At 42.2% G+C, this 244897-nt stretch overlaps 11 protein-coding genes and 1 non-coding gene across 19 annotated transcripts; 8 read left to right on the forward strand and 4 right to left on the reverse strand.

Moving 5' to 3' along the window:
• Positions 1–659: 659 nt before the first annotated feature.
• Positions 660–20449, forward strand: fshr (follicle stimulating hormone receptor). Its single transcript, XM_033611329.2, has 14 exons — positions 660–1075; positions 3798–3869; positions 5643–5717; positions 5966–6040; positions 6140–6214; positions 8641–8715; positions 9107–9187; positions 10850–10918; positions 11031–11105; positions 13950–14135; positions 15609–15823; positions 16039–16220; positions 16313–16504; positions 18549–20449. The coding sequence occupies exons 1-14, from the start codon at positions 879–881 to the stop codon at positions 19083–19085; spliced, it is 2106 nt and encodes a 701-aa protein (XP_033467220.1). The 5' UTR covers positions 660–878; the 3' UTR covers positions 19086–20449.
• Positions 20450–23623: 3174 nt separating this feature from the next.
• fbxo11b (F-box protein 11b) lies at positions 23624–40646 on the forward strand. 4 transcript variants are annotated; one of them, XM_033611324.2, is made up of 22 exons: positions 23624–23955; positions 25154–25317; positions 25532–25613; positions 25843–25987; positions 26079–26208; positions 29505–29588; positions 29742–29874; positions 30031–30137; positions 32167–32278; positions 33920–34026; positions 34132–34269; positions 34355–34572; positions 34757–34937; positions 35039–35161; positions 36543–36628; positions 36789–36865; positions 36946–37089; positions 38053–38163; positions 38265–38372; positions 38462–38570; positions 38893–38991; positions 39173–40646. In XM_033611324.2, exons 1-22 carry the CDS (start codon positions 23868–23870, stop codon positions 39300–39302), a joined length of 2676 nt encoding a protein of 891 aa, XP_033467215.1. In that variant the 5' UTR covers positions 23624–23867; the 3' UTR covers positions 39303–40646. The 4 variants fall into 4 exon arrangements, with proteins under 4 accessions (XP_033467215.1, XP_033467216.1, XP_033467217.1 ...); XM_033611325.2 differs by having other exon boundaries at positions 25846–25987; XM_033611326.2 differs by having other exon boundaries at positions 25532–25592.
• Positions 40647–43230: 2584 nt separating this feature from the next.
• Positions 43231–54414, reverse strand: msh2 (mutS homolog 2 (E. coli)). Its single transcript, XM_033610498.2, has 16 exons — positions 54164–54414; positions 52190–52338; positions 51773–52057; positions 51508–51654; positions 51167–51316; positions 49344–49477; positions 49007–49206; positions 48588–48697; positions 48361–48484; positions 47739–47889; positions 47564–47661; positions 47168–47413; positions 45557–45761; positions 45228–45475; positions 43747–43922; positions 43231–43528 (listed from the first exon to the last, which is right to left on the reverse strand). Exons 1-16 carry the CDS (start codon positions 54369–54371, stop codon positions 43352–43354), a joined length of 2808 nt encoding a protein of 935 aa, XP_033466389.1. The 5' UTR covers positions 54372–54414; the 3' UTR covers positions 43231–43351.
• Positions 54415–62651: 8237 nt separating this feature from the next.
• gch2 (GTP cyclohydrolase 2) lies at positions 62652–68299 on the forward strand. Its single transcript, XM_033611993.2, has 6 exons — positions 62652–63124; positions 65276–65385; positions 65563–65618; positions 66156–66187; positions 66315–66399; positions 67559–68299. The coding sequence occupies exons 1-6, from the start codon at positions 62833–62835 to the stop codon at positions 67686–67688; spliced, it is 705 nt and encodes a 234-aa protein (XP_033467884.1). The 5' UTR covers positions 62652–62832; the 3' UTR covers positions 67689–68299.
• Positions 68300–69260: 961 nt separating this feature from the next.
• cript (cysteine-rich PDZ-binding protein) lies at positions 69261–73219 on the reverse strand. The gene is made up of 5 exons (XM_033611951.2): positions 73073–73219; positions 72807–72872; positions 71947–72001; positions 71637–71740; positions 69261–69726 (listed from the first exon to the last, which is right to left on the reverse strand). The coding sequence occupies exons 1-5, from the start codon at positions 73086–73088 to the stop codon at positions 69662–69664; spliced, it is 306 nt and encodes a 101-aa protein (XP_033467842.1). The 5' UTR covers positions 73089–73219; the 3' UTR covers positions 69261–69661.
• A 1678-nt stretch (positions 73220–74897) lies between these two features.
• On the forward strand, positions 74898–78644 carry pigf (phosphatidylinositol glycan anchor biosynthesis, class F). Its single transcript, XM_033611039.2, has 5 exons — positions 74898–75262; positions 76192–76283; positions 76490–76606; positions 76731–76839; positions 78293–78644. The coding sequence occupies exons 1-5, from the start codon at positions 75035–75037 to the stop codon at positions 78404–78406; spliced, it is 660 nt and encodes a 219-aa protein (XP_033466930.1). The 5' UTR covers positions 74898–75034; the 3' UTR covers positions 78407–78644.
• Positions 78645–97180: 18536 nt separating this feature from the next.
• Positions 97181–105105, reverse strand: cox7a2l (cytochrome c oxidase subunit 7A2 like). The gene is made up of 3 exons (XM_033611037.2): positions 104950–105105; positions 98820–98954; positions 97181–97530 (listed from the first exon to the last, which is right to left on the reverse strand). Exons 1-3 carry the CDS (start codon positions 105019–105021, stop codon positions 97390–97392), a joined length of 348 nt encoding a protein of 115 aa, XP_033466928.2. The 5' UTR covers positions 105022–105105; the 3' UTR covers positions 97181–97389.
• An 11112-nt stretch (positions 105106–116217) lies between these two features.
• kcng3 (potassium voltage-gated channel, subfamily G, member 3) lies at positions 116218–121544 on the reverse strand. Its single transcript, XM_033610779.2, has 2 exons — positions 120716–121544; positions 116218–119245 (listed from the first exon to the last, which is right to left on the reverse strand). The coding sequence occupies exons 1-2, from the start codon at positions 121339–121341 to the stop codon at positions 118600–118602; spliced, it is 1272 nt and encodes a 423-aa protein (XP_033466670.1). The 5' UTR covers positions 121342–121544; the 3' UTR covers positions 116218–118599.
• A 2253-nt stretch (positions 121545–123797) lies between these two features.
• Positions 123798–167907, forward strand: mta3 (metastasis associated 1 family, member 3). Of its 4 annotated transcripts, none has more exons than XM_033611631.2 (19): positions 123798–124086; positions 126326–126393; positions 127909–128002; positions 135266–135392; positions 135556–135619; positions 136068–136185; positions 138306–138408; positions 138675–138774; positions 138880–139068; positions 141822–141896; positions 145596–145654; positions 145808–145926; positions 150474–150631; positions 155993–156215; positions 157903–157995; positions 158123–158284; positions 158850–158881; positions 158964–159082; positions 166729–167907. In XM_033611631.2, exons 1-19 carry the CDS (start codon positions 124059–124061, stop codon positions 166898–166900), a joined length of 2103 nt encoding a protein of 700 aa, XP_033467522.1. In that variant the 5' UTR covers positions 123798–124058; the 3' UTR covers positions 166901–167907. The 4 variants fall into 4 exon arrangements, with proteins under 4 accessions (XP_033467522.1, XP_078019403.1, XP_033467524.1 ...); XM_078163277.1 differs by having other exon boundaries at positions 158964–159092; positions 166729–166864; XM_078163278.1 differs by lacking the exon at positions 123798–124086 and adding an exon at positions 124223–124241.
• Positions 167908–172228: 4321 nt separating this feature from the next.
• trnai-uau (transfer RNA isoleucine (anticodon UAU)) lies at positions 172229–172322 on the forward strand. Its single transcript has 2 exons — positions 172229–172266; positions 172287–172322. It is a non-coding gene; the product is annotated as a tRNA-Ile (tRNA).
• Positions 172323–182712: 10390 nt separating this feature from the next.
• On the forward strand, positions 182713–217389 carry ppm1bb (protein phosphatase, Mg2+/Mn2+ dependent, 1Bb). Of its 2 annotated transcripts, none has more exons than XM_033611201.2 (6): positions 182713–183105; positions 198278–199120; positions 205744–205861; positions 206445–206556; positions 208900–208957; positions 216707–217389. In XM_033611201.2, exons 2-6 carry the CDS (start codon positions 198290–198292, stop codon positions 216734–216736), a joined length of 1149 nt encoding a protein of 382 aa, XP_033467092.1. In that variant the 5' UTR covers positions 182713–183105; positions 198278–198289; the 3' UTR covers positions 216737–217389. The 2 variants fall into 2 exon arrangements, with proteins under 2 accessions (XP_033467092.1, XP_033467091.1); XM_033611200.2 differs by lacking the exon at positions 216707–217389 and adding an exon at positions 212197–213963.
• Positions 217390–234603: 17214 nt separating this feature from the next.
• Positions 234604–236657, forward strand: six3b (SIX homeobox 3b). Its single transcript, XM_033611199.2, has 2 exons — positions 234604–235349; positions 235895–236657. Exons 1-2 carry the CDS (start codon positions 234655–234657, stop codon positions 236031–236033), a joined length of 834 nt encoding a protein of 277 aa, XP_033467090.1. The 5' UTR covers positions 234604–234654; the 3' UTR covers positions 236034–236657.
• The last annotated feature ends 8240 nt before the right edge of the window (positions 236658–244897 follow it).

The following is a 244897-nucleotide window of genomic DNA, read 5'->3' on the forward strand; positions in this document are numbered from 1 at the left end:
GTAACATACAGTAACATGTAGACACATAAATAGCTGAGTATTAAGTAGAATATATGAAAATATGCCAAGGAGTTCAGCAGAATAAAGGACTCTATAAATAAAAAAATAGGAATAGATTGATCATTGATAAAAGAAAGCTATTCAGACTGTTGCTGTCTTTTTAGGTAACGTTACAGCTGTGAAGCCAGCAGATAAATGACAAACACAGAGGGCTCTCAATAAATGAGAGCCAACTTTGTAGGTGACAAATGAGGTGAGACTTATTGTGAAGGATTGTTATACAGAACAGTTTTTAAAATGTGTTTTTTAAAAAGAAATTAATACCTATAACAAAGGAAGTTTTGTGCAACTTTCATTAGCATTGCATCCAGTACACCAATGTGTTTTGATGGAGCGATTTAAAGGTCAAAGTGTAATAAATACAAAGTAGAAAGACATTTTAGGACAGACTAGAGCATGCAATTTGTAAAAGCCCAAAAAGAATAGTCTTTATCACAGCGTCCTATCAAGGCCAAAGCACTGCTGTGGTCCTTTTTACACAGACACACACACACCATCCAGCAGAGACCTCCTACATCCTCATACACCCATGAAGCTTTTAACACGCCCCCATTATTCACCACTGCACGGTCACATCACCAAAGCACCTCGCACTTTTTCTCGCTTTGACCTGGTGGTGAACCCGGAGCGGATAGACGGACAAACAGGCAAAAACATTCATACCAAATGTGGAGTGTGGGCTCTGGTTAAAGGCCTGCGTACATGTAAAACACCACGTGGAAGACAAAGTCAAAGGGGGGGAGAAACAAAAGAAGAAGAAAACAAGGAGATTACCAAAGTGGGAACCTAAAATACAACAATCAGGACTGTGGACTACAATGATGATGATAATGATTCTGATCATGTTAATGATGGTGATGATAAAGACAGCGGCGGCATCGGCACCTGGCCCAGAGATGGACATTAAACCTGGAGCTACAAATGGCTTGGCCAAACGAACCCTGCACTTCTGCTACCAGCTGGGCTTCGGGGTCACAGAGATCCCCTCCAACATCTCCAGCGACACCCAATGCCTGTGAGTACAGTCATACTCACATATCTACAGGTGCATGCATGCAAATATCTATGTATAGCCAATGTATTGTAGGTGTTTACATTTCACTCACTTGCTGCGCAGTTGGGAAAGTTTGATTTTCAGGTATAAAGAATGAGACGTCTTGCTAAAAGCGTTGAGACAGCAACATCGTGGGCCTGGGCTCGAGACAGATTTGGATCTCTGTGAGCAGCGCCAAAAACTGCTAAGGCTGACTCGGGGTCCATGACCTTGTCATGCATGTACGAGAGTGCTTTAAGGACTTCAGTGCAATTTTTTTTCCAAAATAAGGGATGCAGCATTGACAGGTTCCCAGCTGGCCACTAACGTTTTTACATGTTGTTATTTGGTTCAATTTGAGTTGTGACATCAGGTGACCAAAATTCAATGTCAGGACGTCTAATGCCAACGTCAGTTTGATGTGGAATGGTGACGACAGATGATGCCAAAATTCAGCGTCTCATGCCAACGTCATCTTGACGTAGAATAATGACAGGTTTTCTACTTATTCTAGTTGTGAGGTGTGAAACGTCATTATGTTAATGTCCACACAAGGTGACATTCTGATGTCGTTTGACATTTAAAATATAGTCCACCCCCTTTTCATTCCAACCAAACTTTATAATCAGTCCAACGTAAGAGTCGTCTGACGTCATATTGACGTTCTGTGCCAACCTGTGGGGGTCAAAGCCGACTCCTGGACGAACGCAGTGAAATTGGATCAAACCATGCCTGACACATGTAGATGTTTCATGACTTATTCTTCTGTTGAAATGGTTTTCATTGACAGTGTCAATGGCATCAAGGTGTGTACTTGTTTTTTTATTATTACTATAATCATTAGTTGTTGCAAGAGACAGATTTAAAAAAGAAGGGACAAAATTGAAGCAGCAAAGGCCACAGTATCCTGACTTTTCATCTTAAGTGTGGGTCAAACTACTAAAACACTCCATTCCCATAATGCAGCTCAGAAGCGTAGTTTGTTGGACCCTCCTGAACTCCTCACCTCCACTTTGTAATGCGTGCTTTCAGTTATAAATCTGTACTTTCATCCCCAGCCTCATGTCATCCAGGGTTACTTTTTCAGACGTTAGAATGCTCAGAATTCATTATACAGCTGTTTTCACAGTCTGAGTGGTGCTCATCATGATGAGTAAACCCACTTTCATGTGTAAAATCGATGAAGTGTCCCTCCACTCAGCTACAAGTGACATGGGTCAATATAACAGAGAATACATCCCAAAATAGTATTTCTCCGTCACCATCTCACACCACTACACATTCAGGGAGTGTGCCGTATGTACAATTCAACATCACATGCCGTGAGCGTGCATAATCATTTTGACTTTCCTCTCTAATCCTTGCTCATCTCCTCTTGGCTGATTTTTTTTCCTCTGAATTTGCAAATGCTGGTTTTATTAAACATTCATTTACTTAAGGGAATGTATGCAAAGCGCGTCTGCTTGGCTTCCACTGTAACCACAGCTTTCTAGAGTGGCCACAGGTTAAAGACACCCTGTAGAGTTTTCATGTACACAAACAAAAGATATGTTAACATTTGGCATTTCTCACAAAAAACACATTGTGTGTATCCCTGAAGCCTAACAAGAAAAGTGAGAAGCTTGTTTTGTAAAATGTTTTGTTGTTGTCCCTTAAAGTTTGGGGAATATCAGGGTGGCCGCAGGTCCGTATTAAATTCAGCCTCGACAGGACTTAAATGTTTTTAGTCACAAATTTCTGGAGTTGTGCTGAAGACTGTTCAAGGATGGTGCTACACATTTTAAAGGTCCAGTGTTTTAGATTTAGGGGGATTTAGTGGCATCTAGTGGTGACGATTGTAGATTGCAGCTAGCTTTAACTTCTACCGCTTAGAGTTCCTTCACTGTTCATTGGACAGGAAGTTTTTATCAGGAGCCGGCTCATCCACAGAGGTCTATTCCTTAATGTATTTCTCCTTTCAAATGCTACGCAGGATTAGCCTCCAAATTGTCGTGTTCATAAAAGGTACCACAGGAGGTTTGAGTGTTTTTGCTTCAGCGACACACTGAGGCACGGCGTAAACATTGACCTGTTGTTTTGGACGTTTTGAAGGAATCTCAAGGCCACAGGGAGGAGGGAGCGGGACAGTGGCGGTGGGGAAAGATTAGGATCGTCTGAAGCACAACCGCACGCTTAGACATACACAAGAACAATGTACAAATGTATATAATCTTACTCGTAAATGCAGCCGACACACACAGAGATGGGGACGCATTTTGTGGCAGAAGTAGCGTCTGTTCCCAAGAGATGCTCTGTGAACTCCCAGGCAGCGATGTGTGTGTTCTCATCTGTTCTATTTTGCTCGAAGGTCAAGGCTCAGGAACAGTGGGGATATTTGCAAGTATGCAGCAAAGGAGGGTCGTTTCAGATGACGAGCAGATGCAGAATAAGCTTGGGATCTTTAGACTTTCTGCACACAAAAGTGCTTGCTCCTTGCGTGAAAAGAAAATCCCCAAAATGAGTGAGTAACCAATCATTGGCCTCACTGACTGTTATCATTATTCAATGCACATACGAAGTTGGAAGAAGTAGTAATGATCCCCGCCACGCGGCAAAAATGGCCACTAATTACTTTCTGATCTGAAGAGTAGCAGATCACTGATCACGTTCCTGTGATCAGTGTGTCACTGAGCGTTGATGTGAGTGATTGTTTCTGTGTCAACAGGGAAGTTCAGCAGACTCAGATCAAAGTGATTCCCCAGGGCGCTCTCACCAGCCTGCAGCACCTCAGGAAACTGTAAGTGTCTCTTGTTCGTGTTTATGCTTTGATGTGGAATGTAATGAACAGAGGAGGTCAAAACACTCAAGATATGGATCATCCAAACAGAGCAGAAGTGGTCGGGCCTCACCGTCAAATTTATCTGCACCTACATTTGGTGTTATTCCTCCAAATTTAAGCAAAGCAATTTAGTGATAATACAGTTGTATGGTCAGCTTAATTTGATACGCAGTGCATAAAAAAGTCTACAATCTACATGAGTTAAAATTACTAATGGAAATCAAAAATATAGAATTATATTTGTGCTACAAACTTTAGTTTCCGTCTTTGTCTTGAAGTGTGTGCTTATGCGATAAAAGCAAACATGATATACATAAAGTACATAAGGCTGGAGTATTGAAATGATCTATTTAGAGTATTTCCACATGAGTTTAAACTAACAATGATAAATAATAAAACTAATAGAAAATGAGAGCTCAAAAATATGTAGTTATATTTGCGCTAAAAAGGTAATTTGTCTTTTATATTGTGTGTGTGTGTGTGTGTGTGTGTGTGTGTGTAATGTATAAATGTCTCATTTTCTCTGCTGGGCCAAAGCCTGGAGGGGATCGTGCATTTGGAGCTAATCTCGCTATCTTGCCAACTATCTAGCTTCATCATTTTGTTTGCACTTGTATGACTTTATGCTCAGTGACCTCTTGTGGTTTTGGCGAATCATAGTTTATTGACTGCTGACTCCTCACTCCCCTTACCTGGCTGTTAGGAGCGGCAGGTTTTCCAGAAATCGGCACAGCTAAAAACGACAAGCCTTACCGTCCGTTGCAAGCCACATTCATAGAAGAGTTTTGTCTCATGTTGAAACTGGAGCATCTGCGGAATTATTCCATGCCTGATATGTTATGATCCACTAAAGTTAGGCACGATACGAGATGAATAAACCCCCATTTTTGTTTTCTTCGCCACTATCTTCAATTTCAGTTCAATTTCAATTTTATCTACAAAGCAAATCACAGTTTCCCTCAGAGGGCTTTACAGCATACGACATCCCTCTCTCCTTGGACCCTCACAGCGGATAAGGAAAAACTCAGAACAGAACAGATCAACATAATAAATGTACAGTGATCCTTATGACAAAATGATGCATAAAGAGAGGCAGATACAGGGAGAGAAGCAGGGCAAGCAGTAATGACAAGTGCTACAATAACATTGATTTTAAAAGTCCAGTTATGAACAACATAGATCAAAGATTTCTGGCTGTTTTAGTTATTAAAAACACATTCATCCTCGTAATTCCATAGTGTCTATATTTCACACAGCTCCTGTTAGCAGGAGAACATCATCTTCTGTGTGCAGCCCACCCGATCAGCTTGGGCAGCTACCTCAGGGAGATCTGCAGCCTACTGAGTGCACTTTAAATGTAGTTGCGAACGGCATTTACCATGTGTTTTTGCATGAGAAAGTGTGCGCCCTATTTGACGTTGTTATAAGCCCTAAGATGCCATTTTGTTTAGTGTTGAAAAAGTTAACCTTATTTTGAAATTCTTGTGTAAGTGTTCAGTGTATTTTCTCTATATTTGATGTTTTTGGCTTTCTTTAATCTAAGCATTGTTATTTTAGAGTGTGGTGATCCTCTCATAAGTACTATTGTGAGTGTAAAAAATTTATTTTATTTGGATAAATGCCATCATTGCTTTTGAATTAAACTTCAATAAAGTTGAAAAATAACTGCACAGCCATTTTATATCCTTTAATCTACCCTCTCCCTCTCTTCCCCGCTTCCTCCAACCTCAGCATCATATCCAAGAACGACATGCTGGAGAGTATCACCGCGTCTGCCTTTGCCGGCCTGCCTCAGCTCACTGAAATGTGAGTATACAGTTTGCGAAAAGCCTTCGTTCGTGACTTGTTTTATCCGACGTGCTTGTGTGTTTAGTCTTTGTTATGGAACAAGAAGAGCCGCAAACTCTGAGAAAGCCGATCGCCCAAAACAGACAGCTGAGGAGCATGCTTGGCAGGGTGTTGGAGACTAAATATGTCAAAGAATAAGTGTGAATGAACACCCAACAGCTGATACATTTGTCATATTCTACTTTACACATTTGTGTTTCCCTTAGCTTCATCTCTGAGAATGTTGCGTTGGAGAGTATAGGAGCTTCTGCTTTCTCTGATCTCCCTGAACTCATCGAGATGTAAGTATGACTGGCACGATAATGGCAGTGGTGAAACCTTGTAATTGTGAGACCAGTAATTTATATTAATGAGTACATGGCTGTATGTGTTCCTTTCAGAACCATAACAAAGGCAAAAAACCTGAGACACATCCATCAAGATGCATTCAGAAACATTGTGAGGCTACGGTATCTGTGAGTACTCAGTGAGAGTGCAGCGGGGAGAAGTACTTTCTTCTTAAGTTTGTGTTTTTCAAGCTGATTGTGAGTCCGAAATTGGGTCATGGGTGACAGGCCTACTTCTGACGGGCCGCCGCACAACCAGAGACATCATTTTTTAATTAGCTTGGATCCCCTGGAAGAGAAATTAAGTGTCACACTTCTCATGAAAAAAAGTTTTTCCACAAAATGAGTTATCCATCATTGCAGCCATGTTAAATATATTTGTCACAAATGCACCAAATACTAAATTGGATTGTTTATATCTTTTAAAAGAGTTTTAAAGTAACAGTTTATGAAGTACAACACATCCCTAAAATCCCTCACTGATATTATCATAACTTGCTACTGTTGTGTTTGTCCCAATTTGTGTGAACTGGGGCAGATAAACGGAGCAGTTTATGGTGAAAAAAATTCTATTATTAAACTATTGAACTGTAAAACCGGGGTACCTTAGCACAACTACTCTACAAAGACGATTTTCTATTAAAAAGATGCTCAGTTTTAATTAAAAAAATGTTACAGCTGTGAGGTTGTACCCAAATATGGTTTGATATCCAAAATCCTGCTTTCCAAAGCTATATATTTAGATTCAGCAACTAGCTAGCTAGCTAGCTGGTTCTTATGTTAGCATGCTAAAGGCCTACACACACCAAACAAACAAGGCCAACAGGTAGCTAGCACATACAGTACCCCTTAATTATTGGGGTTACTGTAGTAGTATTACTGAAAATTTATTAGTAATTCTAACAAGTAAAAAATTGTACAAAAAATTGTACTAAACAAGTATTACTGGTTACCGGGGAAATTAATATTATTACTCTAACTTGTTGCTAATAACACATTACTGTCCAACACCGCTTATTCGTACATTATGTGTGCTTAGAGTAATGGTTCAATACATAAGTTCATACAAGTTTAGGGATGTCAGTTTGCTGTCAATAGTCTGACATCCATGAACCAGTAACTAACCTGTTAATTTTTAAATTTAAAAAACGCAGTGATGTGAAATACAAAGAGGCCTTTCCACTTACTCCGTGGCTCCATTGTCTCAGTTAGCATTAGCACCGCGTTTCAAAGCAATACCTATTCAGGGGTGATGAAATTTTAATGTTTTATGATGCAAATGTGTTGCCTTTTATTATATATTTTTGTTGGCTTTGCTGACAGCCAGATGGCTAGCTGCGTTAGCATGCAGAAATAATTGCCCACTGCCCACCGTCTGGTCTCAGCTGGGTGGGAGCTAAGTCAGCTAGTAGCATTGCATTGTAACACTGTCCCAGTGGCGGGATGACATTGTCACGGAAACATGGTGGCCACCCTCCGGCTCAACCCCTACGCCCCCGTGACCCTGGTGAGTAAGCAGCTTCATTTTGAGCTGCAAAACCCTTTCAGCATTGTTAACTATGTTAGCACCACTAGCTAGTTGATTCTGCTAAAGGTGCTAACCAAGCTAACAGTGATGGTAAAGGGAGTTTGCGCCTCAAAATTTAGCCAATTGCTCACCGAGACAATTGGGGGGAGACTCGGGGGTGGACCCGATGTTTCCACACCCGATGCTGTTGGGTCAGGATGGCATGAAGTGGTAACCACCAAATGAGCAGGTAGCTAGCTCCCACTTGACCTGACTGGTGTAGTGCAGACCAGAGGGTGAGCACATGTTAACACAGCTAGCTGGCTGTCTGTCTCCCACCAGATCTAGTTGATGTGCAGTAAACTGAAGAGTAGCAGAATTAATCTATGGACCGACATGCACAAGCGGTCACAAAAATATACTCTGCGGCTAAATGATTAATGGTTATCCATTGACAACCCTTACACAGGTTGGGTCAACACATTACAATGAGGGGGCCGCCAAAAATCAAGGGACGGCCCTGCTACTATGCTAAACCAAGATGCTGAACATTCTAGATATTCAACCTGCTAAACACCTGCATATATTCACATAATCATTGTGAGGGTGTTAACATGTTAACATTTACATTTAGCTCAAACCAAAGCACCACAAACACAACCTCACAGAGCTGCTACTGTGGCTGTAGATTCTCTGTCGTGTTTTTGAAGAATCAAGTTTATTCTTCACAAATTCAAAACCCAATTCTGAATATTCAGTGTTTTACAGACTGTCAAATGTTTCAGAGACACTGCATGTTGAACTTGTTATGTGTTGTTGCCAAAAAATAGAAAGGACAGTTATTTGGAACACAAAATGTCTGATTTATCTCCCTGCCACCCGAGCTTCTCTCCGAATTGTCTTGGAATCTCTTCACTTGCTAATTTTTATCTCGGTTAATACAATGAATGCAACATTGTCTGATTTTATCACCATGACTCATTGTTGTTCAGAGTGAGAGTTGCGGTGTGAATGTAGTAACATTTGGTGATTAATCTGCACATCACAGGACCATCTCCAACACAGGACTGACAACGTTCCCAAACTTCTCCAAGATCAACTCTTCGGCCCACAGCTTTCTTTTGTAGGTCTCCACACAATATATAAATGAACTAAAACCGCCCACGCACCATTATTCCCACGTGCACTTCAACATATAGGCTACTGCATGCACGCAACATTAAAAATGCCCAGAAGATATCACACCATTAAACATATAACACTGCAGTTAAAACCTACGCACTGTGTAGTCCTTACAGAACAGAAAATCAGGAATACAAACCATCTGTCCCTTGTCTCCGGCCTTTAAAAATCCAACTCCCATCTGACATCTATCAGCCTCAAAAAGGAGAGGGATTTAAAGGGGACTGTGGCATGTATTCCTGATGTTTTGCACCTCATATCACCTTAAATATGCTGTTTTTCTTGTCAGTATTTGCTGTTAATCATGTGCTTTTGATCTGCATGCTGCTTAGAGACCTGCAGGAGAACAGCCACATAAAGAGAGTCCCCGCCAATGCCTTCAGAGGCCTTTGCACTCAAACTATCGACGAGATGTAAGGGATTCATCACTTTTTTTTTAGCAACATTGTGCACCACCCTCACATGGCTCTGAGTGGGCATTACATTCGCAATGACGAATATTCCCTGAAATGCTCTCTGCCCTCTTTACTGAGACTTGTCTCCTCCTACTTGTCTCCTTTTTCCTGCATTTTCAACACTCTTACCGCTGCCTATTGCCTCTTTGCTTGAGTGTATTTTAACTTAACTTTGCTCATAAATGTTTCTTTAGTCATTAAAACAGCTATAAGAAGTATTTAACTGGCTATGAAACCGTCTCAAATTAAAACTAATGCCTCTGTACGACCCACATAAGCAAACAAGACCATTAGCGAGAAAACCGGCTATTGCCTTAAAGTTATTTTAAATGCCTGTCCCTGGTCTGATGCCCTGCGAAATCAGACGAAATTATTTCAGGCATACAGGCCAGAAGAGGCTATCGGCCCTTTTACACTAACCCCTTTGACACTGCCTCTTCAAGGTGGAAATTTCACTCATTTATGCCCCTGGCCGTTCTGTATAAAAGGTACAGTCGTGGAAAGGGTGTACATCTCACCTTTGAGCTGGTATTGGAGGTATTAACGGCACAAAAATGAGGTCTATATTAAAGGGATGCTGAGCAGGATGGAATCATGGGTGGCATAGGTGTGACAGTTTGACAACGTGTTATGTGTAAAGTAGCTCACAGCAGTTAGCAGCTAACTCAAAGAAGTGGAACAGTGGATGAAAATGTCCACAAATTGGGGAAACAATGAGGTCCAGGAGCTCCTTACGCTTTGAGCAGCGGACAAGATCAGCCACCATATAACAGGGACGGTAAATGATTGTTATTGCCATGTTTTGCCATTATTATTGTTTATAAAGTGCTGCAGACACATATGTTATATGTCACACTAGAGGCCGACGCTGTTGTGTTGCATGTCACGCCTGTCGCACCTCTTTTGGTTCCACAATGCTGGGATGCTGTCTAAAATGACCTACTGGAGCAGAATGATGCCACTGTCATTTGGCGCGGTGTAAAAATGCAAAGATGCTATAAGGAAGGGACTTAGTAGTGGCCTGGCGTTTTTGTTTTTTTGTTGTTGAAAAAAACAAACAAAAAAGAAGAAGAAAGCAAAGGTATATTATTGAACAAATTAAAACTAAGACATCACTAACTACAGTTACTACGACTTCTACTTTGAAAATTATTGTTACTTTAAAAAAGTGCTAGCTTTTCCTCCTGTTTCCAGTCTTTATGCTAAGCTAAGCTAACCAGCTACTGGCTTTAGCTTCATATTTAACAAACTAATATAAGATTGGTATTAATCTTCTCATCTGTGTCAAGTGTCAAAACTATTCCTTTAAGTAATATTGCACATGCTTACTTAAAGGAGTATTTTTGAATTGTGGTATTACTACTTTTACTTCAGTAGGAATCTAAATATATACTATCCAACAAATGCGGTCTGCCAACAGCTTCCAAGGTCTCTAAGGAACTCTCACATAATAAATACAATTTATTTAGTGATTTCTGTGTATTCATGCAGGTTTAGTCACTGAGAACAAAAGAACTGTACACACTAAAATTAGCTTTGATTGTTCAGAGAACTTTATTGTTGGGAATTGTTTGTGTCGGAGCCACATGACTGTAATTTGGCTTCTCTTTCTGATGACAGACGGCTCACCAGAAATGGCATCAAGGAGGTGGCAAGTGACGCCTTCAACGGCACAAAGATGCACAGATTGTGAGTCACAGACAGAGACGCGATAACAAACAGAAGATTTACCAAAGAATAAAAAAATAAAAGTCAGCTCACATGTTTAATTTGTCTCTCTTTTTCTCCCTCTCTCTCTGAGGTTCCTAAGAGGCAACCAACAGCTTACTCACATCAGTCCCAACGCCTTTGTGGGTTCCAGTGAGTTGGTGGTACTGTAAGCATGATTCATTCAAAATAACTTTATTTATTCGTGCATACACGACACGTAAACGGACAAATGACAAAGAGTAGACAACAAACAGTGCCACTTTAAACAGATTAAGATGTCCACCGGTGGGGTTTCAGGGAAACATTGGTATTTTTCAACCCTATTTTTGTCCAGTATTGAAAAAGACCGCTGTTGCAGCCGCAGCAGGGAAACAGGCTGCATTGTAATCCCTGCGGGCAGTTGTGCACTGTCATTATAGTCCATTAAAGCACTCGTTTTTTTCACCGACAGGCTCAGATTGTTATTTAGAAGTAAGTAAGTATCACGTTATGTAATTTTTCATACGATATTAAAAATTGTACCGGTATTATCATGAACGACATGGCACACCCTTATCCATCGGCGTAACCCTACCTCCTTACTGGTCCGCTTGGGGCTGCTTCCTTGTTTACTTAGTGCGTCAGTCACCAGGGGCCTGTATCACGAAGCAGGATTAATGTCTTAGCGAGGTACCTTCAGGGTTAACCCTGGGTTTTCGGTCTCACAAAGCCGGTTCAGTTCTTATTTGGGTAGATCACCATGGTAACTTACTCTGAACGGCTATCCTACTCCGGAGCAGGGTAAATTCAGGGTTGAATCTAATCCTATAAAAAGCACCACCCACTGGCCAATCAGCTGTTTGGAAAAAAATGACTCTGCTGACAGAAATGCAGCCCAGTCATGACGGGAAGTTTAATTATTTTGATTGATTTTGATTTGAAAGTTTATTTTGAACATTAAAAAAGAAAGCAACAACAACAGACAATGAAAAAATTGTTCAAAGAGGAGTGGAAAGAAGTCGAAATTTCATCCCACCCCTTCATAAGAAAGAAACTGATCATTTGCGGACACTTAATAGCACCATTAATTAGTGCCAACATTTTGTTTTGTTGGAGGAAATGATCCCTGTTAAAGAAAATGGGCCTAATTGACAGCTTTGCTGCTGGAAATGTGGAAAGTAGCCTATATGTCTACACCTCATGGTGTCTGAGGGATTTTCCTTTTTGTTTTTTTAAAGAGGGAGACTAGGTATATTTTTGCGCAGCTGTTAATTTCTAACACAGCTCAATATCAGGATGATTTTATTCAGACTATCAATTTGGTGTTGGTGTTGATATGATTTAATTGTGGCGTCAGCTTTAAGCTTTATTGTAGCATACATAACGTTATGACAAAGAAGACCAATTTATCAGACGCAATGATGTTAGACGATAATTGTAATACACGCAATTCATCTGCGCAGCATTGATTTCATGGGATTCAAGGGTGTGACCAGTGTCAGATGTACAGGTACAGGTACTGTAGCTACTTGAACCAGTGATGAGTAATTTAACCTACACATCATTTTATTTGCTACTTTGTTTTGTCTTGATTTTTCCCTCTCTCCTCCTCTATTTCTTCTTTCCTTACTTGTTTTTTTTTCTTCTCTATTATGTGATTTCATTCATGTTTTGACAGGGGAATTTCTTTGATAAACTTTTAGTGGCTTCTAACCTCTCCGGCACTTTTCTTTTTTTTTAATCTTGTAAATTTTATACTGTCTGTTTTTAACATTATGTGCGAATAAACTACTATGTATGTTTCCTCCTCCTGCAGCTGCCACGGTGTTGGCATTTTCTGTAATGTTGCTTTTCTCCTCTTCATATTTTAGTAGAATTAAACTCTGATCCTCACAAGAAATACTTTTTTTTCCTCACATACGGTGCTCTGTGAGGACACTCAGTGACACTGCGCTTCTCTCATGATTGTGATTGGTCCGCTGCGTGCACGTTCACGGTTCTTGATAAAGCAATCCTGGGTTGAGTTACCGAGTTGATATCCAGCGTCGTGATACCGATTATCCTGATTGCCATTGTTAGGGTTAGTCAACCCAGGACAGGTCTGGGTAACTCAGGAAAGGTTGATCTCGCTTCGTGATACAGGCCCCTGATCGCAACCTTCCAAAATACATGGGTTATGCACGAATTACTGGCTCATGATTATGTGGGATATGTACGCCTTTGTGTGCATTATTTTTCGTAGGCAAACGTGAACAATTTGGGAAAGTCTGCAAGATTTCAGAGCAAGACTTCTCCTTGAGCGAGACTTGGTTAACTAACAAAAAGACCAGAATAAATAAATAAAATAAATTGACAGTGCACAGTTGCCCATAGAGATTACAATGCAGCCTGTTTTTGTTTCTGCTGTTTCCACAGTGCTCTCTTTCAGTACGGTACCAATTTAAAAAACTGTCCAAAAATGTCCATACATTTTAAAAAGCCTGACATCCAACAGTAACTCTTACCTACATGATTCACCCTCATCATCACTTATTAAACCAGGAGGAAACAAGAAACACTGTGGCATTGGTAGGGATTGGGGGGGATTTGTGGAAACATGCCAGCTTTAAGGTAAAAATAAACCGAGAGCAGGTGAAGAGAGGTGGAGAGAGATATTTTTTTTATCTGTTTATTCCCCAATCAAAGAGACACCCATTTGTATTGAAGCAGCAATCAGAAAGAGACTGTATTTGTTTTTGTTTTGGGCTGTCATTGCTGTCGTGTTTTTGACTTCACATTCCAGCAATCAGTTGGCAATCAAACAGTGGCTCTTACCTTGAATTTCCTGCTCAGGAAATTTGAGTTGCTGTGTTTTATTCTAAATACAAACAGTTTTTTTTTCCTGAGAAAAACAAATAAAAGCTTTTTTGAACTCTTCACAGATCAAATGTCTTGTACATATAGAAAACAGAGAAGACATCTTTTAAACATGACATGGGTCCTGAAATTACTCCTCTGTTTGACACCTACTTGTTTGTATTTGTTTGTGCAGGGACATCTCCGAAACAGCCCTCAGCTCCCTGCCGGACTCCATACTCGGTGGACTCCAGAAGCTGTTTGCGCAGTCCGCCTTCCACCTGAAAGAGCTTCCTCCTTTGCAGCTCTTCACCGAACTCCGCCAGGCCCACGTGACGTACCCGTCACACTGCTGCCCCTTCCAAAACATCAACAGGAACAGGTAGGCATGCGTCCGAACGCCTTATGGTTAAAGGAACAGATCAAACTTTGGAGAAAATGTGCTTTTTCCTTGCAGAGAGTTAAATGAGAAAATCAACACCACTCTCATGTCTGCTCGCTAAAAACATAGCTAGAGCCAAGAGACAGTTAGCTTAGCTTAGCATAAAGACTGGAAACAGAGGGAAGCAATTAGCCCGACTCTGTCCAAAGGTAACAAAAATCATCTATCAGCAAATATGACACAGTTAGTGACACATTATAGCTTGTTTGTTCAATCCAAGCAGCAACCTCCGCAGCTGAAAAATGAAGCCAGCGGGGAAGTGCCAATAAATAGAGTGACGGCTATGTGCTAGTTCAGACAGTCAACTCAAGCTGCATTGATTCATATACGTGTCTCTCCCTCTGCCTTGTCAGTGCCACTGCTGCCCTGCATCAGTATCGCAGTATCGTCACTCCCTAATAGCTCATGTCAACGTATCTGCAGGGAGTGATGAGGCCTAGAAGCCAAACTCTAAATGTGTTATGCTGAAAAATGGTCAAACGTGAGTTGCTGTTCCTCCAATGGTCACTAGAGGCTGGCTCCAACAGAGAGTCAATCCCCGTAGAGTCCCACATCAAAAATGTCCAACTTTACAGCAGAAATAAACATGTTTACAGCCCAGTACAACAAATGGTTTTTATTAAGACTTAAAGTTATGCATGATTAAGGGTGTTGGCTAGGTAATTTAACCAATGGTGTAACCCCAGATTCACAGAGTAAAGGCGTAGTTGTAAGCTAGTTGTTGCTATTTCAGTGTTTTTTAAGTGTAGCAGCTAGTGTTAGAGGTAGCTCTACCCTCTCATCCAATTATGGTTACTTCTGGCTCAAAAAATCCAAGATGGTGAGGGCCAAAATGCTGAACTTGTGGCTTCAAAAATATGCCTAACTTTAAGCCTTAATAAAATGTAAATGATTGAGTTATGTAAAAATTCACCTTCTGTACAGTCATGAATGTGGAAATTAGCTATAGTGACCAAAACTGTTTTTCATACCAAGCTGTAAACATGTTTTATCTGCTGTAAAGTTGGGCATTTTAACATGGGGGGGTCTATGGGGATTTACTTGCTTTTGGAGCCAGCCTCAAGTGGCCATTTGAGGAACTGCAGCCTTTGGCACTTGTGAACTGGCTTCATTTTTCAGCCTCAGAGGTTGCTACTTGTTCAAAATGGGAGTCTACAAATCAAGGGGTGATGTCCTGGTGGTTATATTTATTATTTCACACAGACTATTACCCTTTATTTCAATGGCGCTCTTGCCCGTGGCGAGTAAAGTCATGATGCGCCGATTTGTGTTTCCATTGTCGGTTTAGACCAGGTTTTGTTGTCATGAACTCACAGAAAAATATGTCATGAAAGTGAATGCTGTGTTAGTGAAAAAATAGCGAATAACTGTGATTTTGTTAACATGCACTTTTTTTATATTGTTGTGTGCCAGATCCAGATGGCACCCTTTCTGCTCCCACCCCGAGGCTGACCCCTACTTCCAGAGGGCCCACTGCTTCAACTTCACCTCCATCACCTGCAGCCCAATCCCAGACGCCTTTAACCCCTGTGAGGACATCATGTCCGCTGTCCCCCTACGGGTCCTCATCTGGATCATCTCTGTCCTCGCGCTGCTGGGTAACACAGCGGTACTTCTGGTGTTGTTCGGTATGAAATGGGAAAATCATTACTAACTCCCTTCCTTCCTTGTTTCCTTTGTTCTTTCCCTCTTTTTACTTGCTGCTTTCCTTCCTTGTGTTCTTTCTTTCATTCTACATTCTGTCCTAATTCCCCTCCTTCTTACAGTTCCTTGATTTGCAAATGCAGTTTACTTTTACTTTTCAGTACCAAAATTTGGTTTTGTATTTTTGTTTTGTTGTCAGGCAGCCGCTCCAAACTGACTGTTCCTCGTTTCCTGATGTGCCACTTGGCCTTTTCTGACCTCTGCATGGGCATCTACCTGGTAGTCATAGCAACTGTGGACATGTTCACTCGTGGCCAGTACCACAACCACGCCATAGACTGGCAGATGGGCCTGGGCTGCAGTGCTGCGGGCTTCTTCACGGTGTGTAGGCAGGCACGGAGTCCTCTGCATACGCATGATAGCACTAAATAAATGACAGCACTTATAAGTGTCCGTGTTTGTTTCAACTGCAGGTGTTTGCCAGTGAGCTGTCGGTGTTCACATTAACAGCGATCACACTGGAGCGCTGGCACACCATCACAATTGCTCTGCGGCTCGACCGCAAACTTCGCCTGAGACACGCGTGCATTGTCATGACAGCAGGCTGGATCTTCTCATCCCTCACCGCTTTGCTGCCTACAGTCGGGATCAGCAGCTACGGCAAAGTGAGTGCTTCGTACAGACCACAGCCTCTCCATTTAATTCCTGGTGACAGCAATTCACTGTTTGTTCCTTTTAGAATTTGCTTCATGTAACTAGGGATGCAAAATGGCGCATGAACTCATATTCTACAAACTGACTTAGATGCCATATATATCAAATTATACATCATTCACAGGCTGTATTATTAGATGGACAACATGACAGCTTCTTAAAAGTGAAGCCAAAACATCTTGATGGCCCCCTGGTGGCTGGCTACAGTACAGGTCACAAATGGGCCAAACTAAAAAATCGAAGTCCACATCAAATATTTTTCCCTAAGTTGGTTTCTGCCATTTTAGGTGATACTTATCACCGCTGCATGTTCAAGTGTCATCTGATTTGGCTTTAATTAGTTGTTTGATGCAATAAAAGGGGAGGTTGCTACTGCACACATTTTGGCTCCAAATGATGTCACCAGTGCAAGAAGGCAGCGGCCGTATCCAGGATATTTTGGCTAGCCTTTGGTACAGTGGGAATATGGAGCTAGAACAGTGACGTACGTTTTGGCATCAAAAATAAAATTTGGCATTGTAAAAGGAAACTTTTTTTTTCCATTGAAAAAATGTTTTCCTTATTTATTTTTTTGAGCGATTTTCAATGACAGTCTTTTGTTTTTCTTTCATCATGACACTCCTTTTCAGTGTATTTTTTTTATTACAAAGTTAGTTTTCTTCTTTTCTCAGTTTTAACTTTCTGTCACTGTTTTGGTGTGGAGCGGAGGAGTTTGAGGGAAGGGGCATGGACAGCATGATTACATTTACATTTCAACTGGAACTGAAAAAAAGATTGACATTAAGAAAAAGTGAGAAGATTGTCATCAAAAAAAAACATCAGAAGGCAAAAAAAAATCAAATTAAGATCATTTTTAATGCCTGTTTTATTTTTCAGTTGTTTTTTTTTCAGCCAGTGTTTCCTTTTTCAATGCCACATTTTATTTGTGACAAAACTTACTGTCACTGTTGTAGCTCCATATGGGGGGAAGTGGAGAGTTGTCGTCCATCTTTACATTTGGACATGTTCAGAGGAGGGATAGAGAATGTATCGGTAGAAGGATGCTGAGGTGGGAACTGCCAGGCAAGAGGCCGAGAGGAAGACCAAAGAGGAGATTTGTGGATGAAGTGAAAGAGGACATGAAGTCAGTTGGTGTGAGAGAAGAGGATGCAGAGGATAGGGTTAGATGGAGGCAGATGATTCGCTGTGGTGACCCCTAAAGGGAACAGCCAAAAGAAGATTAGTCAGAATAATAGCAAGACAACACGTGTACTGTTTTGTATGTCTGAGACGACTTTCAGTGGATATAGATTTGTTATTTTCATTAGTGATCAATCTGCCAATTATTTTCTTGAATAATTGTTGAGTCCATAAAACACCAGAAGAAAATAAAATCATCATAACTACTTTCAAGAGCCTAAAGTGATGTCATCATATGTTTTACTTTGTCTGACCAACAGCCTGATACACAAAGATATTTAACATTTACTTTAGTCTCCATGGTCACTTTAGCTAACGCTGCAACTGTAGTGCATCCTTACACTGACATTAATATGTGTTACATTGAATAATACCTTCAGACAGCCCAGATCGAGCTGACGGGGAGCTAGCAACAGACTTAGCAAAGTTATCGGAAGGATGTGTTGGAAGGTAATATATACAACGTTATGCAAATACGATTAATTGAATTTTATTCAGCAGAAGTGAAAATTAAATTAAAAAGTAAATAACCACTATCTTGTGAGGGAAATGTCTTTATTTTTTGATTTTTAGGTTGCTGGAAATAAAAATTGAAATGATTATTCCAGATGTTGAGGACATGTCCGACAACATACAGACACAAAACTCAAGTATTTTTACTGTATTTGTACATATAAATAAAGCTATTTACAGACAGCGTAAGCATCTGTTTGTGTAGCTTACTGATTTAACTGGTTTAAATACATTCAAGGCCGTCGTACACTGTGTGATCCCTGAATGTGTGTGTTTATGTTTCTGTATTTGTTGGTGGTGTAGGTGAGTATCTGTCTGCCCATGGACGTGGAGTCTGTCGTGTCTCAGGTCTATGTGGTGTCTCTTCTCCTCCTCAACATCCTGGCCTTCGTCTGTGTGTGCGGCTGTTACCTCAGCATCTACCTGGCCGTCCGCAACCCCTCGTCTGCGCCACCGCACGCTGACACCCGCGTGGCTCAGCGCATGGCCGTCCTCATCTTCACCGACTTTGTCTGCATGGCTCCCATCTCCTTCTTTGCCGTGTCAGCCGCCCTCAAGCTCCCTCTCATCACCGTCTCAGATGCCAAACTCCTGTTGGTCCTCTTCTACCCGATCAACTCGTGCGCCAACCCCTTCCTGTACGCCTTCTTCACCCGCGCCTTCAGGCGGGATTTCTTTTTCCTCACGGCTCGGTTTGGCCTGTTTAAAACCCGGGCGCAGATTTACCGGACGGAGACTTCCTCCTGTCAGCAGCCGGCATGGACCTCTCCAAAGAGCAGCCATGTGATGCTGTACCCTGTGACCAATACATCAAGTCAAGATGGGAAACAAGACTGCTGACTCTCATTCAGAAAACACAGGTACAGACCTTTTGCTTGTTTTCTCAACAGGAGGATCGTCTTTCTCTCCACACAGAAGTCCAATTTCTCCCAGGCAAATAAAGAAAATTCCCCTTAGGTCTCCTGGAGATGTTGACAGAACGTACAAATGCCTCTTAAAGTTACGAGAGATTCAACTTTGTGTAAAGTATACCATACAGGAATTGTCGGTTACCAACCCCAGATTCGCTCGTTTGCTATATTCGCAGGGTTTTTTTCAACACTGTATCTGCAATTTTCGTAGCTTTGTCCTGAAAGTGTGCCACTTGTGGTCTGGCACCTGGTCGCTACCTTTTTATAAAGTCCTGACCTCACCATACACAGCAAAATAAGAAGAGTAGTCAACAAAATCTGCAAGATCTGTTTGGTATGACATCATGCAGCGAACAGTGCAAATTCAGGTTATAACCATGGCAGCCGGTACGTGGTATCATCTTATAACATGCCTCATTTTAGTGGATCATTACATATCAGGTATGGACCAAAAATTGCTATGGATATCAGTTTTTGAGCCACGCTGAAGGCCAAAAATGTGACCTGCAACAGACCAGAGGCATGTACTTAATGTACTTAATGTTTAATGTTTCTCCGATATGTTGCCAGTATCATGGATTGCTTCAGGCCTGACCTTTGACCTGCAGCAACACACAGCACAAGTGTCCTTTTTAAACCATGTGACCCATGGCTAAACTCTACTGTACTTACAGTGTGCACAGAAATCCAAGTAAAGATAGCTACAGAACAACTGCAGATACTTTGGCTAAATCTAGGTCAAACAGCTGTCCTAGATAATTCCTCGCGTTTGTTTTAACTTGATTGGAACGCCACATGGGTGGAGTTTACTGCACCGTAACAATTTAGATCACAAGTAGGAGTAGAGGGAGTAGAGGTAGACTGATTTCACTTCCATGCATGGTCCTGTGAAGCAAATGCCACCCATCTGGTGTCTCTAGATAATGAAATGAACAGAGGTACTTTGAAACAGTTTAACAAAGGTTTGACGCTCGGGATATTGGCATATATGCACATCAAGAAATCAACATTCATTTAGCATTCAACGTTATGATTGAATGATATTCATTAAGGAGCACACCGCAGGGACCTGCTGATTAATAATCTCCTCATACACTCTGTCTGCTGTAGCTCTCCATGCCTCCACATCCCTCCTACCCCTCAGTTTCTCTTAAAATGAAGGCTGTGTAATTATCTTTGTAATGCAATTATCGTTTGTAAATGAAAGTATCATTAAGTTTCACTTTTTTTATATATACATCTGTGTGTTTTGTACAATATATATCTCTGTAATGCTTTTCCATGTCATTTATAAATGTGTTTATTATATCCTCACTGCCTGAGTAGATTTTGTACGGTGAATGTGAGTGTATGAGGAGGAGTAACAAAAGGAAAAACACACACACACACACACACACATACACACACACACACACACACACACACACACACACACATTAAACGAAGCCGTCTTTATCTAGCAATGCTGTCCTTCAGAGCACCCAAAGCTTTCAAGGACAAAGTGACCCCACCAACCTCTGCTCTGTGTGCCAGGGTGGGTTGTGGGAGTGGAAGCTACACAGCTGCTCTCTCTGCTCATTACAGGAGGATGGATATGGCAGCTAGATAAAGCACACACACTCATAAGCAAGCAACCCGGGGTTTCAAGGCTGCAGCTGCAAGAAGGAATCTGAGTCCATCTCATTGATATGGATACACTGCCTCCTACATGCCAACATCGAACGTGTGGGTGCATTAATGCTCTTTAACCACCAGGTGATGCTACCGGTGCAGGATTTATTGTGCTCTCTGCTCTGCTGTGGTCTATTCAGCTGTGAGCAACAACACATTTAAAGTCTCAGCAGGCTCTGCAAAGACACAATTGATAGCGACAGCAAAGCAAACCTTCATAGCAGTTCAGCGTGAGGTAAAATTAATGTAGACACAGAAGCATAAATCAGTTTGTTTTTAACAGAGCAATAAAACGCACTATTCTCTCACAACATGTCCTTATAAAAACAAAACAGAGACATCAAACCATCACTATCATGAGGAAAAAAACTGCATACAAGATTACATCACTGTTGCGGTCTGCAGCAGAATAATTTTGTCTGAGAAAGGCTGATACAGTCTCAGTAGGATGTTGCTTTTGCAGCTCTGAAAAACTCCCCTCTCCTCTTGTAGACAGTAAAGCACATGCAGTGCTGGCAATCTTTGAACTCTCCAGACAGAGCACTGTGAAATAATGTGACACATTGAGGCCTTAAGATTAAAGAGATAGTTTGGATCTTCTGTAGTGGGGATGTATGACATGCTCATCCACAGTCAGTGTGTTACCTACAGTAGATGGTGGTCAGCAGTACGTCCATAGAAGCTAAGCAATACACTGCTGTGGACGTCGGCAGCAGCAAAACATTTTAGCCACTTAAAAAAGTCATTCGCAGTTTAAGTGTACGCCATATTGAGAATATTTTCACCACTTTACCTTGCTGCAGACAGCCCTTTTAATTCCCTGTTTATGCTCTTGTGAAAGCCACCAGACTCCATTGACTAAAACAGCAATTTTAGCTTGCTGAACGCGGTCTAGCTATGGTCTACTGCTGCCTCGGTTTGTTTGTGTTATTGTGTGACTTTGGTGAATCGGCACTAACCTTTAAGTGTCAAAGTCACAAAATGAGACTAATTAACTATCTAATCGAGGCAGAGGTAGATCAGCAGCTCCCTATTCAGCAGGGTTAAATTACTCTTTTTATCAATGGAATCTGGTTTGAAGGGAGCGATGTAACGGCTTCAGTTGCCCGTCTTTTCTTTAGGTACCTAAAACACATTTTGCCGCTGCCACCTTCCACAGCAGTACATCACTTAACCTCCATGCTGGCTCTCGTACCTGCTTCTCTAAATTAGGGGCATGCCGACAAACATGTACTGCATGTAACACACTGACGATGGGTAAGAACCTCATACAACCCCACTTGAAAAAGTCTAAACTATCCCTTTAATGTGCAGAAGTTGCACTACTGTTGCAGCTCCTCGTGGGATATTTAGCTGGAACTACTTTGAATAACATTCAGAGCATCCTGTTGACCTTAATTTGTTCCATGTCACACCTCCTTCTCTCCCTGCTTTTCATGTCTCCACCAAAAACTATAAGGCCACATCCTAGCAGACTGTTGAATTTTTTTCCTCACATATACAGTCTATGTGTTTACCTTAATTTCTTTTTCCTAAGCTCTATACATGCTTTAAATGGAACACACCCCTCTTGGTCTTCAAACTTATATTAAGTCATTTCTAAAAATGATTAATCACTGGTTTTGGTGCATGATTAAAGGCATGGTAACAACTCCTATATAAAGACCTTCTCCAGACAGAAAAAAATGTGACAAAAGATTTTTTATTTTTTGTTTAAACTCCAGGTACGACCTTGTAAAAATGCAACAAAGCAGTCTCAGTAGCGCTGTGTCCTTAAATGCGGTGAGATCGCAGCCTTATCTTTCGCAGCCAAACAATGCCATCTGCTGGTCCGATTATATGAAATGATACTAATTGGCTAAACGTGTTTATTAAAGTGATACTCCACCCGACATGAATGACTGGAGACTCACACTCACCTCCTGCAGGCTTGAAAAGCGGCTGTAACAAGATCATAGTTCAGTTTGCATTCATGGGTTAAAAGGATTTCAATTTGTACTGCCACTTAAATAGTTCTGGGCGTGCTCGGTGATTAATTCTAATTAATACATTGATACATTCCAAATTTAAATCATATATTGATTGATCGAATGTGCATTTCAATTATAGTACATTAAAAAGCTCAAAATAATGACAAAAATTTAAATTCCCTGTTAATAACTCTGTTTAAATCATAAAGTAATAATTTTCAGATAAAATAGAACTGTAAACTTTTACTCCACCTATAATCTCATAATCCATGTATCCTGCTTTAAAACTCGCATTTCCATTTCACTTTAAGATTTTAAATTGTGAAAATGTAAGCTCACTATTAAAATCTCCTGCAGCTAACCCCAGTGTCTGTCCTCCATATGCTCAGTATGTCCCAACACTGGCATTTGCATCAGTATGTGGCAAATAAATCGATTAAATAGGAGGATAATTAGACAAATTTAAGGGTTTGCTTTGTTAATAAATGAGGATGATTGTTGAAATGCTTGGTTTATTAATAAAGTCTATGCCTTGTCAATGTGTCACACTGTTACAGAATATGCTTACATGTAGCTCAAGCCTTTATGTATGTATGACAGTGGGGAATAAGGCTGCAAAATGTTAATTAATTGTATTATTAGTATTATTTATTGCCCATGTATTGATCAAGTCGCCGCTTGACCGATCCCGAACCCCAACAGAAAGGTTTGTCAAGCCGTGTGATACGACGCTTCTGATTGGCTGCTGCGGCGAGCGCTCATAAAACGCTGTACGTGATTGGTCGAAGGGGCACTCTGCTCTTTTTTTCTCGCGATTGTTTCCCGTGTGGGTTAATGGCTCCTCCTGCTAGAGACTGAGACGGAGCTGGCACCGAGTAGCGATACGGGGGGAGCTGTAACACCACGGAGGAAAAAAAGCGATTACACCCCAAATACCAGCGGGTTTTTGATCGCAGTTGTTTGGGTGTATCCGGGAAAAGGGCTGTGCGGGTGGTAGTTTGGGTAGAGGGCTAAATTTAGAAGCGGGCGGTCGAGGATAGCAGTCTATTTTTCAACAACCAACTCCCCAGATGAACTCCGTCAGAGCCACCAACAGGAGACCCAGGCGAGTGTCGAGGCCGCGCCCGGTGCAGCCCGAACGGAACAACGGGGATAGAGGTAAGCTAGGCCACTGCCAGCTAATGTTTTAACACGAAGCCGTGTCAGGCGGAACCGTCTTCACATGGCCCTCGTTTTCCGCCACTGGCCTGTTCTCCACTCCTGGAGACGGCAGGTTCAGCAGGAAAACCCGAGGCTTCTTGCTCTGTGGCTTAGGCCAGGCCGCGCTTTGTTTGGCTTGAGTGATTGGGGCTAGCTAACACCGCTAGCTAGCTTACCAGGTTATGTGGAGGTTGGGGGTTGTCTTCGCCTTAACGTAATGCGTATGTAGCTAAACGGCCAACATTAATAGCGCATATTCAGGTAACCTCAGCTTGAGGTAAAAGGATCAAGTACACAGGCTCTAACCACAATCTGCGTGTCTCCTCGGCCGTCGCATTCCCAGCTGTCACTAACGATTCCGAGGGTGTAAATCTGCGGCGTCTTTGGACTGCCATTTTTGGGGTGTAACGTTAACAAAAACATTAGCAACGAATGGGGGCAATGCTACCAGCTAGCTGCCCCCAGCTTCAAGAGGCCACACAAGATCAGCTGTGATAGATGATACGGTGTGGTTTGGGTGAAATCACCGAGTGCATTTTCTGCGCTCGGGGCTGTAGTTCAAAGCTATCGTAGCCCAGCACACTGAACCCACATCCCCTTCCTTGTTCTCGGAGCCTGCTAGCCGTAGCTCGATTTGTTTACACCGCGGATTTGCCAGCTACGCAGTTCAGTTTTTAGCCATTAGCCGCACGTCTGATCGACTTCATCTGCGGCCCTTAATTTGACAGCACCATAAAAGATGGGTCTGCTTCTGCACATACAGGGCTCAGAGACAGACACGCATATTCTGCCCGATATCAGCTGTGAATGACTAGACATGAAAGGCTGGTTATGTGTCTGCAGGGGGTGCATCTGCCATTATCAATCACTAACCTTTGTCTGCCTTACCAACTATTACCATGTCTGTCAGCCTGCGCAGTGTGCATACAGCATGTGAGCTGAATACACACCGTTGTGTCATAAATGTACAGAGCGTCAGTGAGATTTTGTTTGTTGTGTGTTTGAGCAAAATAGAGATGATTTAGCTTCTCAGAGACATACACAATGCTTCTTTTTTTAAATTGCATGGCCTTGGTCTATACTGCAGCCTTGTGCACTGAAGTGCCTCTTGAGAAAGTGGTGTATGTATAGGAAATCTGTTTTCCCTTTTGTCCAGATGAGGAGGCTCCTGCAGCAGCTGCAGCAGAGATGGCTATTGAGGAGTCCGGTCCAGGAGCTCAGAACAGTCCCTACCAGCTTCGACGCAAGACCCTGCTTCCCAAGAGAACCGCTGCTGCCTCTGCCACCGCCTCTGCCTGCCCCAGCAAGGGCCCAATGGAGGTTAGACTGAACTATTAAAATGCATTTTTTTTGTGCATCGGCTGCAGTGTGCAGGTCTACAGACTTCAGTGTGTGAATGAGAGAGGATTGCTGATTGATTGCGTTCTCCTTTGAAAGAACAATGATTTTGTGACAGAGCAGTAAATTTTCCAGTTGATTACTTAGCGCTCAAGTCTTGGCATGGGGTTGATATCTTATTTCCCCTCTTTTACAGGGAGCTTCCACTTCATCAACAGAGGCCTTTGGCCATCGAGCCAAGCGGGCACGAGTGTCCGGTAAGAGCCACGACCTGCCAGGTGTGTGTTAAATCTCTGCAACTGGGGCAAGCAGACTGTTAGCGTTTCTCTCTTTTAAAAAAAAAAATCTCCATTGATTTTTGTGTGTGTCTGCTGGTAAATCTTGTTCCTTTGCAATCCATTAAATGGCATGACTCGATAGTTTAATGTGCTTGGGTTGAAAATATTATTTTCTAAAGCTTACATTGTGAGTGTGTGTGTGTGTGTGTGTGTGTGTGTGTGTTTTTAGCAGCCCCAGCAGAGCAATATCTGCAGCAGAAGCTTCCAGATGAGGTTGTTTTGAAGATCTTCTCCTACTTACTGGAACAGGACCTTTGTCAGGCAGCCTGCGTCTGCAAGAGATTCAGCCAGCTTGCCAATGACCCCATCCTATGGTGAGTGCTGCCGAAGAGATGGAAACTTGTCTTTTCCTGTTTCAAACATCTGTCATTAAAATTCAGTCAACTGTTGTATTTAATATTCCAGGAAGCGTCTATACATGGAGGTGTTTGAGTACACGCGTCCCATGATGCACCCTGAGCCAGGCAGGTTCTACCAAGTCAGCCCTGAGGAGCATGAACACCCAAACCCCTGGAAGGAGAGCTTCCAACAGCTGGTAAGAAAGTGTTTTCTGAAGCGCATCAATGTCTTCACGTGGACATGGTTTATTTTATTGTCTCCCTTCCTTACATTTTCTCTATGTATTAAAAATAAACAACGAGCAGCTCTGAAAAGTCATATATGGCCTTGTAGTAAAATCCATGCCACTCAGTTGGGTAATAAAATCTGGCCTGGGAAAAGGAGCGCCTGTAAAGTTAAAACACTTTGCTCACACACATTAGAAAGAGAATCAATGTGCGTGTATTTATTTTTTAAATATCTCCATATGTACAGGGAGAAATGGAAGCATAGTTATAGCTGTATAACATGGATATGCACTCAGGGAAATGCACTTGATTAAACAGTTGAAGGAAAAACCACAGTCAAATAAACTCGACTTAAAAATGGCTTTTGCCTAAGTGCTTGTGTCTAATCTACAGATGCTTAAAATAACAATTTGGTCAATTACTGTTTGGATTTTTTATTGGTGTATATTTTGTTTGTTGTTATTTATTCCCCCTTTTGTAACAGAGAAACAAAGATCTTCATAATAAAAAATAACATCACGGTTTAAAAGTCATTTAGCTTTTTGTTACACTATCTTTGAATTAACACACATTCAGTCATACACATGTATGAAACAACATTAAACATCTTACATGAAAATTTTTTTTTGATAACTGCTTTAAAAGACTTTGTATGTCATAATTTCCTCTCTAATATTTATTTTATGTCACAGTTAAAACATCCACAAATTTCTTCCTCAAACAACCATATTTAGCAAACTTTCTCGCCAAAAACTACATTTTAACAAAGTTACATTTGAACACATCATGACAACTTATAATTTACCTTCACCCAATACTCAGTTTTACTAAATCGAGTTTGAATGCATCATAATGTAACTCAATGCAACCTCTGTCAGCTGTTCGTTCCAGCCACCAACTTCTAACAGCTAACGTTAACTAGCTCTCTTCCTGCCGATGTCAACACATATTTGTTGTTCACCATGTAACATTATCAGGGAAACAATAGTGTACGTCCTCTGATGCATCAGTAGCGAGTGGACTGCGTCCTATCCTGCTTTTTCGCCCAACCAAAATTGATGTTACATGACAGAGAAACATTACCTACTGCTAACAGTGAACCGCTTCTTATTTGCCATTAGGCCAGTGGCGGCCAACAAGGCAAATATCGTCTTATACTACTGTTTGGTATCAGCTACTATTGGTGCATCCTTAGAATCAGTGTCTTTATGTTTATTTTTGGAATATCGCAATAGGCACTGGGAGAAATGGAAGCATAAGCCCTTTTTAAACAGGAATTGAGCAAATTTGCAGGAAAGCCCAATCAGTCTTTATTCAGCATTGGCAGTATAAAAACAAAATCAGGGAGTTCAGCAAAATGCTGCCTGCCTACTTTTGTTTATACAGAATGCGGCTTTTTGGGGGCAATGGGGGGCGTGAGCAAGTAACAAAACGTGTAGCGAGTGTGGCGTAAACAGTGACGTGGGAGGGAAGCTGCGGCTGGTCAGTCCTTCGGCGATTCTCTCATAAGTTGGCCCATCCTTCACCGTCCCCGTCATCTGCTGGTTAATGGCCTCTTCGTTTGCGAGGACAAGGAGGGCGCGCAATTCTTTGTCTCCCCAGTTGATCATCTTTACAGTGTCTGTCAGGTTTGCGTTTCTCTCTTGCTACTAGCTGCTTGTTCCTGCTATCAGCTGTTTCCTGTTTATCCACCGCCAGTGGGTCGCACTTGCGGCGTCATCAGCAGCTCCTCCCACAAGTCATCAACAGCCCCTCCCGTGGCAGAAGGGTGCCTTGTTCATTTTAAACCAAAAAAGATTCCGCCAATATGTCTACCCCTACGTGGCGGAAAATTTGGCACCTTGGATCAACTCACCAATCCGGCTCTGTGTGTCTAAACGCCTGCAGCTTGCCGGCAAAACGACCCAACATTTGCAGAAAATCTGTCAGTGCAAAAGGGGCTATAGATTATCATTCTATAACATGGATGTGCACTGCGGACACGGGCTCGATTTCAGCAACTGTAAGCATTAAAATAAAAGAACAACAGTCAAATAAATTTGTCTTTTCAAGTGCTTTAATCTCTTATCATAATGATCTGGAAATGACAACAAGCTACTGTTCCTAAGTGTCTTTTTACTGGGTTAAATTAGGTCTTTAAGTTTTACGACCAGTAGCTGACAAAACTCAGTTCAGTTTTACAATGAAAGCTCTCAGTTCATTCACAGACAGACCAGTTTATCTTAACATTGTCCGAGGTCCTCAGGGTAGCAGAAGGCAAACATGTTTGCTTAATGTAAGAGGAGAAATCAAAGTGATCGCAGTCATATTGTTTCTTTTTTATAATGATCACTTGACTCTTAAGGTTTTGCAGGGGTCCTGCCTCTTGCTACTGTTGCATACAAAGTTGTTCTGCGGATGTTAGTGGTTACCAATTTTAAGGTTCAGGGGTTGCAGGACAGGAACCAGTAGCCAAGGGGTCACACACAAACATTACTTTGTTTTAAAGGGTCGCAATCCAAAAACATCTTTAACCACTGATGTACACGGACTGTGTTGTGTTTTCTGGTATCTTCTCGTGTTGCACATTGAATTTGCACTGTTTTCTATTTAAAAACTGTCTGGAAGGGCTCCACAGTGAATCAAAGCATCATAGAAATTACATCTGGCCAAGTGCAAAATCCAAATAGCAGGAGCTATAATTTTTTGATATAGGTTAAATCTGTCACAACATAATACTAGAAATGAAGCATTATTGTGCTACAGAGATGCCCGGCCTGTAAATCATATTTCAGATGTATGGGAACATGCTTGTTTGGTACACACCCCAGCAAAAATCACATCACCACCATCATTTTTATATTTTTTTTCAGTGAAAATGAAATGCACAAATTACAATTCCCACTCAAATCACTACACACAGTCACATTCATTCATCCATTTTCTGTAACCGCATATCCTGTCATGGGTCACAGGGGGCTGGAGCCTATCCCAGCTGACATTGGGTGAGAAGCAGGGTACACCCTGGACAGGTCACCAGACTATCACAGGGCTGACACATAGAGATGGACAACCATTCACACTCACATTCACACCTACGGACAATTTAGAGTCACCAGTTAACCTGTATGTCTTTGGACTGTGGGAGGAAGCTGGAGTACCCAGAGGAAACCCACGCTGACTCCTCACACAAGGCCTCCCCCACTAGGTTTTCTGATGACCCTGTTGATGCTTTGGCGTGCTCACCAGTGACACATTTTGACTTTTGGTGTTTTCTGTGTTGCAGTACAAAGGTGCTCATGTAAAACCAGGCTTTGCCGAGCATTTCTACAGTAACCCCGGCAGATACAAAGGCAGAGAGAATATGCTGGTAAGAAAAAACTCTTCAGGATTTATTTCATAGCACTGACACTTATGCAAAGCACAGCTAATGTAAACACGCGCTTGCTTTCCCAAACTGCCTTGTGATGAATAGTAGGCGTGTGTATTCTGCCTGTAAGTGTTTGTACCTTCTCTCCTGCAGTATTATGACACCATTGAGGATGCGCTGGGCGGAGTACAAGAGGCCCACTTTGACGGTCTAATCTTCGTCCACTCTGGCATCTATACGGACGAGTGGATTTATATAGAGTCCCCCATCACCATGATCGGTGCAGGTAAGCATATTTCTTGCACTGAAAAGTACATAAGACTTTAGCTCAGTCGGTGCTTGTGCTGCACGCAATCAATACCTCTCTTAAAAAGACAGGATACACTCTGTGTTTGTCCATATGTATGAAGACGCTGATGAGTATTCTCCGCTTTCCCCTCAGCTCCCGGTAAAGTAGCAGACAAGGTGGTGATAGAGAACACAAGAGACTCAACGTTTGTCTTCATGGAGGGCTCAGAGGATGCCTATGTGGGATACATGACCATCAAGGTAAACATAGATCTTGTTTTCTCTTGATGTGACCTCTTTTCAAACAAACTTGGCTGTATATTAACGATCCTGTTCAGCAGTGTGATTGCTGGGCTCCACCGTTAAGCTATGTAGGCACACTGGGAAAGTCCACTTGTGTCTCTGATGTATTATTTATTCATAGTTGAGGATAAAATTATGATTATATCCCAAATTGGGACTTCTGGGATTCTCTAAACACGAACCACAAATGAGGTGAACAGCAAACACGAGCCTTGTAACGATGCTCCTGGGCTCCCGATAATAACCCTAAACTGTGTGGTCAACGAGAAAATTTCTCTCTGCAGTTTTGGGGATTGGAAAAGGACACTCTGACTAACCTATTAAAGAGAGAAAAAAGACAGAGTTGTCATCTGGTTACACTCAGCTTCCATCTTAAATCTGACATTGCATCCACAAATCACCAGAGATCAAGACCTGAATCTCTCATTCTAAGTTCACACTGATACGTAGCCATGCCAACATACTTGTTTTGCAGCGTCTGTCTTGTCTGTAACACTTGATATTGTTATTACTCCTCATTGGTTCGGGTGCACTGCGTGACAAGAGCTTGACAGCAGCGCTAGTCCAGCCTGTGGTGCTGATTGGCTGATCATTAAACTCCTAGTGGTGCTCATTGGATCATTTTTTTTATTTCAACCAAGAAACTGATGTTTCATGTCAAGATGCCAGACGAATCAGCCAACTCAAACTCGGTGGAGCGGTCCAAAGATTCGGACCTGCAAAATTGCTGTATAGAACTTTCAAAAGATAGCTTGTCATTATTGTATTGTTGCTTTAACTTATCATCATGAAGTAAATGTTGATTGCACAGTGTGATGGCTTTAGAAAAATGACACCATCAGCGTTTAGATTAGCTCCCTATAAGCCTCGCTTTCACTGTGCAACTCTGTCTGCCTTTAAGTACGATGTCTCCGAGTAAATGAAGGCTCGATTTACGGCACAAAGGAAGTGCATGAACCATTGTGCAACCAAAACAAGAAGAGGATAGCTTTTTTCTTCTGTAGCTATCCTTACTTGCGAAAGAGTATCGATGTAAGTTCTTTGGAGTTACTAGTAGAGCAGCACCAAAGTCAGAATTCACAATTTGAATAAAGTGATTTATCGTATTACATGAGTTAGTAAATAAGTTTTCTTTAATGATTAGATTTGTTTGTTTGTTTGTTGTCGCCAACAAACATGGATTGAAGCACAATATCTCTTCAGATAAAAACATTTTATGAGTTTTGGAAATTATTAAATCAATCTTTTTGTAATAAATTTTGACTTTCTGATCACATCTTTCGGATCACGAGTCGGAAACAGTCCTACGCATCCACCACTGGAATGTATTTCCACATATAGTTTAATGCTAGTAAAATAAGCTTATCCTAAAGTGCAACTGTGAAGATGTGCTGGGTTTAAACAGGAAAGAAAGCTGATCAGCAGTCAAATGATTTATAATTCGAATGTCAACATAATGAATGATGCTTCAAACTATTTGGTGCAGATGGCAGAACAACCCAAGTGACTGGAAAACAAAATGCACTTTTATAATGCAAGCAAGACGGTTTTGATATGAGCCGTGCACCATATTAAGGAGCTCAGGTGCTAGACATGAATGTAATCTAATAATAGATTTGTCAGAGTTTAATCAGTGTCATCCAATTCCAATCTATGTTGGTTATCTGGGTGGTTTTGTCTGAAAGTTAAACCAGCAAAAATAAGTTATGAGACAAATGTTTTCTATAATGTTAACGTTTCTCATTGGGTGCAGATTCTTCAGTGACAAAAAAGATATCCTCTCTGTATGTGACACTATCGATTATTCTGTCTCGTGGTGTAAGATATCGCCGTTTCCTGGTTGTTTCCTGTCTTCGGCTACAAGTATCAGTGGCACTAATGCCTCCAGTGGGGAGAGTCTGGTGTGGATGTGGTGGGTGGAAAGAAGCTTGATGTGTTGTCAGTAAGCGCAGCCGCTGTCTGACCTCTGCTACTCTTCTCTCCTCAGTTTAATCCTGATGATAAGTCGGCGCAGCACCACAACGCCCACCACTGTCTGGAGATCACGGTCAACTGCAGCCCCAACATCGACCACTGCATCATCCGCTCCACATGCACAGGTAACACACACACTGACCACTTGTTACTGGGGGAGGCAGCAGTGACATGAACACCAGTTGACAGATGCAGCATTGGCTCCACAAAAGACACATTTGCTTTCATGATTTCAGAATTTTGGCGTGTTGCTAAATGATGCGGGTGTTCATTATGTCCCAGGATGAGAGACTAAATTAGTCATTTGGGTCTTGGACTATGCTGAAACACCCCCTTTCAAAACCCTGGAGCAGTAGGATTTTTTTGGCAACTACTTTTATTATAGTGGTTTGTTCTCTCTCATGAAACATTTTGGGTTCTTGGGTTGCAGCTATGGGAAATCTGAAACACTCTGCCATTATTGCATGGTTTAACAAAACCCCTCTTGTACTGACGCTTAGTTTCCATCAGCCTGGGTCATGTGATTTAGTGTCTTTACATGTATCGTCTGGTGAAGACCATGTAGGAGGACATGTCACAGCATATTTAGCATTAATAAATTGTATGGAATCTACTTAAACCTAGAAAATATTTGTCTTTGAGTACAGTGTGTCAGTTCTTGTTTTCTGGCGTGTAAATACACAGTGTTGGGTTATGTGACTTGTGCATTAAAATCCAGACAGCTCTAGTCCTGCTAGTAACTACGTCATACATGTCTTGCGAGCAGTTGTCCCACGTGTTTGATATACTGTGTGAGCATGTGTGTGCACATAGTCATGGTAAATGTGATGGATAGGTGTTGGTTGGTGAGCCCCAGGGTTAGTTGTCCTTTCCTGATTGGCTGAGACCCTAACTGATACTTCATGGGGGTGCAGGAATGAAACTGCTGACCCAGGCTAATTCATTTGTCCACAAGGAGGTGCTCAAGGATTATTTCAAAGAGACATTTCACCCCAGAATAACTGTAGAGGTGTCTGTCTTCTCTCCAGTATAATGGAACTAGATGACACTCGGCTTGTGGTGCTCAAAGCGCCAAAGAATACATTTAACAGCAGTGTGTCTCCAGAAATCATGACCTGGTTACTCAAGATAATCCGCAGACCTTGTTGTGAGCAGTTTCATGTAGGAACTATTGTCTTCGTATGAAACTGCACAGAAAAAAACCCGTATTACCGTGCAGAGGAAAAGGTGCAGCTACTCACGGACAAGAGGCTGTTACGCTAGGCTAGCTCAGTGGTGCTAGGTGAGCTAGCAGTAGATGCACGCTTCGCTCTGTGCGGTGATTGGGTTGGCAGGTGTAGTTCAGTAGCCATTAAATCGTTCCTACCTGAAACTGCTCACAACAAGGTCTGTGGATTATCTTGAGTAACCAGGTCATGATTTCTGTAGAGACACAGTTTTGTTAAATGTATTTTTTGGCGCTTTGAGCACCACAAGCTGACTGCAATCTAGTTCCATTATATAGGAGAGAGAGCAGACATCTCTATGGACAATATCTCCAATACCCAACAACTCGCAGCGGAAAAACCTTTAGTTTTGATTTGGGGTGAACTGTCTGTTACGTGGCCATTTGAACAATAGGGATTCAAGTCTTTCTAAAAATATATAAAACTTCTGTCCATGTCATTGTAGATTTAATACCTTGTTTCTGTTATTTGACTGTGATAATGGAAGTGCTTGCAGCTCTATTGTAGTGTAACACTTCTGTTATTTTCCCCTGTGTTTAGTGGGTTCAGCTGTGTGTGTGAGTGGCCAGGGAGCGTGTCCGACCATCAAACACTGCAACATCAGTGACTGTGAGAACGTAGGACTGTACATTACAGATCACGCACAGGTAAGAAATTACTGTTCTCCTTCGATTTTAACACAAATCATTTGCTGTGAATGCACAAATGCTCCTCACAGCCCTCTGACTCCGTGTCCTCTTGTCTGTTTTCAGGGCATTTATGAAGACAATGAAATCAGCAACAATGCGCTAGCAGGAATTTGGGTGAAAAACCACGGTAATCCCATCATTAGACGTAACCACATCCACCACGGACGAGATGTCGGAGTGTTCACCTTCGATCACGGCATGGTAAATAAATAATAGCAGCTGTGTCGTGTCATACATTTCACCTGAAGAAGCACTGCAGACTGTCTAACACATGTCGTCTTTTCAGGGTTACTTTGAGAACTGTAACATCCACAGAAACCGCATAGCAGGCTTTGAGGTAAAGGCCTACGCCAACCCCACAGTGGTGCGCTGTGAGATCCATCACGGCCAAACGGGAGGCATCTACGTCCACGAGAAGGGACGGGGACAGTTTATAGAGAACAAAATCTATGCCAATAACTTCGCCGGGGTGTGGATCACGTCCAACAGCGACCCAACGATACGGTGAGGACGCACTTCACACAGGAAAGCATTTGTGGTAAACCTAAGGAGGGATTTAGGTACTGGTTGGGTGCAAAATTAGAGTTCAGTGAAGACGGCCAACATGGCTGACATCGATGAGGGCATCTGTCTCCATGCACATGTTTTTCCAAGATTGTGACAATTTCTCTTTTCCTTATATATCCAGGGGAAATGCTATATTCAACGGTAACCAAGGAGGGGTGTACATATTTGGAGATGGACGGGGTTTGATAGAGAGTAATGATATCTATGGTAACGCCTTGGCGGGAATCCAGATCCGAACCAACAGCTGCCCCATTGTACGGCACAACAAGATCCACGATGGACAGCACGGGGGCATCTATGTGGTAAATACACTCTTCAGTTTGGTTAAAACCTATCCTATCCTCAACTACAGATTATTTTTCTGTCAGAGGTTTTTGGCAGCTGATCCAGCTTTGTGTTTCAGCACGAGAAAGGCCAGGGGGTGATCGAGGAGAACGAGGTTTACAGCAACACGCTGGCTGGAGTCTGGGTGACCACGGGCAGCACTCCTGTCCTCCGCAAGAACCGCATCCACAGTGGCAAACAGGTAAGATCAACACGGCCAAACATTTCCCATTTAAATCCTATATAAAGCCTCAAGTAATCTGATTTAATTTCCTCTGCAGATGAAATAGAGTTGAATAAAAAAAAAAATCCTTTATTGACATTGTACAGAATACCAATGCGGGCTCTAAAATTATAAGTAAAATAAATGCAAGTCAGTGTTTCCCATGCATTTTTTAAGTAGTGGCAGCTCGCCATAATATCAGCATTGGCCTCCACATATTTATTCTTTACGATTACAAGGAGCAGTGTGTAGCATTAAGGATTGAGTGGCATCTAGCAGTGAAGATTGTTGATTTCACTCCCGCTTAGCATTCCATCAGTGTTCATTGTTCAGGCGGTCTTTACTGGGAGCCTAATTATCCATCGAGGTCTCTTGGTCTCCAAAACAAACGGACCAGGTGATTTAAACCAGTAAAAACACTGAATAAAACAGTTTTAGGTTTTAAAAAAAATGTTTGGAAAATGTTTTTCCAATGCCTGTCACAACGGAGGGGCTGCTAACTATGGTGGCCATGTGAAAACGCAAATGACCCTATCTAGAGCCAGTGTTTGGTTTGTCCGCTCCGACTCCATGGACTGTGTAGATATAAAGGGCTCAATGATTCTTATTTTAAGGTGATTATAAACTAAAGAAAACATACTTACTATATTGTATTCCATTTCTCCCACCATATTCCCCCAAATTCTTTAAAGTGGACCTTTAAAATCTGATAGGTGTCTGCAGTCTCCTCTGTGAAGTGCTGTAAAGTTTAGTTGATTCAAAACTCACATTAAACACACCCAAAACACACATTAAACATGGCTTAATAGAGACAATTTCAAACACAAGTACACAAATCAGCTTCACTATAACTCACAGCATTCACAGACAAACACTTGTCTTTATCTGGATACATTTTCCCCACAAATACAACATGCTAATGTTATTAGCACAAGCCTATGGCACTTAACATTGTATAAATTAGCCTAGTGGCTAGCAGAGATTTCCTCTGCTCATGTAAAGCCAGGAACAACAGCAACATTTAACAAAGGTAACATTATAAAATTCGGCTCCATTACAACTCACAAGGTTCACTGACAAAACAACTGTCTTATACTAATTTTCTGTGGAGGTGCATGTCGGGCTACAGTAGGCCGATTCGACACAGAAGGATAAATTCAGCTTTGAAGGAATGCTTTCCCTAGCTCCGTGTTCAGTTGAATTTGTGAAGGGGAAAAAAAACAGTTTTTTGTTTAAAACACAAAAGTCATTTGGACAATGAAGTATTCTTTTTATGTACTTATTATGTACTTTACATCTACAACGTCCTGACTGCTGTTGATCTAATCTCCTGAATGATCATCTGTCTCTTTTTTCTTAGGTTGGCGTGTATTTCTACGACAACGGGCACGGTGTGTTGGAAGACAATGACATCTACAATCACATGTACTCTGGTGTACAAATAAGGTAACAGTTAGCCATTATCAGCAGTGTTTTCACCTAACATACAAAATAAGAGACACTTTGTTAAACCAGATGATTCTACATGAAAGCATTGACACGTTACAGATTTTCTTTTCCCACTCAGTTGTACAAGAGTCAAATAGTTGTTGTTGAATCTTGACAGGACGGGGAGCAACCCAAAGATCAGGCGCAACAAGATATGGGGAGGCCAGAATGGAGGGATTTTAGTCTACAACTCAGGTCTGTATTTCTCGCTCTGCTGCAGCTCTGCTTTTCTCGTATGTAGTGAAGGTGTCTAATGCTCCTGTTTGACACAACAGGTCTGGGCTTCATCGAGGACAATGAGATCTTTGACAATGCCATGGCTGGGGTGTGGATCAAGACGGACAGCAACCCCACACTGAGACGGAATAAGATTCATGACGGCAGAGATGGAGGCATCTGCATCTTCAATGGAGGCAGAGGTACTTTGACACAATCTGTAGCCAGATGATTTAGAAAAAATGTCACACAGCTTCGGAAAAGTTCTTTTTGGTTGATATGTCTGTAAGTTAACAGTACAACTCACCCACAGTTTAACTTCACAAACTAAAATTTGTGCCTGTGAAGCGGGATTTAAAGTTGTGCAGCAGACCCTATGCAAGTCGCCTACGCCATTGTGAGCATTTATACTTGTGTGGTGGTATGTCTGTCACTCTGCAGTTACACCTCCAAAACACTAGTCTGCGATGGAGGTTTCTATGAAGTGCTGTAAAGTTTAGTTGAGTCAAAACACACATTAAACACACATTAAACACACATTAAACATGGCTTAATAGAGGCGATTTCAAACACAAGTACACAAATCAGCTTCACTATAACTCGCAGCATTCACAGACAAACACTTGTCTTTATCTGGACACATTTTCCCCACAAATACAACATGCTAACATTATTAGCACAAGCCTATGGCATTTTACATTGTATAAATTAACCTAGCAGCTAGCGATCTTTCCCTCTTCTCATATGAAGCCAGGGACAACAGCAACATTTAACAAAGGTAACATTACAAAATTCAGCTCCATTACAACTCACAAGGTTCACTGACAAAACAACTGTCTTATACTAAACACGTTTTCCAAACAAATATAACATGCTAATGTTATTAGCACAAGCCATTTTACATTGTATAAATTAGCCTAGTGATGAGCGGAGATTTCCTCTGCTCATATGAAGCCAGGATAAATCGCAAACAAGACTTAAAATGCTATTTTTGTGGAGGCTTTATTGACTATAATAGACAGGAGGTCTGCGTCGCCGCGATGAGTAGTTACATTTCTGGGGAGGTGCACGTCAGGCTATGGCGTAGGTTATGGCATCGATTCAACGCAGAAGTATAAATTCTGCCCAAGTCTACAGTTTGAACCATGACATTGTTATCTCTGTAGGTCTGCTGGAAGAGAACGACATCTTCAGGAACGCACAGGCCGGTGTGCTCATCAGCACCAACAGCCACCCGATACTCCGCAAGAACCGCATTTTTGACGGCTTCGCTGCAGGTAAGCTTTTTTTTTTTTCAAAAGTAGCTTCATGTAAGCACATAATGTCTCAGTGTATGTTTCCTTTTGGTGCTGATGACTCATTTCTTTCCCCTCTCCAGGTATTGAAATCACTAACCACGCCACAGCCACACTCGAGGGCAACCAGATCTTCAACAATCGCTTTGGAGGCCTGTTTCTGGCCTCTGGAGTCAACGTCACCATGAAAGGTAACTAGCTGCATTAAAGCTTCGCCCAGTCTGGTTACAACATGTCTGTATCTGCTTTCTGATCGTATTTTCTGTCCCTCCTGTGTCAGACAATAAGATTCTGAATAACCAGGATGCCATTGAGAAGGCAGTGAGCAGGGGACAGTGCCTCTACAAGATCTCCAGCTACACCAGTTACCCCATGCACGACTTCTACAGGTAACTTGCATCCGATAAAGAGTACAGCATGTTATTAGAACGCTTAAGTAGAGCTGAAATGATTAATGCCGGCCAATACCACTTTCACTACCGCAGCCAAATTTCCAACATCAGAATAAGTTGCTCGATGGATGAAGATATTTGATCATGCAGCTGCGGCAAGGACAGTGTCTTTGTCCACGGGATGCCCGCTCTAACCACTAAGCTTTTAGACGCCCTGGACAGGCCCTTTTTAAGACGTCACCTTGGTCTTTAGGACCATTTGTATTGATTTTATTTTCCATAATTGTGTTGTGTGAACGAATCTGTTTTGCCTCCCCAGGTGTCACACCTGTAATACAACAGATAGGAACGCCATCTGTGTAAACTGCATCAAAAAATGCCACCAAGGGCACGATGTAGAGTTTATACGGCACGATCGGTAAGACATTCTTGGCTCCTTTACATTTTTTCTGACCAACAATTGTTTTATTTATTTGAGGGAATGAATTAAGGAATTTATGTTTCTGTTTATTTAAAAAAAAAAACCTGAAAATTAGTTTTATTTTCTGGCACTTATTTGAGGCGACTGGTTCCTAATCTGTGACGTCTGTCCCCTCCAGGTTTTTCTGTGACTGTGGAGCAGGAACGTTGTCCAACCCATGCACGCTGGCCGGAGAGCCCACACACGACACAGACACTCTGTATGACTCGGCGCCACCCATCGAGTCCAACACGCTGCAACATAACTGAAGGCGTCTGGTCCAGTTACACTCTCTCACACAAGCATATAAACACATTACATCGCACCACAGCCACACACCCACACGTACACACCCACACACAGTCACATACACACATCCACTTGCAGCCATAAGGACCCAGAGAGACTCTGTGATTGCGGCGCTCTCAGATGGGATCGAGGTGAAAGAGGCTGCGGAGGAAGCAGCTTCCTGCCCGCTGCAGTCGAGACACGCTGCAGCGGCGACAGGCTCCACCAGAGGGAGCAGAGGAGCTGAGGTAGACTGACAGAACGGCCACAAGAGATTTCCTCACTGGAGTATTTCTTATTGCAGTCTGTAGACAAAGAAGAAGAGAAGGGCTACGCAGAGAGGCTGTCAATGGCGCCACTTTGGCAGCGCGTGAAGATCCCCCACCCCCACCCCACACACCCCTGGTGTTATTCCTCGGCTCCCAGCCCACTTTTTCTTCTTCTTCCTCACAAGAACTGCTGTCAAAGAGACTTCCTGCTTCCTCGCAGCTGCCATCCCCATTGGCTGCCCAGGCAGTTGTAACTAGGCAACGGATGGGCGGATGTTGCTCTGTTGTGTGTGGATAAAGAGCAAGATTGTGTGTGTGATGGAGCACTTGGGCTTTTTTAAGAAAAAAAAATGTTCTGATCAATGGATTTTATTTCGATGCTTTCTCATGTAGTTTTGTATTTTCAAGCAAAAAGCTGACTGTATTTGAATGTCTTTTATTTTATTATATATTATTATAATTATTATTATTTTTTCTTTGGTTAGCATCCCTCCTCCCTCCCCGACTCCAAGGCAGAGCGCAGAGACTCAAACGTCCCAGTGGTGAAAGTTCTTTCTGTGAAAGAGAATCTCGTTTAAACACTAAAAACCCTCTCCAGTATATTAGCTTAAACGGCAGGTGGAGGGGCTCCACGCTTGTATAAAGGTGTGTATGTGAGTGTGTAAATGTGTGTTGTGTACAGTGAAAGTTGTGCGTGTGTATATGTTTATAAGTTGATGCAGTCAGTGTTTTGTGGAGAGGGTTTCAATGGGAGGCGTCAGAGCTCCTTTGAACTGGAACTGAAGAGTCAGTCTGCAGTCCTTCTCCCCACCCTGACCCCCACCCCTGTCCTCCTCCCCCTTCTCTCCCCCGTGTATCGTGGTGACTGTGGCTCCTCATGCAGCCTGAATCGTATGCATGTACCATAACATCTAGACTTAATATATTGTGAAGTATTCAATAACCATTATGTAGATGCTAGTTGGAATTCAAAAAGGGGTATACTTTCTTAGAAAGACAAAAAAAGAAAACAGGAAACTGGCCATTTCTAAGAAAATAAAACTTTATTAGATCACAGGTGTCTGTCTTTAAATTCACGTCCTGCAGAATTACTAAGAAATGTTTGGTTTTATGCAACAAAATGCCCCCGGGGAAGCCCCAGGAGTAGAGAAGGGAGCTGATGTGATTTTATTGATACCAGTGCCATCGATACCCAGTGTTCCCACGTTTTCGTGGACAAAATTTCAAAGCTTTTCTGTGACTTTTCAAGGACCCATAATTTTTTTTGTCTTGACAGATTTGCTCCAGTCTGTTAAAACTCAATTTCAGCTAGCTTGCATACATGAAGGGAGACGTGGGGTAAAAATAAGGAAACGCACTTGACGGTAAACAAAACGTCACATTGACTGACACTAGAGCTTCAGGACATGAACAACTACAGAGAATAAATGTGCTGTTACGTAATGTGGACACAACAAAATTCCACGACTTCAAAATGTTTCTTATGCATTCCATGGCTTTTTGAGGCCTGGAAATTGTGATTGACTGTTCCAGGTTTTCCATGACAGTGGGAACCGTGGATTCCCTTGTTGATCCCTGATCACTTTTCTATGTGGAAGGAAAGTAGGGAAGGTTCCCATGGTCATGGAAAACCTGGAAAAGTCATGGAATTAGTAAATGGACTGCACTCGTGGAGCGCCTACCAGTCTTCTGACCACTCAAAGCACTTGTACACTACATGTCACATTCACACGCTGATGGTTGAGGCTACAAAACATGGCACCACCTGCTACTCAGTAACCACACATGCACTCATTGCCAGTGCATGCTCTCCCTCATGAGCCACAGCCGCCCCAAAACACTGACGGTTTTGGGAAAGTCATGGTATGTTGTTTTGTTGAACGAAATAGTACAGTAATCTTCCGCTGTGAGCAACCTTCCATGCAATTCAGCGCAACGACAAATGTATGTCTGTAGCTGTCAGTGTATCGTAGCTCTAAAACGCACCTGTGTTTTATTATCGTATGTTGCTTCATTTTCTCCCCACAATCCTTCTCTCAAGCTGAAATTAGGTTTGAGAAGAGTTTGAATCTCACGCTGGCCAAGATTTTAAAAATGTTTTATAAGTCCTTGAAAAGTCATGAAAATGTTTTGAATTTTTGTCCCTGGAAATGTGTTAAGAGTGGGCCTACTCAGGTTCTCAGCTTAACACAACTGTTATCTAAGTCTGAACATAGAGAAGAAACAGTAGAAACAAGACATGCATGTCACTCAGGTGTGCAAAAGCTCCACTACTAACGGTATTTCTGATGTGGGGCTAGTGTTCTAACAGGATATTTTTCTTTCGGTTGGAAAACAGTGTCACTTGTGTGTAGTGTCTCAAATCAGTGGCATTCCTGGTATTCAAGCCGATGTTGTATAAAAAGATGTTTTGGCATATTGCTGATACACCCTTACCTGAAATGGTCATTTTACAGACATTACAAGCAGCACTGTTAACATTTGTCTTCGTGAAATGAAGCCACTTTAGACCGTTTCTTCCCCTTCGCCACAACTCGTGTTTGTTGCTAGTTTTCAGCAGCACAGACATGAGTTTGACGTCTTTGTTTTGTAATATGCAACTGTCGGAAAAACATGCTGACGGCGAGGAAAGGATTTATAAGTGTGGACGTGTACAGGCGATATGCGGCAGAGTGTGAAGCAGTCGGGATGAGAGTCAGCACCTCCAAATCTGAGGCCATGGTTCTCTGTCGGAAACCGTTGGATTGCCCCCTCTGGGTTTGGAGAGAGTTCCTGCCTCAAGCTTGTTGACGAGTGAGGGTACAATGGAGCGTGAGCTGGATTGGCAGTTTGGTGCAGTGATGTAGGCGCCACCCCGGATCGCCATGGTGAAGAGGGAGCTCAGCTGGAAGGCGAAGCTTTCGATTGACTGGTCCATCTACGTCCCAACCCTCACCTATGGTCATGAGCTCTTGGTAGTGACCGAAAGAATGACATCACGGATACAAGCAGCCGAAATGAGTTTCCTCTGTGGGGTGTCTGGACTCAGCCTTAGAAATAGGGTAAGGAGCTCACACAGCTGGAGGGAGCTCGGAGTGGAGCCGCTGCTCCTTCATGGTGAATGGGGTCCGTTGAGGTGGTTCGGGCATCTGATCAGGATGCCTCCTGGGCGCCTCCCTTTAGAGGTGTTCCAGGCACGTCCCACTGCTAGGAGGCCCCGGAGCAGACCCAGAACACACTGGAGGGATTACATATCTCATCTGGCCTGGGAACGCCTTGGGGTCCCCCAGGAGGAGCTGGAAAGCGTTGCTGGGGAAGGGACATCTGGGGTGCTTCGCTTGGCCTGCTGCCCCCGCGACCCAGCTTCAGATAAGCAGATGAAAATGGATGGATGGACGTGTACGATTCAAACTGATCAATTTGGTACTGTTTCTCGATTCCAATCCCCACCCAGAAGGCAACAGTCTAGTTCGCTAAGGAGCTAAGGCCTGCACACATTTTAAGGAAATAGGTCAGTCAAGGGAAATAGTTATCCACAAGCAGCATCATGTTTTAAGTGTTTTGTGACACTGCATTTCCAAAGAAACCTGATGCTATTGCACAGCTCTTGATGCGCTGACAGTAACTAGATCCAAAAAAAACCCACAAACTCACCAGCAAATACAGAAAAAATTCTTTATTGAGAAACTATACAGTAGAAGCGCTCTAGTGTTACCTACAGAATATGAACTTTGACCTCTGTTGGTCATGATGAGTACATAGATGTGAGTCTAAAAAACAAATTAAGCTGTTTTTACTGGGACACAGTGTGAAAGGATGTCCGTGATATACATGTTATTTTTGGCGACGAGCTCCTCCTTCATTCTCCTGAGCGCCGCCTTCACCTCCTCTTCACTCATGGTGGCAGCAGGGAGCGACTTCGCCTTCTCCAGGAAGTCTTGGATCAGTTTCTCCCCCACCTGAGGAAGAGGCAGCACATCAGTTTTGTCATAATCTCTAAATATCAACTCTTAGGGAACCCTGAAAAGAAAAACAGCATGTTACATGTTACTTTAAAATATAATTAGAGGAAATGTAATCCTTCCTGCAGCCGTTCATGTCTCTAACAAGTTCACATGATGCTGGATCGTGTCTACGAGTTGTGATGGGAGCAGGATGCTGGAAAACTGAGCCCTACTTGTTTGTCTGTCCGTCGTCTCTTGGCCTCAGGCTCTTCCTCCTGCTCCGACTTATCCCCCGCAGGTTCCTGGAACTCCTCCAGCTCCTCCGCCTTCTCCTTAGCCATGGCAACCACCGATGGCGGGAAGCAAGCCAACTCGGCAACGTGGATTCCAAAACTCTGGTCACACACACCTAAATGCACAGTTAGGGGCTGGATCAGTTCACCTGCCTCTCCTCCGTACGTCAGACTCAATGTCTTATATCCATATTAGAGCTGAGAAATGCAGAAAATGTACTTTAAATGAACATAACTGCATCAAAGACGACTTATTAGGCTCATTTATGGGTTCATCCTCTTTATAATAGAAACACTAAATACATGTTTACATGATTTAATCGTCAAAACACTTAATTTTCCTCGTACTGTCTGTGCTGAAACACCTTCATTCTCCCTTTATAACAGATTCTATATAAGCGCCTGTCTCTTTAAGACCCTATCCTAAAAAAAAAAAAAAAAAAAGCCCAGTCCTCTCTGATTGGTCGGTGCATCCAGGTCATATCTCAGAGTCTCTGCAGCCGCGTAATGACCAGGGAACATAGCAGCACTTTATACAATTTATATGACTCCCTGATGTTAGCATGTAGCTACATGTAGCAGCATACTAGCAGCTGAAGAATGACTGTGTACAGAGTTCCCACACCCTCTTAAACATCAAATTCAAGGACTTTTCAAGAATTTTCCAAGTCTAATTCCTTAAGATTTAAGGATCCAACACATCCAATTAACTTCAATCTTATCACCGTTGCTTTTTCATGAGGCAGGTGGTGTGTGAAACAGTGACGCAACTGCTGGAGGACACGTGGAGACCACAGAACGTAGCCTACCTACGAACAATGTCAAAACTTCTATTCTTGCACAAATTATTGAATCCAAGCACTTTTAATGCCCCATGGCTATTTATTTGTTTACGTTTTGGTTGTTTTAAACTTTCAAGGACTTGATTTTGCTTTTTCAAATTCACAGACTCTCAAGGACCTGTGGGAACCCTGTGTGTATGGATTAGGTCGACCAGAGAGGTTGTTAGTCGGCAAGATTTCATTGGTCACTTAGTTGCAGACAAAAAAACAAAAACACAAAAGTGAAACTCTATAAGGAGCTGCGCCTTGTCAAAATAAATCAAAACCTATATGACTGGACCATGTGGGTATTTAATTTGAAAGGACAGACTCAGGAAGTGGACACACTAAGGGGTCACGTTAATTTCCAGGGCTGGTACCTGCGGTTATTCCACAGGCTAGTTAATAACATGTCGGGCAGGAAATCCAAAGTGTGGGATCATTTTGAGAAGGTGAAGGACGAACCCAAGGTGATATGTAAACTCATCTTCATTGGTCGACTACAAACATGACGTATCATCTGAAACATGCAAATAGCTACATGCCCATTAGCCACTAGCACAATCATTACTGATTTGTGGATGTGTGTTGTGTGCCGACCTGGTTTGACTCTGTACAGCATGGTGAGTGTGTTGTGGGAGGTCAGGGCTGTGACGTGCAGGTTGTGGACGGTGGGCTGCTGCGCTGCCAGCGCCGTCAGCTCGTGGAAGTGGGTGGCAAACAGACAGAAGGAGCCAATTTTGGAGGCGATGTGCTCGCTGATGGCCCAGGCCAGGCCGAAGCCGTCGTACGTGGACGTGCCTCTGCCGAGCTCGTCGATTATGATGAGCGAGTTCTCCGTGGCCGAGCTGGAGGGACAACACGGGCGATGAGAAAAGGCTTGTGTGTCAACGTGTAGCTGTAAAACGAGCTTGTGCATCTGTTCTTACCGCAGGATGGCAGCCGTCTCCAGCATCTCCGACATAAAGGTGGACACTCCTTTTACCTGGCTGTCTCCCGCTCCCACCCTGGCCAGGATGCTGTCAATCACACTAAGCGCCGCCTTCTCGCATGGGACAAAGCAGCCGATCTGGGCCATCAGAGCGATCACACCCACTTGACGGATGAATGTCGACTTGCCACCCATATTTGGTCCTGCAGACAAGACGAGAGGGGTGAACTTAGTTTGTCATGTGTCCTTATTTACAGGAAAGGAACTATAACTATCACATTCCTGTTTGTCTCCACCGCATCTAAAGAACCGTGAAGATTACACAAATTGGGAAGTTTACGGATTAAAAACCGACAGATGTGACTGAGACTGTTTTCACTGTTAGTCTTCTTTGTATTTATAGTTGTGTGACTGATTTCTGAAAGGAGCACATGTAGTGTGGGAAAAGGAAGACTAGAATCTCCAAAACATCTGTCAGCTGAGTAGTGTGATGTGAGTCTCACATAGTGATGAACCTACAAAGATTTACCACCGGGATCTGCAGCTACTGGCTTTACGGCACTTTTCAGCTCACTGTTAAGCTGTCCAGCCCACAGCTTTACGGTTCTGTTCTCATTGCTCTCAGAGTGTCATTTTCAGTGAGCTCTAAAAACCCAGTGAATCTGCTCAGCACCAAACAGCAGTCACATGCAGTTTAAGAGTAGCTGGTGAATATACTGGGGCATTTAGCAGCTGGAGAAACAGAGGTAAAAGACAAAGAATACTGGACTTACATCCATCAGGTGGTCAGAAACAAAACTCCAAATGGACAATACTGTTGCTCTGTAACTGTTGGATAAATGAAAAGTTTTCCTACAAGATTACTCTATCAACTTAAAAATAAAAATAAGACGCTAGATGTGATAAGCCAGCATTATTCTTTAAAGGTGGGATAGGCAGTTTAATTTTGGTGTCACTGGGCAAAAATCCCAAAAGGATCTTTCTTGTAATTCAAGATGACTGAGAGAAAACTAGACAAGCACTGCAACATGACATTTGTAGGTCACTTGCAGTCCTTTCAGAATGGACCCACCAGTTGGGAACCACTGAGTTAAAGCCCCAAATCACAGTGTGTCCGCCGCCTCACTCCCCACTGCTACAGACGACCTGATCGAAAGGAGAGCAGGCAGCAGCTCTCAAGACGGACCCAAAGTCAGCGGCCGCAGCACACCGGATCCAGCCAGCGCAAATCACAGCTCTGGGGGACTGGACAGTTGCTGGAATGCCTCCCTGCCGGATCAGGAAACTTTCTGTTGCTGCCATTACAAAGGTTAGACCTGGCACCAGCTGCTACAGTTGCCAACTGAAGGTCTGTCTCCTGAGCTGCTCCACAGCGGCAGGGAGCAAAATGGAAGGACGGTGGGGTGGCCAGCAGCTTACTGTTGTTTCATTTGTGTTCTGATAAATAGAGGGAGACTAAATAAATCAATGTATGGGAAACAATGGTCGTCTGGTGGGAGGGGCTTAGGACACAAATTCTGCCTTTCTTTGTTTTTTCTTGTGGGGGTAGAAGAGCTTCAACGTATCCACACAGTTGCTGAATTACAACTTCAGACATGTCGGCATTCACCTGTAATAATATAGAAGTTCTTCTCCCCCTGGACGAAGGTGATGTCATTGGGTATGAAGGCGGTGTCTGCGTCCGTCTCCATGCAGGGGTGTCTGGCCTGCTGCAGCTCCATACGCCTGCAGCCGTCTGCCAACAGCTGGGGCCGAACGAACGGCACGGGAGCCGAGACGGACGCCGTGGCGAAACTCACCACCGCGTCCAGCTGCGCTATCACGTCGCTCAGCGTCTGGAGGGGATCCACGTAACCTGGTGATTCACAAAGTGCAACAGTTCAAATGAAATATCACGGAGGCGGGAGGCTGCAGCGATCACTTAAAAAGACCTAATTCCTCCTGTCCGTCAAATCAGTGCCACGCTGACGAGACACGGTGAGCAGCACGTGGTGGCGTTCCTCACCTGAGGCGATGTTGATGATCTCTTTGACAATGGCATTCTGAGCCTCCTCGTACTCCTCCCTGTTCCTGGTGTACTCCTCGTTCAGAGAGCTCAGCTTACTGTGAAAGAGCAAGACAACAGGTTATCGCGCGGTTATCTGAGACAGACGGTGGGTGTGTGACACAGTGAGACAAACCTGTTTGTGAAGCGCACTCCGTTCTTCTGCACGTCCAGCGTGGTGAATTTCTTGTTGTTCCTCAGGTTCTTCTCCTCTTTGCAGGTGACTCTCAGGTAAAAACCCAGCATGGCATTTGACTCCAGCTTCACCGTCTTTCCGGCGTCCAGACCTGGAACACAACGTTACAGAGATGAGTCAGCAGGAATTTTTGTCCGCATCACCCAGCCCTACCGGCTACATAAGGTCACCCGGACGTTTATCTCCTAACCCCGCCCACAGGCTCTTTCTGAGGGGTCCTGCGGCAGTCCCAGGTCAGATGGGATGAACAATCCATCCAGCATTCGGGGTCTACTTCAGTTGGACATGAACCGGAAAGCAGCCAGGAGGCATCTATATTATCTGTATATACACACACATTAAAATCTTGTAGCACATAATGACTGCACGCTGTAATCGATCTGCTTTGGTGTTCTTGTCTCACCAACATTTTAACAACAAATCAGCAGATGCGTGCAGTCACTCTCTTAAAACGCTGAATCAGACTTCGTTGGAAGAACAGATATCCATCAGTTACATAAACATGTTTGTGTCTGGGTCTGTTGTTATGAAGGTGTTGGTGTGTGTGCGTGTGTGTGATCACCTAGTTCCCTCGCTGCGCTGTTGAGCACCGCCTGCATGCTCTTCTCCAGCGTGTCCATCTTCTCTCTGAGCTCACTCAGCACCGGATCGAACGACGCCTTCACCAGGAACTCATGGTGGTCGATCTAAACTCAACACAAAAGGAAAGATAAATGTTAACAATGTGTGCATGTATATTTAAAGAGCAATATTATTTCACTGTACTTGTGTACAGATCACACTAAAGACCTGGTTCATGTCCAGCGTGGTGTCAATCATCTCCTGGTACTTCAGGAAGTCAGTGTTCAGGTCTTGGAGAGGAGAGAGGAACGCTGCCTCCAACAGAACCTGGTAGCTACCTACAACACATACACAAGAAATCAAAATAAGTCAATGAAATAGGTAGTTTGCACAGATAATAAATGAACGCACTGTACTGTATGTAGAGGTCGACCAACAGGGAATTTTTAAAGGACTATTTAATAACAATAGTTTGGAACAGGAACAGCCAATAGCCGATTAATCTGGAATCTCAAAGTGAACATTAAACTAACTGTAACTCTGTCTAAGTGGGAAGTGATTTTTTGGCTTATTGACACTCGGATCGACACCCAGTCCACAGTGTGGCAAACATACGTATACTGTATCAGCTGCAGCTTTGTGCGCACCTGAGTATCTCTCCAGGGCCGTGATGAGTGCAGGGATCTGGCTCACAGCCTGGTAGACGCGGTAGCAGTCCTGCAGCGTCGCAGAGTGACGGTGGAACTTCTTGGCCAGGCGGTGAAGATCAGGAAACCGCCGCAGTAAATCCTCCTGACAGGTCTGCCTGAGCTCAGAGTCGCACACGAAGCTCTCCACCAGGTCCAGCCTACAAACACACACACACACACACACACACACACACCTGAATTCAACATCTCTTAGAGGCAAAATATAAATATATCTGCAGCTAAAATAAAATGCAGTCTGAACATTGAGGAAAGTTTTTTGCAGCACATGTATTACCTTTCTTCTATTTTGGTTTTGTCCATGAGTGGTTGTTTGATCCACTGGTTGACCAGCCGCTGACCCTGCGGTGTGCGGCACTTGTTCAACAGACCGGCCAATGAGTGAGCTCCACTGGTGTCGTCGGGTGATCCCTGAAGGATACAATCATAATATATATCATCCCCTTGCTTATGTGACACATGCTACTGCTGACGCCTGGAAACTAAGAACAACCTCAGCAATGTAAACTGATTATATCAACAGCACATACACATGTACAAAAGTGGGCATTTGCGTGTTCTCCCCGTGTCAGCGTGGGTTTCCTCTGGGTACACCAGCTTCCTCCCACAGTCCAAAGACATGCAGGTTAATTGGTGACTCTAAATTGTCCATAGGTGTGAATGTGAGTGTGGATGGTTGTCTGTCTCTATGTGTCAGCACTGTGATAGTCTGGTGACCTGTCCAGGGTGAACCCCACCTCTCGCCCAATGTCAGCTGGGACAGGCTCCACCCCCCGCGACCGCGACCCCCAACAGCATAAGCGGCTAGTGAAAATCAATGAATGAGAGATCCCGTGAAATGCACATCCATGTAAAATGAGCCAGCACCTGCAAAACAAGAGGCTCGGAGCAGACTGCGCTGGATAGTACTTAATCTCTGACCACCAATTTCTACTTTGTTTCTCAGACATCATGTGTCTATCTGTCAGGGGATCGGCTCCAATTGCCACAATACCCAGCCTCGGCTTGTTGCTGTGGAGAAGACGCTGATCAGAGGCCTTGTTGTTGAAATTGAGATCAAAATGTGGAGCTACTACATAACATTGTCTTCGGGTGAAATGTGAAAGGTGAAACCTCTCCAGACACATTTCCTGCGACTAAAGCCTAGTTCACATTACACGATTTTCACGGTGATTTTGACATCGTAGAGGATCTTGAGAGCCACCGTGGGTCGGCAGATAGTCTGCCACGACGAGTCCTCATGTGTGGACAAGCCTATGAGCAAGTCGTCCCCAACTGGGACTGGATATCTGGCATGCTAGAAAACTGGAGAAGGCTGACACGACTGACAAAGAGCATCAGCCAATGAGAGGCGGGATACGTCCCATGTCAGGATGCAGGAGGACGGAAGAAATGTGAGGAGGACAAGCTGGGCTTGATCTCTAAACGTCACCTTTCTCTATATATATCCATCTAATAAGTTATTTAAACGCATGATTGTCACTTCTTCTGGGCTTGTTTCCATAGCCCTGGTTGCTTGTTTCTCTCCAAGATCTGGCAACACTGACAAGCCAGCTGGCAAGCAACAACAACGGCGGCGTCCACAGGATCACGGGGAGTGCGTTGTGTTTGGACCCAGGATAATAAAGAATATACATGCCTTTACGATGTGTCACCGCGTTATCTGGGGCTCTGTCAGCGAGGGCTCGGTGGGGAAATCTTGTGGTGTGCACACATAGGTCAGACTCCCGCTGACAGAAACACACATCGCCAGGTATGAACACTCAAAAGATTATGATAGTCTCCACAACGCAAAATCAGGGTGAAAATCGTGTAATGTGAACTAGGCTTTAGCATGTAGCATGACAGTCAAGAGCGCTCACTCTGCAGCAAAATCTGGGGACCAAAACATTCCCAGAAGTACACTGCACAGCACGCTGACTAGCAAAAAACACACAAACAAATAAAGAAAACCCGGCAGCTGGACCTGAAGCAATCTCAAAAGACTGAGGGGACTCCAACCGATGATTTGAATCTCTGACTTTCAATTGGCGGCCCTACTATATCGTGAGTAGTGAGGGACTAGTAGTGATCTCCATTGACCTGGTCCCTGTCACTGACCTGGAAGAGGTTAAGAGCCCTCACGGCAGCGTTGTCCAGCCTCATGTACTGACCCAGGTCCAGAGTGGTCAGACTAAAGGAGTTGAAGTTGGACTCGTCAGAGAGCAGCTCAAGGAATCGCACCACTGCAGCCAAGCACGACATGGCCACCTGCGAATGGAACCACACACAGACTACCATTAAAACATTATTCTGATGGCTGTCTTTACATTTTAGGATGTATAACAAATCTAAATATCTGTACTGTGCCGTCCTTGGTGGTCTCATGCCTGAGAGAACCGAAGTCGAATCATTGGGTGTGTGTCTCCTCCCAAGTGTCGGCGAGCTCTTTGTTTACCCACCTGTTTGTCCAGCTCAGGCAGCGTGTTGCTCGCCACAGTCTCTCCTCTCTTGGCCCTCAGCAGCCTGTTGAGATCCTGGACCATGTCCTTGCTGCTAAACTCTGCTCTCTTCCTGTCAGAGACCAGCACGCCACCACGCTCCACCACCTGCACAAACACACAATAGCAATAGCACAATAGCCCGTGCTGTTAGTGGGTGTTAAAGAATGCATACACTGGTGAAGGCGCGTTTCAGGTTGCAGTTATGACCCCGCCCACCACGTACCTCTCGTAGTTTACTGCCGTCAGTGCTGCCTTCGCCCTGGGCCAGGAGACACTCTTTGGGGCTGATCTGGACAAGGAGGGACTCCAAGTTGGAGAAGATTTCGTTGTCCGGAAACTCGCACACTCCCATCGTCCTCTGGGCCGCGTCCACGTAGCCGACGCCGACCACCCGCTGTCCATCACCTCCTGTGGCGAACCGCACGGCTACGACTCCTGCACAACCCACTGCACCGGTTCCACCGCCGAACAAGATCTCCTCAAACTGAGTCAAGTTTCCTGGAGAGGCCTGATAGAGGAGGGGTTGCGTTAAATGACACAAACCAATGTGCATCTCTCCCCTCTCACTCTCTCCGCACAGCTCCATAAAAGCATTATGGGTCTTTAAGGAATCAGAAACCACGCTCATCAAACACAATACCTTGTACTCGATCTTCCAGTCGTGCTCCTTGCTGCTCTTGCCGTGGTTCTTGTACACCTCCACTCTGTACTGCCTCATCAGCAGCAAGTCCTTCACAAAGGCCTCAAAGTTCAGCTTGCTCAGGACCACGCTCTCCAGCTTGCGACTGCCTGCAGACCGACACACATTAACATTAGCAGGCACGTACTCACAGACCCCAGGGGGCGCTCAAGCTTCTGTGCCCTTTTTACAAGACTTTCTTTTTCCATGTCTTTTAATCATTTTATATTTGACAACTGCATCTGAGTCGAGCCCCTGCTCCTCCCTCTGCAACTCCCCTTGTGGCAGCCGCACGCACTGTGAGCGCCGTGCAGAGCAGCATCACGTCTCCTTCATCTCCCCTAATGGCAGGAGGAGAACAACAACTTGGGAAAAGGAAAGGAGATGAAAATAAAGTGAGGAGATGGGGAGGAGAGGAGACTAGAATGAGGAGAGGAGGGGGAGGAGAGGAGAATAACGGGAGGAGAGGAGATGAAAATAATGTGAGGAGAGGAGAGGAGATGAAAATAAAGTGAGGAGATGAGGAGGAGAGGAGACTAGAATGAGGAGAGGAGGGGGAGGAGAGGAGAATAAAGTGAGGAGAGGAGGAGAGGAGATGAAAATAAAGTGAGGAGATGAGGAGGAGAGGAGACTAGAATGAGGAGAGGAGGGGGAGGAGAGGAGAATAACATGAGGAGAGGAGATGAAAATAACGTGAGGAGAGGAAAGGAGAGGAGATGAAAATAATGTGAGGAGAGGAGAATAAAGTGAGGTGAGGAGAGGAGGAGAGAAGATTAGAATGAGGAGAGGAGAAAAAAGTGAGGAGAGGATAAGAAAATAAAGTGAGGAGGAGAAGAAAGGAGAAAAGAATAAAGTGAGGAGAGGAGAAAAAAGTGAGGAGAAGAAAGGAGAAAAGAATAAAGTGAGGAGGGGAGAAAATAAAGTGAGGAGAGAAGAGGAAAATACAGTGAGGAGAGGAAGAGAGAAAATTAGAATGAGGAGAGGAGGGGGCGGAGAGGAGAATAAAGTGAGGAGAGGAGGAGATGAGATGAAAATAAAGTGAGGAGGGGAGAGGAATTGGAGAATGAGGAGAGGAGAGGGGAGGAAAATAAATTGAGGAGAGGAAGAGAGAAGATTAGAATGAGAAGAGGAGGGGGAGGAGAGGAGAATAAAGTGGGGAGAGGAATTGGAGAATGAGGAGAGGAGAATAAGGAGAGGAGAAGAGAATAAAGAGAGGAGAGGAGATGAAAATAACGTGAGGTGAGGAGAGGAGATGAAAATAATGTGAGGAGAGGAGAATAAAGTGAGGAGAGGAGGAGAGAAGATTAGAATGAGGAGAAGAAAATAAAGTGAGGAGAGGAGAAGAAAATAAAGTGAGGAGAAGAAAGGAGAAAAGAATAAAGTGAGGAGGGGAGAAAAAAGTGAGGAGAGAAGAAAATAAAGTGAGGAGAGAAGAAAATAAAGTGAGGAGAGAAGAGGAAAATACAGTGAGGAGAGGAAGAGAGAAAATTAGAATGAGGAGAGGAGGGGGCGGAGAGGAGAATAAAGTGAGGAGAGGAGGAGATGAGATGAAAATAAAATGAGGAGGGGAGAGGAGAGGAATTGGAGAATGAGGAGAGGAGAGGGGAGGAAAATAAATTGAGAGGAAGAGAGAAGATTAGAATGAGGAGAGGGGGACGAGAGGAGACATGCTCACATGCTCATTAATGTGCACAAATGTATTGTATGTACAAAAGCCTCCAGCTCAAATGCCTCTGCACGGCTCTGGACATTAGAAACACTATGTGTGCTTATATTTCATGCAGAGCTCCCTATGACGCAGCACCAGCAGCACTGGAGCTAACTGATGCAACTGCAGCCATCTTAGCTCGCTGCTGGCTGCTTCATCTAAGCCTCTAAATGCATCAACACCCTGCCACCAGTCTGCAAGCCTTAGCTGGTGGTTAGCCAGGTTACCTGAGCCCAAATATTTGATGACCCCGTTCGTCTTGAAAACCTCCTTCGCAGCGAAGATGGCGTCTTTTCCGTGAACGGTGTAGTAGTCGTTACGGTCGAATATCCTGAAAGTAGTGTCTGGTTTCTCCGGCATGGAGAAAATGAAGTTGAGGAAGCCATGCTCGGCTGCACTGTCCATGGACAGGTTCTGTTTCGGCTGCACCGCCATGCTGGAAACTCCCGCCACCGCTGGGGCCAAACAGGAAACTACGTCATATTCTTCTTCTTTGTTTTTTTTTTTTCTTTTAGCTGCATACCGCCACCTACCGTAGCGGAGTAGACAAAACAGGATCTAATTTATATTATTTAATGGAAATTATATAGAGAATAATTATATTCCAAGGAGACATTGCATACCCTTTTAAGTAAACCGACCCCAAACCTCTTTGTAACCATTTGGGAGATTGGGACAGGACATCTTATCACTGATTTAGGCCAGTATAAGCACATTTATTGCCCAATTTATTTCATACTTTAAGATAATTAAACATGCACATTTATCTTTTCCTGTTCATCACTATAAATTGAGACATGTACACTGCTGTCAAACTTAATCTCTGAAGTCTGTCCACAATTCATACAATATAAAGCTGTCTTTCCTCACTGACACAACCTCCACCAAATTTTATTTAACGTCAACACGTTTAATTGATTGAGGTAATAAAAACAATATTTAAGTCCAAAATGCATTGAATACATTTAATTGGGTTAAACAAAAACGTTTGAGTTTACTTAAAAATAAATGCTAATTAGACCCAAGGACATTGGGCCTGAACCAAGAACCCACACGATATCAAGTAATGATACTATTCACTGCATCATTGTACCACCCCTGGTTATGTATGAGCAGAGGAAATCTCCACCGGTCGCCGCTAGGCTAATTTATACAATGTAAAATGCCACTGGCTTGTGCTAATAACATTAGCATGTTATATGTAACGTGTTCAGTATAAGACAGTTGTTTTGTCAGTGAACCTTGTGAGTTGTAATGGAGCCCCATTTTGTAACGTTACCTTTATTAAATGTTGCTGTTGTCCCTGGTTTCATATGAGTAGAGGAAATGTCCGCTAGCTGCTAGGCTAATTTATACAGTGGTCTGGTCTGCGGAGGATTTCCTGGTTGCCCCACGTTGTTCCCGCCCAAACCCGTTCCTGTCACCTAGCAACAAGCTGTGCGTAACTAGAAGGAGCAAACTAGGCTAACATTAGTTAGCCGTAAATCATGGATGCAGAGCTTATGACGCAGAGCTTATAACTTCTTTTTTTTAATTTATTTATTTAATCGTTGAGGACATTATTCACCGCCAAATATATTTCAGGCTAATGGAGGACTGTTTTCAGGTAAACTTATTACATTAAGATTGTTTAAGCTGTGTGCTTTTAGCTATTAGTAATGCTAACAACAGTTAAGCGTTAGCTAGTTAACAACTGGACCTTCTCATGGAAGGTAAGGAGACATGGATGGGGGGCCACACCTGAGACCCTGGTGTTTCTCTTCTGGCTGGCAAGTGGGGCATCATACAGGGTGGTCTCCAGAGTGGCGTAGGCTCTGCATAGAGCTGACGCCCAAGTGTAAATCTGCCATCAGTGTTAGGTTTGGCTTGGGTAGTGTATTAATGTAAACTTGGTGGTTTTTGCTAGCTGGCTAGTTCAGCTAGCAAAAATCCACTTAGTCCATAAATATTTTTAAGGTTGATTAGGGTTCTGTGCACATGGAGGGAGCATATACAATGGTTCTCTATTGCAAGGATAATAATTTTCTTTATTAGCAAAGCCTTTTAGCACTGTCCCAGTCACCGAAAACTGTGTTGTCCCATTAGCCCAAATTGTGTTTGGGTTAATGGAACAAAATAAAAACAGCTCAATTCCAAAAATAGAGACATGATCTATCTACTTCAGTCCACTTATCCGTGGTCGCGTCATGGGGGCAAGAGACCAAGCAAAGCAACCACAGACTGAGGTTACAAAACTGGACCCCTTTCTGCTCCTTGAAATCCTGTCCATGAATATTACAAACAGGATCAGTGACATGGGACAACCCTGGCAGAGGCCCACACCCACCACAAGTGTGTTTGACTTTACGCCGAGTATGCGGACCGAATGGTTCATCTCAGTGACCCCAGTATCCCGAAATCCTGCAGTACCCCCCATAACACTCCCCAAGGGACGTGGCCGTAAGCTTTCTCCAAGTCCACAAAACACATGTAGACTGGATGGGCGAACTCCCACAAACCAAAGCGCTGGTCCACTGTCCCACAACCAGGACAGAATCCACATTTCTCCTCCTGAATCTGAGGTTCGACAGTCAGCCAGAGCCGCCTTTCCAGCACCCTGGAGTAAACTCTCCCAGGGAGGCTGAGCAGTGTGATACCCTGATAATTGGAGCACACCCTCTGATCCCCTTTTTAGAAATTGGGCACTACCACCCCAGTCTGCCACTCCACAGGCACCATACCCGACTTCCACACAATACTGAAAAGGTGTGACATGAGCACCTTTTACTGATTTTAGAGCAGTCGTATACCATAATCACGTTTCCATCAAAGGTATGTGCAATATATTAGCTATGACAATTTTATGACCTTACAATTAAGACTAGCTATGGCTATCACTCATCAGATGAACGCTGTATAGTTATACTGTCCCATTTGACCCCAATATTCACCCCAGTATTCTCAACTATATTGACATGCACACATCCTTGTGAATTCACTTAACAAGAATAGTGACTGAGTAACTGACTCAGGGTTACGCTGAACTGGCTTCGTGAAACGGAAAACTCAGAGTGTCCCTCATCTCGGGCTTAACATACTGAGAGTTTTCACTAATGCTGCTTTCTGAAATAGAGCCCAGCAGTCCCCATACCAGAGGCCTCTCTCCTCTGCTGCTGGCACAGGAGCTCTTAATCACCTCCTCCATGTCAGGTGCAATGCACCTTGTTAACTAATGCAGCACACCTGGGCAGATCTACAGGGGAGGGAAAAGGGACAGCAGCACAGAACACATACCGCCACACTGAAACATTGAAAAATGTCAAATATAAGATATTCCCTTATTGAATTCATATATTCTGTAAACTTAGAAGAGCTGCGGCAGAGTTAATACACAACGCCACCCTATCTGGCCTCACGTCTTCCAAATATATAAAATGTGCTCAATGTGGTGAAAATCCACCGATTATACTGAACAAACTTGCAGCCTTGAAATAACATATGACAGGTAATGAGTGGCTAACTACATCAAATATTCCCATCAAAGATTAAATGATTAAATGTTTAGGTATGTTTTGTATTTACCACATTATATTTTTGGTATGTTACCTCCTAAAGCGAAATGTGTAGTCTATATTGTGTAAGCTACTTTAAAAAACAGAAAAAAGCAAACAAACGTGCTGTTGATGTTTGTTTCAGAACTGACATGCAGGCAAATCCCTCCCTAGAAAGCATTGTTAGGAAAAGCTAAGCCTACACTCAGCACCATAACTATATGATTGCTCCATGTTGTTATATTCACTGGACTTTAAGTGTACGTAGAAAGACCAAAATTATAATACAAGCGTCCCGCTGAGGCAAAGTCCTGACAGACACAGAGGTGGAAATTGTTTTGTTCTGTTGATTAAACCATAACATGCCTGCATGTGAGAATATGTGAGACAATCAAATCCCTTTTTCCTAGAGTTGTGAAAACAAATGCACTAATCTTCCAAGAAACCGTGTGACTAAATGTCATCAGCTGAAGCCCATGTAATGTCAATAACCTGAATTTCTAGAACAAGAGATCACACTTTTTGTTCCATTGTCAACTACCAAAATGTGTGTGTGTGTGTGTGTGTGTGTGTGTGTGTGAAGGATGGTTTGACTGATATTACTTCTCAGAGAAGGGGGTGCATTCAAAGGTCTGGACCCAGGCAAAAGGATGGCATGACTTTATTAAGTTACTGTGCTACGTAACAAAAGTGGGTCATTTAGTCATGTTGGTCCTACTACACCGATTAATCACTGCATATCGTATCATTTTACCAGTAATTTGGCTAATTAAACAAAGGATGTTCTTTCCCAGCCATCTGATCCCAAATAGGCTGGTACATCCATGACGTTATTTCACCACATTTCCCCTCTGAGGGTCAATAAAGGTATCTTCTATCCTGTCTTATGAAAGGAAGAATTTAATTTCAGGTCAGTACTGTACTTTTTGTTCTGCTATTCTCATTTCTTCTTCTTCTTATCTGGCAAACCTGAAGCATGGCAGGACATGTATCATTCATTCATTCATTCAAATGTTTTGTGTTACAGTGGTATGAGAAATGAGAGCTTTTCCCAAATGGCATGGGACCATGACTGTTCACAAAATAAAAGTTTCTATTTACTTTCTTTACAATTTTCAGAGTGGGACTATATGGACTATTTCTTTAGTAGATTGTGAACCAAATCAAATATATTGACAGGGTAAAAGCGAAAGGGGCCTAATTTTGTCAATACTTCTTACATAGAAAGTTTAGTCACATGGGTGTCAAATGTAATAAGGATTTAACATCTGTAACAAGCTGACCAACTCAGTAAAAAGTGTAGATTTTAGTCACATGGGTGTTAAATATAATTAAGATTTAACATCCTTAACAGGCTGACCACCAGTTCAGTTATAAAAGAAGGTATTGTAGTCATGTTTTAGAAGTGAAGGACAAAATGAGATTTTACATTTGGTGGATCAAACCTGACAACTGACACACATTCAAAACTATTAAAGAATATACAGCATGATATATATACATTGTGGTTGTGTCCTCAAGCTGAATAAATCCAAACGTACTTTTTTTATTTACTCCTCTTCATCCGGGATTCATCTAGCTTCATCTTCTCCAACTCCAGTGACATAGTTCTGCGCCAGGTGGTTTTGGGCCTTGCAGGTTTTCTTTCGCCTGGTGGTGTCCATCTCAAGGCGACTCTCATGATCCGGCCCTGTTCCATTCTTAGCACATGGCCTAACCATCTCAAACATCTGTGTGTGATTTCCATGATGATGCTCTGGCTACCTGTTTTCTTATACAGTTGAAGGTTGGAGATCTGACATATTTGTCTGAGGCATCCACTGTGAAAGACTTCCACTCGCGTCATATCTGTTTTGACCACTCGGTAACTCTCTGAACCATACAGCAGGACAGATTTGACATTGCTGTTATACAAGAGCATCTTTGTTTTAAGGTTGTAATTAAAACATTTTAAGAAAGACAACGTTTTGATCTTTATTCAGCTTTTCTGTCATGGGGCGTACAGGCATTACTTTTTCCTCATGTAAATTATTTTTTGAAGGCCTTGCACCTACGTGATGTACGTCCAATTACTCGCCTACAGCTCTTGAAACTCTACCTTCACACAAATTCACGGAAGACAGCAAATCTGAGCCACCACAGACACTCACGAACTGCAGCACAGTTGTCTTTGTTCATTGTTAGAGCTTGATTCTCCTCAGTTATTAGTCGTTAATACACCAACACTGATGATTTGTTTCAGATTTCTTCAGCAAGCGCAAGTCAGGCGTTTACTTCTAAAAATAATAAAGTTTTAGTCAGCCTCGTTGCATGGTTCTACAGCGATGTCTGTTTGTTGGCCTGTCGGCTAGTCCACCACTTTGGTCCCAGCTGAAATATCTCAACAATGATTGGATGGTCCCCAGAGGATTAACCTTAATGACTTGAGTGATCCCCAGTGATCATCATCATCACAAATATCATACTATACTGTCATACTAATATCTAGTATTCATATTCTGTTTCGCTTTAGTTTGTTGGTAAGGTTTAGCAGTCTGGAAGCTTGCAGGTCGGTACACTCTTGCAGGCCATAAGTTCCAAGACAGTCATTGGTGCTTAGAGTCCCCGCTGCAAGTCTAACATCAATGAGTTGTCTCAGTTACTGACCCGATGTCACATTATGAAGTGAGATAGCATCTGGTGACTGCTCCAGTTTTCAGGCTGAAACTCCTGGTTTCTCCAGCAGTCTGGGTGTTGTGTTCACAGTCCCCTCAATTGTGTGGTCTCCTGGAATCTTTCCAAGGCAATTGTTCCTGTCTAGACATTTAAGTTCAGTAGGTTTGTGCGGCAGACATCTTCTAAAGTTCATCTTATCATAAGCAAATCGACACAGAATAAGCTCTAATTCAGGGGTGTCAAGCACACGGCCCACGGGCCAGAACCAGTCCACCAAAGGGTCCAATCTGGTCCACTTTGCTATGACTATAACTTTGCTAAGTGTAAAGATTGCAGAGACATCATTAATTCCACTTTTTCAATTAAATGCCATGCTGTACCCAGTGACGGCAGTGTCGGCTGCCGGAATCAGGCCAGCTGATTCAGTCTGGTTCTGGGGCATCATTAATGCCAAGTCTCAGCCGAGTCGGGCAACCGAATGCGGCCCAGCTAATTCCATCGGGCATGCCGAGTTCAGGATGATGCTGGGCCAGGTCATTTCTGATTACGACCCAGTGATGGCAGTGTGGGCAGCCGGAACCGGGCCAGCTGATTCAGCCCGATTCTGGGGCATCATTCATGCCAATTCTCAGCTTAGTAGGGCTACCGAATGCAGCCCAGCTAATTCCATTGGGCATGCCGAGTTCAGGATGATGCAGGGCCAGGTCATTTCTGATTACGGCCCAGTGATGGCAGTGTGGGCAACCGGAATCGAGCCAGCTAATTTGGCCCGGTTCTGGGGCGTCATTCATGCTAAGTCTTAGCCGAGTCCAGCAACTGGATGCGGCCTGGCTAATTTAATCTGGCACGCTGAGTTTGGGCCAATGCTGGGCCAGGTCATTTCTGATAACAGCCCAGTGATGGCAGTATTGGCAACCAGAATCAGGCCAGCTTATTCGGCCCGATTCTGGGGCATCATTCATGCCAAGTCGGGCAACCAGATCCAGCCCTGCTAATTTAATCCAGCATGCCGAGTTCAGGCCAATTCTGGGCCAGGTCATTTTGGCTACCTTAAAACAGTGCCCACCGCTTTCTGCTCCAGAGTCTTTCTGATTATACCACAGGGAGGCGATGAAGTCAGAAATGTCCAAAATGTACACATAGTATCATTAAAGTTAAAAGTTTTGAAGCAAAGAAGTTATCTATCCATGTAGAAGGGTTTTTAACACATTTTGACTTGTCAAAACAGGAAAACCACAGGTATAAACAATTAGTAAGTGTGCAGGCGTTCGTTTTTTTCTCCATACTGATTCACACATTGATTTATGTTACCCACAGGATGCTCCAAGACTTTAAACTAAGGTTTACTCCCTAACCATCAGCAGAACTGAAGACACCTCTTGGATGAGCAGCAACATGTCTCTGACTCCACAGATGACATATAGTCCTTGGGCACGGGCAGATTATGAGACAGTGGGCCCCTGGGCACGGATATGTGAAAAGGCCCAACCACCTTTCTTGCATAAGTACAAGGTAAACAGACGTTGTAGTGGTTGTGCCTTTTGTTGTTTTTGTATGGTAATAGTTATGTAGCCTACCCTCTTGTGGTTTTGTGTCTCTGTGGTAATTCTGGATCTCCTTGTGGTAGTTTCATGATGTTACTGTTCTGATCTTTATTTTAAAAATTACATGCCTCTTAATTTTTTGCTGCTGTATCAAAAATGGTATCGAGTATTGAATATTTTCCTGGGTATTGATATCGAGTTTGAAATTTTAGTATGGTGACAACCCTGTCACCATACTAAAATTTCAAACTCCACCACCTCCAGAGGATGATACATTATGTAGTGGAAGTTGTCATAATTTACAATACAAATCGCTGGCACTGAAACATGTCCTCCTCACCTTCCTGCAGCAAATTCTGCACTAATCTTAATACAATTCATTACATATATATGGAGACTTTTATCGTGACATATGGTCCTTCAGATATTTGTAATGACTTTTTGTCAGGAGAATTTCTTCTGCACATACACCACTTTCCAAACTGAGGATTCATTGCTTTTCACATGGCTTTGGGCCCCTGGGCACAGACATGCGAAAAAGGCCCAATGACCTGTTTTACGACCTGTGGCACAGCTCCACCCTCAGAGTGTCAGCCACTGAGTCAAGACTGGCACTTGGACTTATTTCTGCATTCATAATCCATAATTATCTACCGCACTGTGCTTTCCACGTGTTGTTTTTGACTTACCAGAACTTGTCTTGTGTATATATGGCTTCTCACGCAGCTGTAAGATTGTATTTATGACAACTGATCAAGACAGAATAGGCCTAACTGCACACAAACCATGTCTGAGCTCCACGTGAAGTCATGAGCCTGCTGTAGCAGAGAAGTCTGTCCACTTTCTAGTAAATAGAGATGATCAGAACTAATGAATGGGGACGGATATGATACAGTATGTGTCAAGTGATGAGCAGAACTCTGCTGCATGGGTTGGGGGGGGGGGGCTTCTACTGATGGTGATGACATTTAACCTGCTGACGAAACTAAATGTTTGACGTATAGGCGGCACCTTGACGAATGATGCGCACGCGGCACAGAGTTTGGGCGTTATAAATTGGGTGAGCACCGGGAACAGGGTCAGCCTACCAGCCCTGCAGAGACCATCCACTCCAGGACTCATCTTTCCACCTCCTCCTCCTCCTCCAGAGTCAGACGGCGCTCCGACATGAACAGCCACTGCAACGCAAAGGTCAGCGACACCGTGGAGGAGTTCCATTGCAACAACGGCTTCAGCGACCTCATTATAGACGCCAAGAAGTCCGCCGCGCGCCGCAAGCACGAGACGTCCCGCAAAGAGGCCGAGGACAATTCCCGCTTACCCGTGCTCCAGGCTGCCTACACCAGCATCCTCCGGGAGCTCGGGGAGGACACGGACCGGCAGGGGCTGTTGCGCACGCCGCTGCGCGCCGCCAAGGCCATGCAGTTCCTCACCAAAGGCTACCATGAGACCATCGACGGTGAGTCAACAGCTTCATCTCTGGGGGCTTTTTCTTATGCACTCGTGTAATTTATCTAATGTAGTCTAATAGTTTTCTCTCGAAAATACAGAGACCCTTGCACACTGTGATGCAGGTTTAACCATGCTGTTTTAACCTTTAACAGCTGGAATCTGTAGGGTGATATCTGCATTGGTTTGCATTTACCTCTAAGGTGATTTTGCTCCTATTTATTTATTTATTTAACCACTAAGATTCCCTCCTAAGAGGGAGCAGCCAATCAGGGCACATTAAAATGCAACAAATACAACAAAAATCTACAATAAAACAACAAGTATTCAAACATAGTCAACAAAAACAAGCACGTCTGTCACCACATTCTTTATGAGGCCCTTAAATTCATTAATGGATGTAAGTGTTTCTAATATTTAGATCTTTTTGAAGATTGTTCCATGTCCAAGGTGCAGAGTAGGAAAATGCAGTTTTCCCCAGATCTAAAGCATCCACTTGGAGCTAGCGTGGGAACTACCAGAGCTATATGAACACCATTATATGAACTAGAGATTTAGATTTGGAGGGGTTTATTTACAGCGGTAATGCCCCAAATCAAGTTGTTCCAGCTTCACAAGTGATGAGATTTGATGGTTTTTCTGTGCAGGGGCGTAGGTTTGTTTGACTGTTTTGGGGGGCGCATATGAAAGAAGGGTGTCAGGAAATTTTGAGCGCCAAACACGAAACGTGAAGTTTTATGCAACAATTTGTGCCTTTTCCACATCAGTGTATGGTGTAAATGTCTTTAATTTCATCAAATCAAAAGTCTTCTGCTACTTTCATGTCATTGTAGACCAAATCACAATTTTTGTTTACAATAACTTCTGGGTGGAAAACCCCTGCGACATATAAATAAAATCAAACGGTGCTGAGCAAACACAGCCTCATTGGGTTCGCCACCTAAAGAAGAGGCCTACCTAAAAAAATAATGATATTAGTTTAAGTGTATGCTATATTTAGAATATTTTCATCTTGCAGTCAGACAATCGTGAAGTCATTATTTCAAAGCCACCAGACACCACTTAAGAACATGAGAGTTGCTGCCTCGATCAGCTAGTGTGCAAGGTAAAGCGGTGAAGATATTCCAAATGTAGCGTACACTGAGTCATTAATTAATTTTCCGTAACCACTTACCCTGTTAGGGGTCGCTGGAGAGCTCGATCCTATCCCAGCTGACACTGAGCGAGAGGCAGGGTACACCCTGGACAGGTCACCAGACTATCACAGGGCTGACACATAGAGACAGACAACCATTCACACTCACATTCACACCTACGGACAATTTAGAGTCACCAATTAACCTGCATGTCTTTGGACTGTGGGAGGAAGCTGGAGCACCTGGAGAAAACCCACACTGAGACAGGAAGAATATGCAAACTCCACACAGAAGGGCTGATACTGATTTTTTAGGTGGGACTTTGGTTAGGTGGCTAAAACACATTTTGCTGTGTCCCCTGTCCGCAGCAGTGCAATGCTTAGCTTCTGTGCCGGTAGATTTAGGTGCTAGCAAAGCAACAAAGCAGTAAAAATAAGCACAGCAGAAACATAAGACAGTGTTTATCTCGTACACACACACAGCAAGAGGGTTCCTGGTTTTCGAACCCAGGGTAGGGAGCCCTTCTGTGTGGAGTTTGCGTGTTCTCCCCATGTCAGTGTGGGTTTTCTCCAGGTACTCCAGCTTCCTCCCACAGTCCAAAGACATGCAGGTTAATTGGTGACTCTAAATTGTCCGTAGGTGTGAATGTGAGTGTGAATGGTTGTCTGTCTCTATGTGTCAACCCTGTGATAGTCTGATGACCTGTCCAGGGTGTACCCCGCCTCTCACCCAATGTCAGCTGGGATAGGCTCCAGCCCCCCCGCGACCCTCAAGAGGATAAGCGGTTACAGAAATGAATCTTACTTATCTTTATCTCTAAATATTGAGGGGGGACATGTCCCCTGCATCCCTCCAAATCTACGCCTATGTTTCTATGCTCTTCTCTGATAGTATATTGAAAATATCTGAACTGTTGGTGGGACAAAACAAGACATTTGAAGATGTCTTCCTGATGGACTTTTTCCATAGTTTTTCCATGTGAATAATCAAAGTGGATATTTCTAGAAACGTGTTTGTGCCCCCAGACATCCTGAACGACGCCATATTTGATGAAGACCACAGTGAGATGGTGATTGTGAAGAACATAGACATGTTTTCGCTGTGTGAACATCACCTGGTGCCCTTTTTTGGCAAGGTAAAGCTGTGTGTGTGTGTGTGTGTGTGAGGGGGCTATTTTAAGACATGCACGTGGAGTGTTTCTGGGTTGAAACCAAATAAATCACCATTCATTCAGCATTTGAATCGCTAATATTTACCATCCTTTGCTCTGATTGTATGATCTCTGCTCTCGTTGGCTGACCTCTCGTTCCAGGTTCACATTGGGTATATTCCCAACAAAAAAGTGGTGGGACTGAGCAAGCTGGCAAGGTAACACACACACACACACTACCCTCCTGCTGCCACTGCGGCTGTATGTTTCTGGCGTTAGAGCTGGGTGACTGCGTTCTTCTGTTATTCCAGCACATTGACCTGGAGGATTAAGTCTAAGCCCGGTGGCCATCATCTAGTCCCCTCATCAAGCACACTCACAGTCACAAGTCTGAACTCTATCCGCTCTCGAGCCATGAGAAAATCCCTTCGGACCTGTGGGAATCACCCGTTATAATCACAGCCTTTTTGTCTGGCTCCTTCTTCCTCCCTTTCCTAAAATATCACACCGTCTCTGAACACACAAACCCAAAATAACAGTAATAGAGTCACTGGGTTTTTTGGACAAATCTTCCACGACAGATTCAGAGAGTTCTGTAGGGTGAATCATTCACAGATGAAGGGTCTGTACAGTTGCATGGCCAGAGTAGAGGCCGGGGGTCAGGGACTGATGTCACTCTGTGTTTATCAAAAGATTACTCATTATTATGCCCGATCTTTAATCAGTACTCTTTGCTTGTGCTCTGGTTTCTGCAGGATTGTTGAGATCTTCAGTCGGAGGCTTCAAGGTAAGCAAATTATGCAATATTAATAGGATTTTCATGTAACTGCCGCAGTTTTCTTCTAATTTACCCAAGAATTTGAATGCACTCTGGTACCATCGTGTTCATGTATGTCCCCATTGTTTTCTTTCAGTTCAGGAGCGTCTGACCAAGCAGATTGCCATGGGAATATTAGAGGCTGTGCAGCCAAAAGGTGTAGCTGTGGTTATTGAAGCAGCGTAAGTTCAGTGACACACACACACACACACACGCACACACACACACACACACACACCATCATCATCTGAATGATTTAAAGGTCTAGTGTTTGTTGTATCTAGGGGTGAGGACTGTAGATTACAACCAGCTGAAACTTCTCCATGTTAGAATTCCTACTGTGCTTATTATCCAGGAGGTTTTTACTGGGAGCCGAATTATCAGCAGAGGTCTCTTTCTCACCAAAACAAACAGACCAGGTGATTCAAACTGGTAAAAACACTGAATAAAGCAGTTTCGTGTTAAAAAAGGGTGTTTTTTGAGACTGCACATCGCAGAGGGGGTGCTAACTTATTTGGTTGGGGTTCGGCCCACTTGACATGCTGCTGTGTTGTGCTATGGCCTATTCAAGAGCTGGAATTTGTTATTTACGTGACAACACCTGAACGCAGGACAGGCTCCACTCCAATTGAGTGCAGCGTGTTTGACTGTGCGTAGCAGCAGCCTTTTGATTGTCACTGTCCATGTGTGATCACGGTAAAACAGACAAGCTGTAACCATGGTAACAATAACTATGTCAGGTAACAAACTGCGTAAGGCTCGGGTCGGGTTCGGACTTAAAAATCAGAAAGTCAGTCGGAGTCGGGCAGGGCTCAGGTTCACTCTACTGGGAATATATATATTGTACTTTTTACATTGGCTGTTTTATGTCGTTATTTGTGTACTCAGGTCTCTTTTTAAAATTAGATCCCATCTCAACACTTACCTGATTAAATAAAGGTTTATACATATATTTTTAACCACAATGGCTGACGAGAAATCACAAAATGCCCTGTCTGGAGCCAGTATTTGGTTTGTCCGGTTTAGCTGTTGTAGAAACATCGCGGTGCAACATGACAATTTCTGTGGACGAGGAACCACTCCCTATGTAGATACAAGCGGCTCATTCTAAGGTAACACAAACACAACAATTCTTATTTTCAGGTGGTTATACACCAATGGAAACATTTCTACCAATACACCCCCCTGAATCCTCCACACTGGACCTTTAAAGCTGCCCTACTACCTCAAGGGTAAAATGTAAAAATGTCACGTTTCCTTAAAGTGAGACGAGACGACTTTTCTCAAAGCACGTCAAATGCTGCGTCTGCAAATGCCATGTGTGTATGTGTTTGTTTGCAGGCACATGTGCATGGTCATGCGTGGCGTCCAGAAGATTAACAGTCGCACGGTGACAAGCACCATGTTGGGAGTTTACCTGGAGGACCCCAAAACCCGAGAGGAGTTCCTGGCTCTCTCACAGAGCGCCTAACACATGTCATTCACTCCAGGGCCTCTGAATACGGTCGCACACAGAAAGCTCTAACAGTGGGTCCGCGGTCAAACCAACAGCAGGTGACACAAATCTGCTGTTTGATGCAGGAGCCGACTCTGGAGCTCACCTCAATACACTGAAGCCTGACAGATATCAGTCCTGCTGCAGAAATGCATCACTGTGAACATTATAGGAAAATGTAAGACTCACATTCTTGGTGCCTTTGGTAGATATTTTACAGTCTTACATGGCAATATTGTTGTTATGAAGTATGAAACCTGATGTTGTGACATGTCAGTACGTAAGATTTTCACTTTTTTTGTTTGTTTGTATGTTTGTTTTATGGGAATTTCATGGGTACTTACTCCTTACATACTACTTTATTATTTAGAATCCACTGATTTTAATAATCAAACCAACAGTGTCATTTATAGATGCATTTATAAAGTCTTTGTAATATATATATGTATGATATTTCTAAGATACAAATTATATCTGTAGTCCTTGAGTAGAATAAATTATGTGCACAGTAGATTTTTGGTTTTACTAATAACCACCATAGCACGTATGTAAAGATTCTTTGCTTAAATAAAATGGTCGAAACATTATGACAGTTGTCAACCTTTTTTTTGTGGGTGTCAGTGAGAGGTAACAGCCGATGTTAACCTTGAGTAAGCTAACAACAGGAAACAGGCTAGAATTCACACAGGCTCACCAAAACTGGACAATAGAAGATTGGAAAAACGTTGCCTGGTCTGATGAGTCTGGATTTCTGCTGTGATATTCAGATGGTAGGGTCAGAATTTGGTGCACCTTGTTGAATCTGTGCCACCAAGAACTAAGGCAGTTCTGGAGGCAAAAGGGCTCCAACCTGGTACTAGCAAGGTGTACCTAATAAAGTGGCCAGTGAGTGAGTATCAGCCAGCAGCCATCCTTGTATAATCTGTATATGACAAAACAGCTATTAACTTAAGTATTCACCGATGTCCCTGAATGTACCACACCACAGAATAGCATGAGCAAAAGGTCAGTAAGGTAACAGGCGAACTAGAGGATCCATAATTATATAACCAGTCAGAGCTGTGCTCAGTGTAACCAGAATAGCCTGTTGTTAATATTAATCACTCTCTTCAGCAGGTGACTCGGCTAAACCGGTGTGAACATCCAATTATTTGCTACACCCCAACAATACCTCCTGTGTATCACGTGCGTTAGGTGGAGGCGGAGGTCGATGCAGTGTGTTTGTGCTGTGATACAACAGTGTAAATCAATAACGAAACATAAAAACAAACGAGAACACATGTGGGTGAAGGCCTGAGGGAGAGCACGGCCTTTAAATATCAAAAGGAGGAGCCTGTCGTCAGACAACCTGTGAACTATAACCTTCATCTTCGACAGCAGTGGAGGAGGGGTCACGCTCGACAGCACAGCATGTAGTTTCCAAATGTGATTATGTAAGAGTAAACTAATTATTACAGGCATACGGGACAAATATGGGTATGCTGTGCGTAAGAGGCTAAAATTGTCCCCCTCATGGCTTCAGGCAGAGGTATAAAACAGTCCAGTCAGTGTCTTTTATCATGAATGGTTTAATTCACAAAAAATGCAACACTTAATATATTACAGACAGAAATCAGCTTTTCAAAAAGCAAAGTATTGAATTTAAAATTTACAAATAATGTAGAAGCTTCGACTAGAGAAACAGGTGATGACCAGTGGTGTATTTGGATACAACAGTGCTTCCCTGTGTATGGCCACTAAAATAGGTCCAGTGGCATTATATATTATTCTGTAATAAGAGGGCAAAGCCAGCTCCAAATCTCTGTCTTTCACAAAGGTGGGAAGAAAAACCAAAGACTCAAAGCTGTTTACTACAGAACGTGGTTAAAAACATACTGAAAATGTGACGAAAGGATGACAAACATCACAGCAGTCCCATCCTCACATCTGTTATTCACTCATAGAAATTGTCACACAGATGTCTGCTTGTAGTTCTTGGTGTCCAAAACCTTCTTTCCACACATTGCACAGATTCCTGGAGACACAAAAAGGAGGAAAAACAGAAGAGCAATTAACAAAATATCAGTGAAGAAAGAGGAGCCTTGTGTGTGATTTATCCTGGCTTCATATGAGCAGAGGAAACGTTTGCTGGCCGCTAGGCTAATTTATACAATGTGAAATGCCATAGGCTGGTGCTAATAATGTTATCTGAGGACAGTTTGTTAAAGTCCACTGAAGTCATTGTGAAGTTTGTTGAACCATTTGAGAATGAAGCCATGTTCTGTTGCACTTGGACCTGCCATTCATTTGTCTTTGCTGCTTCTTGTTTGCCCACTGCGCCTTTATCGGGCCTGATTTTCTGCAGCTGAATTTAAGACACTGATGAGCTGCTGCCAGCAAATACAATACAGTCAAACAGTTTCAGTTAAATTGACTGAACCTCTTGATTTTGTATGCAAATGCTCTCCATTATGCATGACTGTTACTCAGAACTGATGTTAAAGAGCTCGTCCACATATAACTAGAATTACTGGCTCTCAGTTGTAGGCCTCAGCAAAACAGTCACAGTTAACATCCATGTCTGTCCAGAGTCATATTTAGCCATGACAGTTGACAATGCCTCACACGGTCACCACAGTTTCATGATCAGTGTCACCAATCCATTATTTGACCAAATGTCTCCACTTCTGAGTTATTACACTTAACAATGGCCAGAAAAGCGTTTTTTCACAGAACATTATGACATCATCGTGAGGTTGACCTTTTGGAAATTAATTTAATCCTTCCATCATTTTATTCTATTAGACATTTGTGTGAGATTTTATCGTAATTAGTGTATGAAGTCTTGAGTTATGGCCAAAATTATGTTTTGTGAGGTCACAGTCACCTCTGACCACCAAAATCTAAGCACTTAATTGTTGAGTCCAAGTGGATGTTTGTGCCAAATCTGAAGAAATCCCCTCGAGGTGTTCTTGAGATATCCTGTTCACAAAACTGGGACAGTTGGATGTACTGCCAAACAGATGGTCATATGGAAAACCTGAAAACATAATGCCTCTGGCCGCAGTTACTGCCAGCATGGAGGCCTGCAAAGCTGTTTTCTCACATACCTCTAGTGCTGTCTAAGGCGGTAGTTATACTTCTGCATTGAATTGACGCCGTACCCTACACTGTAGCCTGACGTGCACCTCCCCAGAAATGTAACTACATGTCGCGGCAATGCAGACCTCCTGTCTATTTCTGTAAGCTGAAACCATTTCCCTCAGTGGAAGCAAAGCTTTTATTTACTTTAATTTCACAGATAAGAAACAATAAATTGTGAAAACAATAAAGCCTCCACAAAAATAGCATTTTAAGTCTTGTGTGTGATTTATCCTGGCTTCATACGTTGCTAGGCTAATTTATACAATATAAAATGCCATAGGCTTGTGCTAATAACATTAGCATGTTATATTTGTTTGGAAAACGTGTTTAGTATAAGACAGTTGTTTTGTCAGTGAACCTTGTGAGTTGTAACGGAGCCAAATTTTGTAATGTTACCTTTGTTAAATGTTGCTTTTGTCCCTGGCTTCATATGAGCAGAGGAAAAGATTGCTAGCTGCTAGACTAATTTATACAATGTAAAGTACCATAGGCTTGTGCTAATGACGTTAGCATGTTGTATTTGTGGGGAAAATGTGTCCAGATAAAGACAAGTGTTTGTCTGTGAATGCTGCGAGTTATAGTGAAGCTGATTTGTGTACTTGTGTTTGAAATTGTCTCTACTAAGCCATGTTTAATGTGTGTTTAATGTGAGTTTTGAATCAACTAAACTTAACATCAGTGCACAAGTACTCACAACGGTGTAGGCCATGTGTGTAGGCTACGGCGTTTCACATGTTAAAAAATCTCAAACACAATTCCTTTTTCTGTTCAGTATGGAGTCCTGTATGTGTGTGTTCATACCTTTCTTGTATGCACAGCCCTGGCAGTAATGCGATCCAGACTGATGAACTGAGCTCTTGCAGATCCTGCACGTAGCAAAGCCCGTCTTGCTGTATGGATCAAACCTGCGAGGGAGATGCATTACAGATACATGATTAGAGATGCACCAGTATGTGTTTTAGCCATGCTAGCGACACAGGTCTAGGGGAAAAATGTACGTGCATAATGTTAATGTGCAACAATCAGAATGAGCCGATAAAAACTACGTTAGTGTGACTTCTTGTAAACAAAAAAAAAAACACAGATGATGGTGATTTAAAGTCGGACTCACCTGGCTTTCTTGGAAGTCAGGATCTTGTTTTCATTTAGCTTACGGCCACCACCCTCTGAGTGGGAGAAGGAGCTCAGTTAAACATCATCATCAGAGTAACACGACATCATAGTATGTGACAATTAAAAGAAATCCAAAACAGTACTGAAGATGTGTTATTTAATCTAAAAAAAAATTCCTTTTAAAAATTGTAAGGCAACAAAATAGAGAATGCCAAGAGGGGTGAACACTTTCACAAGCCACTGTAAATGACATTAGTGGCACCTCAAGTACACTGGTGATATGAATCCAAGTTCAAGCTCGTGTCCTATTTGACTATCTTAGTAGATGAATACACATTTACAGAGATAAACAACATATCGCTTGTACTCTTTGCGATTTTGTGTATATGCTTGTCACAAACTCAGTGTGTGTATTTGGGTGTGTTTACTCTTGTGCCCGTGGAAATCTGAACTCTTGATCAAAAAATAAGCTGAATATTTGAGGTATTCCTTGTCACCCACTGAATAAACAAGAAGTAGTTCATTTTATATATATTTTTTTAAAGAATGTGGAACAAAAACACATTTCTTCATTTGCATCTGTACAACTGAATCATCTCCCGCCTCCTGGCCTGAAGGCTAAAAAGGACCACATCAGGGAGCATATTCAAAGTGGCCATGAAAAGATGGCGTCTCAGTAATTTACATCTTGATTTGTATCGTGAAGAGAGCTAAGGACAAGTTGGCTTTGACACTCTGCCATTATGCTTAGGATTAGCTTGCTCCCAATGTAGCCATACATACATATATGAGCTATGTGCAGTGGCAATATTAACAGATTAAAAACATATTTCCAGTGAATCTGTGTCCTCGGTTTACCTGTTGTGTTCCGTGCTCCATCCTTCCAGGTGTCAGGTGTGATGACTTTACCGAGCTTCTTCTCGCCTGAAATAAAACGTAACACAGAATTTGTTGAGACAATAACAAACTCATTAAAGAAATAAAGTCGTAGAGTGAGGTCAGTAGCTAACGAGTGCAGTTAGCATTCACATAGCGTTAGCTTTGAAACAATCTCCAACCCTCATACACGGCACAAATATAGGTTATATTTAAAGATAGAAAAGATTTAACAGGATGATACGTACATTTTTCGCAAACCATCTTTTCCTGTGTTTTTTTTAAACCGATATTTTTCAACGGTTGGTCAAAATAGAGATCAAAATATTGGCTAAATCTTAGCTTGCTCAGTTAATGTTTGTAAACTTCCGGTCGCTTCTTCCTCGTCTCGTACTTGCAAGAGATTGATTGGTCAAAGCTGTGACGAACTCACACTTCATTGGCTGATACTGACGTCCGTCACGGAAGGTCCCAGTAAAACTTCACTGCCCTCCTCTGATGATTGGTTAGAGGTAGGTTTGACGTCTGAGGTCAGAGCCCTTCTTTTTCAAAATAAGAGTCCACTGAAAGTGGCCTATGCCCATGATACGTGATACGGGTCACATCCTAGATGCACATGATATAACAGTATTTGACAGCAAATAAGTTACATCATATGTTAATTAGATTAAAGAAAAATGCTGAAATAAATAAACCAGAAATAATCATACACGCAAAAATGTGCTGCATTTCCTGTATGAAAGGTGCTATATTATGGAAGCATGTTGCATTCACTGAGTAAATAAAAAAAAAAAAAAATCGGCACATTATCTCGTAATTACGGGATCTTATGTCGTAATAAGGCCTTCTTGCTGATACTGTAGTAACGTTAACGTTGACTGATTACTAAAGTGAGTCCACCGAAAGACAGAAAGACGATACTTCCGGTCAGCGTTTTTCAGAATAAAAGCATTATATCTGTCAACTACGAAAGCAAATTGAGATAAGTCGTAATTACGAGGTAAGATATTGTATTGTTAATTAAATGTCCGAATATATTAATATAATATCCGAAAAAAAAATTTAAAAATCTGCCCGTAATATTATTCATAAAATGTCCGAAAATTGTTAATAAAATGTCCCACAAATAATAAGAAATGATGTGGAAAATTATTTTAAAAAATGTTCAAGAGTACCCAACTGCAGGCTCTCCAAATATTAATAAAATGTCCGAATATTACTCATGAAATGTCCGAAATATAATTAATGAAATGTCGGGAAAGAATAAATAAAATGTCCAACAAATTATGAATAAAATGTCCGAAAAATTATGAATAAAATTTCAGAAATATTATTAACAAAATGTCCGAGAAGAAATGATAAAATGTCCGACAAATTATAAATAAAATATCTGAAAAAATATTAATAAAATGTCCGAAAAAATGTTTATTAGGCGATAATGTGTCGATTTATAAAGTTTATTATTATTATTATTATTATCATTATTATTATTATACTTTTCATTATTTTTACTATTATTATCATTATTATTATTAAGACCGTGTAAGATGTACGGAAGCGCACTGCATTCACCGAATAAACATAAAATCGACAAATTATTTCGTACCATCACGATCTCGTAATTACAATATGTGTTGATTTTTCGTAGTTTACAAATATAATGCTTTTATTCTGAAAAACGCTGACCGGAAGTACAGTCCTTGTGTTTCTTGGTGGACTCACTTTACAAAACAGATAACGTTAACATAGACATATATACACATATACACATATGAACGTTAACGTTATTACGGTATTAGCGAATGGCCTTACTGTAGTACGTCATCAGGATCTCGTAATTGATAAGGTGTCACTTTTTAATTTCTTCAGTGAATGCAATGCGCTTCCGTTAAGATGTTGTATTTTTAAATGAAATATTATTGTGTTTTATTTCATGTCATATTGTGAGCTCACCTTGCATTTTCACATTTAATTTCGTTGTTTATGTCCACTGACAATAGCAATAACACACCATTTTGTGACAAGATACTATTGAACTTTTATTGTGAAGTCCAAGCGGAAGTCTTCGTCACTCCATGTTTACGGAAGGCAGGTCACTCATGGATTCAACCTACTCTGAACACCCGCTGCTACATTAACGTTTTAAAGTATTTTATTTGTCTTCTGTTTATCGTTTCAGCCTCCTGTTGTAGATAGTTACACTCTCCGTCATGTGGGACCATGAAATCAGAGCCATGGCGTCCACTCACGCCATTATCGCCTCCTCGGTGTTCATGGCCACCGTCCTACCTGCGGCGCTCGTGCCGGGCTTCTCGGTGTACGGCACTCACCTGCTGTGGCTTTACTCGGTGTCCGGGGCAGTCACCGCGGTCAGTGTTGCCGTCTTCTGGCTGCTCGGCATCACACCACCCACCAAGAAGCACACAGTGGGATACAAGGTGCTGACTTACGTTCATTGCGACTGTTAAACTAAAATACGGAAGCCGCGAGTAAAGTAGTCCAGTTAATCTGTGGTTTGACTCAGGGAAAATTGCAATAGTAATCATTAGAGAGTTTTTGTGATCTCTTGGGACATCCAAATAACATATTAAACGTATACCATTATATACTTATGGGACTGGGGCCATTATGGTGTATAGGTGTACCTTTAATATATGATGCAGCAGCAGGGTATTAGGACATTACTGAAACATTACTATTGGAATTTCTCCCAGGTTGGGCTCATTTTTGAGTTAGATTGACTGGACTAAAAGTCCTGCATTCAAGAAGAAAAAGCACAAATGAAGGTAGAGAAGTACAGTCAGCAATATGTACTTTAAGTCTGAACAGTAAAAGTACAGACTGCAGTAACGATATTATTTCCCAGAGCTGGATATTAGCGCCATCCACCAGCCAAATGCTGGTAAAATATGGAAGTGGCTGCTCTTTTTGCTTCACTCAACAGCCCAAACAGTTCATTTCCACCCTGTTACTACTGATATTATCATATATTGCATTATCAGATTGTTAATACTGATGCATTAATGTGAAAGTAGCATTATAAAGTAGCTTGTTGGGGTCAGCCCCCTCAAAAAGGGCCTCACAAAGCAAGTTTATTCAAGTCAGAAACACAAACAGTTTAACTGCCACGTAGGCTTACAGTGCAAAAGTCAAGAGACATGATATAAAACAGGAAAATATACAATTGGGAATGTAAAAAATAAAAAGAAATATGTAAAAGTATACTATTCATATATATTTTTCAAGGGAGTGAACTTTTCGGGCCCGAGAGACGTTCATAACTGGGTATCAAAGGCTCTGACTTTCACTCTTAAAACTTTGACAGACTTTTCACGTGATTTATTCCTTTACCTGTTTCTCTCCGCAGCTGTCTCGGTTGTTTCGGTCCTGCCTGTACTTCTTCCTGTCGTGCCTGTTCTTTCACACTGTGGTTGTTCTCTATGGAGCCCCGCTGATTGAGTGAGTAGCTGCTGTACTTCTACAGTATGTTTGTATACTGGAGAGATAAAACAGTAAAGGTTGCCCGTTTTTGAGATTGCATTAGTTTCTATATCCTGTAATTATCCACTCCTAAGAGGTCCTGCTTTCTTTGCTCCGCTGTATCGACGCAGTTTCTGCTTGTATCAGCCATACTGCGAGCCTCACATTTCTCCTGTGTGTTTCAGGTCGGCCGTAGAGACGTTCTCCCTCTCTGTGCTGCTGACCTCTCTCACCACGCTGAGGTGCCTCTGTGTCCTCGGCCCCAACGTCCAGGCCTGGATACGAGTGTTCAGCCGACATGGGTGAGCCTAAAATCAGCTTTTCTTTTCCCCCTGCTCCTTGTCCTTCTGTTGTTATGTTTCACGTGCTTCTCCCATGTCTCTAAATTGAGTGTACTAACTGTTGTTGCTCTGTCTCTGTCTCCAGAGCGATGTCCGTGTGGGACACCTGTCTGCAGATTACAGTGGCCTGCACAGTGGTAGGAGCCTGGGTGGGAGCCTTTCCTATTCCTCTGGACTGGGACAGGCCATGGCAGGTCAGCACACACACAGGAAATCCTCTCACAGTATATAAAAAGACATATTTATGCCTTTACTGTTTTTTAAAATCACAGTACGTGCACAACATGATAAAGGCATGTCCCTAATAATGAATTTCTATAACTTGTGTACAATGTTTAAAATAATAGGAGTATTTTTTCTGTTTGATGTCCCCTGGCGTACGGCTCAGTTTCACCTCAGTTTCCTCTGTTAACAAGAAGCCCGTTGTTTCCATCATCCAACAGTATTAAATACAACTTCCATAAGTCTGAAATTAGGATTTAAAGCAGTAACCATCAAATGTTTTATTCAATTCAAGTCTTTTAAATGACAAAAAGGAAAAAGATTAATGTTCTCATTGTAAAGGGAGTTCTCTGCAAAATGATTCAGAGGGAGACAGTTGTAATTGGAGCATAACTCCGAATGACACCGTTGTACTTTTGGATTTACAAGTTCTTCTTTACATTACAAGTGGTGACATGGTGGGGACAAACTATGACCCTGTCAAACAGTTAAGCAGGATTTATACTTGTGCGGCAGACCCTACGCCGTTGTGAGCATTTATACTTGTGTGTTGGTGTGTCTGTGTCACTCTGCAGTTACTGTGAAGTGCTGTAAAGTTTACTTGATTCAAAACACACGTTAAACACACATTAAACATGGCTTAATAGAGACAGTTTCAAACACAAGTTATAATGCGGAATATATTCATCGACATGGAGCCTACATTGAGCTGAAACCATTTCCCTCAGTGGAAACAAAGCTTTTATTTACTTTAATTTTACAGATAAGAAACAATAAATTGTGAAGACAATAAAGCCTCCACAAAAACAGCATTTTAAGTCTTGTGTGTGATTTATCCTGGCTTCATATGAGCAGAGGAAATCTCAGCTTGTCGCTAGGCTAATTTATACAATGTAAAATGCCATAGGTTTGTGCTAATAACATTAGCATGTTGTATTTGTTTGGAAAACATATTTAGTATAAGACAGTTGTTTTGTCAGTGAACCTTGTGAGTTGTAATGGAGCCAAATTATGTACTGTTACCTTTGTTAAATGTTGCTGTTGTCCCTGGTTTTATATAAGAAGAGGAAAAAGTCTGCTAGCTGCTTGGTTAATTTATACAATGTAAAATGCCATAGGCTTGAGCTAATAACGTTAGCATGTTGTATTTGTGGGGAAAATGTGTCCAGATAAAGACAAGTGTTTGTCTGTGAATGCTGCGAGTTATAGTGAAGCTGATTTGTGTACTTGTGTTTGAAACTGTCTCTATTAAGCCATGTTTAATGTGTGTTTAATGTGTGTTTTGAATCAACTAAACTTTACAGCACTTCACAGAAACCTCCGCCACTAACTAGTGTTTAGCATAGGGTCTGCCTCACAACTATAAATCCAAGCTCACACTTCATTAACGTGAATGATCAGACTCACGCGCTCTTCCTCTTGTAGGTTTGGCCTGTTTCCTGCAGCCTCGGCGCCACGATCGGCTTCCTGACCGGACTCGTTGCAGCTCCCGCGTGGATCCACTATCACCGCAAACAGCTCACATACAAGTGCAAGTGATGGACAGACGTGTACGTTTGTGTGTTTGTGACCACGGGGGCATGTCTCATATTCCTGCTGTGTTCCTTTAACTTTATACTGATTATTTATTGGGAACATTCACTCCGTTTGCCGCCTGTAGGAAAGATGATTTTGTAATAAAACATGACGGTGTAAGCAATATTATTTTGTACCCTTGAAGGCTGAATATGTTCCTGAAGGTTTTTGACATGAATAAAGTATTGCTTCTTTCTTGGAATTTTTTGAATAAAGGGTCAGGTTTTCATTCAGTACAATTACTCCTTAGTACAAATTTGAGGCACTTTCCATGAGTGTTTTCCTCGCACACCACTTTAAACTTCTACTCTACAACGTTTCACTTCACCACACTTATCTTACTTACTTTACAAATTAAGATTTTTGCACACAAAACTTTAAAATGTCCAAGTACAGTACAGTATTTTTCATTTCATGGATTCAGCTTCTCAAATGTGTGAATATTTGCTGCTTTTCTTTTTAATAATTGAGTCTATAAATGCTAAAACCTGTAGGTGGTGCTGTTGGATCACCACCTGAATTGTGTGTGCGTGTGTGTGTGTGTGCATGCGTGTGTGAGGGTGCAGACAGTTTAAATGAAGACAAGAAATCAAACCTCACACTCATTTGCAAAGTAATACAAAGTAATCAGTATCATGGTTGGGTGGTCATTTATTGATAGAGCTGTTGGAGAAAGTTAGAAAGTTAAAAAGTGTAAACTCACTGCAGAGTGTACTCCCATCCTTGCGCACACACACACGCACACACACAGGCACCGTTCTGCACCTGCGAGCTGACTACTGATGAATACTGTTCCTTTTTAAACAGCCATTAATCTTGCTCCAACTCTATTTCAACACCCTCCTCCCTCTCCAGCTCTCGTTCTCATTCCAGCTTGTTCACATCCTCGGGCACCCATATTGATTCACTCTCATTTTAGGGACATTCATTTTCCTCCTTTCATGTCGCCCACATCCCTGGTTCTCCCCTCGCAGTCCAGTAAGCAGAATGAAACTTATATTTTCTGCATCGTGGTGTCAAATTGTGGAGTAAATGAAGGATGTTTGCGCAGTCTAGACTCTTCTGATAGAATACAACTTAGGCAATTACAAGGAGGGGGGAAAAAGAAATGTCAGTCATCTTTGCAGTGTGAGTGGGATCGTTGGACAGTTTCAGCGCAGAGCCAGGGGCAGAGCCGCCCGCTCGCCCTGTGTTTGAACTCTTGCGTAAGGTAGTTGCCAGGGAAAGGCTGAGGAAAAATAGCCTGAAGGAAAAGGAGAGAAAGAGGGGGAAATGCATTTTCAAAACCCATAAAAGAAGAGAGGGAGTTTCAAAGCCTTTTAAGTAGCCCAGATACACTTTTGACACCAATCAGCACACCTTTTTCATGCCTCAATCCCTCCATCCATCTCTGTGATGAAACTCAATACCACCACATGCTGTTCCCTCCATTACCCTGTGCTTTTTTTTCTACTTTCCACCTCCTGATATGTTATTACCTGTGGAGAGCAAAGGAAGTGACGGGCAGAGCCCTCGGAGAGCAAAGGGTGTGATCTAAATGATTTCCCCGCCAACCTCCATGATGACTCATATGTGTCACCGCACTGGGCATGTCACATCTGGTGGGTTTTGTTTTTTCTCTTCTGGTTTTTTTTTTTTGGAGTGTCTCATTTTTGTCCCTCGAGGTGTTCTCATGAGTGCACTTGATGTACGTCGAGGACAGGAATCTGGATGGAGTTGCTTTGTTTGTGTGCTCAGCTCCAGTTGCGGCCCCCTCGTCTGTGAGACAAGAGGAAGGCCGTTTGCTCAGCCCACAAAAGCTGCTGCTTTACAAATTACTTTCCTCGTTCAATCTCAGGGAACTTTATTTATTCATTGTTTGTTCTCGGGCTGTGCTATTGTAGCAGGGCATTGCGAGGAGAGGTAATTTGTCACTCCCAGCACCTCTCCTCTCCCCAGCCTTTCCTGCGAGGCTGCTGCTGTTGGCATTAGCTGTTGCGTTTCTGCAGAGTGTCCTGAATTAAGATGCATACCCTGCTCTCTATGGCAGATCACTGGAAATCAAACCTGGCTTAATATTTTTCAGTAGTGAATCAAATGACTGGGCAAAAAACACATTGCTGAGAACACAGAGTAATAACACCCAGCTCTGCAGATTTTTTTCTTTAGCCATTATCTTGGCTTTACAGCCGGCAGATTAAATTTAAGGTTCAGTCTCACAGCTCTTATTAACTCCAGCTGGAGCAGGCAGCTGTTTTCACCAAGTTCTGATAAATCCTTCGAACACAGCCGAACGGCAGATTGACGAAGAGAGCTGGTGAGGAAAGTTAAACATCTAACAAGCTACAAAGCCAGATATTTTTCTCGGGAGTTGGTGGAGGCCAAACTGCAGGGAGAAGCACAAACAGGATGCCATATGAATGCTAATGTTGCCATATGAATGCTAATGTTGCCATATGAATGCTAATGTTGGTGGTAGTTTTACATCTGTCACCTGTTTATTGATATTCTTCTGCCCTCTAGTGGTAACAAATCAATTAGTGCAGCTTTAAGTAACATAAAGGGCGATTAACTATGATTTACACAACATTTTAATTTATCTTTTATTTTAGTGTATGACCAAATACCCAAGCCAGAAAAAATATTCATGTTGTACATTTTTGCAAACCATGTGTCACAGTGGGCACTTTTCATCCTCCATACACGCCATCTCCTCAACTCATTCAGTAATCTTCCATACACCCCGCCTCCTCACCACACCTACCTGTCAGCCTATGGCTTGTCCACTCATTTCCCGCTCCTGCCGGTCCACCATGCCCACTTCATCAGGCTAACGCCCCTCACCTGTGTATCATTACCCCCGTCACTATAAAGAGGCCTGCTTTACAGACACACCTTGCCAGATTGTTTTTTGCCTATATGCAAGACTTTCAAGCGTCCCTAACTTAAACGACTCTGCCTGTCTGGTTCCTGTTCGCCTGTTTCTTGCGGCTGTAAGGAAAGACCGTCCCTCAGCTTTCCAAAGTCCCCTGTGATCTTCTGAGCTGTTGTGAGGCTGCACACTTCGCTGAATCCATGTGTCGTCGCTGCTGTCGAGCTCTCTCCTATCCACGGCCTGCTTCGCATCGGTAAGACTGCTTTGTCAGTGAGTACTCCTGGTTTTGGAACCTCAGCACTTGGTTATAGATTGGAAAAGATCATGTTTTGGCTGAAAAATGAAATGTGATGACGGGTTGCCAAATAAACAAACAATGTTGTTGGTCTGAAGCTTGGCTTGTCTCGCCAAGGCACCTCCAAAAGTTGGCTTATAGATTACTTAACTTTAGAAACGTCGATGCAGTTAGAAAATATTAGCATGCTAACATACTAAATTATGATGGTGAATATGGCAAATATTCTGTTAGGAGAAGTTAGCCTTTGGGCAGAGACCCCTTTCTTGGTTAGGTTTAGGAAGTAGATCATTGTTTGGGTTATAATAAAAAGATTTCTGTCAAAAAGGCAAACTTCTTCCATGTGTGGCAAATATGGTGAGCGTGCTAGCATTTAGCTCGCAGCATCTCTGTGCCTGAGTACAGCCTCACAGAGCTGCACGTGTCTGTCTTGTTTTATAGAATTAAACAATATTATGTAAGCAAATCCAAAAATAAGTGCCTATATTCAAACCCTCAACTCATCAAATTTTCCATTTGAGCCCAGGCTCTATCAAAGTCGTCGAAATCTGGCGCTTGGTCAGTGACTAGCGGCATCAGAAACCAAAAAAAAAAAGTGTCCTTTAACATCTTCATGAGACGCGGACAGTTGCCATTATAGTTTAAATGTGCAATATGTAATTTTCTGCTGCTAGGGGTTTCAAACCAAAACAATAACAGAAGACAGAGTTGGATGACGTCACGAAGTAGCATGGGATCATGGGAGTTGTAGTCATATAACAGATACAGATCTTACTTAGCTTTACAGTTAGCGATGGCTTCTCCCTATCTGCTGCTCTCTCTTGCTCATGTTTAGCTATTCCTCTGCCTCTTTTATAAATGCAGTTCATTTACTGGCATCAGCTCAGCATTATAGAAACCTATCGTTAGATGTTGTGGTTAGCCGGCCTCCGGCTGGAGCGCTGGTGCCCCAGCGGGCAGCAGTGCTTGCAATACACTGGTGGAAATGATTAATATTTCGATAACATCAGCCAGATGTTTGCTTACCTGTCTAGTAGAACACACGCGAGGTCGGCGTCGAATTGTAGTCCTAGATTTTCACGAAGCTCTCTCCGTCTCGGAAAGGCTACACCAATATTTATCCTTGATTTAGCTCCCAAATTCTTCTGGGATCGCTTGGTTGACCCGTATGTTTCTGTTTTACCGGCTTGTTTACCGGGACAACTTCAGTGTCAGAAGGTGCAGCAACCGTCAATGCATAATCATGATCCATGACGAGTTAGCTTAGCCTAGCAACAGTAACGTTCATTCTCTGACGTCTCATCTGGTCTGCTTCTTCTTCTTCTCCTTCATTTAATGTCTATGGTAACTGGAGTTACGTCGCCATTGACATGCGACCTAATGACACGGTCCGTAACTTTTATTAAAATTTCATATTTATCTGGGTTTGAAAAATTGTTGGAAACATTTCTGATAATCAAAGTACACAACGAAACAAAATATATAATATTGGTTTAGTCGTTTTTAGACATTTTTATGTGGAAAAACTACATATTATACCTTTAACAGTGCCTGGTGGGATAAGAACGAAAGTTAAGGTGGTGAATCCTGGTGGTGAATTTCCTAAATCTAACATCTTCCTTTTGTTGCCTAAACCTACCCATGTGTGTTTGTTGTTGAAGGAAAAAAATCAGCAATTCACGGTGTTGTACCAACATAGTGCTTTTATTTTGAAAGAGACTGTATGTAAATGTACATTTCCTGTGAAAACAGAAGTGTATCTTGAAAGAAGACAATGCATGTAACAGGAAGAACTTGACACGGTGTCCCAGAGCGTCTACAACCAACGCACCCAGGGTACCTTGCATGTCGTATGTGGACGTGGAAAGTCCATGAACAAACATCAATATGTGACGAGGTCGGAGTGAGAATGTGTTGTCCATTCTGACTCCACTCAAACACAGAATTTTAAATAAAAATACAAAGTGGCTTTACTACAAGAAAAGAGAAGAAGAACAAAGAAATAATACAATTTTTAAAAAAAAGATGAAATCAGTGTCTATGCCTCCACCTCATCCTTTGGTTTACAATCTCATGCTCCTCTTGAGAAAATATTTTTCTGTCTACTTACACACTTTTTTTTATGACATTTTTTCATCTCTGCCTCTCTCATCTCGATGAGCAGGCATTCCACTCTGAGTTTCATTTTCTGTGCAATCATCACTGCAGTCTGGGTCCAGCAATACAGTCTGTGTTGTGACAAAGTTGTGAACAGAATGCAAACCACAGACCTGTGATGTTCCCAATATAACAGTGAGGTTTCATTCAGAGTTGTTGGATTATGTGGCATGTTCTAGTGTGCCCTGATCTCCCCAACATGATTTATGGTTTTATGTTTTGAATTTTTAGTTTGGGTCAGAAAATCCCCCAAGGAATCATGCTCAAAGCCAGTACATGTATAAGTTGAAATATTGTGTTTCTGATGTCCCTCAGACTTATAGATAGATTACCCACCTTCACCTTCAAAATATCACTCAAATTAACACATATTGACAAGGAAAAGACACAAAATGACCACAGAGAAATGCAAAGGAACTACAGAGACACAAAATGACCAGAAAAAGACAAAAAAATCTCAAAGACACACAAATTAATGTAGAGACGCACAATGATAACAAAGACAAGCAAAGAAATGTAAAGAGACAAAAAAAGACCAAAAGAGGCACAAATAAATATCAAAGACTCACAAATCAATCCATAGACAGACACAAAACAAGTGTACATTAAAGACACACATCAACCAGTAAAAAGCGGGCAACCGACGACAAAAACATGCAAAGGAACTGCAAAGACACACAGACCGACTACAAGGAGACAGAAAATGACCACAAAGAGATGCAAAGGAACTACAGAGACACAAAATGTACAAAAAGACACAAATATTCCTCAGACACACAAACCTTAAAAGAGACACAAAATGACAAAAAAGACATGCAGAGGAATCACAAAGAGACTAAGAATGACTACAAAGAGACACAACATGACCACGAAGAGACACAACATGACTACAAATACAAGCAAATAAGCTACAACGAGACACACAACAACTACAAAGACACAAAATTACCTCAAAGACACAAATCAACCTTATAAGAGATGCAAAATGGCAACAAAGACATGCAGAGGAACTACAAAGTGACACAAAATGACCACAAAGAGACAAAAAAAAAGACTACAAAAACAAGCAAAGGAACTGGAAGAGACAAAAAATGACAACAAAGTGACACAAAATGACCACAAAGAGACAAAAAAATGCCTATAAAAACAAGCAAAGGAACTGGAAGAGACAAAAAATGACCACAAAGAGACACAAAATGACCACAAAGAGACAAAAAAATGCCTATAAAAACAAGCAAAGGAACTGGAAGAGACAAAAAATGACCACAAAGTGACACAAAATGACCACAAAGAGACAAAAAAATGCCTATAAAAACAAGCAAAGGAACTGGAAGAGACAAAAAATGACCACAAAGAGACACAAAATGACCACAAAGAGACACAACATGACAACAAAAACATGCGAAGGAACTACAAAGAGACACAAAATGACCACAAAGACAAGCAAGTAAGCTACAGTCACAAAACAACTACAAAGAGACACAAAATGACGACAAAGAGACATAAAATGCCCTCAAAGATATGCAAAGGAACTACAAAGACACAGAAAACGAACAAAAAGACACAAATATACTTAAAAAATACACAAATCAACCTTGTAAGAGACACAAAATGACAACAAAGACAAGCAGAGGAACTACAAAGACACACAAAAAGACGACAAAGACAGAAAATGACCACAAAGAGACACAAAGAGACATAAAGCAATCACACAAAAGTGTGACAACAAAAATAGGCAAAAACCAGCACTAAGTCTGGCGCCTATGTAGCAGAGGTGGTGGGGCTTTTTGCATGTCTGTGCCCAGGGGCCCATTGTCTCATAATGCACCCATGCTCAGATGGTACAAATCTGACAAGGGACAATAATAAAAGTGCTGAAAGCAACACATAATTTTCATTTTTCTACAAGGTAAGAATCAGAATAATTGGAACACGAAATAATTTTACAAACACTGGCTTTTACAGCTTTGAGAGCGGGACGGTAAAACAGGGTAGACGTGCTTTGTGGTACAAGATGTTATCAGTTTCCTCATGTACTCATCTGTTACTGAAGACTAGGGATTACATTTTCAATTTTCTCCCGATAGATCACACCCATCCTCCACTCAACAATCTTCTCCTCACACTCTCACCCTCCCCCTCCTCACACCTTACTTGCTTCCTGTTTTTTTTTTGCCTCTCCTTTTGCCCCCGTTTCCTGTGTGCATGCCCCCCTCCCCGTGCGAGCTTCATTAACAGTTGGAGAGCTGTGTTATTGAGTGGTAAACATATTATTGCAGAGCTCTCGGGTCTCTCCTGTCACGTCTGAGAGCAGCAACAAAAAGATCCATTGTTACTGATGGACACTCGAGTGGGCTGTCACGATGCAAGAGGGATGGGGGACCAATTAAGGGGACGCTGAAGGGTTCCTTGATGAAAAGCAGGTACGAGGTCCATTATGAAAACTTATTAGGTGCTTCTCATGACAAGATTAGAAAAGCTTCAGTGGGAGAAAGGAAAAGGAACAACTGAGCAGGGGATCCCTATTAAAACACGTAACAATACAAAGGCAGGTTTGTAAACCCAGTTTGCACCTAAAATTCAAGGAAATAGAAGAAGATATACTAAATTCAATTTTTCACCCTGTTGTCATAGACACAGGCTTGCAATACACACACATGCACAAACAGGACCTATACATGCATTGATGGAGGCAAGGCAGAGTGAATGGGCCTGCCCATGGATAGCGCTCAGGAGGCGAACTGTCACCTCTTAAGCTGCCAGTCCATGCTTCATATTTGATCCAGATGGGTACTTGAGCCAACGACCTTCTGGTTCCCAACTCAAGTCCCTATGAGCTGAGCTACTGCTGCCTCAAACGTTCTCAAACATGTTACACCAGTAAGCCCCGCCCCTTTGTGATGGTCCGATAAGCTGTCGGAGTAAGCATGGAGCTCACACTGTGCCCACTACTAGCTGCACTTCCTGAGAAATATTACCATATTTTTGGAAAAACAAAACAGTGATTCCAGAGAGAAGCAGACAGAGGGGTCTACAGTCTGTGTTTGAAGGATATATCCAGGATGTCAAACTGACTCAGCAGCAACAACAGGTTAAAAAGACAAAGATAGTTAGAAGCTAAAGCCGAACTATAGGCTACAGATCACAATGTAAAAGTGAACCACCACATCACTGCTGATCGCCACACAAGACAATGAATATAAAGGGAAACTTTGCTGATATTGAACCAGCTGTGTGGCATCACAGTGTGTGCAGATGAACGGTGTTTGGCTTCACCCCTCGACCTCCACCGCCACCAGACGGGCAGGGATCTGCGGGGGAAGTCAAACAGCATTCATGTGATGACACAGAGCTGGTTGAATATCAGCAAAGTTTCCCTGCTTCCCTTCACTGGTTCCTGTACAGCAGGGTCGGTCTTTGTTTCACTGTTTCACTAAAAAGCAAAAGCAGCATGTGTATACATTCAGTAGGCTATATCTTCAGTAGCTAGCTAGCTAACCCTACACTTTTCAGGGTTTGGTTTTGGTTTTGGAACAGGGAAGAAACATATATCTTTTTCCAACCTCTCCAGGTAACGAGTATCATTAATACACGACATGTCCCAGGCACAACATTTAGCTCCAAATCCACAAAACCAGCCTGAAAATGAAGGAAATCTGAAACAACTGCATTAGAGTCAATGGAGCACAGCTGTGCTGTTGTCAGACCCTGTTGCTATGTTATGATTGGCCAGTCTGCATGTGGGGGTGGGACTTAGGGAAGGGTCAACATGAGGTTCAGGATCATAGACTGTATATAATAATGCACGGTGCGAATGTAACGTCACCCATTTGTTTGTGAACTGCCTCGAATTTGGCACTTTGGCCATCGCCATCTTGTTTTTTGGAGCCAGAAATGACCATATTTGGATGAGGAGGTGGTGCTGTGGAGGAGCGAGGGATGGAGTGCAGTGAGCCTCACAGACAACCTGTCACCGAAGCAGCCACATCCTTAAATATGCATAACTTCAAGCCTTAATAAAATATAAATGGGGGAGTTCTAAACACGTTTATTTATGCTGTAAAGTTGGGCGTTTTAACATGGGGGGGGGGGTGTCTATGGATTTTGACTCTGTTCTGGAGTCAGCCTCAAGCGGCCATTTGATGAACTGCAGTTCTTGGCACTTCCACACTGGCCTCATTTTTTTTGCCTCTGGGTTTTCTGTTTGGTCAGGACCATATAAGGGGATCACAAAATAAATCTTAAGGGTAAATACATTTTTAGCCGCCATAGCCGTTTGCCTGTCAATTGATGCAGACATACATGTTCCCCAGAGGACGAATCCGATTGACTCACTTTTTATAAAATAGAATCAGCAGGTTGACATTTTGTGAAATGTTTTGACCGTTATTGGATGGATTGCAACAAGATGACGTTTGGTACAGACATTCCCAACAGTATGAATAAACATTCTTTTCATCTAAAGTCATAATCATGCTAAAATTATAATCTCTCAAACACTTGGCTCTGTGTCCAAACACCTGCACAACGAATAATAATCCCATCAGCCTCAGCTGTGCTTTGTGTTTAGCGCTAATAAGCAAATGTTAGAACGCTAACACCCGAAACCAGGGATACTCAACTTGCTTTGCCCGAAGGACCTTTGCAAAATGACAGGAGGCCAGGGGCTAGTTAATAAATGTATCTACTTTTCTCATTATCTTTAATTGGTGCAAATGGTGGTACACAAAAACAAAGTAGTGATATACAACAGATACATAGGAGTAGACAGAGACAGGAATTTCGACAACACAAGACAAAACAAAGCAATCAAACAGTATCAGTATAAACAGATGAATTGCCTGTTTTGAGCCTTTCAGTGATTGCTGTCCTCACCTGCAGCAGCTCGGCACAGGCCATGGTTTACACATGGGAATCATTTTATGTTTTATCACAGAGGAAATTAAAACATTTTTTTTCCTCTTTTAAATAAAGTTTCTGGCCTCTGATAAACTATGACCTCGTCACATATTGGCATTAGGTCATGGACTTTCCATGTCCACATGCGACATGCAAGGTACCCTGGGTGCATTTGTTTATGAGGTTCTGGAACACCGTGTCAAGTTCTCCCTGTTACATGCATTGTCTTCTCTCAATGTACACTTCTGTTTTCACAGGAAATTTGCCGTTTACATACAGTCTCTTTCAAAATAAATGCAATAACTCAGTAAAACACCGCAAACTGACTTTTTTTTTTGCCCTCAACAACTAACGCACGTGGTTAAGTTTAGGAGAAAAGAACAGGGTTTGGCTTTAAAATCTTACGAAACGCAAACACCGCTCTCCTGGGTGAAGGTCAGTGTTTGTTGGACCCATCCACCCCCTTCCACCCACTGTACTCGGAGTTTCGTTGCCTTAACTTTTGTTCGTGTCCCACCATGTTTCCTCCTTACACTGCCGACCACCATTAAACTATAACGTATCATGCCAACATTATAGGATGGCTTTTTCGTCAGTGTCTGACACCGCAAGTCACTGCCCAATTGGCGGATTTCGGTGACTTTGGAGTGAGACCGCATTGTTGTGGCACATTCTTTGAACTTCTTTTAAACTGTGCCACCTTAACAGGGCTCCACTTCTTGACTCACACAATAAATAGTCCAAATCACTAAGTTTCAGTTGCTGATTCTGTTGCCTTTGTTTGGCTGATTTACTTTCACCTCAAACAAAATTAAGAAAACATTCTTACGTCTAACGTGAGGTCAAAGACTGCACAGAGTCCTTGTTCTGTGCACGCTTCCCACGTTTGCTGAGGAAAAAACTGAGACTAAGCCCCACCCTTCCATCTATCATAATCAATTATCATCTGATTTATCACCAGTGTTGGGAAGGTTACCTTTGAAATGGGACAGAGCCTTCTCCATAGCTGCCCCCTTCTTCTGGAACACTCTGCCCGAACACATTCGAGACTGCACCGACCACTCCCAGTTCAAATCACTCTCAAAACTCATCTGTTTAAAACAGCTTTTAATGTGTGAATAATGTTGTGTGTATTTTAGTGTGTATGATTGTCTCTAACTAATGGAAAGTGTCTTTGAGTACTATGAAAAGCGCTCTATAAATAAAATGTATTATTATCATTTTGACAAATAAAGGCCTGTCTCGATTAGACGTCTGGTCTGGTTGCCAATAGGGGCTCTTCGGATGTATAAAGGCAGGTTGTTGGCTGCCTCAAATTATGTGTCGACTCCTAGTTTACCCTGTAAATTATTCATATTCCTTTAGTCTGTAAGGGTCCTCAGATCAAAAGAATCAAAAGGGTTTTTCATAAAAATTAATCCAAGTTGTGAGCATTGTTTTAACAGGATTCAGTGGTGTTGTGTCGGTATATCGATATCTGAGAATATACAATATAAGTTGCAATCAAACATGGCTCTAAGAAACTACAAATGAAATGATCTCAGAGGTCACAAGTAAAGATTGCTTTACTTTAAAGGATCAAATGCCAAACACAGTTGGAAAACACTGTGTTCCAGGGTCTTGCTTTTAGTCTCAGGCCCAAAAATAAAGACTGGGTAGCCAATTCTTAATGCTAGCCACTCTATAGTGCCTGAACTATGTTTCCATGGTGACAACCACTAGAGTTCAAGAGGAAAACACGGTTGAATTTGTGGTTTGTGAATGTCGTGGAATAGGCAGTGAGTAGGTCAGGGTCCAGCCCTTTGTGATTGTATATAGCTTATTCTTCTGCTGTTAGTGCAGCCATTGCTTAGATATTTCTTTAAAAGGCATAGCAGGTGTTTTCAGTTTGGAATGAAGGTAAGTCTATAGGTTAGCCAAGTGTTTTTAGTTCAAAGAGTGTCCATTTGCTCAGGTTACATGGCACATTAAAGCTTGATAGTAACATACTTAACACCTTTATGTGACCAGTAAACTTGCAGCTGTTGGGACATACCTGCATGTAAGCACTGTATCTGCAAAGAGACACAAACATCTGGTTCAATTCATTCAGTTTCAGTAACCGCTTGTCCTGTTAGGAGTCGCGGGGGGGCTGGAACCTATCCCAGCTGACACTGGGTGAGAGGCGGGGTACACCCTGGACAGGTCGCCAGACTATCACAGGGCTGCCACATGGAGACAACCATTCACACTCACATTTAACATTTAAGCGGCAGACCCTACACTGTAGCCTACACCGTTGTGAGGATTTATACTTGGGCAGTGGTGTGTCTGTGTCACTCTGCAGTTACACCTCCAAAACACTAGTCAGCGGTGGAGGTAATTAGTTGGTTGACTCAAAACACACATTAAACACACATTAAACATGGCTTAATAGAGACAGTTTCAAAAGCAAGTACACAAATCAGCTTCACTATAACTCGCAGCATTCACAGACAAACACTTGTCTTTATCTGGACACATTTTCCCCACAAATACAACATGCTAACGTCATTAGCTCAAGCCTATGGTACTTTACATTGTATAAATTAGTCTAGCAGCTAGCAATCTTTTCCTCTGCTCATATGAAGCCAGGGACAAAAGCAACATTTAACAAAGGTAACATTACAAAATTTGGCTCCATTACAACTCACAAGGTTCACTGACAAAACAATTGTCTTATACTAAACATGTTTTCCAAACAAATACAACATGCTAACGTTATTAGCACAAGCCTATGGCACTTTACATTGTATAAATTAGCCTAGCGACAAGCGAAGATTTCCTCTGCTCATATGAAGCCAGGATAAATCACACACGACTTAAAATGCTATTTTTGTGGAGGCTTTATTGTCTTCACAATTTATTGTTTCTTATCTGTGAAATTAAAGTAAATAAAAGCTTTGTTTCCACTGAGGGAAATGGTTTCAGCTCAGGAGGTCCGCATCGCTGCAACGTGTAGTTACATTTCCGTCAGGCAACGGTGTAGGATACAGTGTAGGCTCTACATCGACACACAGTCTACGGCGTTGATTCAGTGCAGAAGTATAAATTCTGCCTTACGCCTACGGCAAATTTGGAGTCACCAATTAACCTGCATGTCTTTGGTCTGTGGGAGGAAGCTGGAGTACTTGGAGAAAACCCACTCTAACAACATGCAAACTCCGCACTGAAAGGCTCCCCCACCCTTGGGTTTGAATGAGGAACCCTCTTGCTGTGAGGTGACAATGCTAACCACTGCACCACCGTGCCGCCAGCATTATACATATTGACTATACTGTAATCTTCAGGTAAATTTAAGTATTTTCCCCATACAGTTACTCTCTTGTTTAAAGTTTTTTTTAAAGATGTATACATCCTGTGCCGAACGTTTAACCAGGATTGGTTGTAATTAACTTCTGCTCTATTTCCTTTATTTATTTAACAATCTGTTGCTGATAATTTCCTGAGAACCCCTTTTTATAATTTTAGAGTTTGGAGTCACAATATATCACAATGTATTAAGACCAAAACCTGACAACTACCATGGCCCGCTGATTTGGTGTGTGTGGTGTGTCTGACTCTCGCACTTGGCTTCAGTGTGTTTTGATTGTGCAGCTGTGATGTGTAAGGGTCACATGGCGCTCGCCAGCTGAACACTCACAAGAGGTGGCCTCCGCTGATTTATCTGAGTGGTGCAGTCCCCACGGAGAGCTGCACAACCTGTAATCAAGCAGCACACGCGCAGGTGGCACAGAGCACGTACATGTCGTATGGTGAACACGTGCAGTGCCATCATTAGGACAAGGATGTGTGTGTGTGTGTGTGTGTCATTATTTCATCAGCTGTAGACTCCACACAGCATAGATGTAAACACCCTCAGAATATTAAACTCAAAAACCCCTTGAAAGTTGATATATTTACAGAATAAACCAGAAGGGTTTTTAAATATATATATATATATATATATATATATATATATATATACAGTACAGGCCAAAAGTTTGGACACACCTTCTCATTCAATGCGTTTTCTTTATTTTCATGACTATTTACATTGTAGATTCTCACTGAAGGCATCAAAACTATGAATGAACACATGTGGAGTTATGTACTTAACAAAAAAAGGTGAAATAACTGAAAACATGTTTTATATTCTAGTTTCTTCAAAATAGCCACCCTTTGCTCTGATTACTGCTTTGCACACTCTTGGCATTCTCTCCATGAGCTTCAAGAGGTAGTCACCTGAAATGGTTTTCCAACAGTCTTGAAGGAGTTCCCAGAGGTGTTTAGCACTTGTTGGCCCCTTTGCCTTCACTCTGCGGTCCAGCTCACCCCAAACCATCTGGATTGGGTTCAGGTCCGGTGACTGTGGAGGCCAGGTCATCTGCCGCAGCACTCCATCACTCTCCTTCTTGGTCAAATAGCCCTTACACAGCCTGGAGGTGTGTTTGGGGTCATTGTCCTGTTGAAAAATAAATGATCGTCCAACTAAACGCAAACCGGATGGGATGGCATGTCGCTGCAGGATGCTGTGGTAGCCATGCTGGTTCAGTGTGCCTTCAATTTTGAATAAATCCCCAACAGTGTCACCAGCAAAACACCCCCACACCATCACACCTCCTCCTCCATGCTTCACAGTGGGAACCAGGCATGTGGAATCCATCCGTTCACCTTTTCTGCGTCTCACAAAGACACGGCGGTTGGAACCAAAGATCTCAAATTTGGACTCATCAGACCAAAGCACAGATTTCCACTGGTCTAATGTCCATTCCTTGTGTTTCTTGGCCCAAACAAATCTCTTCTGCTTGTTGCCTCTCCTTAGCAGTGGTTTCCTAGCAGCTATTTGACCATGAAGGCCTGATTCGCGCAGTCTCCTCTTAACAGTTGTTCTAGAGATGGGTCTGCTGCTAGAACTCTGTGTGGCATTCATCTGGTCTCTGATCTGAGCTGCTGTTAACTTGCCATTTCTGAGGCTGGTGACTTGGATGAACTTATCCCCAGAAGCAGAGGTGACTCTTGGTCTTCCTTTCCTGGGTCGGTCCTCATGTGTGCCAGTTTCGTTGTAGCGCTTGATGGTTTTTGCGACTCCACTTGGGGACACATTTAAAGTTTTTGCAATTTTCCGGACTGACTGACCTTCATTTCTTAAAGTAATGATGGCCACTGGTTTTTCTTTAGTTAGCTGATTGATTCTTGCCATAATATGAATTTTAACAGTTGTCCAATAGGGCTGTCGGCTGTGTATTAACCTGACTTCTGCACAACACAACTGATGGTCCCAACCCCATTGATAAAGCAAGAAATTCCACTAATTAACCCTGATAAGGCACACCTGTGAAGTGGAAACCATTTCAGGTGACTACCTCTTGAAGCTCATGGAGAGAATGCCAAGAGTGTGCAAAGCAGTAATCAGAGCAAAGGGTGGCTATTTTAAAGAAACTAGAATATAAAACATGTTTTCAGTTATTTCACCTTTTTTTGTTAAGTACATAACTCCACATGTGTTCATTCATAGTTTTGATGCCTTCAGTGAGAATCTACAATGTAAATAGTCATGAAAATAAAGAAAACGCATTGAATGAGAAGGTGTGTCCAAACTTTTGGCCTGTACTGTATATATATATATAAATGAATGAATGGATAGCCACACAGAAGTTTTATTTATTAAGATCTGGTGAATTAATTTGTAAGTGTGACTCAGCTCTGGACCTCCCTTTGTCATGACATCAATACTTCCCACCCTGAGGAAAACCTTATGATGGATAATTGATGATAGAACTGATTTAAACATGAATAATGTGACCTTCTGTGGGGGAAATAATGACTACGGTTAATAAATAAAGACACAATGGAAGACTCCAAACCACCATCCTACAAAGCAAGCATGCAGGACAAGCATGGATGGATTATGAGACAATGGGCCCCTGGGCATAGATATGCAAAGGACCCTACTACCTCCCCTACGCAAGACTCACAGACTTTGTGGTGGTTTTAGCATCTCTTTGTGGTCGTTAAGCTTCTCTTTATGGCCGTGTGTGTCTTTGTAGTGATTTTGTGTCTCCTTGTGGTTGTTTTCAGAATCAGAATCAGAAATATTTTATTGATCCCAGGTTAATTGGTGACTCTAAATTGTCCGTAGGTGTGTGTGTGTGAGTGTGAATGGTTGTCTGTCTCTATGTGTCAGCCCTGTGATAGTCTGGCGACCTGTCCAGGGTAGTGTTGCACGGTATACCGGTACTAAAATAGTACCGCGGTACTAGAGTATTCCAAACGGTACTATACTGCATTTGGAAAATACCGGTACTTTGAAACTGATTCAATTCATTAATTTAGTTAATTTATTTTACACATTTATGCACACAAACGCCTTCCTTGTTCCTATTGAAGCACAGATTGCGCAAGTGGTGAGTATGACAACACCTGTATCAACATTCACAGCTAGCGCACGTGAAAAAAGACAAGAGAAAGTCTGCCTCACAAAGGGAGACAACACGAGACAACACAAACTTGGTGGAACATTTGAGTTACCAAACCGTGAAGTCCGTACTGAGGTACTTACCGAACCATGATTTTTTTGGTACTGTTACACCCCTACTATTTATTGTTCTAAAGGTTTGTATCCAAAAGGACTTTTCCTTAGGAAAAGTACCTAAGAGTATCGAAAAGTATTGAAATTCATATTGGTATTGGTACCGAAACAAAGATTTTGGTATCGTGACAACACTAGTCCAGGGTGTACCCTGCCTCTCGCCCAATGTCAGCTGGGATAGGCTCCAGAATCGTACCTCTCCCCCCCCTTGCTGTCGGTCTGTGGGCGAGGTAAGCAACATTGCTGTTGTAGTAATTTCCTATTTTGGCACTGTTAAGCTGTTATTAAGTTTGTTTAATGCTAACATGATCTTGTGTTGCTTAAGTTGTGTAGGGTTGTGTGTAGTTTGTCTGGATGTCTTTTACGGAAGATTTGCTGTCAGGAATAAACGGAGATCACCTCCAAAGATATCCACGGTCTGGGCCTTTTTATATCAACACAATGCAGACAACACTAGAATCCACCTGTTATATACAGATGTTTGTTTTTTTCATAACGTCACTTCACATTACCTGTTAACACGTTCTGCAGTCTTTTCCCTTCTCACTCCAAAGTCGTCGAAATCCAGTGCTTGGGCAGTGACTTGTGGCATCAGAAACCAATGAAAAAAGCCATCCTTTAATGTTGGTTAGCGTTATAGTTCGATGGCGCCTGGCAGCGTCAGGGGTAAACACGGCGGGACAAGGACGAAAGTTAAGGTGGCGAATGTCCAAGTTGGGCAGGTGGAAGGGGTGGTGGATGGGACCAACAAACACTGGCTTTCACCCAGTAGAGTGCTGTTTGCATCCCTGTTCTTTTTTCATAAACCCAACCATGTGTTTGCTGTTGAAGGGGAAAAAAAGTCAATTTGCTGCGTTGTACCTACGTAGTGCATTTATTTTGAAAGAGACTGTAGGTAAACGTTAATTTTCCTGTGAAAACAGAAGTGTACTTTGAAAGAAGACAATGCATGTAACACACAGAACTTGACACGATGTCCCATAACGTCAACAACCAACACACTCAGGGTACCTTGCACGTTGTATGTGGACATGGGAAGTCCATGACCAAAACGTCAATATGTGAGGAGATAGAGTTTTTTTTTTTTTTTTGTTGGAAGTCCACATACGCAATCATAAAAATCTCCAGTTCAGTTTGAGTGAAGTGGCTCTACTTTTAAGTCCGCTTTCTGCCATTGAAAAACACGTCATCTGCGTTCCATTGATGACGGCTTTGGGTGCTCACCGTGAACGCGCTTCCCTCAATCTGAACATACTTGGAGCTGATTGAGCTAATTCAATCAATTGTTCTGGAACTGAAAGTTTCCCGGATCAGGCACGGTCAACTCCAAGAGCGGGGTTAGGCTCAGAGTTTAAGCCTGCTTTCTGAAATAGGGCCTCGACCAACTCTAACTTCTGGGTTTGCCAACCAAAATACGTCATCCCTGCAGCACTTCATAGATTACGGCTTGGACCCCTAATAAAGCTGCACAAGGAAAATATCATAGCCTTCGTATCAAGGCAAGAGAGAAAACGCAGCAAATGAGATTATCATCAGTGTTTCAGCAGCTTGACGTGCGGCTGCCAACATGTCTGTCTGAATCAACCTCCCTCCCCCCCTTAAACTCGGCGAGAAGCATCTGACATCACACCAGAGCCCACACATATAAATACTGTATGAGACAGTACTTAAGCCAAGTGAGCAGCAGCTATGTTCCAGACGGGGTGTCTCCATCATGCTCATCACTGCACTATCACACGCCTGTTTAAAGCTGCAAGCATAGGAACCCTATCTTTACATCTCCGCTTCTATTTTGGCATTTGAACAACGCTCTCTACCCTACAGACAGTTTCATACATGATGTCCGTGCATCTGTCTGTGTATTGGCAACACCTCTGACAGTGAGCGCTATTTCAGTAACATGTAACAGATGATAAAATGTTGGAGACATATAGGAAAAAGATGCGTGTTTTACCTAAAATTTATTAACATAGACATTTGATTTACAAAGACATTATTGTTGTTATCATTGAGTGTGATGTTCCGACAGTGATTACAGTCCCAAGAGGTGGCATGGCGAGGGCAGATGGCGGCTGGGAATGTTGGGTCGTTAAATTGCAGCAGCGCCCATGTCAGGAAGTGTTACAGAAAGATCCAGGAGCTGTCCATGTTGGTCACTTGTTGCTGGGCTGCGCTGCGAAGTAAAGAGCCACCAGACAGTAGAGAGCGCCTCCTACAGTGAGAGCCATGGTGGTGCGGTACAGTAGCCTGTCAGGAACTCCACGCTTCAAATGAATGGGGATACCATCTGACGTCTGGGAGAGGACGAAACAGAAGGGGCAGGTGGGAAAAAAAAGGAGGAAAATATTAAAAATGCTATGTCAGATAGGCCTCAAAAAGTTTAATTATTTGGGACAGAACACATCTTCCTTTGACTATTAGGGGCTGTACACATGCTGCATCTTTAACCGCCTGGAAAATGCCAAGGATGTTGGGCGCTACTTTTGGAGCCAGCTTTCAAGAGTGCGGTGGCAGGTTGCGTCTGAGGTTGCCAAGCAAACTTAACTTGCTGGCGCTCGGGAATGTGTGCGACACTCTGCATGCTGCACGTCTACATTGAAAACAATCAATTTCAGGGCGCAAAAAATGCGGAATGTGTACGGCCCCTTAATCTATCTCATCTTCACAACACACTATAAAACACTGAACCAGGTTTGTGTGTTTCAAAATGTTTTCCTCTACATAAACATTTTCAGAATTTAAAAAAATGCTCCTGAAAATTGTGATTAGAAAAACCAAAATGACAGTTTAAGCATAAGAAAAGTTTTTCCTTTGCTTCGCAAGGCTGCGGTTTCTGTACAGATTTCTCGTTCAAGTGCCAGGCTGGAAATTTTCTTTCTTGCAATTAGAATATTGCCGCCGTGATTTTCATTATTTTGAGTGATTGCTCTGCACTGCTCAACTTCATGGCCATTTCCCTCACTGCCTCTCGTGTGATGAATACCGAAGCAGGGGGCCATTAAGAACAGAGTAAAATAAATACCAGTCATCGCCGAAAGCAAAAAAAACTTCAGTGCTTTGATTGATAATGTCTGACCACCTTCTCAAGTCATGAATTTTTATTCTGAGGATTTTGAATTAACAGAACTGATTCACAGTGTGAGCTGTATTAAAGCTGGGGTAGGCAGAAACCTGGAAAAGACTCTTTTGGACTCACTTGTGCGGCTTCCTTTTTTGGGTTGCCTTCAATCGGGCTTTCACCGCATTTGTATTTCTTTGCATTTGTAGAACAGCAAATAAGAATGCCCTCTTTCTGAAATGACCTGTCATTGGCCAAAAGCCCCATTTGCACCGAGCAGTACGGTACAGTTCAGTTCAGTGCGCTTTTTTCCCCATTTCCACTGTAAAAAGTTGTGGATGGTACCAATGGAAGCGTTCTGTACTGTCCCCGTTTTTGGTCCCCAGCACACAGATCTGGTACTAAAAGGTGTTTCTTTGCCCAGTGATGCCTAAATAAAACTGCCTACCCCAGCTTTAACGTAAGGTGTAAACAAACATCTTCTTGTCATGACTGACGCGTATTTCAGTCTGTGTTCGTCATTACCTGGAATAACCTCTGGAGGTCAGGAACCCGGTTTGTTCCCAGGTATTCCACCGTGGCCCCGGCCTCTGACACCACCTTGGTGGGTGTGGCAAAGATCATGGCTGGGGACTCTGCTGGCACAGTTGGCCTCAGCCCCTAAAAAAACCCAAGCAAATTGTCACAATAATGCACAGTTTCAAATACAGATGCGTGAAAGTGCTTTTTTTCTATTATTTGCGACAGACATAATCTAAAATCACTTAATCTAAAAACATGTTGATTATGTCTTTATGAGAGAGATCCAGTGTTGGGGGTAACGTGTTACAAAGCAACGCATTTGTGTACTCGGATTACTTCTTTGTTATGAATAACGTAATGTTATGTTTTCAAATAAGCAATACACTACCGGATTTCCCTGTTTCTTTTGTTGCCATTAAATGCATGTTTGCTATAAGACCATGTACTTTACGCTATACAAGCTAATTTAATTGTTTTCATTGAGGCTAAAATACCATAACCATAATAACCATGACTGAAAGAATGAGATCGCGGATACAAGCGGTGGAAATGAGTTTCCTCGGTGGGGTGTCTGGGCTCAGCCTTAGAGATATCCCACTGGTAGGAGGCCCCGGGGCAGACCCAGAACACGCTGGAGGGATTATATATCTCATTTGCACTGGGAATGCCTTGGAGTTTCCCAAGACCCGGCTCAATATAAGTGGCTGAAAATGGATGGATGGATGGATGGATGGATGGAGGCTAGTATTGGCTGTGGCAATATGCCTCTGCTAAAGTTGCTGTCAGAATGTTAGCAACCAAAATGTTGCAGAGGTGCCACTTATCAGTTACTTGGGTTGGGCAACTGGACAAATATATCAGCTATCAGCGCCTGCCTGTGTACATCGCTGTTGTTTGGGTTTGTTAGGGCAATTTTTGTAATATTATTTTGCAGTTTAATTGTCTGACTCTGAAGTGTGAGTAAAAGCCATCGATCAGCTGCGAGGCAGAGAAACAGCCAGGAAAAACACTGTGTAGATCCAGCATAGTTTCACATCTAACTCAGTGCATTAAGGGCTTATTTTATATATAGCAGAAAGACTAACCTAGACGGTTTTGGTGAGTTTTATTTTGTTTTTGTCAAGTTTGATTATTTAGGGCCAGAAGGGCAATCTGTAGTTTGAGCAACTGCCAACGAGTCAGCAAAAATCCACCGGATGATGCCTTTCGATTCATTGTGGATTTTGCTGGCAGATGAGCAGGGAAATCTGGGCGTTGGTAAGATGGAGTAAAGTTTACCATAATTCATTTCCGCATACTATCCACATTGTTACCATACAAAACTAGTTAAAGAAATTGGCAATTCTCTTTAACAAGAAAGATAAAATAATTTTAGACATCTGGAAGAGATCAACTTGATTTCAGAAGGTGTACCGTTGTCTTTTTTGTTTAACAATTAAAATAGATGTAAGGATATTTCCTTTCTTGACATTTCAATGCATTCAAAGGAAGGCATACAGTAAGCTATGCATCCTCTGTACAAGCTAACATGCAAGTTATCGCAACAGGGCTTTGATTTTTAGTCACTTTTATAATTTGTTTGAAGTAACAAGGTACTTCCAAAGTAACCTTTGCCAACACAGGTAATAAATAACATAAAAGAGTCCCATGAGTCAAAGGGAAACAACTCTTTTCATATCAATTTATGTTGAGTACAACAAAAGTGCATATACTCTTTGTTCAGCACTGTAATGTGCTCACAGTGCTGACTACAAATGATTACATGAGTGCATGATTCATCTCATCTCACAACTTATGCCTCCACTTGTGAGACTGTTTAAGTGCCTGTTCAGATTATCAAGCATCACTACAAACTACAATGAATTAACATTTAGGCTTATTTTTGTCACAAGTCGGTCAATGTTGTACCCTTTCCTGATAACACAATATTTTGTTGGCCTTTTTGCACACGTCATCAGCTTCTGTCCCTAGAAAAAAAAAAAGACGTGCTCATTTTCCGCCCACAAATCTTAAAATTAAAAACCAGTGCCTCAGTTATTGAGCTGTATGAGTCAAGGAATATTATCATCATTAATTCATGCATCAACTTTTCAGTCACTTATTACAGTCAGTAAATAAATCAGAGGAGCACTGTGGTGTTAATGAAGTATGTGCCTCCTTAATATCGTCTCACTAGGAGGAAGCCTCTCACCCACCTTTGGTTTGAAAATTACCAGGAGACCCATTGCCTTGTTAGAGTGTGTGGAGGCAGATAATGTGGGAGCGGGGAAATTAAATCTGACATATGAAAATGCAGAGGCACTGGGAGCAGATTATTTTTACTTGCCATTTAAGAGAAGGCTTAACTAAACGTGTTCACGGCAGGAACTGGTCTTTGTGCATTTAACCGGGATTACAGACTCACGTTTATTTTTGTGGCTTCGCCTGTGTGACATGTCATCACAGAGGGAGATGTGCTGCGATGTGCAGATGCTGAGGAATAATAAGCAAAATGCCTTCAGGTGTCTGCTGAGATTTCCCTTGTCTTTACCTAAACACAGGCAGGTTCAGGAAATTGGAAACTCTACGTTGCCTGAAGGTGTGACTGAGTGTGAATGTTGTTTGTATTTGTTAACCTTGACATAATAACAGCCTTTCTAAGTGTGAGCTGCTAGAGGAGACCCTGAAAGGACAGACTGAGTTGAGGTCACATGACCAGCTTTAAAAAGTGATAATTACCCAAGAGTGCTGCAACTGCCATGATATTGCAACTGCAGCTGTAAAAGGAAAAAGGCTGGGTCAACACTTCCTGGTAATGGCCAGATCTTCTATCCGCAATTAGGTTCAGCCACAGGCCATTATTTTTTAACGATGTTAAATGGACACCAGTGTTTTACAGGCACGGTGGAAAGACGGGCCTGTATGTTCAATACGTTCTAATCAAATCTTTTATTTAGCGTCACCTAAACTTAAACGTTCCAAAGTGTGGATACACTTTACCGAAATCAGCAAAACAACTGCAAAAGGCAATATTTACAAGACAACAAAAGCCCTTTGCTTAAATATGTATCCACAAAAATAAAAGTCAAAGGGGGATGCATTTTCAAGCAGTCACAATGCGTATCCCTCCAAGCTACAACCTCCAGGGCTGAAAATGAAGCCATTGTGGTAGTGCCAAAAACTGCATAACATATTGTTAATGCTTAAAGGTACGCATATTTAGGGGCAGGGCTGCTTGAGTGACAGGCTGTCTGTGAGGCGTCGCTACTGTTGATTAGTCAGTCGCGCCCTGCTCACTCACTCACAAGTTCTCACAAGTTCTCCAGCACCATTTTTTAGAGCCGTCGCCTGATGTGCACCTCCTGAGAAATGTAATTGCACATTGCGGCGACGCAGACCTCCTGTCTATTTCTGTAAGCTGAAACCATTTCCCTCAGTGGAAACAAAGCTTTTATTTACTTTAATTTCACAGATAAGAAACAATAAATTGTGAAGACAATAAAGCCTCCACAAAAATAGCATTTTAAGTCGTGTGTGTGATTTATCCTGGCTTCATGTGAGCAGAGGAAATCTCCGCTATTCACTAGGCTAATTTATACAATGTAAAATGCGATAGGCTTGTGCTAATAACGTTAGCATGTTGTATTTGTTTGGAAAACGTGTTTAGTATAAGACAGTTGTTTTGTCAGTGAACCTTGTGAGTTGTAATGGAGCCGAATTTTGTAAAATTACCTTTGTTAAATGTTGCTGTTGTCCCTGGTTTTATATGAGAAGAGGAGAAGTTCGTTAGCCACTAGGCCAATTTATACAATGTAAAATGCCATAGGCTTGTGCTAATAACGTTAGCATGTTGTATTTGTGGAGAAAATGTGTCCAGATAAAGACAAGTGCTTTGTCTGTGAATGCTGCGAGTTATAGTGAAGCTGATTTGTGTACTTGTGCTATTAAGCCATGTTTAAGGTGTGTTTTGAATCAACTAAACTAATTGTAACATAGGCCTATTTCATAACGGGAATAAAATCCCTGTCTTTGCAATTTATTCTGATCACAGTGTTTTTATAAAACTTCTTGTGACATTTCAAATGTGGCTTTGACTTGTCACTGAACATGTAGCCCATTTTGTAGGAAATACCAAGATATATCTCGTGTATTGTCAGTCAGCCTGTGAATATCGAGATATAAATTTCTGTCCATATCGCCCAGCCTTAAATGTGGTCACTTCTGGCTCCAGAAAACCAAGATGGCAATGGCCAATATGCCGACCCCAATGCTTCAAAACAGCAGTCCACAAACCAATGGGTGACATCAAAGTTGCTACGCCCATTATTTTATACAGTCTATGATCCCTATCCCTACTATCACGTTTTTAGTTCTATGTATACCTCAGATCATGCTGAATAACCCTGGTGAATATTGAGAAGTTTCTTCATTTCTTGATAAATTTAGAGTGGGACACACATTCTTTCAGTCTGCATAAAATGTATTCCCTCTCTATAATGCACAAATGATGACCTCATGTAGGTCCACCGTCACTGAATGCATGCGCGCTCTCAAGGCCAGGGGCACATTTCTTATCAGAGGGAAACACGACACCGGTATTCTGTGCATCAGCTGTACATGCAGGAAAAGCAAATAACTGATTACATCCACTGTGTTCTTTGTACGTTTGTAGCTGTAGCTGTAGACCCCCTCCCCCTCTTCCCCATGGAGAAGCAAGCACAACATCTCAGCAAAAGGGCAAATGAGTCAGGACATGGCTGATAAATGTGACACAACAGTGACAGTTTGGGGTGACAGCACTACATCCCTTTAACTCGGCAGAATTGCTGTAATAGCTGAATAAAATAGTACATATTTGTTAACAGAGATGCTTTTATTCCCTACGAAACTTTAAAAGATTTAATACGGGATTCAGATTTGAAAATGGTATTTAACCACATCCTTACTGAGGTTAATACTCATTTGGCAAAAAAAAAAAAGACAGGTGGCTTCATGTGAGTAGAGGAGAAGTCCGCTTGCCGCTATGCTAATTTATACAATATAAAATGCCATAGGCTTGTGCTAATAAGGTTAGCATGATGTATTTGTGGGGAAAATGTGTCCAGATAAAGACAAGTGTTTGTCTGTGAATGCTGCGAGTTATAGTGAAGCTGATTTGTGTACTTGTGTTTGAAATTGTCTCTATTAAGCCATGTTTAATATGTGTTTAATGTGTGTTTTGAATCAACTAAACTTCACAGCACTTCACAGAAACCTTGCGTCGACTAGTGTTGTGGAGGTGTAACATTTTATTGTGTGACTTGTGTGACCATAGGATATTGTATATTGACACCCCCCCCCCCCCCCCCCCCCCCCCATAAACAGTGTCCTGCTTTAATTATGGTTGAATAAAAGTTGCTGACACCAATCTCTCCTGGTCAGATGAGCTGAATTGTGTATTTTGAAATACAAATGCAGTATCTCAAGGTTGGACTTTAGGAAAGTATTTTAGTTGCAGTCCACTGAGGATGATATTGATGTTTCGGGATCATATTGCCCCAGCAAAAAAACAACTTAATTGAGCTAGAGGCCAGCCTAATCCTCTATCATATAACCAGGAGGCTGCAGTGTAGTAATAACAGACCAGCAGAGTAATAATAAAGGTCACAGCTGGCAGATGCTGTGAGAGGTAATTGATTTTCGAAATTGGCTGTAAAAGACACATGAAGGCCGGATCCCTGTGTACGACATAACCTTTCAAAAATAAAGGTTGAATAAAGGTTGTGTGATAAGGCAGTGAATGAAAAAGGAAATTACCTATTGGGTGAAAGAGAGGCAGGCCATTGTGTGGTTTGTCTCATAGGTTTCCAACGTTAGATTGCTTAATAAAAACTACATAGAGTTTACGCGACACAATGACGTTAGCTAGATTAAATGAAGACGGCTCTGATGTTAATAATTTATCACCACGTTTGGGAATTAGCACACATGCTGTACATTTAGCTAGCTGCACTGGAGATGTTTAAATCTCTTCAGTTGTTTTGGAAGTGACGGCGCCTCAGGCACAGACATATATACATAGGCACACCGACACAAATCCAGCGCAGTGATATGAAGGTCATCACCGCCGGTTACCGACTCGGTTTGTCACTGACACACCGCTCTCCGGTCTCACCTGAGGGCTGTAGGCGGCTGTGGGAGCAGATCCCGTCAGTTTCTGGGTAAAACCGCTGAACTTGTAGTACATTTTTCCGCTGAAGGACGGGGAAAGGTGTCACTCAAAACAAAAACCTCCCGGTGAAGGGTCTTCCTCCTGCGACCGTCGAGGGAAAGTGACGTCACAGCCAGCTGGCTCGGCTGCCCGTTTAAAATTCAAGTGGAGAGCTGGAGGAGGTGTGTGTGGATAACTCTTAGAAACTACACTGAAAGTGTGTAAAACATGGAGCTAATTACATTCATTTAAATACTGTACCTAAGTATACAGCTGAGGAACTTGTGCTTTACTTGAGTAGATTTCATTTTATGCTGCTTGAACTTATACATACTCATACATAGCCTATGTCTAGCTTACATATTGTAGCTGACATTTCTCAATCTGCGTTCTTGCCTTTACTTGTGTTCTTGCAGACTTGTCGCAGCCCAAGTACTGTTCCAATTCAAAGTCCGCATCCAGCCAAGTACAGTCCAAATGTCTGGATGTGAACTTGCTCTGCCCGTTCCATCGGGGATGCATCGGGAGGTGACTTGTGTGGACTTTTGACAGCCAGGTATTTCTCACAGACCGGCAGCACGGGCAGCCGTCCTTGGGAGTTTGTACTGAGTCAAACTTGCCACATATATATATATATATAATCAGCCAATCACGTGGCAGCAACTCAATGCATTTAGGCAAGTAGACATGGTCAAGACGACCTGCTGAAGTTCAAACGGAGCATCAGAATGAGAAAGAAAGGTGATTTAAGTGTCTTTGAACATGGCATGGCTGTTGGTGCCAGACGGGCTGGTCTGAGTATTTACTGGGATTTTCACACACAACCATCTCTAGGGTTTACAGAGGATGGTCCCAAAAAGAGAAAATATCCAGTGAGCAGTAGTTCTCTGGGTGAAAATGCTTTGTTGATGCCAGAGGTCAGAGGAGAATGGCCAGACTGATTCAAGATGATAAAAGGCAACAGTAACTCAAATAACCACTGGTTACAACCAAGGTCTGCAGAAGACCATCTCTGAAGCAACAACACGTCCAACCTTGAAGCAGATGGGCTACAGCAGCAGAAGACCACACCAGGTGCCACTCCTGTCAGCTAACAACAGGAAACTGAGGCTACAGTTCACACAGGCTCACCAAAACTGGACAATAGAAGATTGGAAAAACGTTGCCTGGTCTGATGAGTCTGGATTTATGCTGCCACATTCAGATGGTAGAGTCAGAATTTGGTGTAAACAACATGAAAACATGGATCCATCCTGCCTTGTATCAACGGTTCAGGCTGCTGGTGGTGGTGTAATGGTGAGGGGGATATTTTCTTGGCACACTTTGGGCCCCTTAGTACCAACTGAGCATGTTTTTTTGTTTTTTTTTTTGAATATTTTATTTTCAGTTTTATGTAATTACACAAAGAATATATCAACATAACACAAAACAAGGCACAAAAAAACAAATAAAAAAACAAGTCCCCACCCCACAAAAAAAGCCCCAGAAACCCTCGGCAAAAAAAAAAAAAAAAGAAAAGAAAAAGAAAGAAAAGGTCAGTGCATAAAGTCAACCCAAAAGATCACATCAAGGACTTGGCACAAGAGACGCAGCCAAGTAATCCAAATAAGGCTGCCAAACTTTCAAAAAGGTGTCATATTGTTTTCTTATACTGTATGTTATTTTCCACAGGGGAATGCAATTGTTAATCTCCAAAGACCACCTATTGATAGGAAGAGGGGAATCAGATTTCCATGACACTGCAATGCACTTCCTGGCCACACATAGAGCAATTTCCATAAATTTAAGTTGTGCATTATTTAGAGAACCACGAATACTTGTAAAGTTCCCCAGTAAACAAAGCTCCGGGTCCGGTGGAACATTAACTCCTGTAATCCTGGTCAAAGTGGAGCAGATGTTATGCCAGAAAGGCCTCACTTTTGTACACAGCCAGGTACAATGCAAAAAGGAACCAACTTCAATATCACATCTGAAGCACATTTCTGACAAGTTGGATTTGAAAGAATGTAATTTTTCTGGGGTAAGATATAATTGATGTAGAATATTATAGTTAATCAATCTATAACGGGTGTTAATAGTAGCTGACAAGCTGCTTTGACATAAATCTGCGCAGAGCTGTTCATTCAGATTCACTTTATTTGTCATTTCCCAGAGTATTTACATACAAAAAGAAACGAAATACTGTTTCTCATCAGCTACACAGTGCATTAAAAAGACTAGTAATACATAAGTTATCAATTCATCAATTGTAACATTGAGATCTGATTCCCATTTCGTTCTAGATTTGTGCAGACCGGGTTTTGGGCACTCATTTAGCAATAGACGGTACATTTTGGAAATAAATTTACATGCATTCTCCTCACAAAGCAATCTCTCAACATCATCAATGACAGGCAAGATCATTTCGGGACCCAAGTTAGATCTCAATCTTAATTGGAGATAGCAAAAAAAAGGTTTGATTGGACAAGTCATATTTTCTCTTCAGATGCTTGAAAGACATGAGAAGTCCTTTGTCAAAGCAGTCCTCCAAACGATGGATTCCTTTTTGATACCATACATCCGAAATCTTATTGTTTAGAGTCATGGGTGTAAGTTCATTTTGTCTTAAAGGTGTTTTAGGTGACAGTTCCACTTTCAATTCGACTTTTGTGAACCTCATACCAAATTTTAATCAAATGCTTCAGTACAGGGTTATCTGTCCTGTTGGCTACTGTTCTACAGTTATACTTATAAATGAAGTCACTGTGAACCTTTTCTTTCAGGAGATGCAGCCCAATTTGTGTCCAAGAGGGTGGGCCACTGCCCTCAAAAAAGGATGAAATAAATCTCGTTTGAGCTGCTAAGTAGTAGCTTTTAAAGCTGGGTAGTCGAAGTCCCCCTAATCCATAGTCCCATGTTAACTTCTCCATTGATATCCGGCGTGCCTTACAGTTCCATATGAATTGTCTGACATATTTATTAAGAGTTTTAAAAAAGGATTGTGGTAATGGAATGGGTAGGGATTGAAACAGATATTGCAGTCTTGGTTGTACATTCATTTTAATACAATTAACTCTGCAAACCCATCCACCTATGTAAATCATCTTCAATCTTACTGAGCAATGGGAGGTAATTCAATTTATATAGGTTTTTGAGGTTGTTGTCTACAATTATTCCAAGATATTTTATACCGTTAGAAGGCCATCTCAATGAACTAGCACGCTGGAATTTGGAGTGATCAGAGTTTGTCAATCGAATAATTTCACTCTTTTCCCAATTCACCTTGTAACCTGAAATATTACCATAAGTATTTAATATAGTTTGTAATTTGACAAGGGAATTGTCAGGATCTTTTAAGTATAAGATAATGTCATCCACCAGGAGATTAATTTTATGAACTGTCTGGCCCACCTGGAAGCCCTTTATATCAGGATCCTGTCTGATTACTTCAGCTAAAGGCTCAGTTGCCAAGACGAAAAGTATTGGAGACAAAGGGCATCCCTGTCGGCTTGATCTACCTAAATACGGCCACTCTAACCTATCAAAGGCTTTCTCCGCGTCTAAAGCCACTGTTATACTGGACTCTGTTTCAAATTTTGCTAAATGAATAATATTAAAAAGCCTACATAAATTGTTAGCTGAGGAGCATTTTGAAATAAAGCCAGTCTGGTCTGGATTTATTAGTTGTGGCAAGTATTGGCCAAGTCTGTTAGCCAGGGTCTTAGAAGTCAATTTGTACTCTGTATTTAGCAATGAAATTGGCCGATATGAAGAGCACTTTAATGGATCTCTATTCTTTTTGTGAATCACATGGCAGTGGAGGATGATTCAGGGAGAGTTTGAGTCTTAGACGCTAAATTAATGACGTCCATGAGAAGCGGGAGAAGTAAATCCTTAAATTCCCTGTCAAATTCAGGAGGAAACCCATCCTCTCCTGGCGACTTATTTGCCTGTAATGAGCCCAGAGCCTTTTCAGTTTCTCTTTGTGTGAAAGGCAGATCAAGACTATCTTGTTCTTCTTGGCCAAGTTTGGGCAATTTAACCATGGTCAAAAAATCATCTATCTCATTCAGGTTTTCTGGTGGTTCTGATGTATATAAATGTGTGTAAAACTATTTGAGTGTGTCATTAATTTCTGTTGGATTATATGATACAGAGCCTGTTTCAGTTTGAATTGAATTAATTGTCCTAGAGCTTTCTTCTTTTCTTAGTTGCCGAGATAATATTTTGTGTGCTTTCTCTCCCAATTCGTAATACCTTTGTTTGGTTCTCAGAATATTTTTTTCAATTTTGTAAGTATGTAATGTATTATATTTGAGCTTTTTATTTACTAACAACTGGTGTACTTCTTTAGACTTTGATTGTTGAAACTCCTTTTCCAAATTCAAAATGTCTTTTTCAACTTCTTCTATTTCTGCCATATATTTCTTTTTGATACCTTTGGTATAAGAGATTATTTGTCCCCTTAAAAAAGCTTTAAGCATGTCCCATAGTATAAAACTATTGGGAGAGGAGGCACAGTTTGTCTCACAGAATAGCCCAATCTGATTTCTTATGAATTCGCAGAAGTCCGGTTTTTGAAGGAGGGTAGGGTTCAGACGGCATCTATATGAATTAGTAGCCTTTTCTGGCATATAAATAGACAGGGTCGAAGGTGAATGATCCGACAGTGTTCTAGATAAATATTCAGATTCTACTGCTCTGTGAATCAACTGTGTTGACAACAGAAAAAAATCAATCCCAGTAAAAGAGCTGGGGCGACCAGAAAAGAAGGAGTAATCTCACGTTTGAGGGTGCATTTGTCTCCACACATCTGTTAAGTTTAATTCTTTCATAAGATCTATGGTCATTTTGGCTGCTTTTGTTTTGGATATTGATAGCGTCGATTTATCCAGGAGAGGATCCAAGCAAAAATTAAAGTCACCCCGTATAAGAATATTTTGGCGTCCTTCTGACACCTTCAAAAATATGTCTTGAATAAATGACTCATCATCATAATTGGGTGCATATAAATTTAAGAGGCTCTGAGTAAATTTGACAATTCACTAAAACGTATCTCCCCAACGTGTCCACAATGGTTTCTCCAGTTGTCACAGGGGTGTTCTTATTTATTAAATCAGCCACTCCCATGGCTTTGGAATTAAAGGATGATGATATTACATGTCCTACCCAATCCCTCCTCAATTTCTTATGTTCCAGTGATGTTAGATGGGTTTCTTGTAAATGTGTTAGGACTCTCTTCCGTTTGACTGGTCCGTTTATCCCATTCACATTAAAGCTAACAAATTTCACTACTCTATTCATCAACAGTAAATATTTTTACAAAAATATTGCCCTCTCCAAATATTGCCCTCTCCACTCCAACACTGAACATTCAGCACCATCTACCCTATCAAACTGGGATGTGCACTGTGCACCTATCAAACTAAACATGTCACCGCCCCACCCATCTGGGGCTCTATCTAAAATTATGGACTTATATTTTAATTATCCATTTTAAGTGGAAAAAATAAAGATAAAAACAAATGCTAAATACACCCATTTAAAAAAAAAATTGCAATAACATTAACTCGATCGTCTTAGTCTGAAATCTGCCTCAGTCAAATGCAGATAAATGTAAACATTACTGTTATAACTTAGAGTATCCAGAGTGTCTTTAATATATCAGGACTGACGACAGTATTAAACTGGTGTGGTAACTCTTACAAACTGTGGCCGATTGTCCGGTTTACATCTGATCTGTCAGTCCCCTGAGGATTCACGCAGGAACGCCGCTGCTTCCTTTGGTGTTTTGAAGAGTCTCCTCTTCCCATCGGGGAGCGTGATCCTCAGTGTTGCAGGATGAAGCAAAGCAAACAGGATCTCCCTGGATCGAAATTCCTTTTTCACTTGATCGTATTCCTTCCTCCGCTTCACTAAGGTGGCGCTCAGGTCGGGGAAAAACATCACCGGCTTGTCTTCGTAGGTGATGGGACCCTTTTCCCTGGATAGCTGTGAGGCGATGCGAAGGATTCTCTCCCGGTCCTGATATTTGAGCAGCCGAATCAGAACGTGTCTCGGCCTCTGGTCAGCAGGTGGACGGTGCGCTCGCTCGATTATCAGTGGCTCTGTAAAGTGTTCCGGTCCTAGGCTGGCTGGTGTCCAGTTGACAGGATTATTCCCTTCACAGCCTTCTCGCAAATTAATGACACGTATATTATTGCGTCGGCTGTAGTTCTCGAGCTGGTCGACTTTATCCATTAGGAACTCGTTCTCCTTTCTCAGCTTGGTAACACTAGAGTCAAGCTCCACCAGCTGGTCCTCCGCTGTGCCAAGACGCTCCTCTGTTTCAGCAACATGAGAGCTCAACTTGTCTAGCATGGTTTTCAGTCCAGAGATGGACTGATTTAATTCTGCCGTTTTGGAGTCGATCTTTTTAGAGAGAGCCTTATTGCAATTTCTTATCTCCTGGAGGAGAATGGGTAGATCTCCGCCGCTCAGGTGTTCCTGTGCCATCGCCACCATCATGCTAGCTTCCTCGTGGTCGCTCTCGGTAGTTTTTTCTGCGGCTGTCAGGCTCCGTTCACTCGCTTTTTCTTGGCTAGGAAACTTGTTCCTGGATCTCAAGTCCATACTGCAGTTGTACAACCAAGTTATAAGTGGGTTTGGGTGTTTGAAATAATTTTAAAACGGATTTATTCGGAGAGCCCCCGGACCAGTGTCTTACTAGCTTTGCCGCATCACGTGACCCCCTGAGCATGGTTTAAACACCACAGCCTACCTGAGTATTGTTGCTGACCTTGTCCATCCCTTTATGACCACAGTGTACCCATCTTCTGATGGCTACTTCCAGCAGGATAACAGGATAAGTATATAAAGTAATTGAAATTAGCTCCACCTTTATCAGCTGCACCATTTAAGTGGTATAGCCTGAATGGATCCCTTATTATAATACAGTCAATGAATGTGAAATGGGCCGTTCTGCATGATGATTACTTTTATCTTTGGTACTTTAAATATATGATCTGATCTGATGCTCATACTTTTGTACTTCTACTGTAGTAAGTCTTGAATGCCGGACATTTTCTTGTAACAAAGTATTTTCACATTGTAGCACTGCGACTTTTACTTCAGTGAAAGATCAGAACACATCCTCTACCACTGTTGACTGTAATTGTAATGACTGAAGATGATCATAATGTTTGTAAGAGAGCACTGTCTGTTTATGCCTTATAGTCTGTTTGATAGATGTTCAGCTCTGTATAGCCTCAAAAATGTCCATTAATCACAAGATTAGAGCAGCCTTGATAAAAACGAAGTCGGAATTTGGAAAGTCACACGATCTACAGTGAAAGTTACACCCTTGATAAACGCATTATTTCTTACTTGCTGGAAAAACTTTGCTCTAAAAAACAAGGTATTTGGTTTTATGTAGTGAAGTAGCCTGATACAAATGCGTTTGTCTTTAGTAATTAGTCAGAATCGCATGTCTGCAAGGAAAGTGCTCTCTGTCCTGCATAAATTTAAATCTCCAAATGTCAAACCATTAGCTGCTTATTAAAGTCACATTATATGAGTGTATAAACTCATGTTATTTCCAATGACAGCCATGAGATGTGTGTTGGGAGCTCTTCTTTCTCTCTCCCCCCTCAGGCTAAGTTCACTTGTATTCACTGCGTGTTTTGAATGTGCATAAAGAGCTTTTTTTGAAAAAGGTTTTTCAAGCGTATATCCAGAAAATCCTCTGAGACCAAATGAACAACTGGACTGTCTGTCCACTACTTTGGTCCAGACAGAAATGATTCAACATCTATCGGATGGATTGTCACAAAATGTGGTACATCCTGGTTTCCAGAGGATGAATCCTATTGGGTGGATTTACATGACATTTGTACAAATATCAAAAGTCTCCAAAGGATGAGTCCTGCTCACTTAAGCAACACATTCTCACTCCGACCTCGTCACATATCGACGTTTGCTCATGGATTTTCCACGTCCACATACGACATGCAAGGTACCCTGGGTGTGTTGGTTGTTGACGTTCTGGGACGCTGTGTCAAGTTCTGCCTGTTATATGCATTGTGTTTTTTCAAAGTACATTTCTGTTTTCACAGGAAATTTAACTTTACATACAGTCTCTTTCAAAATAAACGCACTACGTCGGTACAACACCACGAATTGACTTTTTCTTCCATCAACAACAAACACACGTGGTTAGGTTTAGGAAAAAGAACAGCGTTTGGCTTCAGAATCTTAAGAGATGCGAACACCGCTGTCTTGGGTGATAGTTGGTGTTTGTTGGACTCATCCACCACTGCTCCTGCGTGCCCCAGTTGGACTTCCGCTGCCTTATCTTTTGTCCTTGTTTCGTCCCACATTTCCCCCTGATGCTGCTTTGCACAGTTAAACTATAAGGGCAACCGGCCGCATATCGTGCCGATGTGACGTGACACCTTTTTTCATTGGTTTCTGACGCTGCAAGTCACTGCCCAAGCGCCAGATTTCGACAACTTCGGAGTGAGACCAGGCTCACTTAAGTGATTCTCTGACTTTTCCTCAAGCACCACCAGCAGATCAAAGTTTACGTTTGGTTTCTTACCAAATTCCTGCAAAATGAGTCACGTTCCCATCGAGCTCAACTATAGCCTACTTTGAGTGCGTTCCGAATCGCATACTTTTTCTTTTTACTTTTAGTATGTACTGCAGTTGCCCTTAAAAAGTCGGTACTGTTGCATGCAGTATGCACACAGTTGGGACAGACTATTGTCTCATTACATTATGCCCTGAACTTTGACCCTCTTGCTTTAATATTGATTATCTTGGAGATAAACAAACGCCACTTACTGAGTTTACCAGGGATGGAGATCAACCTGGAGATGTTACTTTGTGATGTATGGAGTTAAACTTCAAAGTTATGACTGCACAGATTGTAGATTCTAACATATTATATTTGCGACAGTGAAATTACATCTGCATCTCCCTGTCATTGTTATTTTCATAGTTATGTCCTTTTGTTATATTTATGATTATTTTGTTTACTTAAACAATCAGTATTCCTATTATTGACAGCTGCTTTTAAAGTCTAAATCCTCAGAACAGAGCAGCAGCAGTTGTGGTTTGTGAACTAGACCGTAGCACAATGTTCATCCCAATGTGACTCTGAGTGCACTGAATGTCCTTGCCAGCAAGCTCAGGTGCTTCCCACATGCTCTAAAAATATAAATAAATAAAGGCCAGAGGTGTAAATAGTGTGTCATCACATTGAGACTTTTGAATTATCAAACTCCTTCTGGCAAAAATGTCCAATTTGTTTGGCACTTCTCCAGATCATACTGTGTGGTTTAGTTTTTTAAGAAGGTTATCTAAAGTTAGGAATGACTGATGTGAAAATTATGGCTGCATACAGTTTTATGACAATATATTACAATATATATACTGGGGGACTCTTCACCCCCCAGCCCAAATATTCACTTATGCTCAAAATTACATTCCATTTTCAACCGCTTATCCAAGGCCGGGTCGTGGGGGCAGCAGGCTGAGCAAATTGCTCGAGATGCCCCTCTTCCCACCAACGCTTTCCAGCTCCTCCTGGTTGATCCCAAGGTGTTCCCACACCGGATGAAATATATAATCCCTCCAGCGTGTTCTGGGTCTGCCCCGAGGCCTCCTAACTTTTGGACATGCCTAGGAACCCAGGTGGCATCCTGAATACATGCCCGAACTACCTCAACTGACCCCTTTGTGAATGAGCAGCGGCTCTACTCCGAGCTCCCTCTGGATGTGCGAGCTCCTTACCCTATTTCTAAGGTTGTGTTCACACTGGGTGCGAATAAAACAATTTGCACATGTGACTTACATGTAAAGTCAATGTAAAGACATGATTAGATGCAAATTTCCACCGAGTGGCACGATGGATGCAAATAAAGCCAAGCAAGTAGCGCAATTTCTTGTCATTAGCTTATTCGTGAGAGTTGAAAAATGTGAACTTCAGCAACCGATTTGCAGCGAGATAGCCAATCAGCATTGAGATCCTCCGGGGACATATGACACTGAAGAGGTACCGGCGGAAGTTCATTAATCAATTTAGCGATTTCACGCACATTTGTCACAAGTTATTCACGTGTATGAAGCGAGTCAACACAAAATATTCTGGCATTTAAACTTGTGTGAGTAACGCAATGTGAAAATTCGCATCACGTTTGGTGTGAACGCAACATAAAGCTGAGCCCAGCCACCCTTTGGAGGAAACTCATTTTAGTTGCTTGTATTCATGATCTCATTCTTTCAGTCACTACCCAGAGCTCATGACCACAGGTGAGGGTTGGGACATAGATGGACTCAGCTCTCTCTTCAACACAACAATCCAGCACAGCGCCTGCATGACCACAGATGCTGTGCCAAACCGCTGATCCATCTCAGCTGCATTCTGCCCTCACTTGTGAACAAGACACACTTGAACTCCTTCACTTGGGGCAGTAACTCTCCCTCAACCTGGAGGGGGCAATCCATCATTTTCCAGCAGAGAACCATAGCCTCAGATTTGGAGGTGCTGACTCTCATTTAGACCGCTTCACACTGGGCTGCAAACCGCCCCAGTGCATTCTGGAGGTCATGGTGTGATAAAGCCAACAGAACCACATCATCTGCGAAAAGCAGAGACACAATTCCAGTCTCTGGCTTTTTTTTTTATATCTTGTGTTGGCAGAAATGTTGTTGCACATTTCTGATCCGTTGTTTGCATAGTTAGCTCATTTGCTGTATTAGGTAATTGTTTCTGTCACCCTAAATGTCCTGCTGAACCCTAATCAAACTCTCAAACTCTATATGGAAAATGGAAACAAATTGTCAAATATTGGTTTTGAGCAGCCAGATCAGATTCGACTGACACGATTCTGAGTCAATATCAATAACAAGGCCCCAAAAGTCTGAGAAAAAAACGTAATAATCTAAACATAAACTTTGAAGATGCACCATAAAGATGCCACCATGATACATTTTGAGTTAGTGTTTCTATTCCATTAGTTTATCTATAGGACTTCAACTTTGTGAGGAGACACAACAGAAGGTGTTCGTGCCCAAAGGGTGTTAGGGGGCGCTTTTTATGTCCAGGCCCAGAGGTCCACCGTGTCATGCTCACGCACATGGTATATTTTCCTCTTATCGTACAGCCCTTTGTGAAAACCCAAGATCAATATCCAAACACTGTGGAAGCTGATAAAACTTTCATTTTACAGTTTTTATGGTACAGTTTGATTTGTAATAAGCAAATACACATTCAGATACATTTTGCTCAGATGAATTTATTATAAAAGCCCGTACATTAATCACATTAATTACAAGTTCATAGATGAAAAAAAAATTTCGATTGATGGTTTCAGCCAGGCCTGGCCAAAAATTCACTGGGCTATAAAGCTATGCCACTTTATGCCAATTTTGGGATTACGTAAAAAGCACACTGATAACACAACAACAATAATGAGAGCCATGTGCTGTCTACAGTATATACTAAACTCATACAAGGCTCAAAGCTTATGAGGAAATAACACATGTAGACTGTGAAGGGCTGACAGATAACGAACAGACTCATTAATAATTTCTGCAACAGAAGAGTGCGTGTGTGTGTGTGTGTGTGTAAGAAGAGGATGGTTGATGGCAACAGGAGGATGAAGAGAGGAGATGCAGAGAAAGACTGTTGTGTGGGAGAGGTGTTGACTTGTTTGTTTGGATCATGTGTCTCTTTAACAAATCATATCATCTTGGCAAATCATGAACGGTGCAAACATGTCTGCATCATGAATGTCAGAACCATCATGTTCATTTTTTCTGCTCTCTTTCTCTTTTTTTTCTCCTCCAGAAATGTCATAATCCTGTGCTGTGATTTTCCCAATAAACCGCAATAAACAAAAATGCTGCGTGCCAGCCAGGAGGTGTGTGCGTGGACAGGGCCTATTTGTGTGCGCACAAAATCAACCACCATTATGATTGACATGTTGGAGGATGGAGGTTGCCGTGGAGACGCAGGAACACAAAATGCCTTACATTCGCTCACAAATGGAGAAGTGATGCACCCTCTGTCTTTTCATTCTGTGTGCTCGGGGTTGCTCCGCACTGTCATCTCGTGTCATTTTTGTCCCAGAATCTTTTATCCTCCATTTCACACTCCATCTGTGCTGTCATATCTGTCAGCCTTTTATTCGTCTGCCACCTTGTAGTCCACGCTGACCTGTCTCTATATTACATTACCCCTGGCTTAAGCCCCTCTTGCACACTAAGCCCTCTGCGTACCCCCTTCTGCCTCCCCACCTCGCGCTCACTTGTTCACTCCCTCTCCATATTTCACAGGTTTAACAGAATGCATCTAGGTCACACATCAATCTTGTGTAACTTGTACCATCTGGGTGCAAAGCTTAGACAAAGTGAAAGGCTGATGGCCAGACAAATAAACACACACAGCACTGGATGCAGCACACACACACACACACACACACACACACACACACACACACACAAAAAGGCAGCCGTCTCTGCCAATGTTGTAACCATGGGAATACAGTGTAAACAGCAGCCGCTGTCAAAACTGGATTGACTGCGCCTGTGTGTGTTTAATAAATAATTATTTGTGTATTCCTATTCTTCTGTCCAAGTAGCGTTGTTAAGGAGACAGGCGCATGCTGGTTGAGGACAATCATTGGAGATCATCAACACAACAGGCAGGAACTAGACAGGCCAAATAAAATCAGGTGCAGCTCAGGCAGGAAACAGGGCAAGGCTGAAAGTCGATCATTATTTCACAATGGGTCCACTTGTTTGTTGTATTTCTCTCTGCTGAAGGCAGAGCCAAAGGTATTTTGGTGTATACTGATAAACTACAACATTAAAACCACTGACGGGTGGAGTGAATAACATTGATCATCTCTTACAGCGCAATGTTCTGCTGGAAAACTTTGGATCCTGGCATTCATACGGGTACCACCTGACATGCTCCACTCTTCCAAACACCAGTGCAGACCAAGTACTCCCCCTCATGGCAACGACAATCCCCAGCCGGTGTAGAAAGCATGATGCCACACTGCAAAAAACTGCTCAGGAATGGCCCGAGGAACATGACAAAGAGGTCAAGGCATCGACCCATCGATCTAATCGAGCATCTGTGAGATATAATGGTGCCTCACCTTGCGACCCAAAAGACTCTGCTGCCATCACCCTGATGCCAGACACTACAGGACACCCCGCAGAGGTCCTGTGTCCATGCCTTGACAGGTCAGAGCCAATTCTGATCCAAAGAGGCCCAACCGTAGATCGGGTGTACATTTGGGTAAACGGCATGTCCCACAGATGCTCAATCAGATTGGGATCTGGAGAAGTTGGAGGCCAGGACGATGCCTTGGGCTCTTTCAGCCATTCCTGAACAGTTTTTGTGGTGTGTCATGGCGTGTCGTTCTGCTGGGGGGCCAACGCTGTCTGGGAGTGCTATTACCATGAGGGGGTGTACCAGCTCTGTAACAGTATTTTGGTAGGTGGAGCATGACAAGGTGCATCCACATGAATTCCAGGACTCAAGGTTTCCCAGCAGGACACTGCTGACTTTAAAAGTTACTCACTTCACCTGTCAGTGGTTTTAATGTCGTGGCTGATCGGTGTACAGTAAATGCATGTTCACTGCAGTAACTCCACTGTCAGGCTGCGTGCATATCTGGCGGAGCGAAGTTTGAGTTCATGGTAGCACTGTACAAAACTGTGGTAGATAAATGTGATGGGCAGTGCCAAGAGAACAATGCCGCTCACTACACACATCCCCCCGAGCACCCGTCCCCCGATTGTCACTGGGTACACATCCCCGTACCCCACTGTCGTCATGGAAATGATGACCCACCAGGCCGCTGCCGGGATGCTGGCATAATCCTGGTTCTGCGTCCCCAAGTCCAAGCCGTGCTCCAGCAGCTGGGCCAGAGCGCTGTATATCGCCATGGCGACAAAGACAAACACCATCAGCATGACCATCTCCCGGTAGCAGCGTGTGAGCGTCAGCCCCAGTGTCTGCAGGCCTAGGAAGTGTCTGGCCAGCTTCATGAGCCAGAACACTCGCATCATCCTCAGCACCCGCAGTATCACCCCAGCAACCCCGAGCCCGGCACCCGGCATCCCTGCTCGGGCCATCGCCATGGTGACATAGTAGGGGGTGATGGCAATCACATCGATGATGTTCAGCGGCCGGCGGAGGAAGTCCCACTTGCTTCTGGCCACCAGAAAACGCACTATGCACTCCGCTGTGAACCAGCCGATGCACACGGCCTCCACTATCCTACAGAGAAGAGAGGAGAGAGGAAAGAGAGACAAACTGAGTGTAAACAGGAAATGGCAGAGCAGCTACAGAGATATGGATGATATGAGATGACTTTGACAAATGTGCAGAAGACGGAAGCAAAGCAGGAGTGACATGAATTATGGAAAATAATGAGGACATCTGTGGCAACTCAGGGTTGACGCAAGTAAACAAAGACAGGAGGTCAGACACACAGAGGGCCGGGAAACTGCACAGAGGGAGGGAGTAAAAACCCTCAAAGAGACACTGTGACACAAGCAAGCACATGATTACCCCGTTGATTAGCACAGCAAAGGCAATCAAACCGAATTAAATCGAGGTGGTGCTTGACATAGAGGCAGTCGGATCAAGCAAATAAGGCCACAGAGCCTCAGGATAACTACATCAGCACAATTATGCCAAACTAAATTATAGAGCAACTGAGGGAATTGCATCATCTACTGGCATGAAATTGGAATCCTTTTGACCCCGAGCATATAAACTACACTTTCAGCGATTACCTAACCACTGTGACCGATCCAAAACTATGTCCAGCCTGAGTGAGCATAACCCAGCCTTATATAGAGAAAGGCTGCCTCGGGCTTCCTGGAGAGAACAGGCTGTGCAAAAATAAAAGTAGAAAGAGAGGTGCACTTTTTCACCTCGCATTCAAAAAAACCAAAAATAACCAGAAGCTGACTTACACAGAAGGTGATTCCTGTAATTCCTTTTTGTTTGCTTGGCCTAATACGATCCCTCCTGCTTGTACACCTTCTACTGTTTAACTCATTACCGACTGGACTATTATGTGTCTGTCATTTATCTGATGTGTTTGTCCTTCTTGTGTACAGTGGCAGTGTAAACTAACCAAGCCAATAAAGGTATTCAAATTAATTGTGAAGAGGAGGGGAGGAGGCTCAGGAGGAAGACAGGGTGTTCTGTCACTTCACTTTTTGTAGATAATATGGATTGTTTATTGATTGTCTGTCTTTGAGAGCGTGTGTTTGCGGATTGCCTGAAACTAAGAGGTGTCACTTCACTAAACACAAGGCCAAAGTCTCTCTGTTAAAGTGTTTTCTATCATGTTTTGAATATGTTGCTGTCTGATTTTTACCCTTAAAATGAAATCGTATTAAGGTTGGAAAAACTGGGATATGACGAATCTATCCGAACATCAACCTTCTGTGTAAATAATTGTCAGTGCGCAATGAGTTTGACCGCTGTCTCGAACGCATGCAGGTGCTCTGCTCATGTGAGATTCATAAGTGTCCCCGAGTGTGTTTATTATTTATAATATGATAGAGAAGTACCCCTTATATACTTTAGCTTGTGGAGATCATGGCTGACTTTTACGCACCAGATTTTAGATCACCTGAAACCGCACAAATTGCGCCTAAACATTAGCAGCATCCTCATGGAGAGCCCCCCTTTTATTCCTCTAAACTTATCTGGCCCCTCATTGTCGCCTACCTGTGCTCCTCCACTGTATTTCTCTTGGCTGTATCCCAGTCCGGCAGGGTGCTGGCACACAGCATGATCATGGAAACGATCACAAAGATCACAGACACCGAAGCCAACAGCTGCGCCAAAATGGAAGAGTTGGGCTCTTCGAATGTCTGGCGCATCTTCTCGAGCCATTTAGCGCGGCCGGTGAGCGCAGTCACTTGCACCGGCTCGTTCGAGCTCTGGGACTCGTCCCCAGACACTCCGATGTCCACCTCGGACAGAGTGTCCAGTCCGATCTCGGACATCCTGTCGTCCAGGCGTTTCTGGCAGCAGGAGTCCAAGTGCGCGCTCTCCAGCCCCCAGTAGAGCATCTCTGTGTAGAAGGACAGCTCACACACTCCGGGGACAAAGCGGAGTTTACCCGAGCGCACGTACAGCATGATGAACACGAAAGCCTGCGCGTGGCGGTCAAAGAAAAACTCATTCCGGTCCCGGTCGTAGTCGTCGCACAGTTCAAGAACCTCTTTCTCGGTTGCGCAGGTATGCAGGCGACTGACGCGCCGGAGAGGGAAATCCCTAATCACCTCACGGGTGAAGGCGTACCGGGTTCCCCCTACGTTGAGTACGCAGATGCTCTTCCCGAACTTCATCTTGTCAACCTGTAACCTAACTAAAACTCATCTTCACGGTCCACCCCCCTTCCATAACAGGAGTTTGGACACTTTGGGGGCCACAGTCTCCCCTGTCCCCCGGGGCGTGGTTCCCTCTAAGTGGAGCTGGCCCTGCGCTGAGCTCCGTGGCTGATGGAAACTCTACCCTCTGTCCCTCACTCCTCTTCTCCCTCTGTAGCCAGTGGAAGAGACTCTCCACCCCAGTCAGGGCGAGCCAATCCCATCAATGATGTCACATGCGCGCGCGCGCATAGACGCACACACAGTAAGACAGACACATACTGGGGAAACTACAGAGATTTTACAAGTATCTCCAAAGTAGAGTCTGTCTGCATAGATATAAAAAGTATAAACATTTTTATGGCTGAATCTTATACAGTGTAGTCCTCTTAGCTGAAGCACATTCGGCACCATGTTTAAATAATAAACACCATAATAATAACAACTCTGTAGGGATTTGTGCACAACACCTGTTATATTGTACCCAATGTTATCAGCCAGGACTTACCTGTTAATACCTGTACAAATCTCAGTATGTAGCCTATATTTATTTTACTACCGTTTATATATTTTCTCCTGGTGCACGTTTTTAGCCTTTGTCTTATCTAATTAGATTTTAGCTTACTTTGATTTGTTTAACCTGTTTTATTTTAGTCTTATTTTTATTTAGATATGTGTATGGGCACTGTTGGAAGAAGCCTGAGGACCAAGAATTGTGTTGTCAACAACAGCCTCACTGTAACTGTTGTGCACATGACAATAAAAAAAAAATATTATGAAAAGATATTAAGGAGATTTAATGATGCTTCCCAGTATCCCCGTATTATCCTTGTATGTAGTAATAATACAGAGAATGCATAAAACACACTTTAAAGGAAGTGAGAGCGGTAAGTGCAAAACAAACAAAAAACAACAGGGATAGAAAGTCATAACTAAAGGAAAATACAATGGGAAATAAAACTCAGGTGACAATAGTAAGTAATAAGATAAAAAATGAAGATGAAAGTAGAATACATAGGATGCATAAGCTGGAAAATAAAACCCATTGAATAAGGATAATAATTCAATCAAAAAAAAAACAGAGAATGCATAAAGATACATTTTAAAAGAAGTGCTTCAATGCTTAAGTGCAAAAAAAAAAAAGCCACAACTAAAGTAAAATACAATGGGAAATAAAGCTCAGGTGAAGTAGAATACATAGGATGCATAAGATGGAAAATAAACCCCACAAAATAAAAATAATAAAGTTAAAAAAACGATTTATAATACAGAGAATGCATAAAAATATATTTTAAAAGAAGTGCAGCAGTGCTTAAATGGAAAAAAGTCACAATTAAAGGAAAATACAATGGGAAATAAAGCTCAGGTGAAGTAGAATAGGACGCGTAAGATGGAAAATAAAACCCACAAAATAATAATAATAACATTTAGAAAAAAGCTTTATAATACAGAGAATGCATAAAAATATATTCTAAAAGATGTGCAACAGTGCTTAAGTGCAAAAAAAGTCACAACTAATGGAAAATACAATGGGAAATAAAAACTCAGGTGAAGTAGAATACATAGGATGCATAAGATGGAAAATAAAACCCACAAAATAATAATGATAAAGTTAAAAAAATATTTATAATACAGAGAATACATAAAAATATATTTTAAAAGAAGTGCAGCAGTGCTTAAGTGCAAAAAAAAAGTCACAACTAAAGTAAAATACAATGGGAAATAAAGCTCAGGTGAAGTAGAATACATAGGATGCATAAGATGGAAAATAAAACCCACAAAATAATAATAATAAAGTTTAGAAAAATGATTTATAATACAGACAATGCATAAAATATATTCTAAAAGAAGTGCAGCAGTGCTTAAGTGCAAAAAAAGTCACAACTAAAGGAAAATACAATGGGAAATAAAACTCAGGTGAAGTAGAATACATAGGATGCAAAATAAACCCACAAAATAATAATGATAAAGTTACAAAAATATTTATAATACAGAGAATGCATATAAAAAAAATTAAAAGTCCAGCAATGCTTAAGTGCAAAAAAAAAAAAAAAAAAAAGTCACAACTAAAGGAAAATACAATGGGAAATAAAACTCAGGTGAAGTAGAATACACAGAATAGACAAAATAAAACCCACTAAATAATAATAATAAAGTTAAAAAAATTATAATACAGAGAATGCATAAAAATACATTTTAAAGGAAGTGCAGCAGTGCTTAGGTGCAAGAAAATAGTTTAAGGTTTCTTCTTCGTCTTTTAAAAAAAAAAATAACAATACAGCACTTAAATTGACAAAGGATGCTGGTGCTTTATAGTCACTTGCTAAATATATATTTCTAATTTTATTCAAAATGAATTGACATTTCAAGTAAGTACGTTTTATAAAGGTAGCTGTGTGTATGTGTGTGCGCGTGCGCGGCCCCCTCTCGACGTCACCAGTCAGTGGTTTTTCGGGTTGATCCGACTTCTTTTGGCTGCCGTGAGTTCACTGTATTGTAAAGGGTACTGAGAATCTAGGAGGAGGAGGGGGGGGTCGATTTGCCAAAAATTCTCCCGCTTGGGTTCACATCCGGAGTCCGGACGACCATAATTTAACGCACCTCTTACCTTTTAAGAAACTGAGTTTTATTGTTTTTATTAATTTATTCTATTTGTCTTAGTTTATGGTTTACGTTAACACTCCGGGAGGGCAGAAATGGCGGCCAACATGTACCGGGTCGGAGGTATGTATGTCAATGTGGATCTTTTTATCAAACTGAAACCCTTCCAGTTTTGCATCCCGCGGGGATCGTGTGGCGTTATTTGTAGTTTGTTCGCGTCTAATAGTAAGATACGACTGTGCCACACGTACAGGGATGCGTTAAGTTGGAGCAGGAAGGTGAGAATTTCTAAATATTTGGGATTCAAAATGGGTCAGGCCTCGCGTCTGTCGTGGCCACAGCGCTAGCCGCCAGCTTGCTACATGGCTAGCTTACAATGTAAACATATTTCAATTGTCGGCACCTTTTGTTTGTGTCTCGGTGCTCGGATAATCACACCGGGGACACGGGGAGCTGATACGCCGTGGGACCTCTCGGCTAGACGTGTGTTTTAAAGGTTGTTGAAATGTTACCACGGACAGTCTGAGGCTGCCTTTGTATTTGCCTCTTCTGGCATGCAGCCATTAGTACGAGTCCTTATTAAGCTAACGTTAGCACCAGCAGTGGCTTCACTGATTAGCATTATTACAGCTGTGGCGCTCGTTTTACAGTATTTGAGCAACGCATCTAACACTCTTGGTGACATTAGACGCCGGGTATTGCCCCACTTTTCCCCCTACATCCAACACAAGCGTAATTAATTAGCAAATTGCACTTGCTAGCTAGCTTGTTAGCAGTGGAATTCAACATCAAATTATTGTCTCGAGAATGGCGTCGTTGCGTCTGGTTGGATTAAACCTTACACCTTTATTCACATGTACTTCAAATCCACATTCACACTGTAATTAAACATAAATGGCACAGATGCTCGACATGTCACTTAAACATGATCATAAAGCGTCTTAGCACAGGTGATATTCGTGGCAACAGTTTATCGGTGCGGTTACATCTGTTTGTTGTCCATATGGTCACCTCAGATGCAGCTCTTCTGCTGCCTTCAAGTGCTCTTTGGAAACTACAACTCCTGTAACTGAAATCCAGTTGGTGCCGGTGGAGTTTTTTTTCTGTATAAAATAATGACAAATCTATCTCTAAGTATTCCCTCTGCATACATATAGCTAGTCCAACTTTGTGCAGCTCTGGCAACACAGAAAAATATACATGTCACGTGTCAAAGCTGGAATTTATAGTCACAGTAACAACTACGGGGATAAACATTTTGAATCCAGAGGTGGACAGCTGTAATATCTATATGCAGTGACTGAATGCCAAGTCCTAACTGCTCTTACATATTTATTTCGTCGCTGACTTGTGTGTGTATATGGAGCATAGTAATTACTATACTTCAGACTTGCACTTGAAGGCAGCATTTGCCATGAACTGAACTTTTCCAAAGTTACTGTATGTTCTGCTCAGGTGTAGTTGAATCAGGCTGCATTTCTGCCTCCTCGGGCTAGGTGAAGCCAGTGGAGAGTCAGCTATTATGACTTGAATAATGTATCACTGTCCTAAATTTATTTATCTTACAAAATCATAGCAGTGTGGTTACTGACTGTCTCACAGACTGCGAAGAACTTGCAGTATACATAGAATTGCCTTTGCCTTGACCTGTCTAAACTGTAATCTGATATCTGTTGCAGTGCGTGCTCTTTGCAATTATCTAGTTTATTAATGCTCCTCACTTCTGTTTTAAACCTCTTTCACTAGATGTAATAATTGCTGATAACTATTTGTTTCTCATTTACACACATACACATGTTTCTGGTTTTGGCTCTGCTATAGCAGTGCGTTAATCAGTTAGTTCCTGTTCCTCAACTTATGTGTTAGTGAGCTGGCAGTGGGGCAGTTGTTGCAATTCACATGTGTAGATCTACGCACACTCCCTGGCCACTTGATTAGGTACACTTATACAATTTACTGCACTCCAGTACAACAGATCCACCACAAATTCTGTATTTAAGAGGACTGTAATGGTAAGCTTTGTTGACAAAGTCAGAGAGAGGTTAGGTCATGTGTTTTGAATATTCCCACCCCCCTCATGTTTGTTTTAAAGGGTGCAAAACGTTAGAAACTTTTCTTAGTACAATGAAGTCCAGCCACTGCACCACCTCTGCAAACAGTAAACATATGGTTAAATGTATACCTCTCTGACTGTCAATCAAAACTGAGCGTTATTATCTTTGCAAAGCTGAGCTGTTTTATGAGTTTAAACTTGATTTTACAGGTGTACCTAATAAAGTGGCCTCTCAGTGTATTATTTTCAGTTTGTCTCCCGAGCTAATCCATCGCCGCAGTGAAGTAATTAGTGTGTTTTCTGTTGCAGATTATGTATTCTTTGAGAACTCCTCAAGTAACCCATACCTGATCCGGCGGATAGAAGAACTCAACAAGGTACTGAGGTGTTTGTGTGTCACTTTTGTGTGTGTTTTTTGCGTTTTATGCCTGAGGGTGAATAGCTAGGATTCCTCCCTGTTCCTGTCCCCACCCCTCACTTTGCCATGATGTTTGCGTGTGTGTGCAATTTGTGACTTACAGTGTTTGTAAGGCGATGGAACCCGACAGGTGTTTACCACTCTCTTAACTGCCATTGTCGTACAGGACACACCTGTGGGAGTGTGTGTGTAGATGGGGGATATTATTGTAATGGACATTTCAGGCGCTTAGAGAGCTTTGTGACTAAAGATCATCTCACACCAGCTTTGAAAAGCAGCATGATCTTGTGTTGTTTTTTCCTGCCCATGTTTGATCAGTTGTGGAGTTTCCTGTTCTAACTGCTGTCATAGACGTGTGTCACTTATGTCAGTTAAGACCAGACCCGAACTAACCTTTGTTTAAATACTACACAAGCGTATTTTAATAGGCGTGACAGAGAAGCTTTTCCTGTGTTGCATTTGCACTAAGATACTGCAGTAAACACATGCCATTATCAGATGGTGTGGGTGGGAAGATGTCAGATCGGGTCAGTATCAGCCTGAAAAACAAACATATTGAGGCTGAACAATAAAACATTAAGATAGGAGACCGTGTTGTTATCGTAAGTGATAAAAGGGGGTGGACAGAATAACAAGAACACCCTGCAGCATGATGCAACGTAACACAGCCATTCTGCAACAGATGCTGCCTGTATGAAGCTTATATGGTTCATTTTTCTGTTGAAAGAGAGCGGTTGATTTAACTTGGTGGGCATTCTTGCAGTTATAGCTTATGTTGGTGTTGCACTGTATTGCAACTAGAGCTGGGCAATATGGAGAAAATGAAATATTATATGTTTGACCAAATGCCTCAGTGACGATATTGTAGGGTTGATTTTTGGTGCTTTCACAAGAAGTTTACACGATTAGATTTTTGATAAATCATCATCAGTAATGTGGGTATAATCGCTAAGTGGGTAAGTTCAGAAATTGTCATACTTTCACTGAAATGCAGTCTTTAAAACCAGGAAGACAACACTTACGATATCCAAAATCTAACATGATGTCTCATTTTAAGATATTGATAAATTGCGCAGCCCTAATTGCAATATATTATAAGGTGTTCCTCTTATTTTGTCCATACCCTTCAGTTGAACACTGTCATTATCTGGTTTTATCTACAAGCTCCCCAGAAAAGCAGCAGAAGTTGAAAACAGTTTTCTCAACCCGCATACCCCCACATGCATTCACTCTCGATCAGTCACCGAATGTAATACTGGCTGAGTCTTTAAGCCTGTCGGCCTAATTATACAGCGAGACAATCAATCAATCATCTGATCAAAAAGTGCTGTTGCTGCCCTGGTCAGCCTGTCATAGCAGCATAGCTTGACGAGCACACAAAGCAGCCAGGCCTCCTGGGAAATTAGAGGTTTGTGCAGGAAGGTGTTGCCACCGCTTTCAGTCAGCCTGTATCTCTCTACTCTCTCTGTTACAGACGGCCAGTGGGAATGTGGAGGCCAAGGTGGTTTGTTTCTACAGAAGGAGAGACATCTCCCACAGCCTCATCCAGCTCGCAGACAAACACGCAAGTGAGTCGCAACTCCTGTCATATGTCTTTTTCACACAGAGATCCCACAAAACTGCCACAGCAAAGATCTTTCATAACACCGGCTTTGCTTTTTTACACGAAACCAAACAATGCTGGGATAATGCCACTCCAGGATGTGATTTTTAGATGGCATGCTGGTGTTCCAGAGGCAAGAGAGATGTGCCGTGTAACGCAACAGCATCTGTGTCAATTGTGGCATATAACACACACGTCAGGCAACACTTTCTAAATGATAATAATCACTTAACATGCCAACAAAAATCATTTACTGTCCTTGTTCTATGGTGATTGATCTCATCCTCCTTCTCCTGAACCTCCTTGTCTCTCAGGGTTGTGCCTGACTGAATGGGGTTCAGCTGGACTAAGTCGTAATATATGTTGTAAGCAAACCACACTGACGTAATACGTGCTAACTACGCTAACGAGATATCAGAAATGTGCAACATTTTTTGCAGACACAAAATATTACAGAAAAGCCAGACACTGTAAATTCATCCCTTCTAAGCAGAAGGCAGACGATAACGTTATCTCGGGGCCTGATAGGGCATAGCCTCTTGCAAGGAGCGCTCACTCTGCAGCTACATTTGGGGATCGGGGACTGCTCGACTCACAGAATCTCAGTCTGTTGAGGGGTTTCCAACCGATGATTAGAATCTTAGACAGTCAGGACATTTTCGGTTGCTGTCCTTCATTGTGTTAGCCGCTAACTGCTGCTAGCTGCTTTTCAAATTTCCCAATGTTGGGTCACGCACATAGCACATTGTTAGGGCTCCAGACTGTGACCAAATGGTCACATTTTGCGACCATTTTTGGAGTCAATGCAAGTATTTTTTACAGCTACTCGCTCGTGTGCGACCCGCAGATTTGAGGGTGGGTGTTTTGACTACAACTCAATATATTGGGCATTACTTAGGGCTTCAGTTTGCTGCTGCGGAGCAGACCTGTCCCCTCAACTACACAGGCTAAATATATTGTGTCTGACTATAAGGTTAAAATTTTCAGAGGAAAAAAATACAAGACAACAGCTTTCATTAAAGATCAGTCTGTTACAGTCAGGGCTTCACATCTGTACAGATGTTATTTTAACAATCCTCACATACCACTGACCACAAGTCTTTGTGATGTTTAATTCTTCAACAATTACTGCCTTTATACAGTAGGGCGAAGCCGAATAATGGCACAACATTACCACTTTGGACAGGTAGTGTGAAAAGGGCTAAATACTAAATGAACGTTCAAACCAGAAGCTTCCAAAGAGGGAATGTCTCTCGTGGACACCCAAGAAATATTGCTATATCAAAAAATATTTGTGGCAGCTTTGGTCGCTCTAATCGCTCATCACGTGAATTGCTGAACGTTCGATCGTGTTTGTCAGTTTAAAGGAGCTGCAAAGCAGACTACTGGCTTGAAAGCAGTGTAGTTGCTGCTTGCTGTTGTCCAGTTAAAAAGCTCATAGTTGGCCTACAGAAAGTTATACTTACCCCCCCAAAATCGTATCAACATGGAAGATGATATTGCTGCTGTGATGTGTGCTGCTGCCATCTTGTGCATTCGAAGATGCCTTCGCCGTTGGGTTTGGGTGCACGAAATTCTCCAGCGCCGTGATCAGCACGGTGAATTTCATCAGCAGGTGCAAGAGCAACATTATAAAGGACTGAGTGGGCGCGAAGGCAAGTAAGAAACTTTTCTATCCATTGTCGGAAGAATTGTGCTGTACAAACCAAAGTTACATGGCTTGTTCTCTGGGACCCGCTTCATTGAAGCACGTCAGCATTTCCGACTGGTTGTCGCCGAACCGCATCAGAGCTCATTACCATGAAGTTAAACGAGTTTTAATTCCCCTCCGGACCTGCTCCGGCCGCTTTGGTCGCCTAAGACGAGCGGCTGACGACCAGGTCGCCAAAGTGGCTGAGCTCTCATTGAAAACTAATGTCTTCCACCGTTTTGGAAGCTCTGGTCGCTGTTGGTGTGTACGTACAGTAAGAAAACTTTTAGATATTAAGGTGTCAAGTGTGAGTAAAAGTCCCTTTCAAGCAGTTCAGTGTCTTCAGAATCTGTATATTAACATACATTAAACTAAAATGTAGAGCTTAAACAATCAGCCGATTAGTTAGTTGATCAACAAGTAATTATTTGGCAACAATTTGGATCATCAGGTCTTCCTTTGAAGTTATTTTTTTTCAAGCAAAATGCTTAAATTTGCTGGTTTTAGCTTCACAAAAGAAAAGATTTCCTGTTTTTCTCTGCTGTATAACACCGTAAATACAATATTTTTGGGGTAATCAATCAAGAAAATAATCGCAAACAAAAATAATTTGTTAGTTGCAGTCCTATTCAGATGTGTTCACAACAATATTTTAAAAAAGAAGTGAGAATTTGCAAATTTTCAGCATCTTAAAAAAATAACTAACATGATGATTCTAATTTTGAAATTGTTTTATCATTTATGGACATTGCATCATCAGTCTGACCCTGTGTGGTTTCAATTTGTGTCTGCAGGCAGACTCAGTGAGGGAAAATGTCATTATGGGCTTTCTGCTGCGTGTCAGTCAGGCGAACCTTCCAGCTGCGTTGCCACTTAGCACGTCCTGTGCACATTGAAACATTTACCACCAATGTGAGATTTTTCTTTTTTCATTTTGACCACAGCTCCAGAGTGTAACCATTTAGTCACATTTAGGCGCTCCAGTGCGACTTGATAATATGCCGCTATTCATATTCATATGTCACATTTATTTCTTAATTAGTTATTACAGAGAGGGACAGAATTGAAGTGAGGCTGCTTGAGGAAAAGAAGCAAGGAAAGGAAAGTGTTGTTATCACACCAACACCTATTCTGTGTGGGTAGCCCTCCACTTGTTTCCAGTGATGTTTCACTTTTTCCTTAGGTCATAATAAAACAAACTGTTGATCCCTTTCCGGAAATTAAAAACTCCCCTCTGCCAAAGCAATCGCACGACTGCAAGAAGTTTGATTGAGATGAGACACCAACCAAAAATGGTTTAAAAAAATTCACATGACTGAGAATCAGCACTTACAGGAAAGACAGGAATGCACCGTGTGGCTACATCCCATTCTCTCTGCGTGGTCAAACACTTTGTGGGAAACCAGTTTTGCTCATTTCGCTAAACTCTGTAAACATAAAGTAACCTTAAGCACAGAAATATAAACCATACAGTTTGCATGAACATATGCAGCCATCGTAGCACAGTGCCAATTCCACAAGCTGTTTGCAGTCAGTCGTCTACCAGCTGCTCAGCAGAAGAGACAGAAACAACAATAAAATTTAACACTGCCTGCTACTTAGCACTGTAAAAAAAAAAAAAATCTCACAATTTATGGCTCGGATTAGTTGAGGAGGAAGACAAAAGGACAGGCAGTGCATCTGATTTACAGAAATAGAAACAGAATATGCAGAGTTTGTAGGAGTCAAAGCTGAAATATCTGCACTTATTACCAAACTCCAGAGCCACAAGTTGATGTACGGAAATATCAGCGTGTTTCTCTGAGTGTTTATTTCTTTATTGGTCTCAGTAGAGTTATTGTGGAGGACTGTTAGCAACATTGGCATCCGTTTTGTCCATCAAGTTTATTAATCATTGCAACCAAAGATCAAACAACAGCTTAGGGCTAAAAAGAAGCTCTACACAAGAGCTAACATCTCAAAAATAGACATGTTGCAACCTACCCTGTTTGATATCAAGCTATGCAGGTAGTTTGGGTTTTATATGCACAAGATTTTCAAGTATCTGCCCTTGAGATTGCTGCTGCCTCCTTAACACAATGAATGTGAATAGAATTGTGTTCAAGCATCCAAATATTAGATTTGGAAACATCTTCTTTTACCATTCATACCTTGCAATATTTGAATGCATGCACTTATTCTTGACTGCCAAAATGTCAGTGTCTGGTGATGAATTAGCAACCAGTTGCCAGCCTCAGTGACAAGTACGAGATTGACTTCCTGGAGTTGCCTTCCAGTGGTTTGCTAGTGGAAAGCTTTGTATATGAAACAGCAGCAGCAAACAAAACCTTTCAGTTTGCATCAGCCGTGTCTTTACACCGCAGTCACAGCTTTGATATATCGAAGGAGAGCAGATCAGAAAACAGCAAGGCTGCTATCTGTTGGATAAATGTAAGAACAGCAACATAATGTAGGAAGTGAAGAGACGATGTAACACCAAAATCTGAACAAGGCTGAACCAACCAGAGACACTGCAGTTAAGTCAGGGGTCAGTGTGCTTCAACTGAAGTGCAGTCGTGCAGCGTCTGAAACCCCCTTCCCTTATAACTACACGTATAATCACTTCATGCACTGATTGGCCGTGTGTGTGCAGTGGTTAGAAAGTAGGCAGGGTGTGAACTTTTCTCACAGGCTTTCTTTTTACATTCGTCACAACCAGTGTTGAGCATACGCTGGTGCTAAGGGTTTAGCTCTGACAGTGGAAATGTACGTGACCACAGGTTGTCACACCACGGTACAGCTAAGGTTCAGATTTTTCTCAAACAGCTACAGTGGAAGAAAGGGTGAAAAGGCGGCTGTCATACAGTGGGTGGGCGACGCAGTATTCAGCTTGGTCTCAGTCCCAAAATATGCTGAAGTATGAGACGCACCGGGCTTTCAACCAACTCCAGTGTAAACCCGTACATGTCATTAGCCCTCGCTGGCGTTCCAGAAACTAAAGAGCCGTGATGGGCGTGACATGTAACACAACAGCATTGGCCTCCAGTGTGACATATAACATACGCACTGGCAGTGCTTTATAAACAATAACAATGACATTACTATGGCGATAACAATTATTAACATCCCTGATATAAGGCAGCTAATCTTGTCCTCTGCTCAGATGGTAAGGAACTCTTGGTCCTCTTTGTTTTCTCGTTGCGAGCATTTATATTTGTGCGGTGGTGTGTCTGTGTCACTCTGCAGTTACAGCTCCAAAACACTAGTCTGCAGCGAAGGTTTCTATGAAGTGCTGTAAAGTTTAGTTGATTCAAAACACACATTAAACACACATTAAACATGGCTTAATATAGACAATTTCAAACACTAGTGCACAAATCAGCTTCACTATAGCCCTTTTTAAACAGGAATTGTGCAAATTTGCAGGAAAGCCCAGTCAGTCTTTTTTCAGCATTGGCAGTATAAAAACAAAATCAGGGAGTGCAGCAAAATGCCGCCTACCTACTTTTGTTTATATAGAATGCACCTTTTTTGGGGCAATGGGGGGCGTGAGCAAGTAACAAAACGTGTAGCTCAGCATGTGACGTAATCAGTGACGTGGGAGGGAAGCCGCGGCTGGTCAGTCCTTCGGCGATTCTCTCATAAGTCGGCCCATTCTTCACCGTCCCCGTCATCTGCTGGTTAATGGCCTCTTTGTTTGCGAGGGCAAGGAGGGCGCGCAATTCCTTGTCTCCTCAGTTGCTCATCTTTACAGTGTCTGTCAGATTTGCGTTTCTCTTGCTACTAGCTGCTCGCTAATTCCTGCTATCAGCTGTTTCCTGTTTATCCACCGCCAGTGGGTCGCACATGCGGCGTCATCAACAGCTCCTCCCACAAGTCATCAACAGCCCCTCCCGTTGCGAAAGGCTGCCTTGTTCTGTTTAAACTTAAAGGGTTCCACTAATGTGACTACCCTACGAGGTGGAAAATTGGGCATCTCGGATCAACTCGCCAATCCGGCTCTGTGTGTCTAAACGCTCACAGCTTGCCGGCAAAACGGCCCAACATTCGCCGAAAACTGGCAGTGTAGAAGGGGCTAATAACTCGCAGCATTCACAGAGAAACACTTGTCTTTATCTGGACACATTTTCCCCACAAATACAACATGCTAACGTTTTTAGCACAAGCCTATGACATATTACATTGTATAAATTAGCCTAGTGGCTAGGACTAGGACTTTTTTCTCTACTCAAAGAAGCCAGGAACAACAGCAACATTAGCAAAGGTAATGTTACAAAATTCGGCTCCATTACAACTCACAAGGTTCACTGACAAAACAACTGTCTTATACTAAACACGTTTTCCAAACAAATATAACATGCTAACGTTATTAGCACAAGCCTATGGTATTTTAAATTGTATAAATTAGCCTTGTGACGAGTGGAGATTTCCTCTGCTCATATGAAGCCAGGATAAATCACACACAAGACTTAAAATGCTATTTTTGTGGAGGTTTTATTGTCTTCACAATTTATTGTTTCTTATCTGTGAAATTAAAGTAAATAAAAGCTTTGTTTCCACTGAGGGAAATGGTTTCAGCTTACAGAAATAGACAGGAGGTCTGTGTCGCCGCGACATGTGGTTACATTTCTGGGGAGGTGCACGTCAGGCTACATGTTGACACAGAGCCTGCATTGCATTTATGGCGTTGATTCAATGCAGAAGTATAAATTCCACTCTACTCATGTGAGTGGATTCGAATCACATGACTTACCACTGACTTCTTCTGTGTCAACAATCGCCAACCTCCTCTGGAGGCTACAAGGTACAACGCAAAGGGCTGTCCTGGGAATTATTAAAGGGATGTCAGGGGCTTGTGCCCAAACGTCAAAATATGACGAGTAGGGATGAGATCACGTTCAGACAGTCTCTGATGGAAGACGTTCATAGTGTTGCACTTGGTTGTTCATATGAAAAATGATAAGTACTTGTCAAGACTGAGAAAAAATGAGTTTCAGAGAAAGAGAGTTGGCTCCTTTCTCACCTCACTCAGCGGGTCAGTGTAGTGTGAAGTCACCGTGAAGGTCGGATTTGGAAAGTTACAGAAATTGTCGGACGCAGCTGCCCCCACGCAACAGCGTCACAAGGGTTTGAAGGGAGAGGGTTTCTGAAGCTATTTGACCATCCGACAAGAACTCTAGTATTTATGGATGAGACTAGCATTTCTTAAAATTAAATTCCTCACCCTCGTCTTGAGCATAATAGCTTGGACGTCTTTAATGGATGGCAGCAATAGTTTGTGATCGCAAAGCCCTCGAGAACCACTTTACCAGCCTATTGTATTATATCTGAGGACGGCGCCGCTATGAAATATCATTAAGTGGTGTTTTATGAAATCCTAGAGATAAATGGAGGAACTTGGCTGAAAACATTTGTGACTTTTATAATCTGTTGGTCTGTTATCCGTCACGAGTACGGTCATGATTCTCGTGTCATTTGTCACATACTCATTTGTAACATCAGTGTCTCCTCTGATATGTTTTATAGTGTGTCATTTTTGCTCATGTTTGCCTTTTGCAGAGGAGTTGGAAGAGGAGAAGGAGAGCCCGACAGAGACAGAGCTAACAGAAAAACAGAAACACCAGCTTCGCCACAGAGAGCTCTTCCTCTCCCGGCAGTATGAGAGTCTACCTGCGACACACATCAGGTACTGTACAAAGACACACACACATGCTGGACCGAACACCTCATCCGCAGGTTGTGCCCATGGATAGCCACTCATCCAGGCATGAACAGACAAACTGAGTGCTGCTCACTTCCTGTGTCTGTGTTTTACATGGTGCTTGTTCCCTCTCTGTCTCCTCTATCAGGGGGAAGTGCAGTGTCGCATTATTGAATGAAACTGAAGCCGTTCTCTCGTACCTTGACAAAGAGGTGAGCTGGAGAAAAGAACTTGATTTGTCATCTTGTAGTGTACTTTTTTTTGCTTGTTGCAGACTGTCATTGCAGGTTTAGTCATACATTATATGCGTTTTCATATTTCAGGTGTCACAAATGTAGAGAAAGGCAGAGGGCTGCAGCTAATAATTACTCTCCTGGTCGATTAATTAGCTAATTATTTTCTCGATTTATCGTTTGGACTGTAGAATGTAAGAAAATAGTGAATTTTTAACACCCAAGATGATGGTGTCAGATTACTTATTTTACCTAGCCAAGTCCTCTAGACTAAAGCTATATGTTAATTAGCTCATAAGACAAATCCTCACATATTATAGATGCTGCTGCTAGAGTATACTAAGATTTGTAAGTTGTATTATAGAGAGTCATTAGAGCCTTTTGTGAAAGATAACCTGGTGGCTGATTGGTATGTTGTTCTCTCCAGGATACGTTCTTCTACTCGCTGGTGTACGACCCAACACAGAAGACCCTGCTGGCTGACAAAGGAGAGATCAGAGTGGGACCGCGCTTTCAGGCAGACGTACCTGAAATGTTACAAGAGGGTCAGTCAGGAATGTGTGATTTATTTAGACACCTGCAGGTTCAACAGACATTTATCTCTAGTGTCATTATCCACACCTCTAGTGTGTGTGTGTGTGATTGGTACAACGGGTTAAGGCTAGTTCACATTACACGATTTTCACCCTGATTTTGCGTCGCAGCGACTATCGTAATCTGGAGTGTTTATACCTGGCAGCATGTGTTTCTGTCATCGGGAGTCTCGCCAACTGCATTACAACCTGTGTGTGCACACTGCAAGATTTCTCCGCCAAGCTACGTTTTTTAACTTGGAGACGACACATCGTAAAGGCATGGATATTCCTCCCAGTGTTGAATCAGATCTGCCTCCAGGGCCTGGGTCCAAACCCAACACGCTCCCCGTGATCCTGTGGACGCCGCCATTGTTGTTGTTGCTTGCTGGCTTGTCAGTGTTGTCAGATCTTGGGAGAGAAACAAGCAACCAGGGCTATGGAAACAAGCCCAGAAGAAGCGACTGGACCTGGCAACCCTGCGGCTTGTCCTCCTCACATTTCTTCCGTCCTGGGACGTATCCCGCCTCTCATTGGCTGATGCTCTTTGTCAGTCGTGTCACACTGCTCCAGTTTTCTAGCATGCCAAATATCCAGTCCCAGTCACAGACGAGGGGACGACTTGCTCGTAGGCTGGTTCACACATGAGGACTCCTCATGGCTAGGCATGTGCCAGTATGAGATTTTGACAGTATGATAACCGTGGGCAAAAATACCACGGTAACTGGTATTACCGTGGTGATAATAATAATAATAATCATAATAATAAAACAGGTGTCGTCCTATTTTCGCGCTCTAGTCTTTAAAATGGTAGGCTAATATTTGTTTGATCGTTCATGAGTGACAGCACGTACCAGGCATCTCCTGTCAGTGTAACGCATCATCACACCAGTTGTTTAAATGCGTAGGCTAATATAGACCCGTTAAAAGTTTAATAGAGCCGTTTCTTAACTTGACGATGGTGACTCCGCCCAGCAGCTCGTTGAGCTCCTCGTCGTTGCGGACAGCCGGCTGCAGGTGGCGGGGGATGATACAGGTCTTCTTGTTGTCGTGGGCAGCGTTTCCAGCCAACTCCAGGATCTCAGCAGTCAGATACTCCAGCATAGCCATCAGGTAGACAGAGCATAGTTTCCTTTGCACAGCAGCCTGTGAACATGGCCGACTGGGAACTGGAGCCCAGCACGAGAGGAGCGGGTCTTTGCCTTGGCTCTGGCTTTTCCTCTGGTCTTTCCACGGGCACTCATTTTTCTGATGCTCTCTAAAGTCATGACAAAGTGGGTTCTTCTGATAGCCAAAATGGTCCCATACCACTGATTCCGTCCTTTTTGCCGGTGGGGAAAGTTCAGCTTCGCCTCCTCCAGCCACGTTTGCAGTTGAGAGAGTGGATTTATACTGATTACTGACGTACTGACTGACTGAGGCTGCCCCCCCGTGACACCAGTAACCGGCACATGCCTAGTCGTGGCAGACTATCTGCCGACTCACCTCCAACCCAAGGTGGCTCTCAAGATCCTCTGCGACGTCAAAATCGCGGTGAAAATCGTGTAATCTGAACTAGGCTTTACAGCGGGCAAAGATAGTTGTTCTTTGGAGGGGGGAGAATATGCAGCCTTTGTTTTATTAATGGAGACAATAGCAGCTTCTTTTTAAATGTTGAAGTAAAATCATCCGTTGTAGGTGTTGTTGGTGTTAAAGCACATGATTGACATTGTAAACTTGCTGAAGGAATGGCCACACTTGACATGAGCAATGACTGACATCTTGCCCATGACTTGATTTCAAGCCTCTTTTATACGTGGAGCTTGAAAGCATTATCAAGCATTAATGGTAACTGAAGTTAATACGATTGTAGAAAACAAGTGCCGCACACTCCGGCTCCTTATGCATTTCTTTTATTTTGATGAAGGTACATTGGCATGGCTACTCATTAGTGTGGAGTTAAAATTATGTTAGGCAAGCCGATACGTTGGTCGTAAATCAAATCCCGCTCCTCCACAGAAATAAGTTAGAGTAGACGCAGTGGGGATGATTATTTGGTTCTTCATCTTCTCCTGTGCTGCCTGTAAACTGTTGTGTCTCTGTGTGTTGTGCAGGTGAGGCAGATGACAGGGACCAGTCCAAGCTAGAAGAGAAGCTGTGGGATCCAGAGTGCCCACTCACCAACAAACAGATAGACCAATTCCTAGTGGTGGCACGGTAAGACCTTTCACCTCTGACCTCTAAAAATGGATGACAATTGAGTTAAAAATTAATGAAACAGAGATTTGTGTTTAAATAAGTTTGCTGTGTGTGATTCATCATCTGCTCATTTATGTTGCTGAAAGCATACTCAGAGCTGCGCATCTGTGTTTGGTTATTTTTCTGTAAACAACAACAGTGAGCCCTGCTGATGAGGATTTATGCTAACTGTGTTTTTTATTTATATATTCTGTACGTTTGTTTTATTTGTGTGTGTTTTTCAGGGCGGTTGGGACCTTTGCTCGAGCGTTGGACTGCAGCAGCTCAGTCAGACAGCCGAGCCTACACATGAGTGCAGCTGCAGCCTCACGAGATATCACACTGGTGAGCTGAGCACACCTACACATAAATGCACGCTCACTCTGCAGCACCTGATAGTGATTTAAATGATAGGTTGTAATCCCCTCTTTCTGTGTTCATTGGCTGCAGTTCCATGCGATGGACACGCTCCATCGTCATAATTACGACCTGTCCAGTGCGCTGAGTGTACTGGTCCCAGCGGGCGGCCCGGTGCTCTGCAGGGACGAGATGGAGGAGTGGAGCGCCTCGGAAGCTGCCATGTTTGAAGAGGCACTAGAGAAATACGGAAAAGACTTCAACGACATCCGACAAGACTTTGTAAGTGTTTTTTTTTTAACTCACCACTCTTTGGCTTGTGTAAACTGTCACGGTGTTGCTAAGGTGATGTTTTGTATTTGGTGTTCAGGTGTGTTTTAATGATATTAATGTGCATTATTGTCAACCATGATTCAGACTGCAGATTAAAGCCCTGTTTCCACTAAACACTTTCAGTATGGTACCTTTGGAACCAACAGTAACCCTTCAGACATGGTACCTAGACCCTAGTGTTTCCATCACAAACAGTACTCTTAAATGTGGGCGGGGTTGTTGTCACTCACTGCTCCGTCCAGCACTCACTGTATTTCCTCATTACCGGTGACACAGATGGAAGTCTGCACCTCGTTTATCGTCCACAGAACGAGGCTGCACGCCGACATTTTCAGAACAAAATAAAACAGGCTACAGTGAGAGTCTCTCTCCGTGGGATATTTAAAAATAGCAGGTTTGTGCGTTTAGTCCTTCTCAGGCAAGCTCAGGGGTTTAGTGTTGCTGGAGCCCACAGGAACAACGCTCCACTACGCTTTTTTTTTTTCTCAGAGTGAGGATTAGAATATATGCAGTTCACATGATCCAGTCGAAATCAGTATACATAAACACTTGAAGATCCACTCATTACTAAAAGTGTATGTCATATAAAAACTAAAGTGATGGTCAAAGTTGTCACAGTGAAATTTAAGGTGTGTTGATGGATTCACATCATAAACATGCATTGAGTAACATTACAAGTTAACGTTCCACCTTAAAAGTCACCAGCAGTCGAGCCAGTGAATTAAGTTATTTTTTCTCAGACTCCAGCTGCTGTGAGAGGCAGCAAAACATCCTTTCATTTTATAGTTACAGTTTACTAATAAAACTCTCCACAGTATGAACAGTGGTTACATGAGCCTCAAAACCAGCCACAACTCAGCCCTGAGCAGAGTGACCGTCCTCTATTGACCAATCAACAGACTGCAGCTCCACCTTTTAGTACCAGATCTTTGTGCTAGGTACCCCAACAGAGGGGGGGGGTCCAAAAATGGGGACAGTACAGAACGGTTCCATTGGATTGTGGACTATGGACACTGAACTGTACCGTACCGTACTGCGAGGTGGAACCGGGGCTTAACAGAATGCAGCGTAAGTTTTAAGTTGCTCAGTCAGCCTTAAATATGGCTAATATTTTCCCCTTGCACTCCAAAACTGAACGTCAATAAGATTTATATCTTAATGAGAAGATGAAATGAGGAAAAACGTGCAACATGTCTCAACACCCAGTTTGTCCTGAGTTGAGAAAATTCAATATCTGTTGTTTGTTGAAAGAGTAACTCAACACTAAATGCACTTTTTAGTCGGTAAACAACACGTACAGTCAGTTTTTTTTTTTTTACCTCATGTGTTGATCCTGTTTTAACACAGTCCAAAGCGTGGCTTCATTTCACGAGGAAAGATGACAACAGTCCTGCTTTTAATGTTTGTAAAACGATGATGTCAAGTCAGGCTGGAAACACCTGCAATATGCTGAAACATCTTTCTACACAACATGGGCTTAAATTCCAGTTATGTCTTTGATACTTGGCTGTTTGTGTGTCCAACGTGTTCTCACTGATAGATTTGGCAGTGTAGGCTATCATTATGTGTTTGTTATAATGTTACAGTTTCATCTGCCCAATAATAGGGTAAAGTTTTATTACCCTGATGTTGCAGTTGACAGTTTCACCACTTGTTGTATAACTTAATCACCTAATCATAACATGTCCTGCTTTATGTACCTTTTTCTTGTTGTGTGATGATTAATATTGGCTATTTTCATCCGTTTTCACTGAGGCCACAGGAAGTTACATTTTCTGCGACAATATTTTGGTTATTGTGGACTTTACGCCAGAGTAGCTAAGATGAACCATAGTCTTCGTGATGCAACTAAACTAGGGATGTTCTTTGCGACTTATTTACTGCATGACAGCTAAGTGGCCTTGTACATGAATAAAACACTAATTGGTTTAATGGACTAATATTTGTGGTACCGACTAGCGAGGGGGCAGATGTTTAATCGTTTAGACGACTACTCACGCGCACCCCTAAACCAATCATCGACACAGCTTTATGATCCAACCAGCTTCTTTCAACACACTTGAGCACATAATCCTGAGTCACCAAACTAACAAACACAAGTTCTGTGTTAAGCTGTATTTTAGGAGTAAATGTGGCTTTTAGTGGCGTATTTGGTATATTGATGCACAATGGAGAAGTTGCAGGAGTGATGTTAGAAGTTTCTATGGATGTTCTGATACTTCCTCCCGCCTCAGTGAAAACTTGTCACGATGGGAATTCATTGTAATTTTCATGAATTCAAGATGACCACAGTCACTGTTCTGTGAAGGAGAAAATTACCAATTTTAAGAGCCGCCTTTCAGGCCTTCAGGGGGGGTGACTATTTCTATTGAACCGTCCTACCTGCACTGTACAATAAAGGCAGGATATGGGTGTGTGTGCGCGGGCACCAGGTGCTCATGAATACTTATTAAATGTGTGAATCACTGTGTGCGTCCGCGTGAGTGTGCGTGTGTGTGTGTGTGTTTTGGTCGGGGGCTCGGAACCAAGCAAAGCCAGCAGCTTTCAGCCTCTGTGGTCACGATGCCTCTCTCTCATGAATATATATGAAGGCTTTCGCACCCAGATGGCAAGAACATGAGATATTAATATCATTAATTTGCTCTCTGTCTCTCTTTCTGTTCCCCTCTCTCCGCACCTCATCATTCTGTCCTCTTGTGAAGCTGCCATGGAAGTCTCTGACTAGTATCATAGAGTACTACTACATGTGGAAGACCACAGACAGATATGTGCAACAGGTAAGACTAATACAGTAATTTCAAAACAATAAATATTTTTTAATAGCTTTCTGCTGTGATAGGGGAAGTTTTTACCTTTTGAGTCCAAGACCACTTTGGTCTAATATGTCTGTACAGTTTGGCTTCAAAGTGCTATTTTCCCAAGCCCTTCGTGAAGCCTCCCCCCCCTTGATGTGATGAAGGTTTCTGCATGATGTCCTTGCTACATAAACACTATATAACCCTTGAACTGCTGTGGACGCCATGTTAGTCTGGTTCGAAAGTCACACAATAACGCAGACAAACCAACTGATTGGTTGCTATTGTTTCTGTCAATGGAGTCTAGTGGCATTGAAGAGGGCAATATAACCGCCTCAGCTCCACAGTTGCACCTAAACTGATATCCATGTTTGTAGGAGGCTAAATTATGTTTTGCTGCTGCCCCCGTTTACAGTCATACTCCTTTGACAGAAACCGTAATTTCACCTCGCAGATCACAAGAAGTTGCTGGTCTACCACTGCCTCTGATTGTAAAGTTTAGCTGCATTTGACCCAAAGTTCCAAGGTCCGTGATCTGTGCCGGCGAATCTCTTTCTTTGTCTTTTTGTCTTTAATAAAATGAGTCAGGAAGCAGACAGCAAAGCCTGACTTAATTTGTAATGGTGTCAAACAAAGATAAATGTGCTCCCCTCGTCTTAAAATGGTGTTAAATCAAAACTAGAATACTTCCTTATGGTATGGAGTTGAAGCAGCAGCACTGTCTGTGTTTTACCAATCAGCAACAGTCATCCCTGCGAACAGAGAGTACTACACCTCGATCAGGGACATTTTGAGGGTAAAATAACATGCTTGGAGCTTAAATTAGGCCCTCGTCCCTGTGACCTCAACACAGTGAGTTCCCCAAAAGGTTCCTAGCTCTTGGGAAAAGTGCCTGCTGTCGGAAAGACGCTTTTGTTTGAATTATTGTGTGGCTTTCGGAACCGAACTAACGTGGTGCACAGCAGAACATGCTTATCCTCTGTGTCAGGACTCTGCGTCTGATTCTCAAAATTGACTGTGGATCTATAAATGTGTTTATACAATACAAATGCAGTATCATATTGTAGCTCAATGTGTCTTCACCTGGTTAAATAAAGTTTTAATAACAATAAAATGGCACCATCTTACACCTCCAAGCTCAGGTCTTCCAAGCTAATACACTCTCCATGTTTACACTGTCAGCAAACGATGTGTGCAGGGTTGAGGGAGGGGAGGGTATTAGCTCTGTAACCTACGTCACCGCTTTTTGCTAATTGTTGAGTGGGAGTTGGCACTCCATTTGGAATACACGGATAAGAATGAAAATGGACACGCCCTTTAAATAATAATGCTGCAGCAGCATAGTTTAATATCACTTGCTTGTCCCTCAGTACTTCACTCAGCGCAGTTATGGTTCGTCCTTTCCCTTCCAATGTGCTTATTCTTGTCAACATGTACAAAGAGGCTCTAACTCAGGCTGTAGTGAGTAGTTTGAAGCTTTAAAAATGTATTCACAATCTTGACGTCTTTTCATTCTGCTTAAACCCAGTATTTCTGCAAGGTTGCACATACATCATTAGTCGAAGTAGTGGCTGTGTTTGGGACTCAAACATTTGAAATAACAGAATTAGGATAGTTAATCTTCCAGTGAAAAGTAAAAGAAGAGTTTTAAAAAAGAAAAAGCAGGTGGAAAATAAATAAGACCAAAGCAAATGATTTTATGATAATGATATGAAAGCCCAATTGGTAGTAAAACAAATGGCCGTGATAAAATTCACAGTTCGATCAGCCTGTGATTTCAACTTTTGGTAACACTTTACTTGAAGGTATCTACATAAGGGTGACATGACACTGTCCTGAACTTGTCACAAACATTATGTACATGTCATAAACGTTTATGACTGCTGTAATTAAGTGTCATTCGGTTTTTGTAATGACAAGTTGACATTGTTTGGGTTGTCTTGATTATGACAACTTGACATTCATTACTAAAGTGACATTACCAGAAGCTTTGGACATGGACTTTGTCATGACAAGTTGACATTAAATTTGTTTGGGATGTCCTTGTAATGACAACTTGACATTAACCAGGATGACATTACCAGAAGATGTCTTTGTATCAATCATTATGTCAACTTGTCATAAACACAAAAAGAGGTGCATTTCTTGTTAATGTCAGGTTGTTATGACAAAGACATCTTCTGGTAATGTCATCCTGGTTAATATCAAGTTGTCATAATAAGGACATCCCAAACAAATGTAATGTCAACTTGTCATGACAAAGACAACTTCTGGTAATGTCACTTTGATTAATGTCAAGTTGCATTATAAGGACATCCCAAACAAATGTAATGTCAGCTTGTCATGACAAAGACAACTTTTGGTAATGTCACTTTGATTAATGTCAAGTTGTCATTATAAGGACATCCCAAACAAATGTAATGTCAACTTGTCATAACAAAGACAACTTTTGGTAATGTCACTTTGATTAATGTCAAGTTGTCATAATAAGGACATCCCAAACAAATGTAATGTCAACTTGTCATGACAAATACAACTTCTGGTAATGTCACTTTGATTAATGTCAACTTGTTATGACAAAGACAACTTTTGGTAATGTCACTTTGATTAATGTCAAGTTGTCATAATAAGGACATCCCAAACAAATGTAATGTCAGCTTTTCATGACAAAGACAACTTCTGGTAATGTCACTTTGATTAATGTCAAGTTGTCATAATCAAGACAACCCAATCAATGTCAACTTGTCATTACAAAAACCGAATGACACTTAATGACAGCAGTCAAAAACGTTTATGACATGTACATAATGTTCATGACAGGTTCATGACCGTGTCATGAACCTGTCATAGTTATGACAGTGTCATGTCACTCTTATGTAGATACCTTCAAGTGAAGTGTTACTCAACTTTTTACTTTGATGTGCGGTGTGATCTTGAATCCAGCCCTCAGTGGGTTGTTGATTTTGGTTTCCACTGTCCATTGTTGTGTCATATTGTTCTCAACAAATTATACAGTGTACATCAGTAAAGATTTTTAACTTAAATAATTCCTTCATCAAGATCCAATGTGTGATTTTAGTGTTCCCTTCATTTTTTTGAGCAGTGTAGTTCATTTTCACCATTTAATTCACTATAGAAGTGAGCTCACTGTGAGTAAGACTCATGAGACTCTGATTATAGGTTTCAATTCCTCCACAGTTATCTCCTCAACTGTAGTTAACAACTATTAAATTCTGATCTTGATCGTATCTAACAACCCAGATCTTTTCTGAGGAAGTCCCTGAAGCGAAATCTTATCAAATGGATGTCTGTGACCTTGTGTATCAATTTATGGGGCCATAACATGAAAAAAGGTTGAGAACCACTGTGTAGTGTGACCTCAGAGGTGTTAGATCCTGAATTTTGGGTGCAGGAAATTTGAGAGTCAAACAAGCAAAAGCAAAGGTTGATAATTGAGCGGGGACACAGCTCAGATTATCACTGGAAGGTGACTACAAACTATCACACGTCAAGAGGAAAGGAAACAACACCTTTGAAACGCACCAACACATTAAATGGTTGTTGTAATGCCTGATTTTGAAGGTGTCAGAGTGTGTGAGATGATTTTCACTTTTCAAAGACATCCGTTAATTACTTCTTGTTATTAATGAATCAATCCACTGTGTTTTTCTCTCTGAGCAGAAGAGACTGAAGGCAGCAGAGGCAGAGAGCAAACTGAAGCAGGTTTATATCCCCACATAGTAAGTCCACTCATTTCACATTTACAGATATTGCTACCATTACTGTAACCGTGACTTTTTATATGCATAATTAATGTTTTAATTTAAAGCACTGCAGAAGGCGGCCGCAGTCGGTCTGTTTCTTAAATCTCTCCCCGTTCCTCTCTCTGACAGTAACAAGCCCAATCCCAACCAGATCTCAATGACCAATGGCAAGATGGCGACAGTGAATGGAGCGGGCCCTGGGGCCTACCATGCAGCAGGCGGGGGCAGAGCCTGCGAGAGCTGCTATAGTGAGTTGTGTGTGTGTGTGTGTGTGTGTGTGTGTGTGTGTGTGTGTGTGTGTGTGTGTGTGAGAGAGAGAGAGAGAGAGAGAGAGAGCAAGAGATCGTGAGTGCGTGTTTCAGCATGGCGAGTGTGAAATTGAATCACAAGGGCAGTGAACATGGGTCAGTTAGAAATGAATGGTGTACAAATGCAGTGTGTTACTCAGCTAAAGGATTCATTTTCACTATCGAGCTTCTCTGACTCTGGAAGAAACGAGCTCCTTTTCATTTTCCCCATCACTGCGTGTCTTATTTATCTTGACAGCCGTTACTAATGCAGTGATCAATATCTCACTTCACTTTCAATTCTGCCTTTCGATTCCTGTAAGCAAGGTCTAGGACCTACTATGCTACTGGAGCTAACAAGCTAACAGTTATTTTCACAAGGTGATGTCTTCAAAGTGCCAAAATATTTAATTTACGGTGATATAATGCAGAGAAAAGTGCAAAGCTGCAAACAAAGAATACAGCAGCATAAATCAATCTCACTTTCTTACACTTAATTGTACGTAGATGGAATTTTATGGATAAAGTTGCCATTTTAGACTCCATGACCCATAAGTCACTAAATGGTATTTTCTACCTTGAACACAAAACTGGTTTGCTGCCTGAAGAAATGTGCCAAAGAGCTAGCACTCGCCAGCATCATTAAAGGGAAACTTCTCTATTTTTTAACTTTGGCCCTTTTTTTTCCTTGTTGTGTCTGACTATTGGAAACCGTTTTTTAAATTGCCCTAGTATTGAAAGAGAGCAGCAAAACAGGCTGCACTGTAATCCCTGTGGGCAACTATGCGCCGTCAGTTTACGTCCACTAAAAGTGTTTGTTTTTGTCACAGACAGGCTCAGATTGTCATTACAAGTGTCTGATAACATTGTAGAATGGACCGTTAACACTTTCCCAGCCAGAGTATTATTTTTAAGTTGCCAGCCACTGCCAACACTATGTGCCATTTTGGGAATCAGCATATGGGGAGAAGTGTTAACACTATTATATACTATATTATATTATACTGAGACATTTTTATAAGATAATAAATAATTATTTCGTGGCATTTTTATGGTGTATTACACTATATTTTTATGACTTTTTTTATTTCATTTTTATGGCATACTGTCGACATCAACTGTGATATACTACCTAATGTTCATATGACGTTCTAGTTTTCCACCTTTTAGTCTAATACATTTAGAAGTAATGAAATAGAGACAGTGTGGTGTTTGACGCTGATTGTAACCACAGCAGTCGAGTAACAGTGGGGTCATGGTCCAAAAGTGGGTCTCGGGTCCATTCTGTATGGATCGCATGTGACCTGCAAACGTGTAAAGTTTGTAAAGACACACAACAGTGGATTTCCAGCACAAGCTTTTATTTTAAAGTGCCGTTTCCAGCTGTGGAGTGAGTGAATAAAAGACAGCGACTTAACACTTTCCCCGCCAGAGTATTATTATTAAGTTGCCAGCCACCGCCAGCACTAAGTGTAATTTTGGGAATCAGCATATGAGGAAAGTGCTCACACTATGGTTGTAGTTATCCACCTTTTAGTCTAGTACATTTAAAAGTAATGAAATAGAGACAGTGTGGTGTTTGACACTGATTGTACCCACAGCAGTCGAGTAACAGGTGGGTCATGGTCCAAAAGAGGGTCTCGGGTACATTCCATATGGATCGCATGTGACCCGCAAACGTGTGAAGTTTGTAAAGACACACTTTATTTTGAAGTACAGTGATTTTCTAGCACAAGCTTTTATTTTAAAGTGCCGTTTCCTGCTGTAGAGTGAGTGAATAAAAGACAGCTACTTAACACTTTCCCCGCCAGAGTATTATTTTGAAGTTGCCAGCCACCACCAGCATTTTTGATCATATTCACTTATCTTTGAAGACCCACAGAATAATTTGTTCTATGAATATGTTAACAGTATATACATGAAACTTAAGAGGAGACCATCTGTTTTTAAACACAGGAAACGTTTTATTCTATCTTATTTCATTTCTTCTAATTTGTGCGTTTTCTTAACAAAAACATTTCAGACAAACAGCTGAGAAAAATGCATTTCTGTCAAAGAATGTCATTTTCAAGTATAAAATCAATTTCACATTTACATTTGTTTCCCTCATTTCCTTACGTCAATTCCAATTGTATAAATGAAAATAATAATGCTAATAATGAGGCATAGTGGAACATGTTGCCACGTTCAGAGATCATTCAGTGTTCTGTTGTCTCCCACTCCTCTGTGGTTGTCATGTCCGTGTGTCACTGTCTCCATCATGGAGATCCCGTTTCGTCCCACCAAACTTGTTTGCTTCTTCGTCCAAATCGGATTCAGAATGTCGATCAAAACAGGAATTGTCAGAATCTGAGTCCATCAACATCTCCACGTCTTGCGCAACCGTAAACTTTTCCGTCGTCGACAGTTGTGCAGTTTACAAGCTGCTACATTTCTGTAAACAAACAATCTTCTTCTGGTTTCCAGCGGATCTTTTTTGTTTGTTTTTGGACACAGCAGTGCTGTTCTATTTGACAAGATGTGTAACAGCGCCCCCTATCTTATAACAGTAAAAACATGGATTGCCGGAATATCTTGTCAATGGCGGGGAAGCATTGTGTCATTAATGTCAGAAAATCTTGGCAATGGCGGGGAAAGTGTTGAGAAATAAAATGTTTTTCCTTACCTTTCACTCATCTGGTCTGTTTATAACCAAATCTTGGTTGAGGAGACGTCTTGTAATGAAATCTCACAAGAGGTGACTTACTGCAGTGAAAAAAAACACAGTGGAAATGTTAGTCAGAGTTCAGGAGTGCTGGGAAGACTTTGTTGTGTTAGAGGACTGAATGTGTAGCTTAGAGTGATCAGGATTTTCAGTGTCATGGCTGAATATTAGGCTAATTTTGACAATATAGAAAAGTCTGTGAGGTTTCAGGAGGAGACTTTTCCTTGATCAAGACTTGGTTGCACACAATAACAAACAGACCGGATCAGCGAAGGGTGTGGAAAACTGTTTCATATAGGGATGTCCCGATCCAGCTTTTTCCACTTCCGATCCGATACCGATATTACAGCCTTGAGTTTTGGCCGATACCGATCCGATCCAAGCGCGTATTATACATATTCACTTATTTTGTTGTCAGTCATGTTAGAAAAGGTTTGATCAAACAATATTACTCTAACAAGAACAACTACTTAATCGGGTTAGTTAGAATGATCCACAACAGTTGGTATGAGAAACTGACCTGTTTATTGTTAACAGGGTTAAATAAACAAACTTTAAACTTAAACAGTAAGAGTGTAAACCAAATAAAAATATCACTCTCAAAAAACCAGAGCAGAAAACAAATAGTCAGTTAACTAAATTGGCCGCTACTCTTCCTACCCACCGTGTGTGTCTGCCGTCTGCATGCTGGCCTGGTGGATTGATAGTAAGAGCTGGAGCGGATCACTGGAATGGACTGCTTGAATCGCGGAGCGCTGGGCTCGTCGGAAAACTGGATCTGACTCCGTGAAAAACTGGATCGGAATTCTTGGATCGGCATTTTTCCATGCAGTCCGATCCGATGCCGATGCACGTTTTTTGCTAATATCGGCGGCGGATACCGATCCGAATATCGGATCGGGACATCCCTAGTTTCATATCTCTGTAGGGTTCTTTCCATACACTTAGAATAACAATCTGAGTCTGACAGTGGTAAAATCAAGCAGTTTAACTACATAAAATCTACCTCTGCACAGGACCACATTCATACTTACCTTTCTACTCCCCTTAAAGCTTTCATAAGATGATTTGTCCAAAAATCTGTTTTAAATTTAGATAAAGATTATTTTGAAAAGGTCTTTAAATGCATTAAATTCAAGTGTCTGGTAGATAGTTTAGTTTATTAGACACTAATGTTCAAATTAGTAGAACCTAAACTGTGCAGAACAACATTAGATTCACAAAATATCTCTGAAGTTATGACAGAAAGTCACTGTTTTTTGCTTTCAACACATTGTGGTTTCATTTTTTGCTCAAATAAAACTGGTTTCAGGATTTCACAAGAAGCAGAATGGATGAGCGACAGCAACAAAATTCAAACTGTACCCAATCCTGCTTTATACTTTACTATATCCTGTCTACTAATATATTTGTGCGACATCTCTGCAGATGTTAAACTCACTAAAGGTGCTAATTAGACGCTGACATGGGAGTCCCTTAACACTCCCACAAAAAAATTCCCAATTCAAGGAAAGAGACTCCCTAACCTTTTTTATTTTTGATTCTCGTCCCACCTGCTCCCATTGACTTTAATCCTGTCCCATGATGAATAGTGAAATTGACTCCCATCCCGCGGGAATCCCAAAAAAGCACTAATCTCATCAGTCAACAGCAGACCGGACATGTAGTGTGAATTGGACATCGATAAAATCATTAGGGAGAGACTTGAGGCAGCGGAAGGAGAGATCAATATGCTGAGTGTCTTTAAACCAGTTTTCTCCTGCAATGCTTCTAACCTTCAGTAATGCGTTTTGTGCATTAACAGCCATGCAGTCGGCCCAGTGGTACTCATGGGGGCCTCCGAACATGCAGTGCCGCCTGTGCGTTTCCTGCTGGATGTACTGGAAGAAGTATGGAGGCCTGAAGATGCCGAGCAGAGCAGAGGGCCCAGAGGAGAGGACTTCCCCGAGTCCAGCAACCAATGTAAGCTCAGTCAGATTTAAAGCACATGGGGTGTGGGGGCAGAGAAAGCAGAATCTGATGAAATCAGTGTGTCGACGGTTCCTTAAGACTTGTTTAAAGCTGGGGTCGGCAGAAATCTGAAAATGGCAAACAAAAAATAGCATAATTTAAAAATACTCCCTCTTCTTGCAGCTTCCACCTCCTTGTCCTAAACCCCTCCCACCCAACGACGACAGGCATATGCACGCGCTTCGTAGAGTAAACCGGTGTTTCCCATAAACTGATTATTTAATCTTATTTCATTATAGAGTTGCCTGCAGGTTATTCACTCAGCCCCTTCTTACCCAATTCACTCTCTGTGCTTATCAGACAGTAAAATGAGAAACGAATTAGCTAGCCACCCCACAGTCCCTCCACCTCACTCCTCGCTGCTCTGTACAGCGAGCTCTGGAGATGGACCTTTGGTTGGCGGCTGTTGAAGCTCAGGTTAAGCCAGCGCAACCCCCCAGTGCGGGGTGTCACGGTGGGCTGGTGGCCAGAGTTAGCGCTGGGTCAACCTTTGTAACAGCAGCAACAGAAAGTTTGTTGATCTGGCAGGGAGTCAGGGATGTCCGGTTCGATCAGAGTTAGGGTTTGCGCTGGCTAGATTCGGGTTTCTGAGGCTGCTGACTGGGGGTCCACCTCCAGAGCTCCTGCCTGCACTCCTCCTGACGAAATATGTAGTGGCGGAGAGTGAGGCAGAGGACACACTGGGTGTTTCTCAAAGTCAAGTATCCGAAGAATCCTCCAGAGGCAAGGCAGAGTAAGTGGAGTAATGAAGTAAAGACAACAGCTGAAAAATGTTCTTAATTATCATTTACAGTATGAACACACACAGAATCACTCTGTCATTTCAAAGTGGTCCATATTTTCTGTGTGTCACCACACACTCTGCTACAGTAATATCTGAAACAGCTGACCCACTGCCTGTACATGATACTGCTGTGAAATCTTCTGAAATAAGTTCACCTCAAAACAAATGAGTGATGCTTTGACCTGCAGGATATTCTAATGTCTTTACTGTGGCCGTTCTCACCACGATTCCCCCGAAAAATACACAAATTGAAACCAAAAGAATGAGAGCAATTATCATGTCGTAATGACGTGACTCGAGGAGACATTAATCAAAATAAATGGCATATTTATCTAAATTCTGCCGAGCTCCACTGCTGCAGGTTTCCTTGACGAGGCCCCGTCCTCACTTCCAGCAAATTGTGTGCAAAGCATTGTGGGGACTTTATTCCCACTGAGGATCCACACATGCATCCTTGGAATTTCTCTGAAAGAAGGACTCAGAAGATTCAGATTCAGAAGGATCCTTGTCATTGGAACAGTCCTTCGGTGGGTGTCAATGACGTAGCGTCCTTGAAATTTGGCCTTTTTAGGATCCTTCCTTGACTTTGAGAAACACCCACTGTGAGTCAAGGCTCTAGCTAACATTAGCTACATGAACATGAACTTGAAGCTGCATCCGTGACCCCGTGAGTTGCTCGGTGGTGTATGAAGTTGCTGTCAATGCTGAAATAGCAACTCTCTCTGTAGGATTCTCCACCATTGAATAAGGCTTTCAGCAAAGGGACATGCATCTGCATTTGTAGTATAGTCAATAGGAACGCCCTCACGTCCTGCACTTTCTCAACAGCGAAGAGGAGGTGCACAACTCAAGTTTTCTCTCAGTCCACTTGAAGTACAATATAGTCAAGGTTTATTGTGGCATTTTTGCCAAAATGAACCTGCCTACATTGACTTTAAAATCACCTCATCTCGTACCAATTTGCTCATTTCTCAAAATATTGTTCTAGAGAAGCTTTTATAAAGCATAGAATAAAATCTGAATCTGCTCCGCTGCAGCTCTGTAAAGTTTAACATCCACAGTATACAAGTGATGTTCTGAGCTGTCAGATTTAATTATTCAGTGAGCTCAAAACATCACTTACTGTATCTCTCATATTAGCTGTTAATACATTCACACATCTTCCGCTTTTATTGTGTGGATTCAAGTGAGAAAACAGACCAGTTAAAACATTTAGTTTCTATATATCTACAGATCATAGTGGAAACTGTGTCCTGTTTTTCATTGTAGCTGTCATTAAAAGGCCAAACAGCTGCCACACTGTAGTTCACCTCTTTTCATGCTGATATAAATCATATTCCTGAGGGATTTTTACAAATAAATATGCTGTGTTTTTGTTTCCAATGACAGCATTTGTTTTCTAGAGGTCTGTTTTTGGTCTACAAGTTATTCTTGTAAGGGATTTATTTGCACAGGATGTAGTATGACCTCCATGTTTGCCCTGTTTCTGTGCAGGTGCAATTAATAACGCGAGTGGTGGCTGTGTTTAATTAAAGCATCCCTGTGAAATGTTAGTGAGCCTGCATGCACAACACCACAACCTGGATTGCAGCAGCCATCATTAACATTATTCATTACATCTGTGCTCTTCCTGCCATGAAAAAAAAAAAAAAAAAAAGACAAATTGAGCTAACTTTTTTTCCACTAGATGTACACTTATCTGCCAGTTATCTAATGCAGCCTAATATAATGGCCCTGCAATAAATCCCACCTTCGTGAAGGTTATAATCAGTTTTTGTTTTAAGTGTTTTTAATAAGGCGCTGATTCAACTTTATGGTCATTTCGGGGGCTGTAATTATCCTCACTGACATAAACAGGGTGGACGAAATATTAGAATCACCTCTCAGGGCAACAACAGTACCGCAAACTGCAGCCTCCAACATCATCATACAGTCGGGTCAACACCTTCCTAAATATGTATTAACCTTCACGGAGGCATGATTTATTGATGTATTCGACTGGATTAGTTTCAGGTAGGTGTCTTGTAATAAACTGGCAACTTGCTGTATTTTCATTAATTTTTAATTTAAAGTGTTGGTGTTTTGTTCATGTAAACAGGCGTCTCTATGGGGTGATGACATTTGTTATTGAGTATAGCATGTAGGTAAAAAAAAATAGCATTAAAAACATCAGCTTTTATGACACTTGGATGTTAAGACACTTTTCAAAATTAAATGCATTGTGATGTGGAGGCTAGTGGAACAGAAAGTAGCCTGGAAGTTGACTCTGATGTGGTGTTAACACCTGTTTACCTGAAGTATTTTTGATAGTAATTATTTGCAGGGCGCCAACATTACATTTAAAATTTGAGCCACTAAAGATAAGCTGGAGCCTATCCCAGCTGACATTTGGCGAGAGGCGGGGTACACCCTGGACAGGTCGCCAGACTATCACAGGGCTGACACACAAGCCCTTTTTAAACAGGAATTGCGCAAATTTGCAGGAAAGCCCAATCAGTCTTCTTGCACCATTGGCAGTATAAAAACAAAATCGGGGAGTGCAGCAAAATGCCGCCTACCTACTTTTGTTTAATACAGAATGCGCCTTTTTCGGGGCAATGGGGGCGTGAGCAAGTAACAAAACGTGTAGCTCAGTGTGTGACGTAAACAGTGACGTACTCCGAGGGAAGCCACGGCTGGTCAGTCCTTCGGCGATTCTCTCATAAGTCGGCCCGTTCCTCACCATCCCCAACGGTTAATGGCCTCTTCGTTTGCGAGGACAAGGAGGGTGCACAATTCTTTGTCTCCCCAGTTGCTCATCTTTACAGTGTCTGTCAGGTTTGCGTTTCTCTCTTGCTACTAGCTGCTCATTCCTGCTATCAGCTGTTTCCTGTTTATCCACCGCCAGTGGGTCGCACGTGCGGCGTCATCAACAGCTCCTCCCACAAGTCATCAACAGCCCCTCCCGTGGCGGAAGGGTGCCTCATTCTTTCTAAACCAAAAAGGTTCCGCCAGTATGACTACCCTATGAGGTGGAAAATTAGGCACCTCAGATCAACTTGCCAATCCGGCTCTGTGTGTCTAAACGCTTGCAGCTTGCCAGCAAAACGGCCCAACATTCGCCGAAAATCTGGCAGTGTAAAAGGGGCTATAGAGACAGACCATTCACACTCACACCTACAGACAATTTAGAGTCACCAATTAACCTGCATGTCTTTGGACTGTGGGAGGAAGCTGGAGTACCCAGAGAAAACCCACACTGACATGGGTAGAACATGTAAACTCCAACATGTCAAATGAGATTAAATAAACTAATGATATTAGTAGAAAATTAGAGGGATAGGGATTGTAATGATGCCTTTCGAGTCATAAACACACATTAATCATATAAAGACACAAGGCTGTGCTGTCTTAAAACTACTGAGCCCTTTGACAGGCGACACCTTTCCCTAACGTACCTGTAAACTGCCTCTTAATCCTACACTCACCCAAGCAGAGAGCAGACTCCACACTGGAGGGCTCCCCAGGAACCAGGGACCCTCTTGCTGTGAGGTGACAATGCTAACCACTGCATCACCACGCCGCCACATTTGCTCATTTGATCTGTAATAGTTAAAAAATGTGAGCATCTTCAGTGTGGTACAGTGTCAACTGAGCTGACTTTCCCTGTACATACAGACAATGAAACTACATCACATTTGATATGGTTATAGTCAGAGAGTTTCTCAGGAAACCTATTATGAAAAACTTTTTTTTTTTTTTTAAATCTCAGTAGGACTTGTTTGGTGATGCCAAATATTCAAGTTTCAGTTTCACCTTTTTTCTGTTTCCACTATGAAAAGTTGTGGATGGTACCAAAGGAACCGTTCTGTACCGTCCCCATGTTTGGTGCCCCCTCTGTTGGGGTACCTAGCACACAGATCAGGCACTAAAAGGTGGAGCTGTGAACTCTGCAGTCTGATTGGTCAGTAGAGGACGGTCACTCTGCTCAGGGCTGAGTTGTGGCTGGTTTTGAGGCTCATGTAACCACTGTTCATACTGTGGAGAGTTTTATTAGTAAACTGTAACTATAAAATGAAAGGATGTTTTGCTGTCCATGGAGAGAGACTCTCACTGCAGCCTGTTTTATTTTGTTCTGAAAATGTCGGCGTGCAGCCTCGTTCTGTGGACGATAAACAAGGTGCAGACTTCCATCTGTGTCACCGGTAATGAGGAAATACAGTGAGTGCTGGACGGAGCAGTGAGTGACAACAACCCCGCCCACATTTAAGAGTACTGTTTGCAGTGGAAACACTAGGGTCTAGGTACCATGTCTGAAGGGTTACTTTAAGTGTTTGGTGGAGACGGGGCTTATGTGCAGGCAGTATTTGAGCCAGAATTTGTGACCAAAAAACAGCTATCACAGCTGTTCCAGTTCAAGCAGAAAATAGTATGCTGCTGGGCGACATCACTCACAGTAAGAAGCTGATGGAGAAGAGATTTCATGTCCTTTTAAAAGCAGTTTTCAAAACTCCTAAAATGCCTTCTCTGTGTCCCTCCTTCCCTCCCAGGAGCCTCGCTCGCGGGGTCACGCTCCTCGCCAGTCCAACCACATGGTGCCGATGCGAAACAGCGGCAGCCCCAAGTCCTCCATGAAGACCAAGCAGGCTTTCCTGCTGCAGGCCACCCGCCTCACCAAGCTGGCCCGGCACATGTGCCGTGACATCATCAGGCTGCGCCGTGCTGCGCGCCGGCCCTTTGTCCCCATTAACTGTGGGGCCATAAAGGCAGAGTGTAAGAGCTCTTTCAATTCCTCCTAACTTCTGCCACATGGACACACACACCTGCAGACAAAAACATACACACACAAACACACACACACACACACACACAGTCACCACCCTTCCTCACCCTGACTGCCCCACCATCAACCCCTCATCTCTGCCCTCTCTGCCCCCTCCGTCTGTCTCTCTTTCTGTTTTTATTATTATTGTTATTATTATTATTTTGGTTTTTGTATTCTCCCACCCCTGTTTCCAATAAAGACTGCCTGTCCTCATAACTATGAGTTCTGATCATCTTTTCATTCGTGTTTTTATTTTTTTTTAATTCTTTTATCTGTTGTGGTTCTTGAAAGCCTCTGTTGGAATTAAACACAAAGATTTATTGGTGAAACAGGGCGATTCAACACGTGCACGCCTGCACACACTTTGAAGACACACACACACACACACACACATAATAACTGACTTTGCTCCTGTCATTAACGAGTAGACTGTAATCCAATAGAGCCCATACTCTAGTCTGAGCCGTGTACTTGCTGACGTTAGATGTAGAGAAAATGTATTTTACTAAGAGAAGCTCTATTTTGCACGGCGCCCCTGGTACAGGCGTGCCCACTCTGTGCTGTCACGGCAGAACGAGTTGTCTCAGCCACGAATGTTCATTGTAAATACTGAACCTCAGCCTCAGTGTGTTTGCCATCACCGTTTTTTAAAACAATTCTGTTCCTTCTCGCGCACACGTTTTTCCCTCATGCTGTTGATCATGTGTGTTTCTGTGAGACAAAATGAACTGTGTGTGGGGTTGACGAAGAGCTTCAGACACATTTGGACTGATAAAACTTTAAGGGAGGGAGGTTGAAGCTGAAGTAAGGACCTTTTTTTGTTTTATAACTAGCTGCTCTTGACTTCTATGCTGCTACACTGCGTCTCCCGCTAGATCAGGCTTACGCATTCGGACTCATCAACAGGACCAATGTCCCTCGCCCATACCATCCACTCAGATGTTCTCCTGTGTTCCAATCATGCAATATTCATATGAATCCATCATGTTGCCTCTCCTTGCTCGTAAATCCTGCACACAGGATTTGCCATATCTCCCCCCTCGTCTTCATTTTCTAAATGTTGCAATATTCTCATCTCATCTTCTACCTCTTTTTGCTCTTTTTTTTCATCACTGTGTGGATGTGAGAGTAGACCTCCAATAAAGTCACACCTGAAAGCATCTCTTCCGAGTCCTTGTGCTTCATGTGTCCCGTGTTATCTGTCCATCAACTCCACAACACTCAGAGGAACCCATAAAGACCCGCCTCCCCCTCTCCTCCTTCTCCTCCTCCCAGCATGGAGTCAACCTTCAGTGCCTGCTGTCATAATACCTCCATATTTTAATGTATGTGTCTTTACAGTTTGTTTTTCTGTGTCTGTGCATGTGAAGCATGTACTTACATCTGTATGTGCATGTGGGTAGAGATTATTTTAAGTGGACATGTAAGTCACCACATTGACACAGAGATTTGCAAACTCGCATCGACTCCTGCATCATTCATTTTAAACATGAGAGGTTATTTTTAGTCACATGAAACATTTTGACAGACCTCCAACAGTTAGGGCTGATGTTATACACAACTTGACTCAGTAGGCAGAGGGAGTAAACTGAGAGACACTGCTTTGTAAAATGTGTGTGTGTGTGTTTGGTTTAGACATGTTAAGGGTGTCGGAAGGGCAGGGGACTCGCCTACCCAAAACCAGAGCCGCCCAAAGGAGCACTCTCACCAGTGTTCTCCAGTTTCTAGGTAAATCAACACTGAGCACTGAAACTGTGCCGAGTAACCGTGTCAGATCAAAGGAATATAAATCAAAGTTATTCAGATGGTCTGTAGGAGCCAGTTGATGCAGCTCCAGCTGTGGTGTCTCTTCCAGAGTCTCGTCCGGCCGCCCACGCCCCGCGCTCCCACCGCACCGCGGGCCTGCAGACGCCTCCACCTCGACGCCTCCTCTCCTCTCTCCCACACGGCCCCCACGGCATGCTGGGAAAACGCAGCTACCATCACCACAGCAGGGCTGAGCCGGACAGGCGCGCAGGTACAAGCACGGACACATTTCTTTAGAAGCAAAAAAAAAAAACTTATTCCAACTTATTTTTCAGTAAGAGTGTTATTGCTTTACTTAAACCAGCCTGGAAGCAAAAAGTTGTACTTGTTTACATCTGCTAAACCCCCCAAAAATTGGACTAAGCATCCCGTCTTGCTTTTTAACTGAGTTACGTATGATGTGAGTGAGCCTTGGGGACCAAACAATGTTGCTATCCAATGTCCTTGTCATCCTTTTGCTTGATAAAATCAAATTAGTGGAAATAACACTCGGACCTGATAACCCTTTCTGCCATTTCTTATCTAAACTAGCTCGTTGGAGAGAATGACAACTAATTCTAATGAAAACGAATCAGCAGATGGGGGTCATTTGGATAATTTGGATGGTTCAACTTCAGTCTGACACTTTGTTTTTTATTGGTAACTTCACTATTTTTACTGACATTGAAACACAGTCATTTTGTTGCACCACTAGGAAAAGCAATAAACCAATCAATACTATTCACAAGTGACAGATTCCCTCACACATACTCTGCAACTTTCCCCTGTGTCTGCAGATAACCCAGGTACAACAGGTGGACCCCTCCTGGTAGGTGCCTTATACTCCCCTTTAACAAGCACTGCACGTGTGTATCAACCTTTATTGTAGTAATCTAATTGTCTATTTGCAGCATAACGGCCGCAGCAGCAGCTCCGGAAACACCCGAGGCGGAGTGATGATCCGCAAGAGACGCCCCAACTGGATTGATGCTCCTGATGACAGCTTCTTCCTTGTCACCCGGGAGACCAGGTAAGCAAAGGTGACACTTTTCCGACCTCTGATTGGCTGACTGTGTGCATGTGATGGAGAAAGCAAGTGATGCTTAGAGTCAACAGTATATAGGAGGAACTGAGCTGTGACCAAAAAGATGTTACTTACATAACATGCACACAGACACACATGTATGCGCCTGAAGTTACGCGGACCCATTGAGTTGAAACAGCGTGGCGTCTGGGAAGCCTGCAGAGTTCAAATCCATAAAACTGATTTGAATAAAAGTGTTTATTTTCATCAAAACAAATGAAGAAATTCTGATATTTTGATCAGAGGGAAAATTAATCTTAGAGGAAAAGCTGCTATCCAAGACATTGCGGTCATTTTCAGTGGTTCTCTGGGAATTTGGGGATTTTAGCAACCTTGGGGAATTCAGATTTTACACTTAACCCTTTTTCTTGTCTGATTCCAGTCAAATTCTGCAGGATTTAGTCATGCCTATTTTGCAGTTGGGACGGCTCCTCTGTGCGGAGTTTGCATGTTCTCTGCATGGGTACTCCAGCTTCCTCCCACAGTCCAAAGGTTAATTGGTGACTCTAAATTGTCCGTAGGTGTGAATGTGAGTGTGAATGGTTGTCTGTCTCTATGTGTCAGCCCTGTAATAGTCTGGTGACCTGTCCAGGATGAACCCTGCCTCTCACCTAATGTCAGCTGGGATAGGCTCCAGCCCTCCCGCGACCCTCAAGAGGATAAGCAGCTACAAAACATGAATGAATGAATTATTTTTAAGGTTCAGTGTGTGGGATTTAGGCAAAAAATTGAATTTACTACAATAAGTATGTTTTCTTTACTGTATAATCTCCCGAAAATAAGAATCCTGCTTTCGGTACCTTAGAATGAGCTGTTTATATCTACATACGGAGCAGGTCCTCGTCTAAGGAGCCCACCATGTTGCACCGCCATATTTCTACGCTAGGCCATAAAGTGGAACGTCTGGATACAGTTGGCAGGTGTAGTTTGGTAGACAGAAAATAGTTCCTACGTGAAACTGCTCACAACAAGGTCTGTGGATTATCTTGAGTAACCGGGTCATAATTTCTGGAAAGAGACATTGCTGTTGGGTTTGTCAAATTTATTTTCTCAGTGCTTTGGGCACCACAAGCCGAGTGCCATCTAGTTCTGTTATATTCCGGAGAAAGCAGACATCTCTACGGCTGATATCTGCGACACTCGGCAACTCACACCAAAACAATCTAGACTGATAAACTGCACTACAGGTAAGAGGAAAAATATTGATTTTTGAATAAGGGGTGAACTGTCCCTTTAAATGGTGCATTTTTAGCAATATTTTAGTTTTTTCAAGACTCAAATCAAATTAAATGACATTATTGGCAAAGTGTAAGATTTCACTTAAATTAAAATTAAATAAAACTGATTATCTCCTCCATAAATAAGACTGTAATTGATTTTTTTTTTCCCTCGTAAACTTGCTTCAGACTGTAATACAGCTGTACAATTTAAAAAAAACCCAACTGATCCAAATGTCTCGAAAACAAACACCTGATTCTCTTTGCACACATTTTGTCGTACACATGATTGATTAAACATGCATTCATGTTTCACATGCAGACAATCACTCTCTATTTATTTTTCTCACACACACATAGACACACACTCTCTCACACGCACATGCACATATGCACATAGTGAGTCAATGTTTGCATGTCTGTATGTGAGAAAGAGAGATGTTCTTCCATTAGGCCTGTGTCTAAATGAGCCATGGCACCCGGCCCTCCGATCACCAGGGCTAAAATTAGAGCAGCTAACTGGTGCAGACGGACCAGCGCGGAGCCAGGCAGCGCCGGGCCCTGAGTGGAAATATCATTACCACATTAACCATGGCTGCACTCGTATGGATCACTCACTTACCACCAATATCAACATGTGTGCTTGTGTGTGAGAGAGATGTTGTCCTGAATACCGTCCCTTTATTATATTATGCTGTGTTTCTCCCTCCTTGCAGAGCCAATTAATGCTTTTCTGAATAAAAGACATTAATAGATACGCTCTGAAAGGCTGCTGCTAATGAGAGATGATCGGAAGTTTCATTTTCTTTCTCTCCTCCATCTCTTTCTCCCACTCTTTCTCTCGCTCTGTGTGATGGAGAAGGCAGTGTTTCACAGAGCAGAGAGGAGTGGGAGATCACTCCCACTTATTCAGGGAGGCAAGAGAGACAAATAGAGACAGGAAGGGAGAGAGAAATTAGCACTTTTCTTATCATAGGTTACATAGAATTTAAACCGCTATGCACAACAAAAATAAGATACTTAAGGGGGGTTTAGTTGTGCAGTGGTGTGTCTGTGTCACTCTGCATTTACACCTCCAAAACACTAGTTGGCGGTGGAGGTTCCTGTGAAGTGCTGTAAAGTTTAATTGATTCAAAACACACTTAAAACACACATTAAACACACATTAAACATGGCTTAATAGAGACCATTTCAAACACAAGTACACAAATCAGCTTCACTATAACTCACAGTATTCACAGACAAACACTTGTCTTTATCTGGACACATTTTCCCCACAAATACAACATGCTAACGTCATTAGCACAAGCCTATGGCATTTTACATTGTATAAATTAGGCTAGCAGCTAGCTGACTTCCCTCTACTCATATGAAGCCAGGGACAACAGTAACATTTAACAAAGGTCACGTTACATAACTCAGCTCCATTACAACTCACAAGGTTCACTGCCAAAACAATTGTCTTATACTAAACACGTTTTCCAAACAAATACAACATGCTAACGTTATTAGCACAAGCCTATGGCATTTTACATTGTATAAATTAGCCTAGCGACGAGCAGAGATTTCCTCTGCTCATATGAAGCCAGGATAAATCACACACAAGACTTAAAATGCTATTTTTGTGGAGGCTTTATTGTCTTCACAATTTATTGTTTCTTATCTGTGAAATTAAAGTAAATAAAAGCTTTGTTTCCACTGAGGGAAATGGTTTCAGCTTACAGAAATAGACAGGAGGTCTGCGTCGCCGCGACATGTGGTTACATTTCTAGGGAGGTGCACGTCAGGCTATGGTGTAGGTACAGTGACAATTCAACACAGAGGCATAAATTCCGCCTAAGAATGAAACCTAATTTTATGGCAGCCCTTCTAATAGTTGTGTCAAGTCAAGGGATGTCAACAGTTTACTGCTAGTTGGTTAATCGCAGAGAATATTTTCAACTGCGTGTCGGTCTATAGGTTAATTTTGCTGCTCTTCAGTTAACTGCACTGTGCACCACCCGGGTCAGGTGGGAGACAGACGGCTGGCTGGCCACTTAAAAATAAGGAAACACAGTGCCCACTGCCGACCCCCTGGTCTCCACTCATTAGCTAGCCTAAGGGGCCGTACACATGCAGCGTTTTTCTGCCCTTAAATTTGTCGTTTTTAATGTAAACGTATGGCAGGTGCACTCAAACGCTAGAGCGATGCTTTTGTGGCGCGCACATGTTCCCAAGCGCCTAGTTTTCAGGACACGGTAGCTGCGCTCTGAGATAAACCCAGTTCAACTTTTGGAATGACAGATATCTTTCCCTTCTTCTGTAAATATTCAGTCTGATAAATACGGAAACGTTGATCATGTTAGTGCAGGGCTACCCAGAGCTTTACATCTGTCCAACAGACGATAGGCCTACACACTTATAAACAGCTCCTGGAAGAAGATCAGCTCTGCATTTAGGATTTCAGGTAAATAGGCTATACGATGCTTGTTAATGCTCCTTAGCAACATCAGATACAACCTGCCGCCATGGTCCTGAAAGCTGGCACAAAAAAGCACAAATGTAGCACCTGACCTCGCATTTTCCAGGCGGTTAAAGACGCAGCATGTGTACGGCCTCTAACACTGCACTGCGGGAGCAAGCTAGCAGCGCCACTCATTCATCATTTACCACTAGTAGCACCATTGCGACCCATCAGTGTTGCTGTGGAAACATTGTACCCACCCTTTGGGCTCCTCTTAGACTCCCCTGGAGGGCTGGATCACAGAATTTGAGGAATGAAAATGGTCCCCCAAAGTTAAATACGTGATCACGGCCCTGCATTGTATCATTGGTACCTTTACTTTAAGATTCTGTGTACTTCTTCCACAGCTGCACCTAGCGTAAGATACAGAGAATTCAAAATTAGTCAGAGAAATAACAGGACAAAGCATCAGAAATGGTGAATATTAGAAAACAGACCAAGAGAAAGTGAAACAGAAATGTAAATGAGACAGCTTGATGTGTTTGAGCATGGATTTACATGTTTGCTCTCCTCCTCCCAACGGCCAGCTGAACAGACAAACCGCAGAGCTTTAGATAATGTGCCACCAGAGCTCAATCTGCTCTCTGGTTCATATTCTGCGTTAAATCTAAGTAACATCACGTATGTCGTGCTGTGTAATAACAAGTCTCAGGGTTCATTGTACTTGAAAAATGTGTGTGTGGATGCACGGCTACGGCATGCAATTTCAGGCCTATTTACTATACTTGGATGCACAAGCACATAATGTGCGCAGATTCTTCATGAGTACTCCAGCGCTCATTTTATCAACAGCAGGGATCTGGAGGGGAGTGATGTATTTCCCTGTTCCCAACACGAGAGAAACATCCTCGGTGCTGCTGAGAGCAGCAAAAGACGAAGAAAAGATGAGGGCTGTGCCGCGCATTACGTCTCAAAGTGTTTTTCTTGACCGCCTGAAGGGAACCATGAATCAACTGTATGTTGTGGTCATGTATCTTGTATTTGTCTGAAAATATTCCATTAGTATTGTGTCCAACACTTGTGAGTGTGCCTCATGGCCTTGTAGTTTAGTGCCGCTGGTTGCTGTGAGCTGTTAAAAAAGCCTTCCTGTCACAGCACAAAGCCCAGTGCAGTGCAGTCTGGAAATTACCAGTGAGCTCCTTTATAAGTCTGAAGATCCTGCAGAGAAGTCTCTTTTATTCTGTAACAGATATATTCTGCTCACAATAAATGCTGCACTTTGAATCCTCTTGAAATGAGAAAAAAGTGGGTATTTGTAATTACTTTCTCAGCAGCCGAGAATCTCAACTTGATGCCCTTAAACTGAACATTTCTCCTTTATTAGTTTCTTCATTTTATGTCTTGAATGAATCAGTTATTGCTGGTGAGGCTTTACACTTACACCTTGTGCAAAGCTGTTGCTTGTTAGATGCACTGAAAACAGTCACAGATGGGAGACACTGCCGAAATCAAAGATTGAATAACGACAACATTTTCACAACCAAATAATGAAGTGATTAATTACCTAGGTGCAGTAGCATGCAGCGTTGTCAAACTGCTGGTAAACCATTAGCATACATGACAAATAATCTCTTTCATAAAGCCCAAAGCCAAATTCATCATTGTTTCCACGTGTTGGCAGCCTTTTTGACTGCACACTGTTCTCACAGCATCGAGCCTGTGGTCAGCTCCGTATAAATAATGTATTCAGACAAACATCCGCAGGCATGGCTACTGAAACATAAAGATACAGTCATGGGTTACTGGCTTCTAACGAGTGTATTGTATAAAGAGACAGTCCATCCCAAAATCAATAATGCATAGTATTTCGTCTGACCTTTAGTGCCGTTTATCAGTCTAGATTGTTTTGGTGTGAGTTGCCAAGTGTTGGAGATAAGCCGTAGAGACGTCTGTCTTCTCTCCAATATAATAGAACTAGATGGCACTCGACTTGTGGTGCTCAAACAACACATCCTAACTCCGACTACGTATCAACGTTTGGTCATGGACCTTCCATGTCCACATACAACATGTAAGGTACCCTGGGACACCATGTCAAGTTCTGCCTGTTACATGCATTGTCTTCTTTCAAGATACACTTCTGTTTTCACAGGAAATTTAACGTTTACAGTCTCTTTCAAAATAAATGCACTACATCATTACAACACCGCGAACTGACGTTTTTTTTCCTCCAACAACGAATGCATGTGGTTGGGTTTAGGAAAAAATAACAGGCTTTGGCTTTAAAATCTAAGCGAACACTGCTCTCCCAGGTGACGGTTGGTGTTTGTTCGACCCATTCACCGCACTTGGACTTTTGCCACCTTAACCTTTGTTCTTGTCCCTCTGTGTTTCTTCCTGACGCCGCCGAGCGCCATTAAATTATACCAGCGACCACCTGGGTATCATGCTAACGTTAGACAGCTTTTTCATCAGTGTCTGACACCACAAGTCACTGCCCAAGCGCCGGCTTTCGACAATTTGGGATTAAGACGGGGTTTGACAAACTCAACAGCAATAGCCATGTTTCCATCAGCCTGTTTAGATGTGCATCTAGAAGTATCGCATCGGAAAATTATGATGGAAACGCCAAAATTCAAATTAAAATCCCCTGATTCGCACAACCTAAAATACACTTGCTTTAGTCGGGTTTTGGTTGATTCGAAAAAATGTTGATTCGCAAAACGGGGGATGGAAACAGTTATGGTCGAATTAAGTCTGACGTAGCGCACCTCTCTCCGTGGTGATATCCACACTCCGGGTCGGGAAGGCGGTAATGCATTTACAAGCTGGTTGCCAACCGCCAGAAAACGTAGAAGAAGAAGAATGCGAGACTTGTTTTGTTTCCAGTTCTGCAGAAAACTCGCGCAAGTTCATAGTTTTCACCAAAGTCCGTACATTTAATGGAAACACACAGGATTCATATTTCTTTTAATGCGCGTTTCCCAATGATTCGAATCACTTTTGGATGGAAACATAGCTAATGTCTCTTCCCAGAAATCATAACCTGGTTACTCAAGATAATCCACAGACCTTGTTGTGAGCAGTTTCATATAGGAACTATTTTCTTTCTACCGAACTACACCAACCTTATCACCGCACAGAAGGAAGCGTGCATCTACTCATGAACGAGAGGCTCGTGGGTGTGACAGCATAAGATGTAAAGATTAATGGTGTCCTCCTCTGCTGAGCTGTAACGTTAGCTAGCGCAGTGGTGCTAGGTGAGCTAGCAGTAGATATTTGAGAGAAGGCAGATGTCTCCATGGCAACTCACACCAAGATAATCTAGATTAAAAAATAGCACTACATGTAAGAGGGAAAAAAATTGCTTCTTGCGGAGAGTTAGACAGTCTCTTGTATCGATACACTAAATACGAAGCTACAACCTGCAGCTGGTTAGCTTAGCTTAGCTTAGCACAAAGACTGGAAGCGGGGGGAACAGTTAGCCTGGCTCTGTCAAAAGAAACAAAATAATCATAACAAAATTATCTGTATGACTAATTTTAATTGACAAAACAATCTCACCACAAGGTGTGTTTAGTAACTGTTCTGGAGCTTTATTCAGCCACAGTCCTCCTCAGCAGACGGAGTTGCCTGGCTGTAATTGTAATTGTAGATTCAATTTCCTTTTTCCGTGAGCACTTTAAGGACTTCTTCGACCATGGTGGCTTAAAAATTGAGATGAAAAAAAAGTCATTCCTGACCTTGGAAACAGTAGTCGGGCAGACTGGTGATTTATTTTGTCTACTACTGTTACTGCTGCCGTTACTGACTACTGTTTCCAAGGTAATGATTGTGCTTTCAGTCTGGATTTTTTTTTTTTTACTAACATTATTTTGGCATAAGTGTATCTTCTTCTGCACTTATGTCCTGTCTCGTCTTCACTGCTCCAGGAGGGCCAGACGGATGCTGTCCCGCTCCCAGCTGAGGCACGCTTGTCGGCAGCCATGCGAGCAGATCACCCTGCGCAGGGTCACCCAGGGCCCGCCACAGGGGCTCGTCCTCGCCCCTCCACACCCTCACCCCAGCCTGAGGATGCGAGGCCCCATCGTCATCCATGACTGACGGGACACCGGACCCTCTGACACCACTGCTGCATACACACCAACAAATTCTCGCCTCCTTTTCTCTCATTAAAGGAACACTTCACCCACAAAATGACCGTTTGTATATCAACCACTCATCCAGTGTTGCGTTGAATTTGCAAAGGGGACTCTGTTTTTCTTGCATGTCTCCATGGTGAGCAATTGACGTACAGAGGGGCCACATTTAACAACAGCAAAACTATATCAAATCATCTGTTTACAAACTCACAAAACTCGTGCAGCCGTATGCTCGGTACTTCCCAAGCACATGTATTTTTATTTAAACCTTACCATTTAAAACCGAACTGGAAGTGAAACTCGAGTATGCCCTCTTCAAGTTTACATCACTGAGCTGCTGGTCTACCCCTGCCTCGATCAGTTTGTCTTTGTTATTGTGTGAGTTTGGTGACATAAAGGGTAAGTTCAGATTCACCAAACTCACACAATAACACAAGCAAACTAACTGACCGAGGCAGTGTTAGTCCAGAAGCTTCAATGTTCGGCATGGTAAAATTGCTGTTTGTGAAGTGAACCACCACATCACTGCTGATCGCTACAGAAGACAATGAATATAAAGGGAAACTTTGCTTTTATTGAACCAGCTGTGTGACATCGCAGTGTGTGCAGATGAACGCTGTTTGGCCGGTGCCAGCACCTGGACCTCCGCCACTAGACGGGTAGGGATCTCTGGGTGAATCAAACAACTTTCATGTGATGCCACACAGCTGGTTGAATATCTGCAAAGTTTCCCTGCTTCCCTTCACTGGTTCCTGTACAGCAGGGTCAGTCTTTGTTTCACTGTTATAATCATTAAAAAGCAAAAGCAGAATGTGTATACATTCAGTAGGCTATATCTTCAGTAGCTAGCAAGCTAACCCTACACTTTCCGGGGTCTGAAACGTATATCTTTTTATAACCTCTCCAGATAACGAGTATCATTAATACACAGCGTGCCCCAGGCACAACATTTAGCTCCAAATCCAAAAACCAGCCTGAACATGAAAGAAATCTGAAACAAATGAGCACAGCTGTGTTGTTGTCGGACCCTGATGCTAAGTTATGATTGGCCAGTCTGCGTCCGGGGGCGGGACACAGTGAAGGGTCAATTAGGAAGCACTGTGCATACAACGAGCTGTGTGAGAGTATTTAAAGCATGCTGCTAAACGTGGCCCCCTATGACTTCAATTCATCGAGAATTTTCTGCGGGTTTGAGTCTTCCTTCCCCGCAGAGGGATGTGACAAAAACAACATTTTTCTTCACAAATTCAGCGTAACACAGGGTGAGTAATTGATATACAAATAATCATTTTGTGGGTGAAGTGTTCCTTTAAAGTCCTTGATTCCTTAAAATGCAGTTATAATCCCGAACACTTAAAGAAGCTGTCTAACTGTTTGGCAACAGAAGGATGTCATGAGCCGTGATGCAATAGAAAAAACACCTGAGGTGACTGCAAGTGCTGCCTGTCTTAAATCCTGGGAATGTGTTTGTATGTGTAAATACTGTATTTGGGTGCATGCGAGTGTGCAATAGAGTGTGTGTGTGTGCGTGTGTGTGTGTGTGCGTGTGTGTGTGTGTGTGTGTGTGAGAGATCATGCCAACAACACATGAGAGAGCGTGTTGACGTGTGCTGTTCTTGGTTTTTATGGATGGAGGACATAACGACAGAACTTTGTGTGACTTTTTTTGTGTTGATGGTGAATCATTGTGAAGTTTTATCAGTTTGTATGAAGTTATTTTGGGAGCAGGGTCGGGGTGGGGGCATGGGGCTGGATTAGGGTGTGGGTGGGAAGGGGTGGGATTGTTGGGGACTAAGGTTCTTTTACCATAAGAGAAGAGGCAAATGTCCAACGCTGACGTTAAAAAGAAAATGCACTATACGAAGACTGAACCAGAGGCCTTCTTGGAAAGAAAATGGCCGCTTTAAATTGTGTTTCACCTGCAGTTCTTCACACTCCTCTTGAAGTTTAAATCTGGAGCAGATGACCTGGAGACATCCCTAAAAGCTGTCATGGTCTGAAAACATCACAAGGCAATTAATAGAGAGCCAGCTTACATTAAACAGCAAAAGCCTCCCTCATGAACCAGTGTATAATATATTGTATATCTCATTACAGCACTGTAAATCTACTCATCCTATTTCTATGGCCGACTGTACCTACCTAGCCCTAACATGGGTACTAAAGCACTTCCTTTGCAACAGAAAAGGGCATGGATCTGTCATCTTCTCCTCAAGGCTGTGATGTACCGGCAACATTTTGGGGCGAAAACATACGAGCAACTGTTTGCCAACGTTTCATTCATTGTTCTTTAAAGCCAACAGTCAAGTTTATCCTGTTTTCTCTCCCTCCCATGGTGCCAGAGGACGTCGCCTCACTAAGTTGCCAGTGAACCCATTCAGCCTTCAGGTGTGTTTATTCATGGGTTTTAAAAACTGGCATCGCCGCCGCATGTCTTTGAGGTGTGAGCCTCCGCTGATGATTTCTTCTCTTTCATTCAGAATGTTTATGTTAGTGTTTCCTGTATGTCATGTGTTGAATTATGAATATGCTGAGAACAATAATAAAAAACAACAACACGATGCTGGATTATGGCGTCCGGTCTCAGTGAGTCATTTCATGGTGTTATATCCTGACAGCCTGCCCTGTCTCCCAGCCTCCTACTCTGTCTCTCTGTGTTGCTGTGGAGGGGGAGTGTAATGGATGGGGCCCGGTACACACTGCGGCCTGTGTGAGGATCTCGTAAAATACCCCCACAAAATATGGTAATTTGACACAGTGATGAGGAATGAGGAGTGCTTTCTGGATATAAATCATGTTCTTGGAGGCTTACAGCCTGCCTCAAAGTGTGTGTGTGTGTGTGTGTGTGTGTGTGTGTGTGTGTTCAGAGAGGTTTTGTTTTTCTGCAGCTTTAAAGAATGTGCGTACAGTCAGCTGTTGCAACCTCTGTGATTTTTGTTGTTGATTTTTTACAGAGGTATATTTACTGTCAACTGCTGCATTGCTATTTATGGTTAAATCAATTTCCCAGTTTATTTACACAAAAAGTTAAGTTTTAATTTATTTATGTTTTTGCCAGTGTGAAACAATATTGAGGACAAAAATCACCTAAAATAAATATATAAATAAATGTTGAAATATATACTGGGATAAGTAAATAAGTAAATAAATGATTAAATAAATAAATGTATTTAAAAAAAATACAGGAATAAATAAATACAGAAATAGATAAAAATAAATAAATGCTTGAATGAAGAAAAGAAAAAATGTTGAAAGAAATGCAAATTAAATAAATAAATAAACAAAGCAATAAATACATATTCAAATAAATACATAAATGTATAAATAAAAAACAATAAAACAATGTGAAATAAATACATAAATAAATACATGTTCAAATAAATAAATAATTGTAATTATAATAATTAAAACAATCAAAATGTTAAAATAAATACAGAAATAAATAAATGTATGAATTAAAAATCAGTAATGAAAAATGTGAATTAAATACAGAAATAAATAAATAAAGCATTTTTTTAAATAATACATAAATAAATAAATGTTCACATAAATACAGAACAAAATGTATAAATAATAAAAAACAATAACAAAATGTGAAGTAAATACAGAAATAAATAATCAAATGAATAAATAAATGTTAAAATAAATGCAAAAAATAAATGCATGAATAAAGAAATAATAAATGTTGAAATAAATATGTAGATAAATAGATAAATCAGAAATAAATAAATAAAAGTTGGTAATCAAACAGAATATAAGTCAATAAAATAATCAAATGTATTTCTAGATTTTTACAACTACTTTTATTTACTTATATCTTTATTTCTGTGTCAATATATTAATGAGGTAGGAGGTCCACGTGTATGCATTTTTTTCCTGTATTTATTTAAGCATTTATTTAGTCTTTTATTTATTTATTTCCATATTTTATTTATTACTAAATTTATTTATACATGTATTTATTATTTATTGTGCATGTATGTCAGTGTGCTGTGTACGTGTGTCATATATTATGACCAGAGGGATATGCAGGTATGTATGAGCAGGAGGAGGCAAGATAAATAAATGCATAAATTGTAATTATAGTAATATTGATAAGCAAGTTCAGTAACTAAAAAAATAAATAACACTCATGATAATGAATGTATGAATAAATGAATAAATACATATTACTACTACGACTAATTATTATTTTGATAAATATGATAATAGTAATTTGTTTCCTCATTACATCCGTAACGGCTGCACATTTAACTCACAATTGGAGTACTTTTTAACACCGTACGTGAACTATAGTGGCCAAAACTATGTGGACACCTAAACATCACACCCACGTGTCATCACTGAACATAGAAATCTGCTGCCTTCAGGTGCTGTCATTAATATTAGAATTATGACACAAGTATATTAGAAGAATATAAACTCGTATGAAGCACTGACATTTCCTTAGCAGACAGAGCACTGAAGCTATAAAGCCTACTAAAGGTGAGAAAGAGACATTTTACAGAATTTGGATTTAATATTTCACACTTTAATAAACTCAAACATACATTATGCGTAAATGGTAAGGTACGTGAACATACATTTTCTTAATGGCTTAAATCACAAAAATAAAAGTTAAATTACCATTGATAGCTCTTCTCTGTGTGCGTAAAGTGGAAATTTAAAACTTTTTTTACCTTATATTTTCCAGTTTCTTTATACTTCTCAGTTTTTCATTTTTATCTTTGATTTACACATCTTGTTTTTCTTGTAAATTGAGTTTGCAGCTCATTAAAACGGAGGTAAAATACTATTAAGATGATGTTGAGTCATTTTTAATGGCAGATTATTCAATTTTATTTTCCTTTTTGTCAGACGTCTTGATAAACCAATTAGAGTTGTTGAAATCTTCAGAATATTTATTAAAAAAGACTCAAGGACTACGTGTCATGTATATAAGCTTCATTATTATTAGTTTTCTGTCAACTACTACTCACACAGTCCACAGGAAATTATTTGTATTGAACTGTTTGCCAAGAAAACGCTATAAACACACGTCACAATGGCTCCCGTTCAGCTTGAAAGTCGGAGCTTTGTAAGAGGCACTTGAACGCAGCACGTCGTCTGCAGGACTCCGTGAGACCACCGGGGTCCCGGGAAGTTCATCACCGGGTCTCCGTCACCTCCACCGGTCTCCACGACGACGCTTAGTCAAAAATGGGGGCGGAAATAAACAAACAAACGATGTTTGTACGACACGTGCGCTCGTGTCTTTCTTAAACCGACTTCCTGGCCGTTAACCGCCGAAGCTCCAGTGGCGCAATCGGTTAGCGCGCGGTACTTATATGACAGTATACAGCAGAGCAATGCCGAGGTTGTGAGTTCGAGCCTCACCTGGAGCAGAGTTTTTAGATTAACCCCTCACCTGGTGACAACTAAGCAAATCCTCCGCCGCGTGAGAGGGGGACTTCCTGTACTGCGCAGTAACGACGTCATACAGTAATCCCCCTCCATAACAGTTGTGGTATATTCAGGTTCTACTCAAACTGTACAGCCTCACCACAAAGCGCTGACGTGTTGCTTCCTGCTGACAGGTGTGTTTCCTCGAAGGAGGCAAAATGAAGTATATGGAATACAGTCTGTGCATCACTCAATACAAAGCTGAACTGGCATATAATGGCAAACTGTTCACGCCAATCCACTTTTGTTCTTTAAACACACAGAAATAAGTACAGAAAGATAAATAAAATATAAACTAGTGCATACCCATTGGTAGCTTTGTCACCTTCTACCTATGCCAATCCTCAATGCATATGTGCAGTTTCACATAGATTGACCACGTCAGTGAGTAGAAAAACATGGGACAGACAGAATGACTGACTGACAGAATGACACACTGACAGTTTCCGTGATTATGTACAGCATACCATACCATGACTTAGTCACACCAAAAATTAGAAAAAACAAACAACCATTGGTCCACAGGGGGAGCCACAGCGATTGGTCGCATTTTAGCCATTTTTAAGCATTTTTCTGTTGTTATAGCACCACCCAGTTGCCAATTAGAGTTCAATTTATGAGGCGTCCTGTTCTACATATCTACCAAGTTTAGTAAAAATCCATATGGCGGTTAGGCCTAGATAAGAAATTAGCTCTCTAGCGCCCCCATTTTGTTTGATGGGGTCAATAATGGAGGGGTCCCCTCAGATTATGTGTGGTCATATGCCTACAAAGTTGCGTGGTGATGGGTGAAACCCTTGAGATGTTATACACCTTTATGTGATGAGCCACGCCCTCCGCAATATTCATTGCCTTATAGAAGCTCAGTTTTAGTGAGTTTTCCAACTTTTGCCAAGAGGGAACTTTACATATTGGTCCCTAGATTATGTTCACCCAGTTTCATGCAGATCGGTCAAACTTCCTAGGAAGAGATCGATTTAAAGTGTTTTTCAAAAAATTCAAAATGGCGGAAAATCTATATAACCAGAAGTTATGGGTTCTTGAGGCAAATTTGTTCCTCATGAGGAGAGGCATCTCTGTGCAAAGTTTCATGTCTCTATGACATACGGGGCATGAGATATGCCCATTCAAAGTTTGCAATTTCAATCAGTTGCTATAGCGCCACCCTTTGGCCAATTGATGTAATATTGCTTCATTGGCATCCTCCCATGACCCTCTACCACTGTGCCATGTAACAGGTACATGAAACTAACAAGTAAAAGTACCATGCAAAGGCAGTTAAAGATGAGAATTAAAAAGCAGCATACACCAGACTGTCAGTGAAGATTCTCAGTCACCCAGGTCATGGTAATCATAAGTGTTATATCGTAGGCGACAGGACCTCCTTGTGTTTCTTGAAGACGTTTCGCCTCTCATCTAAGGCCATGTTTACACGAAAACAAACCGCCGAAAAATCGTTTCTCATTTCTGTTTTGAAAAAAGTTCCGCGTTTCAAGTTTCAACCATAAACTGTGGTCAGGTTTTGGACCTTCGGATCGGCTGCAGGCTGACTTGGCAGAGATGGCTGCCATCCTGTTTTTACATGGATTTGTGTATTGTGCTCTTACTACATATAGATGGCACAAAAAAGTGTCCACGAACGAGGACAACAGGTCTGAGTTAAGTAGAATGAAGTGCAAGGTCAAGTAAGAACCCTGTCATTGGGGAAAACATCTCATCAAACAGAAATTACAATGACAAGGATGTTGACATATATCTTTATAACTTGTTATTCTTATCTCCCTGTTGTTTTTCTTGCCCTTTTATATTGTTATTGTTTATTGTTTGTATTAATTAAGGGGGATGTAGTGGCAGCTAGCATTGAGGATTGATTACAACCAGCTCAAACTTCTCTTGGTTCGAATCTCTTCAGTGTTCATTGTTCAGGAGGTTTTTACCAGGAGCAGAATTATCCACAGAGGCCTCTCCTGTCACAGCCTGCATTCTGTCACTCTACCTGCCAGAGCCACTCCCACCTGATGACCTCACTCCTCTCACCTGCCTCCACAGCTGCAGCTCGTCAGCCTGGTATTCAACCCCCTCCAGCACACACATTGTTTGCCAGTTTGTTCTTCGCCCACATGCAAAACTTCCCAGCACTCCTTCCCCTGCCTGCATTGTCTGTTTCCCGGTAAACTCACCAGCCTTCTTTCCCTGACCACGAGTTCTGCCACAGCGTTTCTGGTTTCTGCCTGCCCGTGGCTGTGTGGTGTTTTCCTTTGACGACGTTTCGGCGTGAGCGTTCCCACTTGCTTGCCAGTTGCCCGCTTCAGCTCAGAGACTATCTGTGAGACGCCACACACTGCCTTGTGTGTGTGCTCTCCTTTCACCTACCTGTCGGCTCCTCGATCCATCGCCTGGCTTCTACTTTACTGCTGCTCATCCCTCGTTGGCTCTGCTGCTTCACTGGACTGCTCCTCTAGTTCCGGACCCTTCGCCTTCTCTGCCACGCCATCAGTAAGGCCCTCTTTGTTACCTCAGCCTGCTAGTGGGCTGAACTGGACTCACATCCTTGTTCTCGGTCCCACTTCCGGGTTCTGCCCGGTCCGTTCCCTGGCTCCTGAACCCAGAGACCGTAGCTGCATCTCAATTCAGGGGCTGCAGATCTTCAAAGGCTGCATTTGAAGACCAATTGTGTCACATCAGCGCGACCAAGGCCGTCCCATTTCGAAGGACTCTTCAAATGCAGCCAAGAAATGTAGCCTTCTTTCCCAGAATCTAGAGGATGCAACGGATGAATCCTTCGAGGCCCAGCCTTTCCCATGATGCATAGCGCGCTGGTGACGATCATATATTAAGTTCACTAACAGTTCTTAACTAGCTAACGGTTAACTGTTGTTATTATTACTATAAGCTAAAAGCACGTAGCTTTAACAATCTTAATTTATTAAGTTAACCTGAAAACGTTCCATCAGCATGAAATATATATAATAATATCTGCGTCCATGATTTAGGGCTAACTAACTTACTAGCTTACTCCATCTTTCGTCAAGCGCAGCTGGTTGCTAGGTAACAGGAATACCAATAGGTCAGGCCAAGAACAACTGGTGATGCAACCAGGAAGTCCTCTGCAGACCAGACCGTCCCATTTCAGCTACCGTTCGGTTTGGCTGATGCGGTCTTCAAAGGGCGTGGCCGACGTCGACTGCGAAGGCTGCGTCCTTTAAAGGCTGCAGCCCCTGAATTGAGACGCAGCTTGCGTGCGGGCCCTGAGCTCGAAGAATGAACTGTTAACCTGAATATCTTCGTCAGCTCAAGTTCCTGTTTACTCTGGGGATAATTAAAGATCATTACCAAACATTTAACATTGTAGCGTTGGCGGTGAAAGGGAACAAATCTGTCCATGCACTATTAAATTCTATATTTTCTTCTGAGACTTTTACTTTTATGGATTTGATCCATTGCTAGCCTAGCCAAGGAGGCTCAAGACAAGCCACCACTATTCGGGTTTGGCTAAGTTTAGAAGACAAGGCGCCAGGCCATAGACGTATGAGGCAGTTGACGAAATGTTCAAACTTTCTTTTCTTTTTTTTCAATTCAGTGCATAGGCTACATATTTTTACAATTGGAGAATGCAGGTTTCTTTATTCCTACAACAATGATAAATAATAATAATAATAATAATAATAATAATAATAATGTTAACTCCTGGCCTTCACACACATAATACTGTAACATATGGGCTGAGGAGAAGAAGGAGAAGGAGGAGAAGGAGAAGAAGAAGAAGAAGAAGAAAAAGAAGAAGAGGGAGGAGGAGGAGGGGGAGAAGAAGAAGGAGGAGGAGATGGGGAGAAGGAGAAGAAGAAGAAGGAGATGGAGGAGAAGGAGAAGAAGAAGAAGAGGGAGGAGAAGGAGGAGAAGAAGAAGGAGGAGGAGATGGGGAGAAGGAGAAGAAGGAGATGGAGGAGAAGAAGAAGAGGGAGGAGGAGGAGAAGGAGAAGAAGAAGGAGGAGGAGAAGAAGAGGAAGAAGAAGAAGGTGGAGATTGGGAGAAGGAGGGGAAGAAGAAGGGGAAGGAGAAAAGGAGGAGAAGGAGAAGAACTATATTACTTGAAGAGTAAAGTAAAAACACTTTTGACACCCTTGTGACCTTACAATGCATGACAACGCATAATTTCATGCAACCTATTTTTAATGAAGAAAAAGGTGCTCCTGTCAGCTGTTATCAGTCTCCCTCCATCCTTAAAGGCGTGTTGCTCAGCAGCACCACCTGTCGGTCAATAGCGGAACTACCACTCCGTTGTGAATCCAGCTTTTTGTCACTAGAGGGCGGTGCGACTGCATCAGACAGAGCCCTGAGCCTCTGCTGCTGGGAACATGTCTTCATTACTGTGGAGGTGCATTTGTGTTCATTTTCAAACATTTTGACAGGTGCACCTCTAGTCCCTTAAACACCATGTGCATCTTCACATCTGTGTTTCTGAAGACCCAAACCATCAATCTTTTTTTTTTTTTTTAGCCATGATTCATTTCACACGTTACATGCTATGTCTGTGTTTTTGTGTGTGTGTGTGTGTGTGCTTTGTGTGAATGTGTTTGTGTGCAGATCTGACACTCTAAGCCCTCTAAAGCTGGGAATGAACAAGCAGAAGATTGCAGTAATGATGTGACCCAGATGTCTCGGGTGCAGATTCTCCAGGCTGAAAATGAGAGTGCAGATCAGGGCCTCGTACCTCCCGTCACCCCCCTGCCCCCCCATCTGGCAGGCGCGGGACACAATCACAGAGCATTTAGCAGCAGGGAATATGTGTGTGTGTATGTATGCATGTGTGCATATCATTTGAGGGAATGTTGTGGCGTGTGTGTGTGTGTGTGTGTGTGTGTGTGTGTGTGTGTGTAAGCTCATCCAGATCCATGTAAACACGAGGGATCAGATTTTGGAGTGTGTGCCACTTGTTCTTGGTGTTCCAGATTAGACGAAACAGTTTTTTAATTTACTCTCCTCAGCTGCCCACATAAGACGCTAAAGCCTAGCATCGCCCCACCAGCCCGTCCCACAACTCCTCCTCCTCCTCCCCTTCCTCCTCCCCTTCCTCACCCATCTATCCCCTGAGGTGACCAGGTGGCTGAACAATCACACACACCACCCTGACAGTAGGCTCAGCGGGCCACTTTATTCAATGAGAACCACGGCAGTTGGAGTGGCGCAAGCGTCTGTATGGGTGTGTGTGTGTGTGTGTGTGTGTGTGTGTGTAAGTGTGTGTGAGGGATTGAGGGGAAAGGGGACAAAAGACTGAGAGTTTAATATTTGGGATAAGCTGTGATTGAACATCCTTATCAGAGCAGAATGATCAAATTCTGCTGGTGATAATCCCCCATCTTGGAAAATTAAATACCACTCTGTTGCTCACTCACACTCTCTGTCTGTCTGTAACATGCTCACACACACTCACACACACACACGCAGTATTTAAACGGGGTCTTAATCTGACCTGTGTCTCATAACCCTGCTTGGTTCCTTGGGGAACTGCTCTGATATCTGATGAGTTTTTCATTAATAAGACACAAGTCTAATCCTGAGGGAGAAGCACAAAATGACAACGGATAAGCCCTGCTTTCCCCTCACACACATACACACTCACACTCACACACACATCATAACTCTGATCCACTGATACACTATCTAACTAAACATCTTTATACACACACTTATACTCATGTTCATGCTTTAATCTCCCTTTCCCAGTTTTATTCACTCCAGCCTACATTTTATTTTTGCACATCTTTGTTATTTGAATGAATGAAATATCATCTTTATTTATCCTCTGGAAGTACAAGAATTGGTCCCGGCCTCTCAGAAATCTACCAATGTGTGTAATCTTTTTGCTGGTTTTTAAATAAGTCCAACAGTGCACATAAAAGGGTTCATTCGTCTCGAAAAGCACCTGCCTGACTATCTTATGGTTAAAGTGTTTATGCCTGTTCTGAAAGGCCTTGTGTGCAGGTCATAGCCTCCTCCCGCTGCATCACACTGCCTGATATCTCTCAGAGAACTCTTTTGCACGTGGCTGTAGTCTCAACAATATGAATTGTACAAAGGCATTCATGGTGTTGCACTCGGCTGTACACATGGATGGATTGCTGAACATGCCTACAAGGCAAAGAAAGGCCCCAGGGCCCAAAGTGTCAGGGCCCTTCCTGGCGTCCAACAGCAAAATGTCATCTGAATAAAGAGGCACCAACCTGGAGGAGACTCAAAATGACCACAAAGAGACAAAAAACAACTGAAAAGAGATGCCAAACACATGCAAAGAGACGAAGAGACTTTCAAAGACTACAAAAGGGGGAAAAAACAACTAAAAAGGAGAATAAAATGGCTGCAAAGCGATGTAAACCACTATAAAGAGATGCAAAGGGACTTCAAAGAGGCTCAAAATGGCCACTAAGAGACACGAAAACAACTGTAACAAGATACAAAATGACTACAAAGAGACTCAAATCAACTACAAAGAGACACATAATGACTACAGAGAGACACAAAAAAATACATAGAAACTCAATATGACTACAATGAGACATAAAACTACAAAGAGACACATAATGACTAAAAAGAGACACAAAACAACTACAAAGAAATTCAAAATGATTACAAAGAGACTCAACTACAAAGAGACTTAAAATAATTGCAAAGAAACACAAAACAACTACAATTAGAATCAAAATGACTACAAAGACACAAACAATTAAAACGAGACTCAAAATTACTGCAAAGAGATGCAAAGCACCTTTAAAAATACTTGAAACGACCACTAAGAGGCAAAAACAACTAAAAAGATACAAATTGAGACATAAACAACTACAAAAAGACTCAAATTGCCTACAAAAAGACATAAAACAACAAAGAGCAAACTCAAATTAACTACAAAGACACACATAATGACTACAGACAGACACAAAACAACTACAAAGACACACAAAATAACTACAATGAAACTCAAAATGACTACAAAGAAATGCAAAGCAACTTCAGAGACACTTAAAACGACCACAACGAGACACAAACCAACTACAGAGACGCAAATTGACTACAAAGAGACATAAAACAACTATAAAGAGACACAAAACCACTACAATGAAACTCAAAATGACTGCAAAGGGACACAAAACAACTACAGAGAGACTCAAGATGACTACAAAGACACATAAACAACTACAAAGACACTCAGATTAACTATGAAGAGACATAAACAACTGCAAAAAGACACAAAACAACTACAAAGAGAAATATAATGCTACAAAGAGACACAAAACAACTACAAAGAGAAATATAATGCTACAAAGAGACATACAATGACTACAAAGAGACATAACTACAAAGAGATACATAATGACTACAAAGAGACATAAATACAAAGAGACATATAATGACTACAAAGAGACATAACTACAAAGAGATACATAATGCTACAAACAGACACAAAACAACTACACAGACTCTATATGACTACAAAGAGACATATAATCACTACAAAGAGACATAACTACAAAGAGACACATAATGACTACAAAGAGACATAAACAACTACAAAGAGACTCAAGATAACGACAAAGAGACACAAAACAACTACAGAGACTCTATATGACTACAAAGAGACATAACTACAAAGAGACATATAATGACTACAAAGAGACATAACTACAAAGAGACACATAATGACTACAAAGAGACATAAATAACTACAAAGAGACTCAAGATAACGACAAAGAAACATAAACAACTACAAAGAGACATAAAACAACTACAATGAAACTCAAAATGGCTGCAAAGAGACACAAAGCAACTTAAAAGAGACTTAAAACAACCACTAAGAGACACAAAACCGCAGGAAGATGCGTAGCAACTACAAAGTGACGCAAGCAACAAAAAGAGGCCTACTGTCTTGCTCATCTGTTCGAGAGGTGGTGGGGCCTTCTGCATTCTTGGGGCCCAGGGGCCCATTGTCTCATAATCCACCCATGGCTGTACAATAACAATATTATTATGATTATTATTATTGAGGAAGAGAAAACGTGACTCAAACTGAACTATGTGTTGCAGGTACAGTCAGGGCTAGATTAACCTGCTGGGTGGCTGCAGGGCAAAAATGAGCTGCCCCTCCATACCTCCCATTTTCTTCTTAACATGTGCAGTTTTTCTTTGCTGAACCTGTTCACACTTCCCCCAGAGGGCAGCTCCTCATTGTGCCCATTGATGATCCAGTCCCAGGTTCAGTGTCAGTTTGAATTATTGCAGATGTGTGTAATAGCTGGATTGAGCTCCTCTTTTCCACCTAACCAGATTCTGTAGTGACACGTGTCGTACGATAACACAACAAGGTCAGCGTTCAAATGTTGCAGTTTGTCCCAGACGATGTAAGCTGACTAAAATGAAGAGGACATTTTTGTGCAGTGCAGTCGAGGCGCGTGATTTTGGCTGTGACTTTTTCAGGTCTTTCACGCAGAGAGCAGGTGCAAGAAGGTCAAAACTATTAGCTTGGCATTATTCTGTTTTCAGAGATGAATATTTTTAGGAACAGGTGTTAGCTCACAAAATTAACAAACACGAGTTTTATGGTTTGATTAAAAACACAGAGTATCATGAATTAAACTGAGGAGGTGATACAATCAATAACATGTATGAGGTATTTATTTAAACAAGGCCGCAGTTTACAGCGTTACGATGTTGCCAAAGCATGTTAAAGGTCCAGTGTGAAGAATTTAGGGGGATATGTTAGCAGAAATGGAACTGTAATATTATACGTATGTTTTCTTCAGTGTATAATCACCTGAAAATAAGAATGATGACGTTTTTTGTGTTGAGCTGTTTATACGGAGCGGGTCCTTGTCTACGGAGATCGTCATGTTGCACTGCCATGTTTCTACAGTAGCGCAGAATGGACAAACCAAACACTGACTCTAGATAGGGCCATTTATGCGCAGTCCATCGTAACAAGAAGCCCCTTTGTGACGAGCAGGATCGGAAAACATCATTATCGCGTAAACATGGCCTAAGTTATCAGAGAAATCACCTATTGTCCTTATTCGTGGACACCTTTGTGCCATCTAGTGGCAGTAAGAGCACAATACAGTTATCACAGTAAAAACAAGATGGCTGTTATCCCAGCCATCCCCTGCTGCTGTCCAAGTGGACAAGCCTGATCACATTTTATGGATGACACTTGTTTATTTACGGATTATAATGTTTGTAGTTTGATATGGCAACACACTGGACCAATATTAGCAACGGTAACAGCTAAGACACTTTATTATTACTTAATTATTGTTGACAGTATTTAGTTTTTTATACTGAAACCTACTAGTTATTTGTACTTTCTTAAAATGGCACAATTTCTAGTGAATTAAAGTGAAATGAAATAATTCTTCCTTCTGTTAGAAACTGGAACTACGAAGAAAAACTGGACAAACAATTCAACTGCAGGAGAAAGACATTTTCATTTGATTTGAAAAGCTGTAAGGTGGAAAAGGGTGTTATTATAGTTATCATAATTTTGTGCAATTGAGTTTCAATTCAATTCAAAGAGGCTTCATTGGCATTACCATATTGAAACAGTGTTACCAAAGCACATTATACAACGCGGTACCAACAGGGAGAAGTACAGTTTTTAAAATGCAAACAATGAAAAGTTTCATAAACATTACAGTGCAACAACAAAATTGTCTGATGCAAGCTGAAACATACCAACAAATATCAGCAACAATTTAAATTATTGTTGATTAAAACTAAAAGAAAAATGAATAAATAAATTCAGAATGGATGAAACCTAATACATTTTATTACTGAAAAAATCCACAGCAAGACATTGGAATTTTGAACTTTTCTTTCAAGACCTTCAACAATATGACACACAATATATAAAGACAAGACTCCTATTTGAAGCATCCCTGCTGTAGTTGAATCATGTTGCGCTTGTTTTTGACTCGAGAGCACCCGTGTGCAGTAATTTCCAAACATATAGCGGACGGGAACAACAGCGCATTTCAATCTCAGCTGTGCCACCTTTGATTTTATTCATATTTAGAGCCTTGTCCGCCGGGCTGTGGTGAATCCGCTCCCGTCGCGGCGCTGAATGGTTGTATTTCAACACTGACCCCGCCTATCCAGGCTAGCTTCGGCGTACGCCAAAATCAGTTACGAGTGTATTCCACAGTTCCAGTGCATTATAGAACTTCGGTAATAGACCAATCAGAACGTCGCTTTGGACAGGGGCAGAGCTAATTGACAGACGAAGCAGCCAATTAGCCGACGTTTCGCCTTGACGTTCGAACCAATCACAGAACATATGCCAAAAATAACACCTCCTCTTGTTCAGCACCCAAAGTCGAAGGATAGCTCTGGCCTTTCAATTGAAGAAAGTGCTAGATTTGTCAGTGTTGTATAATATAACCAATTCTCAGTGTCCATATTTGTTTTGGAACGATCGGAATAGTCTTCATTTTATGTGAGAGACAGAACTGGCGTCAAACATGCGTAAAAATCAACGCTGTCCAAGCAGGGAACCACCGAGAAAGGAATTATCGCCGCTCATCTGAGGCCAATCTCGATTATTTTTGTCAAATAAGGAAACATAACATAGCTAGCTAGCTAACGTTAGCTCCGTAGATAGCTAGGTTACCGACATATCTTCACACAAAAGCAGAATCCAGCAGATAATCAAGATTGGATCTACATTCGCAACAGCAGGAAAACGTAAGTAGCATGCTAGTATGTGCGCTAACGTCATTAGCTTGAGTTTGACAAGCTGGGGAATTGCGTTGGCACCAACGACAGCTAACTGTTAAGTTAACATTAGCAAGCCAGCTAACGTTAGCTCATATCAACATACTAGCAAGCCAGGCCTTTGCGTGGAGGGAGCAGTGTTAAAGAGGAATGGAGTTCAGCATGTGGTCAGTGGATTGGTATTTAACACAGAAACGCATTTCCAAAAACAGCCAGTCGGTTCATGCAACATGAAGTGTGTTGTGCAATAACGGCAGCGTTCAGACGGACCATTGTCAAAATAAAAACCTGACCCATCAACTGAAGTTTCAAAGTAACTTGGCCACCGCCAACGTTAGCAAACCGATTCTGAATGAAGCAAATTTAAGGTGATATTAATGTGAACAGTCAAAGGACACGTTAGCCTCCAGTGCTTAGTCTGGTCCCAGGCGAGCTAATCTAGCATGGTACAGGCTACACTAGCTATAACTAGCTAATGACAGCTTAGCGGACTTTGTCATATGGTGTCAATGGTTAGCTATGTTATGTTAGCTTGGCAGTGTAATGGTATTTCAAACGGTACAATATCATATTTAAACTAGCACACACCCACAAACTGCTATTGGTCCTATTAATCTAATAAGTTGCTATGAAGCGACATTAATGTCCAGAATCAACCCTCAGTGTGTATCAAACACAAATGCATGCAGTGCCAGGTGGATAGCTACTGTATGCCCTGTTGTGTGTGTAGTGACCTTAGAGGGCAATCACAACCGCAAGCCCCTGTTTTTATGTCTAGTATCTCTGTTGAAGCCCGTGAAATCAGTCAGTACACATGAAATGTAATCTAAGCAGATAGCATTTAATGTTAGCCACAAGCTGCCAAGGTGTTTGTAACCAGTCATGTTTTGCTGCAGCAACAGCACTGCTCCTCCCAACACTTCACCTATTCTTCACTGCCCAGCACTTACCTTGAACGTATAATAATAATAATAATAATAATAATAACAATAACAATAATACTAGTAATCCATATTATTTATAGGCACCTGTCAAAGCACTCAAGGACGCCTTACAAGGTACAGTTCAAAAGAGCAAGCAGCAAAGAATCCATACATCATAAAGTCAGACAGTTCACTAATATACAGTAATAGGTTAGTGAAATAACTAGTCAAAAGTCATAATTATGAAATAAGGTATGAAGTCATCATCATTGCAAGTTTCTATGTGCGTCATCATTAAATCAGACCAAATATGGCAGTTTGAAAAGGTGTGTTGTGAGTAGGCTCGCACCGATTATAATTTTTTTGGGCTGATACCGATTTCCGATTTGCAGAGTGTTTGGGTGGCCGATTCCGATTTCATTTTTTTCAAACCACTTTACAGCACACAAGATATTGCAATATTTTCTATCTTTGCTTTATTAGAACATTTTAACCAACATACAAGCAGCTTTTCAATAATTATCTCAAACAAACAAACAAAAACAGTGACACAGGTTAAGAAACATTTTCCTTTTTGCCCAAATACAACGTCAGGTACAGTATTAAAATAAATAAGTAAAAAAGGCATAGCTTACAGAAATAAAAACATTGATGAATAAAATAATAATTCTTGGTGTATAGCATTTGTGGGTAATTTCTTTAAAAGACAAAAAAGTAAAAATATCTCCTGTGGAAAATTCACACAGGTCTTCAGGAATCTTCGCCATCGCATCTTCGGAACGCGGATATGCGCCTCATCAGTTTTAAGTGGCACAGCACAGCAGTGAGAGCTCCGCAGTTCAGTTTAACACGGACAATTAACAATTTTCTCCTTCTCTCTTTTGATGTGGGTGCGTGAATGATTAAGGTGAGAAGCCGCCCATGTTTCATTTCCTCACATCGCCCAAGCTGTGAGTTGCACATGTGCGTGTGTGTGCGCTGCTGATGTTACACAATGTCAATCATGCGGCGCGCCGGGAAGTTGACCGGCGTTTTAAATCGGCACATTTTAGACTGACTGGCCGGTCGCAGGTCATGCCGATCACGTGAAAACCGTCCCGGTTCCAATCACTGCCGATAAATCAGTGCAAGTCTAGTTGTGAGTCAGTATCTCTAATAATATAAACATATATGCTTAACAATAAATAGCTTTATGTTTTTGTAACGTTCAGAAGGTATTGTTTAACTGAAAAATGGTCAAAATAACAATGAAATGAACTATGTTGAACTAGTTGTTTATTGTTTTGCTTGTTAACTAGTGAAGTTCACAGGGTTGTGCAGTTCCAAGTTTGTGATTCATGCCTCAGTTGACATAAACATATATAGCGCTTGACTCTGCTGCGCCATCAATCAGCTGATGGTATGCAAAGTCAGCTGCTGTATGTGTTTACGTCTTTGTAATGTTTTCTATTATGGCATATATTCCTGGCTTTATAAGGGAGGGGCAGGTCCATAGGCACAGGGCAGCAGGGGTTTGCCCTGGACATTAACGTGGGCTTGGTTGGTAGCTTTGCTTTAGATGTACAACAGTACAGGCCTATATGAACAAATGTGATTGACCATAACTCAGAGACTGTTCTGTGAGTCCTGATAATTAGGCTGTATATTAATAAAAGTGGCCATCAAATTTAGGCTTACATCGTTGTCTTGTTTTGAGAGCAGTCAGAGGTGAGATGCCGACTCCTGCTACTAACTAACCTGCTACTACTTGTTAGGGATATTTTACAAAACTGTGATGTGATCAGCTACGTAAGTCAATCTTTGCATCAACCCAGATCAGTAAATGTATTATCATCTCTAGTAATTCTTTTTAAAAAATTTTTAGATATTGCAATAGGAATTTCTGGAAGTTTTCATGCATTCCCAGTTTGACTCACTTCAAACAAGGGCTTCCCCTGTGCTTTCAAGAGCGCTCTCTCGGCATCTAATGTCACCTGATTCCATTCCATTCCAAAGAAAATGTTTGTCAAGATTTTATGTTGAAAGTGAAACTCTTGACTTTCCATGTGAAGACGTGTGTGTGAGCAGATCATCTTTTCGATCTCTTTTTACTACCTTTTACGTAATCTCAGATGATGAAGCCATTTAACTTTGCAGAACTCTGTCCTGTACACTAAGGCTTAAGATATATTCACATTTCATCATGAATTTTGTATTGCGCAAAGCTGAAATGCAGCCTGACGGCCATCCTGCTCACCTCCAGTATATCAGATTGCGATAAGGTGCACAGGTGACCAGTATATGACATCACTTGGTGTTGGGCTTGTGCCCTGCCAGCCAGATACGGGAGGAGTTCAATAGCTGATAATCTTATCTGAGTCAGCAGTCACACCGTAAAGACTGAGGAGCAGATGAAACACAGTGTCAGTGGGAGATTGAGACAGTCAGCAAGGTTATTTTAGAGTTTGACTGATCTTTAAGGCTTGAGTCTGTCATGATGGAACTTTAGGTGTCACAAGGCGCTTTAAAGAAAACTAAATGACTATAGGAACCTGCATTGGTTCTCCGTGATGGGAAAGAACAAGCCTGTTTGACAGTTTTCAGCGGAGTAAATCAGTTCAACTGCAGCTTTCTCATTTGCCTGTTGGTTAGTTAGGGTTAGGGTGGTCACATTTACCGTTGAGCCATGCAGATATGCTTTTTTGTACAGATTTCATTGATGAAATATTCTTGGAATATAAACTTGTGCATTGGAGCAACAGGGCTATATTTAATTTCAATGTTAGTGCACTGAACTGAAAGCTATACAATGCAGGATTTTCCCTAAAAAAAATATCTCATACAAAAGTAATCCCTCTCAATCATCACTCGTGACCCACTAAGAGAGATACATGCTCTTTAATCAAGTTATGTGACATTATTTACACATTGTGATGATTAACAGGCTTGGCTGGGTTTCTTGATAGTATCTCAGTACCTAGATAATATTTGTTTTGGTTTGTAAGTCACATGTGGAGGAAGGTGATCTTGGTTTAAAGAAGATTTTAGGAGGCTGCTGCCAGGACTGTAGCTGAGCTGTATTTCTTCTTTAATGGAGTGTCCTGATCATAGAAGTAGAATGATTATTGCAATGATCCTCTATTTTTAAATATAACTGCATCTGTTAATTCTCTGTTTCTTTAGTTGCCTTTAACTGCATGTTGGATGAAAGGTGATGTAACGTTACTGTAGCTGCCTCCGAAGAACGAGTGAGAGCTGCTGCTCAGTGGACAGCTGTCGGGCAGAGACTGCGAGGATAATCAGCGTGCAGATCAGCATATTTTCACACCTAACTAGTGAATTAAGGGTTTATTTCGACCAAACCAGAGCTGGTGATTGTTAGATTAGTGGACTAACTAACCAGATGATGGGCAAGACCAACTGAGATGGTTTTGGGGAGTTTTATTTGGTTTCTGTCGAGTTTGAATGACGTGTGTTTTACGATGAGTAAGGTTATGTCAGTTTTAGTTCAGTGAAAGAGAGAAGCTTGGACAGGTGTGCGGTTGTATTTTCCTGCTTTGTAAGGAAAATAGTTAGCCAACCAACAGAACATAACTGTGCAACAACTTTGACTATCAATTTCTGTGTTGTATGTTATTATATTAAAAAATTGGAAAGTCTTTGGGTTTTGAAATTTGGTCAGACAGAACATTTGAAGACATCAACTTGGAATTTCAGACCTCGTGATGGGCCTTTTACACCATGGCATAGAATTAATGAATAAATGATTAATCAAAATAATAATTTAGTTGCAGCCCTAAAAATCGCACTAACATCTGTCATCTGTCTTTAAAGGCAGATGTTACAATCGGAGTTCGTACCTGGCAAAAATGACTGCAGTAGTTGCGGGTAATTATTAGGAGTGTAACAATACATCGATCTGCATCGATGTCGATTCAGTGATATTATCGTCATCTTTAAGACACACCTTCATTTTGAAAATTCATGTCTGTGTAACCATTTCTGTCCAAGCCTACCTCCTTCCCAAACATTTAAGAGTACTAACAGCCTAGCACCAGGCAACCAATGGCAAGAGCCAAGATAAGGACAGTGAGGATATTTACCGGTATCGTCTCAAATCAATTGTAGGCCCCTGAATTAAATAGAAGAAAAATTGTATAAAGGCGGACTTTGCGATATCAGACAATATTGTGTTGTTGTCCAAAGAATCAATAGAATATCAGATCATAGTGAACGCTTCTCCAGCAAAGTGTAGATCTACTGTAACAACTCCACCTCGTCGTCTGTCCAGACAAAGTTATCTGTGTGTGCTTTCGCCATTGTGTCTTCTTTGTTTTGGTTTGTAATCACCGCGTTGTAGTGGAAGGTGCTTCAGCGCAGGTGCGTGGCATCATGCCGTGGTGTGCCTTTGCAAATTTACACTGCCACCCATTGGCCTGGCGTCCATTCTACAGCGTTTCCAGTAGATGTTGTGGCTCCGTGTGAAGGGGGATCGTTTCAATAACATCGTCATATAAATGCGGAAGTTTTTTAAAACGCAAAGGACAGACTTTTTCCGTTTTTATAGAAACCGTTGTCGTCTAAATAGGGCATATAATACGGTGCTTGTTAAGATTGCTTAGCAACCTCAGACGCAACCTGCTGCTGCGCTCTTGAAAGCTGACTCAAAAAAGGCACAAAAGTAGCACCCAGCGTCCAACCTTGCGTTTTCCAGGCGTTAAAAGACATAGCATGTTACCCCCTAAAAAAAGAAGTAACCACAGGAACATTTTCACTGGCCTCCATGCTGCTTTCTACTGTTTACTAACCCTTTTTTCTGGCGCCTTCATGATGTTGAAAGTGACACATCAGAAATAAAAACCAGCATACTCATCAGCTGGCAATGGGAAAGGAGTAAATTGCGTGTTTTAGTGTGTTTTTTTGGGTTTAAAAATTGGCATAAATGCGCTAATTTTGGTGGAGAAAAGGTTTTGGTTGTAAGTGTTGGTTCTTGGTCTCCACATTGTGCACTTTGATGCTTTAAGGATCGCAGAGATTCATAAATGTCAACCTGCCTTTGAAACACAATTGCGCCTCTCAAGTGTCACTTTATAACACAAGCTTTATGTTTTACAGCGTTTTCTAATATTTCATGGTCATGAAGTAAAAAACGTATTGAAAAAATGAATGTTGGCAAGTGGTGGGGGTGATTTGCCCCATTTGACTTGTATGATCTAGGACTTGTATGTTTTACCTTGGAAGCACCAGTCTGTAGCGGATTAGTGCTCAAAGGGGAGATGAAGAAATCGAGGGTCATCAAAGTGTTGAAATGCTGCATGTTGAATCTGTCTACCTTTGCTTGGTGGGTAATAAAAGACACGTAAAAAGGGAGGCAAGGTCAGAGTATAGGTTAAATTGGTTTCAGCAGTTAAGATAAAAAGACAGCGTTAAATATGTAACACTAGTGGATTTCAGGTGTTTGAATAGACACAGCAGGAAGGTGTGGCTTTATAAGTCATTACTGTCACACGGGACCAATTACACAACATAAGCTGTGTCTCAATTCAGCATCGTCTGCTCCAAAGTCCGTATTTCAAGACTGAATACGTCATTTAAATTCGACGAGACTGTCCCAATCTGGAGGCTTCTCCAAATGCGGCTGTGAAATGTGACCCTCGGCAGCCCTCGCTCGCTATCCTACAATCCACTTTGGGTTGGTTAGTTTAATGGTGCATTCATGTGGTCCTTCTCACCTCATTAGTATGGGGGAGTATCACATGATCATGTCATATTTATCAGGCCTTTTCCTTCATGTGGTCTTCAGTCGCTGTTGATAATCAGGCTGTTGGAGAAAAATGTTATGGATACTTGAGTTAACTTGTCTATCATGTTACGGTGAAATGTTAAAACTCCTGCTGATGACTTCAGTAGGAAGCTGATGTTTACCTCTTCATCGTCTTTTTAGGGCAGCGTCCAGTTGATTAATTTGAACAAGCTGAGAAGAACTATCTGAATGCTTTATTAATTTGGTCTCTACTGTCTAATTTTGAGAGATGCAGGTTCAGCCACGTCTTCAGCTCCTCGGGAATGTAGCCCTGAGTTGGATCTGTAGTTGGACCAGCACACTGTACTTTGTGTTCTTTAGTTTGTCTTGAGAGTTCATATTGTGTGATCATTCATATCCTGTGTGCTGCTTTTGATTTTAAATTATTCCCATGTAGGGATTTGGTGTAAAAGACCGTTGATCCCAAGAACTTAAATTCTCTTTTGCCAGCCTGGTCTTGACTCAGGTAGTCTGAGTAAATGCGTGGGCTACTCAGTCTCAAAGGACTAGTCTGATACAGGTTTTGGAAAAAAATAACATTAGCGTGCTGCTTCTGTCCTCCACAGTCTGAATGTGAAAGTGCCATGTGGAGTAGCTAACTAAACTCTCACAAGTTATTTGCCAGCTTATGATTTGTCATAAACCAAACTCCATGATTTCTTGCCTTACAATCAGAAGAAGTGGGGAAGTTTATATAAAAGAAAGAAAGCATGCAATACTGTAAAAGTGGAATTTTGGCCAGGAAATGTTAAGTAGTAGAAAGTTAGATCATTGGGCAGGTGGCTCACTGTTGGCCCTGTGTGACCACATGTTCGGCCCTTCGCGGTGCTTTGCTGGTCCTTTCAGCAAGCCTCTCAGAATGTGACTGAAACAATAAATTAAGAATAAGGAAAGTAAGATTATTCCAGGGAGTAGAAGTATGTGGCATTTATCATTTGCCATTTGTTGCTGAGCAGCTGATAACATCATAGCCTAGAAAAAATGTCTAGCTTCATGTAACAGAAGCTAGCAAGCTGCCTAGATTGCCTGGCCACATGTCTGACTGGAGGTTAATCTTGCCACTTTTGAGTTTACCGCACTGCGCAACAACTGCGTCTGGTGGGAGCTAGCTAGCGGCACTGCTCATATATATCCGATTACCGCGAGTAATGCCATCCCGACGCAACAGTGTTGCTGTGAAAATATTGTGCCTAGCCCCAGGTCTTCCCCCAGGTAGCCCTGATGAGTAAGTAGCTCAATTTTAAGCTGCAAACCCCCGTTAACTGTGTGTGTAACCATGAATGCAACTAAGCATGTTAACTATAGGCCTGTTTCCACCGCAGGAACTTCGGGGTAATTTTACGGGGCCGGGGCCGTTGGTGCGTGTCTCCAGCACAGGAACCACCCCCGAAGGACAGAGTTCCAGAACTTTTACAGGGGCTAAACAAGTCCCTGCCTCGGAGTAGGTACTCAGAATGGCCCCGAGAAACTCCTGGCTGGGGCTTGGGGGTTACTTGGTGCTGATTGGACATACTCAAGGCGGGTTGTGACGTTTTGTAAATAACAACATGGTTATCGTAGATTAGCTGGGCTAAGCGTTAGCGGTGTCTGTAATAACGCCGATCACAGTCTGTGAAAAAAATATTTTTTCTAGCGGATATCTTAGTTACAACATGATTGAGCGATCAAAGCAGTTTTGTGTTGCTATGTGTGGTATTTATTCAGTTTTGGGAAATCACGATGTCTAGAAAGCATCAGCTGACAGGGACAGCTAACAGCAGCAGCAAAGCTAACATCAGGACGTCATCTGTTAAAAGCCTCCCGTTGTCGGATACGACATGAAACTACTCCAGTTAGCTCATTCATCTTGTAACTAAGACATCCGCTGGAAAAAATGTGTTTTTTACAGACCGTGACCAGAGTTATTACAGACACTGCTAATGGCTAACGGCGTCTCTATGCCCCTACGTCGCCCCGGTCAAAATGGTCGCACAACGATTACATCACATACAGAGCCCAGTAACTTTACAGGAACCTTCCTCCTACTCCACTCTCTCAGTGGAGACACGGCGGTTGAGAGGGCCGAGCGAGAGGATGTTCCTGTAGTAGTTCCTGCCCCCCAAATAGTACCAGGAACTTCTTCAGTGGAAATGGGCCTAATGCTCTGTTAGCACTGTTAGCAGTGTCAGAACGGCTAGTGGTGCTAACATAGTTACAGTGCTGGAGGGGTTTTACAGCTCAAAATGAAGCTGCTTATTTACTTGGGCTACATGGGAGGAGATTGGAGTGGGCTTTCATTTCTCCGCAGTAACGCCGGGGCGGCTTTACCAGCAGTAATCTCCAAATGAGCACGTCCCTAGCCAGAGTAGCCAGGTGTCTTTTAGCAATAAAAGTGAGACATTTGCATCACAAAACATTAAAATTTCATCACCTCTACACTGATGATGCTTTGAAATTGGGCAGTAAAGCTCGATGAGTCAGTGGAGCGCCAGACTAAAAGAAAAGGCCTCTTGTATTTCACATCATTTGCATTTTTTTCTTAAAAATTAACTGGTTAGTTACTAGTTAATGTTAGTGTCGGGCTTTCAAAAGCAAAATGAACCAAAGCTTAGTTTTTAAGCAGTTAAATTAGCAAATTATTATCCGCAGTTATTTTCTTAAAACCCTACTGTTATGTCACAAGGTACAAAGAAACTAAAAAAATTAAAGAACCAGGCAACGAGTAAATAAAGTATTGTCACGATGATATGAGAAAAAAATAGATGGGCTAGCTAACACCCAAGCTAATGCAGCTAACTCTGAAAGCTAGCCAATCATAGCTGTGCAGGATGTCATTGTTAACCTGTGTTTGCTGATACTACATCATAAACAAATGTGTAACTTTGTATGGGATGTCTTTGCCTCTCGGCTTGGTATTGTTGCCAACTTCAGTGCCCTTACTGACTCAGTTGTTGTGCCACACGACGAATTAGTTACTCACCAAAGCACCTCTGAGACAATATTTAATGCTTGACAAAATTTGAGATGTATGTGTCATCTGAAAAACTTAAAATTTCTTAAATGAATCTCCACAGTTAAAAGAAAGCATTTGTTCCCCTCAGACTTTAATCAAATCTAAATTAACAGATCAATATCCAAAGCTGTCGTATCCCCAGTTATGACATCATCTGGAGAGTCAGGCATGATCCTACACGATGAGTCCAAATGTACAACTACATATGTATTGATGTGTACACAAGGACAGTGCTGGAAGCTGTATGTTAACCTCGCTTCCAGGATAGCATTAACTGTTTTGTGCGAGTGTGCCTGCTCTCAGAGCAGCACTCAGGCTCTTTGCAGCATTATGTAATCCCCGACCTTCCACTTCCCTCTTCGTAGCCAGTGGTTTTTGGCAGACATGTGCGTCTTAGCATGAGGGGGTGTTGGTTTCGACCTGCGGTTACAGCATGGGTGACAGCAGTTTTGAGGGGGTTAAGTGGTTGAGAGTTCCTGGTTTCAGTCTGATGTCTCAATGGAGATATTTTCTGGGGTTTTCTGCGTGTGTGCGTGTGTGTTGTTTTTTTTTTTTTTTTTTTTTTTTTTTTTTCCTGCCGCTATTGTAGCATTGTCAGCCAGAGAAATCTCATAGTATCCGCATGTGCTCTTGCAGTCTGCATGTCTCCTTTCAGGGTCTGGCTGCTGCGACTGCTTTAATGGATGGATGATGCAACTCCCCTTTCCTCTCTCTACCAGGCGGCAGTGTGTGTGTGTATGCGTGTGTGTGTGTGTGTGTGTGTGTGTGAGTGTGAGAGTGTGTGTGTTTTAGAGCAAGTGAGAGAGAGACATAGAGAGGGGGATGTCGCTGAATGAAGCTTAGCCTGGATGTTTGCCCTGCAGGGTGGGTGGTTGCTAGGCAATGGCAGTGTGTTTGTTTTATTTTTAGAGAGAATCACTGCTGGTGAACATAACAGATTTCTCTTTGTCTCACACACATATGTGAACACACTTTCTTACCATACATGAACATATAGGCTACTTGTAAGTGGCATTGGCTGCTGGTGAGAGCTGTGTAGAGGGAATCCTGTTGATACAATCATGTAGCAGAAAAGCAATAGAAATGTGAATGGCGTGGCCCACTGCCCCACCCTGGACATGAAATCTAAACCGGCCTGGCGTATTTATAGAGCGTCTTTTTCTCGCACATAGTCTATGACACTGCACACATGCGCAGAGCACACACACACATACACGTTCCTCTGAAACCAGCTGTAGTCACTCCTCGCATGTACCAGCCTTTTTTGGGCACATGCCTGTCATGCCGTGTGTGTGCTCATGTGGGAGGTAAATGCAGAGCGAGAAATCAATATGTTGAAAAAAAGACGTGCTCAGGGCGCTTTCGATTTTTATCGCTTTTTATTGATTTCAAGATCTCATGAGTGCTACACCAGCCGAACAATACATACTGTAAGTAGCTCCATACTGCAGCAGTTGCTGACATTTAGGTCAAAATTGATTAGGATGATGGGAAAATATAGTGCAGGTCAAAACTGCCAAAGATATGGCGAAAGGCGGTTAAGCATGAGGTGCTGCGAGTGTGTTCAGGTACAGTTTTTAGTCAATACGAACAAAAATGTCTGATGTAATGATAAGATAAGATAATATCTTCTAAAAAATAAAGACATCACTCTTGCAATTTTTAATACCTTTTCATGTCGCTGATTAGAATATTCCTATGTTAAATTTCCTTCTGAATACTACAGCAGCAGTCAGGCTTGTTGGGGCTGATATTGGTCACACTTTCATTCAGATCACCTATTATACAATTTTTTTTTTACAAACATTTCCACATTAGAGGTCTTGGAAAAGACTCTCATTCTCATTTGAAGTGTGACCTGTGTTATTTTCAAATCTGATTCGACCAAAATATTACATCGACAATAATACATTCTTAAGGAATTGTGAAGTTTTGGGCTGATACTGATGATTTTTTGTTGTTGTTGATTTTGTTTTTGTTGTTAATTATTCCCCCTTTGGTGCCAGGGAAACAAAGATATCCTAATTTTAAAAACTCATAATCTTTGAGCAAGCACAAATTCAACCATACAAATCTATGGAACAATCTTTAAGGAAACCTTCTTTCTCATAAAAAAACATATTCAAAAATGGCTTCAGAAGCGTTTTTACGCTTATGTAATTCCTTCTCAAATATCTATTTTATATTGTTGTGAAAACAACAAATTTCTCCTTTTAAACAACTGTAATTCTTCAAGTCTCTCACCAAATACTAAATTTTACAGTTTTACATTTTAATATATCATGATGATGTCATAATTTACCTTCGCTCAATACTTATTTTTAACTAATAGAGCTTGAATGCATCGTAATGTAACTCTGCCAGCATTCTCCTCGTGCCAATTTCAACATGGATTTTGTCGCTCACAGTGTAGCATTATCAGGGCAAAAACAGGGTCGTCTCCTGGCGCTACGATGATGAATTTACTGTGTCCTTTCATCTCAAAGGCGTCCTGAAGGGGGGATCACTTTTAACCAAACATATCCATTAGCTGTGTTAGCTTATCACTTGCAACAGAAAAACGCAGTGTTGTCCAGTAAAGAGTTCAACCTGGCTCAGCTACCAGGACAAGACAAATTAATTCCCATTCAGCTCCTTGCAGGTGAGAATTTCACACCCTGCTGATTCACTAATGTCACACTCTGTATTCTGCCAACAAGTTAGCTAATAGTATTAGTTACCTTGTGTTCAGAGTGAAAGAGGCTCTGTGTGCTCAAAGAAGCTTTAACGCTGCAGTGTAATCCTCAGCTCTGTGGTTCCTCCTCTGCTATCTTTGTCTTGTTGTCAGGATCTCTGGCTCTCACCATCCATTGAGTAATTAAAAGCACTCTGTAATCACAGTGTGAAGCAGCCTACTGAACTACTGACACCAAGAACTGCTCATTTACGGAGGGATTTATTGTGTCAAGGATATTATTATAAACTATAAAAGATTACGTGATCTGACAAAAGAGGTCAGTTTTGCTTCACTCACATTTGTAATGCTTTAGGCCCCGATCTCACAAAAAGCATTCTGTAGGTTGCAAAACGTGAGGCGCACCACACTGCCTTTTTTTTATTCCAATTGAATGCCACTAGCGAGAAAAAAATGCTTGCTGCGCCTTTTTGTTGTTGCTAGGTAACCACTGACTCACCTCCTTATTCTAACCTTCCTGTGTGATCAATCTACCGTTTATTTATTTTCGTTATTTGACAGTAATTAGTATCTAGTTCCTGACATGTTGAGGCAGAGGGTACTTGCTGTAGCTCTGGTTGAGGGTGAGAGGCTGTCAGTAAATAGTTTGTTGGGCACAGGGAAACAGAGATCTGTGTGGGTACATGAGACCCTAAAAAAGAGGGTGGATCATGGGGAGTACCATCAGTTGGTCCAGGAGCTTCTCCTCCATGATGGATGTTTCCAGGCATATTTTAGGATGACTCAGGGGCAGTTTGACAACCTGCTGTGTATCACTGGGCCGTATAGCTCTGGGTATCCAGCAACTGCTACTGCAGTTTCTCCTCCATTGTTTACCAACTGTAAACTTGTTGTCATGACCACAGAAGGCCCGCCTCTCAATTATCTGATTGGACAATGGGAAGAAAGAGTTTTTCAGCTCTGAGTTGTAGTTTTCTCAACTCGAGGAGCTCAGAGCGCTCCGGCAAAAATGCCCGGCACTTAGAGTGCAGAAGCACGAGGCATGTCGGAATGCTAAAACCGTGAGGAAAAAGTTTGTCATTAAAATAAAATACAAAAAGCCACTTCCGGCTGCTAAAACGCTTTCTGTGTGATCAGGGCCTAAAACGTTAAATGCAAAAATAACCCGGGGCACTAAATTATGATGGGCAACAAAAATTTGTATAAGATATGTTAGAAATAGTCAACAAAATTATGGATTTTGTCTATGTTGCGTATTAATTCAATTTATATAGTTCATGAACACAAACAAAGTCAAGTTAACTAAAGTGTTATTGTAATGCTTTCTTCCTTTCTTCTCAGAGTTCTTATTTATACTATCACATTAACTACAGCTATGATAAGGGTTCTTACTTTTTATGTGAAAGTTGATCAACTTGTTATGACCTGCTGGAATTTGAAATTTAAAGTCTATAAGCAAACAGACTGTTTATCTGCAGTCTAGAGACGCAGCCGACCCTTTATAAGCCATTAGACCTTTGAGCTAGTTTGCCTTGTTGTCCAGCACCAGTCCAGTTGACCTGTCAATAAACAAGATTAAGCCAGTGTAATGTTGTTGTTTGGTGGAGGACACTGGTGAGCAAAGCCGTCCTGAGTGGACAGTAATGACACCAAAGCCCCTGAAAAACACTGTGTTGAAGTATTTTTGGTAAAGTAACTAACAAAGTCAAGGCTGGTTGCGGTCTTTGTACAAATTTGAATTCATCCAAATGACATTCATTTCAAATTCATTTCATCTTGATTTTTGGTAAGTGACAGCCCTACTAATGACATCAACTAACCACATTTTTAAATATCTGAAAATGTGAGAATTTATATAACTTTTATTCTGATTATAGCCCGACTGATACAGAATTTTGAGGCTGAAAAATGTCGACGTATTGAGTTTATATTTTTCAAGGTGTACCATTCATTTAGAGCACTGATGAAATATATATATAGATATACTGTTTGGTTATTTATAGCACCACATTTTCGGAGCGCAGAGCGGACTCTGGGCACAGACGGAGCATCAGATCGTCAGGCGCAGTTTATTGCGTTTGCTCTTAAAGTTTGCTTTCACTCGCCTCTGAAGCAGCTGCTCTTATCATCTATCAATCTGATCTGATCAGCTCTGGTTGGATCAACTAATGAATTATCCACCTCACGACTCAAACTGCTGAGGGGAAAAAAAAAACAAAATTCATGTTGCGTCGTGTTGTATTCATGGACCTGCAAAATCCTCAGAAGTTAGAGAGGGGACACATAATGATACACAGGAAAACACACAGACAAAAAACATGAATGAAGAAATTAACAAAAAAAAACAATTAAAACATTTTGTCTGAAGTTTGAAATAATTTATTTAATTTCTTTGGATATAGGCTGTTCACTGTTTGGGGTCTAAGTGACTGCTATAACCTATTTACCTATTAAAGCAGAAAGACATAGGAATTGTACAGCTAATATGCACTCCTCAGTATTTAATGTATCTTAAATCACCTCTTCATCACAATATTAAAGAAGGTTATCACACATTGCAGATTTTCCTGATATTGTTCTGGCTAACATACACCGATCTCTAATAGGATAATATTGACTGATTTATTGGTCTAGCTTTATTCTGTATGTCGTGGTACAATGGTGAATTTGGATAAAAGTGGCTGACTTGGTGAGGGATCGTCTTTGTCCTCTCTGGTGACGGTGTAACCGAAATTGTGTTTCTCTCTTCTCTCTCCCTGATTAATCTCCAGCTATAGGCAGCAATGGGTGCATTCCTGGACAAGCCGAAGACGGAGAAGCATAGTGCCCACGGTGAGGGCAATGGGCTGCGCTATGGCCTGAGCTCCATGCAGGGCTGGCGGGTGGAGATGGAGGATGCCCACACAGCTGTGGTGGGCCTCCCCCATGGACTCACCGACTGGTCCTTCTTTGCTGTCTATGATGGTCACGCAGGCTCCCGGGTGGCCAACTACTGCTCCGGCCACTTGCTGGAACACATCTTGTCAGGAGGGGCCGACTTCAGTTCCGGATCTGGCTCCGTGGAGGGCGTGAAGGACGGCATCCGCTCGGGCTTCCTGAACATTGACGAGTACATGCGTAGCTTCTCTGACCTGCGGCAGGGCCTGGACCGCAGTGGATCAACAGCAGTGTGCGTGTTGGTCAGCCCGACCCACCTCTACTTCATTAACTGCGGCGACTCGCGCGCCGTGCTGAGTCGAGACACCAAGGTGGGCTTCTCCACCCAGGACCACAAGCCCTGCAACCCCCGCGAAAAGGAGCGCATCCAGAACGCTGGCGGCTCAGTCATGATCCAGAGGGTAAACGGCTCCCTGGCTGTGTCCCGGGCCCTGGGGGACTACGACTATAAATGTGTGGATGGTAAGGGCCCTACGGAGCAGCTGGTGAGTCCTGAGCCTGAGGTGTGTGTGTTGGAGCGGGCGGCCGAAGGAGACGAGTTTGTGGTGCTGGCATGTGATGGAATCTGGGATGTCATGTCCAACGAGGAGCTGTGTGAGTTTGTCCGCTCACGACTCCTGGTGTGTGATGACCTGGAGAAGGTCTGTAACTCAGTGGTGGACACCTGTCTGCATAAGGTAAGCTTTCATTTCACACATGTGAGGTACATAAGAGGGGAAAGTGTAAACATGGTTACCTGCTTTAACTTGAAAGTTAAATTGTTAAAATCCAATGTGGTACATGTGACAGAGCTGCCTTACAAGTAGGACTAGAGAGTTCGACAGATTATTATGACGGGGATTCTGCTGGTTGTTACTGATATTAAAACAAATAAATTGTTAAATTGCCCCTGCAGACATGTTTTAATACTACTACTATTTTATTCAACATGGTTTCCCTAGATAATAGTTAAAACAGTCTCAAAAGGGGCTAGAAGCAGATCTGCCCTTTATCCCTCATTGAGAAATTGTGGATCTGGCTTCCGCCTCGCCCACCACAACGACTCGACTAGGTATAACTGCAGCTGGAGCAGCTTTGTGACCCACCCTCTAGCTACATGACTCGCCCATTATGCCTACACATCAGGCCAGGATCGCCCCTTTGGCCCGAAAATGGAAGCCCCACCAAAAAATGCTAAGCTAGCGATTAGCTAGCTATGAAGTATTAGGTTAAAAGAGAGGCTGTTAAGGGTAGGGTAAGGCTACAACTCATTACTAAAAAGTGAATCGCGTCTTCATGTATTACGAATCATAAAGTGGATTATTGCGACATTTGGCTTCATATTTCACGACAGTGTTGCGTTGTTGCAGGGTTCAGATGTGCGTCACTGGGTTTGTCTTGTACTAGTGGTGGGCACGGTTTGTAGGGGCATGTCGTGTACCCTACCAACAAATTGTGTCTGCAGCTATACATGTCTCCTGCTGCTTGCAGTAGGTTTCACTTTCTCCAGTGCTGCTCGAGCGAGGTTGATATCATGCAACACGATGGCAAGCATTAGCGTTCGAAGAAACAGCCGTACATATTAGACCCAGACTCGGATGAGCAGTCTGTTGTGCACCAAAATCGGCGACTAGCAGACGTGTCAAAATGGTGGAAAGTGCAGTTAGCATCATATATTTGTTTATGTTGTGTGTTAGCTTGTTAGCTTGTGGGCTGCCTTGCAGTGGCTGACACAGTTATGGTTGTTAATAGTTGTGAAACATGCAATTATATCTGCTACGATGGGGTTTAGGTAGATAGTGGCTAGGATAGGAAGCTTCAGGATAAAACTGCACTCTCTACCATGTTTGCTGTCAAAACTTTCACTATGTTTTTTTTAATTAATCATTTTTCAAATATAACAGTACAATGTTCATATACATATTTCATTATATAACATTGAAAAATGATCTCAGTATCGCATGTCAAACAGCAAAATCAAATGTAAAAGAAAAGACAAAAAATTGATGCATAACATGAAATAGTATGAGGGAGATGATAACCTAGGTATAATACACCTTTTTTGTTTTGATTAAATATTATTTTACCAATTATTTGAGAGGTTGTAATAGCTTTTTTTATTTGTTGTTATCTAAACAGAGGCAAAGAGATATTGTAGTTCAACAACTCTGCTCTCAGTACTGACCTGATCTGCTGATCTGCACTGGAGGTTTCAGGTTTTTTTGCTGGTGTTGTGTCGAAGTCTGTTCGGTCAATATGTGTTTCCTGTATTAGACAGCGATTTTTCGTGTTAGTGACGTACCTAATCTAGCTTGCTGGGTGTATGTTTGAGTCTCAGATTTTAGGGAAGTGCGCAGACACTGCTCCCTTCAATGGAAAAATGTAAAAACATCTCTCGACTGATAATGTAAATAATAATGAAAATTATAAAATAAGTCTATCATAAAAAAACCACATCAGAAGTTTACAAAATGATGTGGTTGTTCAGTAAAACTTAACTCATCTGTGAGAGATCATATAAATCAGGTGATGAATAATGCATCATTGCTCTCACTTCTGTCCCTGCTCATTGCTTCTCAACTATCGATCCAAGAAAAAGCAAGAATCACTTTTTTCCTCAGCTGAACTTGTCCACCACTCGGTCCACATCTTGGACTTTTTGCCTCCTGTGTATCATCTATTTTGTCTGAGTACTCCAAGAACCAGCAAGTGCACAGCAGCCTAGTTATTTTTACCTTCCTAGATGGGTTATCTCAAGTAACAGCCACACGCTGTCATAAATCACCTCTGCTGCCACTGCCTTTTGTGATGTATGTGACACTGTACACTTACAGAAAGTTACTCTGACCACGTTGACTTTTACAAGGTAATGACAAGGTGACTATCCACTGGTTTAAGGCCAGATCTGTGTCTTGTTTATAGGCTAACTGTCTATGTGTCCTATAAATGCCAGTTAATATGCTGTCCAGTGTGCTTGAGTTGTTTATGAATAAAGATCTTAGAGCTGGAGTGATTTGTCGATTAACAGAGAATTAATCTCTTAAAATGCATCCAACGTACTCTGACTGTTAAAAATCCTTTATTAATACATGGATATCCAACACGTTTCGACTGGAGAGTCTTCATCAGAGTCGTTGTCAGAGAATTTATCACCTTTTTCTTTAAGCAGAAATGCCAAATATTTGCCAATGCTAGTTTTCCTGTAAGCCTTTTCTGCTTTTCTTTGTCCCATTTGATCCTAAATTAAAGATTTTGGACGACCGATCTGACAAAATAAATGTGAAGATGTCCCCTTGTGCTTTGGCAAAATGTGATGGACACTGGTCACCATTTTCAAAATGTTTCATAGACCAAAATCAAAGTAATCGTCAAGTTAATCATTAATTTAAGTGGTTGGAATTATCCTCCAGTAACTCTGTGTCTAAAAGGTACAAGTTTTTATCGGCAACATGTCAAACTGTTTATTACGAGGTTGTTTTTCCATCATTTTTCTGTATTGAAGAAAATTTTGAGAACATGCTGTTAGCTTGTCTGCTGCCGTCTCCAGGTCACAAACTATCCGTCTATTATTATTGTAGAAACAGTTTTCCGTAAAAGATCAAGAAAGACACACTTTCTTAAAGATGCCTTTTGGAGTTTTCTTGTGAACAGACGTTATATTAACATTCAGTGTTTCTCATTCTGTGTGTCCTTGAGGTTTAACAAACATGTTGAATACATTTCCTTTTGTAAAGCTTTTTTTTTTTTTTTAACATTTTGGGACCTGCATTGTTTACATCCATGTTTACTTGCTTCTGTCTTTGCTGACGCATTACTGCATATCTGGGCTATGACTGCCATTTGTAGGCCAGGGATGTTCCTGGCGACTAATTTCCCTGTGGACTAAACAAAAATTTTAATTAAGACTAGTCGACTAGTCTAAGAAAAGGAAAACGCTCAGAAAACAGTCAAAATTTAGCACAATTTACTGTTAAGTATTTGAAATATTGTCCCAAAAAATATTGTGTGCATTAAGAGCCCTTTGAAGCCTTTAATCACAATCCTCAACAACCATGTCGGATTTTAAAGACGCTGAAGTATGAGACACTTTGCGCCGAACATGCTACCTTGTTTTCATTTTCTACATCAAAGAACTGCCAAACCGCGCTGGTTTTGTGAGAGAACATCTTTCTTATTTCCCACCGTGCTGTTATAAAACGCCAGTCTATTCGAGCATTACCGCGGGGAGGGGGACTGCTGTCTGACGGCTCTGTAGCACCCACTGGTGGCAGGCGGCTGCATGACAGTTAAGCTGCCTTGTACATGAATAAAACACTAATTGGTTTAACCGACTAATATTTCTGGTGCTGACTAGCGAGGGGGCGGACGTTTAATCGTCTAATTGCGCGCATCCCAATTGTAGACCTGTAGAATGAGGTGAATCCATTGGCAGAAGGGGTGGGCGATTTGGCCCTGAAGTAGTATCACGATATTTGAGGGTATATTTGCGATAACGATATTCTTGATGGTATGACAAGCTAGTAAAAAAAAAAAAAAAAGAAGTTATTTTGCAGTTTGCCTTCAAATATTCAGTAAAAACTAAAATGATCTCATTTCTTTAGTTTGTGAACAACAGCAGTAAGTCAGTGTGAGATTCAGATTCTGTATACAATATTAACAGTTCAACAGAATAAAATCTACCGCAAATTACACATTTAAACAGCTCCCAAATACAAAAAATGTCCCCTGGGATCGACATATATATATATATACAGTACAGGCCAAAAGTTTGGACACACCTTCTCATTCAATGCGTTTTCTTTATTTTCATGACTATTTACATTGTAGATTCTCACTGAAGGCATCAAAACTATGAATGAACACATGTGGAGTTATGTACTTAACAAAAAAAGGTGAAATAACTGAAAACATGTTTTATATTCTAGTTTCTTCAAAATAGCCACCCTTTGCTCTGATTACTGCTTTGCACACTCTTGGCATTCTCTTGATGAGCTTCAAGAGGTAGTCACCTGAAATGGTTTCCACTTCACAGGTGTGCCTTATCAGGGTTAATTAGTGGAATTTCTTGCTTTATCAATGGGGTTGGGACCATCAGTTGTGTTGTGCAGAAGTCAGGTTAACACACAGCCGACAGCCCTATTGGACAACTGTTAAAATTCATATTATGGCAAGAACTAATCAGCTAACTAAAGAAAAACGAGTGGCCATCATTACTGTAAGAAATGAAGGTCAGTCAGTCCGGAAAATTGCAAAAACTTTAAATGTGTCCCCAAGTGGAGTCGCAAAAACCATCAAGCGCTACAACGAAACTGGCACACATGAGGACCGACCCAGGAAAGGAAGACCAAGAGTCACCTCTGCTTCTGAGGATAAGTTCATCCGAGTCACCAGCCTCAGAAATCGCAAGTTAACAGCAGCTCAGATCAGAGACCAGATGAATGCCACACAGAGTTCTAGCAGCAGACCCGTCTCTAGAACAACTCTTAAGAGGAGACTGCGCCAATCAGGCCTTCATGGTCAAATAGCTGCTAGGAAACCACTGCTAAGGAGAGGCAACAAGCAGAAGAGATTTGTTTGGGCCAAGAAACACAAGGAATGGACATTAGACCAGTGGAAATCTGTGCTTTGGTCTGATGAGTCCAAATTTGAGATCTTTGGTTCCAACCGCCGGGTCTTTGTGAGACGCAGAAAAGGTGAACGGATGGATTCCACATGCCTGGTTCCCACTGTGAAGCATGGAGGAGGAGGTGTGATGGTGTGGGGGTGTTTTGCTGGTGACACTGTTGGGGATTTATCCAAAATTGAAGGCACACTGAACCAGCATGGCTACCACAGCATCCTGCAGCGACATGCCATCCCATCCGGTTTGCGTTTAGTTGGACGATCATTTATTTTTCAACAGGACAATGACCCCAAACACACCTCCAGGCTGTGTAAGGGCTATTTGACCAAGAAGGAGAGTGATGGAGTGCTGTGGCAGATGACCTGGCCTCCACAGTCACCGGACCTGAACCCAATCCAGATGGTTTGGGGTGAGCTGGACCGCAGAGTGAAGGCAAAGGGGCCAACAAGTGCTAAACACCTCTGGGAACTCCTTCAAGACTGTTGGAAAACCATTTCAGGTGACTACCTCTTGAAGCTCATGGAGAGAATGCCAAGAGTGTGCAAAGCAGTAATCAGAGCAAAGGGTGGCTATTTTGAAGAAACTAGAATATAAAACATGTTTTCAGTTATTTCACCTTTTTTTGTTAAGTACATAACTCCACATGTGTTCATTCATAGTTTTGATGCCTTCAGTGAGAATCTACAATGTAAATAGTCATGAAAATAAAGAAAACGCATTGAATGAGAAGGTGTGTCCAAACTTTTGACCTGTACTGTATATATATATATATATATATATATATCAACAGGTGATTTCCCTCTTTTTCCACCTGGACCTTTATGCTCTGCCATTTCTCCTCTAATCATCACGCTGTAACCTGTGACAGGCTGTTATGATACTACAACTATCACACATTCACATATATGGAGTTTTTGATCAAGCAGCGAGCGTCACGTAGGTTTACATTACCAAAGGTTTATGACAAAATCACTTGACAACACCGAGAGGAGAGGGAGAGACACTGTGCTGCTGCCAGAGGAGCCGCTGAATGAGTTCCCTCTGAGCGATAACCCACTAAAAGAGTCTGAGAAGTCCGGGGCTGTTCATAAAACATTCAGGATGCCACAGTTTATTCCACACTACTGAGGCGGCTGCTCTTTCTGGAACCACTGCGAGTTGCTAATAATTTTGCTTTCAGCTATGCTTGTTGTTGCCGTGGGTAACACACACCCAATTGTCAGGACTGTGAATTGCATCAACCATGTGCTCAAACAAAACAGTGACCCACTCATTGAAAAACTGCTCCATAGTGCTGCTAGAGGTGTTGTGAAGAAAGTTTATTTCAGCTTTGGCTGGCATTTCATTATCTGATTTATTTGGTCTTTTTTAAACTTAAATATGAATACCTGTATGAGTCCAATAGATACCAACCTATGTTACTGTCAGCTACTCTCACTTCTTACATACACTGTTCTGGATACTCTGCACTGGAAAGCTTTGATTGTTTGTTAAAATAAAAACACTGCTGGCTATATGCTTTTGATTCACATTGATAGGGAAAGCCTTGAAATTCTTTTTAAACAGTACGTAGGAACATTACGCTGGTTTTTAGGGTTGTGATACAGCTGGGATCACATTCTAAAAAGAGCGATAGAATATCCCTGATGTCCTACACAGATTTAATTTGTTCTGTCTGTGCCTGTCCTCGTCCTGCAGGGGAGCAGGGACAATATGAGTGTGGTGCTGGTGTGTTTACCCGGAGCTCCCAAGATCTCAGAGGAGGCTGTGAAGAAAGAAGAGGAATTGGATAAGTACCTGGAGACCCGTGTTGAGGGTCAGCACACGCAACACACGCACACACATACAAACATAATAGACAATGTATTTGTTATAATAACCAGTTAAGGTACAGTTAATCTAAACTTAGAGTCAAGGAGATTTAAAAATGCCGTGGTCTTGATAGTTTCTGTATTAGTTTCAGTGTATATCTGACTGTTTTCCTGCTGTTTAAACTATCACTGTCTGATATGCTGTGTTTGGTGTATTGTTATTTTAAACATTTATGTGCTCAGTGGTAGTTAAATGCCCACACTGTTCTTTGGGCCCAGCAGTCTTTCAGTGCCTTCTTCAAAAATGTTTTTTAAAAAGGTTAAGTGAAACAAGAGGCCACATACTGTGCTCAGTTTCTGTTTACATAACCAGGGCAAAATAAACATTCTTTAGGTAATACAAATATTTGAAATCAGTCTGACACACACACACACACACACACACACACTCACACACTCGCAGTGATTTTTCCACTACTATGTGTGATTTCTCAGCCTCTGTAGAAAGAGGTAGTGGTTTACAATACATATATTGTATTGTAACATGATCTCTCACAAACCCCTTGTCCTCTTTGTGTTTGTGTGCAGAGTTACTGGGGAACTGCGGGGAGGGGGGAGTCCCTGACCTGGTGTCGGTCCTGAGGAGCATTGCCACAGAGAACATCCCCAACCTTCCACCTGGCGGAGGCCTGGCCAGCAAGTAAATACACAGCCTGGAACAACATGCAGCTGCATTTTACACACAGAACATATCGTTTAATATTATTGGATGACACAAAACATGATTTTGTTATGGCTTGGAAACTTGTAAAATTCATAACTTACCACCGAGATACTGTATCCTAATGTGCGGAGTGTGGATACCCAACAACCCGACAACAAATCAAGAATTTTGCTTGGGTTCGGTCCACTTGACATGCTGCTGTGTTGTACTATGGCCTATTCAAGTGCTGGACTTGTTATTTATGTTTGTTATTTTACGCCTGAACGCAACACAGGCTCCGCTCCAGTTGAGTGTGTGTGCTGTGCCATGCTGCGTTTCTGTGCGAGCGGTGTGTTTGACTGTGCGTAACAGTCGGGTTGAAGGTCAAGGTCAAGGTCAAATTTATTTATATAGCACATTTAAAAACAACCAGAGTTGACCAACGTGCTTCACAAGCATAAAAGAAACTAACAAAATACAGAAACACAGGGCAAACAAACAAAAACAATATGTGGAGTCGAGATGTCAAAGATCAGCCCACATTAAAAGCCAAAGGAAAAAAGGTACGTCTTTAGTAAAGTGTTGAAAGATTCAGTGGTCTGAGCAGTTCTTATCTGCATGGGTAAACTACTCCAAAGGTTAGGAGCAGCCACAGAAAAAGCTTGGTGACCTCTGTTGTTCGGACTTAAAAATCAGAAAGTCTGTCGGGAGTCAGGCCGGGCTCGGTTATAATTGTCTCGAACTCGGGTGCGGTCAGGAAAATGCGCCCCGAGTCGTGCTCTACTATTGTGCACACAAGTCAAAAATTTTTTCAACATAGTTCGAAATGACTTGAAAAAGTGATATGAGAGATCAGCCAAAACATTAAAACCACTGCCAGTTGAAGTGAATAATATTGCTCATTTTGTTACAATACAATGTTGTGCTGGGAAACCTTTGGTCCTTCCATTCATGTGGATGTCACTTGACACACTACACCCATCCAAATGACATTACCGATCAAGTACACCCTATTGGCAATTGCACTCCCTGATGGCAGTTGCACCATGCCACACCACAAAAACTGCTCAGGAATGGCGGGGCAGACATGACTATGCTCAAGGTGTCAACCTGGCCTCCAAAATCCATTGGGCATACCGGTACCTTGCCCCACAACTCACAGGACTCAAAGGATCCGTCAACAACGCCTTGGTGCCAGACAACACAGGACACCCCCAGAGGTCCAGTCTCCATGCCTCGACAGGTCAGAGGCTCCACTTTAGATCGGACTTGGCTCTGACCCGTCGAGGCCTGGACAAAGGACCTCTGAGGTACTGGTTTGTCCTGCAGATGCTCGATCAGATTGGGATCTGGGGAATTTGAACGCCAGGTCGATGTCTTGAGATCTTTGTCACATTCCTAGGGCCATTCCTGAGCAGTTTTTGTGGTGTGGCAAGGTGCCCTGCCATGCTGAGGGGTTACTGTCATTGGGAGTACTGCTGCAATCAGTAGGGGTACTTGGTCTATAACAGTGTTTAGGTGGGTGGAGTGCATAAAGGGGCATCCACATGAATGCCAGGACCAAAGGTTTCCCAGCAGAACATTGCATTGTGATGAAATGATCAATGTTATTCACTTCACCTGGCAGTGGTTTCAATGTTTCTGCAGTAATGACATTTTTCTGTGCTTTGGAGGTGTGTTCATGTGTTTGAGGTGGGAAAAATATTTTTTGTAACATAGGTCAGCATGTCACAGAGGCAAGACTGTAGAATCAAATGGCCACAGTTTGGAGGGGCTGCCGCCGCTTTCCATAGCCGATGCACGGCAGCTCGATACAGACTGCACTTCGCCGCTGCATGGTGTGTTTTCGACATAGAGTATATCTTTGGATTTAGGTCTGTTTGTCAGACTAAAAAGGCAATTTGAAGATGTCACCTTAATCTTAGGGAAATTTGATATGTATTTTAAACAGTGTACTGATGTTTTATAATTTATTACACAAGAATATAATCAGCAGATTAATTGATAATGTCAGTAATCGTCAGCTGCAGCCTCTGTCACACTGAGCCAAGCTTGGTCGCACACAGGCAGTTGCGTCCACTCCGACACACGTGCACTTAAAAACTCCCAAACGTGCAGATAACACTCCTCAAAACACTTACGAGTAGAGATTCATAAAGAGATTCTGTAGTCTCTTTATGCGCCAGTAGCGGATACTCAAATATCGACTGAATTGCTTTCTTAGTTCCATTAAAATTTTAATCAATACACATTTGCAGAGAATCAACGGAGACTGTTTGTGTTATATGGGGAGTCGTTCTCCTGTCTAAGCAGCGAGCTGTGTGTTGTTTGTGTTTGCAGACGGAGTGTGATCGAGGCGGTGTACAACAAGCTGAACCCTCACAGAGAAGAGGAAGGGGTGAGTCTTTCACTCTCTAAACCCCTCACCCCTCCCACCTTTCACCCCCACCTCAACATGACCTTGTAAACACACACCAGCCCAAACAAGGACACTCTTTTGTGTGTGTGTGTGTGTGTGTGTGTGTGAATGAACTTGATTTAAGTGTGAAAGAGGGTGGAGGATAGACTCAGCAGCATAACCTTTGCGAGCTCAGTGAAACTCATTGGACTGTACGTTGAAAAACATTGAAGAGGTGAAGTCAGATTAAATTTGTATTTATCGCTGAAATAGTGGATACTATACATGAAGAGATCACACTTGCGTATGTCATGGACCCATCTTCAACACAGATTCAGTGTGAGCACAGAGAAACTTTCCTCCTTCAACAGATTAATACAAAAAGTCTTCTATTGTAAAATGCTACACTTAAATCATTCTGCAGAGTGAGATAACAATAAGAACGACTTTTTGAGTACAGGGGGCTTTAATTGATAGGTTAAATACATTGTTCACAATGCTGATAGAGAGTGGATACCTGAAGCGTACAGAGTAAGTAAAATGTGTCCAAATAGCAAGGCAAAGTTACCTTTGTGAACGACTTTTATTGTCAAATATCTAACTCGAACTTCAGAATCAGGGCTCAAAGGCAAAACCCCAGTGCACTGCTTGTCCCTGCCACTTAGCGCTAACCCCTCTGTTTTGCATGTTCACATCTAAGGTAAGGGTGCTTTGATTCTCATTGTGACAGAAAGGTAGGGCGAAGTGTTAAGCGGGATTTATACTTCTGCGTCAAATCAACGATGCACCTACAGTAGGCTCTGCATCGATGTTGACCCTACACCGTACCCTATGCTGTAGTCTGACGTGCACCTCCCCAGAAATGTAACTACAAGTCGCGGCGACGCAGACCTCCTGTCTATTTCTGTAAGCTGAAACCATTTCCTTCAGTTGTTTTGTCAGTGAACCTTGTGAGTTGTAATGGAGCCGAAATTTGTAGTGTTACCTTTGTTAAATGTCCCTGTTGTTGCTGTTTATATGAGTAGAGGAAAAGTCAGCTAGCTGCCAGGCTAATTTGTACAATGTAAAATGCCATAGGCTCGTGCTAAAAAGATTAGCATGTTGTATTTGTGGGGAAAATGTGTCCAGCAACTTTGTGTTTAATGTGTGTTTTGAATCAATTAAACTTTACAGCACTTCACAGAAACCTCCGCCGCCGACTAGTGTTTTGGAAGTGTAATTGCAGAGTGACACAGACACACCACCACACAAGTATAAATGCTCACAATGGCGTTAGCCGTGTACGTAGGCCACGGCGTAGGCTCTGCCGCACAAGTATAAATCCCGCTTTAGGGCCACATGGCCCTCCAAACAGAGGATATTCTGAGGCAGACTCCAAAGCAAGTGTTATGAGAAATCAGCTGCACAAGCAACAAAAAAACCCCACAAATCTGTTTTCTTCATTGATGAAGATTTTAAAATTGCAATAACCATTATCTTATCATAGCTTGATGTTGTTTCAGTCAAGTATGGTTCTTTTCTTTAGAACAAGCGCGACAAAAGAAATTGTTAATATGCCGATATCTCGGTATGTTACATTGTTATTGCTGATTTGTGCATGACAGTCCCAGATTTTGACACATTTCTATTTTGCATTTCCTCCCTTCAATGGCATATGACAACCGAAATTGAACTTAGGTCCAGCAGTGACCAGAGCATCGGAGCGGAGCGGGTGAAAATTTCCGCTCCCCGCTCGCAGACCTCTCACTTTTCGCCGCTCGTCCGCTCCGCTTGGTTCTGCGCATTCTTCGCTCAGCTCCACTCCATCATAAATTTTATCCCTCTCTACTCGCTCACCACTCCACTCAAAAAAACTGCATTGTACTACCCTAACCTGTAATCTTCTATTCACAAATAAAACATGAGTTTGGTAGATTCTCCGGGGAAGCCCTCTCCCCGCAATTAGGGACTGTTCTACACGGTACCGTTGTCGGCAGGGTGGAAATAAGTCAAAGTGTAGAGGAGACGGACCGGGTTAAGCGGCCGGCCTCCGGGGAAGCCCTCTCGCCTCTCCCCACAGTTAGGGACCGTTCTCCAAGGTACCGCTGCTTCTCTTCTCAGTTTCTTTTCTGAAGTACACAGTAAACTCCATAGTTTTGAAAGAAAATAGTGTGGGTGTGCGCAGGTGCAAAGATGCATTCTGGGTGGGGCATGAGCAACTGGAGCGAAATTGGAGCGAGAGATAAGGCTCCGCTCAATCTTTATTAAAAAAAAAAAAAAATAGCCGCTCCTCGCTCAACACAAAATCCGTCCGCTCCGCTCACATGCTCTGGCAGTGATGTTGCTACACTTTTTACTGCTGCTCTAATATCAGTGCAGACTTGTAGGATAGGATCTTGGGTTGCTAACATCAGCCTACAGAGCAGATTCTGGCCTGGTAATGAAGCAGCATTTTTTCTTATTTGCTGACGTGCTTGATTGATTGTTTGCGTGAAACTCAAGCTGTGACAACGGCAAAAGGTTGCCTGTAGCCCAGGCAAGAGAAATCACCACAGCAGAAGACGGCATATACTGTTTATGTAAACGCCAGCATCAGTGACTACAGGTGATGTATCAGGGTCTTGAAGGGTTGTCCCATTTTAAAGGAGAAGACCTTAGTTACTACCCCTTGTAACTCTACTCCGAGGGGCAAGGTGGCACTCGAATAAGGAGGGGTAAAAATAAGAAATTGGATTGGGCCAAAATCTCTAAAAACCATACGTTGTCTAGGAGATAATATCACATCCATCACCTTAAAGAAATAGCTGTCAAGGCTAATGGAACTTTAGAAATGCATTTCTTATTCTAAAGAAGAGATCAGTGTCAGGTTTCAAACAGCCAGGGAGGGTCTGATGTGATGGTGAAGGTGTGTTTATGTATGAGGGCACGTGAGTTTATTTGTCATATTAATTTCAGTGGAGTCTTGACTTGCAGGCTCTTTTCTCTGGGCTGTGTGGGTGCTGACCAACCTCCCCCCTCCCTCTCTGTTACACCATACAGCGAATATCACAAAGGGTTTTTGGTCACAGGGTCAGAGGTAGCGTTTGCATGGGCTTGTCCGACTGGTGCAGCAGTGTCTCTGACATCGTCACGCTAGTGTGTGGTAGATATTTGATGTGAGTATTATGCCGCTGCTTGTTAGTGTATGTAAGTGTGCGTGTGTGTGTGTGTTTGACCATGGAGTGTGCCTGCAGAGTCTGACCCCTGGCGTGTCACCTCAGGCCTGTGCGGGGGGAGAGGAGGAGAGTGAGGAGGGAGGTGGCAGCACGGCGGCTCATCTGCTGGAGGCACTGCGGCAGTTCCGCCTGCACCACCGGGGGCAGTACCGCACGGTGCTGGAGGAGTCCCTGGCCGCCTACCACCTGCGGGGGGAGAGCGCTGCGGAGGGAGCAGGGGAGGGCAGGAGGACCTCCGACGACGACGACGATGACGGCCAGCAGCAGACTGCCTCCCCTCCCACTCCCCCCTCGCCCCCGCCCTCACCTGCCACTGCAGAGCTGGAGGCCAGCCCAGATGCACCCGCCCCTGATCCCTACTCTGACTGAGCACCCCGCCCGCATACCAACCCACCTGCCCACCCATCCGACCCCAGAGCTCTAGTCAGACGTGCTATGACCTCTCCTCCTCTTTCCTTCATCACAGAACTTGAATGGACACACCGGCCACTTCCTGCTTCATCACAGTCTGCAGCTACAGCCACTGTTGCCATTCATGAATATTTTAATAATGCAATGGAAATAAAAACGGCCCCTCTGTCTATTCAAGTTCTGTCTCCGAGCCACATATATACCTTCCTCCTAATGAGGACCCTTCCTTTTGTTTCCCCTGTCTTCTGACCACCTCCGCTTGGATTCCCAAACTTGCCAGCCACTTTTACAACCTGACCACACAGACTGATGTTTACAATAGAAGAGAATCAGTAACAAATCATTATTACATGCAAAAGTGGCTGGTGAAGCAAAAATGAACGTTGCTCTTCATTGCCTACATTTACCAGTATTGGCTTCTGGCTCATTTCCCACTTGACCCCCCCTACCCCCCCTTCCCTTTCAGCCTCAACCCCCTCCCACACACACCTGCTTACAGTGGACGAACTGACAGAGAAAAGGAGCGGAGACCCTCTGAGCTGCAGCTGTGTTCAACACACTGCACTGTCTGCAGGCCTGCCCCATCTACAGACTCAGAACACACTCTTTTGCGTATATGTATGTATGCGTGTTTGTATGTCTGCATGAGTTTGAGTGATGGAGAAAGAGGCCAATCATCACTACTGAAATGTTTTCTGGTAGCGGGTGGTACTTGATTGTTAGCCCACTTATCGGCAAGTTTAGCAGTCTGGGTACTGAAAAACTGGGCAGTCTAACTCCACAGTAACTCTTTTATAGGTGGGTGTACACTTGTAGTTTGAGTGGCATTTCATTTAAATCATACCGTCACCACATATCCCAAATTCCATATCACTGCATTTTAGTACACTGCCTCACAGTCACCCACAAAGAGGTTAAATGTGTTTCAGGTTGTTGTTATTTAGGTGAATTTATATGTCAGTAACACTCAAGTATGCTAGTTCAAGGTGACTAAAGGGGCCATAAAAGTAACGTTTGTTTAAATTAAAACAAGTCTGTAGCCACTCTAGGAACCGTGTAAGGCTGTAATGTTCATAACTAAATTATTGCAGAGAAATCAGACCAGTGCTAGACGAAATGTCGTATTGTTTGCTGTTTGTACAGTGTGTCATTTTTTCTTAGACATACAGCATCTTGTTCAAATTTTGTGACATGGTTCGGCTTGTCAAGGTTAGCTGCAAACTGCTGTTAGCCAATCATAGCTAATAGTTCCATAGAGATCGCTCCATAGAACAGCTCAGGGAAGCAGCTGCGGTCTCCTCGTTAATGCTGGTTTGGGAGGTCAGACTGATTTATAATTGCCAAAACAACCAATAAGTCTTCATTCATAAAGTCCTTTCTCTTGTTAAACTGAAAAAAAAAAAAAGAGGTTGAAGACACTTCAGATGCAGCATGAATCTCACTCGTTTGTCGCGTTTGTTGAAATTTATTTTCAAGTGTAGCGTGGGCTCATTGTTGCCTGGGCAACCAGTGCAAATGTGAGACTTACGCTTTATCAGTAGTCAAACTGTGTTTTTCGCTTTTACAAAATAAAAGACTCAAAAGGGTGAAGACTAAATGGTTGAATGCCTTTGTGCAGGTTAACAACTTTTGGATTTTAAACGCGATCGAAGATGTGTTAGCATTATAGCGCTAGCTGTTTTTAGCTGAATACTAATGGCATCACTGGTAACGTGCTATTGTTAGCATTCGTCTCTGAGCACAGCTGCACTTAAAGGGATAGTTTGGATTTTTTTGAAGATTTATAAGGTACTTATCCATAGTCATTGTATTGCATACAGTAGGTGTCTGTCGGCATGCCTCCAGTTTGGAGAAGCAGACGGGAGTACTGCCACAGAAGCGAAACAGTGTACTGCTGTAGATGGGGACGTTAGCCAAACCCACCTAAGCCACCTAAAAAAATCAAAATCAATTTAAGTGTGCGATATATTAAGAATATTTTTGAACACTTTACCCTGCTGTCAGGGGGCGCTGAAGCCGTTGTGTCCATTCATGTTCTCTTTAAAGCCAAAGAGCTGCTGGTCTACCACTGCCTCAGTCGGTTAGTTTATGCATCATTGTGTGACTTTTGTGAATGTGAACTTATAAAACATTAATGTCACACAATAAGACAAACATGCTGTCCGTTCAAGGCAGCGTTAGACCAGCAACTCGCCTGTCCTGTGAGGTAAAACTACTGTTGTTTTTAATGCAGTCTGGCCTTGAAGAGAGCCATATAATGGCTTCAGTTCCCCCGTCGGAAATCGCTGTCTGACCGCAAAGTGAAGCTGTGAAAATAATTTCAACGTTGCAACACTTGAAATGATATTGACTTTTTTAGGTGGCTAAATTGCGTTTTTCTGCTGCCTGCATTCACAGCAGTATTGCTTTACTTAAGTGTCGGTACTCCTGCCTGCTTCTCCAAACTGGGGGCGACATGGGCTGCCATGGATCAGTATCTCGTACAACCTCACGTCAAAACACCTAAACTATCCCTTCAAGTAAAGCTGTTCTGACAAAGTCAGTCTTAGACAGATTAGAGTTGAACAGAGTCTAACTGTAGAGCTGAATCCGAGAAATTTAAGATGGGGAAAATGAAGTCAGTAGACGCGACGAACTGTCCAGCTTTAGGTAACAATGTGGCCTTTCTTTCGGCGACACCCTCAGGCTAACAGATTCAATGTGCGGCTTACATTACCTCCCTACAGTCATACTGCTAGCACGGCTGAAAATGTCCACTGTAGTCATTCTCACGTTTAGCACCTGTGCCATCGATTACACCTGGAATCAGTGTCTTTTATACGAGATGACTGTGTGAGCATCAGAGTAAAGCAGATCTCCAGTGCTCTTGCTGACAGCCGCTGGTAGTAACTGCGGCAGGATGTGTTTCAGCTTGATAAAATCCCACACGCAGTATATTTAATTCCTCACAGGTTATGACATCGTCTGTTCTGAACACAATCTGGAACTCTCCCCTCATTGTGAAAGTTTGATTCGAACAGACTGAACCTACAGCGTTCATTCTTCTTCTCTGAAAGCAGGTAGAGGGTTATTGTAAGTCTATATAAAGCCCAGTACCCAGTGACCCTGGTAATGCATGCACTGCACTTATCTTTTCAATATCTAAGGCACTTAACTATCGGAGGGGAGGTTATGCTAAACACTCCGCGTATGTATGTCTGTATGTGTGTTTGTGTATGTATGAGTTGCATTTGTATGCGGTTACGTGGGCCAAATCAGTCCCACCCACACAGTTAAAATGACAAATGAACAAATAAAAATGATTTGAGGTATAATGCCATGATTTGTGTCAAGTTTGTGAGTATTTCTGGATGTAATCTGACTGTACAGATATGTTTCTTGTCTTCTGGTCCTGTCAAATGTGTCATACCTTGCAAATGTGTAGGTTAGGGGAACAAAAAAGCAGGAAAAGTCATATTTTCCCTTTTTAAATTGGCTTGCATGTCACCAAAAATCATGAGAATTGCTGTCACAGCCTGAGGTAAAGTGGTAGCATTTGACACAGGACCATTCCCTGAAACTTGTAGTGGAATTTTTCAGTGTTTCTACCATATTTAATGTGTTGTATATGTTTCTGTGTAGGCTGTGAAGTTTCCAGCTCGAGCAGAAAATATACCCTCACCTTCCTTGCCCTCCCCTGTCAGCTTTTAGCTCCAGCCTCGACTCGTAATTTCATCTCAGCAGCTCAAAGACGTTTTAATCTGTCGTCTCCTTTAAAACAATAGCAGCAAAACTAAACGCCTGCCGCTGCGTTGCATGAGCTGGCGGCGACGAGCGGAGGGGGAGCTGCGTAGACTATAGGGACTCCATTCTCTCCATTTCTCCCCTGTTTTTCAGTCTGACAGTTGGCCTCGTGATTCTCCGCAAGGTGAGTCATCAGAGGTCTGGGTTCTGGTTGTGTTAACATACAGGCTGGGCAGGGGAATAATGTCATTGTCTTTCACCATTATCCATTCAGTCTGAGTAGATAAACGAGGGCAGTGAGGTTCAACATTATTTAAGGCATCAGGAGCTGTATCTTAAAACTACTGTGTGCTCCGGAAGATGCAGGAAAAAAAACCCTAACACACCTCTCTCCATCTCTTTCTCCTTTTTACTCACCCAGAGCGCCGGTGAGCTGGAAGACCCCTGGTAGCCGTGGCAACGACCCCTGTCTCCTCCTGGTGATCGGTGCATCCGCCCCGAGGAGGAGTGTCTCTCCATTGCGCCATGTCTTTCTCCACTAAAAAGAGGACATGTGGTGTGTGTTGGAGTGCGTGAGTGTGCGTATGTTGGTTGTGCATGTGTGTGTGTGTGTGTGTGTGTGTGTGCAGCAGTGGGACAAAGACAACGACGACAACAACTACACACACGCATACTGCTTTAAACCTGGAGGAAAACAAAAAATCACTTTTCAGAAATGTCAAGATTTTATGAACTGAAACATTGTGATGGTAGAGATGATTTTTACCATTGAGGTGTTTTTTTTTCTTTTCTTGAATGTTGACATCGAACTCCTGACTTCACAATGACGTAAGGACCTATAGCGTGCGCGTATGTTTGTGTGTGCGAGAGAGAGTTTGTGTGTGAGAGTGTTTTGAGGAGGGCCAAGAGAAGACAGACGGTGCATAAAGACTTTGTATGTAATTCTTCTTCTCCTGGACTTTTTTTTTTTTTTTTTTTTTTTTTTTGTGCTCCTGAGTCTGATATTTGCCTAACACCTTTGCTTCTCCCCTCTTAAAAAAAGACACACACACTCTCTCTAACACACACAGACACATCATTTAAAAAAAAACAAAAAAAACAAAACATAAACACCCCCCCACCCACCCTCACTTCCACCTGTGCACGTATGTGATGTGCCACCTTCGCAGGGCACTGCATGAGGACTTTGGTTCTACATGTACAGCTACGTGGTTTTCTAGTCGACCCGGATGGACAGCCATTGGTTGAGACTGACTGAACCCGAAGGCTGATTGGCTCCTGCCGTGTGAGAAGTGGAAATGATTTGGATTTTTTTAATTTTTTTTTTTTGTTGTTGTTGTTGATACTATTAGGATAATGACGATGATAATCATGATGGGGAAAAATGGGAGGTTATCTAGTTCACTGAAGAGCCGAGTGCAAGTTGGACTCATGGAGGCGGGGTGGTGGGTCGGGTGGGGGGTTTTGGGGGGGGGGCGGGCGGGGCTGTTGTATCACTGGTTGGACTTAGGGCAGGAGGGTGGTGGGTCAAACGGGCTTCCCCACCTCCCTCCCCACCATCATGGTTGGAAGTACACATGACGGCGGACTGTCCTGACAGAGGAAAGTTTTTTTTTTTTTTTTTTTTTAATGTTGTCCATGAGGTTACTAGCTGCTCGCTATGTAGAGTGAGTGAACTCCCTGTTTTAACCCTGTTCCTGGTTCTCAGACTGCATTGGTAATGTTTGTATTGCTGTTGTTTGATTGCACTCACATTTGATTACAGAAAGCGTCTATATATGAAATAAAATACCTGCCAAGGATCCAGTGGTGACTGCGTATTTTCATGAGAGGCCGTGTCATCTCTGGGTGTTTGTGATAGTCTGTGTGGCCTTTTCCTTTTCTACTTTCAGACACCGGTATCACGAAGCGAGACTGGTCAGCACCCTGACCATAGACTGTTGACGTCACCCATTGGTTTGTGGACTACCGTTGTGAAACAAGGACGTATTAAGGTGCAGACGCATCAAACAGACATTCAAGAACTAGAAGCCGACTCTTGCAGTGCGTCATGCTGGCTGTGTCTGGGCCAAAAAATGTAACTTAAACGCATTGCAGAGATTACAGCCAACGGCAAAGTAGCTATATTGTGCGCGCATGAGGGGAAATAACTTTCCTCACCAGCAGGTGGCGGTATGTTCCCGTCAACTCATTTCCTTGTCGACTAAACAAAAGACTAGTCAGCTAGTCTAATAAAAGGAATTGTGTGCATTAAGAGCCCTTTGAAACCTTTAATCACAATCTTCAATGACCATGTCGGATTTTAAATACCGCTGAAGTACGAGAGACTTGGCGCTGTGCGGTATGAATGTGAACATGACGGCAACTCAAAAGTTAACCACTAAAATAGCATCTAAAATAAGTAAACTGCCTCTGAAATGTGGGGCACATTGAACATTGCAGATCATCCGACAGAAAGGATAGTAATCCACTTTAAAGTTAATAAAACATCTAAATTATAATTAAATTTCAGTCTAAATGAGAGGCATTTTGCACCGTGCTGTATGAATGTAAACCTGCACATTATCTGAGTTGAATGTGGTTGCACATTGCTCCAGTCAAGTGATTATATTCCAGTTTTTTCTGGTGTCTGACAGCTCTGTAGCACCCACTAGTGGCGGGCAGCTACGTGACAGTTAAGCAGCCTTGTACCTGAATAAAACACTAATTGGTTTAACCGACTTATATTTCTGGGGCCGACTAGCGAGGGGGCGGACGTTTAATCATTTTGGCGACTAATCGCGCGCATCCCTAGTCTGTGTCTGTCATTCAAAAAGGGAAATTGAAGACCGACAGGATGGATCTCTTCACACCTGGATTACTGCAACAGACTCTTTTCTTGCCTGAATCAAAAACCTACTGACTCCAGAATGTTCAGAATTCTGCTTTGGTGCAAATGAAAGTGACAACAGGTGCAATGGAGAGGCAAAATCAAGACAACCCCGAAAAAGGGAATGGTTTTACATGTGGTGTCCACAGACAGTTGCTCTCTCCTTATCCTTCCTGACTGATTCGTCTCTAGTTTTGTGTTCTGCTAGTGTCCTTGTCACTACTGGTAGCATGAGGCGGCACCTGCAGCCCAATCAGGTTGCACAGGTAGTCCAGCTCCTCCAGGATGGCATATCTATATGTGTGGTCGCAAGAAGGTTTGCAGTGTCTCCCAGCACAGTCTTAAGAGCATGAAGGAGATACCAGCAGATCGGCCATTACACGAGGAGAGCTGGACAGGGCCGTAGAACAACATCAACCCAGCAGCAGGACCGGTATCTGCTCCTTTGTGTGAGGAGGAACAGGAGGAGTTCTGCCAGAGCCTTACAAAATGACCTCCAGCAGGCTACTGGTGTGCATGTTTCTGACCACACTGTCAGAAACAGACTCCATGAGGGTGGCATGAGGGCCTGACGTCCTCGAGTGGGACCTGTGCTCACAGCCCAGCACCGTGCAGCTCGATTGGCATTCATCAGAGAACACCAGAATTGGCAGGTCTGCCATTGGCGCCCTGTTCTCTTCACAGATGAGAGCAGCTTTACACCGAGCACATGTGACAGGCGTGAAAGAGTCTGGAGACGCCGTGGTGAACGTTATGCTGCCTGTAACATAATCCAGCATGACCGGTTTGGCGGTGGGTCAGTGATGGTCTGGGGAGGCATATCCTTGGAGGGTTGCACAGACCTCCATGTCACAGCCAGCGGTACCGTGACTGCTGTAGGTACCGGGATGAAATCCTTGGCGTGATTGTCAGACCTTTTGCTGGTGCAGTGGGCCCTGGGTTCCTCCTGGTGCAGCAGGCCCTGGGTTCCTCCTGGTGCAGCGGGCCCTGGGTTCCTCCTGGTGTGGTGGACCCTGGGTTCCTCCTGGTGTGGTGGACCCTGGGTTCCTCCTGGTGCAGTGGGCCCTGGGTTTCTCCTGGTGCAGTGGACCCTGGGTTCCTCCTGGTGCAGTGGGCCCTGGGTTCCTCCTGGTGTAGTGGGCCCTGGGTTTCTCCTGGTGCAGTGGGCCCTGGGTTCCTCCTGGTGCAGTGAGCCCTGGGTTCCTCCTGGTGCAGTGGGCCCTGGGTTTCTCCTGGTGCAGTGGACCCTGGGTTCTTCTTGGTGCAGTGGGCCCTGGGTTCCTCCTGGTGCAGTGGGCCCTAGGTTCCTCCTGGTGCAGTGAGCCCTGGGTTCCTCTTGGTGCAGTGGGCCCTGGGTTCCTCCTGGTGCAGTGGGCCCTGGGTTCCTCCTGGTGCAGTGGGCCCTGAGTTCCTCCAGAGTGTTTCAGCAGTTCCTGGATGATGAAGGCATTGATGCCATTGACTGGCCCTGTTGTTCCCTTGACCTTAATCCAACTGAGCACCTATGGGACATAATGTAGGGATGAATCCATGCATAGACCTCACTGATGCCCTGATCCAGGTCTGGGAGGAGATCCCCCAGGACACCGTTCATCGGGAGCATGTCAGGAGTGCATACAGGGACACAGGGGCAGCACACACTACTGAGTTGCTGTGATAAAATTCACACATTTGGATCAGCCTGTGATTACAATTATATACTTTGATTTTCGGTGTGATTTTGAATCCAGCCCTCAGTGAGTTGATGATTTTGGTTTCCACTGATCGTTGTTACATCATTTTCTTCTCAACCAATTATAGAGTGTACATCAGTAAAGACTTGCAACTTGAATAATATGTTCATCAAGATATGATGTGTGATTTAAGGGCCCCCTATACCACTACATTTGCGCTAGTTTAAAAAAACGGATATATCATGAACATGAATATCTGTATACCCCCGTTTTTTTAAAAAAAAATGGTAATCCATCCAATAGTTTTTGAAATATTTCAGTCTGGACCATAAATCGATGAATTTCTGAATATCACTAAAACAAGGAGATTTTTTTGTGAGGTTTTTGCCTTTTGCTACAGAGGTATGTATTAGATTTAGGTATTAATCCAGTTCTGCAATTCCTACGATTAGAAGACAACAAAATTATATCTCTGTCCATACATGTTCATTCATGTATTTATCTTTTCCTTTTTTATCAAAAAAATCTGTCACTCTGCTAGTATAACTAAAGAACATTATAATATACAACTGTATGTGCTGCACACACACACACACACACACACACACGCACGCAGTCTAATCTGTCACTCTGTCATAATTTGATCATAATCCCTAATCATAATCACATCGTATCTTAAAGGTGTTCTCAATCTGGAGTGGGATTATGGGATTGCAGAGCATGTGTGTTAGAGTGTGAATGAATGATCCAAATATACTATAGTGGTGGGGTGTGTGTGTGCGTGTGTGTGTGTGCGTGTGTGTGTGTGTTTAGGGGAGTAAAAGGGGTGAATTTAATTTGATGATGGTGGGGTACAGGGTGCACCCTCTCACTGATTTACCCGCTGTATCCACTTTAAGCCTGATATAATAAAACAATAGACACTGACCTGTTAAAATGTGTTTGCGCTCCCCTCCTCGGCTCATCTTTAATCTCGTTCACTTTAATTTGTTTGTGTACGAGTGCGTGAAATGAAACAAAACAAGATGAGTCAAAGAAACGCAGACCTACTGTTTGTCGAGCCGTCACATTTCTTTTTATCTTTTTGGTCTACTGGTCAGTTGAGCTCTTTTTCCAGACTGAAATATCCCAACAGATAGATTGCCATGAAATTTAGAGATATGTCCTTGTGCAAGATGAGAAATATGTTTTTGTTTATAATAATGCATCGTGAATGTGAGTGTGAATGGTTGTCTGTCTCTATGTGTCAGCCCTGTGATAGTCTGGTGACCTGTCCAGGGTGTCAGTGGGGATAGACTCCAGCAGCCCCGCACCTCTTACAGGATGAGCAGTTACGGAAAATGAATGAATATTCCATTGCATTAAATATCGGCATCTTAAACCTGGGGTAGGCAGTTTTATTTTGGCATCATTGGGCAAAAATCCCATAATAAATTTAAAGCATATTGTAATTCAAGTGAATTGAGAGAACACTAGACTGCACCTCCTCTTGGCACTGGCCAATCACAGGTAATTTCAGAGAGGGCGTTCCTATTGGCTGTACGAATGCACCTGTTCGAGCATGTCCCTTTGATGAAAGCCTGATTTAACAGTGGAGAATCCTGCAGAGAACGTTGTTATTCAAACAATGGCAACAACTGTCTACTCCGCAAAGCGACCCAAAGAAACAAGACAGACTTATCAAAAGAGAGTCGGACAGTGAACACAATAAAACACGTGTCAGTATTAGCAAAGTGTTTTGGCGATGGAGAGAAAATGTTGCTAATAGTTTAGCCTTCTGCTAACCAGAGCCAAGAGCCCTGTCTCACTCCAAAGTCGTCAAAATCCGGCACTTGGGCAGTGACTTGCAGCGTCAGAAACCAACGAAAAATGCATCCTTTAACATCGGCATGATACCCGGCAAGTTGGGACAAAAGTTAAGGCGGCGAAAGTCTAACTGGGGTGGATGGAAAGGATGGGGATGAGTCCAACAAACACTGACTTTCACCTGAGTGGGTGGTGTTCACATCCTGTAAGATTCTAAAGCCAAACCCTGTTCATGTGTTTGTTGTTGAAGGAAAAAGGACGTCAATTTGTGTTACACTGACGTAGCGCATTTATTTTGAAAGAGACTGTATGTAAACGTTAAATTTCCTGTGAAAACAGAAGTGTATTTTGAAAGAAGACAATGCATGTAACAGGCAGAACTTCACACGGTGTCCCAGAACGTCAACAACCAACACACCCAGGGTACCTTGCACGTCGTATGTGGACGTGGAAAGTCCATGACCAAACGTCAATATGTGACGAAGTCGGAGTGAGAATGTGCTGGAGACAAAGGCTCATGGCTGCGGCTTCAAGTTCATATTTATGTAGCTAACGTTAGCTAGAGCCTCATCACAGTGTGTCCTCGAGAGCAGGCAGCAGCTCCAAAGACTGACCCCCAGTCAGCGGCCACAGCAACTCAAATCTAGTCAGCACAAACCCCAGCTTTAGGGGGCCGGACCCTGACTGTGCTGGAGCAGCAAACTTTCTGTTGCTGCTGTTACACAGGTTAGACCTGCCTGACCTACCAGCCCGCAGTGACACCTGGTGCTGGAGGTTTGCGACAAATTTGAGCAGCTATAGCTGCCAATCGAAGGTCTGTTTCTCAAGCTGCTGCCCACTTTCCTCCCAGCGAAGCAGTCCACAGTGGCAGGAGACAAGGCCAAGGGAGCATGGGCTGGCTAGCTATTTTTTGTCTAATTTTTGGACTGGCAAACAGAGACAGCGGGGCAAAGAGGGACTGAGAGAATATGCTGCTGGCTATTCTTTAAGGAAATAAGATTTAACAAATCAATCTATGGGAAACGATAAAACCTATACAGCTAAAATTCCATTATATCAACCTCCCATCCACCAAAAAAAAGAACTTCCATTATCCTCCGCCAGTTCTGAAAACGTCAGCAAACACATCACAACTTGTGAACTCGGAGCTTTAAGAACATTTTTCATATGGACCCTTCTCGTGAACACGACCCCATCAGAAGGCAGCAGTTCTGCATGTTAGCATGCTGATGTTAGCGTTACTGTGGCTGAGCGCAGCTTCACAGTCTCCAGTCTTGCTTAATTACATAAACACATCACGTACTGACTTCCCTCTTTCTTCTTTCCCTCTTTCTCCTCTTACTTGAATGGATAGCAGCTTCTGTGAAAAGCTTTTCAGCCCTCAACCTGTAACCTGGAGCTGCTGGAGAAGCTGCAGCTGCTTCAGAAACTCCATTTACAGGGCAAATACATGGTAACACACTGAACCCACCTTGTGTTACAGTATTTCTATAATGAATTTGTATGTATTGCGGCTGTTTAAGTACTGTGTTTATTCCCTCCTCTCGTGAAAGGGCGGTGTGTTCAGTGCCGGTGGTTGTTTGTGCTCCCTACACCTCAAGGTCAGCTGACCTATTTGACCCCGACATGCTGAAGAACATGTGCCAATACAAAAGCCAACAGCTTTGTTAGCGGGGAGGAAAATGCTAGCGGTATTTATCTTTCTCCTTATTGTTTTTTTCACCTGCTCTGGTGCTTTCACTCGAGTTCTTCCTCTCCTCCCGCCCACTCTATCTCTTTTTACAGCAAAGGATTTTCTGCTCATGGCTGTAACCTTGGGTGAGAAAAATGTTGACCGGGTGATTCTGCACGGGCATCATGTTACAAACAAGACACCTTGCCTCTGAGTTTGATTTGAAGGCTCCATAGAAGAGCTCAAAGGTGTGCAATATCCATACACAGTGAAATATAATGAAATACAATATACTGATAGTCCCCTAAAAGCCGTGTGTGTGTGTGTGTGTGTGTGTGTGTGTGTCTCAGCATATGATTTTGAGTGGAGTAATTTAGCAGATGAGCGTGTGGCCATTGTTAGAGGGATAATCTGGCTCTTGCTGCTCAGATAGGTTAACATGCAGCAGATTAGACCAGATTACCCCCAACCACACCAGACAGGACAGCCTCCTTCCCCCTCTCCCTCCATCTGAGCCAACCCCTCCTCTCTTTGCCTTCATTCTCTTTTCACTCATCATGATCCCAACTTTACTTCACATCATCCTCTCTTTGCTTTTTACTCCGACATCCTTGCCCCATTTTTTTTGTATCTGTCTCTGCAGGCTTCCCCTTACTGAAGCTCCTCCATCACTTAAACCCTGTTTCCACTGAGCAGTACAGTTCAGTTCAATACGTTTTTTTTTTTCCCGTTTCCACTGTGAAAAGTTGTGGATGGTACCAATGGAACTGTTCTGTACTGTCCCCATTTTTGGTCCCCCCTCTGTTGGGGTACCTAGCACACAGATCTGGTACTAAAAGGTGGAGCTGTGAACACTGCAGTGTTCCTGACTGAACTGAGGGTTTAAATATAAACTCTTCTGCTACTATGAGCTGCAGTACATGTGAAATAATTTAAGGTGACTGAACAGGTTTTGGATCAGCAGCAAATTCTCACATTTAAGAAGCTGGGACCAGCAAATGTTTGACATTTTTGCCTGAAAAATGACTTAAACAATTAACAGATTATGGTAAATGGGCCTGCTCTTGTATAGCACCTTTCTAGTCATCCAAACACTCAAAGCGCCTTTTACACTACAAGTCACATTCACCCATTCACACACACATTCACACTGCCATACAAGGTGCCACCTGCTCCTCAGTTTTTAACTCACTCACACAACGATTGAAACATCATTGGGAGCAATTGACCTATGGCTAAGCCACGCCCCCCTCCACTCACTTGACAAACTATCAACATTCAGTGACCGGCGCTATGGCAGGTGTCACAGTACACGACATTTCACAGGAGGCAATTGATGATTTCTGGGGACATAACAATCAGATGTCATTGAGAAGTAACCAAAGGGCCTAAACTACGCATTGGAGGGATATATTCATCATTTTATTATTGAGAAGGTCGATGAAAAGCGTAAATTACAAGCCAAAATTTACAGGTCACAGTGTACGCTTGTGAACCGCATCTCGTTGCCGTCGCCATCAAATACAACAAGTTAAAGTGCCACTGAAGTTAAGGTTTTTGGCTCAGAATATGAGAAATAATAACGGCCTTTTTACCATCTTTACCAAGAGTGTCTCTCCGTTAGTTTGGCGCTACAGTATTTACACTGAATCATTCAGCATAACGTTTGCCAACCTTTGTTATCTCTGCTATTACAGATAAATTAATGAAGCTAAGCTCCAGAAGTTAACGTTAGCTTAACTAGAGCCCTTTGGACAACAGCTAACAATGATGTACGATCACCAAAGTACAAAACTAGAACAAAATAGGCTAATGAACTCCCAGCAAACAAGGTGACATGATGAACAATGCAGCTAGGAGCTAACGTTAGGCTAACTTTAGCTAACGTTAGCTAGAGATGTTAAAGATAACTTAATATTTCTTTCCAGCAAAGTGACAATATGTTGCCTCAAACACGATGTTGACTTACCTTAGAACAGATATAGACATCCTTGTTAATCTTATTCACGTTGAGTTGATGTTGTGGTCTAACGTTACCACACAACTTTATCCATAGGAGACACTTTTCTCAGTTGAGATGTGGTTTAAAGTGTAAAAAATACACCTCGTCGCCCAGCCTCTCAGGATACCTTGTGTCAGAGTTGGATGTACCCCATGTACACCGTTTGACCATTTTTAAACTTCAAATCTCTGAAAAAGCTCATGAAACCAAACAAAACAGACTTTCTGTAATGCATTTCAATGAACGTCCAGGCAGAGAATGTCTGAGTGTATGGGAATGGCTAGACGCACTGTGATTGGCTCATTGCGTTTGAGGGTGGGACTTAGCCATTGGTCAATGTGGGGGTTCAGCGTCTTGCTCAAGGATACTTCAACATACAGACTGGAGGAGTCGGGGATCGAACCTACAGCTGCCCGGATTATCAAAATAGTTGCCGATTAATTTTCTTTCAATCAACTTATCAATTAATCATCTAATCGCTGCAGCTGTACTGCAACAATACCTCTGCATGAAGGAAATTTCGAACTTTAATTTAACTCATTCTCTTTGACTTGTTCTCTTAAAGGGACAGTACACCCCAAAATCAAAAGTATTTCTTTTTCTTGTATCTGTAGTGCTGTTTACCAATTTATAATGTTTGGTGTGAGGACGCCGAGTGTGAGGACGCCTTTAATGTTTACATCTCGCACTGTCGCAAGCATGAGGCTTTCGTCCATGAGTAGATGCACACTTCCTTCTGCGTACTTCGGTGGAAAGAAAATAGCTCCCACATGAAACTGCTCACAACAAGGTCTGTGGATTATCTTAAATAACCGGGTTATGATTTCTGGAAAGAGACATTGCTGTTGAGACTAACACTCAACAACGTACACAAAAACACTCTAGACTGATAAATAGCACTACAGGTAACATGAAAAACGTATTTTTTTATTTTGGGGTGAACTGTCCCTTTAACCTGCTCAGTTTGCTTGAATATGTTTGATTGAGGGCTGTTAATGTATTAGCTATGTGTGCATTGTATGTGTGTGTGTCTTCACATCTGCATGACCGTGTGTCTCTGGCACGGCCGACCCGTCAGCCAGACTTTTGATGAGGCTCCAGCTGTTTGTATTTTTGGCCGCAGGGGTTTGTTTGTCAGGCAGCTGCTGTGTTTGTGTCATTCAAGCTATTAATTAGAATCGTGCCGAGTGGTGAGATGACACTAACAAAACACAGGATAATGATGTAATCGCTGCTTTCACATCTGGCCCAGCTGTCCTAATCTATACTCTAGAAAACAGTGCAGCGCATAAGAGGAATTATTAGTCAAATTATCTGATTATTTTGTTTGTTCTCCTATCAGCAAGGTGTTTGTGCTTTAATGTGCGTACTCGTCACCCATCTGTCATGTGCTGATGAGTGTCTGTGTGTGTTTGCTAGGTGTTTACATGTGTATTCATGTTTGTCTCTGAAAAACAAAAGGTCTTCTGTCCAGCTGTTTCAGCACACACACAGCTGGACTAACGCCTCGCCAGTAGAAGTAGCATGATTAACTTGCAGGTATTGGATTACAAACCAATCAGGGGGACAGGATTAGTTGCTCAGGTACAGTTACTTGAATACCTGTTCGCCTCAGCTTTCTGTGACAAAGGTCGAGCTGTGGTCAAAAGGTGACTGACCACACACGCACACACACACACACACACAGGCGCACAGTGTAACGCAAAGCCACATCCATCTGTCCACATGTGCAGCCAGCTTTCCTTCCTTTGGACCACCATTTGCGTGGTGATGAGGAAGACTAACGACTTGTTGCTTACTTTTTTAAATCATCAATAAATGTGTGATGTCTCAAACTTGTTTAATTTGTATGACCCACTCTCCAAACCCAAAAGATATTTAATTTACAGATAATAATGCAGCTAGTCTTCATATTTTTTTAGGCTGGAACCAGCATTTTCCTTTTTTAAATAACTTTGAAATAACAGTTCAACACTTTGGGAAATATGCTTATTCATTTTCTAGCCGACAGTTAGATGAGATGATCGATACCACTCTCATGTCTGTGTGCTAAGAATGAAGCTAAAGCCAGCAGACGGTTAGCTTAGCCTAGCATAAAAGCATGGGAAAACAGTTAAGCAGGATTTATACTCGTGCGGCAGAGCCTTTGCCGTAGCCTATGCACATCACCTGCGCCGTTGTGAGCATTTATACTTTTGCGGTGGTGTGTCTGTGTCACTCTGCAGTTACACCTCCAAAACACTAGTCGGTGGCGGAGGTTTCTGTGAAGTGCTGTAAAGTTTAGTTGATTCAAAACACACATTAAACACACATTAAACATGGCTTAATACAGACAATTTCAAACACAAGTACACAAATCAGCTTCACTATAACTCACAGCATTCACAGACAAACACTTGTCTTTATCTGGACACATTTTCCCCACAAATACAACATGCTAACCTTATTATCACAAGCCTATGGCATTCTACATTGTGTAAATTAGCCTAGCAGCTAGCAGACTTTTCCTCTACTCAAATAAAGTCAGGGACAACAGCAACATTTAACAAAGATAATGGCACATAATTTGGCTCCATTACAACTCACAAGGTTCACTGACAAAACAACTGTCTTATACTAAACACGTTTTCCAAACAAATACAACATGCTAACGTTATTAGCACAAGCCTATGGCATTTTACATTGTATAAATTAGCCTAGCGACGAGTGCAGATTTCCTCTGCTCATATGAAGCCAGGATAAATCACACACAAGACTTAACATGCTATTTTTGTGGAGGCTTTATTGTCTTCACAATTTATTGTTTCTTATCTGTGAAATTAAAGTAAATAAAAGCTTTGTTTCCACTGAGGGAAATGGTTTCAGCTTAAAGAAATAGACAGGAGGTCTGCGTCACTGCGAAGTGTAGTTACATTACTGGGGAGGTACACGTCAGGCTACAGCATAGGCTCTACATCAACACAAAGCCATGCCATAGATGCGGCGTTGATTCAACGCGGAAGTATAAATTCTGCCTTAGCCTGCACACAAAACGCCTTGCAAAAGCACAACTTCACACTCAATACTCCCTTTAGATATGAAAACAGACACATTGATTTCAAATGATAGAAACATCATCAACACTCCCACTTGCTCACTGTGAAGTCTCTGGGAAATAACCCGCTGTGTTCACACATGGGCTCAATCAGACATTACGTGGACTTTGTACAAGGCAGCTGGTAGGTCCAAAAAACAAAACTTTTGTTTTTTGGACAGATTAGACAAGGAAGACACAACATGTTAATAAGTGAGCTTTAGAGCTGCTTGTAGTGGATTTTGTTCTCTTTTGTTCAGAGCTAGGTGTTTCCTGGTTGTGGCTAGAATGGTATCAATCTGCTCATCTAACTCTCAGCATGAACGCGAATTAGTGTATTTGCTAAAATACTGAATTATTCTTTTAAATGATAAATTGATTATCATAATTGTTGATTACTTTCCTGGCAACCAGATGAATGCTTAATGGATTATCCAATACTTAATTGTATAAAAAGCGCTGTCCGCTCACTCTCCACATCTTAATTTTCGTCCTTCTCAGCCCCCGCCACAATTTACCCCCCCCCCCCCCCCCCCTCCTTCCTGTTTTTTTTTTTTTGGTTACCATTGTGCACCAAACTGTCCTGGATCCCTGTAAGAGCACAAAAGCACAACAAAGACTCAGGAAGTGATTAGTGGCTTAACGAGGAGGAGGCTTTGCAGGGACTAAGGGGGGCTGTATGGCCTCTTCCATGAGATGGGGTGAGGGGGTTAAAGTTTCAGGGCTTAAGAGGTCAGTGTTAAGTTGTGGAGGTCAGTGGAGAGGTTAATTAGGAGCAGGGCTTTTGTTTACAGGGGATAAGGAGACACGGGAGGCAATTCACTTCGAATCCGCGCTGTATTCCTCCAGCCACCCTGGAAGTGTCATCCACCTCTACTTTCTTTCCTCTTCCCCGCTAATTGTCCTGTGGCTGAAAGAAGATGTAGCTGAATTAACTTAATTGTCACCGTTGCGACACACTCGCCACCTCATCACCACAACACACACACACACACACACACACACACACACACCTCGAGTATGTTTCCTCAAGTATGTTTGGTGCCTCCTTCTTGCTTCAATTAGAGGAATGTCTTTTCAACTTGGAGGAGCTCTGGCCGTGACTGTCACTTGGAGACTTGTGTGTGTGTTTGTCTATTGTTTCTGCTGTTAAAACAGACATAGAAACACGCTGCTCGGTGGACTCAAGAAGCACAGCAGAATGAGCCACTTTATGTGAATGGAGGAAGAAGAGAAACTGACACTGAAACAGCTTTCTTGGCTGCGATGTTCGTGCTTGTTGATCACCATTAATCAACTTTGTTTGTGAATATGCCTGTTAGATTGTACTGTTACGTTTCAGCCTGTTCTCACTCCTAATTCGTCAAATACCACCTGTTCGTCAGTGATGTCAGTGTCAGACACCGACGCGACGGTATGATACACACAGTTTTAAAGGCAGCAGGCAACAACCGAACTCATCAAATACAGCACCTTTGTCAGTGGATGTCGGCATCAGACACAGAAAGGCACTGTTTGCGGGGTTATGATACGCACCAGGCGGCATCAGCGCCAGCAACTACCATAATTTAAAGAGTGAGGAAGACCCTGTAGGGTGGGGAGGAAGGGTGGGGGATGGGTCCAACAAACTCTGGACTTTGACCCAGGATCACATGGTTTGTTTTTTGTATGTATTTTAAACCAAACCATTGACTTTTGTTGCCCAAACATAAGGAAATAAACCTAAAAATAAACGCAGGATGGTACCTAGCACGTCATATTTAGACGGGTTAGTCCAATGACGATGATCTTTGACGAGTTGGGATCAGAGCGTGTTGTAGTTGTTTGTTTGCTTCTGGTTGTTCTTACAAGAGTTTTTTTTGTAACATCATCAGACCCCAATGAACAGTTTTTAAAAAAGGAAGAAATTTCGTATTCTATTCGATGTATTCTTCCTCCTCAAACCATGCATCTAAATTACCCACAATGCAACTCAACCATCAAAACTTTAGTTGGAGATTCAGCTGTGTTATGCTAGTGGCAGCTAACGTTGTCTTGAGATGCTAGCCTCAAGGTATAAGAAGCGGGCTCTTATTAACTACACGTCATTAGATTTTTTTTCATTTTCAAATCTGTCGTAGAGGTCCCCTTTTGGAAACTGCACAACCAAGTCAAACAGAGCTGTACAAACTCAGCCTTTAATGGCTAGTTTTTAGCCACCTAAAAAAGACCGAGATAAAACAATATTTATTTAAGTGTAATTATTTATTGTGTAACTAATTTTGATTTAATTGTGTTTAACTGTATATCTTTAAACATTACAGTTACTGCTAAAAAAATGAGTTTTCTGATTTTACAGATTTCCGCAATTTAAATCAGATACCAGTCGTCTGCCTGGAAGTGATTGTTGTTGTTAGCGCGATGCCACAGTGATTCAGTCTGTTACTGTTATTATTATTATGAAGCTTATTTGATTTGGTGAAGGAAGGAGAGATTACCATGACCGTGCCTCATCTAGGGTGAAAAACTGGCACACGACTCCTCACACCACCATGCCAGGACATCTGTCTGTTAGGGTAATTGGCATTAACCCTTTCAAGCTGGGTGACCCCCTTTTTCACGCCCAACACAGCTCACATTTGGCATGTAAATGTGTGTGTGACAAAATAGAATGAGATGCTGTACAATATAGCTGTAAAAGTGTGTTTTTCTTTTCTTGGCCAAAAAAAAAACCTATTAATATTTCACACACACATACAGGCTTATGTGGTATATGAGGTCAATGTGGTTTTCAGTGGTTTAAGGGGACCCACTTTTCCCACCATCGAGTAAACAAATAGTCATGTCAAACACTTTATTTGATCTGCACACACACAACCCTGCATGAGGGGTGCCACACTCCAAAGCATATGGCGCAGGGCAACCAAAATGTGTTAATGCTGATTGAATATGCAGCTCTATTAGACTAATGTTAGCAGGCTGTGTAGTCCCGATGCTAATCCAAGGTAAGAGAATGGAGCCGGAGCCGCAGCTTATCTCTGAACTTACGGATATTAGAGAATGGAAAAGTGATTAGAAAGTGATTAGAGTGGAGGGACACCACTTAGAGAAACATACGCTTTCAGGTCCGGGTGATCACACCGTCCACATTACTGCTATTAATGATGCAAGCAGCTTACCGGCAGGACCAGAGAGGTTGTGAGATTTAGTTGATAGCAGACAGCAAAGTCAGTTTTGTTTCAGGATGTCTTTTCTCCTGTTTCACTGTTTGAAGAATATGACACATCATCATCATCACCATCATCATCATCATCACAATTTTTCCTCTGCTTAAGAGGGCTTATGGTCTTCTTATTGGGGGTGCCTGTTGAGCAACAGGAGGCACAACCTATTACTCTGTCTCATACTTCTTCTTATTCTTCCGCATCGATATTTCAGTGCGCTTCTTGTCCCACAGCATTGCCAACACAGTCACAAAACATACATCAAAACGTGCAGAATGATTGGGAATGGTGTGCTATGACATTTCTCAGAGATTTGTCAAGTGTTTTTTACAAAATTTGCAAAAAACATCATAAGAATTTTCATTAAAATGAACGGGAGATTGTTGAGAAAACAACGTGAAAACAGCAAAAAATCCCTCCTCTTTGAGGACACACCAAATCGCCATACTTTCACTTTGAAAAATTATTCAAAGTTTAAACCGCTCATGAGACTCTAGACTTTATTGGAGCAAATCAGCATTTTTATATCTATTATGGTTTTTAAGAAATTGCAGTTTACATTTGATGATGTTTTTGATACGTTTCAGAGTTCATAATGGGTGTCTATGGGAGAGAGCTAGAGTGATGACATCACCGTTAGAGTGTGGAGGAGCTGGGAGATCTTCTACAACATGTCTAAAAACAATTGCTCTCAATGCCACAATTTTCACTCTACATACTCAATTTATATATCAAAACTTAGGAAAATTTGTGCTGGTGGCAGAAATGTGACAATGAAATCACATTAACTTACACATTTGGCTCAGTGAGCCTTCAAGTGAAGGAAGGGCTGATTTTTCTCATTGACTTTTCTGTAAACTGAGGAGAAATTTCTTGAAAAGAGCTGAGTTTTCTAACCTGCGACCATGATCACATTTTTGACACCACAAACATAAAAGAGACATCTACATGTTCAGGAGAATCTCCTCTCTTTGGTGGTATCCATATGTTGACAATTGGACTCACGGTTTTAGCGGGAAAAGGAGGTGTTTGAGAGGTTTCAACTCCCATCAAAACAGCTGCCTCCTCTGAGCTGCTGGCTGCCCCTCCCCCCTCCATCATATAAAACTTCAGCCTTTACTACTGTTGATACTTTTGGGATTATGAATATTAAATAGATATTGTAACATATTGTAAATAAATACAATATTTTACACACATAGTGCTCAGTACATGTAATACATGTAGTATGCAACACTTGTAGTAGGCATTACATAGAGTAAATGTATACATAAATTTACTACTCAGCAGCAGTGGCAGGCACACGTCAAAATTTCTTGTGATATTTTGTTTATTATTCATTTATTAATTATAAGACAGGAGTCATATTTAGATTTTGATTTTAAGAACTGGCAACAGTGAAGGCCCATAACAAATAAACAAAAAGTTTGTATATACAGAGCTTTACATAAAAGCAGTCAGTTAGAAAAAATACAAAAATAAAATAGAATAAACAATAAATACAAATTTTAAAAATAAGTGCAATGACAATAAAACATATACTAAGATGTGTTGGAAATTGTATATTGATTTAAAAATTAATTTCATCAATGTAAAAATTCCAGAATGTTTCACGGTTTATTTATTTTCTTATTTCCAACACACAATCTGAAATAAAATGTGTAACTGTCAAATCAGTTTTTGTTTTTGATGCCGTTTTTGTTCATCCTCTAATAGCTTGAGTTTATTCCGTGGTATGTTTTTATCCCTTTCACTTATTCAATTTCAGAGCTCTGTATAAAGCCAGTAAGTGGCTCTTGAGTTTTTTTTTCAAGGTTCACAATAGAGAGTCATTCATACAGACTTCATGTGTCCAGCTTGTGCTTAAAGGCAGGGAGATAAATCCTCTCTGTCTGATTGACAGCTGCTGCCATGACAACCCCGCATCAGCTCCAGGGTGTCCAATGAGGAGTCAGATTCAGGGTCCCTCCCTGACTCCCAGGTGAGCTAAAGAGTCAGACTTCAGCAGATTTCTGTCAGACTGTCTCCGAGACACGCGTGGTTTCCTCTCTGGTTTCACTCTGTCATCCAGATGGTGTTCAGATCGCCGCTCGACTTTTTCTCAGCCTCCCGGATCCTGCTGCCACACTTCACGGATGGGCCCCCTATTCTGGCCCGCTCCCGCTCCCCGGAGGACCCTCCCTCTGCCTGTCCTTCCCTGGCTCTCCCGGGGTTGTGTTTCTCCGCGGCGCAGATCGCCAGCGTCTGCGAGACTCTGGAGGAGACCGGAGACATCGAGCGGCTGGCCCGGTTCCTCTGGTCACTCCCGGTGACCGCAAACGGCCGCGACTCCATCTCTGAGCACGAGTCCGTGCAGCGGGCTCGCGCCGTGGTGGCTTACCACACCGGGAGTTTCCGCGAGCTTTATCACATCCTGGAGACGCACCGCTTTACGCGCGCCTCGCACGGTAAACTGCAGGCAATGTGGCTGGAAGCGCACTACCGGGAGGCGGAGAAGCTCCGGGGGCGACCGCTCGGACCTGTTGATAAGTACCGCGTGAGGAAGAAGTTCCCGTTACCGAGGACAATCTGGGACGGTGAGCAGAAGACGCACTGCTTCAAAGAGCGCACACGGGGGCTGCTGAGAGAGTGGTATCTGCAGGACCCGTACCCGAATCCCGGGAAGAAGCGGGAGCTGGCGCACGCAACCGGACTCACACCGACTCAGGTTGGGAACTGGTTCAAAAACCGGAGACAGAGAGACCGGGCGGCAGCAGCAAAAAACAGGTCAGTGACTTCTGCTCAAAATAAGTTGTCTATTGAGTGTCACAGCTGGTGGCCTACAGTGAGCAGGGCGGACATGCATAACTGTTTGTTTTATTGGTATCGAAATACTTAAAAAATTAAAGTAACTTCATGTGTCCAGCATGAATCAGTATATTGATCACCCACTTTCAGCCCTAAGTTGTGCGTAAAAAGGGCTATTCATGCGTAAAAGCGCACGGCCATTCAGCTTGTAGCTTTTTGTCTTCCTTCTGTCAGTCTGACCTGGTCGATCTTTCTCGCTTCTCTATCTCTCTATAATTTGCTTCAGGGTCAGTGTTTGGGTCAACCCCCACACTGATGGGTGAGGGCATAAATTGCTTACCACGCATGGACTTGAGATGCTTTTATATAACAGTTTGTGTGTAAGATTTTGATCCATTTTAACCCTTCATTTTGGGTTCAGTTTTATTTTTGCTCTTTTTTTCCACAAAAACTTGTTGCACACACTTGGGTCTATATTTAAGATGACTTCCCCACTTTTAACTTCCTTTCCTGTTTATTTCCAGGTTGCAGCACCACCGGATGTGTCCAGACGGTGCGCGGTCACTAAGCGGAGGAGAGTGCAGTCCAGACGAAAGCGGGGAGCGCGCAGATGGAGAAACTCTCCTCTCAGTAACGGACAGTGACTCTGACTTGGATGTTTGAGACTTTACAAAAATATGACATGGACCTTCAGGGGGCCTCAGTGGATTACCGGAGAGAGGAGGATGATGTGTGCGAGGGAGGAAGAAAAAAGGCTGGTCAGGGTTGCAATAAATGTTCAGGGCATAAAACAGCTTCACCCTAAATGTTTCCTCAGCCCACCAAGCAGATGATGTTCCAGGTTACATGAAGATTTTTCTTTTGCTTCTTGAGAATATCATTGATTTGTGTCTTTCTTGTTGGTTTCCTTTTTTTTCAAAAAACAAAACAAAAACTACATCACTGCCTGGACGGTGACGTTGCACATGTGTGGACCCAGCTCGCACCATCAATCTAATTAAACAGACATCAAGCCGTGGACCCCTGTTGGACTTTAACCCTGCAGGGACCCCCACATGGGAGGACCTTTACACACTGAAACCTGCCAGTGAGCTAATCACTCTCATTTTCTCTAATTATGCATCATTATTTTTCTTTTTCAATGAAACCAGTTGTTTCTTTAGAAGACCCTGATGTCCGCTGCTGTAGACAATCAATACGCACTGAAGCCTAAAACCTCCCTTGTTTTGTTTTGTTCCTTTACCTTCACTTCTACTTTATTTAAAGTTCACTGTGCAGTCTGTGTGTGCCGTACTTTGTGTTCAGTTTGATGCTGAACAAATGTTTTGGTATTTTATATAAATAAAATTATTTAATATATGACTGTTACTGTGCCCACTCTTCTTTAATGATGTTAATATTCATAAGGACAGTGTTTCTAGGCAGATATAGGGTAGAAACAGTTCATTAATTATTGTTAACGCAGTATAAAATGGCTGTAATCATACTGAATGATGAACTTTATGATGACACACATGAATAAATGCTTATAGTGTGTCATATAAAAGAGGCATTATTAAAACACAAGTTGGTCTAAAACAGTTTATAAAAGTTTTGAGTGTAAAAGAGTTTTGATAAATGATGTTTGTTCATCCGTTATATTATCCATCTATACATGTTAAAGGAAAACACAATAGAAGTAGAATTTTAAGGGACTTTAGAGGCAAATATTGTACTTTTATTACTGTACTTTTTACTGCGCTGCACTTATTTACCTCTTGTTCATTTTTAAATTCAGATATATATAATATGAATATAATGTATCATTTTAGGTTAAGACTTTATTGATCCCTGGAGGTAAATTCACAAACTGCCCAGCAACATAAAAGTAATGTACACATTATTCATTATTCGTCGTCTGTAACCTCTTATCCTGTTAGGGGTCGTGGACATTGGGTGAGAGGGGGGTACACCCTGGACAGGTCACCAGACTATCGCAGGGCTCATTATTACATTAGTGCCTCAATAATTATAATCTAGTGTTATAAACATAATTCTGAAATGGACCAGTATACGTTTACTTTTGGTATGTTGAGGATATTTCGCTTTTAGGGACTGTTCATTACTTATGAGGGGGGAGGGTTGGTGTAAAAAGGGGGTGGCATGTCATTTTTTTTTTTAAAGCACTGGGGAGGGACTTGTGTTTTTTTATTTTAGCTTAGGCGAGGGGGGTCGTATATTGTTGGGGTTTTTTTGTTGTTGTTTTTTTACCGCAAATTTTTGATTTTAATTTATTACAGCCAGAAACAAAAAATAGCTTTAATTTCAAAAAAGATAAATGAATGTTGGATTTGAAATTTCTGGCAGCTGTAGGACACATCATGTGCAACAAAGGCTTCCATCAGAAAAAAAAACCCATAACCGAATCTGATCTCAATATTATGATATTTCTCAAAAATCACTCGAAATTTTGGGCAAAGGTCAACCGTTTAAACTGACTGAACAGCATGCACGATAAGAGTGAAAAAACAGATTTTTTTTTAACTCCAGAATTTCGACTTCAACTTTTAACTTTCAAACATGAAAGGGGAAGTTTTAAAAATTTCAAGGAAAAATATTTGTAACTTCAGGGAGGGTCAAAAAAAGTTACACGCCAGCCACGCCCTAAAGGCCTTTGCACACTGAGTCTGTTTTTGCGCACGTCTTAAAGTAAACACAACCTCACGCTGTGTCAGTCATGTTCGCACACTGTGTCCAAAACTTTGGTTCATCATTAGAATTTTCGGAACAGGTTCAATTTTCTGTGTCTTTCATGTCTGCCAGAGCCTTTAGAGACGTCTGACCAAGAATCAGCGAAGAGCATGTGGCAGAATCATTTCGTAACTCAGACAGCTCAGATATTCAGGATGATGATGATGAGGAGGAAGAGGATGTGGACTGCACACAGAATGTGGAGGACCAACACATTCTCACTCCGACCTCGTCACATATTGACGTTTGGTCATGGACATTTCCACGTCCACATACGACATCCAAGGTACCTTGGGTGTGTTGGTTGTTGACGTTCTGGGACACTGTGTCAAGTTCTGCCTGTTACATGCATTGTCTTCGTTCAAAATACACTTCTGTTTTCACAGGAAGTTTAACGTTTACATACAGTCTGGACTCTCTTTCAAAACAAAAGCACTATGTCGGTACAACAAAAACACGTGTTTAGGTTTAGGAAAAAAGAACAGGATTTGGCACCGTCAAACTACAACGGCAACTAGCCTCATATCATGCCGATATTAAAGGACACCTTTTTTCGTTGGTTTCTGATGCCTCAAGTCACTGCCAAAGCGCCGGATTTTGACGACTTCGGAGTGAGACCGGGGCTCGGAGGACTGAGAAGGAAGACAGCTCCGCCCCTTCATGCAGCCACGGTGCCAAATGAAACACGGAGGAAGTGGTGACGGCCAGATAGGTGACTCCAGTGGAGAGAGGCAAAGGACGAAATGTGTCTTTTCATTTTGTCATGTTTTGCGAATTTTTACAACGAATAGAACAATAAAACGCATCGGAATCAGCTTGCAAGGTTTCTGTGTGTAACGATTTCTTTTTCAGATGACGGATTAAAGAAATGCACCTGAAAAAAAAGAACTCAGTGTGCAAAGGTCTTCACCCTGACAAGTAAAGAACAGTCCCTTACTTGAGTACATTGAGTGCAGACCTTGAAAACCAGACTCTCCCAAGATGTCTGCATAGTAGCCTGCTAGATATTTAGTATGTTTTTTTTATTTGTGCAAAAAAAATTATGGTTGTAAACTGTGTATCCATACACTTCCAATAAGGTAGCTTCCTTCTCATAGGGAGACATACAAAAAGGTCTCATTTTCATTCATCTGATTTATCTGGAGGGCTGTTAACAAACTGGACACAGTGTGGAGGCAGAGCGGCGCCACCCAGTGGTCAAAGTAAAGACACTGGCTGCTGAGGACATTTAATCAAGCTTTTAATCAAGGTTGTTGTACTTCAGGCCTGTTTTAGTGTCATGCTACTTAATACTTTTTACTCCACTGCATTTATATGACAAAGATTTTAAATACAAATTACACAATTATTTAGATTTTTTTTTACAGACACTGCATACGTCGAAGTGTATATGAGGAATTATATGGAGTCAAAAACTGTTTCAAATACGAAGGACCATTGAAATGAACACGTTTGAAAATGAATCCAGTGAAATTGCTCTCTAGATTAAAGCTGCAGCCAGTTCAGTGATTCATACATGAATCATCTAAAATGTAAGTTTGTCTGTGTGCGTGTTTGTTTTAACATTGTGATCGCATGATTCAGATATTATTGCCCTCATTACAGCTCCTCATGGCCGGGCTCCAGATTACATTTCAGACCTGCTGGTCCCTTATGAACCTCTGTATAGTCTGAGATCCTTGGACAGACGTCTTCTGCTTGTCCCAGAGTCCAGACTGAAGACCAAAGGGGACAGAGCTTTTGCCATTGAGGCCCTGAGGCTCTGGAATGACCTGCCAGAGGCTGTAAGGCTGTCTGAGTCACTGGCTTTGTTTAAGTCTCTCCTATAAACATACTTCTATCTGAAAGCAAATCCTGATTTTATCTGACCTGTCTTGTCTTTTTATTGCTTTCATATTGATTTTAATTCCCATTTATTATCATAGCCTGACGTGCACCTCCCCAGAAATGTAACTACGCGTCATGGCAACGCAGACCTCCTGTCTATTTCTGTAAGCTGAAACCATTTCCCTCAGTGGAAACAAAGCTTTTATTTACTTTAATTTCACAGATAAGAAACAATAAAGTGTGACGACAATAAAGCCTCCACAAAAATAGCATTTTAAGTCTTGTGTGTGATTTATCCTGGCTTCATATGAGCAGAGGAAATCTCCACTCGTCGCTAGGCTAATTTATACAATGTAAAATAGGCTTGTGCTAATAACGTTAGCATGTTGTATTTGGTTGGAAAACGTGTTTAGTATAAGACAGTTGTTTTGTCAGTGAACCTTGTGAGTTGTAATAGAGCCGAATTTTGTAACGTTACCTTTGTTAGATGTTGCTGTTGTCCCTGGCTTCATATGAGCAGAGGAAAAGTTCGCTTGTGGCTAGGCTACCTTATACAATGTAAAATGCCATAGGCTTGTGCTAATAACGTTAGCATGTTGTATTTGTTTGGATAACGTGTTTAGTATAAGACAGTTGTTTTGTCGGTAAATCTTCTGATTTGTACTGTAGCCAAATTATGTACCATTACCTTTGTTAAATGTTGCTGTTGTCCCTGGCTTCATATGAGAAAAGGAAAAGTTTGCTAGCTGCTAGGCTAATTTACACAATGTAGAATGCCATAGGCTTGTGCTAATAAGGTTAGCATGTTGTATTTGTGGGGAAAATGTGTCCAGATAAAGACAAGTGTTTGTCTGTGAATGCTGCGAGTTATAGTGAAGCTGATTTGTGTACTTGTGTTTGAAATGGTCTCTATTAAGCCATGTTTAATGTGTGTTTAATGTGTGTTTTGAACTAAACTTTACAGCACTTCACAGAAACCCCACTGGTGTTCTGGAGGTGTAACTGCAGAGTGACACAGACACACCACCGCATAAGTAGCCTAGAAATCCCGCATAAAGTCACTACAGTGGAGCCTAGTGCATCATGCCATACACTGCCACCCACTGGCCAGGTGTTGTCAGTTGAACACAAATCTTTCAAAACCAAGATGGCCGACGGAAAGCAAGAAATGTTGTGCAGCTCAAGAATGTCTTGCCAATCCTTCTACAGTATAATAGGAGACCGTGGCAGGTAAATAAAATCTGGTAACATCAAGTAACATCTAAGGAGTGAATATTGATTTAATGTTGTAAACTGGACATCAGGCATCGCTGGCTGTAGTTCAGCTACAGTTAGTAGGCTACTGTTACTGCAGCTTTGTTGTTCTTGAAAATATTTAATCTGCATTGACTTTTTTGGCTGTAAATCAGTTGGTTTATTCTATCAGAAGGTGATGTACAATTTTTGTAACAGAATATATACATATATATATATATATATATATATATTGCAGAAAATATTCATTGAAAATATGACAGTCAGGAGCAAGGTTCAACGCCTTTGCATGGTATTAAACAGTATAAGAATATGTAAAATATGTCAACACATGAGTCCAACTGCATTAAAAAATATATATTTTTATAGTTTCACCTGATATATATCAATCTTTAAATTGGTTTATCTTTCTTCAGTTTAAAACTTAAACGCATGCTGTCCATGGACATGTGAAAAACTACTTGAAAAATGCATGTTTAAAAAAATTAACTACATTTTTTTCATGCTTTAAGAGGAATAAAAAGAATAAGAAAAAAATCATGACTGAGGTTGTAATAATTAATGCATAAAAGGGGTTATTTAAAGTGTAAAACAGATGTCGACAATGATTGCAAGTCATCGCTGTTTTACTTATGTATATATATTTAAGTCCTATGTTTAAAAGTAACCTCTTTTCTACAAGTATAGCTACAATTCTGCATATCTGTACAGACAATGTGTATTTTTACTTTTCCTTACTCTTAAATTTGTTTTCTCATGCAGGAATGTAAAAGTATATGTATATTGTGTGTATTATTATTATTGTATAATAGCCTATTGCACCGTTAATTAAGCACCTTTCAATAAAATAAATCTTAATTTCAAAAAACAAATAGACCTTAAATCATAGGCAACAACCCATATTATTATTTTTGTTGATATTATTGCCTATTAACATATCACCAACCAGTGTCAACCATTTTGATTTAACTGTGACCAGTGGAAATCACTTGAAATCATCCTTTAAAAGTGTATTACAACCCCACCATTGCTGCCTACATGAAAATAAATTAAGTAAAGGAGTACTTCTTCCCACCACTTACATTTTATACCAACTTTATCTGCAGCCTAACTCAGGACACATAAAACGAATACAGTTTGTATTTTCTGTTGTATTTTGTTGCATTTTTCCTTTAAGCTGTCACACGTGTTTGTTTAAAATAAGAAAAAGTAGAAAACATCAATGTTTGTCCCGCAGCACACGCAGAAATGCACTGGAGCACAGTTGAAACTTAAATCTACGAGGAACACTTGAACACAGCAGTAGCTGACGTCAGGTCCTAGAAGCGTCATCGTTCCAGCGATAGGTCCCGCGAGCCAGCAGGTGGCGCAGCTCGGCCAGTGATGCTGCACAGGTAGGCCCTGAATCATATTTCCTCTGTGCAGTTTGGGCAGTGAGGGGGCACGTGGGCATGTTTACAAGTACGATATGGGTTTGTGATGATGTCAGAGAATAATCAATAACCAATAATCAATAATCACGAGTGTCGTGGATGTTTTTACTCAGCTTCCCTGTAACTGTGGCTCAGAGTTGTTTTGTGCTCGCTCACAAGTTTTGTCATCACGATAATAAACCTCCATGTACTTGTGTGTTCGTGTGTGGGTGAGGACAGCCCGTGATGGAGAGTGACAGTTGCTATGGCAACCCGCTGTCACTCATTGTGACTGTGACCAATCAACCGACAAAATAACAAAACAAGCAGGGGATGTCTGCTGTGGATGTGTCTCCTGTCGTCTATATTTGCAACTGTCATGTGATACTGAACAAAGACAATGACCATACTGTAATAATAATAATAATAATAATAATAGTTATTTGTACACCATGTTAAAAGAACAGGGTATAAAACACTTCACAAATTAAAGCCTGTAGCCTGTAGCACGACAACCACCACTCCTGGAGCCTCCCAAAAATAAAGAGTAGATACAAAAATTAAAATATACATGCATACACAGACATGTGCAGGTTAAACAAATTTGATGCAATTAAATAAAACAGTACAGTAATTGTAAGTGATATAATCTGTATAGAAACATAAAACACATACAAAGAGATACAAAACAGCCGCAAAGAAACACAAAATGGCTACAGAGACTCCAAATGACCACAAAGAGACACAAAACAATTACACAAATGTATCATAAACAGAATAACCATAAAGAGACAAAGAATAAATACAAAGAGATGCAAAACAACCACAGACTCAGAATTACCTAAAAGAGACAACAGCTACAAAGACATGCAAAACAGCTCTACTAAAGGGTAAAACCAGCACAGACACGAAACAACTACAAAGAGACTCCAAAGAGACACAAAATTATAAAAAAAAAATAAATAAAATGACCACAAAGCAACACATAATGACTACAAAGAAACAAAGCAACGTCAAATTACCACAAAGCGACACAAAACAATAACACAAAATTATCAAATTATTACAAAGATAAAACAGAATGACCATAAAGAGACAAATAACAACTACAAAGAGATGCAAAACAGCTGCAAAGAGGCACAAAATTACCTCAGAGAGACAAGGAACAACTACAAAGAGATGCAAAACTGCTATACCAAGGGGCAAAACAACCACAGACATGAAACAACTACAAAGAGTCTCCACAAAGAGACACAAAACAGCTACAAAGAGTCTCCACAAAAAGACACAAAACACTGACACAAAATGATCACAGAGATAAACAGAGCGACCATAATTTTGGAATTTCTCAATTGTGGGATCAATAAAGGTGTATCTTATCTTATAAAGAGACAAAGAATAACTACAAAGTCACAAAACAACTACAAAGAGACTCAAAATGAGCACTAACAGACATTAAACAGCTACACAGAGACAAAAAGTATCACAAAAATAAACAAAATGACCACAAAGAGACACATAATGACTACAAAGACACAAAGCAACTACAAAGAGACACAAACAATGTTAAAGAGACTCCAAATTACCACAAAGCAAAACAAAACAATTACACAAAATTATCAAATGACTGGAAAAAAGACCATAAAGAGACACAAAACAACTACAAAGAGACTCCAAGTGGACTTAAAGAGATACAAAACAGCTGCAGAGGCACAAAATGACCACAAAGAGACACAAAACAATGACACAAAATGATCACATAGATAAACAGAATGACCATAAAGAGACAAAGAACAGCTACAAAGAGATGCAAAACAACTGCAAAGAGGCACAAAATGACAACAAAGAAACACAAAGCAACCACAAAGAGACTAAAAACTACCTTACCTCAAAGAGATGCAAAACTGCTATACAAAGGGGTAAAACAACCACAGACATGAAACAACTACAAAGAGACTCCACAAAGAGACACAAAATGATCACACAGATAAACAGAATGGCCATAAAGAGACAATGAACAACTACAAAGAGACACAAAACAACTGCAAAGAGGCACAAAATGACAACAAAGAGACACAAAATGGCTACAAGGAAACACAAAGCAACTGCAAAGAGACTCAAAACTACATCAGAGAGATGAAGAACAACAACCACAGACACAAAACAACAGCAAAGAGGCACAAAATGACAACAAAGAGACACATAATGGCTACAAAGACACAGAGCACGTACAAAGAGACTCCTTAGAAGGACTCGTCCTACCAAGTAAGGATCCATGACTTTGAGAAACACCAAGAGTCAAGT

Source organism: Epinephelus lanceolatus, chromosome 21, assembly GCF_041903045.1.
Source record: "Epinephelus lanceolatus isolate andai-2023 chromosome 21, ASM4190304v1, whole genome shotgun sequence".
NCBI lineage: Eukaryota > Metazoa > Chordata > Actinopteri > Perciformes > Serranidae > Epinephelus > Epinephelus lanceolatus.

Bases quoted from the DNA above. Each gene is read 5' to 3' on its own strand.
- fshr (XM_033611329.2), top strand. From the start codon at position 879: ATGATGATGATAATGATTCTGATCATGTTAATGATGGTGATGATAAAG. The intron at 3,870-5,642 runs GTAAGTGTCTCT...CTCCAACCTCAG, and splicing joins CTGCAGCACCTCAGGAAACT to CATCATATCCAAGAACGACA. The intron at 6,215-8,640 runs GTGAGTACTCAG...TGCACATCACAG, and splicing joins ATTGTGAGGCTACGGTATCT to GACCATCTCCAACACAGGAC.
- six3b (XM_033611199.2), top strand. From the start codon at position 234,655: ATGGTGTTCAGATCGCCGCTCGACTTTTTCTCAGCCTCCCGGATCCTG. The intron at 235,350-235,894 runs GTCAGTGACTTC...GTTTATTTCCAG, and splicing joins GCGGCAGCAGCAAAAAACAG to GTTGCAGCACCACCGGATGT.
- cript (XM_033611951.2), bottom strand. The intron at 71,741-71,946 runs GTGAGTCCGACT...TCTCCCTCGCAG, and splicing joins CTGACTTCCAAGAAAGCCAG to GTTTGATCCATACAGCAAGA. The intron at 69,727-71,636 runs GTATGAACACAC...TTGTGTCTCCAG, and splicing joins GGGCTGTGCATACAAGAAAG to GAATCTGTGCAATGTGTGGA.
- mta3 (XM_033611631.2), top strand. From the start codon at position 124,059: ATGGCGGCCAACATGTACCGGGTCGGAG. The intron at 136,186-138,305 runs GTCAGTCAGGAA...TGTGTTGTGCAG, and splicing joins ACCTGAAATGTTACAAGAGG to GTGAGGCAGATGACAGGGAC. The intron at 157,996-158,122 runs GTAAATCAACAC...TGTCTCTTCCAG, and splicing joins CAGTGTTCTCCAGTTTCTAG to AGTCTCGTCCGGCCGCCCAC.
- fbxo11b (XM_033611324.2), top strand. From the start codon at position 23,868: ATGAACTCCGTCAGAGCCACCAACAGGAGACCCAGGCGAGTGTCGAGG. The intron at 36,866-36,945 runs GTCTGTATTTCT...TTGACACAACAG, and splicing joins GATTTTAGTCTACAACTCAG to GTCTGGGCTTCATCGAGGAC. The intron at 38,571-38,892 runs GTAACTTGCATC...TTGCCTCCCCAG, and splicing joins CCCATGCACGACTTCTACAG to GTGTCACACCTGTAATACAA.
- cox7a2l (XM_033611037.2), bottom strand. From the start codon at position 105,021: ATGTACTACAAGTTCAGCGGTTTTACCCAGAAACTGACGGGATCTGCT. The intron at 98,955-104,949 runs GTGAGACCGGAG...GGGTTTTTTTAG, and splicing joins CAGCCGCCTACAGCCCTCAG to GGGCTGAGGCCAACTGTGCC. The intron at 97,531-98,819 runs GTAATGACGAAC...GTCCTCTCCCAG, and splicing joins ACCTCCAGAGGTTATTCCAG to ACGTCAGATGGTATCCCCAT.
- ppm1bb (XM_033611200.2), top strand. From the start codon at position 198,290: ATGGGTGCATTCCTGGACAAGCCGAAGACGGAGAAGCATAGTGCCCAC. The intron at 199,121-205,743 runs GTAAGCTTTCAT...CTCGTCCTGCAG, and splicing joins TGGACACCTGTCTGCATAAG to GGGAGCAGGGACAATATGAG. The intron at 205,862-206,444 runs GTCAGCACACGC...GTTTGTGTGCAG, and splicing joins CCTGGAGACCCGTGTTGAGG to AGTTACTGGGGAACTGCGGG.
- msh2 (XM_033610498.2), bottom strand. From the start codon at position 54,371: ATGGCGGTGCAGCCGAAACAGAACCTGTCCATGGACAGTGCAGCCGAG. The intron at 51,655-51,772 runs GTACGTGGTGGG...GTGTTTGTGCAG, and splicing joins ACGGCAGTAAACTACGAGAG to GTGGTGGAGCGTGGTGGCGT. The intron at 47,414-47,563 runs GTGAGGAACGCC...GTGAATCACCAG, and splicing joins GATCATCAACATCGCCTCAG to GTTACGTGGATCCCCTCCAG.
- gch2 (XM_033611993.2), top strand. From the start codon at position 62,833: ATGAACAGCCACTGCAACGCAAAGGTCAGCGACACCGTGGAGGAGTTC. The intron at 65,386-65,562 runs GTAAAGCTGTGT...CTCTCGTTCCAG, and splicing joins TGGTGCCCTTTTTTGGCAAG to GTTCACATTGGGTATATTCC. The intron at 66,400-67,558 runs GTAAGTTCAGTG...GTTTGTTTGCAG, and splicing joins GCTGTGGTTATTGAAGCAGC to GCACATGTGCATGGTCATGC.
- kcng3 (XM_033610779.2), bottom strand. From the start codon at position 121,341: ATGAAGTTCGGGAAGAGCATCTGCGTACTCAACGTAGGGGGAACCCGG. The intron at 119,246-120,715 runs GTAGGCGACAAT...TCTTCTCTGTAG, and splicing joins AATACAGTGGAGGAGCACAG to GATAGTGGAGGCCGTGTGCA.
- pigf (XM_033611039.2), top strand. From the start codon at position 75,035: ATGTGGGACCATGAAATCAGAGCCATGGCGTCCACTCACGCCATTATC. The intron at 76,607-76,730 runs GTGAGCCTAAAA...CTCTGTCTCCAG, and splicing joins CGAGTGTTCAGCCGACATGG to AGCGATGTCCGTGTGGGACA. The intron at 76,840-78,292 runs GTCAGCACACAC...TTCCTCTTGTAG, and splicing joins ACTGGGACAGGCCATGGCAG to GTTTGGCCTGTTTCCTGCAG.